Here is a 288,358-nt window from a genome sequence, read left to right on the forward strand (position 1 = left end):
TCAGCACAGCTGGGTGGGGTGGCTCCGTGCAGGTGCCACTGCCCCACCTCCAGCCCCTGCTCCTCTGCCTCAGAAATTTCTCTAAGTTGGTCAAAGCCTTTGCACAGGGACAGCCTGGAAGTATGGGGGACCTGGTGGCTAAATTCTCTGCTCCAGAGAGAATTGAGCCGCTTTCTGCACAGTCCCCAAAGGGTCCTCGGCGAGCAGAGCCTCTAGTTGGCCCTGACATGGTGCAGCCATGGCAATGGGTAACCATGGCAATAAGGCCCCCTGCACGGGATGTCACGCCTCCCCTATTTCACACTGCCTGCTCTCTCCTCAGCTCCCTGGGAGCTGCTCCCAAATAGCCACCGTCGCCTCAGGCTCGGCTCCCCAGGCAACTGCCGGGCATGCCTTCTTCAGCCTCGGAAACCGGCTCCTTGGGTCTGGGCGATGGGGGCTGGGAATCCAGGTTGGAACCAGACCCACGCTCACACCACACACACACACACACGCACCACGCATCCCTGCGACTGCGATGCCACAGGCACGCGCCACACACTGATACACATGCATGTGCCATCCCGGACACACGCACACCCCACAGGCCCCCCGCGAGCAGCCCCCATCCGCCCCGCACACCCGCACATCGCACACAGGGGGCACGTGCGCTCGCTCAGGCTCTCCCCCGGCCCCCCGCCCGTTGCCCTCCCGCAGAGGGGCTGACCGGGGGGCGTGGACGAGGCTGGGCCTGTAAGCACCCGGGGGACGTGCCCCCCACCTGATGGCTTTCTCCGGGGGCTCTTTGCCTAGAGTATCTCGGAAGAGTGTTCTCCAGACCCGAGCATGGACGAATGAATGGTCGCATTAATGAAATGCGTTGGCCAGAGCCCCACGCTCTGTCCCTCGTGCTCTGGTTTTATTGGCGATACTTCCAGGCAGCCTGCTTGGGATCAGCCTCCCTGCTGGGTCCCCTGCCTGGAAAGGAGCAGGTGGCTGCACCCAGAGCTGGGGCAGAGAGGCCGCAAGGTCCGTGGGCTCCCGGCGACTCTGACGGTCTGCCCCTGCTGGATCTCAGGGGCTCTTTCCTTCGCTCCTGGGGGGACGCCAGGTTCTGCCCGCACGAATCCAGCCACCTCCAACCCCTCCCCGGAACGCCCCCCTGGCCCCCCAGCCTCAGCAGAGGCCCCGTCCACTGTGCGGAGCCCCCTGCCCTCCCTGGGAAAGTCCCCGCCCTGGTTCACCCTGGCCGGACCCCAGCCACCTCTTACCACTTCTTCCCACACTCCCCAAACAGCCCTCGGGTCTGTCCCCAGCCCCCCGCCCTGGGCCCTTTGTCACGCCCACGGCCTCCTTCCAGCTCCTCCCTCCCCACCAGCTTCTCCCAAGTCCATTCTCAAAGCAGCACTGGGGCTGGCCTCCTCGGTGGGCAGGGGCCCAGCTCCCCCAGGCCAGGATGGACTCGGGGGTCCCAGGAGCTTGTGTATGTAGGAGGTGCCATCTCAGCCCCAGGCCATGAGCTGCTGAGGCAGGTGGGCAAGGAGGGTGCTGGGAAAGACCTCAAGGTTGTCGAGACCAACGCAAACCCAGGTAGAGTGACCGCCTCCTGCCAGGGTGCTGCGGACAGCGCTGGGGCCGAGCCGGTGGCGGGTGGCCAGAGCCAGGGAGAAGAGCATGCTGGCTCCTCCTCCCACCAGGAGGCGGCCAGGGTTGGCCTTGCTGCCCCCTTGTCCCCCTGGCTCCTACCGCGCCCTCCGGTACCTCCCCAGGCAAGCCAGCCTCCTTTCTCAGTCAGGCTCAGCTCCTGCGTGCCCCAGGGCCTTCGCCCGTGGTTCCCCTCTGCCCAGAAGCGCCATCCAGGTCTCAGCCCACACACAGGTCCTCGGCAAACATCCCCTGGAGGAATGTTCGCAGGCGGGGTAGGGACGGGGTCGGCTGGGCTGACGGCTCTCTGGACAGCTCACCCTCTGTGCCAATGCCTGACACTCCGACACTCCAGCAGTGAGCGCCCCTGCATGTCCTGGAGGGGGACGGTGGGCTGGGGTGGGTGGAGGGGCTTTGTGAACAGTGGGGTGGCCGGGGCAGGGGAGGTGGTGAGATGAGGCGCTAACCCTGGGCCAGGACCCAGCCACAACCTCTCAGCCCGTGTCCCCCAGAGCTGGGCCTCAAGGCTCCAGGGACAGCCACCGCAGTGCCTGCCGCACACGCCACAGCCGCAGCGCAGACCCGGCCACAGCGGGCCTGGCCCGGCGAAGACCTGCGCACCCCAGGGGACATGCTTTCCCCCCTCGTCATGGGACACAGCCCCGTCTCACCCCCCATTGAGCCATGGCCACGGACAAGTGCACTCTGAGGCTGCCGGCTGCTCTGCCACGTGCTGCCGTGACTCCGTGGTGCCCACGCTGCACCTCGCATGACCCCAGCCATTTGCCTGGAGAAGGGTGCAGCCCTGAGCCTTGGCTCACAGAGCACGGGGTCCGAGTAGCCCCCTGCCCCTCCGAGGTGTTCTGTCGGGAGCCCCCCGCGGTTGCTGTTCGGGTCCCAGCGGATCAGGAATCAGAGCTCACAGGCACATTCTCTCCCTAGAACCCAGGCTTGCTTTCAGACTGAGCTCAGTTCTCACCACCCCAGCCCTTAATTTTAGGGCCCAGTTTCTGAATTCTTTCTCTCCCAGCAAATAGACCTCTGTCCGGTCACTGGACACTGACACACTCAGGCCAGACCCCACAGTGGGAAACTCCCAGGAGGCTCCGAAGCCATCCCGACAGCAGTCTCCCTGCGCTTCCAGGGCCGTCCACAGCCCCGTGATGGCCGAGGGCCGAGACTGACATCCCTGCCAAGGGACCGTCATTGTAACAGAGACGGTGGGTGAGCCACAGCTGCTCGGGGAGCCTGGCCCCACTGGACGCCGCGGGTCGCGGCAGCCTGAGGACAGCACCTGCCGCACTGGCACCCGAGCAGGGCGGCCGTGCTGCACCCAGCCCCAGCTCTGCGCCTGGCCCCCGGGCTTCACGGAGTGGCCGCGGCTGCGGATGGACACGGGCCTCCCTCGGCTCTGCGGCCAGCTCCGCCGTGTGGCCTGGGCCGAGTCTCCCTTCCCAGCCCCTGGACCCCCGCGGGAATGTGGGGGCAAGAGCCAGAGGAGAAGCAGGGCTGGGCCAAGCACGGCCCGAGCCCCTCCCGGCACCCCTGCTGCCCTTGGCATTGCTCTCCGTCCTCACCGCCACAGGCCCAGCCTCTGGCCCAAGACCCTTCTATCCCCCTTCCAGCTCAACCAGCCCACACCCGCCCCGATGCACCCAGGGGCCCCCCGTGAGTGCCTTCTCTCTCCAGGCCTCAGTTACCCCAATTGTGAAACGGGCTGGACTCTTGTTTTAACCTGTCCAGTCTTTTGGAAACACCCCCTGGGCATTCTTGGAGCAGCTGCCCCCCCCTCCCCATGTGTCCCCAAGACCGACACAGAGCTGACTTGCCCCTAGCTCCAGGAAGGTGCAGCCCGGCTAATACTCCTCACTCTCCAGGTCTGTGGCCACGGTGGGAGCTGGGCTGCGCAGAGCCTGGCTGCAGGCGGCTGCCCTGGGCTCTCTCTGGAGCTATCCATGAGTGTGCCCAATTTAAGAGTGTCAGGGCCGTCCCACCACAGGGGCACCGGAAGAACAACAAGGAGGTGGATTCTTACTCATAATGTTTCACCACCTGGATCGAGCTATTCCTGAAAGCAGCCACCTTGGTTTCTTATGCCTTCCGAACCTATAAATTATTTTTGTTTCAGCTGGTTGGGTCGGGTTTCCCCCGTAGTATCAGGCAGAGCCTGACTCAAGCAGAGGATGGCTGTCCTAGCCTCTAGGCTGGAAAAAACCAGGAAACTTCTACTGCCAGGCGGAGCCAGATCAGGAGGATCACGGGGTCCAGGGCCCCCCTCTCCCACTCCAAAGCGAGAAAAGCACATCATTACCCTCCTCCCACGCCAGTGTCTCCGGGGTGGTGATCCATCCTGTGGGCCGGTTCTCCGCGCCCTCCCGCCTCCACGTGAGGGCGCTGGGGTGGGGGTGCAGCTTTCCCCGCCCTCTCGATGCCCACCCCGTGCACCCCAGACTCAAGGGCACAGAAAAACGGGAGTCCAGTGCGCAGCGCAGAAGGCGGGAGAGCAGAGAGAGGCGGCCGGGCCCCGCTTGGGGAAGCAGGGCGCACCGGCGCTCGCCGGAGGCCGGGAGTTTGACAGGTGAGGGGTCCCCCAAAGCCAGCTCGGGTGCAGAGCGCGGCCCGCGCCACGCCCAGGGGCTGCGCTCGGGGTTCGTCGCCTGACGGTTCCATCCTGGGGGGGCCTGGAACGCCGGCCTGGACACTTGGCCTTGACGCTGTGCCCGGGAAGCAAGCGAGACGCAGAACCAGGTGCGGGTGCGCAGGGCCGCAGGGGGCAGAGGCGGCCGCCGGGAGGCGGAGAGCGCGGGGCGGCGGCGGCGGCTGGTCTCGGGCGCCCCGCCCCGCGCCCCTCCCGCTCGCGCTGCCCCGGGCGGCCGCCAGGCGGCACCGCGCTCCCCGGGCGGGCGGCGGGCGGCGGGCGGCGGGCGGCGCCCCGGGTCGGCGGCGCGGCGGCTCGCAGCGGGCGCTGCCAGGAGCCGGGCCGGGGTCCGGGCGCGCGGGGAGCCGGTGAGTAGGGCCGCGCGGGGCACGTGGCGCGGCGGGCGGGGCGCGGGGCTCGCGAGCGCCGGGGAAGGGGCGCGCGCGGCGGGGAGGGCGGCGGGGATCGCGAGGTCCGGAGGGGCGTGTGCGGGGCAGCGAGTCCCGCGCGCGACGCCGGGCGGCGGGGCGGGGCGCGGGGACGCCCGGGCGCGACCCGGGGCGCAGGTGCGCGCGCGCGTGGCCGGCGGGCAGGGGGAGAAGCCCGAGTGCGCGGCCCGCGCGGCGGCGGCACCCACGGCCCGGCCAGGGCTGCGGGGTGCGCGCGGGTGCGCCCGGAGGGGCTGAGGGCCAGCGCCGGGGTCAGCAGGGGGCCGCCTGTGCGGGAGCCCCGGCCTGGCCGCGCCCCCGCCGCCCCCTGCACTCGCCGCGAGCCGCGAGCTTCCGGAGAGTCGGGTGGGAGGACAAGCCAGCCCGGACCCGACGTCCCCGCCTCTCCCTGGGCGAGCCACGCCCCTCTCTGGGCCTCAGTTTCCCCGTCTGTGAAATGGGGCCAGCGGGGCAGACCCGCTGGTGAAGGAAGGGAAGCGCCCTGGCTAAGGGGCAGCGGGCGTTGCCACCCCCGCAGCTGGGACGGGATCTGAGCAAAGGACGGAAATACCTTCCCGCAGAGTGGGTGGGATCTGCTCGGGGTCCCGGGTGCGGCCCTCGCGCAGGGTGGCCCCAGGCGGCGCCGGGGGGCCACCGTGTCCGCTCCTCTTTGCGGTCGGATGGGGGAAGGGAGGCTTGGCGCGGGTTGGGGCAGGGGTGTTCGGACCCCGCTGCATGCCCTGCGTGGGAAGCAACGCGACTAGGAAAGACGCGGTAGCGTGGGTGATGGAGGCGGCCCCTCGCCCCCGGCCTTCTGCGCGCGGCGGGAGAGATTCTCCTGAGCCTCGGAGGGCCGGGGAAGTATCCTAGGAAGGTTTACCTCCCAGACTGTGTCCCCACTTTACAGTTGAAGTAACTGAGGCATAGAGGGGTGACAAGACTTGTTCAAGGTCTCAGGGCCATGAAATGGCAAAACTGGGATGAGATTTCAACCCCGTTGGGACTGGCTCCAAAAGCCGCGCTCTAGCCCTTGCGCACGGTGGACCAGGGAGGCAGAACTGTCCACTCGCTCCGCACACTCTTTGCACCCACCCTCGCCCCCCAACTGGGCTGGCGGCTCCTGCCCGGGTAGTTCTTACAAGCTGGTGTAGGAGACCGGAGCTAAACAAGGCATCAGATGAAAAGCCGAGGTGGTGGCAGATGATACAAGTGTTAGGAAGAAAATAAAACAGGGCGATTGGGGCAGAGAGAGGCGGGCGGGGAGCAGCCGGCCAGGGAGGGGCTCCCTGGGGCGCGCTAAGGGCTCTGATTACCAAGTGAATGAAGGGGCGAGCTGGTGTGAGAAGCTCTGCGGGCACAGCAGGTGCGAGGCCCCTGAGGCAGGCGGTGTCGGTGGGTGGGAAGGGCTGAGCAGAGCCTGTGAGGGGAGGCTGGTGAGGTCGGGGTTTTCCTCTAGGTGCGGTGTGCAGCCCTGCACGGTTTGAGAGGGGGAGCCTTGATGGGTGCCCCCCCAGGGCGGGAGAGGGAGCAGGGGCGCAGCGAGGAAGCTCTGGAGTCGTCCAGGGGTCCAGGCAGAGCGGGACGGCTCTGCACAGGGCAGCTGCCGGGGGCTGGAGAGCAATGCGTGAGGCTGCGAGGATGTGGCGAGAGGTGGTAAGAGGAGCCAACGAGCGGCCGCCGGCGGGGTCGGCGCCCTGGGCCGCAGCCACGCCCCCCCCTCCCCCAGGAGGGCCTTGTGCCGCGGGGAGGACAGCCACAGGGACGAGTTTGCGCTCAGGCACCCCCCACTTGCTGACCTCGAGGGGGCGTTCCTGCCTCTCCCCCGGCCTCCGAGTGAAGAGGGGTGAGGATAAAATGAGACGCCGGATGTTGGGGTTCAGCCTGGGGTCTGCGCCCCTTCCAGCTGGTCTCTGTGTCCTGCTGGCATGTCCCCATACGCCTTTGAGCAACGTTCCGGCTCTCACTTGTACTTTGTTTTGGCCGGGAACCTAGAGTCAGCTATTTCTCCAAGAAGCTTAGCTTCCTTTTAGGAGGAGATGGGTTTTAGAAACCAGTGTCCGGGTATTGCAAATGCTCGTTGCGACCAGGTGTCCTTGTCTCTAGGCAGTGGACCCAACCAAGAAATCTCCCTCCCTCCCCTTCTCTCTCTCTTTTTCTTTTTACTAAATATTTATATCTCCGTCTCTTCTCTCCCACAGTGAGAAACTGTTTCCCCTAAACATCAATCTGTGTAATAATTTGCTTAATGCTAGAATGCACCCAAAATAGTTCCAGAATTACTATATCCAAACCACTACCCTCCAAAACCTCCTAAATAAAGATCAGGATTTCTTTGGGTGTGCAGTCTATGTACTGTGTGATTATGTTATCAAGTTGATATACCATTAGCTTCCTTTGTTTCTATTTGCATTCAAATTGGGTTTTTAAATTTAGCCTTTGTGATGTTTTATTTTTTTAATAAAACAGTTCCATGGTTCCAAGGTCAAATGATGTAAAAAGCTATACTCAAAGAAGTCACCATCCCATCTCTGTCTCTTCCACCTTGGTAACCTCTTAAATGGTTTTCTGGTTTATCTTTCCTGTTTCTTTTTGCAAAATAAGTCATTTATATATCATCACAAAAGTTAGCATATGCATCTGCTTTGCACCATGCTTTTTTATTAGTTAAAAATATATCCACTACAAGGTAAACTATAATCCATGCGGTGCAGCTGTGCTCCAAAATATATTCACCAAATGCAATGAATGTGCCACAATGATGAAAGAGGTTGTTGATGTGGGAGGAGTGGGGTAAGGAGGGTGGGGGGTATATGGGGACCTCATATTTTTTAATGTAACATTTTTTGAGACCTATGTATCTTTTTTTAAAAAAAGACAATTAAATTAAAATATATATATATATCCTGAGGAACCATTGTAGCTCAGTGGTTGAGCACCTGCTTCCCAGGTATGAGGTCCTGGGTTCATCTCCAGTACCGTCTTAAAAAATAATAAAATTAAAAAAATATATATATATATATCTGTATGTGTTTGTGTATTTATATATATATATATCCTGACAATCACATCTTATCAGTTCATAGAGACCGTCCTTATTCTTTTCTAAAGCTGCATAGTACTTCACTGTGTGAATGTACCATAGTTTATTATGTACTATGGACGGATATTTGTTTTTTCCCAGGCTTTTAGAATTAAAATATTGAAGCAATTGATAGCTCTGCACCTATGTTGTCCTTATTTGTGGAGGTGTATCTTTAGAATAAATTCTACATGTAGGAATAGATGTGTAATAATTTTGTTAGATATTTCCAAATTCTCTTCTTGAGAGGTTGCATCATTTTGCACTTCCATGAGCAATATATGAGAGTGTATGTTCTCCCCACAGTCCTGCCAATCTGAGAGCTGAGAAATACTCTTTTGGTGTATTTTAATTTACATTTCTATTATGCAGGAAAGCAGACATTTTTTCATATGCTTAAGAGTCATTTAGAAAAAAAAGAAAAAAGAGTCATTTGATTATCTTTGTGAATTGTCTGCCCATTTTCCTTTTGTAGTTTCCATTTTCCTATTGGATGCTTGGTCTTTTTTTCATGGATTTTAAAGTTTGTTAGTATCTGTATTATGGAGGTTAGCTCTTTTATATATATATATTTTTTATATTGCAAGAATTCACCCTCCCCCCCCCTTTTTTTTTTTTTGCTTTGTTTATGGTGGGTTTTGCCATTCTTGTTTTTGAGTAGTTGAATTATCAGACTTTTATAGCATCTAGATCATAGAATGGCTTTTCCCACCCCGATTATAAAGGAATTCACCCATCTTTTCTTCTAATATGTTCTGGGTTTTGTACTAATTTCATGAATCCAATTTAATCTCATTCCAAATGGCTATCCTCTATTCCAACATCATTTATTTTAAAAGTTTGTATTGGGGGTAGGAAATGGGGAGTTAATGCTTAACTGGTACGTATATTTGAATGTGATTAAAGGGGGAAATTTTAGGTTATATATATGTTACTAGAATAATTTTTTTAAGCATTCACTGTACAACGTGAACAAGTATGTAAACTATGAATGTACAAGAATGTAAACTCTGGGTTATAGTTAGTAATCTAATTATAGTTGTTTCATCAATTGAAACAAAGATACACTAACGGAAAGTGTTACTAATAGGGCGCTCTGAATTTTCTGCGTGACTTTTCTGTAAATCTACAATTTCTCTAATAATTTTATAAAAACAGAAAAAAGTCCGTTTTCCTCCAGCGATCTGAGAAACACTTTTATCGTAAACCAAACATCCAAATGCACGTGGGCCCATCTCTGTACTTTGCAGTCTGTTTTACAGGTCTGCCTATCTGTTCATTTGGTACCCACAGCTGTAATCACAGACTTTTTACAGGGCTTTACTATCTGGTGTGATTTGTCTATTTCTGTTGCTTTTCATTTAAGAGGTTTCCAGCTAATCTACTATGTTGCTGGGACCTTTTGTTGGGATCATATTAAATTTTTATAATATCTTGAGGAGAATTGACAGCTTTGTGAAGTTGACTCATCCTATCAAAATCAAGGATGTCTATTGTTCAAGACTACTAAGTGCTTTGGGGGGTGTTTCAAGGTTTTCTTCACAGAGGGTTTTCACATTTCTTGTAAGTTTCTCTGTAAGTATTTTATCTTGTTTGTTGCTATTATAAGTGATTTATTCTTCCGTTATATCTCCTAACTAGTTTTTGTCTGTGTATGTGTTATTTTGTATCTTTCTACCTTCCTTTTTGGTATCTTTCTACATTTATTTTGGTGCTGTTAGTTCCATCGTTGCTTCTCTTAGGCATTCCAGGTATTCTGTCTTCTGCAAATAGATAATTTTACTTCTATTTGACTGATTTTAGGCTTCTACTTGCTTTATCTTATTTAATTAAATTGGCTAAATACCTCCAATTCAATATTAAGTGGGTTTTTGAAAAATAATGACAATCCTTTCTTTGTTCTTGATCTTAGAGCTAAGAATTAAGATGCTGACTTTAAGACTGAGATAGATAGATGATAGATCTTTATGTATATATATCATGTTAAAGAGATACCCATTAATTTCATTAATTTCTATTTTATTGAGTTTTTTAATATCAGGAATGGGTGTTGATTTTTATCAGAGCCATACATGGAAATAATCGTATACTATCCTCCTCAGCATTCTCGCTGTGGTGACCCGTGCTAAGGGATTTGAAGCGTGAAGTCCCTTGTCTCCTAGTTATACTGTGGGTGTGGGCTCTGTTTACTCTCCTGGTTCATCTCTATGGGGTTTTGTCATGGAGAGATTTGTTCTTAGGTGGCTGCTCTTATCTTACGGGAACCGGAAGATGTCCCCAACCTTTGCTGATGTCTTGTCGTTTTTTTGTTTTTCCGTTTTTTATGCTTGGAACGCAGATCAGATGAGCTTGGCCCAGATCACAGAGGGCTGTGCCTCTGCGGGGTCCAGGCTTCTTGTTCCTCACGCTAGAAGCCAAACCCAGGGAGGTGGGGCTCGAGCTGCTGAGCGCAGCTTCCCCGTGGGAGGTCCCAGGTTCGGTTCCCATGCCTCCTGAAAACAAGCAAACAGACGAAAAACCAGTTCAGGGAGCCGAGGTGGCTCAGTGAGTAAGCACCAGCTTCCCACATACGAGGTCCCGGGTTCCAACCCCAGACCCAGCACCTCAAAACAACGACAACAACAACAAAACCCAGGAGTCTTTCCTGCCACCACCCTCACTCTTTTCATTTATTTATTTAGTCATTGAGATGAAATTCTCAGAACATTTTTAAGCGAGCAATCCAGTGGCATTTAGTACATCTGCAATATTGTGTATACAGTTACTGCCTCTGTCAAATCCCAAAACTTTGCTGTCGCCCCAAAATAAAACCCTGTATCCGTTAAGCAGGCACTTCACCTTCCCGTCTTCCCCAGCCACCGGCAACCATTAGCCAGCTTTTGGGCTCTATGGATTTGCCTGCTGTGGATATTTTATGTAAGTGGAATCATGCGATGTTTGTCCTTTCATGTCTCTTCTGACATGTGCAAGTTTTTAAGGTTCCTCCGTGCTGTTGAATGTATCAAAACTTCTTTCCTGGGAGCAGAGGTGGCTCAAGTGGCTGAGTCCCGCCTCCCACATGGGAGGTCCCGGATTGGTGCCCAGTGCCTCCTGAGAAAACAAAATCTAACAACAAGCAAAAAAAAAAAAAAAAAAGGAAAAAACAACTCAGGAGAGCCGATGTGGCTCAGTGGTTGAGCGCCTTCTTCCCACAAACAAGGTCCTGGGTTCAATCCCAACCTCAAAAACAAACAACAACAACAACAAAAACGTGTTTCCTTCCACGGATGCTATAATGTTCCGTTGCACGTATGGCACACTCTGCACCTGAATCTATCAATTGTAACGCATTTGTTTTACCTTAGTGTTCGCTCTATATATTTTAGGAGGTACTAGAGATCGAACCCAGGACCTCATCCGTGGGAATCAGGCGCTCATCCACTTGAGCCGCATCCGCTCCCCAGTGCCGGTTATCTTTGCTAATCATTTAAGAGTAAGTTGCCATAACGCCACCCTCACCCTTAAATACGTCATTCTCCTGCAAAACTTTAATTCAGTTTTCACACTTAGAAATTCAACATTAGCACAAGAATACAGTCCCTATTCCACTTTCCCCAATAATGTCTTTTGGGGCCTTTTTTAAAACTCCATGATCCAATCAGTGCTCAATCATTGCATTTGCTTATCCCCAAAGAGTCCCATCCTAGCTGTACCAGAAGCAGCGAGACACATCGGGACTCTTGGGGAAGTGCCATGGTCCAGAGAGACCAGGTGGCTGAGAAAGACATCGGATGAAGGATGGTCACACATACACTGTCAGTGAGCGTGTCCCCTTCCCCATCGGTAGAGACTTGAGAGGAGCCACACTGATCCCATCCTCGGGGCCGGACCCCTGGCTCTACATTTGGGGGTGAATTTGGGTCTCAGGAAGCCACTCCTCAGAAAGTCCCACCCTGGTGTTACTCAGAAAGTTTGCTGTTAAATGTCACTTTGTAATACAGGATAGTCGTTGAATGCTTACTGTCTATCAGGCACAGTGTGCCAAGTTGTTTGTAGATATAATCTCATGAGAATAGAAATTAAATAGAAAAAAAAAACACTAGAGGAAAAGTTCCTTGAAATATTAATGAAATTGATAATCTCCTTAGCAAGACGGACAGAAACAGAGAAAAAACACAAATTGCCAATATCAGGAATGAAAGAGGGACAGCTGCTACAGAGTCCACAGATCTTAAAAGGATGATGAAGAACTTTATATTAATGAATTTGATACTTTAAATAAAATGGACAAATGCCTTGAAAGACATACCGTGCCAAAACTGACCTAAGAAGAAATAGAAAATCTGAGCAGTACTATTTTTCTGTTAATGAAATTGGGTTTATAATTTAAAAAGAGATGACTTCCCTGGTGAATTCTATCAAATATTTAAGGAAGAAATACCATTACATTTGATTAGCAAAAATTAATACATCTGACAATAACAAAGGCTGGAGAGGATGTGGATGAATAGAAATCCTTATGATCTGTGTGTGGGACTGTGAACGGGCAGCACCCATTTGGAAGAGAACTTGGAATTCTCTAGTCAGACCCTACGAAGGAGCAGCTCCACTCCTGGGTATATCTCCAAGATAATTTTGTGGACATGTGCTCCAGGAGGCCATTTACAAGCAGCCCAGCTCTTGATAGAGACAACTAGACTCAGCCCAAGTTCCCTTCGCAGGAAAGTAGAAAAAGAAATTGTGGTACCGTCCCATAATGGCCTGTTAAAAAGATAAATCTTAGAAACAGCATGTTAAGTGAAAAAAATCAAGTCACAGAAGACCATTTACAAGATGATACTTTTTTTTTTTAGCTTTTAAAAGCAAACAAACTATATAATATATTACGTAGGGATCCATATTCCTGAGATTAAAATTTTTTAATGAATTTCTTTAAAACTCCAGCTCATGGCAATGTCTTGGTAGGTATGGGATAGGGGAGTGCACAGTTGAAGAAAATGGATTGGCTGATGATACTTCACTTCTTAATTGGGTGGAAGAGCTTCAGGCATCTAATTTATTACCATGCTTCATGACTTACATCTACATTATAGTAGTCTCTTTATGTAGCACATATCACATAAAATCATTTTTATTTTAAAGTAAGCTTTATTTCAACTACAGAAAATAAAATAAAGACAAAAGGCAGCTGAACAAATTTTGGGAGCAATCCTTAAAAACCAATCTGTGCTCCTTTATGTATCTTTCTGGATACTGCAGAAACAATTGATTTTGTTTTTAGGGTTAAATGGGATAAATGTGCCTGGACAGAATTTCTTTTTAAGTTGGATTTTCTGTTTATTTGCCACAAAAGCATCTTAGTCAATACATGAATATATTGTAAAACACACACAAATGGCATCAGACTGTACACACTGTGCCGCAAAATGATTTAAGTTTAATAAATAGAGAATGCATACAAAAGTTAGGTATAGAGCTCAAATAACTTGTTATAAGACTATTTGGATTTTTAAACAGTATCTCTGTGTTCATTTTGATAAAAGTGTGGTCTTGTAGAAATGTGTCCATTTTATCTAAATTTTCAGGATTTTTGTCCTAATGTTGGACAGAAGTGTTTAAAGAATTTTTTGTCTTTATTTTTTTAATATTACATTTAAAAAATATGAGTTCCCCATATACCCCCTACCCCCCTCACCCCACTCCTCCCCCATAGCAACAATCTCCTCTATCATCATGAGACATTCATTGCATTTGGTGAATACATCTCTGAGCACCGCTGCACCTCATGGTCAATGGTCCACACCATAGTCCACACTCTACCATGTTCCACTCAGTGGTCCATGGGAGGACATACAATGTCCGGTAACTGTCCCTACAGCATCACCCAGGACAACGCCAAGTCCTGAAAACGTCTCTTCCTCCCATTCCCTACCCCAAGCAGTCTCCATGGCCACTTTCTCCACACCAATGCCATATTTTTAAAGAATTTTTTAAAGTAACAATCATTTTTGATGAGTGAGAAAATGTTAAAAAAAAAAAAGAGTTCTGGTATTTTCTTCCCATATCCCTCTTGCTGGTCTGTCCACATGCCACTTTGGAGACCACTAAGTTCATCAAATCATCATGGTCATTGGGGCCCCTTTCTACAGCAGGACTGGTGGCCAGGGCCCAGTATGTGTCCCTGCACTCTTGACCCACACAGACCTGTCAACAAGGGGAGGCAGGGACTATGGAGAGTGGAGGTCAGCCCAAGGGAAGCTCCTGAAAGGAAGCAGCATTCCAGCTGCTCATGAAGGTCAAATAGGAGTCAGGCCAAATATGTGAAGTTGGCAAAGGACAGGAGAAGGATTCCAGACCTGGAATAAATAAATGTCAAGGCATCCCATGTTCATGGACTGAAACACTTCATGTTGTTAAGATTTCAGTGCTACGTGTTGAGGATCAAATCATGTCCCCCACAGAAGACGTGGTCAGAACCCCTGATCCTGTGGGTGTGAGCATAGTTGTAAATAGAATCTTTAAAGATATTAGTTAAGGGGTGCCCACACTAAAGGAGGGTGGGACTTCATCCAATATGGCTGACATCCTTATATGCAAAGGAAATTGGACACGGGAAGCTTCCAGAAGCCAGAAGTCAACGGAACCCAGAAGAGAAAGGAGAGGCCACCATGTGCCTTGCCATGTGACAGAAAAGCCAAGGAACCCCAAATGTTTCCAGCCAACCAGAAGATACCGACCCTGGGAGGAAGCCAGCCTGTTAGCCTCTAAAACCATGAGCCAACCCATTGTCTTGGTCGCATAGTATTTGTTTTAGCAGCCGGGAAACGTAAGACAGAGCCCCATGTGGGGAAGTGTGATCTCCCTGGGACACTTTCCCACCAAAATTATTTCACTTTCTTCAGGACTTTAAATGTTTAGCGGTAGCAACCATCAGTCACCTTGGAAGTGCCTAAATCCTGATCACACCAAGGGCTTTTCCCAGCTGAGCACTCTTCACAACCGGGGCTGATCTGACAAGCCCCTTAAGAATAAAAAATTGCACACTCAGTGGTTTGGCGGAATGTGTGCAAGGCGGAACGCCGAAAGGGTTTCAGGAGGCAGAGATGACAGAGTGGGTGACAGCTGCTCCCGGCCGTGAATTGCAAGGCCCCAGTGGCCTGTGGCTCGAAAACAGATGTGAATGCATGAGCGCAGGCAAATTGGATTAGCACTTTGGATGATGAAAAGGACTTCAAGTAGCCATACATTACCAGTCTGAAATGCTGGCTGGAGGAAATGTATTTATGTTTTGCAAACAGCGAGTGTAAGGAGGAGGAACAAATTAAGTTATTGTGTTGTCACCAGTTTCTTGAGCAGAGTCCTTGGCGGATACACGTTTCGTATAATAAACGTGATCAGTGGCATCATCACCCACCTAATGAGGGGAGGGAGAGAGTAATGTGAAGCGCAGTGCCCCTTCCTGTGGCCATCTGCGTTCCCAGCTGGGACCTCAGCAGACAGGATGGCTCAGTGGCCCTGGCCTCTGAAAGCGGGGAGGGCAACCCAAGGTCACACAGGGCCCAGGCGGAGAGGGACTTTCAGGGACAAAGTCACAGACTTTCTTCTGATTTTTTAAAAAACTCTTCTTATGGAAAAATTCAAAAAGGTCAATATGTAAAAAGTAGGATGAATTTCTGTGGCTATCAATGCACAGCCCATCTTCCTTCAACTAGATTCTCCCTACCCTGTTAGGTAATTCCAGCCACCCTAAGACACCATATTATTTCCTCTGTCGTTCCTTTGATATGCTTCTCTGAACTGATTGGGAATTTATTTTGCATAACCACCAAGCCATCGACACACTAATGAGATGAATAATAATTCCTTACTATCATCTAATGGCCAGTCCTAACGGGATGCTCAAGTTATTTCAAAAATATCCTTTTCAAATCAGGATCTAAATAAGGTCCATGTATTGCACTTAGTTTTTGTAACTCCTACGTTTCTTTTATTCTTTAATAGCCGTTCTTTCCTCTCCCCCTCTTTTGGGGCTGTGGGGGGTCATTCCATTGATTTATTAGTGAAGCTGGGGTGTTCCTCTTGTAGAGTGTCATGTTCTGGATTTGGCTGTTTGTCTCCTTGTCATGGTATTTAACTCTTTCGTCTACCCCCCCCCTTCCTTTAAATGGGTAAAGTATTGCTCTCCAATAATACCCTGCAAGCCATGTGAATAATTTTGAATTTTCTGGTAGCCACATTTGTTTCAACAAATCAATTTTATTGATACATATTAATAAAGCATAAATCCATCCAAAGCGTACAATGAATGGTATTTGATATAATCACATATTTGTGCATTCATCATTTCAGTCATGCTTAGAGCACTTTCATTATGACAATAATAAGTATAATAATAAAAAGACGAACAAAGCTTGTCACCTCTCGATCTCTCTCTGCGTCCCCTGCTGAACATAGCTGCCATTCTTTTTCCTTCTTTCTGACATATTTGTATTTATATTTTGTAAAAACAGTTTTATATATGCAATATGACCCATATTCGTGTTTTACATGAGGTTTTACTATCTTATACAGTCCCATGTTATAGTTTTAGTTTTCCTTCTAGTAATATACATGACCTTAGCCTTTCCCTTTCAGCCACTGTCACACCCATATAATAGCACTGCTAGTTCTAAACACCAGGATATGCTTTCACCATTTCTAGTCACTTTTAAAGGTTTACCAACAACCTTTTTACCAATTCTGTACAGATTAACCCTCAGATTTACCTTCTCTGCACTCCTTCTATTTTCTGGTGACCTATATTCTAATTATTAACTCCACGAGTTTACACAGTATATTAAGTTCATAATAGGGGGATGGGGAGTATATGGGGACCTTATATTTTTTGAATGTAACATTTTTTTAAAAATAGAGAGAGAGAAAAAAAAAGAAAGAGCAGTAGTCAGAGTCACAGGAAAAGTTGAAGAAATCTCCGGCTTTCAGGTGTAATTCTCTATTGGCTGCTGAGAGAGATACCTCTAACGTTCGTGCAAGAAATAACGTCCTGCCACGAGGAATCAGCTGCTGGTTTAGAAGGAGATGAGCGACAAGGTCTCCTGCTGAACTCTGCCGAACATGAAAGAACAGACCAGGAAGATCTGCGCCATTGTCACACCGGCTTATTGGTCGCCCATTTCTCGATAAGAAGGGATTTAAAGTTGGCCATACTGCATAGTATTTATGATTTGCTGAAAATATGTATTTCATCTTTAAGTCGAAGAGTAAACTATACATCATTCTTTAAAAAAAAAAAGTTCACAATAGTGCAATCATATAGTATTTGTCCTTTCGTCTGGCTTGCTTCACTCAACGTGCTGTCCTCCAGGTCCATCCAAGCCCTGTGCTTCATGACTTCATTTCTTCTTACCACCGCGTAATTTTCCATGGTGTGAATATACCATAGTTGGTTTATCCATTCATTGGTTGATGGACACTTGGGTTGTTTCCAGCTCTCGGCAATCGTGAGCAACGCCGCTGCAAGCACCAGGTGCGGGTGTCTGCTCGTATCTCTGCTCTCAGTTCTTCTGGGTATAAGCCTAGTAATGGTATTGCCAGGTCCCACGGCAAGTCTATATTCCACTTCCTCAGAAACTGCCAAACCGTTCTCCACAGTGTGGTGGCCACATTTTTAAAAGGTGCAATTAATAATAATGTATTTATGTAACCCAATATATCCAAAATATCATTCCAACATGTAATCAAACAAAAATTACTAATGGTATATTTTTAACTATTTCATTATTGTAACATATATATACCAAAATATTGACCATATTCTTGTGTACAATTTAATAGCATTCATTACATTCACTAGATTGACCATCACCAAGATGCATTATCCCCACTTTTCATCACCTCACCAGAAGCTCCACACCCGTTAAGTGATAACTCCCTCTTCCTGCGCCCACCTCCCCACGTTCCTGCTGACCTGTAATCTACTTTCTGTCTCTCTGAATTTTCTTCTTCTATTCTTTTTTCATACCAAGTCTTCAAAACCAATGAGTATTTAATGCTTACAGCACACCTCAATTTGAATGCTAAGTTTTCATGGGAAATACTTGATATGCATTTAGATTTCATAAAAATGACAGTTGAAAAATTAGATTTATGTATCCAAGTTGACCCAAACATACTTAAAAATGTTTCAATAACTGTATCAAGTAGCAGCTTTTATAAACTTCTTTTGAAATGTAGTGAGACAGATATTGATCTACCGTAAACTACATCTTAGAAGTGTATTTGGCAGATTCGATTATGTGCCTCGATTTAGACTCGTTCTTAATCTTAACCCGCATTCCTGTGGGTGTGAACGCGTTATAAATTGGACCTCTGGAAGATGTTTTTAGTTACGGTGTGGCCAGCGGAAGCAGTGTGGGCTGGGCTTTAAGCCGAGTTACTAGAGGTTTTATAACGAGAAGACTCCAGAAGCCAGGGTCAGAGTAGGCCACAGAGGGAAGCTGGAAATCAGCATGGCCAAGAAGAGAGAGGGGGCGACATCACCAGGGGTATTAGTCAGCCAAAGGGGTGCTGAGGCAAAACACCAGAAATCGGTTGCTGTTTATAAAGGGTATTTATTTGGGGGAGAAGCTTACAGTTACCAGGCCATGTAGCGTAAGTTACTTCCCTCCTCAGTCTATTGCCACGTGTTGGGGCAAGATGGCTGCTGACGTCTGTGAGGGTTCAGGCTTCCCGGGTTCCTCTCTTCCCAGGACTCCATTTCTCTCCAGGCTCAGCTGCTCAGCTCTCTCCACAAGGCCAGCTGTAGACTATCAGGTAAATGGCTCTGCCTCTCTCCTTGGGGCTCTGCCATGTCTAAGGAGCCGTCTCTATTCCTCTGTGTTCTTCTCCTGTGTGTTCCCTTCCTGGGCTCCAGCTCAAAACTCCAGCATCAAAAAACTCCAGCTCTGTCCTTCACCAAGTCTTTTATCTGTGAGTCCCCACCACCAAGGGGCAGGGACTCAATGCCCTACGCAGGTGGCCCGATCAGAGCCCTAATCATAATTTAATCATGCCTAGGTACAGACCAGAGTACAAACATAATCCAATATCTATTTTTGGAAGTCATGACTATATCAGACTGCCACACCAGGTCCTCGGAAAGCCACGGAGTGCCAAGACAGCTGGCAGCCAGCACCAGAATGCTACAGTCTTCACGGGAAACACAAACCTTCTCAGTTTCTAGATTTTGGACTCCTCCATGAGCCAGTAAATTCCTGTCATATCAGCCAACCCATCGTGTAGCATTTGTGATAGCACCTCTGCAAACTAAGACAGCGTACAACTGATCAATTCTGACATATGTAGGAACTCATAAAAACCATCACTACAATCAAAATAATGAACATAGTCATCACCCCTAAAAGGTTCCTTATTTGCCTTTATAATCCATTCCTCCCAGCCCTCCCTATCCTCCCAGCTCTAGGCAACCACTAATCTGCTTTCTGTCACTGTAGTTTGCATTTTCTAGAATTTTCTAAAAATAGAATAATATAGTATGTACTCTCTTTTTTGCCCAGCTTCTTTCATTCAACCTGATTATTTAAAAATATATCCAGGGAAGCGGATGTGGCTCAAGCAGCTGGGCTCCCGCCTACCACATGGGAGGTCCCAGGTTTGGTTCCCAGTGCCTCCTAAAGGAGACGAGCAGGACAGTGAGTTGATACAATGGACTGGCACAGCAAGTGATACAACAAAATGACACAGTGAAGTGATGCAACCAAGAGACTCAGCAAGGAAGCACAATGAGAGACACAACAAACGGAGCGGAGGTGGCGCAAGCAATTAGGCACCTCCCTCTGACATGAGAGGCCCTGGGTTCAGTTCCCAGAACCTCCTACGAAAAAAAGAAAACAAGCAGACAGCAAGCACAAACAACGAAGGGGTGTGGAATAAATAAATCTTTTAAAAAATATGTATATTGTGTGTGTGTGTATATATATATATATCCATGTTGTTTCATGCGACAAGTTTCTTTTTTTGTCATTGTTGGGTCTATTTCCATTGTATGTATATACCACAACTTGTTCATTGCGGTAAGCAGAGTTCTAGGATGGCCCTAAGATTCCATCAGCTGGTGCACATGCCCCTTATAACCTCCTTCCCCTGCGTATGAGAAAGATCACTGAATATGATGGACGATCACTCCCCTGATTAGATTGCATTATATAGCAGAAGGGATTTTACAGATATAATTAAGGTCCTTAGCCAGCTGACTTTGCGTTACTAAAAGGAGACATTATCCTGGGTGGGCCTGACCTAACCAGATGAGCCCTTAAAAGAATGTTTGGGTCTCCCTGAAGTCAGAGGCATTCGGCACTTGAGAGAGGTTCTCCTCCTGGCCCTGAGAAGTAAACTGTCACACTGGGGAGAGGGGCATGGCCTCTTAGCACAGAGGGTCTCCAGCCTATAACCACAAGGGACTGAATTCTGCCAACAACCAGGAGCTTGGAGGAAGACTCCAGGGCTCAGATGAGCCTGCAGCCCCCACTGGCACGAGGAGCTCAGCCTTGTGGATCCTTAGCAGAGAAACTAAAATGGGCCCGGAATCCATCCTGGCCCGTGGGAGCTGCAGGATAAATTTATTTTTTATGCCACTGTAGTTGTGCCAAGTTGTTAGGCGGCAAAAGAAAACTACTGCATGTATCCCCTGACCTGCTGATAGGCAGTTGGGTTGTTTCCAGTTTGGGATTACTCTAATTAAAACTGCTCTGAACATTGATAGCCAAGTCTGTGTGTGTACACCTGCTTTTGTTTTTCTTGGCTAGGTCATATGGTATGTTTATGTGTGATGTGTAAAATCTGCCAAACTCCTTTCCAAAGGGATTGAGCCATTTTATATTCTCACAAGCAAGGTATGACCGTTCCAGCTGCAGCCTTTAGCATGATCAGGCTTTTCAATTTTCACCGTTCTTATGGTTGTGTATTAGTAGCTCGTTGTGACTTCAGTTTTCATTTCCCAAGTAACTAATGATGAGCCTTTTCTCATGTGTTCATTTCCCAAGTAACTAATGATGAGCCTTTTCTCATGTGCTTCTTTGCCATCTGTATATCTTCTTTGATGAAGTGCCTGTTCACGTCTTTTGCCCATATTCTACTGGGTTTGTTTTCAGAGTTTTTTTTAATATATTTAAGATACAAGTTCTTTAAGAATCAGACAATTGATCTGCAAATATCTTCTCCCCCTGTCTGACTGTCCTGACAGTATCTTTTGAAGAACACATGTTCTAAATTTTGATGAAGTTCACTTTATCAGTTTTTCTTTTGGATCATTGTTTGGTGTTTAATCTAAGGAATTTTTACATAGCCCAAGGTACAAAGATATTTCTTTTAGGTTTTCTTTTATAAGCTTTATAGTTTTAGGTTTTGCTGTTAGGTCTATCATTTATTCAGAGTTAGTTTTTGCCTGTTAGGTAGAATGGATCATTGTAATTTTTTGCCTCCATTCCAATTGTTGCCACATCATTTGTTGAAATGACTTTCTTTCTCCACTAAATTTTATTTGCATCTTCCCCAAAAAACAATTGACTATGTATTTGTGAGTCTGTTCATGAACTCTCTATTGAAATCTATTGTATTCCATTGATCTCTTGATCCCAATACCTACCTCTCTGTGTTGATTATGGTCTCTTTAAAATAAGTATATTTTTTAAGATTTATTTTTTTATTTATCCCCCCACCCCCCCATTTCCCCCATTGTCTGCTCTCTGTGTCCACTTGCTGTGTGTTCTTCTGTGTCTGCTTGTATTCTCATTAGGTGGCCCAGGGAACCGATCCTGGGACCTTCCGGAGTTGGAGAGAGGCAATTACTCTCTTGCACCACCTCAGCTCCCTGCTCTACGTCTTCTTATTTTCTCTCCTCTGTGTCTCTTGCTGCATCACCTTGCTGTGCCAGCTCTCCATGCTGGCCAGCACGACTGTGAGGCGGCTTTCCTGATCTGGGTGGAATTCCCATGCTGGGTGGAATTCCCACGCAGGGTGACACTCCTGCACGGTGTGACATTCCCGTGTGGGCCAGCACTCTGCGTACGCCAGCTCGCCCTCACGAGGAGGCCCTGGGCATTGAACCCTGAATCTCCTATGTGGTAGATGGGAGCCTAATTGGTTGAGCCTCATCTGTTTCCCTAACATAAGTCTTGAACTTTGGCTGTGTAAGTTCTCTGACTTTGTTCTTTTTCAGAGTAGTTTTAGCTATTCTAGTTTCTTTGCATTTTGAAATGAATTTTATAATCAACTTGTGGATTTCTACAATCTACAGATCAATTTGGGGAGAATTGTCGTCTTAACAATATTGAATCTTCTGATCCATGAACAGACATTTATTTAGGTCTTCTTTAATTTAATTATTCAGAAATGTTTTATAGATTTTCCATGTTCAAGCTTGCACATCATATGCCAACTGTAACCTTAAATATTGCATGTTTTTGATCTCTTATAAATGCTATTTTTTTTTTAATTTCTCTCCCATTCCCCTCCCACCCCCCTAGTTGTTTGCTCTCTGTGTCCATTCGTTGTGTGTTCTTCTGTGACGGCTTCTATCCTTATCAGGACACCGAATCTGTGTTTCTTTTTGTTGCATTATCTTGCTGTGTCAGCTCTCTGTGTGTGCGGCGCCATTCCTGGGCAGGCTGCACTTTCTTTCGCGCTGGGTGGCTCTCCTTACAGGGCGCACTCCTTGCGCGTGGGGCTCCCCTACACAGGGGACACCCCTGCGTGGCAGGGCACTCCTTGCACGCATCAGCACTGCGCATGGGCCGGCCCCACACAGGTCAAGGAGGCCCGGGGTTTGAATCATGGACCTCCCATGTGGTAGACGGACGCCCTAACCACTGGGCCAAGTCCACTTCCCTAAATGCTATTTTTTTAATTTAAATTTCCAAAATTTTGTTGATGGTATATAGAAGTAAAATTGATTTTTATATACTAATCTGGTGTCCTGAAATCTTGCTGAACTCACTTATTAGTTATAGTGGTCTTGTTACAGATTGCATAATTTCTACATGGATAATCATTCCTTTCATTTGCAAACAGAGACGGTTTTATTTCTTCCAGCTCTGTTATTAGGTGAATAAATGTTTAGAATTATTATGTCCTCTTGATTAATAGACCTTTTTATCAGTATGAAATGGCCCCTTTATCTATTGTAATATTCTTTCCTAATATTTACTCTATCTGATATTAATATAGATATACCAGCCTTCTTTCTTTTTTTCTTCCTGATATTTACTCTATCTGATAGTAATATAGATTTATCAGCTATATTAGTCAGCTAAAGGGATGCTGATGCAAAATACCAGAAACTGGTTGGTTTTTATAAAGGGCATTTATTTGGGGTAGGAGGTTACAGATACCACACCGTAAAGCATAAGTTACTTCTCTCACCAAAGTCTATTTTCACATGTTGGAGCAAAATGGCTGCCGACAGCTGTGAGGGTTCAGGCTTCCTGGGTTCCTCTAGGCTCAGCTTCTTTGTTTTCTCCACAAGGTCAGCTGTAGACTATCAGGTAAAGGTTCTGTCTCTCTCCCTGGGGTTTCTGCCATGTCTAAGGAGCTGTCTCTATGCCTCTGTGTTCTTCTCCTGGCTCAGGTTCTCTCTTCCCAGGTCTTGGTTCTCTTTCCTCTGCATGCTTACTTCCTGGGGCTCCAGCTTAAGGCTTCAGCATCGAAGTCCGTAATAAAAACTCCAACATCAAAAACCCTCCACTCTCTCCTTTGCCATGCCTTTTATCTGTGAGTCCCCACCCCTTGGTGGCCCTAATGATGTGGCCCAATCAAAACCCCAATCATAACTCAGTCATGCCCAAGTGCAGACCAGATTACAAACATAATCCAATATCTATTTTTGGAATTCATAACCATATCAAACTGCTACACCAGCCTTCTTTCCTTTTTTCTTCCTTTTGCTTTTAACCTATTTTTGTCTTCATATTTAAAATGTGTTTCTTGTTGACAGCAGTTAGGTGGTTCTTGCTTTTTATCCAATCTAAAAATCTCTGCCCTTTATTTGGGGGTGTTTATACCATTTATACTTAATGTTATTATTAATTATGTTGGATTTAAATCTACCATCTTGCTATTTGTTTTTCATTTGTTTCATATGTCCTCTGTTCCTCTTATATTCTTTTTTTAAAAAAGATTTATTTATTTCTCTCCCTTTCCCCCCACCAGTTATCTGTTCTCTGTGTCCATTTGCTGCATGTTCTTGTTTTTGTCCACTTCTGTTGTTGTCAGTGGCACAGGAATCGGTGTTTCTTTTTGTTGCATCATCTTGCTGCATCAACTCTCCGTGTGTGCGGTGTCATTCCTGGGCAGGCTGCACTTTCTTTTGCACTGGGCGGCTCTCCTTACGGGGCGCACTCCTTGCGCGTGGGGCTCCCCTATGCAGGGGGCACCTCTGCGTGGCAGGGCACTCCTTGTGCACATTAGCACTGTGCATGGGCCAGCTCCAGACGGGTCAAGGAGGCCCGGGGTTTGAACCGCGGACCTCCCATGTGGTAGACGGATGCCCTATCCACTGGGCCAAGTCCGCTTCCCTTATATTCTTATTATAACTTCTTTTGAATTAATTGGGTATTTTTTGTAATTCCATTTTATCTCCATTGTTAACTTATTAGCTATAGCCCATTGTGTTATTTTAGTGCTTGATTGTTTCAGATTTATAGTATATATCTGTATTTGTTTTCTATTGCTGCCTAACACATTACCACAATCTTACTGGCGTAAAACAAGACACATTTATTATTTCAGTTTCCATGAGTCAGGAGGCTTGGAACAACTTAGCTGGGTCCATTTTGATGAGTCAGGAGGCTTGGCACACTTAGCTGGGTCCTCTGCTCAGGGTCTCATGAGGCTGCAGTCAGGGTGTCAGCTGGAAGCGTGGTCTCATCTGAGGCCCTTCCAAGCTCATGTGGCTGTTAGCAGAATTCATTTCCTTGTGGCTGTAGAATTCAGGGTGGCTCACTTCTTCAAAGCCAGCAAGATCTCTGTGACCTCAAGACCTTCTTTTAAAGAGCTTGCCTGATTAGGTCAGGCTCACCCAGTACAATCTCTCTCTTGATTAACTCAAAGCCAACTGATTAAGGACCTTAATGATAATTTCAACAGTCCCTGCACCTTTTCCTTTTAGTGGAACCTAATCGCAGGAGTGACATCCATCATAGTCACAGGTCTTTGGGACACTCAAGGGGAGGGCATTAAACAAGGTCTGTACTCCAGGGGGTTGTGAGCCTTCTTAGAATTCTGCCCACCATCACATCTATATCTTATCCAAGTCTACTTTCAAGTGACATTATCCTGCTTCACACACAGAATGACGACCTTAAACCAGGATGCTTCCATTCTCCCCTCTCAACCTTGGTGCTATTTTACTTCCACTTATTTATAAGTCCCATTCTACATTGTCATTATTTTTGCTTTAAACAGTAAATGATCTCTTGAAGATATTTAAATAAAGGGGGAAAATTCTTTATATGTACCATGTAGTTATAATTTCCAGTGTTCTGGAATATGTAGATCCCATATTTCAATCAGTATCATCTCCCCTGCCTGAAGGACTTCCTTTAACATTTTTTTTCCTCCTATCTGATTGTGCCATTGTCTTTTTTGGTGCATCACTTTGCCGCGTGGGGGCCTGTGCCTCACCACACAAGTCTGGGATGCCTTTCTTCTTTTTTTTTTACCAGGAGGTCCCAAGGATTGAACCTGGGTCCTTCATATGGTAAATGGGAGCTCAACTGCTTGAGCCACAGCCGCTTCCCTTAAACATTGAAATCTCTTAATGGGAGTGTGTTGGTTTTATTTCATCTTTTCCATATCTGAAAAATTCATTTTTTCACTTCCGTGTCTGAAAGATATTTTCACAGCATAAAGAATTCTAAGTGACAGATTTTTTTAGTACTTTAAAGATGTTATTTCACTGGCTCCTTTGTTGCGTTATTTCTGATGAGAAATCTGTCACCCTATCTAATTCACTAATCTTTCCTCTGCAATGCCTAATCTTTCTTTTGTTCTAACACTAGTTACCCTGGTATGAATGTGTTACCATAAGGATGGCTATTTACAATAGACAGGCCCGCCCAATCCCACGCTACAAAGGACAAACATCTTTTAGTGAGAAGGGGATTTATTATGAGTGCACACGCAAGGAACTGGGGGAATCTTCCCCAAACCAGTTCAAAGTAAGAATGGGCACTAGGGTTTCTAAAGACAAAGGAGGGAAACGGACTTTGGCCCAGTGGTTAGGGCGTCCGTCTACCATATGGGAGGTCCGCGGTTCAAACCCCAAGCCTCCTTGACCCGTGTGGAGCTGGCCATGCGCAGTGCTGGTGCGCGCAAGGAGTGCCGTGCCACGCAAGGGTGTCCCCCGCGTGGGGGGAGCCCCACGCGCAAGGAGTGCGCCCGTGAGGAAAGCCGCCCAGCGTGAAAAGAAAGTGCAGCCTGCCCAGAAATGGCGCCGCCCACACTTCCCGTGCCGCTGACGACAACAGAAGCGGACAAAGAAACAAGACGCAGCAAATAGACACCAAGAACAGACAACCGGGGGAGGGGGGGAATTAAATAAAATAAATAAATTTAAAAAAAAAAAAAAAAGACAAAGGGGAGGGTAAGGGGAGAAGAAAAACAAGTGAAAACAAAACAAAACAAAACAAAAACAGGTGACACCAGAGGTCTTGTGAAGAGTGTACAGGCACTCTCTCAGTCCTGTGTTGTCTCAAGCACGTCCACCTTGTCCTTGATTTCAGCAGGTGCACGGCCTTCATGGCTCCTTCTCAGCCAGCCGCTCAAGGATATCAAACTTTCTGTCTCTGGGAAAAGTTACAGATTTACACCATTCTGTCTGGCTTTGCTTTGAGACATTATCTTACTCCTGTAAGCAAAACTAAGAAGGTCTGGTTAATATCTTTCAGGGAACTAAGTGCAAAGTGTAAACTTCTAAAATAAAATGAATAGAAAACCAGGTCAATTAGATTTAGAATTTTCAGAGCTGCTTAAGTGAAGAAATTTCAGTAGGCACATGTTCCAGCTATCAAATGCACTTTAACTCACCAGCTTCTACCTTTTGCTCTTGTTGGCAGCAACGCAGTGAGCACCCTGAATATGCCTTCTTGTAAACATGCAAATATTTTTCTTCTCTTGATATTGTTGTCCCATTTCAGAGGTGAGGAGCCGAGACCTAGTGAGATGAAGTATCACTTGCCTCAGTTCGTGCTGTGGCAGAGCTGGAGCGATACCCTATGTGGTTAAGTTTAAAATCCCCATGCATCCTTGTCACTGCTATTTTGTGCACGGCACAGATAATGGTGTGGGTGAAGCCTGCTGGAACTGTGCAGCGCACATCCTGCACAACCGAACACGGCAAAGGGGAAACCTGGTATTCAGAACTGTCAGATCCCCAGATGCACGAGCAGGAGAGCCACGGCTTGAATCTAGGTTCATGTCCACCCAGCCAGGTAGGAATTTTGACACCAGGACCACCCTGTCCAGTATCCCTGGAGTCCAGAGACCCTTCAGGGCCTCAGCTCACACGTGCAGTGACTGCACACTCCGCCACTGGCCCCATCGCTCAGGGTTCAGACAGAGAAGCAGAACCTCTGCAAGATCCGTGTCTAAAGGGATTCATTACAGGGAGTTGACGGCAGGCGACCGTGGGGGCTGGGGAAGCGGCATCTGTAAGGTTGTCCTCTTTGCATTCAGTGCTGGAGCTTGAGGTCCTCAGGGAAGACCGTGGAGACAGAAGGTGAGTGTAAAGTGGGGGAGGAGCAAGGACAAGCTACAAACCCCAAGCACAAGCTGGAGCCCCAGGAAGACAGATCGAAACCCGTGTCAGTTCTCGTTGCCTTTGACCTTGGTGGTGCAGGCGGGCTGCTCGCGTTGGGACTTTTATGGTCGAGGTCAACGTGCATGTCTTGCCTAGGAGTCGGAGAGGCTGAAGCGACAGGGGAGGGTGGAGCGGGTGCAGGCCCAGCCCCTGCCTCGCCCCGGCAGTGCGGCAGCCGGGGGGTGACGAGGTGTACCGGCTACAGGACGGCGGCTGCTGCTCCTCCCCTCTCCGAATCTCCTTCAGGAATTCCTCCCGTGGCCCACCCTAACTGGAAACAAACAGGAAAGGGGATTCTGGGAGATGAATTTCAGCCCACCCAAGGTGGCACAAAGAACGGGGGTTTCTTTACGCAGAGCAGCTCACCCTTGGGTCATTCCTCTGGACGGAAGGAGCCGGCGCAGAGAACCACTGCCCGCCAGGCGCTGCGTTCTCAGGGCGCAATTGCAGACACGCGCGATGCGGGGCCCTGTGCGGGGTCAGTGGGCTTTATGCCCCCGGGGCATTGGTTTTCTCAGCCGAGTGACAGTAGCTTCAGCCCACAGGGGTATTGTGTGACCTTAACAAAACCCACATACAGGGGCTCTGTGTGGCCAGCGCCCAGGACACAGGGCTGCTCCGGGAGCCGCCAGCTGCGCTCAGCACCCTGCGGGAGCCGGGGGATCAGTTCCCAGACCCCTCCCCTCACCCTTAGGGAGTGAACGAGATTCAGTGGAGGTCAAGGGCTGTGTGCGTCTGGAAACCGAAGGTGACCAACATTCCTGGGGCGGCACTGCCACCAAGCAGGTGCTGGCCCATTCCAGGTGTGACGGTTAAGTTCATGAGCCAACCTGGCCCAGTGGTGCCGTCCAGTTGCGCGGTGACGTAAGCCCCGGCCTCGTTGTCACTGTGAGGGTAGTTCATGGATTTAAGTCGTTAGCCAGCTGATGGCATCTGTGGCTGATTACACTTACAGTCAACAAAGGAGACTGCCTTCAGCGATGAAAGACGTCTCATCCAATCAGTCGAGGGCCCTGGAGGGAGAACTGAGGATTGCAGCAGCCAGAGGGAAGAATTTCTCTGTTTTAGCAAGCCAGCTTCTCCTGGGGGATTCCTTATTACCTTCGTTGGCGTCTCCAGCTTGTGGCTTCTCCTGGAGAATTCAGTGTCACCATCAAGTTCCCAACCTGCCACCTGCCCCTTGGAATTTGGACTTGCCGATCCCCAGGGCCATGTGAACCAATTCCTGTGATAACTCTCTTCATGTTTATAGATGCATATCTTGTTTGTTCTGTTTCTCTGGAGAACCCTGACTAACAAACCCAGGCAGCCCTCTCCCGGCAGTCCATGCGGGAGGCAGAGCTGGACTTGAACTAGATAGCCAGCCCTCCAGGGACACAGAGGGCACCTCTTCATCTTCTTCCTCCGTGCTTAGCGTGTGTGACCAGCTGGGCGTGTGTCATTCCAGGCTTTGTTTTAACAGTGACGGCTCCCGTGTGGTCATCCATCTTCATTTTTCTTTCTGAATGGAATTTAAGGGTTTAGTGGCTGAAAGCGGGCACGAGGTGGGCTTCTGGGGAGCTGTAAATGTTTGGTTTTTCAAGCCGGGTACTGGTTGCATGAATATGTTCATTTTGGGAGAACTCATCTAGCCGCACATTTCAAACATCAGGATTTTCAGGAGGTACGTTATACTTTGGTAAAAAGTTGAAAAACAAAATGAAACAGACAACAACAATAAAAGCTAAGGCTAAAAAGAGAGCTGAGTGCGCCAGGGGCTCTGCTCGTGGGAGGTGATTTGACTGTCTCTGCAGCAGGGGCCATGTCCCCGACCGCCCCCACTAGGTGGGGAGTGTGGGCCTCAGCTCCCTGAGCCTGTGGGCAGGGACTCAGGAGCAAGGACATCTGTGAAAGGACTTTGCAAACTGTCAAGTGCCATACACAGGCCAGCTTGACCCATTCGCCTACTGATTACTTTTGGTCTCCAGAGCTCATTTCCTAGGCACCATGGGTAGAAGTGGCTGTCACAAAGAGGACAGCCTTTGGGTTATTGTGTCTCTAGAGATGGTAGCTGGACCAGTCTTTAAAACAGCCTTTGATGTGACAAACAACTTGAAATCAATCATGCCTCCCTTTTGTCAAACTCAGATGTGCCCTAAATGCTTCTAGGTGTTATTACCTCTGCAGACTAATCAGTCTGGAGAGAGAGGAGATCGTGTCTGTTGCCTTTTAGTGTAATTGGCTGGCTGGCTTTTCCCCAGAGCTGCGGGCGCTGCTTTTTCCTGGCAGGTGGCGGGCAGGCGTCTGTGACACACTCCTGGCTCCACGACAGGCTGGAGCCCTCCACTCCCATCTCCTTAATGCTCTCCCTCCTGGCCTTTACTTTTTTTTTTTTCCAAAATGAAAAACACTTTGTGCTTTTGCTGTGGGTGACAGTGATACAAGCTGATTGCAACAACATCCAAAAAAAGTCAGAAAATGACGAAAGGGGTAAAGGAGAAACAAAAATGATTCATGATCCCACATCCTCTGGTCATTTAAGTTCCTGGACATTCTCTCTGGATGCATACAGATGTATTTTTCTTCTGAAACAAAAATCAGTTCCTATCAAGCGGAGCTTGTGTTATAGCAGGATTTTTTCTTTACCCCACTGAGTAGGTCACAGACATGCTTCCTTGGAATAACTTGCATTCCTTTAACGGCTGTATCATATTCCACTGAAGGGAAGTACCAATATTTGATTCACCAGCGCCCAGCTCACGCCTAGCCTAAGAGAAGGACAGCAAGCCTCCTTGCCCTTGGCAGATGCTGTCCTGATGGTTGCATTCATCCTGGATTAGGTCCTTAAGGTAAATTCTAGAAACAGAGTTGCTGGGTCAAAGTTCACCGTGTCGACGCTCTGTGCAGGGGCTTTGCAGAGCGTGGCTCCCAAAACCTCAAGGTCACCGTGGGCTCGCTGTGCTCTCGTGTTCCTCCCCCCTTCTCTGCAACCTTGACCCTCGGATCAGCCTCTCCCTCCTGCACTGCGCCCCCCGCCCCAGCTTCCGAGCCCCCCCCCCCCCCACTGGAGGCATCTTCCTGCTGCCCTGGCTCCTCCCCGCAGCCCTCGAACCTCTTCTTCCCACCGTCTTCCCGGGTGAGTGCTCCCCATCAGCGATTCCCGGGCCCTCGCTCAAGCATCAGCGCAGCCTTGCGAGGTGGACCTTCCCCATCTGGCCAGAATCCAGCCCTGTCTGGCCACCCCTGCGGTTCCAGGCTGGCCCCTCCGAGCCAAAGCCCATTCTTCCCTCAGCTGCCAGAAACGGCTGTGCCGCCCTGGCCCCCACCCTCACCCCACCCGTGTCTGGTCCTGGTCAGCCAGGGAGGTGGACATCAGATGCCCACTTCACAGATGCAGGTGTGAGATGGAAAGTGGTTCCCGTAAGGTCTCTCCCCTAACAAGAACCAAGCCCACGTCCGCCCGCCGCCTCCCTGAGCCTAAAGTCAGTGCACCGATCACACCCTACAGCAGGTGCAAGGCGGCCCCCGCCTGCTAGTGAATGGGGCATTCCAGAAACATGTGGCGCCCAGGGTATTAGAAGGCCTTCTAATGCGTTGGGTCCAGAAACCCAATTCAAACAGCCGGAAGGACAGAAGGAGTCTGTGATTGCTTCTGTGAACGAAAGCCCAGGGGTGGACTTCAGGCACGGCTGGATCTAGGGCATGGTCTCAGTCTCCCTGCGTCCTGGCTTTGCTTTCTCCATGTGGGTTCCATCCACAAGAAGGGCACCAGCAGCTTCTCACTTAAACCCCATCCTTCCCCTGACCTGAGCAGAAGGGGAGGGACGTGGCTCCAACGAGGCAAATAAAGGTCCCAAGAACTGAGCCCTGAACTCCCCCAGGGTGCCGCACGGCGTGGCCGGGCCTGGCTCACAGGCCCATCCTGAGCCAACCCGGGCCAAGGCATTTCCTGCCCCGAGTTTGCCGTGGTCACGCGCCCTCCTCCCAAGGGCAGGAAGAGGACAAGCGGGTTCTGTTATCAGAAGGGGGGCCAGATGCTGGGCAGGCGGAAGCCCCAGGGGCTCATGACCTGGGGCAGCCGCGGCAGGGCCGAGCCAGGACACGGCACTGCCAGGTCCACCCGCGACCCCTTCCCAGGCCAGCGCCGGCTGCGTCCCGGCCCCGGTACAGGTGCTCGTCTGAGGACCTGCCCCGGGCCTGCTGGCGCTAACTGGAGGCGGGAGGTGGAGCCCGTGAGCAGCCTGCCTCCCCGGAGAAGCCGCTGGAGAGCAAAGCAGAGGCTCTCCGGAAATTCACTTTGAGTCAGAAGTAAGGTAAGCGGGCTTTGCCCAGTGGTTAGGGCATCCGTCTACCACATGGGAGGTCCGCGGTTCAAACCCCGGGCCTCCTTGACCCGTGTGGAGCTGGCCCATGTGCTGTGATGATGCGCGCAAGGAGTGCCCTGCCACGCAGGGGTGTCCCCCGCATAAGGGAGCCCCACGCGCAAGGAGTGCACCCCGTAAGGAGAGCCGCCCAGCACGAAAGAAAGTGCAGCCTGCCCAGGAATGGCGCCGCACACACGGAGAGCTGACACAACAAGATGATGCAACAAAAAGAGACAGATTCCTGTGCCGCTGACGACAGAAGCGGACAAAGAAAGAAGACGCAGAGAACAGACAACCAGGGTGGGGGGGAAGGGGAGAGAAATAAAATAAATAAATAAATCTAAAAAAGAAGTAAGGTAGGCAGGCCGGCCCCTTGGCCCCTTGGACAGGCAGGATGAAAGGGGAAGGCTCAGGGGGGCTGAGGCAGGGTGGGCAGATGGCCCTGAAACATTCCCGGGAGGTGGATGTTTCTGGAAGCAGCCGCTGGTTGCTCTGCAGTCCTCAGGCCGGCTTCTGCCTCACCCAGCCCCTCCTTCGCACTCCGAGGGTCTCACCCCCCTCCTTACCCCTCCCTACCTACCAGCAAAGCTGCCCCCCCTGGGCAGCCCCTCTCGTCCTCTGGGCCCCTCCTCCAGGAGGCCAGGTTGGCGCGGGGGCGTGGAAGTGGGCTGCCAGGCCCAGGACCCCTGCCTCTGCCTGCTGCAGAAGTCGAGGGGAGCCGTGGGCAGGCCCGGCCTCTGCCCCAGTGCAGTGCTGTTGTCATACCTTCTGCTGTGGTTGACTCTTTAAAAAAAAAAAATCATTGCCCTTGGAAATCCGGGTCCCTCTGTCCCCCGAGGGGTTTTTCCTCCCTGGTGAGTCCTGGCAGGGCTGGAGGGTCGTGATGGGGGGCCCTTGAGTCAGCGCCGCAGCGCCGCGTAGAGCCAGGGCCGCCACCACTCCACGTGGCCCAGAAGTCGTTATCCGGATGACAGGACTGATGGGCGGGTTAGGCTGGTGTCTGCAAGATTAAAGGGCCCCGCCTGGCCGCGGCTGGCGCCCCAAGCGCCCTCCTGGGGCCGCGCTGTCTGCCGGGAGGGAGCGGGGACACCTCAGCCGATGGCCGGAGGGACGGGGCTTCAGAGCCGGGTCTCAGGTCACGTCCAGGAAGCAGCTCGCTTGTCCTAAGAGACCCTAAGCCAGGAGGTCTCGAAATCCACCCCGCCGAGCAGCTGCGTGGCCTCGGCCTCCGCCAGCAATGCCGATGGTGGGCCGGGGATGAAATAGCATGATGCAGCATGGATGCTTATTCCGGTTTTTTAAAAATTAATTTTATTTATCAGTAAGTCATATCCACCAAATAGGCACTCCCCATGTTGATTTTTTTTTTGTACGTTTTTTATCCCCCTCTTGCAACTTTTTTTTTTTTGCCTCCTGTCTGCTCTCTGTGTCCATTTGCTATGCATTCTTCTGCGTCTGTATTTATTTTAATTCATTTATCTCCCCCTCCCCTTGCAGCTTGCTTGGTGTCTGCTCTCTGTGTCCATTCGCTGCATGCTCTTCTGCATTTTTGGGGTTTTTTTTTTGTTTGTTTTTTTTTTTTGCGCGTCACCTTGCTGAGTCGCCTCTCTGTGGCGCTTGCGGACAGTTAGCACTCCGCGGTGCCTGGGCCAGCAGCTCTCTGCAGTGTGCGGGCGAGCTTGCCTTCACAAGGAGGCCCCGGGATGCAAACCCAGGGCCTCCCATATGGTAGACGGGGGCCCAACTGACTGAGCCACAGCCGCTTCCCCATGTTCATTTTTAATGCATCTGATGAAGCCCATAGCTAGCAAGTTAAATTCACAAGTTCATAAGCATTATGGCTAAGGACGGATGCTTGTTTTTAAGTGGCAGTTGATTTGAGGACTACTACTAAGTGGACAATATACAGGGAGTACCCAGGCTGGGGAAATACCCGGAAAAGCGATACCACCCTGGAGTGGCTCATTGAGCAAGCGCTGAGCTCGAGGGCTGCTTGACTGCAGGTCTTTGGCCCAAGGCCCGGCTCTCAACGGACTCTCAGGAGACAGGGGTGGGGTCAGTGGGCCCAGAAGGAGCTCCCGTGCAGCCCTGGCCCTTCCCACCTCACCCCTCTTTGTACCTCGTGTACAGGTGTCCCCACCTGGCCAGGTTCTCGTTCCAGTGGGCATCCTGCCCCTCCCCACCCTTCTCAGGAACACCACGTATGGCCCAGCGTCCAGGCTGCAGGGAGTGGGGTCTCCAGGTCATGCTGGATCCTGGGCCCTGTGGTAGTTTAGGCTTTTATGGACCCCAGAAAAAGCACGTCCTTAGTGCCAATGCATCCCTGTGGATGTGAACCTATTGTAGGTGTGGCCTTTTTTTAAAATACATTTTTATTACAGAAGTTGGGAGCTTACAAAATAATCGTGCACATGTGTGGAATTCCCATACAACACCCCTTCACCAAGACACCAACTGCTGGGGAACGCTTGTCACATATTATGACAAAATATGAATATCATCAGGCTGTTATCACTAACTATGGTCCATAGCATACATTTGGCATAATTTTTCATACCCCCCTATTAACACAGTATCTTTAGCATTGATGTAAGAATATTACAGTATTGCTATTAACTATAGCCCATAGGTTCCATTATTTGTATTTCCCCCATGCTTCTCCACATTCCCACCACCCTGCAATAGTGACGTACATCCATTCTAGTTCACAGGACATTCTTGCATTTGTAGTGTTAACCACAATTCTCATCCACCTCTGCATGCCCTGTGTCATTCAGTCCCTAGATTATTCTTTAGCTTCTTTTCAATTGACATTTACATCCCCAGACTGCCCTTTTCAGCCACAATCCCATTTATAAACCAGCTGCTACTCACTATAATGTGTTACCGTCAGCTCTGTCCATTTCCACACTTTTGCAGTCAAGTTAATTAAAACTTCTACCTACGTTAAGCATCAGTACTCCTTCTCAGCCCTCCTCTTATCTCCTTATAAGCTATATCATAGGTTTTAATTCCATGCGTTTATTATTTGTGTTTAGTTCATATTAGTGAGTCCATGTAATATTTGTCCTTTTGTTTCCAACTTATTTCGTTTAGCATGTCTTCAAGTTTCATCCACGTTATCATATGTGTCCCAATTTCATTTCTTCTTGCTGCAGCATAGTATTCCATCATATGTATATGCCACATTTTGTTTTCCATTCATTGGTTTAGGACTATAAGGGTCTATAGGTGGAACCTTTTAAGCATGACCCAGCATGGCTCTTTTTTTTTAAAATTTATTTTTTATTTATTTCTCTCCCCTTCCGCCGCCACCCAACCATTGCCTGCTGTCTGTGTCCATTCACTGTGTGTTCTTCTGTGTCTGCTTGCATTATCTGGCAGCACTGGGAAACTGTGCCCCTTTTTTTTATTGTGTCATCTTTGCGTCAGCTCTCTGTGTGTGCTGCACCACTCCTGGGCGGGCTGTGCTTTTTTCACACAGGGCAGCTCTCCTTGCAGGGCTCACTCCTTGCGTGTGGGGCTCCCCTACACAGGGACACCCCTGCATGGGATGACACTCCTTGCGCACAGCAGCACTGCACGTGGGCCAACTCACCACATGGGTCAGGAGGCCTGGGGATCGAACCCTGGACCCCCTATATGGTAGACAGATGCTCTATCAGTTGAGCCACATCTGCTTGCTACCAGGGTGGGTCTCAATCCTCTTACTGGAGTTCTTTATAAACAGGATGGAGGTGGGGGGGAGAGGGAGAGAGAGAGTCAGAAGCAAGAAGCTGAAGCAGTGCAACCTGGAGGAGAAGGGAGAAACCAGCAGACACTGCCCATGCCCGCCATGTGACAGAGGCGTCTGGGATGGCCAGCAGCCAGTCCTCAGGGAGAAAACAGTGCCTGATGATGCCTCTATCTGGTCATTTTTCTCAGCCTCAAAACTGTAAACTTTTAAGGTAATAAATCCCCATTGTAAAAGCTAACCCATTTCTGGTCTATGGTATTCCCACAGCCCAGTGGACGAAAACACTCTCCCAGCCCCGCACTGCAGGGGAGCTTCCCCCATGGCAGTGACCTCCTGTGAAACAGGTGGAGGGAGGGCCACCAGTCACTCCCAGTGGTTGCTGTCATTTGTGTTCCTGCTACTCTTTCTCTGGCTACTAGTAAGACCTTTATTCTAGGAAAGTCTTGATCAAGACATGGGAGGGTAAAATGGCCATTTCCTCTTTGCCAAGCATTTTTGCATTTTATTAATATTCTAATGTTCCTTTTCAAAGGACACACACTCAAACTGGGAGTTTCTCTTGGAGCAGAGCTCTGCAAGCACCTGGTTCACACCGTATACCCTGCTCTCTGCCAGTGTAGATTAGGGACATTTATATCCACTTCATTGGGGAACTCTGCAGGGGAAGTGTCTTCGTTTACAGAGCTACTCAAGCAGATACTATGAAAATGGGTTGGCTCTTAACAGTGGGAATTTATTAGTTTACAAGGTTACGGTTAGTTTTGAAGCTGAGGAAAATGTCCAAATCAAGGCATCATCAGGGGATGCTTTCTCTCCAAACACTGGCTGTCGGTGACCCAGGGCTCCTCTGGCACACGGCAAGGCACACGGCGGCATCTGCTGGCCTCTCTCTTCTCTTCTGAGTTTCATTGCCTTCGGTTTCTCCCGTGGCTTTTTCTCTTCTCTCTGAATTGCATGCTCTTATAAAGGACTCCTGTAAGAGGACTAAGACCAACCCTGGGCCATGCCTTAACTGAAGTAACCTCATCAAAAGGCCTTACCTATAACAGGTTCACGCCACGGGAATGGATTTGCTTTAAGAACATACTTTTCTAGGGTCCATTCAACTTGAAGCCATCACAGGAAGGGACTTGCCTGAAGTCACCCAGAGCGATGGGTGGGTGGGTTTGCAGGTCTCCAAACCCAGGTCTCCCTCCCCCATCTGGAATTGGCTGGGCCAAGCATGGAAAGCACGGGGCTGATGAGGAGCTGGGGTGGCATTTTCCAGGAGCTGAGGGCCGAGACAGAAGCTCTTGTATGGTGCCTGCCTCTGATCAGGACGGTCCTTCCCCTGATGATGGGAGGTTCCTGCCTCCAACACAGGGGCTCGCTGGCTTCTGCAAAGGTGCAGGGCCCTGTGGGCAAGTGTGGCCTCTTGGCAGGACATGCTCTTCTGGTCTGATCACCCTTGAATATCTTTTGGGGTGGTGGCCTGGGGGAGCCCACTTTGCTGGAGTTGGCACAGCCCATCCTCCCGGGGCTGAGGCCATTCCAGCAGTGGCCAGCCTTTAGGGGACCGCGGTGGGAGAGGCCCGAGCCCCTCCGCACCTGAGCTGCCTGCAGTCCTTCTGCATGGAGACCCTCCCAGGTCTTAAGCAGAGCCCCTCCCCCGGGCGACGCTGTCCCTGCTGTTCAGAAGACGATGAAAGCTGATGAAATCCTCCCCGGAAGGATTTGGGGCTGTGCTCCTCCACCACCTTCCAGCCGGGGGACCCGGCACAGGTCAGGCTATCTCTCTGAGCCTCAGTTTCTCCTTCTGCGAAATGCGGGTCATGACTCAGTTGCTTTGCGGCAAGTCACGAGGGAACACCACCCGTGACCATGCGTCTGTGCACATGGTGTCTAAGCGTTGGCCGCTGGTAAGGCCACCTCTGTCCAGAAGCTGCAGCCCAGAAAAGTCACCAAGCCCAGAATTCCATGTGGAGCCGCAGAGCTGGGGGGCTTCACACACACACACACACACACACACACACACACACACACACACACACACACACGTTTTCCCAGCTTTCCCAACAAGGGCCTTTTCTCTGCCTGCTCGACGTTTTCGAGAGAAGCTGGAGAAAACAGTGTGTGTCTTTGTCTTATTATAACCGTGATGACTTCATCTCCCCTTGTTCTTCCCAGAAAAGACGATGACGAATTTGTTAAAGTTCAGCTGTGAGAGCCTCCTCCGGTAACAAGAACGAGAAGTATTTAAAAGCGACTTCTTGCTTGTTGGAGTTATTTCGGAAGCCGGCAGCCCAGCTCAGGCAATGGCTCAGCATTTGCCGCCCACTGTATACACAGCAGGCTCCCTGCTGGGCACTCAGCCTTGTCTAAGGAGAGGAAAGAGGGGTGCTCTGCCCAGCAGGTGACACTGCCCCTCCCCGCCCCCACAGCAGGTCGGGACATTCCACACTTCCTCTGCAGTGCATGCAGCCAGACAGCGTCTCCCCGACATTCTGGGACCACCCCCTGTGGCTGGTTTCCCCCCCACTGGTGCATCTAATCATGGATCACTGTTAATGAAAAAACCACATAGGTTGTTTTTTTTCAAATATAATTTTTTTTTATTTTAAAAGAGGTTTTAGATTGCATAAATGTTACATCAAAAATATAGGAGATTCCCATATGCCCAACCCTCTCCCCGTCCCACACTTTAACAACAGCCTTCATTAGTGTGGTACTTTTTTTACAACTGATGAACATATATGAAGCAGAGCAACCAACCACAGACTACAGTTTATGTAGTAGTTTGATATTATTGATGAATTCCAAAAAGAAATATTGGATTATGTTTGTAAACTGATCTTTTCCTCTGGGCATATGAGATTATATTGGATTCAGAGGTTTACTTGATTACTTTTTTTTTTTTTAAGATTTATTTTTCATTTCTCTTCCCTTCCCTGCCACCTCCCCCTCCCCCAGTTGTCTGCTTTCTGTAACCATTTGCTGTGTGTTCTTCTGTGTCCACTTGTGTCAGCAGCACCCGGAATCTGTGTCTTGTTTTGTTGCATCAGCTCTCCATGTGTGCGGCGCCATTCCTGGGCAGGCTGCACTTTTTTCATGCTGGGCGGCTCTCCTTACAGGGCGCACTCCTTGCACGTGGGGCTCCCCTCTGCGGGGGACACCCCTGTGTGGCAGGGCACTCCTTGCGCGCATCAGCACTGCGCATGGGCCAGCTCCACACGGGTCAAGGAGGCCCGGGGTTTGAACCGTGGACCTCCCATGTGGTAGGCGGACGCCCTAACCACTGGGCCAAAGTCCTCTTAATCAAGTAAACCCCTTGTGCCAGGAGGGCATTGAGCACCCTCCCCGTGGAGGGTGGGGACTCGCAGATAAAAGGCATGGAAAAGGACAGAGTTGGAGCATTTTGATGGGGTTTTTGATGTTGGAGTTTTGATGTTGGAGTTTGACACTGAAGCCTTAAGCTGGAGCCCTGGGAAGTAAGCTCACAGAGGAAAGAGAAGCCAGCCCCAGGAGCATAGGAACCCAGGAAGCCTGAACCCTCGCAGACGTCGGCAGCCATCTAGCTCCAAATAGACTTTGGTGAGGGAAGCAACTTAGGTATGTGTAAACTCCTACCCTAAATAAATACCCTTTATAAAAACCAACCAATGTCTGGTATTTTGCATCAGACCCCCTTGGCTGACTAATCCAGTTTACATGATAGTTTATAGGTTTTAATTCACCCCCAAACTTCCGCAGCTAGGGTATCCATGGAGACCTCATCTCTCTGACATATAAGGTTCCCCAGGCCCTTCTTTTCTCCACCTCCTCTCTACCTGCTGGTGAGGCAGGAAATCCCCCCAGGGTTTGCCCTACGGAACGGCCGAACACGCGGCACCCACCCCGCACGGACGAGCTCGTCGGCAGTTTGTTAGTCACATGTTCCCACGGCCCAGGGAAGGAGGACTCCCAACGCCACTGTCAGGCCACCCGGGGGCTGCACTTCAGGACAGAGCAAACCAGCAAGGGGCTGCGGGGCAGGCTTCGTGGGACAAGAGGGCGGGGTGCTCCCTGGTTCCACGGGAGGATGTGACTGGCTTCTTTGAATAACTTTGTGGGCCAGCAGGGACCCGAAGCCTGCTAGGCTGAGGACCAGGCAGGGTCCTCTGGTCTGGCCGGGCGGGGAGCCCTTCCGCTGGGGGTCGGGTGGGGCCTGTGTGGCAAGAGCAGGGGGAGCTCGTGGCCAAGACTTTGCAGCCCGGCGAGGCTCAGAGATGTCAAGGCGGCGCCTGGAATTTTGGGCCGTACAAGCCAACCCTTGGCAGAATCACTAGCTGGAAGAAAACGGCCCCAGGAAGTGACATTCCCCATGGCCACTTCTGCTCTTCAGTGGCGTGGGGGTCTGGTCTGGCCGGGGTGGGAGCATCCCCGGGGCTCAAGCGACAGGCTCCAGCTGGCGACCAGGTGCCAGGCAGGAGCGCAGGCCAAGGTGCACAGGTCTGTGAGCTTTTGAGAGACGCCAGGAACCCTATTCTTGTGAGAGTGCCCCATGTGTAAATAAGGCTTAAAAGAGCATTGTGCAGGGAAGCGGCTGTGGCTCCATCAGCTGGGCCCCCGTCTACCATATGGGAAGGTCCTGGGTTCGCGACCCGGGGCCTCCTTGTGAAGGCAGGCTGGCCCGTGCCGGAGAGCTGACGCCCGCGCCCGTGGAGAGCTGGCACAGCAAGATGATGCAACAAAGGGGAGACAAGTAGACGAAGAAGAACGCGCAGCAAATGGACACAGAGAGCAGAGAGCGAGCAAGCTGCAAGGGGGGGAGGGGATGGAGAAAGAAAGGGAGAAAGGGAGAAAGGGAGAAAGGGAGAAAGAAAAAGAAAGAGAAAAGAAAAAGAAAAAGAAAAAGAAAAGAAAAGAAAGATTAACAAAAAAAAAGAGCATCGTGCAGCCCAGCAGGTACCCAGGCCACTGCTCGGCAACCTCGAGTGACTTACCTGAAATGACTATCGGGCATGCGTTCGACAGGTGCTCACAGTCAGCGCTGGGGTCAGAGGGGGGAATTGGACACTCCCTGCCCATGAGCGAGCTGGTGAGAGAGACAAACAGGAAGCAGCAGGCCAAACCTGCCTGGAGGATGTGCAAAGCTGCTCTGGCCACCAGAGAGGGGACGTGGGGCAGGCTTCCCAAAGGAGAGGGCTTGGGGCTGAACCTCACAGGCCTCGGCCAGGCAGATGGCTTGGAAAAGGCAACCCAGGAGGAGGCTCTGGCCTGTGCAAAGGCACGGGGGCAGGAAGAGCACAGAGTGAGGATGTGAGGGCCTCGTTCATGGGCAGGTGGTTAGTGTGGAAGGAGGGGCTGGGTGGGCTTCTGCTCCAGGGCGGGCCTCACATGAGGATTCTGGAGAAAGGAGAGGTGTGGACCGGCTCTTTGCAGGCTGGGGCAGTGTGACAGTTGGAAGCTTTTTGTGGACCCCAGGAAGGATCATGTTCTTGAAGCTAATCCACTTGGGTGGGTGTGGGACCCTTTGATTGGATTGGATTCAGGTGGGGGCCTTTGATTGTATTGCTTCAGTGAGGCGTGACCCAGGGTGGGTCTTGATTCTCTTGCTGGAATCCTTTTTAAACGGGAAAAACATGCAAAGACACACAGAGAAAGAGCCTCAGAGACGAGGTGTGGATGTAGCTCAGTGACTGAGTGCCTGCTTCCCATGTATGAGGTCCTAGTTTCAATCCCTGGTGCCTCCTAAAAAAAAATAAAATGTCACATAGAAAGGGAAGGAACCGAAGAGTTCAGAGAGGAACCTGGGAGTGAGGAGGCCACAGACAGAGCAGCCAGAAGTTGAAGCCACAAGATCCAGGAAAGAAGCAGATGCCACTGTGGGCGTTGCCATGTGGCAGGAGTCCAGGATCGCCGGCAGCCGGCCTTCGGTGAGACAGCGTCTCTGATGATGCCTTGATCTGGACATTTCCTCAGCCTTGGAACTGTAAGCGTTTCCCCTAATCAAGTCCCATGATAAAAGCCAACCCATTTCTGGTATCATGCTCCCAGCAGCTTTCAACAAACTAAAACGGTCAGGAAGCCTCTGGCAGGTGGGCACCATGGCCGGGCGCCGAGGGAGAGTTTCTGCAGAATCGGTGGGCCTCGGGACATGCCTGGTGCAGCCCCAGGTGCCCTCAGCCTTACCCCGGGGCTCTGGGCTTGAGGAGAAGGACGGAGCCAACCCAAGCTGCAAAAGAGGGCTTTGCAACCACACAGTGGTTGGCTTGCACAGCAGGAACTGACCGGCTCACAGTGTGGAGACCAGATGAGCCGCGTCAGGTTGTCGGCAGGACTGGCTTTCTCCCAGCGCCTATAGCACTCTCCATCCCACCGCAAGGTCTGGCCCCCTCCTGTGGCTTTCTCTGACTTCCAGCTTCTCCTGCTTCTGGATTCCCCTCTTAGAAGGCCTCCAGCCGTTTGAATTAAGGCCACCCTCTGCCGCTTGGCCATCCCTAAATAGGGCCTTTGAAGATGCAGTTCACTAAAGGGTCCACACCTTAGCTCATCACAGCATCTTCAAAGGTCCTGTTTACAAATGGGTTCACGTCCACAGGTGTGCGGGGGAAGACAGACCGTGGAGTAAGACTTCACGCGTCTTTACGGGGACGTGATTTAATCCTCCAACGTGAGTCCTGATGGGCAGGTAAGGGGCGCTCCCAGAGGTGGCATCTGTGGGCAGGGGAGCAGGCGAGGGTCCTCTGGGCGTGCCGGGGGTCTGCGTGCCAGGCAGGTGGGGGACATCCAGCCACCCCCTTCTCTCGTCACAGAGATGGTGGCTCCGTCTGGTCCTCTTGGGCCACCTTGGGGGCAGTGGGTGGTGGAGGAGTGAGACAGTGGGCAGCACAGCGCCCCGCGGATGGGCAGTAACCCCACTCCGACCCCGAGCGCGCCCCACCCTATAGGATGGGTCTTTGGAGTCCAATGCACAGGTGTGGAAACTGAGGCTCAGAAAGGTGAGGGGCTGTCACACAGCCAGTCAACGGGGAGGACCCCCAGGTGAGCCCACGAAAAGCCCAGCACCCCAGCCACGGGGCGGGTGGGTCCCCGAGCCCTGTCCTCCTGAGCCCAGCCTTGGAAACCGCCGCCCAGAAGCCGCAGGGACAAAACAAAGCGTTTATTTTCGCCACCTGTTCCCGGTTCTTGAAAGTGCCTGAGAAATGTTTGTCAGGAGGTGCGGGTGACTCATGCAGACATTTGGAGACGGAGTTGGCTATTTTTGCCCCAGACTCCTGCCAGCCGAGGTGAGGGCTGAACCACAGCGGGTGAAAACGGGGGTCGGGGGCCGTGTTGGAACTTTACTGAAAACAAATCACCACGGAGCTTGTCAGCTTCGGGGAATCCTCTTGGGTTCCCGGAACCTGGGTCCTTGTAGTGGCCAGAACAGGGGGAGGGGACACAGCTAAGCCCACCCCTGCCCGCCTCCGGGGTGCGGGCCCTGCGGGCGTCTCCTGGGCTTACCTTCGGGCCTCAGCCTTGGAAGCTGCAAGTCTTAGCCTCTTGCAGCTCAGAAGCTGCACAACGTAAGCTGGGAATGGCCCTTCCCTTCCTGAAGAGTTCCGGGAATGGGCGGGGGCCGGGGTGGCGGGGGGGAGGGGGTCCCACTCCTGTGCTGGGGCGGGGGAGGGAGGATCAGGACTGGGGGAGGCCCCCTGACCAGGAGCTCCCACTTTGGTCCCCGCACCCTGGAACTGGGGGCCATCGCCCCTGATCCCGGCTCTGGGCTATCTCCCAGGCGGCAATGTACGGCGGCTCCGCAGTACTCCTGATTCCCGCCAGGGCCCCCTGGGCCGGGGCCACAGGGGAATCATCCCAGCTGCTCCGCGGGAGGCGCCGACACCGTGCCCCGCCCCACTCCGAAGCCCACTCCCCAGTGGTGCCCCCAAGAGATAGGCAAAGGCTCCCAGGCAAGGAGGGTGCCAGGGCAGGGCCGGGCCTCTGGGCACGAGGGGTCGTGGGGCTGCTGGGGATGGCGCTGGACAGAGCAGGGCATGGGGCTGGGCAGGGCGTGGTGCGATGTACCTGGGGAAGGGCCCCGAGGCAGGCCAGAGAGAGGTCCCAGTGGGCAGGGGCCACGTGGGCCAGCCCAGCCGGGTGTGGGCAGGGGCCCACTTAGACCTTGGGGCCTCTGGAGCCAGGGGGAGAGCTTGACAGGAGAGGAGCCTGGGGTCGCCTGGCTCGGGACGGCCCCTCGGGCTGTGGTGCTGGCCAGGGCCATCTGCTGCGGGGATCTGACGGGGACAGAGGGGATGTACCCAAGGCAGGGCAGGCAGGGGAAGAAATTGCTGCTCCACTTAGCCGGGTGCGAGTCCAAAAAAAAAATCAGGATCTGAGCCGAGGAACAGTTGGAACGCTCATCCCCGGATCCTTCTCACTCGCCTTGTCTGGGTGGCAAATGTGTTTTTCACACAAAGCCTGATATTCATCCCCTGCGGTAAATCAAGGGCTTCGGGGCCCCCTCCGTCTTCAGCACTCCGTCCCCCGCAGCTGCTGGTCAGCCCTCAGCTGTTCGAAGCCTCCCGCAAGTGTCTGCGCCTCCCCCGCCACTCAGTGACTGCCTTTCGCTCATTCATTCCTTCATTCACTTACTCATCAGTCCATCCAGCCAAGTGTTTACTGAGCACCTACAAGGTGCCCAGCCTGATATGGGTGCTGGGGTGCTAGATGGATGAGTCTGTGCCCAGAGGAGCTCAGGTCCCCGGGGGAAAGGCCAGTGCCAAACAAGTGACTAAGTAAGACACACGGTAACTTCGGACTTGGGGGAAATGCTGTCAGGAGAGGGAAGGAGAGCCGGAATGGAGAGCTGCTGTGTGGACCGGCGGTCAGGGGAGGCCTCTCTGTTGAAGGACAGGAGAGAGGCAGCCGTGGGAGGTTCTGGGGGGACAGCAGCAGGCACAAAGCCCCAAGGCAGGAAGGCGTGGGTGTGCTCAGGAGGTGGCCGAGGAGAGCCAGGGAGGGGCTCCGGGAGGAGTCAGAGGTGGGCTCGAGCCCCCGTGGGCACCGAGAACGAGCTTGGGATGGGGCACGGGCCAGGGCAGGTGGCGTGAGGTAGCCAGGGACAGCTACAGCCTCTCCCTGCTTATGCGGGCTCCTTGCTCCTTCGTGCGTGGGGGAAACTGAGGCTCAGGCAGGAGCCCTGAGGATCCCTTGTCTACCTGCCCCACCCCCCAGAAACCCTTTCGCCCCTCCTTCCGTGGCCGCCTTCAAAACGCATTGCCCTAGCCCCCTACCAACCCTCCCACCTGGTCCCTGCGTGTCCACCCCCTTTCCCCCACGCCCCACCCCACCCCCGGCGTTCCCTGCCTGCCACAAGGGGGTCATTCCTTGCCCTCTGCGGGCCCACTCCCTGGCCCTCTGCTCCCTCCTTCCACAGCCAGACTCTCAGGGCCCGGGGAGCCCCACCCACCTTTGGAATTCCCTGTGTAGCCCTGCGCAGACCCCTCCCCTCCCCTACAGCACCCTCCCCCCGCCCTACCCCACCCCCAACCCCAGCTCTCTCCAACCACAGCCCCCTGGCCCACACCCCCAACACCCCCAAGCCTCTGCCCACCTCTCTGCACTCTGCTCCCGGCCTTTTCAGCAGGTCGTGCTCCATCCCTCGGCAGCCCCAACCCACCCAGGCACCGGCTCCCCCCCTTCTCCAGCATCTCCCAGGAGGCGCCGGCTCCCCCCCTTCTCCAGCATCTCCCTCCGTGGTTCTGGCCCCTGTGTGTGCTGCTTGCGCCTCGGCACCCAGGCACAGGCCTGGCTCGGTTCTGGAACCTTCTGCCCTCCTTCCGCTCCCAGCTGGGGCCTTCTCCAGGCCTGCGAAGGTGAACCTGCAGCCCCGGCCATCTGGCATGGCGCGGCGAGCCCCCCGTGGACCTCTCCCCTTGAGCCCTGAGAACTCAGGGGCGCCTTGCACTGAACCGATTCCTCTGGGCCCCGCCTCTCCTTCTCCCTCGTCCTCCTCGCCCTTACTGAGGACAGCTTCCTTTCCTTCAGCTGCTCGGGTCTGGAAACACTGGCGTCGTCCATGATGCCCATCAGCAAATTCCATCAGCTCTTCCAAGAAGTCAGCGCTCACTGCTTCTCTCGCTCAGCCATGCAGGACATCTGCAGAATCCCTTGCCTGGGTGATCTGTGGCCTCTGAGCTGGGCTCCTGCACCCCCACCCCTGCCCCGGCCTGTCTCCCACATGGAGCCAGGGTGAGCCTAGAACACACCAGCGAAGCACCTCTGCTTCTCCGTCCTCTGGGTAAAAACCAGGAGTGTGGCCCAGGATTCCTGCTCACCCTTTGCCCTTGCTGTGCCCTTGACCTGCCTGACTGGCTCCCTTCAGGCCTGTGAGCAAAGGCCATCTGAATGCAGTGGGGTGCACACACATGCCCGTGTGCTCATGCACACACAGGTGCACACACCTGCACACTGACACACCCGCACGCACATGCACTCTGACACGCATGTGCACACACATGCACGCACCTGCACACCAACACACGCACATGCACTCTGACACGCATGTGCACACACATGCACATACAAGCACTCTGACACACGTGCATACGCATGCCCATGTGCACATGCACACACAGGTGCACACTGACACATGCCTGCACACAAAGCACTCTGACACGCATGTGCGCACTCATGCCCATGTGCACATGCATACACAGGTGCACACTGACACACACCGGCACATACATGAGCACACCTGCACATAGCACGCATACCTGCACACGCACACCTACACACACGCACACCTGTACGCACGTAAGCGCAGCTGCATCTGCGTGTGCACACACATCTCCCCACGTGCACACGAGCGCACAGGTGCACTGGCACGTGGACGCACATGCCTGCACATGGGTGTGCACACCTGCTCACATGCATGCACACACCTGCCCACTTCCTCCAGCCCCCTCCCGACGTGTGTCTCTTCACGCACTCCTCACCACCTGTTAATGGCACGATTATTTGCTCATTTGTTCGGTCAGTCTTGCTGCCTGTTAAGACATAAGGAAATCCTGGGTCTGTCTGTCCCTTTGCAGATGTGCCCTCGGGACCAGAGCAGGGCCTGTGTGCGTTTGTGGCACTGGGGTGGAGAGACCTGCCCGTGTCACACGGCTGGCCAGTGGGATTAACTGCAGTTCTCTGCCGGGGACGCGGTGTCCTTTTGGAGCTTCTTTCTGGGGGCATGTGGCAGCAGACGCCATGGGGAAGCTGAGCCCTTCGCTGCCTGAGCCGATCTTGCATGTTGTATTTCTGCCATTTGGTTCACGTAGGATGTCAAGAAAAAGTCAGTTAGTCCGTTTCTTCCAGCTTGACAGCCAGGGTGCTGCCTCTGTGCATGCGGCCTGGAGGCCACGGCCCCACAGGTGGGCACCTGTGCCTCATTGGCCCTTCCATGGTCGAGGTCCTGGATTCCTTCTCCCAGGGAAGGTCAGCAGAACTCCGGAATAGGCCCCACCCACCTGTCACCCCTGGGGGAAGGCTGCCCACAGCCACCTTTGCCGTCTCCCGAGGCCACTCACCGCTTCTGTCCACTCTGGTCCCTCTTCCCTGAGGAGAACTCTTGCTCTCGACGGCCTGGCGTCGACTCCCGAGGCCCACCCTTGGACAAATCACCATCTCTCTCCCAGTCCTTGTCCAGTCATCTCTAAAATGGGAGGCTGGGATAACCAGAGCTGCTTTGCATAGCCCAGCGGAGGGCAGAGACCCTGCTCTCTCTTACGTGCCCCCAAGCTCCACCACACTGGTGTTCTACAGGGGACAATCTGTGGAGCCAAATCAAACCATGGGGCGGAGAAACCAAGTTGGTTTCTCTAACCAAATTGTCTTGGATTTTAGAGCAACCTCAATTTGAGGGTTAGAATATGCTTCCCAATCCCACCTGCGGGAATCTTGCCAGGCTTCCAGCAGGGAGGGCAGAGGACCGGGGCAGAGAGGATCTGGTGGGGCATGTGGCCCTGAGCCCCTCAGTTTCTGAGCAGTGGATAAAGGGAAGAGAAGAGACCCAGGGCCTGACTGGCAAAGGGAGACGCTATGGGCCCCAAAAGGCAGACCATACACCCACAGTCCTGTCACATGGGGCTTGGACAGTTAGGTTCTCCCCATCACCTCTGTTCCCATCCATCCATCCACCTACCCATCCATCCATATATCCATCCATTCATCCATCCATTCATCCACCCACCCATCCATCCACCTATCCATCCATTCACCCATCCACCCATCCATCCATCCATCCATCCATCTACCCACCCATCCACCCATCTATTCATCCATCCATTCACCCATCCATCCACCTATCCACTCATTCATCCACCCAGCCACCTACCTTTCCATCCATCCATCCATCCATCCATCTACCCACCCATCCATCCATCCATCCATCCACCCACCCATTCATCCACCCACCCACTTACCCTTTCATCCACCCATCCATCCATCCATCTACCCACCCATCCATCCATCCATCCACCCATCCATCCACCCACCCACCTACCCTTCCATCCATCCATCCATCCACCCACCCAACCACCCACCCACCCATCCATCCATCCATCCAGCCAGCCAGCCAGCCAGCCATCCACCCACCCATTCATCCACCCACCCACCTACCCTTCCATCCATCCATCCATCCATCCATCCACCCACCCATCCATCCATCCACCCACCCATCCATCCATCCACCCACCCATCCATCCATCCATCCATCCATCCATCCATCCATCCATCCATCCAACCACCCACCCACCCATCCATCCATCCATCCATCTACCCACCCATCCATCCATCCATTTATCCATCCATTCACCCATCCACCCACCTATCCACCCATTCATCCACTCGCCCTTTCATCCATCCACCCATCTATCCATCCACCCATCCACACATCCATCCATCCAGCAAGTAGTGGCTAAGTACCATCCATGTGCCAAGTGCATCTCTGGGGGACCCCGTTTGGAACAAGCCTGATCAGGTCCCCCCTCAGCAGAACCCACATTTCATGGGAAAGGTCAGCCACAGACAAGTGAATAAATAAATAGTTATGTGATGCTCAAGAAAATAAGGCAGGCTAGAGATCTGTGGGATGGCAGAGATACCACCCTATGGGGTGGTCAGGAAATGTCTCCCTGCAATTGAGATGTTTGAATCAAAAGCTGAGCGATGTGCAGGCACCAGTGTATGATGTGTGCAAGGCCCTGAGTGGAAGGGAACCCAGAGCTTGGAGCAGGCAGCTCTGGGGAAGGCCTTGGGCACCGCAATGGATGTTCTCTGGGCAGGTATGCCAGGGGTGTGCTGTGGGGTGAGGTGGTGCTAGATGCAGCTGGTGCCCTGGTGATCTTGGAGAGCTGGCAGAGGCAGGGCCATCTAGACAGGCTGGGGTCACCAGTAGGGTTCCAGGCTGGAGAAAAGGGGCCAAATGGGGAACCGGTGGAGGGAGGGGCGAGAGGTACAGCCCAGCTTGGGGCAGCTGAGGATGAGTTCCAACCTCCCGTGTTCTGGGTGGCCAGGTAAGGGTGGGCAGCATAAAGTGGGGGGTGGGAAGACCCTCTCCTTCCCCGGACCATCCTTCCGGGCTAAAGGCACAAGCCCACCCGTCTGCTAGTGAGCCCTGCCTGCTACTGGATCCTGCCCCATAGCCCCACGGAAACTGCCCGTCCTGGCCTTCCTTCCCCAGCACCTGAACTGCTTTGGCCTCCAATAATGGCCCTGCCTTTGGGGATCGATGGCCCTCCCCCGGGAGATGTGCTCTGCCCTGGGGACTCCGTGGGACGGAGCAGAGGGGGTGCCTGCTCACATGGAGCATCAGGTGTGGCACCGGTGGGAGTGGGGATGGGGCGATTGTCTGGGCAGGGGGGCAAGGAAGGGTCCTTCAGAGGATAAGGTGTGCTAAAGCAGAGGACACTGCAAAAAACCTAACTCAGGGGAGAGTGTGGACAGCACGTTTGGGGCCCAGCAAAACAGGTAGATAGGTCTGGCATGATCTTGCTTGATATTTTTCATTAAATCAACTCCTGCTGTTTATTAAAATGAACGTATTTTGTAATGGGATTTTACGTTCCTACCTTTAACCACTGGTGTAGTTTCCCGTAAATAGGTGACTGTTGGGGCTTGAATCACATCTCCCACAAAAGGCATGGTCTGGTTCCAACCCCTAGGCGTGAGCCCATTTGTTTCAGCAATTTAAAAAATATTGCTCCACTTCCTTCCAGCCTCCATGGTTTCTAAGGAGAAATCCACTGTCATTAGAATTCTTCTTCTCTTATAAGTGAAACATTATTTTTCTCTGGCTGCTTTCAAGACTTTGTCTTCAGTTTTCAGCAGTTTAATTATGATGCCTCTGGGTATGATTTTCTTGTTTTTAACCTAGTTGGGATTCACCCTGTTTTGGGTTCTTGAATCTGTAGGTTTACGCCCCGGAATTGTAAATCTTTAATTCTATATCCATTGAAAATATCATTTAGGAATGAAGGTGATATAAAGACATACTCAGATGAAGGGAACCTAAGAAAGTTTGTTGCCAGCAGACGCACTGTAAATGTTTTGCTAAAGGACTTTCTCCTGCAGAAGGAAACTGGCATCAGAAGGAAACTTATAACATAAGGAATGAATGAAGAGCAACAGAAATTATAAATATGTGGGTAAATATAATAGACTACTCTTTTTCTCTTCAGTTTTTAAAATGTTTGATGGTTCATTTGAAAACAAAAAAAAAATGATAACATTGTCAGATAGGGTTTTCAATGTATGTAGACAGACACAAAAGAGACCTACTGTATAAATGGAAGGGGATAATAAGTGACCTACATAGTGGTAAGTTTTCTGTATTCTTCTTGATTATAAGTCAACTGTAAAAAGTTAAGTATGTATATTATAATCCCAAGAGCAACCATGAAAACTATACAAATAGATATAGTAAAAAACCTCATAGATATATTAAAATGGAATACTAAAAAAGTTCAAATAATTTAAAAGAAGACAAAAAAAGGAAACAGAAGAAAAACAGAAGCAACCAAAAAAATTAAAATACCTCTATCCAAATAAGACAACCCCTGTTTGCAGAAAACATGATGGCTTTTATGTAAAAATTTGTGTAGAAAATTCCTAAAATACATGTTTAGCTAAATCACAGGATGCAAGGTCCACACGCAAAACTCAATCATATTTTTACATACTAGCGATGAACAATTTAAAAAATGATACCATTTGCAATATTCCCCTCCCCCTAAAAATACCTAGGTATAAATCTAACAAAATGAGTGCAGGATCTGTATGCCAAAAACTATGAAACTCTAATGAAAGAAATCGAAGACCTAAATAATTGGAAAGACATACTGTGTTCATGGATTTGGAAAATCAACATGGTGCGGATAGCAGTTATCCCCAAATTGATCTACAGATGTAATGCAGTTCCAATCAAAATTCGAGTTTTTGTAGATAAAGACAAGCTATTCTAAAATGTATCTGGAGAAGCGCAAGAACTAGAAAAGCTAAAAGCATCCAAACATGAGTAATAATAAAGTCACGTAGTTATGACAGTTCACACCTTTGTGGAGGAGTTTATGAAACGTCACTCACACAAGGATGCTTGGCTCTGCGTTGTTCAGGGTAATGCCAAGGGGAGTTGCACAGTCAGGAGGAAAGTTCCTTTTTTAGCTCTGATATTCACCAGTTCTAGAAGCTGAGCCTCCCGCCTCAGTCTGCGTGTGGGTGCCTGTGATACGCCATCTGGCATGTGATCTGTGGGCTTTTGGTCCATGTGCCTGAAACTCGGGCTTCTGGGAGCTCGTGTCCAGAGCTTTGACTTGGAGGACAGCTCTCTGCCTCCAGTGCGCTGGGTACAAAAGTCCCTTCTCCAGCCTAGTTTCTCTACCCCTGGTATGCTCGCTGTGGTGCTTTGAGAACTCCAGAATGAAACGTGAGCCTCTGCAGAGACAGCTCGGTTGGCCCCAGAAGTCAGAAGGGGAGCCAGGTGGCTAGAGGCAAGCACACATACCCCTGATTTTCAGAAAGAGGAAGGCGGGCCCATGAGCGGGAAACTAGGGGTTTAGCTCCAGTTCTGGTAGTTCATAAGGGGGCTGGTATGCCCAAGGCCACTCTGCAATCAGCAACCAGATAGGACGAGGAGCTAATTGTCACCCATCCACTCAGTTGTTTATTTCAAACATGCGTTGGGGTACACACTGTATACTCAGCACAGTCCAGGCATGGGGGTTCCTGGACTCACCGGCTTACCATCTGGCAGGGGGACAGGTCATAAGGAAGTAAACCAGGGAAGAGGATGTGGCTCAAGCAATTGGGCTCCCATCTACACATGGGAGGCCCCGAGAATCGCCTCCTGGTGAAGGCAGGCTGGCCCGCGCTGTGATGAGCTGACGGCCCGCTCCACAGAGAGCTGGTGCAGCAAGATGACGCAGCAAGGGGAGGCCCAGGGCAGAGGCGCAGCAGACCAGGGAGCTGGGGTGGCTTAGGTGATTGGGTGCCTCTCTCCTACATCGCATGTCCCAGGGTAGGTTCCTGGTGCCTCCTAAGGGGAGGATGAGAGGAGAGGACGAGTGGGCACAGAAAAGTGCACAGCAGGTGAACGCAGAGAGCAGACAGCAAGCGCAGGAGGCAAGGGGGGCAGGGCAAAAATAAAAAATAAAATAAATTCTTAACAATAAATAAACAAAAACAGCCAGGAGAACTTCAGTAGGTGGCAAGGGCTGTGAGGAAAATAAACCAGTGAGATAGCATCGAGGGGTCTCCAGAAGGCAGGTGAAGGAAAATTATGGTCTTAAATTAATCCATTCCTGTGCGTGTAAACCTATTGTAGGGGGGGACTTTGGATTGAATTACTGCAGTTGAAGTCCTTTGATTAGATCACTTCAGTAAGGCATGGCCCAGGGTAGGTCTTAGTCCTCTTAAAGGTGTCCTTTATAAAGGGGACAGAGAAGCAGAGAGAAACACACAGGAGCTCAGAGAGGAACCCACAGAGGCTGAGAGACAAAGCCATAGCCGGAGCAGCCGGAAGCTGAAAGCAACGGAGCGGGGAGGAGAAGGCAGAGACGGACAGATGCCATGCCCAGGCTCGCCGGCCGCCACTGGTCTTCAGGGAGAGAGTCGCCTGATGCCTCGATTTGGACATTTTACTCAGCCTTGGAACTGTAAGCCAATAAGTTAATAAATGCCCAGTGTAAAAGCCAGCCCATTTCCGGTAGGTTAACTTGGCAGCCTTTAGCAAACGGAAACAGCAGGTCTGACGTGGCCCCTGAGACGTCCTGTCTGAGCAGGAGTCGGGAGAGCGAGGCACGGGCGCCCCGGGCAGCGACAAGGGCAGGTGTGCAGGTCCTGAGGCGGGATCAAGCGCGGGAGGAGAGCTGCAGTTGCGCCGTCCCTCTCTCATGCCTCCAGCGGCATCCCTTCAGCTGCCCCATGCTGTCCGAGGCCAAGTCCCAGGCAGAAGAGAGAGCGCCCCTGCCCCAGGGTGGCACTTACACCCACCGATCTTCCCCGATGCTGAGGGGTGGGGAATAGGATTAGGCGCCCGCGTCGCAGGCCCGTGGCCCCCGCTGGTGTTGAGCCGCACACGCCGTCCCCAGGGTACTGCTGGGCCCAGGGGTTCTTTGGGGGCAGTTCCCATGGGGCTCTGTTTGCTTGTCATGACGCCGGGACCACTGCAAGGCTGGTCACAAGGCTGTCCTCTGGGGGCAGACCCTCCCCGGTGGCCAATTCTCCCCACTGCCCTCGGGAACCCGCGCAGGCTCCTCTGGGTCCACTCCCCTGTCCTGTTGACTGCTTGCCCTGTCGCTGCACCGCGCTGTGCGGTACCTGCAACCAGTGAATATCAGCACATCAAGGCAGAGGGCGGCCTCTCTCCCCGACCCCCACCCCGAGTTCTCAGGGCGTCCCTACCAACTCCCGCCTCACCCCCAAGCCGGGGAAGCGTTCTGTTAGCCTGGGAGCTGTGGGAGAGCCTCCCCTCTTAGCCTCGCGGCTTTCTCCCAGGCAGAGGAGACTCAAAGGCCCAGAAGAGAGTGCCGTGTGTCGCTGCAGCGGCCGCTTCCTCCCCGGGGGCTCTCGGTGCATCAGCCGGCTGCCTGGGAGTCGTTGGGAAAAGGGTGGGGACAGGGGGACAGTGGCAGGGAAATCGGTCACTAGGTTAAGTGATCTGCCCCCTCGCTGAGCCTTTCTTGAGAATCCCCAACCTTCGAGGGACTTGGCAAAGCAGGGCATGTGCCCCCTCCTCCTCTTTCTGGCATCTGGCTGGTTGACACATTTCCCTAAAGTCACCACATTGTGTTATGCTGTAAATACAGATGCTATAAATATGTATGCAAATTTCCGCATCTCAGGGAAAATGCCTCATAGCACTTGTGAGAAGCTGTTTTCGTTTTAGCTCAAAGCTGCTGGGAGCAATATACCTGTAATGGGTTGGCTTTAAAATGGGAATTTATATTTACGTAATCTAAGTATCTTTAAAAAAATATTATTGAAAAAAAAAAAAGCCAGCACAAAGCTCTCTTGCTCTCTCTTGCCTTCGCCCTGTCCTGGCGCCCGTCCCTCTGCCGGTCGTGTGCCCGTTCCTGCCTTCTGTGCCCTGCTCTTGCCATTTGTCCCCTGCCGTGATGGCCATGCAAGTAAAACCTGGGCATTTATAATCTATAATGGGAAATTGCCATCTGTAAATTAGCCCTCTTTATCACTCTTCAGCCCCTCCTCTCTACCTGGGACCCATGATCTGCTATTTTCTCCTATTTCTCTTCCCTCCCTCCCTTAATAAATTACTGGCCTAATTAAAAAAAAAAAAAAAAAAAGCTTACAGCTCTGAGGCTGTGAAAATGTCCAAATCAAGGCATCATCAGAGATGTTGTCTCACATCTGCCGTGTCGTAAGACCCAGTGGGGGCTCTGCCGGGTTCTCCCCCAGGCTCGCTTCCTCCCCGAGCTTGGATGATCAGGCACAGGGCAGGAAACAAGGGTGTTGTCCGCTGCTCTCTCCTGGCTTCTCTCTGTCTCTGTGGTTTTTTTCCTGTGTATCTAGGGCTTTTAAAAAGACTTCTTTTTATAAAGGACTCCAGTAAGAGGGTTAAAACCTGCTGTGGGCCACACCTTACTAAGTAATCTAATCAAAGACCCTTAACGGAGGGAAGCAGATGTGGCTCAAGCGATTGGGCTCCAGCCTACCACATGGAAGGTCTGTGGTTCGATTCCCAGTGCCTCCTAAAGAAGACAGCGAGCTGGTGCCACAGGCTGCTGCAGCAAACTGACACAACAAGATGACACAGCTAGAGACACAAGAAGAAAAGCATAATGAGAGACACAACAAAGCAGGGAGCAGAGGTTCCTAGAGCCTCCTAAAGAGGACGAGCAGGATGACAAGCTGACATGATGGGCAAGCGTTGTGAACTGACGTGACAAGATAACACAACAAGAGACAAGAGGAAAAACATAACAAGAGATACAACAAAGAAGGGAACAGAGGTGGCTTAAGCGATTAGGTGCCTCCCTCCACATCGGAGGTCCCAGGTTTGGTTCCTGGTGCCTCCTAAAGAAACAAAAAAGAAGATGAAACAGACACAGCAAGTGCAAGCAACAAGGGGATGGGGAGAGATGAAATAAATACAATAAATCTTTTTAAAAACAGGCCCTTAACTGAACCTATCTAATCAAAAGTTCCCATCTACAATGTGTTTGGAGGCACAGGAATAGATTTGTTTGAAGAACATGATTTTCTATAGCCCATAAAAGACTCAAACCAGCACAGAAGCATTATAAATCTAGGGACCTACCTGGTTTTCATAGGCAGATACTTTTTTTCTTTCTTTTTTAAAGATTTATTTGTATTTATTTCTCTCCCCCCACCCGTCACCGTCACCCCCGTTGTCTGCTGTGTCCGTTGGCTGTGTGTTCTTCTGTGTCTGCTTGTCTTCTCATTAGGTGGCTCTGGGAACCAATCCTGGGACCTTCTGGAGTGGGAGGGAGGCGATCATTCTCTTGCGCCACCTCAGGTCACTGATCTATTGCGTCTCTTATTGTCTCTCCTCTGTATCTCTTGCTGCGCCAGCTCTCCGCACTGACCGGCACGCCTGTGCACGGTGGCACTCCACCTGGGCCAGCTTGCCACGTGGGTCAGCTCGCCTTCACCAGGAGGCCCTGGGCATCGAACCCTGGACCTCCTGTATAGTAGATGGGAGCCCAATTGCTTGAGCCACAGCCGCTTTCCTTACGGGCAGGTTCTTAAGCTGTGTCCGTCAATGCTGGGGTAAGACCTTGAAGAGAACAGATATTCTCTTCTTTTTTTCCACTTGTGCTACTATCTAGAGGGTTCATTTTGGTTTTTGTTTGTTTGGTTTTTTTCCTTTAAAGACATTGAAAGGCTCCCCAGTGCTGAATCACTGCTGACAGGCATGTTGCCTAAGTAGGACGGCTTTTCTGGAACATCCCCAGAGGCAAAGCTGACAAGTATGTGTATGAAGGCTCTCTGGGGATGATGTTGGAATTGTGTTAGGCTGAAAAATCTGGGTATGGGCAGCTCGGGGGCTTTTCCAAAAGGCCCTGCTTCAGGGAGCCAGGTGGAGCGACCCCAGGTGGTGAAGTAAAGGCCAGTATTTATCCCAGCTCAGGGGTGCCCTCCCCAGCACGGATCCCGCCCCTGCCGACAGCCTAGAGAAAAGTCAGTCAGTCAGACATGCCCAGGTGCCCGGGGAGCAGAGGTCAACCGCACAGTTGCATACAGAAGGCAAGTGGGTGCCTTGACCAAACCCTGGGGCCCTCGCTGACCCCTTACTGCTCCTCAGACCAGTCAGGACCCAAAGGCTACTTGAAGCAGGGATCTGGGAGGAAGGCTGGGCTGAGCCATCAGGAACAGAGACTTGTGGGAAACACCTCCGAGTTCACAAAGAGGTGGCACCCAGAGAGAGCCCCACTGGGGCAACCTCGTCCACCTTCCGTGGGATAAATGAGGCACACAAGCCTTAGAATCACCTATGACCACAGGTGGGCAGGTGTTAGCCCTGCAGGCAGCAGTGTCACCCAGGGCAAGGTTTTTTTAAGGGGACAGGGCAGTGGACAAGTTTTGGCTATCGGGGTTCTTTTCACTTCAAGTGACAGGAGCCCAGCTCAAACTGGTCAAAACAAAAGATGGGAATTTCCTCCTGCACATAAATAAAAAGTTCGCAGGCTGGCTTCAAGTGCAGCTGGATTCAGGACTCGAATGATGTGCTCGAGCCTTGCTTGGTCTCACGCTTGCCTTGGCATGTTGGGGGGGCATGTCCCAGCCACCCCTTGTTGGATAGCGTGCGTTTCGTTTGCTTACCCTCCAGTTCCACTGGGAAGAGAGTGTCAGGAGGACAGGCTGAACATTACCCCTTCCAAGAACCCCACTAATATATAGTAAGGGAACTTAGGTCAAAAAGGGAAAAAAAAAAACACAAAACACAAAGGCGGGGAGAGCAGGAGTAGCCACAATAGCAAGAAACTTTAGGAAAGGGGAAAACAAATGGATGAGAACCCAATGATAGAGTGGCCCTGAGAAAGCCGAATCCCCAGCCTGTGGTAGGAAAGGCTGAGAAACTACTAATTAAGAAGGGCAGCTCCAATCAGGAGTTAGACTTAGGCAACCTCTTCCCAACCCCAGTATCAGGTTTTCCCCTAAAAAGGCCCATCCAGATCCCCGCACAGGGAGCTTGTCCACAAGCCCTGCCCTCTCCCTCCGAGCATCCAGTCAGCTTCTTACTCTCTAACTGACAGACAAGCATTCCCAGACACTGGAGGAAAGCTTCCAACATGGCAGGTGGAGACCAAGCCAAACAAGGGAGAAAGGGCAAAGTGGAGGAAACAAAGACAATATGGGAAGAAGAAAACCTCAAATAAAACCTACTAATATTCTCCAAGACGTAAGGAAAACACTGCATCTATGAGAAAAGAACAACACTCAGAGGACAAATTTTTAAAGGCATGATAGAAATTAAAAGCCAGAGAGCAGAAATACACAAAAGAAGGATTGGAAGATAAAATTGAAAAATTTTTCAGAAAGCAGACCAATAAGATATTTTTAATGGGAAAATAGGAGAGAAAAGATATAAAATTGGAGAACAAATTCAGGAAGTCCAACACTAAGTGTTCCAGACAGAGTAAACAAAGGACAGGAAATCATCAATGAAATAATTCAAGAAAATTTCCAGCACTGAAGAGCAGATGTTTCCAACCTGAGAGGCTGAAAAGTGCTTCGCACAAGGTACAGGAAAAGACACATACCAAGGTACATTAATGTGAAGTTTCAAAAACAGAATTAGGTGACCAACCAACCAGTTTACCAAATTAGGGCCACCAAGCAAGCCAGTTGCCACACACTCCACCACCACCCCCAAATCCCAGCTCCTGAGTGCTTCTCCCTTTTTAGGCCATTGTCTGTCCTCCACTCAGACGTTACCAACTCTGTCTCACAAGGAGGGGGCTGGGAGCTGGAGCTGGAGTGGGGAGCCTGGGATCCAGGGTGAGCCCTCCAGTCGCCAGTAGTAACCTTTTCCATGCTACTGCACCTCTCAGGGCCTACGTTTGCTCACCAGTTGTTTCAGTTTCCTTTGGCTGATCAAGCAAATGCCATGCAATGAGTTGGCTTAAAAATGGAAGTTTATTCGTTCGTGGTTTTGAGGCTAAGAGAAAGTCCAAATCAACGCATCATCAAAGCAATGCTTTCTTCCTGAAAACTGGTGTTTTGGGGCTGGCTGCCGGCAATCCTTGGTCCTTCACTGCTCTGTCACATGGCAATGCACATGGCAGCCTCTTCCCGCCTCTCCATTCTCTCCCAGGTTCCACTGAATTTTAGCTTTCTGCTTCTGTGACTTTCTCTGTCGTCTGAATTTCATTCTGCTTATAAAGGGCTCCAGTAACAGGATTAAGGCCCATCCTGATTCAGGTGGACCACACCTTAACTGAAGTAACCTCATCAAAAGGTCCTACTTACAATAGGTTCACACCCAAAGGAATGGATTACATTTAAGAACAGACAAAACAAAAGACACCAGGAAGCCTGGTACAAAATCTGTTTCTTCTTGGAACTGAGAACCTGTCTGGGTCAGGAGGAGCAAGCACTTCATCTAGAACAGTTGTAAACAGCCCAAGGGCACAGGGCTGTCCCTGATTCTGCAGAAACTGCAAAAACAGTCAGAAACAAGGATGCCCATTTGACCCCCTTAACCATTTGGCTGGCTAAGGTTTACGACCCCTCCCAGGGGAGCAGAGACCCTGGACTGGATCTTGTGAGCAAAGCTTTGAATACAGCCTCTTGTAAGAGCTTTTGGGGGCCCTACACTGAGAGAAGTAAGATTGGCTGGAGTTGAAATTCGGGCACTAAGGAGACTTTGCAGGGCAGCTCTTTCTGGCGGCAGGAGGAGGAAGTCGACAGTGTCCTAGGACATCAAGGGTTCACTCAGAGCCAGGGACAGTGTGGCCCCAGCCCTTCCCTAAGAATGCAGCCAGTAGCAGGTTCAGGCAAGGAGATAAGGGATCTTATCCCACCAGGACTCTCAATTCTGTCCCCAGAGCACAACTGCCCCTGAGGCTGGAACAATATAAGATGCTTATTCTCACCAGTATTGTTTCTGCCAGAAAGTTCTATCCAATGCAATATGACAAGAAAAAAGAGTGAAGTTTAAACACTAGAAAGAAAGAGACAAAATTACTATTATCTTTAAAAGTAATTGGTTTCTGACAAGCCCAATACTGGTAGAACCAATTAGATATGAAAATTCATATTTTAAAAACCCAGTAGCAATAACCAGTGAGTGATGTAATGAGGGAAAGGGAAGCAAATGATAGGATGCCAATGCATAAATGTATAAAATCCGGTGACATATTAAGGCAAGGGCTCTGATTTGGATTTGTGGACCTACTGTAGCCTTCGAGGGTAAATTGGTATTGATCCTTCCCAGCAGCTATTCGTATCTGGTTTCAGGAGCTCCAGCTGCAGGGACTGGGATGGTAGGGCAGGATGACAGGGCTGAGGGTCATCCAGGCCATAGCTAATCCAGACATGCTAGTGAACCATGGGGATCCAGTTGGCAAGTCTGCTTGGAGCAGAACCTCAGCAGTTGGAGGGACCATCTGTGTTGTAGTGTCAGCCCTTGCCAAGCAGTGAGCTCCCCGTAGGAAAGCCTGGCATCAGTTGCCCTTTCTCCTCCATGGCAGGCATGGTGCTGGGTACTTCATGCACTAAAACTCACCAGCTCATCTTCATGATCCTAAGAGGAGGAATTCTTCTGGTTCCACTCCTGACAAACAGGCTCAGTGGTGAAGGCACTTGTCAAGAGATCTGCAGAGGGTCTTCTCTTAGCACGGCTGTCGTCCTCACCAGGGCCCCCGCTGGGAGCTCCCTTGGCCTCTGTCCCTTTGGCGTACCTGGCCCAGCACCCATCCAAGAAAGGATGTCGGGAGAAACATCTCTTCTCCAATCCCCAGGATGCCATGAGAGTAACATTGCACCGAGCAGGCACATGCTTTGCTTCCATAGGGCTGGATGGATTTCCAGTTTTGCAGGTTTTTTTACACCAATACTTGGGGCAGTGAAAGAAGAGAGGTGTTTGTCGATGGGCCACACAAGAACTGAAGGTGTTAGTTCTAAATATTCTCTTGGGCCATGGCTGGCCTCCATAATAGCTTTTTAAAAATAGAATTGATTGTCATCATTAAACTCAAAACGCTAACTGTAAAATCAGGAATGCTGGCATCTCAAATCCTGGAGGGTCTCAGCATGTGCTCAGCCCCGGGAGCTCAGAGGAGCCTGCTTTCCTGAGGCCGTAGCCCCCACCCCGCTCCACTGGGCCCACACTAAGTGGAAGCCACAGGCCCCTCACCAGCCTCCGGCAGTGTGTTTTACAAGATCAGGTGAAAAGAAAAGTTAATGATTACTAGTGCCCACATCTGTGTCAAAAGTAAGGAGATACCCCGAAACACATGAAAAGATGCTCACCATCACTAGCCATCAGGAAAATGCAAATCAAAACCTCGGGGAGTGGAGGTGGCTCAGGCCGTTGGGTGCCTCCATCCCACATGGGAGGTCCTGGGTTCAGTTCCTGAAAAGAAAAGCACACAACTAACAGACACAGAGAAAGTAAGTGCTGGTGAGGCAGTGGAGGAATTGGAAACATTGTACATTGCTGTGGGAATGTAAAATGGTGCAGCCACTATGGAAGACAGTTTGGCAGTTCTTCCGCGTTAAGCATGGAATTGCCAGGTGACCTGGTAATTTCACTACTAGGTATATACCTAAAAGCACTGTGAGCAGGGACTTGGACAGATATTTGACAGTGATGTTCACAGAGGCATTATTCACAATTGCCAAAGGGTAGAAGTAAACTCAGGTGTCCATCAACAGATGAAGAGAGAAATCAAATGTGGTATACACACACCATGGAATACTCTTCAGCCATAAAGAGAAACAAAGTTCTGATTCATGCCACAACACGGAAGAACCTTGAGAATCTGCTCAGTGAAATAAGCCAGACATAAAAAGACAAATAATTATACGATTCCACTTACATGAACTATCTAGAATATGTAGGTCCATAGAGCCAGTAAATAGCTTAGAGGTTACCAGGGGCCAGGCAGAAGGCGGACATGGGGAGTTATCGCTTAATGAGCACGAAGTTTCTGTTCGCGGTGATGAAAAAGTTTTTGTAACATATGGATGGCGGTGAAGGTAGCACAACATTGTGAAGGTAATTAATGCCACTAGATGGTGTGTGTCCCCGAGAGCGGATCGATCCCCTACACTCCAGGCGACTCCCCCAACTGTTGTGAGGGGGGGGCAACACCTCCAGAGGTGGTACCTGGAGTGCAAAACAGGAGGAAGGGACTTAGCCGAGGAGGTGGGGGCTAGGACAGCGGGCACAGGACAGGTGGGCAGGGAAACCGAGGCAGAAGCACACGCAGGTGACTCTGGAGCCCTCCCTTCCCCGGGGTGCAGCGTCTGATGGACCCAGCCTGGGCGCACCCCGCCCCTCGCCCAGGGGAGGGCTGGCCTCTCCCCCACCCCCAGCCCCACCAAGACTTCCATACGGTACCATCAGAGGGCGTGGTTATTCCCACAGCAAAACCCTAATGTTCCAGCTGGGAAAAAGGGGAAAAGGGAAGGATGTGGGTCAGGAGCCCAGTCCTCGCACTGTCCAGTTTCAGGCGTCACTTTGGCACCCCTTATCTTTAATGAGCACCAACTGTGTGCCGGGCGGGGAGCCAGGCTTGGCGATCCCTCATCCTGGGTGAGAGATGGGCTGTCACCAGAACAGGTCGGAAAGTGGACGGGGGTCCAGCAGTGGAGACCTTTCAGCTGCATGCCAGAAAACGAAACCTCAGAGTCCCCCCGTGCCTGGGCCATAGTCTCGTGGCAAGCACTGCCCCTCCCTCCCCAACACCACCCCCACCCCTGCACCTCTGGACTTTATTCAGGTGCTTCCTGGGGTCTTTCATCCTCATGACTTCTTTTCTCTCTCTTTTTTAAGCGATTTTATTGAGTCACATATCATACAATCCGTCTAAAGTGTACATTCAGTGGCTTTGGGTCTAATCAGAGAGTTGCACACTCATCACCGCAATCAGTTTTAGAACATTTTTATTTCTCCAAAAAGGAAAAAAACAAACAAAAAACCCTACCCCTCAGCAGTCACTTCTTAATCCCTCTGTCCTTCCCTGGCTCATGGCTTTCTTTTTCTTTTTTTTTTTTTTTTATGCTTCAGCTTTTTTCCTTCTTTTTCTCCCTGTATGAATGAAATTCAAGCAATAGCAAGGGGCAGGGGATTGAGAGGCGGGCACATCGGTGACTCATCCTGCAGTGCCCTGCCGTTGTCTTTATCCACACAGATAACCTAACAGGCATCCTGCTGTAAGTGCGGTTTTCTCTCCCGCTGTTTCCACTTCATCACGCCATCATCATTTTCTGGGCTGTGGCTGAGGCTTCATCGCCATCCTTCCAATGGCAACAGGAGCTCCTCCAGCAGCGATGCACTCATTTACTTGTCCCCTCTCCTTTTGTTCATCCGTCGGGCTCTCTAGATGTTTTTCTCCGCTTATAATTAATGCCGCAGCCAAGTCCTTTCTTTGCACAGCTTCTTCTCTAGATTATTTTCTTGGGATGCGTTTCCGAGGATTGGGCGGAGGGGAGCTGAAAGGACGCTACTCAGCTTACGGCTCTTGGTCCATGGAGCCAAATCATGGCACAAAACCTAGGGCCGGCGGCGATGGGCGCTGCCCCCCGGGGGGCTGCAGGGTCTGCCCCACCACCCTCTGACCGCCTTGGTTGTTTGTGCGCAGTCTTGTCTGCGTGATGGGTATAAGGCGGTAACTTACTGGAGCCATACTGTGCAAGGGTTTAATTCACACATGCCCCCAGCAAGGCAGAGAGGAAGACACTGACGTGGCTTTTTAATCGGCACGGGCAGGGCTGCCCGCTGTGCCACTCAGCATCCCCCGTCGGTGGGGGGCCGTGGGGCTCAGAGCCGCCATCTGTGCCGTGGCCTCCGACCCACCCGACCCCTACGTCGCGTCCACCGTGTTCACAGAATCCCGCAGGAGGGGGAACCTGTCGATGACTTCAAGCATTGTCAAGGGAAATTGTGACATGAGACAATTTTTCCGTTACTCTGACTTGTAAAACTTACCCCTGGACATTCAAACAATGGAATACCAGAAGACGGTCGGGGGGAAAAAAAGAAAAACAAAAAGGAAAGATAAAGAAGCTGTGCATGTCCCACCGCGAAAAATCTCCAAAATGCGTTGTTAGCAAAAAGAGCCAGCAAAGGAGAGTGTTTATGAGACTTTTTGCGTGTGCGGTAAAGACGGAAAAAGGAGAATGTCTATTTATATGTCCTCCATGCTTAAAGAAACCATAAATAGGCTGAAAAAAGTAGTTACTTAAAGGAGCGGAGGCAGGGTGGGCCTGTGGCTGCTACTTTGCAGCCCCCTTCCCACCACCTACATTTTTTCCTGACATGGTCACTTACTACTGCCCCCCCATTGGGGTGGAGGACAGCAGGAGGTGGTTTTGTGAAATTTTCTTTTCATCAGCTGAAAACTGAATGCTGACAGCTTCGCTGGTGAGGTGAAAATAAAGCTGCGTCTCTCTGGGCTGCAGACCCCAGTGATGCCCGCGGCCCTCTCCATGCTCTAACCCAGTCCCTGCTCCCCACCCCCCACTGAACAGCCCTCCTGGGGGGCCTCCTTCTCTTCCCCACCATCAGCTCTGACTTACAGAGCCAAGTGATCCAGGGGTCCAGAAAAGGCAGGACTGAGCCAGGGTCCTCCATGAAAGCAAGCGGGGACAACGGGAAGATGCCGAGTCCCCAGAAGGCCCCTGCGCTGAGCCTGCAGGACTTCCTAGGGCAGGTGGGGCTCTCGAGGGCTGCCCAGGTCAGACCAGACCAGACCCTGCCCACGTTCCTTTTTTTTTTTTTTTTAGGAGGTACCAGAGATTGAACCCAGGACCCTGTACATGGGAAGCAGGTGCTCAACCACTTGAGCTACATCTGCTCCCCTGCATTTCTTTTCCCTCTGGGTGTGGCCATGCTTCCAGCCCATTCCCTGAGAGTGGGGCACTATATCCCCATTTTACAGATGAGAAGGGACGTGACGGGCCTCCGAGGCAGGATGTGAGCCTGGGTGGACCTCTCGTCAGAGCCAAGCTCTGCTGCTGGCACGTCCCACCTGCTCCCATATCCCCCCAGGCTCCAGAGCCAGCTGTCTTAGCTTGCACCCAGGACTGCTTCTCCCTGACTGGGTGGCCCTGGACAAGGAACCTAACCTCTCCCTGTCTCAGGTTCAAGTCCACGAAATGGGCATAACGTTTGGCTCCTGCTTATGGGTTGCTGTGGGGGTGGCAAGTGCGACTGCACACACCTGACCCAGGGCAGGGCTTGCAACGTCGCTGGCTTGATACCACTTACCCCCAGCAAGCACTGGGTCCTGTTTGCTGGGAAGGAGAAGGGGCCAGAGCCTGGGGGTCCTTACAGAGGAAGCACTGTCTGGACCCTTCCCTGCTCTACCCAGGGAACCATCTGAGTGACCAGAGCCAATCCTCACCTCCCCCCAGCCCCCCACCGTGCTCAGTCCAGCTGCAGTCACAGAGGCTCTGAGGACCGGGGGATGGGTGTGCCTCTTGGTTACTCTCTCTCTAGCCAGGAAGCATCATCATTTTGCTTCATTTCGCTGCTGAGACTTCAGGGCTGTGATGGTTTGAAACTGTGTGGACCCCAGGAAAGTATGTTCCTAAAGCTAATCCATTCCTGTGGGTGTGGACCTATTGTAAGCAGGAACTTTTGATGAGGTTACTTCAGTTCAGGGGTGGCCCAGGGTGGGTCTTAGTCCTCTTAGTACTTTTAAAGGGGATGAATAAATAGAAAGATAGAGAAAGAAAGTCACGGAAGCAGGAAGCTAAAAGCAATAAAACCCGGAAGTGAGAGCCCAGCAGACGCCGCCATGTGGCTGGCCATGTGACAGAGGAGCCCAGGATCACCGGCAGCCGGTCTTCGGGGAGAAAGCATCGCTCCTGATGGTGCCTTGATTTGGACATTTTTCTCAGCCTCAAACCTGTCAGCTTGCAAACCAGTAAATCCCTATTGTAAAAGCTGACCTATTTTCTGGTATCTCCTTGAGCAGCTTTAGCAAACTCAAGGGGGTTCTGGACTGAATTACATCCCCCCAGCCAGAGCCGTGCCTGAGTCCTAACCCCTGGTCCTGTGGGTGCATACCCACTTGTAAAGAGGATCTTTGAAGATGTTATGAATTAAGGTGAGGCCGCTATGACTTAGTCAAACACGATGAGAGTCCTTGTAAACAGGAAATTTTGACAAAGAAGTAGGACGCGATGGAGACAGACGGCCATGTGATGGAGGCATAGATTGAGGTTCGGATTGCCGGACAAGTGCTGCCAGAGCCCTAGACTTCAGAGAAAGCCCGACCCCGCTGACACCCTGATTTGGGATGCCTGGCCTCCGAAACTGTGAGATAATAAATTCATATTTAAGCCAACTAGTCTGTGTCACTTCGTTATAGCAGCCCTGGAAAACTCAGACAGAGGGAGTTCATTTCAGGAGGACAAACTGCTCAGGACCCCTCCAAAGCCAAACCCAGGTCCCCAGACACCTCGCGGCTTTCAGTCTTGGAAATTTTGAGCTTTGCTCTCTCTGAGTAGGAGAATGTTAAATGGGAGAATGTCCAGGCCTTGTGGCCTTCGGGGCGTGAAATTAGCACGGACAGAGAGAACTGTGCCTAAAAGCCTTCAGGGCAAGGAAAGGAGGTGCAGTCATCCATTCCTTCAGCTCCTATTTATCGAGTACCTATTATGTTCCCAGAACAGTAGGAGACGCAAGGATGTTGCTGGAACTAGACAGACCTCACGGAGCTTACAATTTCCGGGAGAAAGCAACATTAAACGGGAATCAGAGAAATCATTGCTTTTTCAGGTAGGAAACTTGCTCAGAATCAAAGATCTCCAACAGGTGCACAATGAAAGGTAAATCCGTTCCTGCTCCAGTCTTCAAGGGGAGCTCCCTAGGGGTGACCGATGCCCGCCCCTCGTTTCTTCTGTATTTTGCAAAAATATTCAGTGTATATGCACATGTATACTTTAGAAGCCCACAGAGTTGAGGCTGATGTAAACATTATGTGCCTTCTTTTTACCACCTAACCATCTCCCCTGGCAATTGCTCCCAACCTGCCCATATAGAGCTCCTGACCAGTGATTGTGCTAGGAGCTGGGCGGTGTTTTGGATTTAAGTAACTGAGAAAAACACATTCTTAACTTAATCCGTATCTGTGGCTATGAATCCATTGTAAGTGGAACCTTATGATTAGGTTACTTCAGTTAAGGGGTGGCCCAACCCAGTCGGGATGGGTCTTTTTTTTTTAAATGAATGTATTGGTACATATTAATAAAGCTTACAATTCATCCAAAGCATATAATCAATGGTATGTGGTATAATCACAGAGTTGTGCATTCATCACTTTAATATTAAAGCATTTTCATTATTTCAATAATGATAATAAACAAAAAACAGACAAATAAGAAAATTCCTCATCTCTCAGTCTCTCTATACTTCCCCTGATGCGCACAGCTGCTATTTCTGGCTATTCTTGCACCATTTTTTTCCAGTTTTATTGAGATATATTCACATACCATATGCTCTAGGTCTTGATAGGATGGATTTTAATTCTTTAAAAGGGAAGGAAATTCAGGTGGAGAGGAAGCCACGGAGAGAGCAGCCAGAAGCTGAATGTCAGCAGAACCTAGAAGAGAAGGGAGAGGCCACATGGCTTGCCATGTGACAGAGGAGCTAAGGGCCAAGGATCACCAGCAGCCAGCCCCAGAACTCTGGTCTTTGGGAAGAAAGCATTGCCTTGATGATGCCTTGATTTGGACTTCTAGCCTCAAGACTGTGAGCCAGTAAATTCCCATTGTTTAAGCCAACTTGTTGCATGGTATTTGGTATAGCAACAAAGAAACTAAACAAGCTGCAAGCCAAAGTCCAGTGTACGGGCTGGCAGGAACAGCATGCCTCATAACATAAGGTGCCGTTCCCACCTACATCCTTGGGGTGGCACCATACCTGTTTTCTCTCATTTGAGAATCGGGGTGGGGGTATTGGCATCTGTATTAGTTGAGGTTCTCCAGAAAAACGGAACCAATAGGAATCAGCTCACATGACCACGGGGATTGGCGAATCCAGATTCCATAGGGCAGGCTGCAAATTGGAATCATGATAAAGGCAATACTGAATTCTCCAGCAGAAGCTGGCTGTCTGGAGAAGAGGTAGAAAGTCTTCTTTCTGACTATTGAAATCATCAAGTTCTCCCTTTAAGGCCTTCTTCAACTGACTGGATGAGTTGACTAATCTCATTGCTGAAGGCAATCTCCTTTGTCAATTGTAGATGCAATTGGATTTTGATGCAGTCAACTGACTAATGATCTTATCCACAAAATACCCTCATAGTCACAATCAGGCCAGAGCTGGCTTAACCAAACAACGGCACACCATAGCGTAGCCAAGTTGTTACATGAGCTAAACTATCACAGCCTCCATGGACAATGCAGTGTCTGGACCACGTGTCTCCTTTCCAGAAGACACATGGCACTATGTCCTCCATGAATGAGAGCTGTCCTCGGGTCCTCAGAAACACGTATTCTGGCCTCTGGGTAGAGCATTGTGACCTCATGGATAGCACACGGCTGCACCTATCTACTGCTGTTTGCCCCTGAGGCTGCCAAGCACTGTTGACGGCACCCTCCTCCTTTCTTGCCCTTATCATCCAGTTTTCTACCACATCCCAAAGCCAGAGAATAGTATGGAATGACAGTGGGAGAAGCAGCTGCCAATGTAGTTGGACCCAGGCCTCACGAGCCTTGGGCCTTCCTTGCCTTTTCCCCCTCCCAGGACTCTGAAATCCAGGAACATATAAAACAGCTCGGCTCAGGTTGAGCAGAAGCCATTGTCGTAGGGGTTTGGGGCCCGGCCCCCAGGCTAGAGGGGAGGGACAGAGATGCTGAAGAAGCACGACTTCCCTGGTGGCTTTGCGTGTTTGAAAGAAGAGGAGGCTTTCAGAAAGCATCAAAACTGTCTTGGTTTGTCTTTAGTGGACTCCAGAAAATTATGTTCTTAAGCCGAATCATTCCTGTGCTCGTAAACACAGTGTGGATGGGCCCTTTTGATTAGATTCAGTTAAGAGATCTTTAATTAGATCACTTTAGGGCCTTTGATCACTCCTCTGCGCTCTTACTGGGGTCTCTACATAAATTGGGAACTGAAAGCAGAAACACAGAGAAAGACAGCTGCTGTTTGACACTGCCACGTGAGAGAGAGGACTGCACGAAAACCGAGAAACCCCAAGAGGCTGAGAGAGAGGCTGGAGGCTGCACTCAGTGGAGCAGGCCCGGAGCCACCATTTTGCCTGGCCTTATGGCTGGAGTCCAGCAGCTGGTCTTTGGTGAGAAAGCACCTCCGATGATGCCTTGATTTGGACATTTTCACTACCTGGGAACTGTAAACTTTTACCCTGGTAAATCTGCATTATAAAAGCCAGCCCATTTCTGGTATTTCCCATCGGCAGCCTTCAGCAAACGAAAACAATAACCTACATCCATCTCATTTCCCACCGTCTCCTTAAAACTTCTTCGGTGGAAGACGTTCTTCCCCTGCCCCTGGAAGAAAATCTCCAGGATCTTTCTGATCCTCTTTCAGGAATGAAACCTACTGTCATTCAGAACATGGATGATCAAGAATAAGCAAATTCCACACTCGACTTAAAGATACATCTCTTCTTCCCCAGCTAGGACCTGGGCATGGGGAGGTCTGGACAAAGAGGCAGTGTCCTTCTCTCTTTCCCTCCCTATCTCCTCTTACCTGCAACCTCTGAGCCCTCCAGGGCCAGTGGGAAGGGAGTCAAGAAAGTGCCTCCCCTACGGGTAGTGGCATATGGTGGCAGGTGCTTTCTCAGGCTTTAGGGACACCCACCCACCTCTGCCCATACCCCTGGGGTCTTGTCCCCAGGTGTAAATCATGCTGTCACCCGGCTCCCACATCCAGGCTGCCCTGTGCAGAGTCAAAGCGTGGAGAGAGGGAGCTGCTCAACTCTGCCACCCCCACCAGTCCTTGGCGCTCCTGCTGTGCCCACTGGGGCCCTCACAAGGACACCCTTTGGGCCCCCCAAGAAGGCGGGGGGTTGTAGCATCATCTGATAACATGTCATTTTCCTCCTCCTGCTTTTTTGTCTGTCTTCCCAACCTCCTGCAATGAAAACTGTGGCAGTGCGAGATTGTTTATGAACCCCCAAAAGAGATAGATTAAGTTTGTAAACTAATCTATTCCTCTGGGGGTGTATTTGACTGTATTCAATTCAAAGGCTTTAAGTTTCCTTGAGAAAATCAATTTAGGGCTTTTGATTCAACCGGGTCAGTACGGTGTGCCTCAGGCTGAGTCCCCGCCCCCTTGGCGGGCTGATATCAACGGGCACTCACAGAAGAAGACATACAGGAAGAGAGAGCTCTGTCACGTTTGATCCTGGGGCCCCAGGGAGAGATGAGCCCTTTGCCTGATAGTTTGCAGCTGAGAACACCTGGAAAGAAACAAGTCCTATGCCAGAGACTGATGTAGGAAGCCCTGAGAGACCAGGCAAAGGTCAGCAGCCACCTTGCTTCAACATGTGGCAACTGACTTTGGCGAGAAAGCAAACTGAAGTTGGACTTTTTTTTTTTTTAAGATTTATTTTTTATTTATTTCTCTCCCCTCCCCCCCTGCCCCATTTGTCTGATCTCTGTGTCCATTCGCTACATGTTCCTCTGTGTCCACCTGTACTCCTGCCAGAGGCACCCAGAATCTGTGTCTCTTTTTGTTGCGTCATCTTCCTGCATCAGCTCTCCGTGTGTGCGGCACCATTCCTGGGCAGGCTGCACTTTCTTTCGCGTTGAGCAGCTCTCCTTATGGGGTGCACTCCTTGCGTGTGGGCTCCCCTACGTGGGGGACACCCCTGCGTGGCAGGGCACTCCTTGCGCACATCAGCACTGCGCATGGGCCAGCTGCACACGGGTCAAGGAGGCCCGGGGTTTGAACCGCGGACCTCCCATGTGGTAGACGGACGCCCTAACCACTGGGCCAAGTTCGCTTCCCGAGTTGGGCTCTTTACAGCCTTGTAACTCTACCCCAAATAAATACCCTTTACAAAATCCAACAGTTTTCTGGTGCTTTGCATTGGCACCCCTTTGGCTAATACAAAAATATTGAGGTGTCACTAGATGAGATTATCCTTTTTGTAGATTGTAAACATTGACTAGCAGCAATCTCCTGTGGCTGAAACTCATGGGTAGTTTGTATTAAAAATACGTATTCAGAGTAAGAATAAATAAAGCTAATAATTCAAACAAAAAATATGTATTCAAGCAACTTGGGGAATCAAGAAAAAAGTATGACAGCAGCGGGCACTCAACTCAAAAGTAGAAGCAGCCGAGTGGTCACCAGGCAAATTTCTGGACCCCCAACACTGGGAGGGGACTTGTTTTGGTAAAGGCCTGCAGGGCGTCCAGCCACGTGCTAGGTGTTTTTAGGGGCAGGTCCTCATTACCTCTGGGCTGCAGCCTATGAGGAGGTCCTTTTACCCCACATTTCAGGCGGATCAAATGAGGCTCGGGGTAGCTTGAGGTTTTTGTAGACCCCAGAAAAGCATGTCCTTAGGGTTAATCCATTCCTGAGGGTGTGAACCTGTGGTGGGTGGGAACTTTGACCAGATGGCTTCAGTTAAGGGCCCTTGATGAGGTCACTTTGGTAGGGCGTGGCCCAGGGGGGGTCTTCATCCTCTAGCTGGAGTCCTTTACAAAAGGATGAATACGGAGAGAGAGAGCCACGAGAGCAAGAAGCTGCAATCAGTGGAACCCAGGAGAGAGAAGGTCGCAGGAGCGGAAAGAAAGCCGGAACGAGCCGGAAGCTGAAAGCAGAGAGACCCAAAGGAGAGGGGAAAGAGAGCCGCCTCCGCTGTGCCATGTGACAGGAGTCCAGGATCACCACAGCCGGTCCTGGGGGAGAAAGCATCACCTGATGAAGCCTTGATTTGGACATTTTTCATGGCCTCAGAACTGTCAGCTTATAAGCTAATAAGCCCCCATCATAAAAGCCAGCCCATTTTCTGGTATATTGCTTCTGGAAGCTTTTAGCAGACTATAACGGGATGCTGGCAAGCTTCATTCAGGAAAGACCAGCCCACGAGGTAAGCAGGGGAGCTTCGGGAAAGAACCACACGCCCACTACACACGTTTGTGGGCGTTTGTTGTTGACCTTGTCCTTTATTTGGCACAGGGGTGCTGTGAGTTGAATTGTATTCCCCCAAAAATATGTTCAAGTCCTCACCCCAGTACCTGTGAAAGTGACTTGTTTAGAAACAGGGTCTTTGTAGATATAATTAGTTGAGTTGAAGTCGTACTGGAGCAGGGTGGGCCCTGATGCCATAGGTTTTAGTTGGCTAAGAGCTGCCAAAAACGATATACCAGAAATGGGTTTGCTTTTACAACGGGGATTTAGTCAGTATAAGCTTACAGCTCCGAGGTTGAGAAAAATGTCCAAATCAAGGCACCAGGTGACACTGTCTCCCCAAAGACTGGCTGCCGGAGCTCCTGGGCTCCTCTGCCAAACTGGGAAGCACGAGGAAGCTTCTCCGTTCTTCCCTGGGTCTCAGCACCTTCGGCTTCCTGGTTTCCATGGCTTCCTCTCCGTGAGTTTCTCTCCAAGCTTCTGTGTTCTGTTGATTTCAGCTTCCAGCCTCCTGGGCTTTCGCCCCCAGCTTCTGGGGGTTTCTGTCTGTCTCTCTCTCTCCATATTTATCCTGTTTATAAGCGGCTCCAGTAAGAGGAGTAAGACCCACCCTGGGTCACGCCCTACTGAAGTCGTCTATTCAAAAGATCCCAGCTGCCATAGGTTCCCACCCATGGGAACGGAGTAGCTCCAAGGACAGGATCGGTTCTGGGGCCCCCAAAAGCCTCAAACTACCACATCCTGTGACTGAAGTCCTTACAAGAAGAAAAGAGTCACAGAGGCAGAGACATAAAGGACAGAGGCCATGTAAAGACGGAGGCAGGGAGAAGGGGCAGTTCAGCAGTTGAGTGACTGCCTCCCAAGTACAGGGCCAGGTTCCACCCCCAGGACCTCCTAAAAATAAAAAAAAAAAAGTGATAAAAAATAAAAGATGGAGGCAGAGACTGCTGTGACTGCTCCAGCCAAGGGATGCCAAGGATGGCCAGCCACCATCAGAAGCTAGAAGAAGCAGGGTTTCAGATGGAGCATGGCCCTGTCATCACCTTGACTTCAGACTTCTGGCCTCCAGAACTTCAGGACAATAAATTTCTGTTGTTTCACACCATTCACTTGGTGGTTCTTTATTACAGGTTTCCCTGGGAGACTAAGACAGGGGGTCACAGAGGACAAGATGTGGCCTCTGCCCATGAGAAAGTTTGGGTTGAGAAGACACTCTAACAACAGCCGATGCTGGCATTTATTGGGGCCTTTCTCTGTGACAGGCACAAGAGAGCAATGTCCCAAGCACCCCAGAAGGCTGAGAAGGAGAAGGCATTGATGCCCACTGATGTCCACCAAAGGTCAGGCACAGCCCTGGGGGTGCTGGTATGGGGGGAGGGCATCAGGGAAGTCTCCACAGAGGAGGAGGCTTTTCAGCCATGGCCAGAGGAATGGATGGGTGAGGATGGTGGGCGAGCCTGCCCCGAGGAGGGAACAGCACGTGCAGGTGGCTCAGAGTCGGAGAAGTGTGTCTGGGCAAGAACCCATGGCTGGCACACAGAGTACGTGACGGAGAACGGTGGGAACCCTGGACAAGTCAGCCGGGCTCCACCACAAAAAGCCTCGAAGGCTGTGCCAAGGACAGCAGTCATTTTTATTGCGTCTGAGGGAAACCCAACCTGAACAGGCTCATGTAAGGGGGAAGCCCGCATGTCAGCTTCAGGCACGGCAGGCTCCAGGGCCTCCAACCACGTCTCCATGACCAGATGGCCCCAATAGTGTCAGCCTTACCCTCCACCAGCTCAGAGACCCCAATGGAAAGAGAATCTTCCAGGTGCCCCAGAAACCCAGAGATTGTGCCTGAGCCCCCAGTTCAGATCGTGCCCACTCCTGAACCAAGCTCTATGGCCCGGGGACAAGGGCCGATACGCTGTGTAGCCAGGCCTGGTCAGAAACAACCCGGGCAGGGGAAGGGGCTGACCACGGAAGGGGACAGTGTCTGAATGGTCTGGACTGAGCGTGGGGAGCGATGGTGCCCAGGAGAATGAGGGGCTGTGAGCAGGAGGAGAATGGATACTGCGCTGTGGGTGGGGTCCCTCCAGCCGGCTCCCCCGGGAAGTGATGAGTGAGGCTGGGTGGGCACGGGAGTGCCGTGGGGGGCACCGGGGACAGCAGGCGCCGCTCAGGCCCGCCTCCTGCTGCTCCGCGCCACTGCAGGCAGGCATGCCCCAGACACTGAGCGCCTCCGACATGGTCACCCCGGGCAGCCTCAGCCCGCCCCCCACCGAGCCCCCAGATGGCGAGCAGGCCAGCCAGCCCCTCCTGGACGGAGCTCCATCCTCAGCCTCCTTGGACACCCTGATCCAGCACCTGGTACCTACGGCCGACTACTACCCAGAGGTGGGTGAGCCACGCAGTGGGGAGGACAGGCAGCAGCGGGGGCTGGCTTGGGCTGGGAGGGGGGAGGCGGCTGGGAGGCATGTCCACCCCCCCCCACTGCCCTCGTGAGCAGGTGCCACCCCTCCCACCTGTCCGCCTTCTAGAAAGCCTACATCTTCACCTTCCTGCTGAGTTCCCGCCTCTTCATCGAGCCCCAGGAGCTCCTGGCCCGGGTCTGCCACCTGTGCATTGAGCAGCAGCAGCTGGACAAGCCAGTGCTGGACAAGGTGAGGGGCAGGGCATGCGGAGGTGCACCTGGCCTAGGGCGGCAGCCCCTCCCCTTGCGGTGGGGGAGGCAGTGACATCCCGTTCTCCTGACTGAGAGACTGAGCCCTAAAGGGTTCCTCTGACTTATCTGAGGCCCAGAGCCGTAAGGGACAGAGCTGGAACTTTTACTCCTGTTCTCTTCTCCCCTGCCCTGTGAGAGCCCCTGAGCTCGCCCTACGCCCTGACCTAGACCCCCATCTGTAGCCTGGGGTGGTCCCGCAGTCGCTGCTGGGCTCCCTTCTCCCGTTCCCTCCTAGACGGGTCTACTGATTGCCCCCAGCCCACCCCCAGGCAGCGTCCACGCAGCCTTCCTGTGATCCCTCCACACCCATTCGCGGTCAGACGCTCCGCTTCTGCGGATCCTGCTGCCGGGCCCATTTACTTATATGTGCGTTGCTCTGGCTCTACTGTGAAAGGGATAAAAACGCACCTTCAAATGGCCTAAGGCAAAGCCACCTCGTTGGCTCCTTGGCTCCCGGGTACCCTGGTGCCAGGCGCTCAAATAATAGCATCATGTCAACGTGCTCCTTCCCCTTCCGACCCTTGGAGACCCCTGGGCTGGTCTCGGTGTCAGGCACATTCTTCCCGCAGCACCGAGGCCCCGGCCCCGAGGCCGCCGGCTCCAGGGTCACGTGCTGCCCTTCCCCCAGCCCAGGGCAAGCGCCCGCCCCTCCTTTCACACTGGGTCCCGTCGAAGTCCCAATCTCATTGGGCTCGCTTAGGTCACGTGCCAGGGACAAGCCAATCCCTGTGCACAATGGGGGTGTGCCGTGCTCTGATTGGCCGGCCGTGGGATGGGCGGGCTGCTCCTTGAACTCCGCGGCCTGGAACCAGGGAAGGTGAATCCCGGAAGGAAGATGGAGACGCTGTCGCCCCGGGAAGGGAAGGGAGGCTGGGCAGGCCAAAACGGAGGTGACCTCCCTCCCCAAAATGTGTTTCTGCCCCGAGCCCTCTGCTCCCTGCGCTCCCCGTGTCCCGGCCCTCTGCCTGGCACAGAGAGGGCGCGAGGCCCTGTCCCCTCACCCCGCCTCAGCGCCTGGGTCAGCCCGGGGCGGGGCCCTGGGCTCCCCTCCCGTGAGCACCCTTCACCAATCGCGGGCACCCCCCTCGGCTTCCTTGCAGGCCCGAGTCCGGAAGTTTGGCCCCAAGCTGCTCCAGCTGTTGGCCGAGTGGACAGAGACCTTCCCGCGGGACTTCCAGGAGGAGTCGGCCATCGGGCATCTAAAGGACATCGTGGGCCGCATCGTTCCGTGTGACGAGGTGAGTGGGCTGGGTCCCTGGTCACTGCCTCTGCACCTCCACCTCCAGGACCTGAGCCTGTCCCTGGTACCTTTTCGGGGCCCTCAGCTCCCTCCACGTGCCTGACGTTGGCCCCTCCAAAATCAGACCGTTTCTGACCCCCAGAGGAAGAGGCACCTGCTCAAGACCCCACAACTGAGGAGTTGCCCAACTGGGGTGGAAACCGGTCGCCTGGGTCCAGGTCTGCTCTCTGGACCACTCTCCTGTCCCAAGTTCATGGGTGGCATCAGGTGGCAGGTGAGGGGTGACGCAGGCCTGGGTCAGGCCCGTTGCAAGCATTAGGAGGCCTGGCAGGGCCCCGTCCTGGAGCCCATTCTACTTCCCCTTCTAGTAGCAGCGAAAGACAGCACCTTCTCTTTCCTGCTGCCCCCTCTGCCGTTTCCTGGAAACTTTATCTACTCACCCCTCCGCGGCTGGGCACAAAGCGCTGGGGAGATGCTGAGGCCGTCATTCTCCGTGATTGGGGTCCTGGGGTTCCTTGTTGCTCAGTTTGCCAGAGCTGCTGTGGCCAATACCACCCAACAGGTTGGCGTCAACCCCAGGAATTTATTAGCTTGCGGTTTCAGAAGCTAGAAGGCCTGCTTCCTCCTGGAGTCAGCAGCGTTCTGGCTGCCAGATCTCGGGCTTCTCAGCCTGCCTGTCGTGTGGCAGCGTCCTCTCCTCTCTTTCCTGGGTCCTCTTGACCTCTGACCTCTGTCTCTCTCTGCATCTGTGTATTTTCTGCTTATGAAGAACTACAGTAACATGGATTGAGGCCCGACCTCATTCATTCGGGCCACACCTTGAATTAAAGTCACATCTTCAAGAGCTTCTTTTTACAGTGGGTTGTTTTAGTTTCCAGAGGCTGCCAGTGCAAAAACACCAGAATTGCATTGGCTTCTACAAAAGGGAGGTATTAGGTTAAGAGCTTACAGGTCTAAGGCTGTGAAAATAACCAAATCCAAGGCATCATTAGAGATGCTCTCTCACTTTGAAGTGTGCTGCTGCTGATCCTGGACTCCTGCCACATGACAAAGCAAAATAGTGGCTGTCTCTCCTTCAGGCTCCCTTTCTCCCCAAGCTCAGCTGTGGGCCATCGGGCATATGGCTCGTCTCCCCCTTCTCCGGAGCCCATCTCTTCGGCTGTGTGCTGCTCCACTGATTCCAGCCTCTCTCAGCCTCTTGTCTTTCTGCGGCGGCAGGTGATCCTGGAGTCCTCTCTCACATGGCAGGATAAAACGGCTGCTCTTTCTCTCTGAGTGTCTTTGCACGTTTCTCCCATTTAGAAAGGACTTCACCAAGAGGGCCGAGACGCTCCCTGGATCCTGCCTCACTGAAGCACTCCAAGCAGAGGCCCCCGGCTGAATTCAGTTCAGTCCAAGGACCCCATGCCTACAGGAATGGACCAATTTAAGAACATAATTTTCTGGGGTCCACAAAAGACTCGAACCAGCACTTGGGTTCACACCCACAGGAATCCGACCAAGATTGGGATAAGGAACATGTTTTTATTTTCTGGGGTCTGTAACTCAATTTCCATACCCTGGAAGCTTCCCAGCACCAAGACACCTATTCTGGGCCAAGGGACCCCATGGGTGTGTCATGGCCAGCCATTTGGGGGTCCTAGCAAATCGGGGCTTGTTGGACAGACTCGGCAGGTACAGGCTCAGGAAGGCCAGTGCTGAGGCCAGGGGAGGCTCAGGGAGCCCAGGAAAGGCCCAGAGGACCACGGCTGGGGCGGGGCCCTGGACGAAGGAGGAAGAGGAGGACAGCCACGCCTGGCCACCCCAGCCGGCCGGGGGAGGAGGCCGATGTGTTGGGTCTGCTTGCCTCCCCTGCTCCCTCACCCCAGCTGTCCACTGCACTGACCACACTGCCCCTCAGGCCCCCTCCATGGGCGGCAGTGACAGGACCTGGCCCTAAGGACAAGCTGGTGGGGAGGGCAGGGCCTCGGGAGCTCCGTGTGCTCCTCCCCAGGCAGACTGAGCTCAGGAGGGAGCTTTCCAGAACTCCAGGGAACCGGGAGCGATGCTTGCCCGGCCAGAAGCAGGGGGTGCTGAAACCGTGAAATGCCCAGTCCAGGAGGCCTTGGCGGCACCTGGAGAGCCGTGGCTGCCCCCAGAGGCTCTCTCGGGCATTTCTGCACTCACATCTGCTCTAGGTAGGCAGCAGACAGCTCAACTGAGAGAGGACAGTCAGCTCCAGACCTTCCACCTGGCAGGCACTGGGTGAGCTAAGACGGGCCAAAGGACAGAACTCTGGCCTGAGGCAGGAGGCGCGAGAACCCCATGACGTCCTGGGGACGTACACAGTAGGTGCTTTCATAAACGTGGAGCACCGTGGCATTCTCAGGGGTTTAGAGATGGACTGAGGAGATCCCCAGGTCTCTCTCTGTATTGTGCAGAAATTAGTGAGAAAATGAGAGGATGCTGAAGACAAGAGGAGGGCAAATACCACCCCCACAGTCAGGGGCAGCAGATGATCAGTGGGTAACTTGAGGTTAACCGACTGGAAAGCATCTAAATAAATGGACAAACAGGAAATGGTTTGGGAGTGAATTTTGATTCAATAGAGACATGTCCTGCAAATTATGTGCATTAAAAAAACTAAAAATATGGGAAGCGGATTTGGCTCAATGGATAGAGTGCCTGCCTACCACATGGGAGGTCCACGGTTCAAACCCCGGGCCTCCTTGACCCGTGTGGAGCTGGCCCATGCGCAGTGCTGATGTGCGCAAGGAGTGCCGTGCCACGCAGGGGTGTCCCCCATGTAGGGGAGCCCCATGTGCAAGGAGTTCACCCCGTAAGGAGAGCCGCCCAGCATGAAAGAAAGTGCAGCCTGCCCAAGAATGGCGCCGCACACGTGGAGAGCTGACACAGCAAGATGACGCAACAAAAAGAGACACAGATTCCCATGCCGCTGACAAGAATACAAGCAGACACAGAAGAACACACAGCGAATGGACAGAGAGCAGACAACTGGGGGGGGGGGGGACGGGGAGAGAAATAAATTAAAAATCTTTAAAAGACAAAAAACAGGCCAACCTTGTGGTTATGTGAAAGGTTAGGCACGGACCCTCGGCATTATTTTTTATTCTGGGAGTGCGTCTCGCAGTCTGCCCTGATACCCTGGCAGATAGAATGTGGGTAGATTCTTCATTTAACAGGTGGGGGCATGTCCTGTGAGCCAGCCTCTGTCCTTCGTGCTGGGGATGCAACACCGAGCACACAGTGAGCCAGTTTTGTCTTTGAACACCTTGTCGTCTAGGGAGGGAAGACGCACATGTATAAAATAATCTCCCTGTTAGCTCTAAAATCAGGGTAGCGCCTGGGTGCTCTTGGTCCACCTGGGAAAGTGCTGCATGAGCTTTCACCCAGGGGCTGTGGAGAACACGTGAAAGGGAGAAGGCAGCCTTGGGACCCCACGGGACACGGTGAGGGGCGGGGAGGGGACACACTGAGGCCATTGGTGTGGCTGGAGCCAGCCTCACAGCCCCCCGGGGATGCCCATCTCCTCCACGGCCATGCTTTAGGAAGGAGGAGGCGGAGTGGCCTGGAGAGCAGCTGGCCTGGAGGCAGGGGGACCCTTCAGGGAGCCGCCGCAGCCTCCAGGAGAGGACAGTGGCTGGGACCACTGATCCTGGAGACACGTGCAAGTGGAAGGAAGCAAAAATCCGCAGAGGCCGCAGCAGCCTGGAGTGGCACGAGGGAGAAGGAGGCATCGAGGGTGACCCCAATTCGCCATCCTCCCTGCTGCCTCAGTTTCCCGGCTGCAATCATAAATACCACAAAACGGCTTGGCTGAAACAAGAATTCATGGGCTCGCGGTTTTGAGGTTAGAAGTCCCGGTCGAGGCGCCCGCAAGACCATGCTTTCTCCCTGAAGGCAGCGGCGTTTGGGGCCGGCGGCCGGTGGCCCTCGGTCCTGGGCTCTCCTGCCACGTGACTGGGCACATGGCGGTGTCCCCTTCCTCTGCCGGGCTCCGGTGATGTCTGGCCTCTTCACCTCCAAGCGGCTTCCTCTCCATCCAGCCTCCAGGGTCAAGGTCCAGCCTCCTTCAGATGGGCCACCCCTGAACTAAACATGACATCCTCAAAAGGTTCCGGTGACAGTGGGCTCACACCCACGGGAATGGACTAAGAACACGCTTTTTCCCTGCTGTATATAATTCAACACAATGCGCTGCACTCAGGTGGAAACTCGGGAGGCCAAGTGCTGACCATGCTTTGGGGTGCAGCGGAGCTGAGCGAGGCCATCCATCCCTTCCGTGGGTGACGACAAGAGGTGGGCCTCAGTTTACCCATGCACTGCCTCCACTAATCAGCGGACTCCTGGGTGGGAAAAGCTCGCGGCGCGGTCCGTAAGGTCTCCTGTCCTGCTCCCTGTGCCCCGAGGGGCCGGGCAGGCGACCCAAGTTCTGTCACCGGAGCTCTAGACAGCTGTCCTTGGATACCCACCTTCCCCTTGGGCCCGTCAGAGACGCCAAGGATTTTTTTTTTTTTTTTTTTTTGGTGCCAGACTCCCGCAAAATGTCACCGGGATGGTATATTTCCAAAAAGTACCTGATTCAATGGCCTGGCAGTATCAACCGCTCGCCTCCCCGTTGTCTGCCGAGGCCTCTGGGACAGTCGTAGGCTGGGCCCTCCCCGACCCGTCCGGCTGAGTCCTCGGCCTTGCGAGGCGGGGGCTCCCAGCACCACCCCTGCCCGAGCGCGGCCCAGCTCCCTGGCTCGCCTGCAACCAAGTCGGCCTCTGCTGCAGCCCGCACAGATGAGCTCGGGGGCCATGCTGTGGCCAAATCCCGCGGGGCGACATGGACATCCTGCATCATTCCAGCTGGTGTGACTGCCATCGTCCTCAGAAACAGGGGTCCCCCAGGGGGAAACGATCTCCCTCTCCTTGGGCGCGGAAGGACAGTCATGGCTCCGAGCTGGCGTCAGGCTGAGCAGTGAGGCGACTCGGGACCGAAGCGGTTAGGAAACAGGCGCCCAGAGCAGGTGCCCAGAGCTGGGCACGGCCCTAGAGCAGTGAGCTGAACCTCCCAAGCCTCCCTGCCCCAGCCGGGCCCGCACGCCGTGGGGGAGCAACAGAGGAGCAAGCGTCTGTGACGGGGGTCTGTGCTTTGAGGAAATCCCCTGGGGCCACCTGGATCTATAGCACCAGGGACAGAGGGCAGGGCGGTGGCACTGAGGTCGGTGAGGGCCTCCCCGCGCCGGGCTTGGGGGGCAGAAAAGGCCCCCTCGCTCGTCTAAGCCGCGCGGGAGGCCAGTGCTCCGGCCACGTCGCCGTCTTCTGTCCCGTCCCCCTGCCCCCGGCAGCATCCTCCGCCCCCAGCTCGCCGCATGCCCCAGGCAGTGCGGTGGCCCTCCTGACGTTGGCTCTTCTCAGCTCTCTCCTGAGACCCTGACGCCTCCTCCCCAGTTGGCCTGAGGTTTTGGGGTGGGGGGACAGTTTCTCCAGGGGTCCTAAGGAAGAGTCCACACTGCCGATCGCCAGAGCCAGCCCGCCCCAACCGTCGGAGAGGGGGCGACGGGTGCCCAGGCCTGAGCGCCCCTCTCCCTGCCCCCACACCCGCAGGCGTACCGGAAGAGGATGCATCAGCTCCTGCAGGCCCTGCACCAGAAGCTGGCGGCTCGGGGCCAGGGGCCAGAAGGCCTGGTGGGCGCCGACAAGCCCATCTCCTACAGGACCAAGCCCCCCGCCTCCATCCACAGGGAGCTCCTCGGCATCTGCAGCGACCCCTACACACTGGCCCAGCAGCTGACCCACGTGGAGCTGGTGAGCAGATCCCGTGCGTCCCCCACCGCGACCCAGCGCCCGGAGCAACAGGGGACAGCCTCTCTGCCCACCCCCCCGTCTCAGCATAGCTCGGGCCTGGGCTTGTCACAGGGGCGCCAGCTGGGCATCTCTGGAGGGCTCTGGCCACCGGGCGGTGACTCGCCTCCGCCTGTGAGGAGGTAAGGAAGGGACCGGCCCTGCCCAACTTGGGCCCTTGGCCTGCCTGATCGTCCAGGCACGGGACAAAGCCAGGGGTCCAAATCCCAGCTTTGACACCACCTGCTGGGTGAAGCACCTGGGACCAGTGCCTGCCCACCTGGGCCTCAGTTTCCCCCATCCCCGACTCCCGTGGACACACACCCTCCCCAGAAGGCCTTTCCTTCTTTTGAGAGGGATCCCCCCAGTCTAGCCCCTAGTACCCTGGGATCCTGGTGGATTCAGGGGCCAAGGGGACTTAGCCCAGAGAGAGGCGAGGCTGGGGAGTGGGCCTCTTGCCTCTTTCAGACTGCCACCGTTTAAGGTGACTTCACTGCTGTTCTGAGGAGCAATATATTCCCATGCAGTATTTCGTTCTGTTTTCCCAACTTCCTGCCCCGCATCGTTATTATTCCTTTTCACACTTGAGAAGTGTATACAGTGTATACTGTGAGGTTCTGTGATTTGCCTGAGGTCACACAGCAGGGTCAGAGCCAGGATTCAGTTTCAGTTACCCCAGCTCAGCCTCGTCCCCTGGGAGTCACACCTAGAAAACTCTGTGTGGGGGCATGGCCCCAGAACTCGCGGGCTGTGACAGGCCCTTGGGGCTGCACCTGAGCTCTGCACCAGCCAGAGCAGAGACTCTGGCCCCAGTGTGAAGGGCAGGTGCCGAGGCCCCTAGGGCAGCGCCGAGCCTGGCAGGAGCGCCGCACCCGGCCGGGCTCCCGGCGGCACTGCGCCCCCGTGCGCGCTCCAGACGCCTCTCCTCCCTCCCGCGCAGGAGCGGCTGCGACACATCGGGCCCGAGGAGTTCGTGCAGACTTTTGTGAACAAGGATCCTCTGGCCAGCACGAAGGTAGGAGACCCCGGGCAGGCGGTCTCAGCCGTGGCCCCACCCTCCGACCCCTCTGGAAGAGCTTTGGAAGAGCCCGGAGCCGGGGTGGGTGCAGACGGCGCTCGGAGGGGCTCTGGTGCGCTCAGCCCACGCCCCTCCTGCTTCGGCCGCCGGGTCCCGAGTTCCGGAGTCCGCGGTGGGGCGGGGTGGGGAAGCCTGGGCAGGAGGGAGAGCACCCGGCGAGGTCGGAGGGGCGGGAGGGGGGCGTTGTGTTAGACCAGGGCCCAGGCTGGCGATGAGGGCGGAGGGCGCACCCCCGAGCCCTGCGGGACCCGGAGTCCCGTCCCGGTGCATTTCGGTGGACGCCAGTGCCCTCCAGCGGCCACTCGGGGAAGCGCAGGCTGGCGCCCGGGCCCGGGAAAAGTAACCGCGCCCTCTTCCCTCCAAAACGGGGCGCAGCGGCTCCTGTGGCCCCCCCGCCCCCTCCCCGCACCGGGTCCCACCTGCAGGGTGCCTGCTACTTAAAGAGACGGGTTAAAGCCGACCGAGGACTGGAAACTGTATCTTCAGCACTTACCCTAATAAAAGAAGTGCAAACTAAAGATGAGAGAACTGGCTTCTGTTTCTGCATTCAGTCTCTCGACGTTCATTATTCTGTTTGAAGAAAATCCAACCTCACACAGCTATGTAGTTGGAAAAGAGAAGGGTCTTTTTTACCTTTCAGACACTTGTAAATATTCTTTGATATGATACTGAAAATCAGCAAGTGGTAGTATGTAAAGGTTAATTGCAATGTGGAATTTTTTTTCTCTTCACCCTCATTCTTCCTTTGCTGAATGGGTGTCTTTAATTTTAACCTGGTCAATTGTATTACGCTTTTTCTTTGTCGTTTTTGGGAGTTTAAGAAATCCTTTCCTACTGCCCACCCAGGTTTAAAAAAAAAACTAATCTTCTATGTTTTCCCTTTACAAGTTTTAAAGTTTTGCCTTTCACACTGAAGTCTTTGGTCTGTCTGCAATTCATTTTGTGCATCTGGCTTGAGATGGGAAATCCATTTTCATTTTTTCCGTAAAAATAAGCAATTGTTCCTGAACCATTTAATTATGTATTCCTTTACCCACCAATCTGTCACTCCGTGATTGTCAGTTTTCCATATGTATGTAGGTCTGTCCCTGAACTGTCTTCAACTCCGTGGGTCATTTTTTCTTTCCTCATGTCGATACACATTACCTTAATTATGACAGTTTCATGATGAGAATTGGTATCTGGTAAAACATCCCCCTGGTCCTTCTTTAGGAATGATTTGGCTGTTCTTATTCTTGGCCTTTTGTTTTTCCAGTAAATTGTAGGATCACTTGCCAGAGTCTGTGAAAAGCCCCATGGGGATTTTGTTAGTATGTCTGAAACTATATATAACTTTGGGCATCACGCTATTGAATCTTCCAATCCATAAACATGGTATGTTCTACCATGTGATTAGATATTTTCTGTAATACAGTTTTATATTTTTCTCCGTAACAGTCATGCTGACTTTGTTAGATTCCCGCCCCACCCCCGCCCCCAGCTCCTTATGCATATTTTTGCTGTTGTATATTTTATCTTCTTTATTGTATTTACTAACTGCTTATTGCTAGTTTAAGGAACATAATTTCTTTTTACATGTCAATTTTATATCTAGCACCATTGTAAACTCTTATTAATTGTAAGAATTCGTATTCTCTTGGGTTTTTCATCTAGACAATTCTATCATCTGAGAATAATGACAGTTTTGTCTCTTCCTTTCCAATCTTTATTCTTTCTATTTCTTTGGTAGTCATAGACCAGAACCATTTAATGAGATGAGATGAATGCAAGGGATAAATATGCCCTCTTTTTAAGCCACTGAAATATTGAGATTATTGGCTGTTACAGATAAACCTAGCACAATATGACTAATACAATTCCTTTTTCTTGCTTATTGGTACTAGCACCACCAATACAATGTCAAATAACTGGCATCCTATTATTCCTTTTTTAAAGGGAATGCTTTTAACATGTCACAATAGAGTATAATGTTGGCTATAGGGTTGTTTGGGGTTTTTTTTAGTTGCCTTTTATCAGATGAAGGAAGTGCCGTATTCTTGTTTCGCTGAGGGTTCTTATCCTGAATGGCTATTGAATTTTACTGAATGCTTTTACTGGATTTATTAAACCACATGCTTTTTTCTCCCTTAAACTGTTAAGTGATGATTTATACTAGTGTATCTTTTCCATTGTTCAATCAACCTTGCCTTTCGGAGATAAACAGATTTGGCCTTGATCATTTATCTTTCTCACACATCCCTGGATTCAGGTTGCTCATGCTCTGTTTGGGATTTTTGCATCTGTATTCATGAGTGAGACAGACCTGTTTTTATCCTTTTTGGCACTTGTATTAGTCAGAGATCTCTAAGGAAACTGAATCAATAGGAGATATCTCTAAATAGTATGCGGTTTTATAAAACTCTCTCGTGTGACTGTGGGCTGCACAAGCTCAGGTTCCACAGGCAGGATGCAAACCAGGGGCTCCGACGAAGGTCCAGAGAAGGTCCTGGAGGAGTTCCCAGGAGACGTTAGCTGTCCAAAGACAAGCTGGAAAATTCTCTCTGAATGCTGAAATCACTTCCCTTTTTAAGGCAATCAATTGATTGGATAACACGTCACTCACTGCTCATGGCAATTTTCCTATGCAGTAAACTCACTGATGACTAAAGTCCATAAATGTCCTTGTATTACAATTAGCCTAGTGCTTGCTTGACCAAACAACGGGGCATAATTCCCTGGCTGAGTTGACACATTATCCTAACCATCACAGCACTGTTCTCATCTAGTCTTTATTTCCTCTTTTCCTGTTCTCTGAAAATATGTGTAAAAGATTAGAATTACTCGTTTCTGGAAAATCTGGAAGAATTTGCCAGTGAAACTATCTGAACTTGATATTTTCTTTGAGAGATGATATTCATGTAGTGGTTTGATTTTTTTTGTTTATGGTTTTATGTATTCTTTAGTTTGTTTTGGTAATTTATATTATTCTGGGAGTTTGATCATTTCCCCTAAGTTTTCACATTTGTAGACATAAAGTTATACACAATATTCTCTAGTTATCTTTTTAATCTCTTCACATCCAATATTTCCTATATTGATTGTTATTCATTTCTCTTTTTTCTTTATCAATCTTGCCAGAGGTTCATCAATTTTATTAATCTTTTTTTTTGTCTTTTTCTTTTAAAGATATATAGATCACATAAAATGATACATTAAAAATATAAGAGGTCCCCATATACCCCACTCCCCATCCGCCCCCCACTCCTCCCACATCAACAACCTCTTTCATCAGTGTGGCACCTTCATTGCATTTGGTGAGTACATTTTGGAGCACTGCTGCACATCATGGATTATAGTTTATGTTGTAGTTTACACTCTCTCCCAGTCCATTCAGTGGGTTATAGTCTTTTAAAATAAAGAGCTTTGAGATTCGTTGATTCTATATACTGGATCTTTATTTCATTTATGGGTCTTTTCTTATCTCTATTATTTACTGTCACCTACTTTCTTTAGATTTATTGTTTTTGTTTTCCAAATTTCTTAAGTTGGATTGGATTTTTAGCATTTCTTTTAATAAAAGAATTTTCTTTTTAAATACATTTTAATTTGCAGCCCTTGTTTTGTTTTTCAGTATTTTCACTATCGTTCTAATTTCCCTTATGATTTTTATCTTTGACCCATAGATTATTTAAAAACAGGTTTTTAGATTTCCAAGTGTATGCAGTTTTTTAGGCATTGCGAATTTAATTTCATTGTGATCAGAGAATGGGATCTGAATAATACAGATTTTTACAAATTTGTTAGCCTTGTTATGGCCTAGGATGTGAACAGCTTTTTTGAATGTTTGAAAATAATGCATATTCTCAAATAATTGGACGCAGGCCATTAGCACAACCATGTAAATCATGTTCAAATTTAGATTTATACTGTTTTGTTTAATCTCCCTATCAATTGCTGACAAGTGTATTAAAATCTTCCTTTGAGATGATAGACCTCAATTCCTCTTTTTGAGAACTGCACTCTCCTGATGATTTTTACCCTCCACCTATTGAAGCTGTGTTGTTAGGTGCAAACAGGGCTGGACTTGTGGCATATTCCTGATGAAGTAAGCCTTTCATCCTGAAGCCATCACCCTCTAATCTCTTCTAATGCTCTTTGCCTTAAAGTCCATTTTGTCTGAAATTGATATCGCTACATGGTATTTGTCACATTTAGATTTTTCTATCCATTTCCTTATATCCTTGGGTTTGGGCATACCTCTTGAAAATAACAGAGCTGGATTTTTAAAAAATTATAGTGACTATAATTATTGAATTATACGGATTCCTTTTTACTTTCTTCCACTGATTTTCTTACCATTTCTGTTTCCTTTGCCCTCCTTTCTTGACTTCTTTTGCGTTAATAGATCTTCCCTTCCATTTTCTCCCTCTTTGTTGAAAGTTACTTTGGCCATTTTAACATGCACATTTAAATTAACAAAAGTTAACAAGGTTAGCCAATATCTTTACCTTCTTCCTGAACAACTTTAGGACCTGGGAGTGATTTTATTTCAGAAATCCCTTCTCAACCTGTATGCCAGATTTGAGTTTTAGTTCTATCTTGACTCTTTGACTCCACAATTTAGACATTATTGGTAGTGTTTTATATAACTTTTTTTTTTTTAAGATTTACTCACTGTTTTAGTTTGTCAATGAGCTGCTGATACAAAGTACCAGACATGGGTTGGCTTTTATAAAGGGGATTTATTTGCGGTAAAAGCTTACAGTTCCAGGGCCCTGAAAAGTCCAGATTAAGGCACCATCAGAGGGGCTTTCTCACCCGAGTCAGCTGCTAGTCATCCCGTTGTCCGGCCATGTGGCAAAGCAAGATGGCCGCCAATCTCTGCCGAGGTCTCTCCTTCCACTCTGGGTTCACCATCTCTCAGAGCCCGGCTGTGGGCTTAGGGCTTGTCTCCCACCAGACCTGCTCTCTCAGGGTCAAGTGCTCCACTTTCTTCCCAAGTTCACCTGCAGGCTCTCAGGCACGTGGCTCCTCTCTCCTGGGCCTCAGCTCTTTGAGCCTCTCCTTTCTCTCACGGCAGAATCAGATAAGGCAGAGCTCCCTCTGCCAGCAAGTCTGCGTTTAGATAAGCCCTAGCAAGAGGGCGGAGACCCAACCTGAGTCACACCTCACTGAAGTTTAAAGGGTCAGACATCCACAGGAATGGATTTAGTTCATAAACAAAACCGTTCTCTTTCTGGGATTCATAAAAGAACTTCCAGACTGCCACACTCACCTTTCCCATTGTTTCATTTTTGTTTTGCTCAGCATTCCTTCTCATATCAAACCTTGCTCCTCTGATCATTTGTCTTCTTTCTAGATAACATCTTTTAAATTGTGGTACATTTATACCGTTGAATGTTCTATGTCAATTTTTTAAAAAAGATCCAAAAGGATCTTTTTTGGCACAGGAAAAGGTTTACGTGGACAAATTTGAAACTATAGATATGTATATATAATATTACATTTTAAAATACATCCTAACATGTATAGATGAAAAACTGGTAGGATCCGAATCAAATCGTTGGTATTTCTGGATGGTTCTGACGTTTTCAGCGTCTTCCAGATTGTCTGTGATGATCGTGGACTGCCTCCTTGTGCGAAAATGTTGTCAACCAAAAAACTCAGGGTGTCGTCCTGTGTCTTTCCTAGCCCTGTTTCAGTGACAAGACTAACAACCTAGAGGCTTACGTGAAATGGTTTAACAGGCTGTGCTACCTCGTGGCGACCGAGATCTGCATGGTGAGTAGAAAGCCAGGGCGGGTGTGACGGGGAGATGGGGAGCAGCGCCCCGGGAGGGGAACCAGCCCATCTGCAGCTCCAATCCACCGCCAAGCCCAGCGCCAAGCCGGGACCCCCTCCAGGGCACCAGATGTCACCCGGCTTTCCCGCAGCGCCACCTCCTGCTGGGTGCTTCCCAGGCCCGATACCCCCGCCAGCCACGGAGGGTGTCGGCAACTGTTTGCCAGAGGAGAAGGGCCAGCTGGCTGCTCCTCCTAAGTGGCTCTGCTTCCCACCCCTACCTGTCCACCTTGGGCAGCCTGGCCTGCAGCCGGGTGTTCTTTGGCTGCTCAGCATTTAGAGAGAAAACTAAATCCAACCTTCAAGAACTGGGAGATGGCAAATGGAAAATTCCAGCTCCCTCGCTCCTCCTGGGAACACGGAGCCGAACGCAGGTCTCCTGGGATCCCCGGTTACCGTCTTCCTACCTGGCCATGGCCTGAGGCTCCCTTCTCTTTCTTGGAGCAAAGGAATCCTCCTCCACGTAGATCTCTCCACCGCCACGCGGGGCCCAGGGACTGCCTGTTTCAGGAAAAGCTGAGAGGCAGCCTGTGTCCTGGGCTGGCTCTCTGGAAGCAGGCGCTAAGACAGAGTTTGGGGCGCACATTTATTAGGGGTCAACAGCAGGATAGCTCAGAGGGATGTGCTGGTCTGTGCTGCAGACTCAGACTCGACCGCACCCCGGCCAACCTGTGGACGCTCGGAGTGAATGTTTTCTGTCCTGGAAGAGCTGCGGCCTCTCCCTGGACGGCCCCACGAAGGCGAGGGGCTCTCTGCGGCTGGGGCTGACCTGTGGCCCACGTCCACATCCACCACCTGTGGCTCTCTATTTCAGTCAAGGCTATTCCTGTGCGTTTAGTAGGCAAAACACACTGATCTGTGTCAAAAAGATACAACTTAGTTTACCATCTGCCCAGCCGACTGCCTGCGTCTGCGTTCCCGGCCTGGCAGCTACGCTGAGGACTTATCTACGTGGAGCTTGCGCCAAGCCCTGCGGGACCAGCACAGGCCCTGAGGGATGGAGCACGGTTTGGCTCTGAGTCATCAAGCCCCGGATGCTTCTGCAGGAAACTCAAGTCCCAGTCAGGCAGCCGGTCAGCAGAGACGGGGAAGTCCTGCTGGAGATCCAAGACGGCGAGCAGCGAACGGCAGGCTGCGTTTCTCCTCCAGAAACTTGGGCAAGATGAACACGGGCAGTGACAAAGAGAGTAAGTGGAACCAAGCATCAAAGAGAACTCTCAACACAAAGCCAAATGAAAGTAAAACCCTACGCTAAAAAGAGAAGCTAACCAACTGAATAAGCCCATCAAGAGAAGTAGACAGCTAGACATGGGCAAAAAACGACAAGCCACGCTATGAAACGGGAAGGCAGGGCCTGGTCTAACGAACAAAGCCAAAAGCAGGGGGAGACGCAGACCGTGGAACGACTAAGCAAGGGTGTCCACATCAACAGGCGTCGGTGGGGGTGCCACTCAGAGGACCGGACTCCGGGGGTGGCTCAGATGCCAGGGTCCAGGAGTGGCCCCCGGGCCACAGCAGGCGTGGTGCTAGGAGGAGAGGAAAGGGAGCAGAGCTTTCTGCTTCCTGGAGGAGGGGGCGTTGGGGCGGGGTCTCGAGGGAGTGGGGGATTTGCAGGGGAGCTGTGCCTCCCAGCACCCGCTGAGCTGCAGGAGGCCCCGGCTCCTGGCGCACCCCACAGGAGCCCTCCCGGGCCCTCCCTGGCCCCCTCCACACTGACTGTGCCCAAGCACGCGGGCCGCAGCTGTCCCTGGGCGTCTCGCCTCTCGGCTGCGAAGACGTGCTGCGAGAAGACCGAGGAGGGAGACGCGTGGCACGCCCGGCTGAGGCTCTGTGCTCCGTCCCCCAGCCGGCCAAGAAGAAGCAGAGAGCCCAGGCGATCGAGTTCTTCATCGACGTGGCCCGCGAGTGCTTCAACATCGGCAACTTCAACTCCCTGATGGCCATCATCTGTGAGTGCACGGCCCCCGCCCTGGGGGGCTCCCGGAGGGCACAGACGGGGCGCAAGTGTGGGGTGGCCTGGCGCCGGCTGCCCGCAGGTCTGAGGCAGCCGGCCACCCCCACAGCCCCCCCGCAGAGGTCCTGGGGGAGATGCCCACCACTCGAGGCCCGCCCAGCACCCCCTCTGAGTGCCTGGCGAGGCTTGGCAGCGGGTGGGGTCTTCAGATCCAGGGAGCACGGGGGTCCCAACGCAGACGCTGGGCGGTGGGGCCCGGGGGTCTGCACACATGGAAACAGGGCCCACGTCAGTCCAGCACCCACCACCAGCACGCCCCGAGGGTCTGCGCCGGTGGGGCCCACGCAGAGAACTCCCCGCCGTGGGGAAGTGGGAGCCAGGCCTCCCCAGCCGGGCCGGCGGGGGCCCATAGAGAGCTCCCCGCCGTGGGGAGGTGGGGGCCGGGCCTCCCCAGCCAGGCCGGCAGGGGCCCACGGAGAGCTCCCCGCCGTGGGGAGGCGGGGGCCGGGCCTCCCCAGCCGGGCCGGCGGGGGCCCACGGAGAGCTCCCCGCCGTGGGTGGGGAGGCGGGGGCCGGGCCTCCCCAGCCGGGCCGGCGGGGGCCCACGGAGAGCTCCCCGCCGTGGGTGGGGAGGCGGGGGCCGGGCCTCCGCAGCCGGGCCGGCGGGGGCCCACGGAGAGCTCCCCGCCGTGGGTGGGGAGGCGGGGGCCGGGCCTCCCCAGCCGGGCCGGCGGGGGCCCACGGAGAGCTCCCCGCCGTGGGTGGGGAGGCGGGGGCCGGGCCTCCGCAGCCGGGCCGGCGGGGGCCCACGGAGAGCTCCCCGCCGTGGGGAGGCGGGGGCCCACGGAGAGCTCCCCGCCGTGGGGAGGCGGGGCCGGGCCTCCGCAGCCAGGCCTCCCCAGCCGGGCCCACGGAGAGCTCCCCGCCGTGGGGAGGCGGGGCCCACGGAGAGCCCCCCGCCGTGGGGAGGCGGGGCCGGGCCTCCGCAGCGGGCCGGCGGGGGCCCATGGAGAGCTCCCCGCCGTGGGGAGGCGGGGCCCACGGAGAGCCCCCCGCCGTGGGGAGGCGGGGTCCACGGAGAGCCCCCGCCGTGGGGAGGCGGGGGCCCACGGAGAGCCCCCGCCGTGGGGAGGCGGGGCCCACGGAGAGCCCCCGCCGTGGGGAGGCGGGGGCCCACGGAGAGCCCCCGCCGTGGGGAGGCGGGGCCCATGGAGAGCCCCCCGCCGTGGGGGGCGGGGCCGGGCCTCCGCAGCCAGGCCTCCCCAGCCGGGCCCACGGAGAGCCCCCCGCAGTGGGGGGCGGGGCCCACGGAGAGCCCCCGCCGTGGGGGGCGGGGGCCCCTGGAGAGCCCCCGCCGTGGGGGCGGGGCCGGGCCTCCCCAGCCGGGCCCATAGAGAGCTCCCCGCCGTGGGGGGCGGGGCCCACGGAGAGCCCCCGCCGTGGGGGGCGGGGCCCACGGAGAGCCCCCGCCGTGGGGGGCGGGGCCCACGGAGAGCCCCCGCCGTGGGGGCGGGGCCGGGCCTCCGCAGCCAGGCCTCCCCAGCCGGGCCCACGGAGAGCCCCCGCCGTGGGGAGGCGGGGCCCACGGAGAGCCCCCGCCGTGGGGGGCGGGGCCCACGGAGAGCCCCCGCCGTGGGGGGCGGGGCCCACGGAGAGCCCCCGCCGTGGGGGGCGGGGCCCACGGAGAGCCCCCGCCGTGGGGGGCGGGGCCCACGGAGAGCCCCCGCCGTGGGGGCGGGGCCGGGCCTCCGCAGCGGGCCTTCGCTTTTGCAGCCGGCATGAACATGAGCCCCGTCTCCAGGCTGAAGAGGACCTGGGCCCGGGTGAAGACGGCCAAGCTCTTCATCCTCGAGGTGAGCACGGGCGCCCCCGGCCCCCCGCCGCGCGCGGCCGCCCCTCCCTCACCTCCCCGTCTCCTCGCAGCACCAGATGGACCCCACGGGAAACTTCTGCAACTACAGGACGGCCCTGCGCGGCGCGGCCCACCGGTCCCGGACGGCGCACAGCAGCCGGGAGAAGGTAGGCCCGGGCTCCGGGTGCGGCCGCCTGCGCGGTGAGGGCGCCCGGGGCCGGCCCGGCGGCAGGTGTGACCGTCTAAGACGGTGTTTGTGAGTCCCAGAAAGAGAAAGATGCTGCTTGTGAACTCATCTGTCCCTCCGGCGGGACACCCTTTGATTGCGTTAGGTTCCGCCGGGTTGTCGTTGATGAGTCGCCTGGGAAGGTTAGGGCTTTAACTCACCCGCATCAGTAAGCTGGGACTCGGCATCCCCGCCCCCTCGGTGGGGCTGACACAAACAGACACTCGCTCAGGAAGACACAGGGAAAGAGACAGGGCTCTGTCACGTTCAATGCCGGGGCCCCAGGGAAAGACGAGCCATACGCCTGCTGGTTTGCAGCTGACCTTGGGAAGGGAGCCAAGGCTGACATAGGAGGCCCAGAAAGAGACATGCCCTCCGCCAGGAGAGAGAGGGAGCCCTGAGAGACAAGCAGCTGGGAGACGGGAAGTGCAGAGGGGAAGGCTGAACCCTCGCAGAGATCAGCAGCCCTCTTGCTTCAACATGGAGCTACTGGCTTTGGTGAGAAGCAACCTTGAGTTAGACTCTTTAGGGCCTGGTAACTGTAAGGTTCTACCCCAAATAAATACCCTCTGTTAAAGCCAGTTAGATTTCTGTTTCTTTGCATCAGCACCCCTTTGGCAGAATAACACAGCGGGGAGCCTGGGCAGAGACCCATGGCCACCTCATCCAACGCCCTGCTCTTCTGCAGCATCTTTCATAGATGGGCATGTCATCCTGCTTGTCAGCCTCCAGGATGGGGAACTCCCAGCCTCCCCAAGTAGGTCAGCCCTCCATCAAGCAACTCTGATTGATTCTGCCCCCCTCTCTCTGCCCTCCCCATCTCACGCTCTTCGCATACCAGCAGGCTGCCTCCCTGTTCCCAGAGGGCACAGCTGCCTGTTGGTGTATGAACCTGGGTTGGGGCCCAGCCCCCAGTGAGACATGCAGGCCATAGCCCAGGCTCGCTGGACTCTTCGCCTTCCATTCTGATACCACTGGGCACACTGGGACTTCCCATCCTGCCCTCTGAGCCCCCTTCCCGCTCTGCAGTGCCGGGTTGCTATGCATTTAGGTCTGGTTCTGTTCTCTTGGATGGTATGCAAAGCTATATGTTTAGTAGTGCTGCCCTCTTCTCTGACTTCCAGAAGAGTGGACCATGGGCCTGGCCTACAGAAGGATTAGATGGATGGATGGATGGATAAATAGATGGTTGGATGGGTGGATGGATGGGTGGATGAATGGATGGATGGATGGATGGATGGATGGGTGGGTGGATGGATGGATGGATGGGTGGATGGATGGATGGGTGAGTGGATGAATGGGTGGACAGGTGGATGAATGGATGGATGATGGATGATGGATGGGTGGATGGATGGATGGATGATGGATGGAGGAAGGGATGGATGGATGAATGATGGGTGGGTGATTGAATGGATGATGGGTGGTTGGATGGATGGGTGGATGGATGGATGGATGGGTGAGTGGATGAATGGGTGGATAGGTGGATGGATGGATGGATGATGGATGGGTGGTCGGATGGATGGATGATGGGTGGGTGGATGGATGGATGGATGGATGGATGGAGAGACAGGTGGAAGGAAAGAAGGGAGGGAAGAAGTTAGGGTGGCTGGGTGACTGGGTGTGTATACGGATGGATGAGTAGGAGGAAGGGATGGAGGGAAGGAGGGAGGAAGAGAAGGGGAGGGAGGATGGGAGAACGATGCATGCTAGAGAAGTTCTCTTAGCCCCTGGTAGCCCCAGCAAAAACCAGCGAGGCCGGCCGTCTCAGTGAGCACGGCACTTTTGTGTTTCTTCCTGCCTGAAGCCAGCCGCCCTCTCCCTGGATCGCTGTCATGGCCTTCTCCACCCAGTCTTCCCTGGGCAAGCCCCAGGCCGAGCTGGGTTCTGGATGGACTTCTGCGATCCAGAAGGCAAGGGCAATGATTTACAGTTAAGGCCCTTGGCTCCCGTGGGAGACCAGCCGGGCTCCCAGGGTCATTGCCCTGGCCTGACATTTCAACAGCCAGGGCCAGTGTGGACGCATGAGAAGGGCTTTCCCTCCCGAGGACCAGCGCCAATGCCCCTGCCTCCAGGAAGCCGAGCTAGGCTTTCTGGCGCCATCTCTGCGCACAGAGGCCAACGCCCCCGATTCCCTTCTCTGTGTGTCTCCTTATTGTGGCCCAATTCAGCCAGCATGACCAACACCAGCTCCATGGCTCGTTAGGCTGGCCTGGAGGCTGGGGACTCAGCACGGCTGGGGGTAAGAAGAAGTAGACAGAGACCCCCCCCCCATGGCACTATGAGGAGCAGGCAGGGCAGGGGCTCTGAGCCAAGCCGCGTGGGCCCTAGCCCACCCTCTGCCACTTCAAACAGCTGTGTGAGCTGGTGCAAGCTACTTAACCTCTCTGGGTCTCAGCTCCCCCTTCTGTAAAACAGGGGTAATAAGGGCCCCTGCTACAACGGGCTGTGGTGAAGATGAAATGTGACACTGCATACACGTAAGTGAGCACCACGACGCATAACAGCCGTCCACCAATGCCACTGTGTAAGTGGAGGGCTCTCGGGGAGCCCAGATGGAGGGTAAACCCAGGCTAGGGTTTGGGCGAGACTTCCTGGGTGAAGCCGCCTCTTCTGTTCCCAGAACCGGGCCTCCTGCTGCACTGAGGTCAGGCATGTGACACACTTTGGTGTCCCCCAAGTGTGGCACCTGAGCACATGTCTGTGGAACTGGCACAAATCGAGGGAGACCCACTCATCCCAGTTTGCTCAGGACTGTCCCAGTTTGAGCCATCTGTCCTGCATCTTACCAAGTCCCCTGGTCCCGGGCAAACCAGGACAGTTGGTCAGCCTACTAAAATTTAAGCATCGTCCTGGCTCTCAGCAGTCACTAGCTGGGTGACGTTAGGCCCTGCCACCCTCTGGGCCTCAGTTTCCCCATCTGCCCTGCCAGCTGAACAGTCCACACTTCTAGGCTGCCCAGAGCGGTCAGTGACAGCTGCACAGCCCCATCCATGCCTCAAAGCCCCTGTCGGCCTGGTTGGGGAGTGACCCGCATGTCCCCTGAGCCAGGCATGCCAGGTCTGGTGCCCAGTCCCCAAGGGCATCAGGCTGAACCAGGAGCACAAGCCCCAGCTCTGGAGGTGGAGGCAGAGGCAGGGCAGACCTGGCTGGGTTCCCCAAGGTCCATCTAAGCTGCTAACAGCAAGCTGGCCTCTAAAAGGATGCAGCCAGCGGGCAAGCAGATGGGAAAGGAGAAGCAAGATGTCCAATACCACGCGAGCCCCCAGCCCTTCCCAGACGGAGTCTGTCTTAGCTTGCCACAGGGCTGCCGACGCAAAGTACCGCAGATGGGTTGGCTTTCATAATGGGAACTTTTTTCAGGGTAAAAGCGTACGGTTCCGAAGTGTTGCGCCTTTGAAATGTCCAAACCAAGGCCCCATCGGAGACATTCTCTCAGCAAAGTCAGCTGCCACGTGGTGAAGCTAGGTGGTGGGGGATCCCCGCCGAGGCCCCGGCCTTCCCCTCCAGAATCTGCTGACTCCCAGAGCTCAGCCGTGGGCCACCAGGCTCAGGGCTTGTCTCTTTCTGGCCCCCTCTCAGTCTTGGCCGCTCTGCTTTCATCCCGAGTTCAGCTCTGAGCCGTCAGACCCGCAGCAGGGCTTGTCTTCTCAGGCCTGAGCTGCTCCGTGGACCCAGCCCCTCAGGGGCCCCTTTCCGTGCCGCTGTGCCCAGACCCCCCTCACATGGCAGGGTCTGTATGGCAGCTTCCCGTTCCTCTGTCTTTCTCTGTGTGTGTTGATATCAGACCCAGCAGGAGGGCGGAGATCCGAGCTGGCTCGTGCCTGGGTGAATGGTCCAATCAAAAGGGCCGCACCCACGGGAGCAGATGAGTTCAAGAGCACAGTCTTTCTCTTTCAGGGGTTCATAAGCCCTTCTCTTCAAACTGTCCCTAAACCTTTCTAATCAGGAAGCAGAACTGCGATGCTTTCTGCTTTCACCCTAAGTGCTTCAGGAATGGAGCTTTAGTGTCAAGAAAGACACCGACTGACAAATTGTAAACATAAAAAGGAAGGTACAACCCTTCAAAACGGGGTGACTCACATCCCATGTGTGTTTAGCCATGCGCACAACATGGATTTTTCTCCCAGGAAATGAGTCTGTGACGCCCAGGTGCAGTGGCTTTCCCCAGCCTCTCCCAGCAGGATACATGGTCAAGGGTCCTTGTGACAGCTGGTCTCTTACCCACCCTGAACACAAGGGGGAGAGTCCCCGTATACAGTGAGAGCCCAAAGAGCGTTGGCCTCTGATGGGGCCTGGGGGAAAACAAGGTCTAGCTCAGACTCATGGGGCCCGTTGCCCCTTCCTTGGTGGTGTCCTCCTTGCCCCACCCCTCCGTGGTGCCACTGATTAGCTTTATGCCCTTCCCGCCTTCTGCATCCTGGGGTGGCCTCCGAGGCCAGGGGGGCGCCTCACTTTCAGTCGCTGCAGCAGGGGGCTCTGGGCCCTCCAGCTGCCCCCGTGGGGAGGGCCCCAAGGAGCCGACTTCCCTCCTCTCCCTTGCAGATCGTCATCCCCTTCTTCAGCCTGCTCATCAAAGACATCTACTTCCTGAACGAGGGCTGTGCCAACCGCCTCCCCAATGGCCACGTCAACTTTGAGGTAGGACCCAGGGGCCTTCGGTGGGACCTGCCGTCAAGTTAGACAGGCCCAGGGAAAGCAGGAGCTCTGGCCCCCTTGGCAGCTGGACACCGGGAAGGAGGGCGATAAGACTCATGCGTGCATTGGCCCCAGCTCCTTGTCAGGCCTCGTGCCCAGCAAACGCTGAATCAGAACCGTTTTCAGCCCTCGAGCACCAGGCTGGTGGAAGAGACAAACCTGCAGACCCACGGTGACAACTGGCCGGTGTGCAGAGGTCGGGGGGAGGAGGGGTGCCCAAAGGAAGGGTCCTGAGCAGCAAGGAGGAAGTCATCAGGCTGAGGGCAGAGTGGGCAGAAGGAACGAAAGAGCTAGTCACGGCAGCTCAGGCATCCCCTCCTCCAGGAAGCCTGCCTGGACCTCTCGGGCAGGAGGAGGCCACCCGTCAGGGCTCCTGCAGTGCAGTGGGCTGGGCATCTCTCACTCGCAGCCCCTGCCTCCTCAGGTTCCTCGGGACAAGGCTGGGTTGACCCCACACCATATCTCATCACCCCACAGGGGCCTGCCCGGTGCCGATGTCTCAGAGTGGCCCTGCCGTGGGAGGTGCTGGTGGGCTAGGCAGGGTCGGGGGCAAGGCCCAGCGGCCCTGTAGGACTGGGCAGCAGCATCAGGGGTCTTTGATCAGACAGATGGAGCAGACCACGCAGCAGGGGTGTCCGCAATCCGCAGGAAGAAGGGGGCTCTCTCCCGCTGGAGAGCTGGCCCCGCCCTGGTGTTGGCCCGGCAGGGCCCCAGGTGGGTGTAGGCCCTACCCCACCTCCAACTCCTGAGCCAGCCCCTTGCTCCTTGTTAAGGCTCAGTGTCTCTCTCCATAAAATGGGGCTTTGATTACGGCCTCACAGAGGGACTAGTAGGATAAGAGAACAAGGAGCTATAGGGGAGTCCAGCAGCAGATGCCTGAACCCGCTGGGCCAGAGCTGCCCTCTGCTTGGGGGGGCTTGCATGGACACCCAGCAGACCTCCATGCACTGCCCACTGGCCTCGTTGCCCCTGAAGGGCTGGAGGGAGTCCAGTCCAGCAGGTGGCCTTGGTCTGCTCAGGGTACTGCACCCCCAGTTACAGGCAATGAGGACAAGCCTGGGTCTGGGCAAGACTGCAGAGCTCCAAGGGGCCTGGGTTCCTGCTCCCCAGTGATCATGACACCCAGGCAAGTGTGGGAACCCAGTCTGAACTGGCCCCCAGAAATGAAGCCGGCAGGAGGGAAGGGGCCCAGACTACCAAGTGCAGGAGGTGGGGCAGTGGGAGCTGGGCATGGCCCCCAAGGCTGAGCTAGGGAGGTCACCGAGCGGAGTTTCCTACCCATTCGTGACCTGTGCGCTGCTCATTACTTAAGATCCTTCTTTAAGTCGGCTCACTTTTTTTAAAAAAATCAAAGTATTTAAGTTTTGCATAAATGAATTTATCTAACTCTTACTTAAACATTGATTTGAAAGTATTTGCATCATTCTATAAATCAGAGGGCATGTATAATTTGCCATTAAGTAGAGATAACCATAAGAGTAAAAACAATGAGAATAAAATAATGTCCAGCTGCAGAGAGATGCTGGGGCCTGCTGAAGTCCATAGCCTAAGGCCAGCTCTCTCTAGATTTGCATTAGTCAGCCCAGGGCATGCTGATGCAAAGTACTAGAACTCTGTAGGCTTTTATAAAGGGTATTTATTTGGGGTAGAAGCTTACAGTTACCAGGCCCTAAAGACTCCAACTCAAGGCGCTTTCTCACCAAAGTCTGTTGCCACTTGTTGAAGCAAGATGGTGGGCGACCCCTGCCCAGTTTCTCAGGCCTTCACAGCTCCTCAGCTGCTCTGTTCTCTTTAGCTGCAAACTGTCAGTTGAATGGCTCATCTCTCCCCAGGGCTACCGAACCAAAGTTTTCTCTGCTGTGTCTATGGAGCTCTCTCTCTTTACTCATGTTTCTTTTCTTTTTTTAAGATTTATTTTATTTATATCTCTCCCCTTCCTCCCCTTGTCTGCTCTCTTGTATCCATTCACTGCATGTTCTTCTATGTCCACTTGCATTCTCAGTGGCCCCAGGAATCTGTGTCTCTTTTTGTTACATCATCTTGCTGCTGCATCAGCTCTCCGTGTGTGTGGCGCCACTTGTGGATTAGCTGTGCTTTTCTCGCACAGGGTAGCTCTCCTTGCAGGGAGCACTCCTTGCGCATGGGGCTCCCTTACATGGGGGACACCCTTGCATGGTGGCATGGCACTCCTTGCACATGGCAGCACTGCACATGGGCTACCTCACCACACAGGCCAGGAGGCCCTGGGTTTGGAACCCTGGACCTCCTATATGGTAGGTGGGCATTCTATCAGTTGAGCCACATCGGCTTCCCTCTCATGTTTCTTCTTTTTTTAAAAAGATGTATTTATTTATTTCTCTTCCCTTCCCCCCTCCCCCATTGTCTGCTCTCTGTGTCCATTTGCCCTGTGTTCTTCTGTGTCCACTTGCATTCTTGTCAGTGACACTGGGAATATGTCTCTCTCTCTTTTTTTTTTTTTAAAGATTTATTTTATTTTTATTTTATTTCTCCCCCTCCCCACCCCAGTTGTCTGTTCTCTGTGTCTATTTGCTGCATGTTCTTTGTCCGCTTATGTTGTTGTCAGCGGCACAGGAATCTGTTTCTTTTTGTTGCATCAGTGTGTGCGGCGCCATTCTTGGGCAGGCTGAACTTTCTTTCGCGCTGGGCGGCTCTCATTACGGGGCACACTCCTTGCGTGTGGGGCTCCCCTACGTGGGGGACACCCCTGCATGGCAGGGCACTCCTTGCGCACATCAGCACTGCGCATGGGCCAGCTCACCACACAGGTCAGGAGGCCCTGGTTTTGAACCCTGGACCTCCCATATGGTAGGCAAACGCTTTATCAGTTGAGCCAAATCCACTTCCCTCATGTTTCTTCTTGAGTGTCCATTTATATAGGCCCGCCAAGGGGGCGGGGATTCAGCCCTGAGCATGCCCTACTGACATGGTAGAATCTAAGTCCTAATATTTACAGGTAATTTAATCAAGACATGTCAGCTGATTCTAATGCATTCAAAAGGTATCACACCCAGAGGTATGATATTTACAAACTACTATCTCTTCTGGGGATTCATAAATAATCTGAAACTGCCACACCACTGAAAAGAGAGGCTCAGTTGAATCTTAGGTATTGGGCTCCATGGATGCCTGCTTGAGTGATCAGAGGGAATAAAGGCGATTTGAAGAGGAAATTTTTGCTGGGTGTATCAGTGAGAGTTCTCCAGGTATACAGAATCAACTGGATGTGTGTGTGTGTGTGTGTGTGCTAAGAGACTTACTTTAAGGAACTGACTCACTTGATTGTGGGGCTGGCCAGTCCAAGATGTGTAGAACAGTTGATGTTAAAGTCTTGAGGCAGAATTTCTTCTTTTCGTCTGCAAGTTTCAGTTGTATTCTCCTAAGGTTTCTGTCTTAGTTTCTCAGCTGCTCTGACAAGTAGCACCCAATGGATGGGCTCAACGATAGGAATTTAGTGGCTCACAGTTTCAGGAGCTGGAAGGCTGGTTTCCTCCTGCGGTCAGTAGCATTCTGACCGGCTGGCAATCCTTGGGTTCCTTGGCTTTCCTATCACATGGTGAGGTCCTCTCCTTTCTTACTGGGTTCCACTGACTTGAGGTTTCTGGCTTTTTCTCTCATAAGTCCTCCAGGAATAGGATTAATCCCCATTCAGATTCAGTTGGCCACACCTTAACCGAAAATAATACCTTCAAATGGTCTTATCTACAAAAGGTCTTATCTACAATCCCATATGAATGGGATTAAGATTAGGAACATGTGTTTGTTGAGGGTATGTAATTCAACCTACTACAGCCTCCCAGTGATTGGAGGATGTCCACCACATGATGAGTGTAACCTCCTTAATTAAAGTCAACTGATTGTGGATGCTAATTTCATCTATGAAAAACTCCATAGCAATACGTAGGCCAGTGTTTGAGCAAACAACCCAGCCAAGTTGACACGTAAAATTAACCATTACATGGGGTCATTCTGTCATTTATTGCCCCTTGTTCTGCCTAACTTCCCTGCCCACTGCCAGAGCTGGAAGGACCCCCACAATCTGCCTCTAGAGTGAAGTGGAATTTTAGAGTATCTGTATGGGGATTTCAGAGACTGCTCCCTCAGGATGCCTCAGTGGGGGGTGATGAGAGAGGCCATGGCACGGCCAGTCATGCACACTCAAGAGTGACCTCCAGGCACTGGGTGTGTCTCTGTTTTGTGTTTCTGTGACCCTGGCAGAAATTTCTGGAGCTGGCCAAGCAGGTTGGAGAGTTTATCACATGGAAACAAGTGGAGTGTCCCTTTGAACAAGACCCCAGCATCACCCACTACCTGCACAATGCCCCCATCTTCAGTGAGGACGGTAAGGGATCATTAGCCCACCATTTGGGGTTCTCTGGTCTGAGAAGGGATGTAGCATGCCCGGCCTCTTCGGACATCACTGGGTGGCTGGCTACCACCCCAGGAGCTAAGATGGGGCCTGAGGAGCTGCTTGTTGGGCCCTCAAATGTCTTAAGACCCTTGAGGCCCTCAGGTGCCTGTTTGGACGTAGTTTGGACGCTATTGGGCATTGTAAATCTGAATCACCTATCTGTCTGAACCCCCACATTCATTCCTCATCAGTAAAATGGGGGCAGTGATAAGAACTGTCTTCCCAGGGCTCACATGGGGATGGCTGGGCACTGGGTTGACAGCGGGTCTTTCCTCAGCTGGGGGTGGAGTGGGGAGGTGTCTTCTGTATGTGAAAGAGAGAAAGAGAAACTGGTATGAGGATATTTGTAAGACATAACAAATTAACTTGCAAATTTACTAAGTGGGTGGAGCCCAATATCTCCCTCCTCTTGGAAGAGAAAGTCCCCGAGAAGGAGTTAGATGGGCAGGTGGGGTCTTCACCAGTAGAGGCACCATGGCCCAGTGCTTAGCTGCTGCTCTCTAGAACCAGGATGCCTGAGCTCCCAACCTACCTGGAAGGTACGCAGGAAATCAGCACACAGGAAATCTGGCTCCTCATCTCAAAAAGTGTGTTACAACTGGACTCACACCCATGTGACCAGGAAAACAGAACAATATAAATTACCCAGTCTGAACAAAAGAGAGAAAATAGATCGAAACAGAGTTTTAAGTACCTGTGAAGCTATAACAAAAGAGCTAACATTCATTCTATTGGAATCCATGAAGGAGAGGAAAAAGAAGGCAGAGTTGAAAAAGCACTGAAGAAACAATGGCTGGGAACTTCCCAGATTTGAATAAAACATAAACCTACAGATGCAAGCTGAGTGAACCGCAAACAGGATAAACCCAAAGAAATCTACACCAAGACACATCATAGTCAAACTTCTGAAAACGAAAGAAAAAGAAACTAATCTTTAAAGCCATGAGGTAGAAATGACACCTTACCTATAGGGGAAAAACAATTAGAATGACAATAGATTTCTCATCAGAATCCATGAAGATCAGAAGGGAATAGCACATTTTTTAAGCACTGAAAGAACAGAACTATCAATCCAGAATCCTATATCCAGTGAAAATACCCTTCAGTATTAAAGGGGAACATAAAGACAGTCTCAAATAAAGGAAAACAAGGAGAATTTATCACCAGTGGACCTATCCTAAAAGTATAGCTAAGGGAAGTTCTCTAAATAGGAAACAATAAAACAAGGAAATTTGTAACATCAGAACAAAAGAAAGAACATAATCAGCAAAAATATGGGTAAATATAATAGACTTTCCTTCTCTTGAGTTTTCCAAATTAAGTTTGATGGTTGAAACAAAAATTGTAACTCTGTCTAATGTGGTCCTAAATGTATGTAGAGGAACTATTTAAGATAACTAGATTGTAAATGGAGAAGGGTAAAGGAATGTAAAGAGAGGAAAGGTTTCTACACATCAGTCAAATTAGTAAAATAACAATACCAGTAGACTGTGATAAGATTATATATATAATGTAATACCTCAAGCCATCACCAAAAATGCTACACAAAGAGATATATTTTTTTGTACATCTATATATATCTATAGTGAAATCAACATGGAACTCTAAAAATTCAGGTAACCCACAGGAAGATGTTTAAGAAAAATAAAACATAGAAACAAAACACAGAGAGAATGAAAATAGAAACTAAAATGGCATACCTAAGGCCTAACATATATATAATTATATTAAATTAAATGGTCTAAATACACCAAGTAAAAGACAGTGATTGGCACAGTGGATTTCAAAACATGACCCAACTATATGCTCAACAAGAAACTCTCTTCAAATACAATGATTTAGGCAGGCTCAAAGTAAAAAGATGGAAAAGGATATATCATGCAAACATTAATCAGAGGAAAGCAGGAGTGGCAATATTATCAGATAAGGTAGATTTCATAGAAAAAAAAATTAACAGCGACAGTGAGCTATGTTATATAATAATAAAAGGGGCAGTCCCCAAGAAGACACAGAATCCTATATGTGTATCTACCAAACAACAGAGCTGCAAAATATGTGATGCAAAAAAACTTACAGAACTGAAAGGAGAAATAAATCCACAATTGTGTTTTACAAAAGTAGACAGAAAATCAGCAAAGATATAAAATTCAACAACACCATCAACAACAGGATCCAATCAACATTTATAGAACATTCCACCCAACTAGAGCATAATGCACATTCTTTTCAATTGCCCATGGAACAGCTACCAAGATTCCAACATATACCAGATATCCTGGACCATAAAACAAACTTCAACAAATTTAAAAGAACTGAAATCATATTTTGTATGATCTCTGACCTCAGTGGAATCAAACTACAAATAAATAACAAAGACAACAGGAATATCTCCAAACACCTGGAAACTAAACAATACATTTCTAAATAACCTATGAATCAAAGAAGTCTCAAGGGAATTTTTTAAAAAATGGTCTAAATGAAAAAGAAAATATAATAAAAACTAGTGAAACACAGCTAAAGCAGGATAGAGAGGGAAATTGATAGCTCTGAATGCATATCTCAAAAGAAGGAATAATCTCAAATCAATCATCTAAACTCTCACCTCAAGAACCTAGGAAAAAGGAGCAAAATAACCTCAAAACTAGGAGAAAGAAATAAGAATAGACAAGAGTAGAAATCAATGAAACTGAAGAGAAGAAAAAAAGAGAATATCAATTAAACAAAGAGTTGGTGTTTTGAACAGAATAATAAAATTGACAAGCCCCTAACAAAGAACCTTTGACAAAGAAAATGAGAGAGAAGTCACAGATTACTAAATCAGGAATGAAATAGGAACTATTACTACAGACTCTGAAGACACCAAAAGAATAATAAGGGAATACTACAGTCAACTCTACACACATACATTTGACAACTTAGATGAAATGAACCAAGATCTTGAAAAATACAGACTACCACAATTCAATATAAAATAATTCAAATAGCCCTATAACTGTTAAGGAAGTTGAAAGTTTAAATAAGGAAGTTAAATAAGGAAGTTGTAGTTTAAATGTCCAGAAATGAAATCTCCAGGCCCAGGTGGTAACACTGGAAAATTCTACTGAATGTTTAAAGAAGAATTAACACCAATTCTAAACAATCTCTTCCAGAAAACAGAAGAGCAGGAAACACTTCCCAATTCATTTTATGAAGCCAGTGTTACCCTGATACCAAAACCAGTCAAAGACAATACAAAAAAGGAAGTTACAGACCAATAGCCCTTATAGATATCAATGTAAAACTCCTTAACAGAATATTAAGAAATATAAGTAAGCAATATATAAAAAGAAGTATACATCACAACCAAGTATGGTTTAATTCAGGGATACAAGAATGGTTCAACATTCGAAAATCATTCTGTGTAGCACACCATATTACCAGGCTAAAGAAGAAAATTCACATGATCATATCAATCAATGCAGGAAAAGCATTTAACAAATTTCAACACCTTTTCATAGTTAAAAAAAAAAGTCTCAGAAAAATAGAAATTAAGAGGAATTTTCTCAACTTGATAAAAATGCATATACAAAAATCCTTCAGCTAACGTCTTACTTAATGGCAAAATACTTTCTCTCTAAAATCAGTAACAAGGCAAGGATGTCCACTTCCCAACTTTTATTCAACATAATGATGGAAGTTCCAGCCAATGCAATAAGGCAATAAAAGGAAATAAAATGTATACAGATCAGAAAGGAAGAATTAAAACTGTCCCTATTTGCAGAGGCAGTAAGAAAATCCCAAAGAAGGTAATTTAAAAACCTCCTAGAACTAATAAGTGAGTCCATCAAGGTCACAGGACACAAGATAAACATACAAAAATAAATTTTATTTCTATATTCTAGGAATACAAACATGGACACCAAGAGTAAAAATAAAATGCCACTTACATCACTCAAAAAAATGAAATATATAGGTTTACTCTAATGATACATGTACAGGACTTGTATGCTAAAAATAACAGTGCTGATGAAAGAAATCAAAGAATAGCTAAATAAATGGAAAGACATACCATGTTCATGGACTGGAAGACTCAACATAGCAAAATATCAGTTCTCCCCAAGTTTATATACAGGTTTAAGGCAATTCCTATCAAAATTTCAGCAAGATTTTCTGTAGATATAAATGAGTTATTCTAAAATTTATATGGAAAGAAGAACTAAAATAGCTAAAACAACCTTTAAAAAGAATAAAGTGAGGGGAATTACTCTACCCAGTATTAAGCTACAGTAGTCAAGACAGTGTGATATCGGCAGAAGAGAGCACCCAGAAATAGGCTGACACAAATATGCCCATGTGGTTTTTGACAAGTATGCACAAGCAGGAGGCAAGTTGGTATGTTCTGTAAACCCACAACTTCTATAAGAAAAAAAAACAAAAACCTTTTGCTCTGTGAAAGTCCCTGTTAAGAAGTTTAAAAGACAAATTACTGACTGGGAGAAAATATTTGCAAACCATATCTCCAACAAAGGAATAGTATCTAGATCATATAAAGAGCTTTCAAAATTCAACAATTAAAAAAAAAAAGCAAACATAATAAACCCATAAAGGGCACCATAAAGGATTCTGGTGGTAATAAAAATAGTCCATACCTTGAGTGTGCCGATATCCTGGTTGTAATATTGGAACGTAATTTTACAAGTGGTTACCATTGAGGGAAACTGGGTAAAATATACACAGAATCTTTCTTACAACCACATGCATGTCTACAATGTTCTCCAAATAAAAAGTTTAATTTAAAAAAAATGAGTGGGTCAGACTCTCAGCTTAGAATGGGTTATCATCATCAACCATAACTGCACAATTTCACTTCATTTTCTGTCTAGGTCTTTATCTGGCTTCTTATGAAAGTGAGAGCCCAGAAAACCAAACAGAAAAAGAGAGATGGAAATCTCTAAGGTGAGTCTGTTCATCTGGCCAGGGCTGGGAGGTGGGGAGAGAAAGTTAGGGGGTGCACAGGACCCAGGGGCCTCAAAGATACCTGGGTCCTCAGCCCCTGGGGATCAGCCTAGCTGATAGGGGACAGGAGCAGGTCACTATCATGGGTGGGGGTGCAGAACTCAAGGGCTGGGGTGGAGAGAGGAGGTGGAGAGAGGCAGCTGGTGGCTGCCTCTGTGGGTGGTGAAGGTGTGTGTCCTGAGTCCAGGACACACAGCCAAGCACAGGTGGGATATGATTCACAGCTGTGGGCTCTGAGGACTCAGCCAATGGGATCTACAGAGTTGCAAATGCCCACTGGGGTGGGAGGCTGCCTCCTCTAAGGGAGATGCTGGATGAGCTGCAATGCATGACCAGATGCTGGAGCAAAGTCTGACAGCAGGGGCAGGAGCAGCGGCTCTCACCTCTCTCCCACATATTTAAATCCACAGAACTTCTATTTTGGGGAAGACATGAGAAGCACTGAGCTGCACTAGGAGGAAGAGATGAAGTCAACAGAAGCCTCTGCAGCCCTGCCTCAGACAGCCCCGGGGCGGGGTGACGAGGCATTGGCAGAGCCTCACTTCTTTGCAAGCATGATCCCGTGGCCTGGTGCCCTGCCACAGTAGCCATGGGGACACAGGAGACCTTTTGTGCAACCTCAACCCTGGCAGGGCCCTGGGCCCGCCCCTCCAGACGTACAGGGTGGTACGGGCCTTGGGAGCACCCTGCCTTCCAGATCATGGAGGTCATCTTGCTGGTCAGTCTGTCTGTCCTTGGCAAGGACATGGCACTGCCCACCAGAGGGTCAGATGACTGCTATCTTGCCATCTCACTCACCGATGTGTGCCATGGAGGTTGCACCCAGGATCCTGCTTGGGAGCCCCGCATCTCCAGCAGAAATTAAGGTGGGACATGAGACCTGCCTGCTTTCCTCTCCCAATGGACTTCTTATGTGGCAGTGAGCACCCTGTCTGGATCCTGCTAGTACAGGGGATGACTTTCTGGTGACGGATGTGAAACAGGTCGGCAGGGTAAATCTGACTCACGGGGTGGACAACATGTGCATTACAATCCTACCAACGAGCTCCCTTGTAAACCTTAGAGTTGTTATAAACATGCATTCGTACATCCTTGTATATCCATGCCCACCCACGTGTCTGTCCCGCAGGCTTGAGATAAGCTTGCTTCTGTTAGGATGGAGGGCGGTTTCCCAGCTCAGGTCTGGGAATGTTGTAGCCTGGTGTCAGAAGTGGGACATGGCAGCCATCTTCATTCCAGTGAACCCACGTGCTGGCAGTGCCTGGTGCATCGTTCTCAATAAACCTCTAGTGGATGGGTAATGACAGCTACGTATAGCCGGACACTTGGGCACCCTTGGCCCCCCAAGAGGCACCTCCAGTGGGCCCCCACTCCAGTATCTGTGCCAGGAAGCAAGTGGGCTGTGGAGCAGCTGAGATGCCTCCTGGCATGTGAGGGCACCTAACTCTCCCTGGTCAGGCCTGCCCCTTCTGAAGAGTGGAGAGCCCACTGGGGGTGTACTAGCCCTCAGGTTCGAGCCCTGCTCAGTACCTCCTTTGCCTGTCCTGGCAGCATGGCCTATGGTCCCATTAGGAATACAGGCAGAGGCAGAGCAAGCAGGTCCCTGGGTCCTCTCCTGACTTAGGGCGTTCTACTTGAGTGAACCCAGGACCTCAGCGGCAGCAGCCCAGCTGATGGTGGGAGAGCGCATGTGAAGGTTGAAAGGAGTCTGCCCTATGCTCTTTCCCTCTCAGAGGCCCCCGAGGGAGCAGGTGTGTGGGAACTGGTGGCAGAACTGGAACTAGGCTTCAGCTGTGTCCAACCCTCTCCTCCCCTCGTCACACCACATCCAGCTCTTGGCAGGGGCCCAGGTAGAACCCAAGGTGTCTTGGCGGTCCCAGGAGCTGGCCAGAAGCACCTCATCCATTCCCCCATCCCCACCCACACTCTCCCCTCTCCCTGGCATTCATTCTGGGAACTTTAGAAAGGACCCTCTGCAGACATGAACAGAGACCATCCCTGACCCTTGACCACACTGAGCATGGGCAGGGGCAGGTGGCACAGAGGAGTTATGCCAAGCTTCCTGATGTCCGGGAAGTCTGTGGAGGTCTCCAGGCCCGATGCCCATGAAGGAGAGGATTCCTGGCTACCCGACTGCTCAAGGCCACGCTGTTCACCAGGCTCCATCTCCTCCGGGCAGGGGTGCGGGAGGAAAACCCAGAAAGCTGACTTAGGGGGCGACAGGTGTAAGGCCTGGGGAAAGCCGAGGCACAGTGCCCTGGGCCTCGCGAGGCGGAGCCACCCCTCCCCTGGCCAAGGATCCTAGCCCTCTTTCAAGTGCCAGGCCCCAAACCCCTCCTGCAGCCACGCCCCGGCCTCCCAGGCCCTGCCGCAGCGTTTACCTCCCGCCAGGATGGCAGCCGCCTCCTCTCGGGCTGTCGGGGACGGGAGGAAGGAGGGCGGCAGAAAGCAGTGCAGGGCCCGCAGCTGAAACACCAGCTATAATAAACAAAGGGTGGGGCCCCTATGCCGGAAACGGCTTCCGCGGCTGTGTGCATGCTGCTCCCCACCCCGTCAGGACGGGCAGAGCTGCGGCCCTGTGCAAGGAAGGGATTCCCGGCCCGCGCGCCTCCTCCCCGCCCGCGCCCTCCAGTTTGCGGCCCCTCTGGTGGCCCGGCCCAGAAGGGGTGCTGGGCGGAGGAGCCCAGGGCAGAGAGAAGACGGCGACCCGCAGCCAGCCCGCTGTCAACGTGGGCCCGGGGTCTCCGGCTGAGCAGGGCGGCTTAAGCCCCCTCACCGGCCCTCTGAGGCGCTGCTGGCTGTCAAGCCCCCTCCTGGGCCAGGAGAAGCGCCGTCCTCCTACAGGTGGGGCTGCGCGTTCTGCATCTTCTCCAGGGACAGCCTCAGCGGCCCAGAGAGGAACCGGGTGGCCGGCCTCCTGGCCCCTCCAGCAAAGGCCCGTTGTTCCTTCCCGCCTGCCGACCTGCGCTCGCAGGCGCTACCGGAAGCTCCTGTCAGATGGTTGACGGGGCTCCGCGGGGCGTGCACGTGGGCGGGGCGTGCGGGGCCTGGGCGGGGCGTGCAGGCCTGGGCGGGGCGTGCACGTGGGCGGGCCTGGGCAGGGGCGTGGGCGGGACGTGCAGGCCTGGGCGGGGCGTGCACGTGGGCGGGCCTGGGCAGGGGCGTGGGCGGGACGTGCAGGCCTGGGCGGGGCGTGCACGTGGGCGGGGCGTGCACGTGGGCGGGGCGTGCGGGCCTGGGCGGGGCGTGCACGTGGGCGGGCCTGGGCAGGGGCGTGGGCGGGACGTGCAGGCCTGGGCGGGGCGTGCACGTGGGCGGGGCGTGCGGGCCTGGGCGGGGCGTGCAGGCCTGGGCGGGGCGTGCACGTGGGCGGGCCTGGGCAGGGGCGTGGGCGGGACGTGCAGGCCTGGGCGGGGCGTGCACGTGGGCGGGGCGTGCACGTGGGCGGGGCGTGCGGGCCTGGGCGGGGCATCAGCGGTTCTGGTGATGCCGGAGAGCGATGCCCGCGGGGCCCATCCCGGTGCCGGGTGAGACGGACTGCAGACAAGCTGGCGTGGAGTTTTCAGCTCCAGGCCCCGGCCATGGCATAGGCCCTGAAGCCCAGGTAGGGGCCCGGCTGTCTCATCACCGAGCGCTTTTTCTCTGACCCCTCCAGGAGGGGACTGGAAGGTTCTCCACTGACTGAGGTTTGGCCTCGGAGGTCCCTGGACCTGGCTGGGGTTCAGAGGTAGTTTATTCTCACATGGGGTGCTTCCTCAGGTCCTCTGAAGTCTGGCTTCCCCCTCCCACAGTTCCTGGGAGAACCCCACCCTAGGAAGGTCATCTCTGATGTGTCCACTGACTCTCGGGACCAGAGCCTATTTGGGACCCCTGCAGAGAACTGTTCACCCCACTTGGCAGCCCTCCTGGGTGGCCACGGAATGACCCAGGGCAGGTTTCACACACCCAGCCAAAGCTGTCCCGGGGAAGTACCACAGACACCACAGACAGCTCGGGGACGGTCAGGTGGCCGCCAGCATGGCCCCTTTTCTCTCAGATCGCTCAGACAGACACCAGACCTCAGTCTCTTGCATCACTCACCCCCTCACACACACACACTGCAGGACTCATACGAGGTTCTCAGGGAGGGGCTTTGGAGAGGCTTCCCAGCCCAAGCCACTCTCCAAGCAACGCCCTACCCAACTTCTAGGTCCTGATCCAGTGACACACCCCATCATGGGTCCAGGGGACTAGGGGCTGGGTCACTGGTCCCAGCCAGGCACCTCAGTAGGGAGGTACCTCAGCCGGAACCTACGTTTAATACTCTGAAATACAAATGTGAGCGCCAAACCCCATGCCAAGCCCTATACTCCATGAGGTAGGTGCTGTCACTGTCCCCTTGGCAAGTGACGAAATGGAGGCTTGGAAGGCCAGGGGCCTGGATCTCCCAAGGTTCACCAGTCCCCAGTGCTCTGCTCCTAAGGATTACACTGGGCGGTGGGAAGTCAATGGGCGGAGCTTTGACTGACCGCCTGGTATACCCACAGCCTCAGCACAACAGCACTCCTCTCTCCTTTCTCCTACCCATCCTCTTTAGGGGGTCATTGAGCCCCCTGGTCACCCCTGGTGTTTCAGGAGTATCCTGTGGTCTCATATGTGCTCAAGACTTTGCCTTCTGCTCGCCCAGCCTACCCTACTGAGGAGCACTCAGTGCCATGCCCAGAGGCCTATGCCCCCTGCCTTCTGGTCTGCAACCCTCCATGAGTCCTGCTGAACAACCCTCCATGAGTCCTGCTTGTCACATCCCCAGCAGCAGAGAAAAGCAGGCTTCACTCCCCCTCTTGGCACTCTTTGTCACCAGACATCCAGGCTCTGGGGCTCATGGCCCGCCGTACAATGTCTTCAGTGAAAACAGCTCTGTCTACTTCTACTCCCTACAATTCAGGGGAGACCTATCCTGGGGCCCAGGGCTGAGAACCAGACCCAGTGAGATCTTATGATGGCATGGAGAAGGTGCCTCTTAGCCACACCTGGCTGAGCAGTGGCCTTATATTGTATTCCTTTGGCACCCCCACCCTGGGCTTCCAGGCAGGACCAGCAAGGTGGGAAGGTTATCTGGGAATGAATGGAAGTCAAGGAATAAGCTAGAACCCCCAGTACTGGCCACGAGACCTTCACCAGGTGGGCAAGTTAGGAGAACAGTTCCACAGAGAAAGGGTGAGAGGAAGTCCATGTGTCAGGGCAGAAAGCCAGACCGTGAAAGAACTAACCCTACCATGCAGACCAAGGAGCTGGAACTTCACCCCACGGGCTCTGGGGAACCACTGAAGAGTTTCAAGGGGAGTGGGGGGAGTGGGGAGGAACATGATAAGTTTTAGAATACTCTTCGACCCAATAGTTTTACTTTAGTAATAAATCCTAAGGAAAGAAGCTGAGCTTTGACACAGCATTTGCACAGTGGAGAAGTAACTAATGGTGTGTGTTATTCACGTCCCTGCGCTGGCATGTGGATTTCGCTTCTCAGCCCAGCCCAGCAGCCTGGAGAGCCCAGGCAAGGCCCCCCCTGCTGAGGAGCCACTTCAGAACTTCTTCTGTATTAGTTTCCTAGGGCTGCCATAACAAAGGGCCACAAATTTGGTGGCTTTAAAGCCACAGAAACTTATTCTCTCGCAGTTCTTGAACCTGGAAAACTGAAATCCGGCCGACAGCAGGGCCGTGTTCTCCCTGAAGGCTCTCGAGAAGGATCCCTCCTTGCCTCTTCCTAGCTGCGCGTGGAGGCCGGCGTCCTTGGCGCCCCTTGGCTTGTGGAACCACTCCAATCATATGGTGTTCTCCCAGTGTATCTGTGTCTCTGAGTCTTTCCTCTTCTTTTAAAGACACCAGTCATATTGGACCAAGGGACCACCCTAATCCAGTGTGACCTCATCTTCACCAATTACACCTGCAAAGACTTTATTTCCAAATAAGGTCTCATTCTGAGGTGCTGGGGGAACATGAATTTGGAAGAGGGGGACATTATTCATGCCAGGACACCTTCTTTGAGTCTAAATAAGATTTGAGGGCGATCTTCTGGTCTCCCTTGCATGCCTGATAGGCTGAGAGTGAGGGTGCGACAGGCAATAACAAGATCGATGTCACCTATAAACACTGAAATCCATACAATGAATTTATCTACTTCTATTTTGTTTTGTTTTGTTTTGTTTGACAATTATACCCTTTTTAATTTAAATAATGATTTGCCCTTTTGTATTAAAAATAATAATAAAACAGCAATCGAGCGTGGTTTTGGTTTAGCTGAAGATCTCTTAACTCTAAAATGTGCCCCCTCTGTGTCTGGGTCCTGTCTTTGTAGTTAATCATTCAGTCTCACACACCAAAGCATTCAGCCGAGAGACCTGCTAGGAGGATTCTGAAGTGATGCAGATGAGAGAAGGTGACTAGAGTGTAGCAATGAGGTGGTAAGAGGTGGTCAGATTTGGGATCTATTTTGAAGGTAAAGCCAACAGGACTTGCTGATGGGAAGTAATTCAAATGTGAGAGAAAGGGAGAAGTCAAACGTGATTCTGAGGGTGGCAGTTTGAAATTATTTTATGAATCCCCAAAAGAGAAATATTATAGTTTAAATTAATCCATTCCTGTGGGTTTGAGACCCATTTGACTGGGATTACATCAGTGGGGCATGATTCACGTTGTCTCCACTCTCTTGCTGGATCTGAAATAAAGGGAGATACAAAGACTAAGACAGAGAAAACTGTTGATTCTGCAATGTGAGAAAGAAGATTATTTATGCACAAAGCCCCAAGAGGCTGGGCCCTGGGGTGGCTCAAGGGGAGACCAGCCCTGCTATGTGCCTGATAGCTTACAGCTGAACTTGGAAGAGTACAGAACAGCCGAGACTGTTATAGGAGGCCCAGAAAGAGACAAGCCCTATGCCTGGTTGCTCACAGCTGACCTCCAAGAGACAGTAGATTCTGGAGGGGAAGGCAGGGACCTCCACAGAGATCGGCTGCCATCTTGCTTCACCATGTGGTGACAACTCCAGGATCAACAGTAGCTGACTTTGGTGAGAAAGCACCTCTTATGGTGCCGTGAGTTGGACTTTTCACAGCAATGGAATTGGGAGCTCTTGTCCCAAATAAATACCCTTTATAAAGGCCAACACATTGGCAGCCCTTTCGCAAACTAAAACACATGGTTTTTGGCCTCAGCAAATGGAAGAATGGAATTACCATTTACTGAAATGTGGAAGGACTGGGAAAAAAGCATGATTGGAGAGGAAAATCAGGAATTTGATCTGGAGCATGTTCAGCTTGAGATGTCCATTAGACAGCCAAGTGAAGATGTTGAGTACAGACTGGAATAATGGGAAAATGGGGCCAGAGGGGGCAAAGGGTCCTGGCTGTATAAATGTAGATGACATCAATGGGCAAGCTGCACCAAGAGACAGGAGTCTGGATGAATCATCCATAGAGTGTGTAAGAAGACACTTGAGCCCTGGGACACTCAAGTGTTTAGAAGTGGAGGAAATAAGGAGGATCCACTAAAAGACACTGAAAAGAAGTTTCTAAAAGTTAAGAGCAAAACCAAGAAAGACTAGTGCCCTGGAAACTGATAGAGATTCAAGGAGGGGGAGATCAGGTGAGTCAAATTCTCCTAAGAAGAACTGACCCTTGGATTTGGCAACATAAACATAAATGGTGACCCAAAAGGAGGAGTTTCAGTGAGGTTGGGGGTGCAAGCATGAAGGTGTAGATTATTCAAAAGAAATGGAAAGATCAACTATCTAATATGCCAGACACACAGGGATACCAGAGGAGGAAATCCCCTGCCTAAGGACAGGATGGGAAGAGAGTGACAGGTCTCCTCCTAGCATCGGATGCAGCCCTCTCAAAGAATCAGAATTGTGATGTAATGAGTTCCACCAACAAGCATAACGTATGAAAAAAAAATTTTTTTTTTACTTGTAATACCTGAAAATTGTCCTAAGAACATACAACAAATGAAGAAACATTTTTTCAAGAAAAGTCCGTGAGAACAAGAGTCTGTGGCATTTGAACTGAAACCTGCTCTCTGCTTCCTCCCTCCAATCAATGTGACAGAAACTCCACTCCAGCTGGGTCAGCCAAGAACCCGAGGCTCCCTCTCCCATAAGCTCCCAGTCAAGAGCTATGGTATCTTCCCAGGAGCAAGCGGCTGCCGGCATTTCTCATCCCCTCCGACCCTAGCTACACATTGCAGAGGCTAATTCTGGATGAGCACAGCTGAGAGGTCAGGAGCTCCCTTTCTCCACCCAGCACCCATTTGTAGAGTGGGGACTCTACTGCAGGTGTATCAGCCTGAGCATAATGGAGCCCTGATTGCCCTCACCCCAGCCCACTTGTAGGGTGGAGATTCCCTGAGAGGCAAGCCCAGAAGACCAGAGGGTCTGGACACTAGAGGCAAGCCACATAGCCTCAGGATATCCACACCCCCCAAGCAGGCCCTATCTGTGAATATATGAAAATCTATTTCCCCAATATAACATAGTTATACTCATTTATAAATCCACTAATCATGGTTCTTCTACTCCTTTTATCTGAGCCAATAATTTTCAATTTACCTGTTGAGTATATCTCTCAGAGACTCAAAGTCTTCCGTTGTTCCTATGCCAGTTGAGCCCTGAAAACCCAGCAGACAGGCTGCCAACTCCTATCCTCCAGGTTTTCAGGCTTGCCCTAGACAACTTACAAAACGATGATGATGGACCAGTTCCACCCCAAAAACAAGGAGTATCTTCAATTGCAAGCAAAATCATTCCATTCCTCTGCCCCCTAATGTCTATATCCCTTCTCAGTCTGAAGCAGTCAGAACAGACGTTGTCCTAAATCCCCCAAGATTTAGGAATGAATAAAAATGGGGATGAGTGGGAAACGGACTTTGGCCCAGTGGTTAGGGCGTCCGTCTACCATATGGGAGGTCCACGGTTCAAACCCCTGGGCCTCCTTGACCCATGTGGAGCTGGCCATGCGCAGCGCTCATGCGCGCAAGGAGTGCCTTGCCATGCAAGGGTGTCCCCCGCGTGGGGGAGCCCCACGCGCAAGGAGTGCGCCCGTGAGGAAAGCCGCCCAGCGTGAAAAGAAAGAGCAGCCTGCCCAGGAATGGCACCGCCCACACTTCCCGTGCCGCTGACGACAACAGAAGCGGACAAAGAAACAAGACGCAGCAAATAGACACCAAGGACAGACGACCAGGGGAGGGGGGGAAATTAAATAAATAAATAAATCTTTAAAAAAAAAAAAATGGGGATGAGGGGTGGAGGAGGGAGTGTAACCAATGACTAAAGCAGATTTACTGTTATTGTATTTATTATCTTGTGTTAACTCTGAGTATCTTGTAACATTGATATAAAATTAAAATTTTTTTAATTAAAAAAGAAGAAGCCAATAGGTGCATGTCCCCATCCAATGCCCTGCTCATAAAGCAAAGGTGTCACTGAGAAAGTGGGCCACTGTCCCACCACCCAGTATGGAGCGATGGCTCAGAGATTTCTCCCAGGGAAACAGGTAAGCCTTAAGAACAGGAAGCTCCCAAGCTCTCCCAAAGGGAACTTACTTTATTGGAAACAGAGTTTAGGGGAGTTCAAACCTAAGGGTGCTCTCAAAACCAATAGCAATTTTAGTGGTGAGCATTTAAGAGGAGGTTGATAGCTTCATGCGAGCAACAAACTAAATCATAAGCCAGCTAATTTACTAGAGAGAACCTAGGAAAGAGACAACCAAGAATAGCCTTCACGAAGTCAGAAGAAACTTCAAAAAACTAGCAAGGAAAACTACCCCTACAAAGGTAATGGGCCCAAGATTCCTTTTGGTAAGATGTGTCCCAGGTGATGTTGACACAGGCAGTCCTTGGTTCTCACATTCAGAAAACAGCAGTCCTGGCTTTGCAGAGCAGCGTTGAAACCACTGGCCATGCAGAATTCGCAAGCTAGTGGGCCCAGATCCCAGCCCAGACGCCTTTTAGCCTGGTCTGTGTGGGACCTGCAATTTACTTAATTGCCAGCAAACATTTAGAATTGGGAGATTATACATTAAAATCTGGCTTCTCTTGGAAAACCACACCTTCTGCCAGTTCTGGACCGCGTCTCCTCACGACAGTTCCCGAGAGGCTTCCTCACCCATTTCTGTGGGTTTGGGACCCTAAGGCATACCCAAAGAAGGCATCCCCATGTTTTTGAATAACGTTATTCAGAGCCCTCTCTGATCTGATCTGGGTCTCGTTTTCCATCTTCTTAAAAATTAAACTGCTCTCTCTTTTTTTTTTTTTATCATGCAAAAGAGAATAGTCTCTAGCCTCTTGGATGTGCACGCTGGTTTTGAACAGACCTTCTTTATGGTTGGGTTCTGAGCATTGGAGTCAGGATTTCATGGCTGGCAAAGCTGGACGGAGTAAACTAGGTCAGCTTCAAGGCCAAAACACATGTCCCCTCTGCCCACTGGAATTGAACTGGCCCACGCATTCTGGAGGAACAGCTGGTCCGTCAAGGCCATGCCCACTCCCAGAGGGCTACTGAGCCAAGAGAGCACAGCCTGGGCCCTGAGGGTTTGGGAGGAGGGCAGAAGGCTTCCAGCCATCCTCTAGAAGGACAAAAGACTGTGTCATGGGTCCAGGCCAGAGTGTGGGATCAAGGACTAACCTGAATTTCTGTCTAACCATCCTCTTCTTGTTGAACAGGGGCACTGGCCTCTTCCACTGCAGTCGGCAGCTGCTTGTGGAAGTTTGTCCCGTACCAGATAGTGACAGCACGAAAACAGCTGAGAGCATTGAGGAGTGGCCTCTAACCCTAGCTAGGGAGATAGACACAGGTGGCAAGATGAATTAAATCTTACATATATGACAATATTTGTTACAAGGAATTGGTTCACGTCACCATGGGTGCTGGAGAGTGCAGTCCCCGTGGGGTATGCCACAAGCTAGAAACTCCAGTGTTGCTGTCGTTGGTCCAAATTTCCCAGGGAAATTGGCTGGAAATTCTGGCAAGAGGCAAGATTGAATTTGAGGCAGAAATTCTTCATCTGACTTCTGAAACCCTCAGTTCTAGCTTTAAAGACCTGCAACTGATTGAATGAGGAAATTACCCATTTTGCTGAAGGCAATCCCCTTTGCTGATTGTAGAGGAAATCAAATAATTGAAGATGCAAATCCATCTTTAAAAAAAGCTCAGAGTGGGAAGCAGACTTGGCCCACTGGTTAGGGCGTCCGTCTACCACATGGGAGGTCCCTGGTTCAAACCCCGGGCCTCCTTGACCCATGTGGAGCTGGCCCATGCGCAGTGCTGATGCATTCAAGGAGTGCCCTGCCACGCAGGGGTGTACCCCGCGTAGGGGAGCCCCATGCGCAAGGAGTGCCCTGCCACACAGGGGTGTCCCCCACGTAGGGGAGCCCCATGCGCAAGGAGTGCGCCCCATAAGGAGAGCCGCCCAGCACAAAAGAAAGTGCAGCCTGCCCAGGAATGGCACCGCTCACACGGAGAGATGACACAACAAGATGACGCAACAAAAAGAAACATGGATTCCCGTGCTGCTGACAACAACAGAAGGAGACAAAGAAGACACAGCAAAAAGACACAGAGAACAGACAACTGGAGGGGGTGGGGGTGGGGGTGGAAGGGGAGAGAAATAAATAAATAAATAAATAAATACATAAATACATAAATAAATAAATAAAAGACCTCACAGTAACAAGCAGGCTACTGCTTGATCACAGACTTGGATACCTAGCCAAGTTGACACATGAAATTAACCATCACATGGGGATACTCAGGAAGAGGCATTTTCAGTTATTATGAGGACCCTGTACAGAGAAAGAAGTCAGCTCAGAATGAGGCAAATGCACCATAAGCATAACATTGCCTGGACTGTGTCGGCTGAATAATGGACCCCAAAGTTGTTCACATCCTTCCAGGAACCTGTTACTTTCACCTTACATGGCGAAAGGAACTTTGCAGATACGGATTAAGGATTTTGAGATGAGGAAATAATTCTGGATCATCTAGGTATGTCCTAAATGTAGTCACAAGTATCCTTATAAAAGGGAGGTAGAGGGAGATTTGACTGAAGGAGGAGGGATGGTGGAAGCAGAGATTGGAGTGGTACACTTTGAAAACAGAGAAAGGGGCTACAAGCCAAGGAATGCAGGAGCCCACTGGAATCTGGAAAAAGCAAGGAAGTGGATTCTTCCCTCAGAGCCTCCAGAGGGAAGCAGCCCTGCTAATACTTTAACTTCAGCTCATTGAAACTGATTTAGGAACTCTGGCCTCCAGAACTGTAAGAGAATGAATTTCTGTTGTTTTAAGCCACCAAGTTTGAGGACATTTATTACAGCAGCCTTGAGGAATTAATTCAGTGACTCTCTCACAAGCACTGAGGTCAAGTCACAGAAGAAGGAAGAACACATAAACAGCAGCCTGAATGGTTTTCAGAAAAAATGACAAATGGTCGTGGGATTAAGTGTTTGACTCTAGGGACTCTGAGCTAAAAATGAATCAAAAACAAAAAATTGCTAAAGTTTGTTGACTTGTCCCTTGGCCAGGGCCCAGTTATGTTTCCTAGGAAGGTTTCTCCCTGGAGAAGCATTAAATTTCCCTCTGAATCACCCTTCTCTTTCAAGTATTAGAAGTATTTCCTGGTCATAGAAGGCTGGGAACTCCAAAGACATTATTTCATTTTTAGTGAGATTTTGGATCCTTTCAGTCCAAGCTGATATTCCTTTTCAAATGTTGTAGGCTTCCTGTGTACCAAAGTATAAGCCACTTCATTGGATTAAAAAAACACACCCACATTTTTTTCTGAGATAAGTCCTTTTCTTCCTTGGGCTGAGAATCAGGTACTGTGAAACAAAGCTGTGAAACAAGGTCTTTAAGAGTATGAGGGGGAAGCAGATTTGGCCCAAGGGGTAGGGCATCCACCGACCACATGGGAGGTCCAAGGTTCAAACCCAGGACCTCCTGACCTGTGTGGAGCTGGCCCACACGTGGTGGTGATGTGTGTAAGGAGTGCTGTGCCACGCAGGGGTGTCCCCCACGTAGGGAAGCCCCACGCACAAGGAGTGCTCCCCGTAAGGAGAGCCGCCCAGCGTGAAAAAAGTGCAGCTAACCCAGGAATGGCGCTGCACACATGGAGATCTGACGCAGCAAGATGACGCAACAAAAAGAGACATGGATTCCGGGTGTCGCTGACAAGAATACAAAGTGAACACAGAAGAACACACAGAGAATGGGCACAGAGAGCAGAAAACTGGTGTGGGGTAGGCGGGGGTGGGGGGAAGGGGAGAGATAAATTTTTTAAAAAGAATAAAAATAAATCTTAAAAAAAAAAATATGAGGTACATCAGATTCCTAGAGACCCACTGAGCTTGCAGAAAGGGTCTAAGCAACTCATCTTAAGATTCTTTGCACCCTTATGAGGCACACCCATAAATTTTCCATAGTCTTTCTGATCTTTTCCGAGTAGTCATTTCTTATTTGGGGAATCTTTGGCTTATAGAGACTAGGGATGAAAAAGTTTTATTTTTTAAATCTGGAAAACCCTGACTCTTTAATATTTTACCTAAAGTCTACTTGAAAATTGTACTGTAACTTCTTAATGTCATCTCTCATTTCTCATATTTTATCAGAGGCAAACAGAAAAAAAGGCAGTTGGTCCTTTCTCCATTGTGTCCAGAACTCTCCCCAACCAGATTCATACATGGATTAAGTCCATTTTCTATTTTTCACAACACCACAGGTGACAGGGTTGCCAAGCTTTCAGCTGCTACATAATGAGGCTTCCAGTCTCCTTCCTCCAACCTCATGTAGCATTTTTCTATCTGTCCTTCAAGTGCACATCAGCAGTCTCCTCAAGCTTCCTCAGATTCCCACCTGTCAGCCCGGCCCAGAGTTAATGAAATTCCAGGTCCCAACATTTGTTCCAGTTAGCTATAACTGCATAACAAATTAACTCAAACTTAGTAGCTTAAAACAACAATCATTTCATCTCCCAATTTCCTGTGTTGTAAATATAGGCAGGGCTCAGTTGCAGATTTTTCTGCTCCATGTACTCTCAGCGGAGGTGGCTCAGTGGTATCCAGATAATAGATGGGTTGATTGGGGCAGTTCAAGAGAAACTCACTCACCTGCCTGGCATAGTGGTGAAGACGACTAGAAGGATCACTGCATATCCTTGCTGATAATAACAGAACTGCAAATTAAAGTCACATCAACACATATTTCACCCATTATATTGGTGAAAATGCAAATCTATGGCAACACATTCTCTTTTTTTTTTTTTTTTTTTTTAAGATTTATTTTTTACTTATTTAATTCCCCTCCCCTCCCCCGGTTGTCTGTTTTTTGTGTCTTTTTGCTGCGTCTTGTTTCTTTGTCCGCTTCTGTTGTGGTCAGCGGCACGGGAAGTGTGGGCGGCGCCATTCCTGGGCAGGCTGCTCCCTTCTTCGCGCTGGGCGGCTCTCCTTATGGGTGCACTCCTTACGCGTGGGGCTCCCCTACACGTGGCACGGCACTCCTTGCGCGCATCAGCACTGCGCATGGGCCAGCTCCATACGGGTCAAGGAGGCCCCGGGGGCTTGAACCGCGGGCCTCCCATGTGGTAGACGGACGCCCTAACCACTGGGCCAAAGTCCGTTTCCCAACACATTCTCTTATTACCAAATATTTCAAGAAGAATTCACACCAATACTGCTCAAACTCTTCCAAACAAGAGGAGGGAACATTGCCTAACTCATTCAATGAGGCCACTGTCACCCTAATACCAAAGAGAAATAAAGCTATGACAAGAAAATGACAGACCAATATCCCTTATGAACATAGATACAAAAATCCTCAAGGAAATATTAGCGACCAAATTCAACAGCATATTAGAAGAATTATATACCGTGATCAAGTGGGATTTTTCCCAGGTATGCAAGCGTGGTTCAACATAAGAAAATCAATTAATGTAATACACCACATAAACAGAACAAAAGGAAAAAAATCACATGATCATCTCAATTGATGCAGGAAAGATATTCAACAATGCTGAGAAGACTAGCAATAGAAGGAAACTTCCTCAACATGATGGACATTTGTGAAGAACTCACCACCAACATTATACTCAATAGTGAAAGACTGAAAGCTTTTCCTCTTAGATCTGGAAGAAGACAAGGATGCCCAGTCATCAACTATCATTCAACATTGCACTGGAAATTCTAGCCAGAGCCATTAGGCAAGAAAATGAACTAAAAGGCATCCAAATCGGAAAAGAAGTAAAATTTCACCATTTGCAGATGACACAATCCTATATACATTAATAGAAAGTCCTTAGAAATCTACAACAAAGCTACTAGGGCTAATAAATGAATTTAGCAAAGTGGCATAGTACAGGATCAACACGCAAAAATCAGTAGTGTGTTTATACACTAGTAATGAGCACTCTGAAGAGGAAATCAATAAAAAAAATTCCATTTACAATGGCAACTAAAATATATATCTGAATGTGGTTAAAGGGAGAAATGTTAGGTTGTGTATATTTTACTAACATAAAAAAGCAAACAAACAAAAACAACCACAACTGCTAAACAGAATATATAGTTGTGGACTTGAATTATGTCCTTCCCGAAAGGCATATTCAGCCCCAACCCCTAGTCCCGTGGGTGTGGACCACTATAAATAGGATCTCTTGAAGATGTTATTTCAGTTAAGGTGTGGCTTAACTGAATCAGACTGGGCTTTAATTGGGATTCCTGGAGTCCTTTATAAGAATGAAATCCAGAGAGAGAGAGAGAAGCCACAGGGAACGGCTAGAGGCTGGAAGCCAATGGAACCCAGAAGAGAAAGGAGACGATGCCACCATGTACATTGCAATATGATGGAAAAGCAGGGAACCCCAAAGATTTCTGGCTAATCAGAAGATACTGAGCCCAGGGGAAAGCTGGCCTTCTAGCCTCTGACACCTACGCCAATCAATTCCTGTTATTAAACCAGCACCCTGCAGGGTATTTGTTTTAGCATATAGGAAACCAAAACACGATTGTACTTTCTTTTTCTTTGGTTAAAGGAGAGGAGAGGGGATAAGAACATATAAATACTTATTTGTATTTGCATAATAAAATATGGCACATGGAAGTCTACAAAGAAACCAGTAAAAGTACTTGTTTGGTGGGGAGGATTGGTTTGATCTCCTCAGGAGGATTTGTCAAGTATTCTTCTCATAGTCACGCATGCTTCTGTCTGAAATTCCTGATTTCCCTCCTTTCCAGTTGATGGTAGGATTGTATTTCTGCATTCCCTGGAAGGGATTCTATTTCATTACCACTGAAATTGTGAGCAGAAGTGACAAGTGCCATGTTCTCTTCCTCCCGCCACAGAGACCAGCAATGTTCAAGGAGGGGAAGCTCTGTCATCAGCATTCTTTTTCTTTTTCATCCCCCCACCCCCTTGTGCTGTGTGTGTGTGTGCACGCGCTGTGTGTCCATCTCTGTACATTCTTCTGTGTCTGTATTTATTTATTTTATTTCCCCTCCCCCCTTGCAGCTTGCCTGCTGTCCTCTCTCTCTGTCCATTCGCTGTTGGCTCTTCTGGGTTCTCGCTTGTCTCCCTTCTTTTTGTTGCATCACCTTGCTGAGTCGGCTCTCCGCGGCATGTGCGGGCTGGGCGGTGCTCCAAGGTATATGCGGGCCGCGTGACGCTCCACAGCACTCGGGCCAGCCTGCCTTCACAAGGAGGCCCCGGGACGTGAACCCAGGACCCCCCATATGGTAGATGGGAGCCCAGCTGATTGAGCCACAGCCACTTCCCTCGTCGGCATTCTTGAAGAACAGCACGGTACAAACTTCCCTACAATTTGTGATGGTCGTGAAGCATAAGCAAGAAACAGACCTTTGTGATCTGAAAGCCAGTGAGATTTTGGCATTATTTATTACCTTAATAACAACCTATTCCATCCTGACTGATAGAAATGCCTACTCAAAAATTAAAATAACATTTGAATTAAAAAATAAAAACATATGTTTCAGTCTAAGTCCAGTCAGGAGAGCGAAACCACCCAGAAATTTGAACAGGGAACACTTAATATAAAGAATTAACTGAAATGGGATTAGAGCAATGAGGGATTGGCTGGTAAGAAATGGAAAGAACTCTAAGGAACACAGGAGGAGCGGATATAAGGTGCAGCAGATCCAGACATTGTTGTAGAGGGCACGGCTGTGGCTAACTGCATGACGGAGAAGTCACTATGATGCCGTGCTCGCAGATTTGCTAAAAGCCTGCCCACTAGAACGTGCCCTTCGTGGGGGGGTGGAGGGGTCAAGGAAAGCCATTCCTGAGAAGGTCTCTGTAGAGATAGAGACCTTCTGCTATAAAACTACCTGAGGGAGAATGCTGGGGAAAGCTGCTGGGTGCCATGCACTGCAGGCACTGGGTGCTGCTGACAACGTGGGCTGCAGGAGGCTGCCCAGCAACACACAGGAACCGGGAAGAAAATCTCCTTCCTCTACTGACAAGGCTTAGTGTTGTGTTGGATGGGGAATGAAAAATATTTCGGGGGAAACGGACTTTGGCCCAGTGGTTAGGGCGTCCATCTACCACATGGGAGGTCCTCGGTTCAAGCCCCGGGCCTCCTTGACCCGTGTGGAGCTGGCCCATGCGCAGTGCTGATGCGCGCAAGGAGTGCCGTGCCACGCAAGGGTGTCCCCCGCGTGGGGGAGCCCCACGCGCAAGGAGTGCACCCATAAGGAGAGCCGCCCAGCGCGAAGGAGGGAGCAGCCTGCCGAGGAATGGCGCCGCCCACACTTCCCGTGCCGCTGACGACAACAGAAGCGGACAAAGAAACAAGACACAGCAAAAAGACACAGAAAACAGACAACCGGGGGAGGGGGGGAATTAAATAAATAAAAATAAATAAATCTTTAAAAAAAAAAAAAAGAAAAAAAGAAAAATATTTCAAGGTCCCAGATCCATTTTCTCAGATCAGGCATTGAAGGGTGAATTTGGAGTTAGAACTCCATTTTATTATGATTGCATATAGTATTGTTTATTATAATTTGTAAATAATAATGATAATAAACATTTTACCCCTGTGATATTCAGCTTCCGTATGCACCCTTCTAAACAGAGTTGAACTCCTGTACATCAACAAAACAACTAAAAAACACAGCTATCTGTCTTATAAAGTCCTTACTCTACGCCTAATCTCCCCCGAAATAAGATACACAATCTCAACAGCCACCATAGCCATTGTAGCCTTTACTCCTCAGATTCAATGACAGTCCCACTGAATATTGAGTTACCTAAACACTAAATTATAAAACTAATTTGCAACAACTTTTATATAAATTAAAATGGTAAGGAGAGAGAAGAAAATTATTAGAACACCTGCATTTAACAATCTATAACCAACTAATTATATACAAGTGTGGCAGGTACATTAATTGTGGGTGGGGGAGAGAATGATTTCTTCAACAAAGGGTACTGGGAAAACTGGATATCCTGTTGCAAATGAATGAAATTGGATGCCTACTGCACACCATATACAAAAATTAAACAGATCAAGGATCTAAACGTAAGAGCTAAACTTATAAAAGTTCTAGAAGGAAACATGGGGGCTGTGTGTGTGACCTTATAACCTTGGATTTGGTAGTGATTTCTTAGATATGACACCAAAAGCATGAGCAACAGAAGAAAAAATAGATAAAATGACTTCATCAAAATACTTTCATACATCAAAGGACACTATCAAAAGAGTGAAAAGACAGCCTATAGAATGGGAGAAAATAATTGATAACCATATATCTGATAAATGTTTAATATCCAGAATACAGAAATAACTGCTATAATGCAACAACAGAAAGACAAAAAAAGAATTTGAAAAATGGGCAAAAGTCTTGAATAGACATTTTTCCAAAGAAGATATATAAATGGCCAATAAGCACATGAAAAGAATGCTCACCATCACAGGTCATCAGGGAAATGAAAACCAAAACCACAATGAGATACTACTTTACACCCACTAGGATGGATATTACTTTAAAACCCAGAAAATAGTAAGTGTTGGTGAGAAGATGGAGAAACACGAACCCTCGTACATTGCTGTTGGCATTGTAAAATGGTACAGCCATTGTGGAAATCAGCCTGGCAGTTCATGAGAAAGGTAAATATAGACCCATATCACCTGGCAATCCGAAGAGAATTAAAAGCAGGGATTTGAACAGGTATTTGTACGCCAATGTTTAGAGCAGCATTATCCACAATAGCCAAAAGGTGGAAGCAACACAAGTGCCTATCAACAGATGAATGGGGAAGCAGAAGTGACTCAAGCAGTTAGGTGCCCGCCTACCACATGGGAGGTCCCAGGTTTGGTTCCTGGTACCTCCCAAAGAAGATGAGCAAGACAGGATGCTGATGCAACAAGATGATACAAGGAGGAGACACACAAGGAAACACAGTGAGAGACACAACAAGCAGGGAGTGGCGGTGGCTCAATTGATAAGAAGCCTTCCTCCCACATTGGAGGTCCTGAGTTCAGTTCCCTGTGCCTCCTAAAAAAAAAACAAGAAGAAGATGAGCAGGCACAGAGAACACCCAGAGAGCAGACAGTGAGTGCAAACAGTGAGGGGGATAGAAATAAACTAAATCTTTAAAACAAAACAAAAAAACAGATGAATGGATAAACCAAATGTGGCATGTACACACAATGGAATACTATTCAGCTGTAAAAAAAGGAATGAAGTTTAGATGTATACCAAAATATGCATGAAACTTGAAGATCATGTTGACTGAAATAAGGCAGAGACAAAAAGACAAATATTATATGATCTTGCTTAAATGAAATACCTAGAAGAAGCATGTTTCTAGAGACAGATAGTCAATTATAGCTACCAGGATCTGGGGGTGGTGAGAAGAGAGAGTGATTACTTATGGGGTGCAGAGTTTCTGTCTGAGATGATGAAAACATTGGGATGGTGAGTATTGGCGATAGTAACACAATATGCTGAATGTAACGAAGCCAGTGAATTGTTTGCTTGAAAGCAGTTAAGATGGGAAATCTTGAGTTGTATATATGCTAATGTTAGAAAAAGTTTAAAAACTAGTGAGCTAAGCATCCAACTTAATGTGTTAGAAATAAAGAAGTATAATAAACCCAAAGAATGTACAAGGAAAGAACGAATAATGATGAGCAGAAATTTATGCAAAAGAAAGCAAAAATACAATACAGCAGGGAATCTTAACCGTTTTTGTTCCACAGAGCCCTTACTAAGTCTGCACTATCTTGTGTGTTATTTAATAAATACATCACACCCACACCAACACGTCCCCACAAGAATAATGGTTTTTTTGAATTTCAATTCAAGCTCATGGACCCCTTGTTAAGAACCCCTGCAATAGAGGGAATCAATAATATGAAAATACTTTCCAAAAGCCAATAAAATACAAAGCAAATGATATTTGGAATGAAAAGAGTACATACTTTCAGTTACAACAGAGATTTAAAAGAGAATAAGAGAATATTATTTTTGAAACTTGATGCTAAAAAAAAATTGGCATGATAAAAATGGCAGTTTCCTAGAAAAATAGAACTTAGCAAAATGGAAATAAAAAATTCAAATGGGCCCGTAATCTTGAAGTGTTCAAGCAGTCCTGTGTTCGGTTTCCTGAGGAATGCGGCATTTCCTTATAGACTACATTTGCCAGGACTCTCTCGGTTGTGAATAACGGGAATCCAACACAAAATGGCTCCGGCAGCGCTTGCTGCAGCAGCACGTACTAAAATAGGAACGATACAGGGAAGATGAGCACGGCCCCTGCGTAAGGATGACACACAAATCTATGAAGCCTTCCCTCTTTTTCAATTGGTGTGACCTATGGACTGTGGTGAACAGCAACACTGTAACATTCTTGCCTCAAGGACAATGATGTACTGTGTTGATAATGGGGGAGGGGTATGGAAAAATTGTGCCAAATGTACGTTACGGACCATGGGTGCTGGTAATAGTCTGGCGATATTATCTCATAATCAGCAACAAATGTTCCTCCACAGTGTGGCTACTTGGTGAAGGGGTGTTGTATGGGAATTCTACACGTGTGCATGATTGATTTTTAAGTTCACAACTCCTGTAGTAAAAACACACTTAAAAATACTAAGAGGGAGGGTTGATGGAAAAATACTGCAAAAGTAAGAAATGGACTTTAGTTAGTAGGACTATTTTGACAATATTCTCCCATAATTTCTAACCAGTGTTTCACAACAATGCAAGGTGTCGGTGGTGGGGTGACGTATGGGAACCCTGTACGATGTTATGCATGTTTGTTTTGTAAGTTTACAACTTTTACTATATTGTTTATGTATGTTCATAGATGAATGATATAGTTCAATAAAACTAGGAAAAAAAAAAAAAGCTCCAGCCAAGTTTCAGAGTCACCGGCTGAAGAAAGCGGAAGGCCCGGCTCAGCGGCGACGCCAGGCCTGCCTGCACCTGCGACGCAGTCAGAAGCCTGCTCTTTCCTCTCGGCCCGGCTCCCCTCTCAGGCAGGCCCTTCCAAGTCAGTGCACACACAGCTCTCCCCACCGCAGCTCAAGGCGGACCCTCCACGAGGGTGGCAACCCCCCAGCCCCAGCCTTCCCAGCACGGATCTCAGCACGCGCTCTGACAACTGAGTTGAAGCACTCATGCCCGTCCTGGCTCCCTGCTGGCCTCTAGGCAGGGCTGCAGGATGACCTCTGCGGGCCCTGGGCACTTCAGCTCTTCCTCCACAAAGCACATAAACACTCCGTTTATGGCAGCAGTGATACAGACTAATATACTAAGATAAAAACTGTTGACTCTTGAAGGTCATCTTTTCTCCTTCTGATTTTAAAGGAAGGTCAAACATTTTCATGACCCCCCCTCCCCCCAAGTACTATGAACCCTGGGCATTGCTCCTCGTAGGCTCAGTGGTTGAGTCTGCCTCGCCTGTGGGGTCGCTGGCTTGGCCAGGCCTGGAAGCCACGTGCTTACCCTGGAACTGGGGAGGTGGGGTTCATCCAAGATGGGCCGAGACTACAAGGGAGGGTCCCACAAAGAAAACGTCAAGGGTCTTTAATCTGAGAAGATAGCACGTAAAAAAGGCCCCCGAGGCAGGCAAACAGCAGAGGCAAACAGCCAAAAGCAGGAAGCAGTCTTCTGTGGCTGCAGCCCTTATCAGGGCCACACTTCCTGTGCCAGGTCTGCATCTGAACTGGTGGTGGAGGTAGTGGGGCATGGGGAGGGAGGGAAGATAGCGAAGAAGAGGCAGATGGAACTTTGACATTGAGTTGCTCACCGCAAGGACCTCTTTCCCTGGAGACCCATTTGTTGAGCGTAAAACCCAAAGGTTGTTTCTAAAAATGTTGGCTTCATAGCAGATGTGGGGTTGAATTTTCTTCCTTCCTTCCTTCCTTCCTTCCTTCCTTCCTTCCTTCCTTCCTTCCTTCCTTCCTTCCTTCCTTCCTTCCTTCCTTCCTTCCTTCCTTCCTTCCTTCCTTCCTTCCTCCCTCCCTCCCTCCCTCCCTCCCTCCCTCCCTCCCTCCCTCCCTCCCTCCCTCCCTCCCTGCTCTTTCTTGCTCTCTCGCTCTCTCACTCTCTTGTTCTCTTTCTTGCTTGCTCTTTCTTTCTCTCTCTCCCTCTGCTCTTTCTGTCAACTTTCGTTGTGTGTTGAAACCTTTGGTCTAAATAAAAGGCATAAATCCAACCTGCAGGCTGCATGTTGGCACACAGCACTTTGACAGAGAAGGGGACACACTATATTTTAGTGTGCTAAGTCTTTCCTTAAACTTTGAACTAGTTGCTTGACCGCTATATGGTATTCTTTACCCTCCCCCTTTTACATATTAGTCGTCATATGCATTTTACCTACAAACATTACAGACCTCACCAAGCAAAGTTATAGTTTTTGCTTTTAATAGTCATTCATACTTTAAATGTTTAAGAGAAAAAAAAGTCTATAGTCTATTATATTTTCTTGGATATTTACCATTTCTGTGGTTCTTCTTTCATTCCTGAAGTTCCAAGCTTCCCTCTGGTAATATTTCCCTTCAACCTGAAGAACATCCTTTAGACTTTTTGGTTTTTAACAGCAACTTTGCTGGCAACACATCTTAGTTTTCCTTCATCTGAGAATGTCTTCATTCCATTGTCTTTCCTCATTTAAGTTGCCTCAGGCCACCGTAACAAAGTACCACCAACTGGGGGGCTGGAGACAACAGAAACATATTATCTCACAGTTCTAGAGGGTAGAAGTCCAAGATCTGTGAGGGACAATTCTTCCTTGCCTCTTCCTAGTTCCTGCTGGCAATACTCGGGCTTCCTCTCTGCACTAGTCATCACATGGCCTTCTCCCTAGGATCTGTCTGGGCCTCCTCTCCCCTTCTTTTTTTTTTTTTTCTTTAATGGTACCGGGGCCATGTATTGCCCAAGATCTTGTGTGTGGAAAGCCAGCACACAACCACCAAACCACATCGGCTCCCCTAAGTTGGCTCCCTCATTTGTTTTGCTTGCTGTTTGTTTTTGTTTTAGGAGGCACTGGGGATTGAACCTAGGACTTCCCATGTGGGAAGCAGGCACTCAATTGCTCGAGCCACATCCACTCTGCTCCTCTCCCCTTCTTAGAAGGTCACCCGCCATGTTGGATTAAGAACCCACCTTACTCCAATATGACCCGATTTTAACTTGCCTAATGCCAACTGTAACGAGCCTATTTCCAACAGAGTCACATTCTGAGGTACTGGGGCTTGGGAATTCAGCACACCTCTCCTGGGGACCACATTCAAACCATAATATTCCTGAAGGGTATTTTCATGGGATATGTAATTCTGGGTAGACAATTATTTTCCTTTAGCCCTTGAAAGATGTTGCTCTGCTGTCTTCTGCTTCTGTGGTTTCTGATAAACAATCCACAATCATTTGAATTGTTGTTTTCCCATATGCAATGTGTGCATTTTTTCTGTCCGTTTTCAAGATTTACTCTTGATCTTTCACTTGCATCAGTTTCATTGTTATATGTTTGAGTGTGGTTTTTGTTGAGTTTACCTTACTTGAGATTTGCTATACTTCTTGAATCCATCAATGTTTCTCTTTCATGAAATTTGGTAAATGTCAGCCATTATTTCTTCAATTTTTTTTCTTGTATCAATCACTTCCTCTTCTCTCGTTGGGCTCCAGTGACATAATCATAAAACATTGTCCCATGAGTTCCTGAGGCTTTATTATTTTTTTTCATTATATGTTTCTCTTTGTGGTTCAGATTGAATAATTTTTGTTACCCTATCAAGTCCACCATCTATTTTCTCTGTCATCTCCATCCTGTGAATTTTTTCCATCCCTTTAATTTTTTAAAAATATTTTTAAGTTCTAAATTTTCCATTTAGTTGTTTCTATTTCTCAGCTGAGAACATCTATCTTTGTTTTTTTTATTGTTTTACAAGGGCATTTACTTTTACTTCCTGGAGTGTAATTATAAAAGCTCTTTCAACATCTGAATTATCTGGGGATTGTCATCTTTTGTTGATTATCTTTTCCCTTGAGAACTGGTCTTATTTTCCTGCTTATTTGCATTTCATATAATTTTGGATTATATTCTGGACATTGTGAATACTATGTTCTGAGACTCTAGGTACTGTTAAATCTCTGGAGAATGATTTTGGTTTTGTGTTTGTTTGTTTTCACAAGCAATCAACCCTTGTTAGGTTCATACAGCAAATCTGCCTTCTCTGGTGGTAAAAACAATGCCACCTCTTTATAGTTTTCAAAGCCTTTGCTTGTGAGAATATAAAGGAAAAGTACAGCAGAGTTCCTTTCTGGTGATGGAACAGCTTGATTGTGGTAATAGTAATGCAAATCTATACATGGGACAAAGTTGTCCAGATCTAGACATACACACAATCACACATTGTGCATTCACAAATGAATGCAGGTTTTGCCGGAGTGGGCTGTTTCAGGGACCTATAGGGTGGGAGGTGTCTGGACGCTGATCTGGAGAGACTGCAGCAGAATTAGTGCTTGCTCAAGGTGCTGCAGGCAACATTTCTTATTTGTTGTGCTTCCTCATCCTCAATTTCCTCTTTTCTGTGTGTACTGATTTTGGCTACCAATGCTATCCCCTTTCCTTTACATCATTCTATCCTCCATCATTTATTATTTCTCTTACATTCCACCTCTCTTTGTTTAGCCCACAATATTTCTGACTTTTTATCTCTAATACCTCTAATCTGTTTTCTATCCTTTATTCACTCTCTATATTACTGTCCTTTCTTTTCTCTTTCCCTCTCTCCTGACCACAATGGCCTTTTAATTCATACTATATTCAGTTTAGTATCTCATTATATGGTTATACTATCACTTTTTTATGGCTATAACTATACACAGCATGAGTTCAATATCCATTCTCCTAGATCTCACATGGTTCTCTGCTAACATTCACTATCAATACTGCTATTATATTTTATTTTCTTACCCCTTTTGCTTTCTCTGGCCTTAATATTTTCCTTCAAGGGAACTTAGCCAACAATAAGGAAATAGAATAAGAGGAAGAAATTTTCCTTCAAGGGAACTTAGCCAACAATAAGGAAATAGAATAAGAGGAAGAAAGTGACAAAGAAAAGACTTAACATGCACACTAAAACAACAACTAATTAAACCCTGAGACAAAGAAGCTAATCAACTGAATAAACCCAACAAGATAAAATGATTACCAGACAGCAATAAAAAACTACAGACCATACCAATAATCAGGAAAACATGGCCCAATCCAATGAACAAACTAAAAACCAGGAAGAGAAGTGGAACACCAAACAAATAATTAAAGTTCAAAACATGTATCATGGACCAATTCAATGAAGTGAAGGAAGAAATTAAACATATTAGGAAAACACTTGGAGACCATACTGGAGAAATTGTAATCATGCACAAAAAGATAACGGATATGATAGGGATCAACAGCACAATCCAAGAAATAAAAAATACACTCTCAGCAAATAACAGCAGATTTGAAGAGGCAGAGGAAAGAATTAATGAGTGGAAGACAGTACAATCAAACAGATAGGAGAATTGAATGATAAAAAGATAGGAAAAATTCAGCAGGGACTTAGGGACCTGAATGACAACGCAAAATGCACAAACATACACATCATAGGCCAGTCTCGAAGCCAAACTCAGCATGTAAATGCAATGCCTTCCCCCCAGCGTGGGACATGACACCCGGGGATGAGCCTCCCTGGCAACGAGGGACCACTATCAACTACCAACTGATGATGCAACTGGAAAATGACCTTATACGGAAGGTTCAATGCAGATCAGCAGAATATCCATGTCTACATAAAATACCATGACTTTAAAATGCTGTTTGACCTAAAGTAAGGGGGAAATGGAAAGGAGAAATGAGTTTATATGGCTACGAGTTTCTAAAAAAGAGTCTGGAGGCTGGCAGAAGGTTTGCCCCCATGCACAACTGAGCAGAGTCAGAGAGACAGATAAAGCAGATACAACCCCCAGATATTGGTTCCTTTGAGGGCTAAAGAGACCCACGGGAGTTATGGTCATGGCCGATGGGGTTAACTACCAGGGCAGATGGCCCCTCTTTGGAAATGGTGTTTATGTGTGATGAATCTGGACTCAGATGGGATCTCCCTTCATAAGACTTTCATGCCAATGTGCTGGAGGTGCAGTTAATGTTGGGGTTTAAGATATATTTAGGGGATTTGAATCTCTGGACTGACAATGTGATAGCCAGGTCCTGAGCCTCAACAGACTCCAGCACCTACAATCTGATCTATTGGACTTACCACACTCAGCTAAGATGGAGTTGAAGAAGGACAACCACCACACCATGGAGCCTAGAGTGATTACAACTGAAAATGGGAGGATTGCATCCAGCATTCATGTGGAATCTGAGCCTCCTCTTGACATAGAGGTGCAATGGACACAACCAATCCAATGTCCACATAGAAGAGGTGGCATTGGATTGGGAAAAGTGGACATGGTGGACGATGGGTATGGGGAAAGGCAGGAAGAGATGAGAGGTGGAGGCGTCTTTGGGACATGGAGCTGCCCTGGATGGTACTTCAGAGGCAATCACCGGACATTGTAAATCCTCACAGGGCCCACTGGATGGAATGGAGGAGAGTATGGGCTATGATGTGAACCAATGTATATGAGGTGCAGAGGTGCCCAAAGATGTACTTACAAAATCCAATGGATGTGTCATGATGATGGGAACGAGTGTTGTTGGGGGGGGGAGAGGGGGGGGTGGGGGAATGGGGTTGAATGGGACCTCACATATATATTTTTAATGTAATATTATTACAAAGTCAATAAAAAATAAAAAAATAAAAAAATAAAAAAAAACATACACATCATAGGCATCACAGAAGGAGAAGAGAAGGGAAAGGGGACAGAAGGGGTGTTGAGGAAATAATGGCTGAAAACTTCCCAAACCTATTGAGGAAGATGCATGTACATGTCCAGGAAGCACAATGCACCCCAAACAGCATAAATCCCAACAGGCCTACCCCAAGACATATACTTGTCAAATTATCCAATGTGCAAGACAAAGAGAAAATACTAAAAGCAGCAAGAGAAAAGAGAACAATCACATACAAGGGAGGCTCCATAAGATTAAGTGCTGATTTCTCATCTGAACCCATGGAGGCAAGAAGGCAGTGGTATGATATAGTCAAGGTACTAAAAGAAAAGAATTTCCAACCAAGAATACTCTATCCAGCAAAGCTAGCCTTCAAAAATGATGGAGAGTTCAAAATATTCACAGATAAACAGAAACTAAGAGAGTATGCCAACAAGAAACCTACCCTTCATGAAATACTAAAGGGAGTTCTGCAGGAGGAAAGAAAAAAACAGGAGAGACAGAGTTGGAGAAGAGTGTAAGATCAACTAAAACAACAAAAAGAGGGGAAAAAAATCAACCTATGACAAACACAAATCCAAAGAAAATATGGCTAATATAAGTAATTCCTTGAAAGTAGTAACACTGAATGTCAATGGATTAAACTCACCTGTTAAGAGACACAGATTGGAAGATTGGATAAGGAAATATGACCCATCTATATACATCTACAAGAAACACATCTTAGACCCAGGGATTCAAGGAGATTGAAACTGAATGGCTGGAAAACAATCTTACAGGCAAATAATAACTAAAAAAGGGCAGGTTTAGCTATATTAATATTGGACAAAATAGACTTTAAATGAAAAACTATTGTGAAAGACAAAGATGGATGCTACATATTAGTGAAAGGAATAATCTTTCAAGAGGAAAGAACAATCATAAACATTTATGCCCCTAACAAGAGTGCCTCCAAATGCATGAGGCAAACACTGGAGAAACTAAGTGAAGGAATAGATGCCTCTACAATTATAGTGGGGGGCTTTAACACACCACTATCATCATTGGACAGAACATCTCAAAAGAGAATCAATAAAGAAACAAAGACTTTGAACAATATATTAGAAGAGCTGAACCTAATATACATATACAGAACTTTACACCCAAATACAGCAGGATAGACATTCTTCTCAAGTGCACATGGATAATTCTCCAAGATAGACTACATGCTAGGCCACAAAGAAAGTCTCAATGAATTCAGAAAGACTGAAATCATACAAAATAATTTCTCTGACCACAGTGGAATGAGGCTAGAAATCTGTAAGGGCCAGAGACCCAGATTTGGCACCAAGATATGGAAGCTAAACAACACACTCTTAGAAAAACAGTGGATCAAGGAGATTTCTCAAGAGAAATCAATAACTACCTTGAAACTAATGAAAATGATAACACAACATATCCAAACCTATGGGATGCAGCAAAAGCTGTACTGAGAGGGAAATTCATAGCCATAAATTCATACATCAAAAAAGCAGAAAGAACTAAAATTGAAGAACTAACTGCACAATTGGAGGAATTTATTTTAAAAAAACAACAAACTAACCTCAAAGAAATAAGAAAGAAAGAAATAACAAAGATCAGAGCAGAACTAAATGAAATAGAAAATAAGAAAGCACTAAAAAAAATAAACAAAATAAAGAGCTGGTTCATTGAGAAGATCAATAAAATTGACAAACCCTTAGCTAGACTAACAAAGGAAAAAGAGAGAAGATGCAAATACACAAAATAAGAAATGAGAAAGGGGATATCACCACTGACCCCACTGAAATAAAGACTATCATAAGAGGATACTTTGAAAAACTATATGCCAACAAGAAGGACAATTTAAAGGAAATGGACAAATTCCTAGAAACACATATACAGCCTACATTGACAAAAGAAGAAATCGATGATCTCAACAAACCAATCACAAGTAAAGAGAATCAGTCACTAAAAACCTCCCAACTAAGAAGAGCCCTGGCCCAGGTGGCTTCACAGGTGAATTTGACCAAACATTCTGGAAAGAACTAACACCAATCTTGCTTAAACTCTTCCAAAAAATCAAAATAGAAGGAACATTGCCTAACTCATTTTATGATGCTAACGTTACTAAAGCCAAACAAAGACACCACAAGAAAGGAAAATTACAGACCAATCTCTCTAATGAATCTAGATGCAAAAATCCTCAACAAAATACTTGCTAATCATATTCAACAACCCATTAAACAAATTATACACCATGACCAAGTGGGTTTCATTTGTGGTATGCAAGGATGGTTCAACATAAGAAAACCAATTAATGTAATACACCACATAACCAGATTGAAGGAAAAAAATCACATGATCATAACTATAGATGCAGAAAAAGCATTTGACAAAATACAGCACACTTTCTTGATAAAAACAATGCAAAAGATAGGAATAGAAGGAAACTTTCTGAACATAATAAAGGGTATATATGAAAAACCCACAGCTAACATCATTTACAATAGTGAAATCCTAAAAATCTTTCCCTCTAAGATCAAGAACAAGACAAGGATGCCCATTATCACCCCTTCTATTTAACACTGTGTTAGAAGTACTTGCTTGAGCACTGAGGCAAGACCCAGATATAAAAGGCATCCAAATAGGAAAAGAAGAAGTCAAAATTTCACTATTTGCAGACGACATGATCCTATACATAGAAAGCCCTGAGAAGTTTACAACAAAGCTTCTAGAACTTATAAATGAGTTGAGTAAAATTGCAAGGTATAAGATCAATACACAAAAATCAGTAGCATTTCTGTACACCAATGATGAGCACTCTGAGGAGGAAATCATGAAACAAAATACCATTTACAATAGTAAATTTTAAAAATCAAATACCTAGGAATAAATTTAACTAAAGATGTAAAAGAATTCTACACAGAAAACTACACAACACTGTTCAAGGAAATCAAAGAAGACCTAAATAAATGGAAGAATATTCCCTATTTACATATAGGAAGACTAAATATTATTAAGATGTCTTGCCAAAACTGATCTACAGATTCAATGCAATCCCAATAAAAATCAACACAGCATTTTTTAATGAACTAGAAAAAGTAACTATGAAATTTATCTGGAAAGGAAAGAGGCCCCAAATAGCCAGACATATTGAAAAAGAAAAATGAAACTGGAGAAATCACACTACCTGACTTCAAAACATACTACAAAACTACAGTAGTAAAAATGTCATGGTATTGGCACAAGGATAGAAACACGGACCAATGGAACTGAATTGAGCGTTCTGATACAGATCCTCATATATACAGTCATCTGTTATTCGACAAGGCCACCAAGCCCACTCAACTGGGAGAGAATGGCTCCTCAACAAATGGTGCCTAGAGAATTGGATATCCTTATGCAAAAGAAGGAAAAAGGATTACCATCTCATACCTTATACAAAAATCAACTCAAGATGGATCAAAGACCTAAATATAAGAGCCAAGACCATAAAGACCTTGGAAAATAATGTAGGGAAGCATCTATAGGACCTTGTAATAGGAAATGGCTTCATGAACTTAACACCCAAAGCACCAGCAGCAAAAACAAATAGATAAATGGGACTTCCTTAAAATTAAGGCCTTTTGCACCTCAAAGGAGTTTATCAAGAAAGTGAAAAGAGAGCCTACACAATGGGAGAACATCTTTGGTAACCATGTATCTGATAGGAGACTTATATCCTGCATATATAAAGAACTCCTGTATCTCAAAAATAAAAAGACAAACAACCCATTTAAAAATTGGGGAAAATATTTGAACAGAAGCTTCTCCAAAGAAGAAATACAAATGGCTAAACAGCACGTGAAAAAATGCTCAAAATCACTAGCTATTAGGGAAATGCAATCAAAACTACAATAAGATACCATCTTACTCCAATAAGACTGGCAGCTATCAAAAAAAACAGAAGACTGCAAGTGCTGGCGAGGATGTGGAGGAATGGAACACTCATCCACTGCTGATGGGAATGCAGAAGGATCACAGCCACTCTGGAGGACAATTTGGTGATTTCTCAAAAAGTTAGCTATAGATTTGCCATATGACCCAGCAATTCCACTTCTGGGTATATACCCAGAAGAACTGAAGATAAGGACACAAACCAATAAATCCACACCAATGTTCATAGCAGCATTATTCACTATTTTGAAAAGTTGGAATCAACCCAAATGCCCATCAACAGATGAATAGATAAATAAAATGTGGAATATATATACAATGGAATACTACTCAGCTATAAGAAGGAATACCGTACAAGCACAAAATGATGATGATGGAACAGCCCAACCAGGGCTTAACTTCAACTGTAGGCAAAACAATTCCATTCTGCTGCCCCTTAATATCTACATCCCTTCTCTGACTGAAGCACTCAGAGTGAACATTGTCCCAAATCACTCAAGACTGAGGAATAAACAGGAATGGGTTTGGGTGTATCCACTGACCAAGCAGAGTTTGTTACTGTAGTTATTATCTTCTGTTAACTAAATATCGTGTAACATTGATATAAAAATAATTTTTAAATTAAAAAAAAATAATTGGCAAAAAAACAACACAAATGAATGCACATAAAAACTGGTAAACTCTAAATAAGATTTGTCATGCAGTTAACCTTGTTAACCCTATGTCAGTGTCCTTGTTTTTGATACTGTACTTCAGTTATATAAGATGCTAACAAGGGGGCAGTTGGGTAAAGGGAACACAGGATTCTCAGGACTATTCTTGCAACTTCCCGTGGGTCTATAATTACTTCAAAATAAAAAAAAATTTTTATAAGTCTTTGCTATGCTGCATATTTGCATTTGGAAGTTGGCCTGGGATTGGTATCAGCTCATCTGAAGACTTAAGGGTCCCTTCTTCAGCTGACTCCTATCTGGGATTTGTCCCACACTCTCTGGCTCATGGGGGACCCTTTTCCAGAGGTTCTAGCTAGAAAGACGGCTTTTCTCAGAGTTTTAGGGGCTCGTGCAGCTGTCACCACCATGTGGCTCTGCCACTGGGGCTGCCCTAGGGCAGAGGCAAGAGAGAAAACAGAGAAAAAGATAAGAAAATGAGCCTAAGGATTTCCCCTACACTCTGCATCTTGCAAAGGCCCCCTCTCCCAGTGCTCTGGTAGAGAGGCTGTCTTCTGTGGCTTTTTCCCTGCCTGTGTTCACTGCCCAGATGCTGGGGCTGCCCTCGATTCACAGCTGAGAGACAAAAAGAGAGAGGGGGAAAATGGGGAAACTTACCGCCGACACGGAGCATTCTTCAAGTTTTGGCGCTCTTCCCCAGTCTGCTGGCTATTGTTTTCCAAGACCTCCAGTTGTGGCTTTTAAAATTTTGCCCAGAGTTTTTAGTTGTAATCAGTGGGATCGATCGATTGTAGGGGGGCTGACTCCACCCTGGCCAGCATATCAGCACCCACACATATAACTTTTAATCCTCCCAATTACGAGGTACCTTGCTTTACAGGTAAAGATTTTGAGGCTTAATGCCCTGCCCAACCCGTGTGAAAAGTAAATATTTATTTATTTATTTATAAAAAGAGAGTGACCACATTGAAAATTCACTGATGGAATAAGGCACACACACATACAAAAGAAACAGGAGATGGAGGAACAGAGGTGATAGGAGGGAAGAGGGTGAAATGAGAGAGAAGATGCGAAAGGAAGAGAAGGGGCAGGGACTAGGGAAGGTGAGGCACCTTCCGCGTGGGTCGCGGCAGTGTCAGACAATTGCAGTGCTGCACTGAGAGTCCCTACCCAGAATCAGCCTCCTTTCCTCGCACCCCCTTCCTCCCTGAAGTCAGTGCAACCACACTGACCGGTCTAAGCAATGACGTAACCCCTTTCTAGCGCCTGGTTCAGGCGCTCTGGCTTAAACCAGTCAGCCTTGGCATTTCCTTGTTGACCACATTTGTTCAGGGGTGGTTGGGCAGGTCACCAAAAGTGGCTGAAGATGAGGATTTGTCCCTCACGGTGGACATAAATATGTTCTCTTCCCGTCCAACAGGAACAAGGAAACAGGTTGCTCCCAGTGGTTGCTGACCTCCATCTTGCAGCAACTGAGAGTAGGGCCTGAGGACAAAGCTCCAGCACCCATGGATGCTGGGAAGCCTGCCTGGGACCTTCTTTTCTTCTGGATTTCTGGGTTAAGTCAGGGATTGTGTTGCCTGGAAGCCCAAAGCATCCTAACTGGCTCCTCATGGGGCTCCTCTTCGCCTGAGCTGCTCTCAGACGCACTCCAGGAGCCACCTGCCCCAGGCTGGTACTGAAGAGCCTCCTAATTCTGAAGCCAGGACCAGGGCAAGCCCTCCTCTGGCAGGGACTCCAAGTGCATTTGCTATTGTCCCTGGCCAGGTCTGCATCCCCTTATGCTTGTAGGCATATCCTGGTTTTCCTTGGGAAACCCTTCCTTTCTCAGTCCATAGCGTCAGGTCAGGGTGACTCCCTCCTTGCTCCAGGGCTGTTCTAGTTTGTAGGATGCCAAAATGCGGACACCATAACATGGGTTGGCTTTTAACAGTGGGAATTTATTCGCTCATAAGCTTACAGTTTTGAGGCTGTGAAAAATGTCCAAATCAAGGCATTATCAGGCAATTCTTTCTTCCCAAGGACCAGCTGTTGGCAATCCCAGACTCCTCTGTCACACGGCAAAGCACAAGGCAACAACAGCTGGGCTGTCTTTTCTCTTCTTGATTTTGTTGCTTTCAGCTTCTTGCTTCTCTCTGTCTGAATTTCATTCTCTTATAAAAAAGACTCTAGTAAAAGTTGATTACGATCTACCCTTGGGAAGCAGATTTGGCTCAATGGATAGAGCATTTGCCTACCACATGGGAGGTCCAGGGTTCAAACCCAGGGCCTCCTGACCTGTGTAATGAGCTGGCCCATGTGCAGTGCTGATGCGCACAAGGAGTGCCCTGCCATGCAGGGGTGTCCCCCACGGACGGGAGCCCCACATGCAAGGAGTGCACCCCATAAGGAGAGCAGCCCAGTGTGTAAAAAGTGCAGCCTGCCCAGGACTGGCACCGCACACACGGAGAGCTGACGCAGCAAGATGACACAACAAAAAGAGACACAGATTCTGGGTGCCACTGACAAGAATACAAGCGGACACAGAAGATCACATGGCGAATGGACACAGAGAGCAGACAACTGGGGGCAGGGGGTGGGGAAGGTGAGAAAAATAAATTTTTAAAAATCTAAAAAAGAAAAAGAAAAGAAAAAAAAGATCTACCCTGAATGAGGTGGGTCACATCTTAAGTTCCTTCTCATCCAAAGATCCTACTTACAATAGGGCCACACCCACAGGAACAGATTAACTTTATCATTATTTTTATTATATTTTTCATTTATTTTTAAAAGATACTTAGAATACATAAAATGTTACAACAATATATAAGGGACAGATTAACTTTAAGAACATATTTTTCGGGGTCCACACAGCTTCAAACCATCAACAAGTGCAGAGGATTGATAAGGTATAACCAATCAGAGAGCTTTATCCACTTGGTCACAGTGATTGGCTCAATGGCGAGCACATGACATGAGATGAACCAATGAGCTTCTGATTATGGAATGGAAAGTCCACTGGGAAAGAGAAGCATTCTCTCTCCTGCTGCCCTGCTGGGACTCTGAGAGAACAGAACTTGCCCCTGGAGCTTGTGGGGAGAGCTCACCCATAAGGGGACAGCCTACCTGAGAATGCAAGCCACACAGAGGGACAGGGGATATCCAACCTGAATCATATTTCATATCCTAGATTCAGTTGTGCCTGAATTTAAACCAACCCCTATGCTTGTTGTAAGTGATCCAGTAAAGTCACCTCCTGGTTGAGTTCGGTTTCTGATACTTATAACTAAAATGGCCCCAATTATTACATATCACTCTCTGTCCCTGCGCAGCCTGCTGTGGGGACCCTCCTTAGAGGTTCCCTGTGCACACCCCCCTCCCACCTTTTTCTCTAATTATATCAGGATTGCATTCAGAGATAAATAACAGAAAATCTGGCACACAGTGGTTTAAGCAAAGGAGGGGTTTATTTCCCCCCACACAACAGGAAATACAGAAGAATACAGAGAGTTAGAGCAGCTGCTCAGCAAAGTTATCAGGGATCCAGGCTCCTTCTCCCTTTCTTTCCCATCATCTTTAGTGCATGGCTTTCATCTTCATGACCCCTTGGAGGCAGAAGAAAGAAGATGTGGCAATCGCAGAACTTCCCTCCCCGTGCATCCATCAGAACTAGGTCATGGTGGTATGTGCCATGAAAGTGGAGATTTTTGACTGATTGTTCACTTATGTATTCCAAGTAGTAAGAACTGCCTCTCTATAAAAATATGCTGGATGGATGGATGGAAAGATGGATGAATGGATAGATGGATGAGTGGTTGGGTGACTGGGTTGATGGATAGATGGACTGACAGATGGATTGATGGATGGACAGATGGATAGATAAATGAATGGATGGATGAATGGATGGATACCCATACAGGAAAATGGAATTTTTATCTCCCACAGGCTGTACAGAAGAGTCAAACAAGGAAGAAGGGACAGGAATGGGCACTGAGTGACCCCCTCACGGCACTTGCCACCCTCCTGTCCACACTGACACGCAATCTCCTGGCATTGACCACAGACCTTCATCCTCTGCAGGGAGAATCTCCACATATGGGTGAAAGATGACCAATATATCTGAGCAGACCTGGATCCCTCCCTGAAACCTTCTCAGGAGAGTCTTACCCACAATGGGTATAGGCTTCACTGGGGGGATGTGTCCTTGACCTTTTTGTAACTTTTCCTGGGGCAAAAATGTTTGACAGGAATGACAACGAATGGTGACTCCAGCAAAGTATAATGGGCAGGTCCCCTTCTGTCTTTAGTAACATTAAACACCAAGCTGGCACAATTTCTGGAACATAGGAACATTGCCAGCCTCCATACCCCATATGTTGCAATAAAGTGAGATTTATCTTTAATAAAGGGGCACACAGCAAAGAGACCAAACTTTATATCTTTTTTCCTCCATGGGGTAGAGGTAGTATTATTAAATGTATGGGGAGAGTGAAGGGGGCTTCAGGTCTGTAAAGGAGAATTTGACTGAGGGTCACCTAGCACAGCCACCCCAAGTCCACCAGCCCCAAGCCCCCAGTCTCCCTATCCTTGTTTCCACCTGCCACAATCCAGCTTTTTCTAATAGATTCCTCACTGGTCCCTTGCTGGATCATCAGAAGATACCTTTTTTATGATTGTAAAAACAATACAAAATTTTGAAAATAGAAAAAAAGGGAAACTAAAAGAAGTCACTCTTTTTTTAATTTGAACTCTATTTCAAATTAAAAATATATAAAATAACAAACAAAAGTCAGTTTAACTTTTAAAATTTCTATCCAGGAACTTTTGTCCCATTTAATTCTAAAAATAAACTTTCTCTACTATTCAGAAAGGTACATAAATAAGCACAGATTGGTTAAATTACATGACCAAGGTCTCCTTGTTAATAAAGAAAATGAAGGAAAAAAAATGATTGATCATTTTTATTTCTCAAAAAATTAAATCCCATATGCTTTTTATACCTTTAGTATTGATGTAGTGTCTTCTTTGCCTTTGCTACAAAAATATTGCAATATTACTGCTAACTATAGTCTATAAGTTAGATTCGTTGTATTTTTCTCATGTATCACCATATTCTTAACACCTTGTAATGGAACATTCTTGTATTTATTTTATAAAAAGTCACTTGTAATCCTCCCAAGTAAACCCAACTATTTTCATTTTGATAGTTTCCTTCCAGTCTTTGTTCACACATGTGCACTTATCCTACCTAATGGTAACCAGAGATCTATTTTTGTGTTCTGTTTTGCACTCAACATTATATCAGAAGCATTCTTCATGCTGCTACAGCTTGTTCCATGTATTAATAGCCTCATAAGCATCCTCAAATTTCTTGCACCATAATTTGCTTAATAAATGAATTTATTTCCAATAAACATTCTTATGCACTTTTTTCTCCCTTTGCTTTGGATGTTGGATTAAAAGCCACATGGACACCGGGGTTGGCTCTGGGCTGGAAGCTCCTGCTGTCCTTCCGCCTGAGTCCCTGAGGCTGCCAGCCACAGAAAAGCTGCTGGGGCTCAGAGCCTCTGCTGTCAGACTCCTCACTCCACAGACTCCACAGATGACCTGGAAGGGGCATGGTCTCCTGGTAGGATAACATGTCTAAAGAGAGAGACTTGGAACTACTTCCACCTCCACTTCTGGGAGAAACCAGCCAGCGGCTTACCTGGCAGGAGGTGGGTTTAAGTCGTCTGCTTGGGTTTCCCCTGCAGCAGACAGCAGCTGCCCTTGCCTGCCTGGAACCCTTGGAGCTATGTTGGCCTTGGAGGCAGATTATTCTTCTCCACACAATAGTCTCTCCTCAAGGCTGACATGAAGTTGCTTTGCCCTTCTATGGCCAAGGTATGGGCACCTGAGTCCAGGTATAGACACCTGAGCCCAGGTAGATCAGGTGCTGTCTTCCTGGAGAGAGGCGGCACTGACTTCGTTCACCAGCAGTGCCCCAAGAAAGCCAGTCTCTTGGTTCCAGCTGCCCAGATCCCCTGGGCCACCAGGGAGCTGTCCTTTCATGCCTCCAACCAGGTGAGCTGCACTGAAATCTTCCCAGAGAGTCTCTTCCTGTACAGGGTGGACCAAGGCCACCTCTGCTGCCTGTAGGCAGAGGGTTCTCAGGGGTACACCCAGGCCCTCCTGGCCTGGGGTACACTGCAGGCTGCAGGGACGGCCACTCCATGCCAACGGGAGGGCCATCTGTCAGGCAGAGGGTGGCTGGCCCCGGGCCTGCCTCGGCCTCGCTGGCCTCTCGTCTCCTTCCGCTCAGCTCTTTCTGTCTCAGCCATTCATCATTCTGACCAAGCCAATCTTGACAAAGATGAGGTGATGCCTTCGATCCCAGCCAAAGGCCACCCCCGCGCCTGTGCCTGCTCAGCGTCCCTGGGAGGGTTGGGCCTCAGGGCCCCAGCCGGATTCCTGGACGGAGCTTGGCTGCCAGTCTCAGGTTTCCCAGGCTTGGCCAAGGAGAAGGAAATCCAGGTTCCTCTGAATCCCCCAGTCCAACGTCAGCTGAGGTGGTGAAATGAGCGAGGGTCCTGGAAACAGCCAGAAGTGCATTCCCATGCCAGCACACCCCTCCCGTATTAGCTGGGCAAATGCCCTTTCTCTAAGCGTCAGTTTCCTCATGTGCAAAATGGGCAGGATAGTCCCACTGCCTGCCGGTCTCCTTGGGAGAACTGAACTCTAGTCCTGGAATATGACAGTCTCTAAATCCGAGCCGTTTTTCCTGCCAGGCTCTTCCGCCGGCAAGCCTTGTCAGGGTTAACCGCGCCCCCTCACCTCCCCTTCTCCCCCCATCCCTAGCCAGCTAAGGCCCAACAAGGCATGTGCCGCACCCCCCCACTCCATCCTTATATCCCCATTTTTTTGAGCTTCCTGGTTTATTTTTTTAAATGAGGAAATGCCAAAACAAGGTTATAGTCATTGTGCTATAATTTAAATGTTTACACACACACACACACAAAACGAGACTCCAACAGATGTACATTACAGACAAGATGAGTACAGAGCCCAGTGCATTTCAGGGTGAACTCCGCGCTGCAGTGCTGGCGTGGGACTCCAGCCTATAGGTGCACGACCATCATCTACATTTTTTTCAATCTGCTGGAGTGGGGCTGCACCCTCAGATATCTGCAATGCTAGAAAAAAGAAGACATAACCAGGTTTCTTGTGGAACCTTCATCAAATCCCAACCAAAGAAAACATTTTAGATGTCTGGGGACATTTGAATGGGGGGGCATGAGATGATTTTAGGGAATCCCTGTACATTATCTTGATCGTGATAATATAGGAGAATGCTTTCCTCTTATGCAGCCCCAGGCATCATGAAATGGTTCTGGAAAAAAATAATTTTAAATAAAAATGATAGCTACTGTTGCACCTAGGGGGTAGGTGCTTCACGGTACTGTTTTTTCCATTGTGCTGTAAACTCGAAAGTTTCCATTAAGAGAAATAAAAAGTTTTAGATTGCCGGTACAAATATATTCTACATCTTTCTAAATACAGTGCTTTGATGCTGCGCTCTGGTGGCCATGGGGTGCTCCATCCCTGGACATGTAGGAGTCTGGATGGCCTGAGCTTCCATCTGCTCACGACGGCCCACCCTGGGCAATGCCAGGGGAAGGGCAGTAAGGCAGGTCCCCACAGGCAGGGACTGAGACCATTCCTTGGCCCTGCCCCTCCGGTCACAAGCTGCAGGGAAATGGGGGTGACTGCAGGAGCTACACCTTCCAGGCACACATGGTCTGGTTTACATCTAGTAGAGCCGGAGAGGGAGATGCCATTATCTTCACCTCACAGACGGAAATGGACCCGAAAGGGGACAGAGACTTGAAGACCTCCCATGCGACCAAGCTGGGATCTGAAGCGCTCTCTGGGAAAGAAAGAGGGAAGTAAGAAGGAGAGAGGGAGGGAGGAAGGAAGGGGGGAGGGAGGAGGGAAGGAGGAAGCAAGGAAGGAAGGAAAGAAGAAAAAAAAAAAAAAGAATCTCACAGATATAATAGGAGAAAGAAACCAGACACCAAAGAGTATATATCATGTGGCAGAGTCAGAGAAACGGCCCCCCAGAAGAGAGAGGCACGTTGTGGCTACACCCCAACGGCCTTCATAAGATCTGCCATATCCAAGTACCACCTGTGTTTTTCTTTCCTTAATACTTTTAACAGAGTCACCTTTCTTTTTTTTTTTTTTGGTACAAAAATAAATGTTTTAAAAGTTTATATCACTTCTATAAATGGAAAACCTCTTGCCCTAAAGAAAATGAAATAAAGACAAGAAAACCTCCCAATGCCGCAGTGGTGTTAACATCTACCAGGCCGCTTGGAGCCTGCTGAAGGAGATGTACCCAGGCTTCCTCTCATTTTGCTTAAAAGGGAGATTGGCAAACACTGGAGAAGGGCTAAAGAGATGCTCTGGAATCAAAAGTGACTTTCTACTGAACAAATTCAGTAGAGAGCTTTAAAGGGTGCCACCTGCTCCCCACCTGTTTAGCAGGAGGGTGTCTGTGGGCCTCGATAATTTCTCACGTCGGGGGGACACAAGTACCCTACACTTAGAGACCCTCTGAGGGCCAGGGAGTATGGAGGCATGAGTGCCTCTCGGCTGGAGCCAGGCCAGGGTATGGCGAGTGAGTGAAGCCGAGGCTGAAGATCTCCACTGGGGAAGAGCCCCACGCAGGCCCTGCAAGGGGCCCCGGGCTGATGGGGTAGAGAATCCCAGGGTCTTGGGTTCCTGGGACATGGCATACAAGTGGGGCCCTGGACGGGCTTTCTCCCTTGGTCCCCAGAGCTCCGTGCCCTGTGAGGAGGGGCCAGGCCAGAGGCGGACCAGAGCAGAGCCCTCTTAGGAGCTGGGCGCAGGTGGGGCCCAGTTGCTCTGTCTGGACTCGCTGGGGACAGGTAAATGAGTAAGAACCAGTTTCAACAGGCAAGAACATGGTCTAGAGGGAAGGGAATGGAAGGAAAAATTGTGAAGGATCTTGCAAAAGAGGCGCCCCTGGACTTCTGATGTTTTCATCTGAATTGCATCCATCCCCTTTTCTGGAAGCGATCTCTGTCCCCGATGCTTGGTCCATTTACCTGGGCACGCTGACTCCATCCCTTCCCCACTCTAGGAGGCAGGAGACCCAGGACTGGCGGATTAGAAGCAGCCATCCTTCCTCCCCCATCTTCCCACAATTTTGGGTACACAGCTCAACATTCTCTAAGCTCCTGAATCCACCCACACCTGAAGCCAGAGCTGTCCTTTAGTTCATGTTTTTGGCAGTGCAGAGTTAAAACCGACAGGGAGCTGCCGGCGGGGTTGGGGGATGTTTCACCACCAACTTTTCCTTGTCCAAAGATCCCTGGAGATTTTCATCTATCCTGTAAAGGTTCTTCCCAAGTACTCAGTGGCTCTGCAGTTCCCAGCCTCGTGGGCCCTCCACGCTCATATCTATGGAGAGCGAGACTGCCCCACCGTCAGGTCAATGACATGACTTGCGGGTGACCAGGTGAAATGTTCAAGTTCACGGTCATTAAAAAAATAATAATTTAAAAGTTTTTAGTGTTTGTTTCCTTTCACACCCTGGTCTCAAACATTTTGATCGGCCATTGGAAATCTCCTGGACTCCAAGCCCTGTACTTGACACTCCTGAGGGATAAAACCGACCCTGCGCCGGGCGAGCGGGTTGACCAGTCCTCCTCCGGCCCTCGTGCGAGCCGGCGGGAGCAGCAGGTATTCGTGCGCATGCGCGTGGAGGCGGGGCTACGCCTCAGGCCTACGCGTTGCCATTCGGCCGGCAGGGGGCGGGGCGGAGGTGGCGAGAGCGCGCTAGAGGCGGCTGCCGAGGCCGCGGGAGTGCGGGCTCCGCGGAGGCTCTTTCGGGGGGCACGTCCCCTTGGGGCCACTCTCCCCGCCTTCCGTTTCCCCCACCACGGCAGTGCATACCTGGGGGATGATGGAGAGCGGCCGCCCCCGCATCCCTCGAGGGGCTCCGAGGAGTCGCCCGCGCGCCGCCTGACCCAGGCCCATGGGCGCGTCCCCGCGAGCGGGCCGTGGACGCGCGGAGGAGGGTCGTCCGCGTGCTCGGCCCCGCGCAGCCCGCGCGCGCGCGCCCGTCGCCGCCCGGGCCGCGCCCGCCCCGCCTCTCGGCGTCGGCCCCGGAGCCCGGTCCGCGGTCGGCGGCGGCCGGAGGGACCATGAGCCGCGCGGCGCGGGCGGGCCCGGCCCGGCTCGCCGCGCTCGCGCTGCTGACCTGCGGCCTGTGGCCGGCGCGGGCGGACAACACGAGCCAGGAGTACTACACGGCGCTCATCAACGTGACGGTGCAGGAGCCCGGCCGCGGCGCCCCGCTCACGTTCCGCATCGACCGCGGGCGCTACGGGCTCGACTCGCCCAAGGCCGAGGTCCGCGGCCAGGTGCTGGCGCCGCTGCCCATCCACGGAGGTGAGCGCCGGGCCGGGCGCGGCGGCGGGGCCGGGGGCGGCCGGGGGCGGCCGGGGGCGGCCGGGGGGCCCCGCGCTCGGCCGGAGCCGGGGGGGGGGGGGGGGGGGGCGCCGGACGCGGGTCTCTCGCCGCTGCCCACGCCGGGCTCGCCCGCTGCGCTCGGCCGGCGGCCCTCGGGGTCGAGGTTCTCCTGCGCGGGGAGCCCGGCCCGCTCCCGGGAGGGAGATAAGGCTCGGGAAGCCTTACTGGTTTTATTCTTTTTTTTTTTTTTTCGAAAGACTCCGAACATTGTTTTTCTGGTTTAGGTCGCTTGTTTACAGCGGGGCATTGAACTGCGAGTTGGCAGGGGCAGCTCAGACAAAGGAGGTGGTGGGAAAGCGCAGGAACTCCTTCCTGGTGGGAGAGAGCCTCACCCGTTATTTGGAAATGTTCCCGAAATCCCGGACTTCCCGCTGCCCTGGATCTCGGAGAATGAGGCCCCTTTCCTAACGTCGAAACGTGCCGGTTTTTCTTAAGTGGCAAGTGGGAGGAGGGTGCTGGGGACGCGGGCATCTCCTCTTCCCTGTTGCTTTCGGCTGGTGTGCCTCCAGGACTTTTCTGTCATTTGGCTCCCGCACATCGCACGGTCTGAAGAATCCGGTACCATTTGGAACGGGTAGCCAAGTCTTCAGGTCAGGGGTGCCGACCCCAGGGGAAATTAGGTAAATTTGTCCAAAATCCTCCTGATGTGTCCCTATAAACATCGTCTGGGCGGTGAATTTTTTTTTAACATTAAATATATATTTGGGTACATGGCTGATCACGTTTTAAAGGAAACTCTTCACATTGCCAAGTGGGAATTTTTCTGTTTGGTGACACACTAAACTTTTTTTGGGGGGCGGGAAATATCTGCTCTCTGTTCCACCCCCTCTATCACCCTGAGAATGCTGAGAGGGTTTTTTTCTTCTTCTTTTCCTTTCAACCTGCTGTTCACGTTAAGACGACCCAAACTAGGCAGTCTAAATAAGGCAGGGCGTTTGTTTCTAACGGGAAAATATTCAGACCCCGTGCCCCGCGGAGCTCTGTATTTGTATGCCAAAGTGGTAAGCTGTTTTATTCTTTGAGACTGTCAGGCTGGGGGAAAAAGAATTGCCTAAGGCTTTCCACTGTAGCCTGACCCTGGCTGAGAGCCACCTTTTGAAAGTACATTTTTTACACTAAGAATGAGGGGCTTCGGGTGCATTTCTCATCTCCACTTTGTTAAAAAAAAAAATGGCAGAGTCCCAGCTTCTGTCTTGCGTTGGTTCGGTAAATATTTGCGTGCGTGCTCGGTGCCAGTCACTGTAGTTGGGACCAGTAGGGTTGCCAGAACTGTGGCACGAACAATGGTAGCCTCTTTTCTGGTGCCGAGACCCGTGAGAGTCACGTGGGAAGGGGAGGAAGAGGAAGAGAGAGGCAAGCTGTTGTGGAGCAAGAGCTGGCCCTCCGCAGTGTTTTGAAATCTGTGGTTTCTCTTTTGTGCGTGGTACCCTCAGCACCCCAAATCCACAGCCCCCACTTTAGAGAGTCTTGCCTCCAAAATATTTCAGGGATTGAAACTCCTTGTTGCCTGCCTGTCACCCTCAAACAAAAGCCCCAACTTTTGGGGGAGAGCTTGTTCAGGTTTTCCACCAGGAGGATATTGGGAACTCAGGTGCCCTGATGTAAAGGAGGTTAATCCTGTTCCCTTCTCGTTGAGTAAGTAGCAGTGTAGGATTAAAGGGTCTGAGTCAGATCTCCGCTGCACATATACCATGTGGCACTGGGAAAGTAATTTGGCTGCTTGGCCACAGATTCCGCATCCGGAAAATGCAGTGATGCCCTGGCTGTTAAGAGATGTAAATAATTCCTGCATCTTGAAAGAGAAGACTTGTTAACCTGCCTGAGTCTTCTGTGTTGATGGGATGTTAGACACCGCAACAAAATGAACAAATGTGGCCGAAGACTGAGTTCAGGATCCTTTTCCCTGAGTATCTCTCTTCCTTTCCTTGAGAGGGGCCCATTTTGTACCTGTTCGGCATGAGACTGCTCTGGATTTTCTCAGGGTGTTGGTGATGGGAGTCTACAAGTGGTGTGTGTCTGGCCTTGTGCTAAGGTGTGGTCAAGCATCTGCTCATTGATTCCAGCCAATACTGTTGGAAATTCAACTGTACCAAGCACCATTCAAGACACCAGGGGGAGGCGAGAGTCAGTAGCAGCTACCAAAACACATAAAAATATTAAAATAAAAGAAATACATTCTAGTGTGCATGGGGGGAGGGGTAATCTCTCCCAGGCAGTTCCTACCTCTAAATTAAATCTGTGGGCATATATGAAATCCAAGACATTCTGCTTTTGCAGCAGGTACATAGAAATGTATTTTTAAAACAAGAATGGTGGGAGAGACCTGCTAAAATTGTTCATGTTTAAGAAAATGGTTTAAAAATTGAAGTAGTGTTTGGGTGTTTTACAGTATGGTATGCTTTATTATAGTGAGATTCAGAAAATATTGTTTCCAGTTGTGACCTTCATACTCTTATAATTTTGAATCAAAAAGAATTCTTCGTTTATTGAGGGTTTACTGCATGTTGACACTAAACTCAGTGATGTACAAGTTACCAAAAAAAAGTTAAGAGACAGAATTCCTGACTTTAAAAAAAACCTGTGTTTAGTAGATTTGAAATGAATGAAAACTCATTTAAGAGCCAGTGTTTGGTAGAAATGAACATAAAGACAAAAGAAATTTCTAGTTTTCCTAGAGCTTAACATGGTGGCCTATTTTAAATCTCTGGCTTGGGTTATGAACTTAAAACCTTTCTTGTTTTTTTGCAGTGCTGCTATCAGTTAGGTATGTATTAATTACAAAATTAGACATATGTATATATGAATTATTGAGGAAGGTTTACTTATTGTATGTATTTTTAAAATATGACAATATTTTCCTTAAGTGCTGTGGTATTTAAAAAGTACATTTTAAAACTTGTGAACACTTTTTTAGAGTATACTTTATAAAGTGTAGATAATTATACTTCATAAACAAATATTGCACTTTGAAAATATATTCTTTGTCATTAGATACGATGCAGTTGGTGAATGGAGGTTCATTTGTGACTAATAAATTTCATATTTTAACTGATAAAGAATTCGTTTTTAGAAATGGGGTGTGAATGAGCGTGGCTTCTATTTATGCACAGCTCACAATTGCTGTCTTGTTACTAGCTTAAATTGTATGTTTAGAACTACAAACAGTATTTAATATCATTGCAGCTCACACTGGTTCGTGTTTGCTGTGGAGCACGCACTGTAAATGTGCTTTATGTGTGTTCACACTAACTTTTTGTCTGAGCCTGGAGAGGGGAGTGTTGGGAGAGGAGAAAGCCCGGTGTTGATGCAGTTGTGTATGCACATGTGCCGGTGGGAAGTATTTGCATTTTTTTGTGTGTGTTGCACACTTTTTCCAGATTGGCTGTTACAACCTTAGAGAACAATTTTTCCAAAAGATAAGCTTTTTTTTCCCAACCTTGCTAACTTGTACGGATGCAGTGAAATCCAAAAATAAATAAATAAATAGATGAACTTAAGATTTTATGTTTTTTAAAAGAGTGATCCTATTGGAAGAATCTGTTAAACCTGAAATTGGTTTTTAACATTCTGATAGTGAAGAAAATTGGTATGCTGAAAGCAGGACCTTGGATGAAAGAGCTCATGTAATGTAGAATTAATAATGGCAAAGGCAGCTAGAGATTTAAAAATTTTCAGGGAAGAAGTAGATAGGCTCTTGGGAAAGACTCTGAAAAGAAAGAATTCAGAAGAATCTGTAGGCGCTAAAAACCAAATTTTGATGAAATGTAAATGATATGAAGATAAAGGAGATAAAAAGTGGTAATGGTGGGGTGATGAATGGGAATCCTGTGTGGCATGCATGAGTCTTTAAAAATTCAAAATTAAAAAACTATATGTGATAAATTCTATTTTTTTGAACTTTATGGTTTACATAAATGTTTTCACGTGCCATTATTTTTTCTTCAGTTCAGGACCATTTCCATTAGCCATATAAATATTCCTATGGTTAATAAAAAGCACTCAGTCCCCCACCCGAATCCTCATCCTGCTATACCACTCCAGTCCTCTGGTTTCTCTTTATGGCAAAGCTTCTCAAAGGTGTTGTCTGTCCTTGCTGCCTCCAGTCCCCCCCCCACCACCGCCACCACCTCTGCTGCTGTTCTTCACATGGTGAAGGTCTTGTGTCATTGATATTGATGAAGATGTGGCCTATTTAACCAACAAATTGAAAGAGAGAGTTGGGACTCCTGAGATCTCACTCTGTGTCAATGATAGGCTGAAACTAAGTGAAAAAAATAATGCGACATTGAGGAATGAATATAGAGTCCTCAGTGTGGATTAGACAATCTCCTGCCTAGGTGCAGCCCAAGGAAGATAAGGCTTAGCCACATGACGCATAACAAAGCCTGTGAGTTCTCACTGGCTCTTCCCAGCCTGGTTCTGCATTGGGTTTGGGCAGCCGGAACTGGGACGACAGTGGCCCCATTTCATATAGGCCACCCACACCTTTAGTTTATGTTCAGTTCTGAATCTGAATTTTAAGAGCTGAACAAACTGAGCATCGTTTTGTCAGGGTTGTTATGAAAGAGATTTCTTCATTTGAAGGAAGAGTAGACTAGCTGCATCTAAGCTCCCTCCCACCTTGACCAAAGTATAATTGTAAAGGAAAAAGACACAACTTTTTAAACAAATCTGCCATTGAAGTGTTCTTTCCAAAGGAGTCATGTTGCATGTGTGCGTATAGTATACGTGTATATATTTATTTATGTAGATCTATGTTTATATATATATATATCTATAATGTGCAGCGATAAAAATATTGAACATTTTTAGAATCTGTTTTGCGAGATTATCTTTTTGAACAGTTTAAATAATATCAACAATATATCAACTCTTTGTCTAGTCTATGTAAAATAAGGTGGCTGCCTAAGCCATGCAATGAGAGTTTTGTTTTAAAAAGGGGGGAAGAGAGAAACTATAAAGGACGTATTTTCTTATATGCTTGTGAACACTTTCTTTCCATAATCTCAAAGAGAAGTTCAGTAGTGTTTGGGGCAATGTCCACATCTGTTGGGTAAATGAATCAATAGTCTTCCAGGGCTTGTTCTTTTTAAAGTATAGCAGTCTTGCCTTATTTACGAAGTGAAATTATGAAGTTTTCTTTCAAGATCACCAGCATTTGTTTGTTCTTCTAGAATATTTCATGCACTAGGCATTCATTATTTTCCATTATTTGTAACAGTGTAGTTTTTACTTTTTACTCTTGGAGTGCATTTTGAGTAAAACAAGAGGAACCCTTCAAAAGTCAAGCCAAATGAAATAAATAAGAAAGTACTTAGTAAGCAGCTACCCTGTGCTTTGTATTATGCTCATGCTGTGGTGCATGCTAAAGACATGGTATCCCAAATTGCCCTGAGACCTTGTTCGTCTTGTCTAAATCACACCACCAGAATATGCCATTCTAAGAGATGGCACAGGTTGTTTCTTCAACTTACAGATGGGTTTTGTTCTCAAGCAGGGATCCACAAACTATAACCTGGGGGCTGGCAACCTGTTACTGCCAGCAAAGCTTTATTGGAACATAGCTGTGTCCGTTGTTTACCTGTTGTCTGTGGCTGCTTTCGCGTTACACCGGTAGCACTCAGTGGTTACAACAGAGCCTCTATGGCTAGCAAGAAAACATTTCCTCTCTGGCCCGTTAGGAAAAATGTAAATGATACCTGTTCTGAACGTTCATTTATACCTTAGTTTTTCCCCAGGAAAGCTGCATTATAGATGGGAATTTGCTCCCTAGGTTATCCAATACTTTGAGCTCATGAAAGTTAGGGACAATCTTTGTTTTAGCCTAGTGGTGTGCCACTAGACTATGTTAAATGGAATTGTGTCTTGTGCTTGATCTGGTTGTGAGATTGGTTTCAGGTATTGTAGGATGGTGATGTTAGGGATGAAAGACCTCTGTTATTGTACTAAATTGTAAATGGCATGGTGACCAGAGAAACAAAAAAATTCTTCAGATCTATAGGCTAGAAAGGCTTCATTGAAAATGTGGAATTTGAGTTCAAATGTGAAAACTTCTGCTTCTAGCTGTGATGGAGTAATAGGGACTTACCCTCCCACCTTCCATGACTAGAAAACCCAGCCAAGTTGTGAAACAGCAATTTTCAGAAATAGATTGGCAAGCAGCAAAGCACAGTGATCCCCAAGAGAAGAGAAGTAAACAGGGGAGCCCTGTAACTGCCCCAGCTTTCTACCTAGAGGGGTTTCAAGGCTGCAGTCCAGTGGGGAGAATCCAGGAAGAGTCTGGTGGTCTTGCCGCGTTGAGGAGACTGAGTTCAGAGCTCAGAGAGGTCCAGGTGTCTTGAAAGGGCAAGGCAAAATCCTGGAGAGGAAGGAGCTGCTGAGTGGTCCCCACTAGTCTTTGGTTGAGTGCTGATATGCTCGTCTCATATAGAAACTGCCCATGATTGGGAAAAGAACTACCAGAAATGAGGGCATAGAACAATTCTTGGAGTTCACACTCCAAGACTGGAAATAGTTCTTGTTCTCCCTAGCCAGATCAGAAAGATATAATGCACAGGGCATGGAGTCAGGCCAGATTTCCCCTAGAGAAGAGCCTCTTCTGGACCCACCTAAGAACGTGCAAAAGCAAACTTACAAAGATCCAACTGATTCCAAGTTACTTAACTGGTTTCACGAACAAAGCCCAACAGTATTTCAAGGAATACAACAAAATTTAGGTCCCTTTTGTAAAATCCAAAACTGACATTCAGTGAAAAATTACCAGCATGCAAAGAAGCAAAAATAACATGACCATAACCAGGAAAAAAGCAATCAGTGAACAGACCCAGAAACAGCACAGATTATAGAATGAGCACGTAAGAATGTAAGAATGACTGTTATAAATATGCTTAGTATATTGCAAGGAGGTAAAAGAAAATATGTACATAATGAAGAGAAATGGATATTTAAAAAATCCACACCAAACTCTAGAAGTGAACTCAAAGTTGAAAAATTATAAAATTTATATTGATGGGGGAAAAAAAGAATACAGAGTTTATAATGAGAGGATGACTCTTGCTTTGGTGCTCTCCTTTTATCCCAGGCAGCAATCAGATTAACATGTATTGAATACCTACAGTGTACCAAGAGTGATGCTAAATATTTTACATGGATTATCATTTAATTCTCATGAGAGCCCTAGGTGGTACTATTATGCTCATTTTATGGATGAGGAATTTGAAGCACTCCAGTCTCTGATTCAGTACCTTCTTTCTTTGCAGCACTTGACACAATTCGAAATTATATGTCTATTTCGTTTGTTTCTGAGGGCAAGGATCCCATCTTTTCTGTCCATCCTTTTATACTCAGGGCTTAATGTGGTACCTGGAACATAGTAGGGCAGCACTGGATGATGATGAGTGTTGAATGAATTAAAGACCATGAGATAATTCTCTAGCTTTGTGGCCTTGGGGATTTGGCAGAGCTGGGACTTGAAGTAGGTGTGACTATAGCACTTTAACCAGCTTGTCCTGTAATGAAAAACTTGGCTGGCCTTTGTCCCTAGGTCCTGGGAGGCAACCTCTACATCTTTTGGATTTCTACTGATAGGAGCATTTTTTCTTATTCCTGGTGGGCCCAGGACCACACCTGTATTCTTGGGATGGGGACTGGCCACATCAGAAAGGCAATCCATGGGGGGGCGGGGGTAGGGATTGAGTGCCATTGAAATCAACTTGGCCGTTGATTCCACCAATCATGACTCCATATTAACTTGGGACACCAGAACCTCCATTGAGCTTCAGTGTGGGAGGAGATAGACTGCTGTGCAGGAGGGCGACACCTCTGACTCCATGGGGAGCGGACATGAAGCTTGCGTTGGAGACCCTCCCAAACCTCACCCTATGTTATCTCTTTTTCTTTTGGCTTCTTCTCATTTGTTTCCATTTGCTGTAATAAAACCATAATCATAAGTGTAGTGCATTCTGTGAGTTCTGTGAGCTCTAATGAATTCTTTTTTTAAAGATTTATTTCTTTCTCTTCCCTCCTCCCCCCCCCCCCAGTTGTCTGTCTCTGTGTCCATTTGCTGCATATTCTTATTTTGTCCGCTTCTGTTGTTGTCAGCGGCATGGGAATCTGTGTTTCTTTTTGTTGCATCATCTTGCTGCGTCAGCTCTCCGTGTGTGCGGCACCATTCCTGGACAGGCTGCACTTTCACACTGGGCAGCTCTCCTTACAGGGCGCACTCCTTGCACATGGGGCTCCCCTACGTGGGGACACCCCTGTGTGGCAGGGCATTCTTTGCGCACATCAGCACTGCTCATGGGCCAGCTCCACACGGGTCAAGGAGGTCCGGGGTTTGAACCACGGACCTCCCATGTGGTAGACGGATGCCCTAACCACTGGGCCAAGTCCGCTTCCTCTGATGAATTCTTGAATCCAAGGAGGTGATGGAAATGCCCAAATTTGTAGCCAGTTGGTCAGAAGTGCAGCCCCCAAATTCGCTTCTGGTACCTGAAGGGCAGTCTTGTAGAGGATTGTCCTTTAACTTGAGAATTTTGGTCTAACTGTAGGTAGAGTCTGAGTTGAATTGAAATGAGGACCTGCAGTATTTATAGTTGCTGATTGAACTTTTGTACCCACATGTCAGAAATTATTGAAGCTGTAGAAGTTTTTCCAACTCTATACCATTTCTCTGAACTGCTTCCCAAGTGGATTTAATAAATTATGATATATCCACTCAGTGAAATGTTAAAGGGCAGTTAAAAGAGATCATCATGTATGTGCCACAGATGTGAATATAAATTGACTGAACTGTGATTATCCACGGTGTTAAATTTGTTCACAGTAGATGAGGACTCAAAGTAATACACAAAAATTAAATATGGTCATGTTGTATTGGTTGGGTTATGGGTGACAGTCCTCTTTTTATTTTTTTGAAATTATTGTTAATTTTCACTACAAAAGGAGGGGGGAGTTCCTTAGGGGGAAAAAGGGGGAAAAATAGTATACTATCTGAGAAGACCAGGAAGAAGTAAGCTTCAACAGGTTATTATTTTTTCAAGCTTTTTCCCGAGCTTTAAAAAGAATAATGGAATGAATTCTGAGCAGTGGTTAAAGTGAGTAAGAGTCTGGTAGATATTAGGAATACGTTGACAAGGGCATTTCTACCACCCCCCAGTAAGAAAAGAGAGAAGTCCAGGTCACAAAACTATACAAAATGCTTGGTTCAAATATGAAGCAAGCTGAAATGTGGCATGATATTGAGCAGTTGGTTAACCCTAGAAAAGGAAAAGGAATCCTAGTTTAGCACTTGACTTCTTTGTATTATTGATATGCTGATGCTGTTAATGCTTTTATTGGTTTTATTAGTTTCACTGTTAAGAGTCAGCCTGTAGTTAAACCCTAAAAGACTAAATTGTAGGGAAACGGACTTTGGCCCAGTGGTTAGGGCGTCCGTCTACCATATGGGAGGTCCGCGGTTCAAACCCCGGGCCTCCTTGACCCGTGTGGAGCTGGCCATGCGCAGCGCTGATGCGCGCAAGGAGTGCCATGCCACGCAAGGGTGTCCCCCGCGTGGGGGAGCCCCACGCGCAAGGAGTGCGCCCGTGAGGAGAGCCGCCCAGCGCGAAAAGAAAGAGCAGCCTGCCCAGGAATGGCGCCGCCCACACTTCCCGTGCCGCTGACAACAACAGAAGCGGACAAAGAAACGAGACGCAGCAAATAGACACCAAGAACAGACAACCAGGGGAGGGGGGGAAATTAAATAAATAAATAAATCTTTAAAAAAAAATAAAATAAAAGACTAAATTGTAGTTACAGAGCAGAAAGTAAATGCTATCAACCTTAAGAATTTACACGTTTAAATAGATGACAAAGGTGAAGAAATGGAAGAGAGAAGAGCTGTTGGGGACGGGCGAGAAAACTAGTATCTGCATCTTACAGAGTGAGAATTCAAGCAACTGGAAAGGGCTAACCACAGAGGTAAATAATGAAAGAATAAAATAAGCGATGGGAGATGGAAAAGCAGAAGTGAGCAGAATCCTAATTTGTGCCTTCATAAATCCACAGATGACTTCTAAAATCAACAAACCAAGCAATAATCCCTCCAAGCCTTTCTAGCCCTGTGGAAGGTGACCACCAAAAGGCAAAGAACTAAAGACAGCTCGAAGTGGTTGCCTCTTGGGCCAGGGGATGTAGGGCAGGATGAGTGGGGCAGGTGCGTTTCATTGTAAACCGTTGGATGAGCTTTCAACCGGTGTACTATAACATTTCCACTCCTTCCCACTTGCTCACTGCAAATGAATTCTGCCCTCCCCCTCATTCATTATTCCTTTGAAGACAGTCCGTATTTTCTCATCATCTGAGCTCTTCTTCTCCAACTTCAGTTAGAATTTAGGATCCTGCAGAAATGAAGCACTCTCAAGTCTCCTACTAAAATAAGCACTGACTGAGACTATGAGACAAGGAAATGATGTCATTAAATTACATGATTTCATTTTATAAGCAGGTCTCATAGGCCATAATCATGGTTATTTATTGTAGAAGTTAACACGTTGCCTGGCTCATAGGGATTCCCTTTTCCCTCTTATCAATCTCCCTCCCCATCCATTGAGATAAGGACTCAAAATTAGTGGGGATCACATTAGTACAATGTGATCCTGTCACCTTGGTCCCATTTCTTTTTTTTTTTTCCTGTAGTATAACTTTATTTCCATTTATATTAAATTGCTTCACCCTATAGGATATCAACTGCAATGTAATGAAACCGATTACATCAGATTTTCCCTTAAGTGGTGAGAAAATCTGTCTACGTGGAGCAAAGTTTGCTTATCCCATTTATTTTTTTTTCCAAATTCTACTCAATTTATTCATTTTTTTAAAAAGATATTATATTAAAAAAATATGAGGTCCCCATTCGCCCCCCCCCCAATAACACTCTCCCCCATCATCATGTCACATCCAGTGCGTCTGGTGAGTACTTCTCCAGGCATCGCTGCACCCCATGTCCCGTGTTCCACACCATAGCCCACACTTTCCCACATTCCATCCAGTGGGCCATGGGAGGACATACAACATCTGGCAGTTGTCACTGGGGCACCACCCAGGACAACTCCAAGTCCCGAGAATGCCTCCACATCTCTTCTCTTCCTCCCCTTCCCCGCACCCAGCAGCCACCACGGCCACTTTTTCCACATGAGTGCCCCACATTTTCTCTATTAACCTCAATAGTTCATGAATAGAATATCATTAGGTCCACTCTGATCCTTACTGTATTCCTCCTTCCTGTGGACCTTGGCTTGGTTGTGTCCATTGCACATCTATGTCAAGGGGGGCTTGGATTCCACATGGATGCTGGATGCACTCCTCCTGCTGTCAGTTGGGTCCATTGCACATCTATGTCAAGGGGGGCTTGGATTCCACATGGATGCTGGATGCCATCCTCCTGCTGTCAGTTGTGTCCCTTGCACATCTATGTCAAGGGGGGCTTGGATTCCACAGGGATGCTGGACGCACTCCTCCTGCTGTCAGTTGTGTCCCTTGCACATCTATGTCAAGGGGGGCTTGGATTCCACATGGATGCTGGACGCACTCCTCCTGCTTTCAGTTGGGTCCATTGCACATCTATGTCAAGGGGGGCTTGGATTCCACATGGATGCTGGACGCACTCCTCCTGCTGTCAGTTGGGTCCATTCCACATCTATGTCAAGGGGGGCTTGGATTCCACATGGATGCTGGACGCACTCCTCCTGCTGTCAGTTGTGTCCACTCCACATCTATGTCAAGGGGGGCTTGGATTCCACATGGATGCTGGACGCACTCCTCCTGCTGTCAGTTGGGTCCATTCCACATCTATGTCAAGGGGGGCTTGGATTCCACATGGATGCTGGATGCACTCCTCCTGCTGTCAGTTGGGTCCATTCCACATCTATGTCAAGGGGGGCTTGGATTCCACATGGATGCTGGACGCACTCCTCCTGCTGTCAGTTGGGTCCATTCCACATCTATGTCAAGGGGGGCTTGGATTCCACATGGATGCTGGATGCACTCCTCCTGCTGTCAGTTGGGTCCATTGCACATCTATGTCAAGGGGGGCTTGGATTCCACATGGACACTGGATGCACTCCTCCTGCTTTCAGTTGTGTCCCTTGCACATCTATGTCAAGGGGGGCTTGGATTCCACATGGACACTGGATGCACTCCTCCTGCTTTCAGTTGTGTCCCTTGCACATCTATGTCAAGGGGGGCTTGGATTCCACATGGACACTGGATGCACTCCTCCTGCTGTCAGTTGTGTCCCTTGCACATCTATGTCAAGGGGGGCTTGGATTCCACATGGACACTGGATGCAATCCTCCTGCTGTCAGTTGTGTCCCTTGCACATCTATGTCAAGGGGGGCTTGGATTCCACATGGATGCTGGACGCACTCCTCCTGCTGTCAGTTGTGTCCACTCCACATCTATGTCAAGGGGGGCTTGGATTCCACATGGATGCTGGACGCACTCCTCCTGCTGTCAGTTGTAGGCGCTCCAGGCTCCATGGTGTCCTTGGTCCCGTTTCGTCCCCCTCCTGTTTCCTCACGTCTCTCCATGTTGGTTGTTGATTCAGTGATTCTTCCTGATAATATCACCCCTTTTCACCCTGTTCCTCTTTCACTCCCACTTGGCAAAACCTCCATCCTGGATGAACCATGTGCCATTCATCTTCTCCCTGCCCACAGCCAAGCAGCTGGATGTTGCAGGAGAAATTGAGAACCCAGCCAACTGAGGTTTGAGATCGCAGATTTTAGGCCAGACCAAATGGGCACTTTACACCATCCAGTGCTCCCACAATATTTTCTTGTAAAGAAACAATGAGATAACTCTGAAGCAATCTATTTTTTTTTTTCTCCTTATTTACCTTTTCCTGAACCCTAACTTTTAGCCTAGTCCTCTTCTCTGGTCTAGATTCATTCGTTCATTTTCTGCCTAGTTGGCATCTTTATTTAAACATCTCAAGGACCTCTCCAAATTCCTAAGTTCAAAATTGGAGCTTTTAATCCCCCCACCCTACCCCATCCACCACCACTGCTCCCCAGTTTTCCCCATCAGGAAGTGACATCATGTCCACCCATGTTATTTAAACAGATTCAGCAGTTATCCCTGGTTCCTTTCCTCACATGCCACATCTAATCCATCCTCCACAGTCCACCTTCAGAACACATCTGTTGCCTGCCGTTTTCACTGCTGCCACCTCAATCCAGGCAACTGTCATCTTGTATTTTGTCTGTCTTGTCTCATTGTTTCTCTTAACTTCTGTGAGAATAATTTCTTTTAATATTAATTTGTTTATCCCCTCCTTGAGACTTTTTGCGTGCCGTCTGCTCTCTGTGTCCATTCGCTGTATGTTCTTCTGTCTGTATTTATTTCCCCTCCCCTCTTGAGGCTTGCTTGCTGTCTGCTTTCTCTGTCCATTCGCTGCGGGCTCTTCTGTCTTCTCTCTTGTCTCCCTTCTTTTTGTTGCGTCACCTTTGCTGAGTCAGCTCTCTGCGGCATCTGTGGGTGGGGTGGCACTCCGTGGCATCTGCGGGCCGGGTGGTGCTCCACAGCGCACGGGCCAGCCTGCCTTCACAAGGAGGCCCTGGGACGTGAACCCAGGCCTCCCATACGGTAGACGGGAGCTCATCTGATTGAGCCACAACCGCTTCCCTGTCAGGATCATTTTGATGCTTCCCCAGTCAAGTCACTCCGTACTTAAACCCCTTCAGTAGCTTCCCTTTGTCCTTGGAATGGAAATCGGAACGCTTGACTCTGAACGCCCTCCTGTGTTCCCGCTAGCTCCAGCCTCTCCCCTCCCTTCCTCAGGCCGTCCATCCTCGCCCTTCCTCAGCATGCTGAAGCCTTGAGGCTCTTCAGTTCCTCAGGCTAGCTGACTTTTCTTTACAATGTGTACCTCCTTGCTGGTATTCCGTTTGCTTCCTCCCCCTCTTTCCTGTTCCCAGTATTTTCTGTATTAGTGAAGCTTTACAATTCTTCAGTTTTATATAATGGCCAGTTAAAGGAGCAGATGAGGGAGAAGAATTACAGAATCTTAAAACTTAATGGTTGGAAAGCAGATTTGGCTCAACTGATAGAGCGTCCGCCTACCACATGGGAGGTTCAGGGTTCAAACCCGAGGCCTCCTGACCCGTGTGGAGCTGGCCCATGTGCAGTGCTGATGCGTGCAAGGAGTGCCCTGCCACGCAGGGGTGTCCCCTGTGTTGGGGAGCCCCACGCACAAGGAGTGCATCCCCTAAGGAGAGCCATCTAGCGCGAAAAATGTGCAGCCTGCCCAGGAATGGCGCTGCACATACAGAGAGCTGACGCAGCAAGATGACACAACAAAAAGAAACACAGATTCCCGGTGCTGCTGACAAGAATATAAGTGGACACAGAAGAACACGTGAATGGACACGAAGAGCAGACACTGGGAGAGGGGGCAGGCAGGGGAGAAAGGGGAGGGAAATAAAATAAAGTAAAATAAATAAATCTTTAAAAAAAAACTTAATGATCATTAATTATCAAGTCTAGTTGCCCTTCTGTGGGTTCAGCTTTCCTATCAGATGATTGTACAGCTCAAGCTTGGAACACACTCAGTGACAGCAATCTATATCCATCTCTGGAAAACTTGAAAGTCTTTTTTTCATATGAAAAAAAAAGTTCAAGTATTTGTAGAGAATATTTAATTCCTTTGTCTGATACAAATCCTCTAACCTTTAGGCTTCATATTGCTATTTCTCTCAAGACCATTCTTTTTTCTTTTTTTAGATTTATTTATTTATTTAATTTCCCCCCCTCCCCTGGTTGTCTTGTCTTGTCTTGTTCTTGGTGTCTATTTGCTGCGTCTTGTTTCTTTGTCCGCTTCTGTTGTCGTCAGCGGCACCGGAAGTGTGGGCGGCGCCATTCCTGGGCAGGCTGCTCTTTCTTTCGCGCTGGGCGGCTCTCCTCACGGGCGCACTCCTTGCGCGTGGGGCTTCCCTACACGGGGACACCCCTGCGTGGCATGGCACTCCTTGCGCGCATCAGCACTGAGCATGGCCAGCTCCACACGGGTCAAGGAGGCCCGGGGTTTGAACCGCAGACCTCCCATATGGTAGACGGACGCCCTAACCACTGGGCCAAAGTCCGTTTTCCCAAGACCATTCTTAGATAACACAGTATCTTAAACCTCTTTTTTTTTTTTTTTTTTTTTTTTTAAAGATTTATTTATTTTTATTTAATTTCCCCCCCCTCCCCTGGTTGTCTGTTCTTGGTGTCTGTTTGCTGCGTCTTGTTTCTTTGTCCGCTTCTGTTGTCGTCAGCGGCACCCGCTTCTGTTGTCGTCAGCGGCACGGGAAGTGTGGGCGGCGCCATTCCTGGGCAGGCTGCTCTTTCTTTTCACGCTGGGCGGCTCTCCTCACGGGTGCACTCCTTGCGCGTGGGGCTCCCCCACGCGGGGGACACCCCTGCGTGGCACGGCACTCCTTGCGCGCATCAGCACTGCGCATGGCCAGCTCCACACGGGTCAAGGAGGCCCGGGGCTTGAACCGCGGACCTCCCATGTGGTAGACGGACGCCCTAACCACTGGGCCAAAGTCCGTTTCCCTTAAACCTCTTAATGAAACATTTTCCTTGCTCAGAATATATTTATCTATATGCTACTTAAAGGGAAGCCCAAAATTGAATACAGCATTGCAGGTTTGGTTTCACCAGTGTAGTGGAAGAGAGTTTTGAACTACTTTTTTCCATCATCCTGGACACATGCCAAAAGTCACAGGAGTTATTTTGGTAGCCCTAATCACTGACTCATACTGAGCCAACTGTTGGTTAAATCTTCCAAGCCTTTTTTGTAGAGGCTGCCCTGAAGCCATGTAATTTTCTGTTTGTTAAATTGAGTCTGTTCATTCATATGAGGTAATTTTTTAATGCTGATTTGTCACCCACAGTCTTTCCTCCCTTTGGCACCTCTGTGACAAGCATACTTATTCTTCCTCTGAGCCAGTGGCTCTTACCCTTTTGAGGTTCTAGATTCCCTTTAAGATGAAAAGTGTAGACCTTTCTGCAGAAAAAAAGAGACATGTTTATGTAGACTCACACACACTTTTAACCAAAGGGTAAGGAGGTTCGGATGCTCCTTGAAAGCCCCCAAGTGTTCCATAGATGCAAAGTTCAGAATCCCTGCTCTAAATTACTGCTAAAAGTCCTAAAGAGGGAAGCAGCTGTGGTTCCATCAGCTGGGCCCCCGTCTACCATATGGGAGGCCTGGGTTCGCGTCCTGAGGCCTCCTTGTGAAGGCAGGCTCGCCCGCACGCTGCAGAGCTCCGCCCAGCCCGGGTACCACGGAGTGCTGCCCAGCCCGTGAGTGCCGCCAGCCCACAAGTGCCGCGGAGAGCCAACTCAGCAAGGTGACGCAACGAAAAGGGAGACAAGCAAAAAAAAACCCAGCAAAACGCAGAAGAGCGTGCAGTGAACAGACACGGAGAGCAGACAGCAAACAAGCCGTGGGGGGAGGGGGGATAAATAAAAATAAATACAGACACAAAAGAATGCACAGCAAATAGACAGAGAGCAGACAGCATGCAAAAAGTTGCGGGGGAGGGGGGATAAAAAAAAAAGTATTAAAGAGTGCAAATGATCAGACCCTTGTCATGTGTTAATGTCATTTTAGGATGGTTGATTATATTCTACTAATTGGTGTCTTGGGGAGGGGGCATTTCATGGCGTTTTCTAATTTACTTTGTTGACTTTGCATGTCGCTCAGATATCTTTGTCTTGTGATATAAAAGGCATAATCAAGTGCTTTGATGAAAGAAATAGAAAAACGTATTATTGACTCTCTGTTCCTGATCCGCCAGGCTAGGAGCTATGCCAAAGAAGGAAAAAAAGCAAATCTTTCCTGATTTTAGCCATAGTGTGTTAATTTCCTATTGCCACTGTAACAGATTACCACAGATTTAGTGGCTTAAAACAATACAAATTATCTTACAGTTCTAGAGGTCAGAAGTCTGGAATGAGTCTTACTGGGTTAAAATTAAGGTGTTGGCGAGACTCCGTTTCTTCTGGAGAGCTTGAGGGAGAGTCCCTTTCTTTGCCTTTTCCAGTTCCTTGGAGTTGCCTTCCTGGCCCGTGGCCCCTTCCTCCAACTTCAGAGCATAGCGTCTACACATTTCTCTCTCTGATGACGCTAACCTTCTGCCCTTCTCTTCTGCTTTTAAGGGACCTTTGGGATTAGATAGGGCACATCCAGATAAATCCATTCTCATCTTACACAGGTAGCTGGTGATCAGCCTTACTTCTGCCCGCAGGCTTAATTCCCCCTTGCCGTGTAACGTAGCATATTCACAGGTTCCAGGGATAGGACACGGTCTCCTCGGGGACCCAGCCTTCTGCCTGGCATGCCTAGTGAACCTATGCTAGCACCTAATGCTTACAGCTTCCTCTGCGAATTACTCCTTAAATGATCATTTCTGAAATTTTGTTAAGGATTAGTGGTCTCCTAACCAGCCTATAGCTTGCACGATCCATCATCATCATCTGAAAACACATTGTAATGCCGTTTACCTAGGCGGTTTTCCATCACCTCTGTTCTGCGGTTCCTCATTTGCACATTGTCACCAGACTATAATTCATGTGGATCAGAAACCCTAAACTTCTATGGGAAGCTGTTTCAACTACTCATTCAGCAAATATTATCTAGCCTCTCCAGTGTGTCGGGCAGGACAAGAGGTTCCTGCGTGCTGGGGTGGGGAGAGGTAAATCAGCACCTGTGCACAGTCTAGTGGGAAAAGCAGACGTTAAACAGATCATTACACAGCAATTAGTTAATAGTCCTTGGGGAAAACATGAAAATGCTAATGGAGCATAGGTGGGAGAGCTGACCCTGTCTAGGATGGGGCCAGGGAAGGCTTCCCTGAAAATGACATTCAAGCCTGGACGTAAGCATGAGCAGATATTAATGAAATTAAGAGGGGACTAGAAAGGAAGACATTTCCCGGTCGAGGGAATAGATGTGGAGAGCAGAAGGTCAAAAGAGCTTGATGTGCTCAAGGAACTGAAAGGAGTTTACAGCGTCAGGGAGACAGTGGTATGCAGCAGAAAAGGTGGTGAGCGCTTTTTGGACTTTATCCTATGAAATACGGAAAACCGTTAAAAGAGTTTTAACTGGGAGGCTATATAACCAGATTTTTAAAATTAGTAAACATTTTGTGCATGATTGTTTTGTAAGTTTACAACTTCTGTCATAAAAATATTTTTTAAAAATAATAATAGGGTGGGTTGGGGGAAAATACACCAATTGTAAGATAAGGACTGTAGTTAGTAGTAAGATTTTGACAATATTTTTTCATAATTCGTAACAAATGTCTCACAGCAATGCAAGGTATTGATGGTGGGTTGATATATGGGACCCCTGTATGATGTTATGCCTGTTTGCTTTGTACACGCACAACTTTTACTATGTACTTACTGTTTATGTGTGTTCATCTATAAGTGATATAAAAAATAATATTGGGGGGGTTGGAGGAAAATACTTTGGTTAGTAATATTTTGAGGATGCTCTTTAATCATTAGCTAAAAATGTTTCACAACAATGCAAGGTATTAGTGGTAGGGTGAGGTATGTGAGCCCTGTATGATGTTTTTATATTTGTTTTGTAAGTTCATAACTATTACTATACACTTATTGTTTATTTATGTTTATGTATGACTGATATACTTCAATACATTTTTTTTAATTTAAAAAATTAGTAAACAGTTTTATAAGCTATAATTAAAACAAAAATACACAATCATAAGTTTACAGATTGAGGAATTATCAGAGTGAACACACTGACATAACCACGAACCTAGTCAAGAAATAGAATGTTATAGCCCAAGAAGTCCCCCTGTCTCCTTCCAATCACTGCTTTCTCCCCAAGGTACATACTGTGCTGATATTGAATTTTATAAGTGGAATCCCAACCTACTGGGATTTTGCTTAGGATTCCATTGAAACAACAGATCAATTTGGAGAAAATTGGCATCGTTACAATATTTGAACTTTGAATCCATGAACATGTTTATCCTTCCTTTTATTTAATTCTTATTTAATTTACCTCAATAATATTTTTATAGTTTTCTTTGTAAAGGTCTTGTACATCTTTTGATAGTTACATTCCTAGGTTCTCCACCCATTGCTGTTGATCCACCCATCTATCCAATCTATTGACAGTTTTTACTGAGATACAATTCACATACCATAAAATACACCCATTTAAAAGTATACAATTCAGTGTTGGTTTTTAGTATATTCACTGGGTTGTGCAACCATTACTACCATCTAGTTGTAGAACATTTTTTCATCACCCCCAAATGAAAACTCTTATCCATTACCAGTCACCCTCCATTCCCTTCCCCAGTACCCCTGCCCTGGCAACCACTGATCTGTCTGTTGTGAATGTTTCATATAAATTGAATCATCCAGTATGTGGTGTTTTGTGACTGGCTTCTCTCACTTATCATAATTTCAAGATTCATCTGTTGTAATACGCATTAGGATGCTATCCCTTTTTGACAGCTGAATAATATTCCATTGTATGGATGTATATCACATTTTCTGTATCATTCATCAGTTGATAGGCATATAGTTTCCAGTTTTGGGCTGTTACAGAAAATGCTGCTCTAAAATTCGAGTACAAGTTTTTGTGTGGATGTATGTTTTCATTTCTCTTCGGTATATACATACCTAAGGAGTGGAGTTGCCAGGTCGTATGGTAAACTCTGTGTTTAACTGAGCAACTGTGAAACTCTTCTCTAAAGAGGCTGTATCATTTCTTTCCTACCAATAATGTAAGAGGGTTCAAAGTTTTCCACTTCTTTGTCAACACTCGTTATTGTCTTTTTTCCTCTCTCTCTTTTTTAATTGTAGCTGTCCTAGTATGTGGGAAGCATGGTACTTCACTCTGCTTTTGATTTACATTTTTTTAATAACTGATGATGTTGAGTATCTTCATGTGCTTATTGGCCATTTGTATATCTTCTGTGGAGAAATAGCTATTCAAATCCTTTGCCCTTTTTGAAATTGATTTGTTTGTTTCTTTGTTTTTGAGCTGTAGGTGTTCTTTATATATTATGGGTACAAGTTCCTTATCAGAATAATAGTTTCCAAATATTTTCTCTCTTTCTGTGAGTTGTCATTTCACTTCCTCAATGATGTTGTTTGCAGCTGAAAAGTTTTACATTTTGGGAGTGGCTGTGGCTCAAGCAGTTGCGTGCCTGCCTTCCACATGGGAGGTCCCAGGCTTAGTTCCAGGTGCCTCCTAAAAAAAACAAAAAGAACAAGCAAAACAAACAAAGAAAAAACAACTCAGGAAAGCTGGTGTGGCTCAGTGGTTGAGTGCGGGCTTCCCACATATGAGGTCCCAGGTTCAATCCCTGGCCCCCAGTACCTAAAAAAAAGAAAGTTTTACGTTTTCATTTCATAGTTTATCAGTTGTTTGGTGTTTTGTTTTTTTTTTTATTTGTTGCTTTTCAGAAGGTTGCTTGTGATTTTGGTATATCTAAAAAAAAGTTGCCTAACCCATGGTCACAAAGATTTACTATGCTTTCTTCTAAGAGTTTTATAATTTTAACCCTTCCATTTAGGTCTTTGATCCATTTTGAGTTTCAGATTTCTGTGTATGATGTAAGGTAGGGTTCTAACTTCCTTCTTTTGCATGTGGACATCCATTTGTCTTAAGACCCTTTGTTGAAAAAGATATTGAATTGTGTTAGAACCCTTGTGAAAAATCAGTTGGCCATAGATGCGTAGTGTATTTCTGAATCTCAGGTCTTGTCCATTGATTTGTATATCTGTGCCAGTACCCCACTATCTAGTAGTAAAGTTTTTGTTTTGTTTTGTTTCGTTTTTATTTTTTTAAAAGATTTATTTATTTATTTAATTTCCCCCCCTCCCCTGGTTGTCTGTTCTTGGTGTCTATTTGCTGCGTCTTGTTTCTTTGTCCGCTTCTGTTGTCGTCAGCGGCAGGGGAAGTGTGGGCGGCACCATTCCTGGGCAGGCTGCTCTTTCTTTTCACGCTGGGCGGCTCTCCTCATGGGCGCACTCCTTGCGCGTGGGGCTCCCCCACGCGTGGGACACCCTTGCGTGGCACGGCACTCCTTGTGCTCATCAGCGCTGCGCATGGCCAGCTCCACACGGGTCAAGGAGGCCCGGGGTTTGAACCGTGGACCTCCCATATGGTAGACGGACGCCCTAACCACTGGGCCAAAGTCCGTTTCCCTGTTTCGTTTTTAAAGATTTATTTTTTAAAATTTATTTCTCTCTCCTTCCCCTCCCCCCCCCCCCCACATTTGTCTGTGCTGTGAGTTCTTCTGTGACTGCTTCTATCCTTATCAGCGGCACGGGGAATCTGTGTTTCTTTTTGTTACGTTATCTTGTTGTGTCAGCTTTCCGTGTGTGTGGTGCGTCTCCTGGGTAGGCTGCACTTTCTTTCGCACTGAGCAGCTCTCCTTATGGGGTGCACTCCTTGCATGTGGGGCTCCCCTACACGGGAGACACCCCTGCGTGGCACGGCACTCCTTGCACGCATCAGCACTGCACATGGACCAGCTCCACACGGGTCAAGGAGGCCTGGGGTTTGAACCGCAGACCTCCCATGTGGTAGGCGGATGCCCTAACCACTGGGCCAAGTCTACTTCCCCTGACCTTATTTCAATTTTAAAAGTCCTTATGCTGGTTATAAGTAATAAATTAAGCTTTACTGACATTTAATAATGGGTTAACATTGTCCGTTTTCCTCAATCCACAGGTCAAATGGTTGGGTGCCTCATGGTATGTAAGGTCCCGACAAAGAGTGGAGTGGGGTCCCACATTTGCGGAGGGCACGGCAGTAACTCCCTTACTGCTGTGCTTGTTTTCAGCTTGTTGCTAAATGGCATGGACCCAGTTACATGACTTTACAGATGAGACCATCCACTTTTAACTAAATCGTCCCTCAGAATGGGCTAATACCTGAAAATAGATGCCTGCAATTTAAAAGCCAAAGAAACTGACAGAACTGATACTTCTACTCCTGTATAAACTTTTTAAAAATATAATAAAAGATTTTTTAAAACAACCACTGATCAGATTTGGAAAAGAAAGGCAAAAAAAAAAAAAAAATAGAAATGAGCAGAAAGACTATTAAAAATAAAGATTTATTATAGCTGTTATTAACTATTAACCTAGTTAAGTGTTGGGCCTTAAAATAGTAAATTCATGTCAAAGGAAACCAAGGGAGTATGTATAGCATGTGTAAGTATAACGCATATATTGGGGACACATGTTGTAGATGCATAGTAGAAAGAGTTTGTTTCCTGTGACTGTACAGAATGGACTAGAGGGGAGCCAGTTAGGAGTCAGTAGTCTGGGTAAAAGTTTAGAGAAGTTTGCAAGATAGATGGAGAGGAACGGGACACATTTTAGAGCTGTTGAAGAGTTTGGGTCCGCAGGACATGGTAATTAATTGGCTGTGGGGATGGATGAACAGGGATGTGTCTCCATTTCTGGCATAACATGCTGGTTAGAAGGTGGTGCTTTCTCTGAAATAAGAAACACTGGAAGAGGAATAGATTTTTGGAGGAAAGATGAGGAATTGTCTGGATGTGTTAGCCTGCAAGTGCCCTGGGACCATCTCATATCAACAGGGTGATTGGATTGGATATTAGGAGCCATCACCCTATAGATAGTAATTCAAATGGGAGAGAGGAGGTGAGCTGCAAGAGCGCCTAGTACAGCCTCTTGTGTCCCGTCAAGGTAGATAGAAGAAGAGAAGCCAGTGAAAGAAGACCAAGAAGGTGAGGGAGGAGGCCAAAGACGTGGGGGAATGTGTGTGGTCGCTAAAGCTGAGTGAAGCGAATTCAAGAAAAGAAAAAGTGGACCCGTTTGCTGAGGAGTGTGGCATGCTGAGGGCTGGGAAGTGTTTAAAGGAGGTAAAGCTGAGCGACTGGCTATCTGGAAGAAAGCCACTTTATCAGTTTTTAAGTTTGCAAGTCCCAGGACAAAGAAAGCTGAGTAATTACAAAATCTCTTAATGGGAAAGAAAATGATGACTTGAAGAAACCAGCATGAATGCACAAGATATAAATATCAGTTTCAGTGAGATGAAGTGAGAGTATGTAATAAGGAAACATAAGGGTGTATTTGCTTTCTTATATCTCTCTACCCATTTTATGCTTCAGTGTCCTTTGGCCTTGCTCTAATCTTCTCAGTTGCCAGATTACTCTCCTTTATAGAGAAAGTGAAAACACACGCAAAAAAGGTTTTGAGAAATGTTTTTCTCCATCGTTTGGTTGACCCCGAGCAGTGGGCCTATCTATGTCGTTCCTATTATTCTTGCTCTGAATATATTTTTTAAAACTGTTTTTTTTTTTTTTTGGAAGGGGCATGAGGGAAGCCCTTTGCTTGTTCCTGTCATTATTGACAACCTTCGACTCTTTCTGGGATTTTCAGTTTTTGGAAAAAAGAATTTTGTGTCTTTACAATTACCCTGCACTTATCTTTAGAGCTTTTGTATGAGACCCCCTTGAAGTATTCTTGCTGGTTTCTTCAAGTAATGTCTCATTTTCTCTCTCCTCAAGATAATTTGTAATTACCTAGTTTTCTTTGCCCTGGGTTTTGCAAATATGTCACTTTACTGGAAGTTTCTAGTGACTTCTCATTCTGGATCTTTCTTCAGATCTGGGTAGCAGTTCCCTGGTTATCCTGACTTATTATCTTCTGGGAGATTAAATGAACAGGAAAAGTGCACCAGGAAATTGTTAGACATCCTGCTTTTAGGTGGTTTCGATAAATGCATGTTGTCGATAATTGTAATCCCCATTGGTGTGCTTTCTTGCCTGCCAGTTTTGCAATCATCAAGAACTTTCGTGTCATTGATTTACTTCATTTGACCAGTTGACCTTGGTATGTTGTCCCATCAAAATTGAATTTCTTTTTTTTCTCTCTCAGACATGTTCTTCGGTGCATCTATTTACTTGAGTTTCCTTGAAGGACACATATTATCTTGACATAAAGTATCTACTGCTCCTTTTTTCTCTCTGAATATTTTCTTATGTTATGTGTACTCTTCCATCATTATTGGCCAGTCTCAGGTCCCACCTCACCAAGTGGGTGAGTATTTTGTATATTCTAGGTAAACTTCTGCATCCTTTCATATTATATTTATTGGTTTATGTACATCTCGGATTACAAAACCTTTAAATCTCCTGTTCTCATTTGTTTTCTTCTGTGAGTCATCTCTCACAGTTTTATTTTTTCTGATATCCCCATAAGGATTGATGTCATGATATTTTTTCCGGGTTCCCCTATCTCTTCCTTAGCAATTTAGCTTAAAGTCCCTTGATCACTGGTCATTCAACCTCTGGACAGATATCTTCTTCCCGCTCCTAGTCCATCATTCTTATATTTTAAATTATGGTCCAGTTTTCCAAAATCTTTGTCAACACTGTCACTGTGTCAGAATCATTAGTACTAGAAGTACTAGTATTTGAAGAAAAAATCATTGAAAAACAACTAAATATGTGTGCTCCCATGCCCTTTACTTCTGCCCAAGAATTAGTGCCTTTCGATACTGCTCTAGGCTCTTGATAGTGTCTTTTCATTCCCATGTGCATCAGCAATGTTGAGTTAGAGCTCTGGTGGCTTTGCTTTGTCTTGGCGCTCTTTTGAGTTGCTGCCAAGAGAACTGAATATTCTGAGCTGGGTTTCTCTATAGCCACCTCCTTGTTTTTCAATAGGGATTTCAGTATGGTGTGTTTCAGTAGATGATGATGATTTTAGCCAGGTATTCAGCACAGGAAGAGGACTAGTTTGAGGTATTCAGTATTCATGGAGTGATACCTCTCAGTCTATCGAGAATTCAAGACTAGAGCTCAAGAGGAAGGTTTCGATTTAGGCATTATCTCCATATAGTAGGTAGTGAAAGCTTTGGGAGTGGATGAGATTGCCCACTGGGGAAAAGGGCTGAGGACAGAACCTCCATCTAAGAGGCTGGTAATGGTAAATGAAAAGGAAGAGTCAAAGGTGGGAGGAAAATGTGATGCAGAGGAGCCAGGAGAAAAGACTGCTTCAGAAAGACTTGTACTCAGCACCGTAATCCTTTTATGGCATGGGATATGATATAATTAAATCGTTAACACTAACTTATGTTGTACCTTGATGCCATGTGGATGCTAGGACCTAGCTATAGTTTGCAATTATTTTGACTGATACCATCTTTCTTGCGTCAAGTATTTGTTCTATCAGTTGTAACAGAAAATATTTTTGAGCATAACTTTTCATGTAAAGTGATTTGTATTTGCCATCATTTGAAATTACTCTTAAGATGCTTTTTATTATGTCATGGAGAACATCCAGCAGATATATTTGAGTTCTGAGGATGTGAAAAATAATCAGAATCCATTTGAGATGTACAGTAACTAAGTATAGAAGACAAATGATAATGGATAGCTATTGACAGTTAAATTTGCTGACAGTTCAGCTGTGGATGACCCTCTTGCAATGCTGATTGAAGTAGCCAGCACTCTAGGTATACAGAAGATATTTTACTGTTGCCCTTTTTGCATCAAATTTTATGTGAAAGGGTAATTTGCTGTAAAAGTGTTTCTTTAACATATAACCAAAGAAATAAAACTTGCCAGTTAGGAGAAAAATAAGAAATATGTTTATTTTACTTTTTAAATACAAGATTCAAAAGTATAAAGTGAATGCAGTAACATTTGAGATTCTGCACAATGCATTTTTTTTTTCAAATGTTTGGTCACCCCCTTTTTCAAACATCAACAGAAGATGCCAGATAATCTTTAAAGTGCTAAGAAAAAAACTAAAACCTAGAAATTTTTTTTTGTCCAGTTGAGCTGAAAGTGAGGGCAAAAGAAAGATATTTTCAGATATTGAAAGGACAGAGGGTTTCTCCTAACAGATCCTCACTGAAAGAACTTCTCAAGGATGTCAAATAAAGGGGGAAAGGAATTGGGGTTCAGAGGGGGAAGTGAACTACGAGAAGGACTGACAAGCATCTGCAAGCACTGGCTGTATAGAAACAAATGTTGGGGAGGAGATCATTACAGCAAGATGGAACTGAAATACGGGTGTTAGCTCTAAGGTGGGAGGGGATGATTGGGGCTGCATTTCATCGTTGGTTGAATGGTAGCTCCCCCAAAAAAAAACAAAAAAAGATTTGTCCACATCCTAATCCTTGGATCCTGTGAAATGCGACCTTATTGGGAAAAAAAATCCTTGCAGGTGTAATTAAATTCAGGATCTTGATGATAGAGGTCGTCCTGGATTACGTGGGTGGGCCGTTAAATCCAGTGACAAATGTCCTTATAAGAGACAGAAGAGAAGACATGCACACAGAGGAGAGAAGAGGAAAGGGCTGTGTGAAGACGGAGGCAGAGACCTGAGCGAGGCGGCGGAAGCCAAGGATTGCCTGGAGCCCCACAAGCCAGACGAGGCCAGGAAGAGCCTCACCGAGAGCCTTCCGCGGGAGCGCCGCCCTGCTGACACCTTCAGATCCGGCAGCAAGTGCCTGCTGTCTAAGCCACCCGAGTGTTACCCAGCCCCAAGAAACTAGGAGAGAGTCTGAGGACTTTGTCTTGTTCAGGAGGAGAGAGTAGAGATACTAATTAAATATTAACGATATGGAGTAGCCCCTAAAAATAGAACTTGTATATAGAGATGGAGGAAAGGGGGAGAATAAAGTAAATTTGATCAATCGAGGTAGGAAAGGAGGAGGAGAAAAGAGGAAGTTTAGGGAAAGCACGATAAATAGGCCTATAATAAAATAGAAATAAATCCAAGTATAACAGTAAGCACAATAAGTAAACCTGGGCAGTTGTAACTCCTCTGACAGTCTGGTTAAATATGGGCTGCTTCTCAGAATAGCATTAAGTGCAACAGTAAATAGGATTAAATGGAAATCAGGTGCATCAAAATTCATTATCAAAGCATTTAAAGTATTTGTGGTATGGTAATATGTATGCTTCTTTATTAACATATTAAACAGCAAGATCTAATGGTGGGTCCAGTTAACTTTAGATACGGTATTTTGCGATCTTGAGATAACTGTGATGTGATTGCTACTGGTGTCAGAGTTAAGGATGGTTTGTTGTCTACATTCATAAATGAAGACAATGCTAAGTTGCAGTGAGAGTTCAGTGAAAATAAGGATGGAGCTCCCCCATCTGGGTTTCACTGACCCTCTGAATTCTCTCCATGCAGTCATCATCAGGAACCCTTGCTCTAGGTGTTATCCTTCAAGGGTGGCTCTCCTTTCCCAAATAGTTGCCTCTTCCCTTGTGTCAGGAAAGGGGCCAGAGGATGGTCCCTTAGCTGCCTCCTTGTGCTCAAAGGACTTTTCTAAGACAGCTTTCCTTCTCCTTAGGCTGACCGCCCTGGTGGGCTAGAGTTGCCAAATGTGGATCCTGATAAATTAAGAGAGCCATTCCGCAGGCGTAAGCCCCTGATCTAGACAACTCCTGCTTGACTGGCATATGCTGAGTGCTCCACAAAACAAACTCTGATTTAGATTGCTTAAAAATAAGAGGAAAGGTATCCTGTCTCAGAACTGGATGTTCAAAGGTAGGGCAGTTTTCAGGGTTCTAGGATTCATCACCTCAGCCATATTCCTGGGGATCTTGTTCCTTTCCATCTCTGCCCTTTGCCATCCATAGCTTCAACTTCATCCTGAGGTTGGTCCCCTCTTTAGCTTAAGGTGACTACTAGTAACAACTAGAGTCACGTTTCCTTACCCAGCGGGAAACAGAGAAGTCTCTCCTGCAGATAGGTCATTCAAGTTCTTCACTTCTTTGTGGCTCATCTTAGGTCATATATCTCCCCCTGGAACTAGAGCTCGGGTAAGTGTGACTTAAATCATATGGATGTGTGGAGGAGATCTGTAGATAGCCGAATTAAATTATATTTCTGGTTTGTTTTTGTTTTGTTTTTAATTAAAGTTAATAGATCACAAGGAATGTTACATTAAAAAACATGAAAAAACAAAAAACATAAGAAGTTCCTATATAACCCACTCTCCACCCCCACCACATCATTTTTGTAAATTGTTTCTTTTTTTTGAAGATACATACATTACAAAAAAAATGTTACATTAAAAAATACAAGAAGTTCCCATATACACCCCAGGCCTCCCACACCAACAACCTCCCTCATCATTGTGGCTCACTCATCACACTCGGTGAACACATTTTGGGGCACTGCTGCACTACACAGATAATAGTTTACCCTGTAGTTTGCACTCTCCCCCAGTACATTCAGTGGGTTACGGCAGAATATACAAAGTCCAGCATCTGACCCTGCAGTATCATTAAGGACAACTCAAAATCCCAAAACTGCCCCCACATCACATCTCTTCTTCCCTCTCCCTGCCCTCAGCAACTACTGTGGCCACTTTCTCTACCTCGATGCTACAATTTCTTCTATTACTCTTCACAATAGTTTTATAGTAGAATATCAGTAAGTCCACTCTAGTCCACGTTTTATTCCTCCATCCTGAGGACCCTGGGATGGTGCGGTCCTCTCCACCTCAGTATCAAGAGGGGGCTTAGATTTGGTTTGGCTTTTTAAGCAGATGCTGGTGGGCAACAGAGTCCACTTCAAACCCTTAGGTGAACCTACGACTCTACCTGCAAGTGGGGCAAAACAACTTGGACACAGATAACTTAGACATGGAGTGAATCACCACAAATCTGCCTTTAGAGACTTCTACCCATGCTTCCTTCCATGAGAACAATGTTGAAACGTTCGGAATGCCTGTTAACTTGTCAAGATCAAGACCAGACGTTTTGCCTCAGAGTAGATCTTCCCTGTGTATAATTTTCCATATTCCTCTCCTGATTTTTAGCATTCTATTGTCCTGTTCAGTTGTATGTGTTGGAAACTGTAGATTTAAATAAGGGGGAAAAGTTTCCCCCCAAAAAGAGCTGCTTGGCACGAGATGTTAGTAGCCGTCATTAGCCCAGTAAGAAAAAAGCGTGCCATCTGCATAGTGAGAATTTTCGCCCTGAGCAACCCTTAACCTACCTCAGAGCACCCCGAAACGTCCCCAGGTGAGGCTCAGGTGCTCAGAAAGAAGCCTCCTAAGCAGCAGCAGGGAAGGAGGAGGAGAAAAGCCGGGAGAGAGGGTGCTGGCAGCTGCCCAAGGAGGCGAGGGGTTGGCAGGGCCAGAGGTTGCTAGGAGGTCAGTTTGGAGGAGGACAGAGTGTCCTGGGACTTAGCAACTTGGAGATTATTCATGTCTTTTAGAGCTGTTTTAGAGGACTGCTTAGATGTAAAAAAACTGAAATGTGATGGAAAGTGAGTGGAAACTGAGGAAATGGGAATGGCAGGTGCAGCAGCTCTTTGAAAAGAGGGATAGTAAAGGGGCGTCTTTAGAGATTCCTTTTCTGTTTTTAAAATGGAAGAGACCAGCAGTTTTAAACACAAGAAAAAAGGGAATGGTCATTAATACAAGGTTCCTCAGAGATCAAAAACAACAGGATCTAGATAGTTTTTGCTGGTCATTTTGATAAGTCCTACCAGAGAAAAATGTAAAAGAAAAGGAGGAGCCCCCTCCCCACCCCCAAAAAAAGACGAAGGGAGAAGATAAAAATTTCTAGGAATAAAATAGATAGAAGGTTGAGAGAAAAATGGAAACTTATGAATAAGTTAATGGAAAATTAAGAGAAACAAGAGAGTAAAAAAAATTCAGTAAGACCAAATACCTGATGAAGGTAAGTACTAAAAAGAAAAAAGATTTAAGTTGAAATGTAGAAATAGTAAAAGAAGAGATTATATATCCATGGAAGTTCATAAAGAAATGAAAAGTAGATCCTAAGTCTAGTAGCTGAACATCAGAAAGAAAATAATAAAATCAGAAACAACAGTGAATTGTTTTTGCCTTTGAGGCCTAAAATTAGAATTTAACAAAGGGAAAATAAAGACAGGTAAAAAGCAGGAAATTAACCAGAACACATGCTGGCAGTGAAACGCCTAAATCCAGGGTTAAACTAGTCAGGCTTATTTTTGTGTTTACTTCATTTGTAGGTAACAGCTGGTTGAACATGACCCGTCAGAACATTTTTACATGAAGCAAAGAGATCTTAAGCACAAGTGTTTTCTTTGTCAGTTCTTAAGCTCCCTGTAGTTTTCCCCTTTTTCCCTTCATCAAGTAGGTTGCAGATTTACCACATGCCAGACATATTGGAAGATATAAAAGCTCTGCCTTCTCACATTCTTTTCAGAAGGAGAAACTCCAAAATAAACAGCCAGTTATTCCAGTATGATAAATGCCAAGATGGATGTCATCCCAGGGTGCCATGGAAACATGGCCTTAGGAGGCCAGGGAGATGTTCGAAGATGATAGCTTAGAGCAGGGGTTCTTAACAAGGGGTCTGAGAGCTTGACTTGAAATTAAAAAACAAAACAAAACACCATTCTTGTGGAGAAGTGTTGGTGCAGATGTGATATATTTATTAAATAATACACAGTATAGTGTGGACTTGTAAGGGGTCCATGGTTTTCATCTGACTGGCAGAGAGGTCTGTGGAACAAAAAAGGTAAGAACCCCTGATTTAGAGGAATCCTGAGGCCTAGGAGGTGGTCAGCAAGGGAGGGGTGGGATTGGCAGTTCAGGCAGAGGACACCAGGTACTCTCGGCTCGGAGATCTGGAGACCCATTTGGGAACTGCACTGTGTGCCTTAGAGTGAAGAAGGCGACCTGTCCTTTCACTGCTGAAGAGGTTTCCTCTGTTTCCTCTCCTGCCGCAGTCCCATGTGACTCTCATAACCTGCAGCATATTGACCCGTCCTCAGGGCGAGGAAGGAAACCGTTTAGCCACCCAGCACCATGGTGACTGCTACTAGTTATGCAGGGCGTTTGCATTTTAAAGAGATGAGGCCTTATTAAATCAAATGAATTCAAGTAGAGTTTCAGATTCTTCCCCACACTGGGCTGGGGAAGAGAGTTTTTATTTACTTATTTATTGTTTAATAGAACCCTGTAAATAATTACATATTTCTTCATGCCAGAATTGTCACCGAACCTTTCCTGCATGGATGGGCTCCTCTTTTCAGAACTTGATTGTCTTACTTTTGTTGTAACTCCTTTTTTGCATGCCATCTAATTTGATTTTCACAAAGAGTCAAGAGAAAGACCTAATCCTTGCTCTCTGTTCTTTCTTTGCCTACTCGTTGCTGCATCTCCCTCCTTTCTTCTGGGGTTGTTTTCAAGGGCTCCATTTGGGTTCCAGCTCCCACTAAACCTTTACTGTTATGTTGTTTTCTTCCTTAAAATTTTAAATACTCCTCATGCTGGCACATAATCTATCCTGTCTTGTTGTTGTTGTTGTTGTTGTTGTTTTTTATTTCTCTCCCCCCCCCCACCCCGGTTGTCTGTTCTCTGTGTCTATTTGCTGCATCTTCTTCTTTGTCCACTTCTGTTGTTGTCAGCAGCATGGAATCTGTCTCTTTTTGTTGCGTCATCTTGTTGTGTCAGCTCTCCGTGTGTGCAGCACCATTCCTGGGCAGGCTGCACTTTCTTTGGTGCTGGGCAGCTCTCCTTACAGGGCGCACTCCTTGTGTGTGGGGCTCCCCTACGCGGGGGACACCCCTGCGTGGCAGGGCACTCCTTGCGCGCATCAGCACTGCGCATGGGCCAGCTCCACACGGGTTGAGGAGGCCTGGGGTTTGAACCGTGGACCTCCCATGTGGTAGATGGACGCCCTAACCACTGGGCCAAGTCCGCTTCCCTATCCTGTCTTGTTGATACCTCATTTCTGTGCCAGGCATGCCTCCCAACTGCATTTAGAGGTTTTTTAAGATTGAAGGCTGAAGTGTTTGGTTTCACTGTATCTGTCTTTGGTATTCAGTATGCTGCAGAGCCCATAAGTTGGTATTCACTTAGATGAAGATTTCTTAATTGTTTTGGTCCCTGTCAAGGAATTAATAAAAGTCTTGTTACTATTTTGGACTCAGCAGGAAAGACATCCACATCCCAGAATGGGTTTTTGCCATTCATTAAGTAGTATATGTAACTCATCAGTGACAGCCAGAAAACTGCTTGTTGTCTTCATAGAATTTGTTTCCCCATTTGTCTTCCCTCACTAATTTACAACCCTCACGTCATCTGCCCTGAAGGACACTGGCAGAAAGCCACCAGGGCCGCCGACCTGCTGTGGCCCCGCTGCACGACTGCGGCAGCGCCACCTGGCCCGGCCGGCCCCGCCGCGCCCCACAGGGCCCCGCCCGCACCCACCTGCCGGAAGTGGCCTGCAGCACGGGGAGCCAGTGCAGGTCTGGTTATTTTTTAATTCCAGGAAGGAATGACGAGATAAAACGAGCGTATTTTGGTATTACGTGGTTTTTTAAACCCCTTATTTATTTTTTTTCTGAAGATGAATACTACTTCCTTGCCTGGGAACTTGCATGTCTTTTTCTTGTGTATTATAGCATATTTTATTCTGATCAAAATGTTTCAAGAAACCTTTCATAGATAATGATTTGGGTGAATTTGGGGAGCAGGAACATTCTTTTGCTCAACAGTCTGTTTTTGGAATTTGTTTTGATCATGGAATTCATAGACCCTGTTCTCAGTGGGTGGGGATTCCTTTACAGAATTTTGAAGTCCTCCTACAGCATATTTGATATATCCTGTGCTGTGGTTGTAACCCTTGCTGTGCCTTTTCAGTCTCAGAACATCGTGAATATTACTGAACTGCTGTTTTTCTAGGAAGATAGGGACGCTGTCAGAAGGAACGGGGGAGAGAGAATGAGACTCGAAACAGAAACAGAAGGAAGTGGGATGGACATGAACTGCTGAGCTGTGACTGACTTTCACATACATTGGGACACAAAGTTCCCAAGGCATCAAATTGGATCACTAGGACAAGCTAGGGTGGACACTGATGAAATAAAAGGAAGGGATTTATTATTTTTAATTAATTAATTTTTTATTTTTATATTTTAATTTTTTAAGCACTGAAGAGTAATGGAATTATTACAGCCTTTTTCACACACACAGTCCTATGAACTGGGGATTTTATCTCAATCTTTATAAATAAAAATTGAAGATCAGAGATTTTAAGTCACCTGTGAGAGTTGCTCTGCTAGTAAGTAGTTGATCTAGAATTTAGACCCTGGATCTCTTGCTGATTCCGTTAACTGTTTCCTCTTTATTACACTGCAAATACATATGAAACCACAAGGAGGAAGACATACGTCACAGCAAAATGTATGAATGTTTCACAGAAGACAAGCATACAGATCTCTGAAGATATTCTTGATTCTGCATTTTCTTACAGGGTCTGTGCTGTAGCAGTTTTGAAAAATAACGCATGAACCACTTTAAACCAGATCTTTGGTACAGTATTGGAATACTGTTTGGATACAGTATTGGAAGTTTTCCTAAAACAATGAGGTTATCATAACACATTGCCTAAATGCTTATATTTGAAGACAGCATAATTGTCTGTGAAACAGATACCACTAAAAGAAAACAATCTGCTTCAGTATTTTAAAGTTTCACAATGCTTTGACTGTGTTCTGAATAGTGACTACTGAAATCATGACATAGGCCTTTTTTTCTGTCTCATGTGACTGAGAAAGAAGTTTCAGAGTACAGGAACTGTTTAAGAAAAGGGTGGGAAATAGTTGTCAGCAGTATCAATCATGTCAAATTTTTATAGCATTTGCCTTCCACTTATACTGCTTTATGAGACCTCTCATAGCAAATATGCTCTCGTTGCGATCCCTCACCATGATAAATAGAAGGGAATTTGGGGAAAGATACTGTTTAAGGAGGAATTACAGATGTCCTATTTCTTTGAAGTGGGTGGCATCGCTGCATTTTACATTCTCTTTAAATAGGGTAAGCATTCCCTTTCTTCTGCTCAGCAGAGTGCTGCCAGGTATGTTGAGAGCAAATTTTCCCCACTGGTGTCATCATTTTATGTACTATGGCAGTACTTTATTTCTTTGCTTCTAATTTCACCCTTGGGGGTCTGTCAAATAGATGCTGTGCTTACCTCTCCCTCCCCAGTGCACGCAGTACTGCCAGTGACTGCCTCTAGGAGGCACAGGGACCCCCATTCTCTGCTACGGCAGTCTTCAGACTTCACGTTTTGTGGCCTCCCTGGACTACCCTTTCATTTTAATCTTTCCTTTTTTAACCTGTTGGGAGGGTGGGGCATGGGAAGAGAAACCAGGGGCTTCTTTCTGTTTAAGATTTGAAAAGAGTGCCAAAGTTGCAATGACCATGTTTGCAGACTCAGAATTTGAGGAGCTTGTTCTGACAAATTCAAATGGACATTGGAAACAGACTGTCCCAAAAAATCTAGAAGAGTAGCCATGTAATTTAGTCTTAAGGGTTGGCCTTGGTGTTTCCACATACCCTTTTAAACAGGTAAATAGGGTAGATTTATATATGTATCTCAGTATAATATAGTAGAGTGATTTTACCAATAAATATATATGAGCAGAATAATATAATCTATTTATTCTCGTTTCATGTTAACTATATAAACTTTCAAATACAGACCAAAACTGAAATTTTCTGTTTCCTTAACCCTTTAAAATTTGTTCAGACATGCCTGAATTTCAGAGAGACCCCTTGGGAACTAAAATCAGAGGTTACTTTGACTTCCTCATTTACCCCCAAGCAAAATTAATCTCTTTTCTCACCATGGTGGGGGCATGGAGAGACAAGAGTGTACAAACCAATGAGCATAGTTGAAGATTACAGCAGTCACCTCGATTTCTGTGTTCCCATACGCATGTTTGCCTTTTCTTCCTTTTCTTTTCACCAATATCCTGGATACTATGAGTCTTTTAAAAATTTGCCAGTCTTTAAAGTAAAAAAGAAATCATTCATTATTTGAATTCGCATTGCAGGTAGGGCTTTAATAGAGTGTCTCCCCCTGTACAGACACTGTCTAGATCCTTGTCCTGTAATTTGTGGATGTATTCACAGCTCTGCTGGCAGTGAGGGGCCTACCATGCTTTAGATCTTTGTGGTGTTCAAAAAACTGTTGAGCACTTTGATACAGACTTGATTGATTGTACCTTTACATGGGAAGCAATTAATGTGTGTGTGTTTTCTTTTCAGTTGCTGATCATCTGGGCTGTGATCCTCAAACACGGTTCTCTGTCCCTCCTAATATCAAACAGTGGATTGCCTTGCTACAGAGGGGAAATTGTACATTTAAAGAGAAAATATCCCGGGCTGCCTTCCACAATGCAGTTGCTGTAGTCATCTACAATAATAAATCCAAAGAGGAGCCAGTCACTATGACTCATCCAGGTAAACAAAAAAAAGAGATTGTTGATTTTGTTTTTCCCCCTAGAAATTTTTTCTTTTTGAGTAGGTGTTATACTTCTCATGAAAGCATGTAATTTTCAACATAATTCCTGCAACTGTATTTATTTTTGGTATTGCCATTTGCTTGTTGAGATGTATATATTTTACCCCTAGTAGAATTTTCTTTCTTTTTCTTAATTAGTGTCCATAAGAGTCATAAAACTTGTACTTATTAAGTAGCTTACTATGATGGAATCCTAAGTCTTTTTGTGTTGTCTACATTTTACTTTGATAAGTTTGAAATAAACATTCAATGTAGAATCATTTGCCAAAATTATGTCATGGAGTCTCAAGAATTACCTGTTTCTGATGAATTCTTTTTGTCTCATCAAGATAAATGTTGAAACAGTTTGGTATAATCATAGTAGTATTTTGTTTCTCAGGGACGCATTTAGGATATATCTCATGTAGCTTTTAATAATAATAGTTGCAATTTATTGAGCACTTACTATATATATGCCAGGCACTGTGCTGGGTTGTTTGTTTTTTTTAACAATATATTATCTTAGTCCTCACAATAACCATGTATGGTATAGCTAACTAAAGCAGGGAAGGGCCAGCAGAAGAGACACTCAGACCCGGGTTTGGTGATGCTTTTTCAATTTCACCAGTCTGTCTTCGAAATTGAAACTGTGGTAAAGTTTACTTCTGCATTCATAAAAATTTTAGACTTCAGTGACTTGTTTAGAGAATTAACTTTTATTCACATAATTAATTTTTACATAATCAATTTTAGAAAGTTACCTTACAAAGACTTGCCCACCGTCACTGAGGGTCATTGATGCTTTTATATCTATCTTGATAGAGTAATGCAGATGGATTTAAATAGTATCGATTTGTGACTTGTTTTCCTTCTTCAAGCTAAGTCTTTTAGAACTAAAAGATAAATTTTTCTAATTGTAAAAGTAACACATACTCATTTAGGAAAAATGGAAGCTAAAGAAAAGCATGATGAATAAAACAGAATGTGTAGTATTCACCACCCAGAGATCACTGGAGTTCCTGTAACTTTTAATTTCTTCAGGGTGACCAAAAGGAAATTAAAGGACAGCCTAATTTAGCCAGACATCTTGAGGAACACTGGATCGAAGACAGCGGTTTTTTGGCTTGGGCCTCACAGCAGGTGCCCGTTTACTCTCCTAAGTTGTTTCATATCAAAGAAACACTGTTTAAAATTTCAGACCTAAAACAGCTTATCTTCATTCCAGGTTGATTTCTTTTTTCTTCAAAGCATGAAGGAAAATGAAGGGAGAAATTCAGCAGGGCAAAATGTAAATCTCTTTCTCATTGATGTTAATTTATGTATACAAAACTGCAGAGAAGTTGCTAGAATGAGGGTATTTTACATGGGGGAAATCTGAGGCTCATAAGAGAAAGAAGAAACATCTTTTTAAAATGATTTTTTGTTTAAAAAGCAAGTGTAGTCACTTATAAATTAATGCAGCATTTCCCGCCTGTGTTCCTTGAAACATTCATTCAGATATTTTCATAGATTGCCCTTGGAGGAAAAAAGGTTAAATGGTAAAGTAAGTTTATAAAATGCTTGAAATGTATTCTACTTTTAGAGACTCCTAATGCTCATTAACATATTGATAACTCTAAGAAGTCCTAGAGTAATGAACCAGTTTTACTTTGATTAACTGTTTCCCAAATTTATTTGATCCTTTAACTCTTCTATCACAGATTAGTGTGTAACAGAACACAAATCAGGAAGTATAGGGGTCAAGTTTGAGGATACAGGATTAGGAAGGGGAACCTTTGGAAAGGAAAAGGAATGGGAAGTGTACATAAAAGCAATAGGGAGTGGCTTTATGTTGTAAATAGATGTTGAGAAAATTAGGGTAGTGTGGGAAAGTAAGTTGTACAATGTTTTGGGGAAAAAATTTGGCACTATCTGATATAGAGAACTCGTTTGCTGTGGACCGAACAATTTCACTCCTAGGTACATACTCTAGAGCAGGGGTTCTTAAAAAGGGGTTCATGAGCTTGAATTGAAATTTAAAAAAAAAAAAAAAATCCTTCTGGGGACGTGTTGGTGTGGGCGTGATATATTTAATAATATACAGTATAGTGTGACTTAGTAAGAGGTCTGTGGTTTTCACCTGACTGGCAAAGGGGTCTGTGGAACAAGAAGGGTAAGAACCCATGCTCTAGAGTCCTTTTGAAACTTCAGTGTGCATAGGAGTTACCTGGGAATCTTGTTTAACATGCAGATTCTGAGTTTAGTAGAACTAGAGTAGGGCCTGAGATTTGGTGTTTTTAGCAAGCTTCCAGGTACTGCTGGATTGGTTCATCAATCTTGCTTTGAGAGACAAGAAAGTAAAGAAGGCATGAATCCTAGATTTTTAGTGCCGGAGGTTTCACCAGCTTGCTCTGTAACATGTGTAGGGGTTGGAGAGAATACTCACTAAGGCCTCTTGTGACTCTTAAATCTAAAAACTGTGAGTGTTCCCAGATGTTGCATTTATTCTGTGGAATGCCATGAATCCCCCTATTGTAGAGGACAGCCACTATTTGCACTTCTTATGAAAACTGCTCCCACATTCTACCAATGGGAACCAATAAGGAGATTTCATGTACTTACACAAGCGTTTACAGCCTCTTTCTCTCCTTGTTACTCTTGTTGCTCTTACACATGTGCAAGAATATTCATGACAGCATTGTAACAGCAAATTATTGGGAACCCCTTAGTGTCTGGCACAGGAGAATGGGTTAATTGTGGCATATTTTTATAGCACTTTACTGTGAATGAATTAAAGTTTTGTGTATTTACATGAATAAATCCCAAAATTATAATGAGCAAAGTAATGAATTTTAGGAAAATGGGTACAATCAAATACCATTTGAATAAAGTTAAAAAATGCAAAACAGAAGTTACTTTATAAACACGTATCTAGGTATAAAAGAATAAAAACATTAGGATAATAGTTCACTCTAGAGAGGAAAGAAAGCAAATCAGATCAGGGAGAAGTAAGTAAGACTCCTCAGACATATCTGCAGTGTTTCATTTCTTAAACTGAATATTGGGTATACAGGGTGATCCTTATAGTCTCAAATTTTGTTGTCATCTGAAATATTTCAAAATAAAAGCCATTGGGAAACGGACTTGGCCCAGTGGTTAGGGCGTCCGTCTACCACATGGGAGGTCTGCGGTTCAAACCCCGGGCCTCCTTGACCCGTATAGAGCTGGCCCATGCACAGTGTTGATGCGTGCAAGGAGTGCCCTGCTACGCAAGGGTGTCCCCCCCGCGTAGGGCAGCCCCACGTGCAAGGAGTGCGACCCATAAGGAGAGCCGCCCAGCGCGAAAGAAAGTGCAACCTGCCCAGGAATGGCGCCGCCCACACTTCCCGTGCCGCTGACGACAACAGAAGCGGACAAAGAAACAAGAGGCAGCAAATAGACACAGAGAACAGACAACCAGGGGAGGGGGGGAATTAAATAAATAAATAAATCTTTAAAAATAAATAAATAAATAAAAGCTGTAAGAAGGGAAAAAATGTGAAATATTTATAAGATAGGATTGAAGAGTGATGGCCAGAGAGGGTGGCACTTCTGATTATGACCAAGTAAGATGATCAGTACATCCTCTTCACAAAAAGCAATATAAAACTGGACAAAATTAGCAGAACAACCATTTCAGCATTCTGGAAATCAACCCAAAGGCATAGAATAATCTGAGACCCGTTTATGCTTTTGTGAAACTGCCACACTTTGCAATTTGTAAGAACAATGGGATGCTGTGATGTTTGGCCTGGGGCTGGCGCCTGGTTTTCCCGAGCTGTGTTGTGTGGACGTTCTGCCTGGGTGGGGCGGCCTGCAAGAACTGGCAGCTTGCTCTGCAGTGTGGGAAGGAGTTCCCCCCATCTGGAATGGTGGGTGACACCCAGGGCCAGCCTCATTATCTGTGGAAGTGACTTCACAGAGGCAGGCAAGTGGAAGAGAGCTAACAGCTTGGCTCTGCTAGCATGAAGTATTGGGCAAGCATGTTCCTGTGTGCGACCGTATGTGCAGTGGAGGCAGGAGAGAGCTCAAGCTCTTCACACACTTCTGGCTGGCCCTGCTATGATGTGTGTGCACATAGGAGACTGGAGGAAAGTAAAACCCGGGGAAGAATTGAAAATGGCCAGAACTTAGAATGTTTTCCCCAACCCACATATGGATCCATTTGCAGATGACAGAAGCCTTCATGGTTTGAGATGGTTTGAGCACAATCCATGTCCAGTCATTGGCTGATGACTGATCTCTATGCAGGCACAGTGGCAACACCTAGGAAGCCAGGCTTAAAAAGAAGAAGAAATATATATATAAATTAAAACTGAGCAGAGACATCAGTGGCTGAATGCCACAGGGGAGACAGATTTTACAGATTTAACCCAGGTATATTGCTAAACAAAACAAGCAAATAAACAAGACAACAACAACCTTAAGGGAAAAAAACTATCAGGATCCAGAGTTGCTACAATATATTGTCTAAAATGTCCGGTTCTCAAAAGAAGATTATAAAACATGCAAAGAAATAGGCAAGTGTGACTCATACTCAGGGAAAAACACAGTCAATAGAAACCGAGTGTTCCCAGATGTTGGATTAAGCACAGAGAAAGACTTCAAATATACAAATATATTTTAAGAATTCAGTGAGGAAACTATATTTAAAGAATTAAAGAAAAGCATGACAACAATGAAATAGAGATTTCCAATGAAGGATATAAAAATTATTTTAAAAGAACAAAAAGGAAATTATGAAATGGAAAAGTATAATAACTGAAATGACAAATTCACTAGAGGATTTCAACAGCAGATTCAAAATGGGAGATGAAAGAATCCATTAACTTGAAGACGGATCAATAGAAATAACCCACTTCTGACGAATCTTTCTTAAAAGAATGAAAAAAAATGTGTGGAGCCTCATAGACCTGTGGGACATTATCACCATAACAACATGTAAGAAATGGGGATTCTAGAATGAGGGGAGAGAGAAAGGAGCAGAAAAAAAGTATTTGAAGAACACTTCCCAGATTTGTTGACAACGTTAATCTTCGTATCCAAGGAATTTAGAGAAGCCCAAGTGGAGTACACACAAAAGAGATCCACACCAAGACACATCATAGCAAGGCTGTTGAAAGGCAAAGACAAAGAGAAGATTGTGAAGGCAGAATAATAAGAGAAAGAGAGAAGGGGGAAGGAAAAGGAAGGAAGGAAGAAAATATTCATCACAGGGATGTATCTCATCATTACAGGTAGTGGCTGAATGATACCTGCTTTCGTGGAGTTATAATCTAGCTAAACTTTGCATCAGCAGTTATAACCGTCAAAACCAGTACAGGCCAGAAATCAGTAGAAGGACATACTCAACATGCCAAAAGAAAAAACTCTTACCTAAGAATTCTCTGTCATAGGAAAACCATCCTTCAAAAACAAGGGCAAAATAACTACATTTCCAGATCAGCTGAGACTGACAATTTGTTGGAAGCAGAACTATTTTACAAGAAATACCAAAGGAAGTCTTCAGTCTGGGAGGAAGTAGCACAAGATGGTAACTGAATCCACAGAAAGAAATGAAGAGCACCGGAAATGTCACGTATATAGATTAATAAAAAATATTGTACAGTGATGATGAAATTTCTTGAGTTAATTTGTTAAATTGACAGTTGTTGTTTTTCTTGTACCTGGAGTAAATCTCCTCTAAAATTATGAAATCAGTTTCCTTGTTCCTTCATTTTAACACTCGCACTTATTTCTTTATTCCTAATTGTACTTTTCTTTCTTCATTCTTCTAGTCTATATATATATATGACTTAAATGTTTCACATGTATTTAGTACAAAATATAGTCTATAGGTATTAAGTTATTTGCCTTATGTCAAGATAGACACTATAGAGATCTACAAAAGAAGTATATAAAAGTGTATGTTCTCAAGGAACACTTAATACATTGAAATAAACATACATAAACCACTGAGTGTAAACTTTGGTATATTGACTTAGGGGTTAACCAAAATACTTAAGGGCTCCTGACCCTTAAGGCTGAAAAGATTTATCAGAAGTCTTCACAGAGAAGGCATTCATAGAGCCTACGGTATGGTCCGAATTTGGCCAGAGAGAAAAGAACTCCTTAGTAGGGGAAACAACATAAATAAAAAATCTGACTAGAGGGGAGGGAGTCTGATAGTGATTGGTAGAAAAGCTGGCCCATCAGTTGACAGCAAGCAGAGGGATTTGGATTTTATGTGCTAATTGATCAATAATATTTTTTTCAGCTTTTATTAGGTCTGTTAGGATGCACTCGATACTTCCTTTCCTGGAGTTATAATGTAGCAGAAAAGATAGACGTTAGATAAACAAGTGTAACTATGAGAAGTTTTATCAAAAAAGACTTTAAGTCCAAGTGGCAGAGAAGGCAGCTCCAAGGAAGTGACATCTGAGTTGGAGTTTCCTAGTTCAAGGGTTGAGAAGAGCCTTCTGGCAGGATCATCCTCCTGGGTGAAGGTGTGCCTAGTTGGGAAACAGCAAAGTGAAAGTGGTTTTAATCTCCGGGAGCGGGGGGAAAGGGATGGGGTGGGCTTATAAAGCCAAACGTGGAGGACTGGACAGGGTAATAATAAACTAAACTTAAAAATCTTATCTTAAAGGGAGAAGTGCTCCTAAGGCAAAGGACTGTTAATTAGTAACATACTGTGAATTCTGAATCAAAAAGGAGGTATAATTTTTCTTGGTCGGTGAGTTAATGCCAACTTGCTTTGAATGCCTCCTCTGTCTCAGCACTGCACTAGTGGCTCTCCAGACTTGAACTCGCGCATCCGAAGGACCCAGAAAACTGGGTGGGTGGGCACCTCTCCTGTATGGTGACTGCTCTCTTAAGCAACTAGGAGCGTCATTCCTGGCTGCTTCTCTACTCTCTAATTATGGTCTTGGGAAACAAAGCAGTAACCATCAGGAGGGAACGTGGAGGAACCCAGTGGTGGCAAAACAAGTCCCAGAGGCAAAATGCTGTGAGTGGGCATGGAAGCAGGACAGGTCCTGGGAGACAGGAGTCCTGGACAGATACCATTTTTAATGAAGTCTGTGTTAGGTCAGAGGCAGTGGGTGGAACAGATCCCATGCAGTCCAGCCGAGCTGCACTAGATGAAGCCCTGTTAACCTCTCAGAGTGGGATGAGAAGTACAGGGTAAGTAGCCCAGACTCAGCCTGTATACCATCAGAAGCCCTTTCTGTCGACCGTCTGTTCAGCCAGACGCCCCTTGTCGTTAAGCCTCCAAAATCATAGTCTCTATCCAACCTTTTCGTGCCATGGCACTCTGCTCTTCTCTTTCTTGTACTTCAGTGAACATCTTTATTCACTGAAAGCCTCTTGCTTTCCTGGCTCGTCCATGTGCTGCTTTCCTTCCACCCTGTAGGAAAGTTCTGTCAACCTTGAGTTTATGGGCCTCTGGTCAGAATGACCTACGGTGCTTATAAGGACTCCGATTCTGACTCTTATTCCTTCTACCCCCACCCCCAGCCTACGCAACTAAAAATCTCAGGTGATGGACTCTGAGATCCCTGTATCAGCCCTCCCCTGCTCACAAGTCAGTTCTGTCCACCCTTCATTTTAGCAAAGAAACACTGGCTTTATACCTCTCTGTGCTAGGGATTGTAATGGGAACTGTAAAAGTCGAAACTAAAGAAACCTGATCGCTGTCCTTAATTGACGGCCCAAGGCTCTTGGAATCTTCAGAGCCTCTCTTTGAACCTTTTTAATAGTATCATTCTTTTTCTTTTATATTATCATTGTGTGTGTACACACAATGATAATATAAAAGAAAAAGAATGTGTGTATATATATACACACACATACTTAAACTTCTGGCAGGAGGGAAAGGACCCCAGGCATCTCTAAGTTAAACTTTGTGTCTTACACATCTTCTCACTCTACAAGGGTCAGCAAAATGCCTTGAGCAAAATAAATGTGTTGCATTAAAATTATTTCATTAAGATACTTTGTTATCAAGCTTTTCTTTCCATTTAAGGATATATTTTATAGCTAATTTTTAAAATTCCACATTTTTAAGCATAAATATTCTTTCTTGTCAACCAGGTTCTAAGAGCTCAGCTAGGTTTGTTCTACTGAATGCCCTTCACTTGGTGACTGAAGGACATCTTTCCCAGTGTAGTCCATGACATCATTGACAGGAAAGACGGCTCAATTTGTGGTTTGGCTTTGTTACCTCTAGTTAGCAGAAGGAGTTCTTTGTAATGTAGTTAGCAGATATGTGGTGGTAAAAAGGGGGAAGTTATGGGCTCCTGGATAGTTTCAAATAATGCACATTTGTCTGAAAAATTAAGGATTGATTTTCTTGGTATTTAAAAATTTATATAGACTTTACTGTTGTTATTAACAGTCTTAAATTGTGTCAGATCTTTGCCAAATGGGAAAACTCTTTTTAGTTTTATCTATATGTCCTCTGTAAGGACCTGTGGACACTCTCCATTGTTAAAAAGAGAATGAGACAATTTAGGAAAATACACGAGCAAATAATAATATTGCTTTTCAGTCTTTTTATCGGTGAAATTCTTCCTTGGGCTTCCTAAACAGAAATAGTTGAATTTACCTTGAACTTTTCCCCATCATATTCTCTTAAATATGATCTAAACTTACTATCCAGCCCTGAATGGGAGAAACCTCATACTTTGTGATATATAGAAAATTTTGTGAATATAAAAATACCATACTTTATGAAAACCAGTAAAGTTAGTAAATCTCAAAGATGTTAAAACATGCCTTTAAATATCAGTAATTTGGGCCATTTCATGTACATCTATTATTTTTGTTCTAAAAACCTATCGAGGGAAGCGGACTTGGCCCAGTGGATAGGGCGTCCGTCTACCACATGGGAGGTCCGCGGTTCAGATCCCGGGCCTCCTTGACCTGTGTGGAGCTGGCCCATGCGCAGTGCTGATGCATGCAAGGAGTGCCCTGCCACGCAGGGGTGTCCCCCGCATAGGGGAGCCCCATGCACAAGGAGTGCGCCCTGTAAGGAGAGCTGCCCAGCACGAAAGAGAGTGCAGCCTGCCCAGGAATGGTGCTGCACACATGGAGAGCTGACACAACAAGATGACGCAACAAAAAGAGACATAGATTCCTGTGCCGCTGACAACAGCAGAGGCGGACAAAGAAACAAGACGCAGCAAATAGACACAGAGAACAGACAGCGGGGGCGGGGTGTGATTAAATAAATAAATAAATCTTTTAAAAAAAAACCTATCGAGAAAATGAATGATGTAATAGTACATACTATTGTTTTATTGTTTAAAGTTTTTAAGCTTCTAGTTTAATAGGGATTTTAATTACCTCAGAAAAGATAGCGTCTGTGGTTTATATTTACTGCTGTGGCAGGAAGTAAAAGTTTAAATAGTGCAAGTATCTTTTTGCCTGAGTTTGCAAATATTTCTCTTCCATGTGATCCATATATATTTAAAAATTCATAATTGCCAAAAAAAAATCTAAAACTGAAACACTTAAGCAGTAGCTTTTAGAAAATAAAAATGCTTTTTAAAAAATGAGTGCTCGGAAGCCAATGTAGCTCAAGTGGTTGAACGCCTGCTTCCCATGTACAGAAGTCCCAGGTTCAATCCCCAGGACCTCCTAAATAAAGCAAAAACAAAAAGTGGATGCTCATGGTCCCATTTAAGAGCTTTTCCATAAATTCTTTAATTTTTCCTTTATTTCTATAATCTTAGGTAGAAACACCTGTCAGATATTTGAGACTATCCACAACCTTCCTCTCTGACTTGAACATTGAAGGCTCTGCATCTTGAGTAAACTGAACTCATCAGTATATTTACCTTTCCATCCTTCTTGTGCTAATCCTTTCCTCCCCAGCAGCAGGAAGGTAAAAGAGTGAAACGAGGGAAACGGACTTGGCCCAGTGGTTAGGGTGTCCGTCTACCACATGGGAGGTCGGCGGTTCAAACCCCGGGCCTCCTTGACCCGTGTGGAGCTGGCCCATGCGCAGTGCTGATGCGCACAAGGAGTGCCCTGCCACGCAGGGGTGTCCCCCGCATAGGGGAGCCCCACGCGCAAGGAGTGCGCCCCGTAAGGAGAGCCGCCCAGCGCGAAAGAGAGTGCAGCCTGCCCAGGAATGGCGCACCCACACTTCCCGTGCTGCAGACGACAACAGAAGCGAACAAAGAAACAAGACGCAGCAAATAGACACAGAGAACAGACAACTGGGGGAGGGGGGGGAATTAAATAAAATAAATAAATATTTTTTCAAAAAAAAGAGTGAAACGAATCTGCCTAGGTTTAGATTTAGAGTAAGAGTTCCGTAGGTTACAGGATGGAAGACATATTTCACTTGGTAGCTGTTCCTACGATAATGAACCTGAATTTAGAGTTGCAAACTCAAGGGTTAGTCCCACTGGCACAACTGTGAAAGAATATATTGTCCGCTCCGGCTGCATGTTTATATAAAAGGTCTGGTGAGGATCCTCTACCCTCTGTTTTGAAAGGAGGGGCAAGGATTATTTGGGGCAGGATAATTCTTTGCTGTGCAGGACTGTCCTTTATATTGCATAAATATGTTTAACCTCCCATGCTCATGCCTGCTAAATGCCAGCAGTGTCCCTCCATGCTTATGACATAAAACCCTTCCCTGTGGTTTCCAAACACTCCCTGGGAGGGTTTTAGTGCCCCCATTGAAAACCAATGTGTGACGAACCTTGAGGGGATAAATAAAATAAGGAGTCTTGTTGGAGGACCCTCAGTGGTGAGGAAATGGGAATGGTAAAACTGAAAAAGGAAAAACTGAAAGGCTTTTCTGTTTACCCACATATTAACATTTCTGGTGTCCTTTATTCCTTTCTATAGTTCCAAGTTTCCATCTGCTGCCATTTCTCTTTGAAGCCAAAGAGCTCCTTTTATCATTTCTTGCATTGCAGGTCTGCTGGTCGTGAATTCTCTCATTTATCTGAAAATGCCCTTTTCACCAAAATTTTTCAAGGACAAACGTATAAAGTTTTGAGTTGCCATGATTTTTCTTTCAGTACTTTAAAAGTGTTGTTCCTTTGTTTGCTAGCCTCCATTTTTTCTGATAAGACATTGTTTCCTTTATATAGTGTCTTTTTTTTTTTTTTTTTTAAGTTTTTAAAATAAGCTTTACTTTTTAGGACAGGTCTAGATTTACAGAAATATTGTGAAGGTTAGTACAGAAAATTCCCATAAGCTCTGTACCCTGTTTCCCCTTTTATTAACATCTTACCTTAGAAGAGTTTATTCGTTACAATTAATGAACCAATACTGATACACTCTTATTAACAAAAGTCCATATTTTACTCATATTTGCTTAGTTTTCGTGTAATGTCCTTTTTCTGTTCCAGGAACCCACATTACATTTAGTCATCATGTTTCCTTAGCATCGTCTTGGCTATGACAGTTTCTCAAGCTTTCCTTATTTTTGATGTCCTTGGCAGTTTTGAGGAAGCCTGGTCAGATCTTTTGTAGACTGTCTCTCTGTAGGATTTGTTTGATGTTTCTATTATGATTAGACTAAGGTACTGGATTTTGGGGAAGATGATCCCAGAGGTAAAGTGCTGTTCTCATCACATCATATCAAGGGCATATACTGTCAACGTGACTTATCGCTGTTGATGTTGACCTTAATCACCGGGCTCAGGTGGGGTTTTCAGGTTTCTGCATTGTAAAATTACTCTCCACCCTCCCCTTTCCATACTTTTTAGAAGGAAGTCATTACGTGCAGCGCGCACTTAAGGCAGAGTATCTCCATATATTATCGGGAATTATTCTGCATGGAGATTTGTCTCTCTCTGTTTATTAATTGCATCAGTCATTTATTTATATCAGTATACTCATGGATATTTATTTTATACCTTGGGTTATAATACAGCACTCCTTTATTTTGCTTTTCAGAATGCATTGGCCATTGTGAGCTCTTTCAGTTGCTTTCTGTGTCCCTTTGACAAACCCCCATCATTGTAGATGTTTTTGTTTTCTATTTTAAAGTGCTTCTTTACCTTCTTGTGTTACACAATACATCAGGCTCATCATGTACATCTCCTGTTCCAGTCCTAGAATCAGCTATTTCCTGAAGGACACTTCGTTCTTCCTGCAGAATGGTTTTAGAACCCAAGATCTGAGCACCATATGCTTGTTGCTATTGGGGTATCATAGCTTCTAGGTCTTCTCAGTTGACAGAGTAAGGAAAATGTATGTGTGTGTTTACTAACCTGTGTATATACACATATCTATAGATATTTCCATATGTAACCACCTATTTGTGCACTACGCGCAAAATTAGTTCATACTTCTGTCTCCAACTTTAATCTAATACAACGTGCATCATTCTGGCCTCCTTCCCAGGCTGATCTGTAAATCCCCACTGCAAAAGTGGAAACCTGGTTCCTACCATTTCTCATCTCTTTATTTATTGAGTTCATTGAGCTCTCAGACTTACAGATTTGTTTTTTTTTTAAAATTATTTATTTTTAGTTGTGGTAAAATATACATATTATATAATTCATTTTAGCCATTTTATGCATATAGTTCTCTGGCATTAAGTAAATTGACAAAGCTCTGTAACTTTCACCGATATTTGCAAGCAATTTTCTTTGTCCCAAACTAAAACTCCTACTCATTTAGCAGTAACTCCTCATCATCCCCGCCCCCTGCCTGCCAGGCACCTCTGTTAATGACTATTTTGCTTTCTGTCACTATGAATTTGCTCATTCTAAGTATTTCTTATAAGAGAAACCAGACAGTATGTGTCCTATTGTGTCTGGCTTATTTCCCTCAACATGTCTCCAAGTTCATCCATGTGGTAGCATGTATCAGTACTTTACTTCTTTTTTACAGCTGAGTATTATTCCATATTGTATGGATATATCATGTTTTGTTTATCCACTCATCTGTTTATGAACACTTTGGTTGCTTCTGCCTTTGGGCTGAGTTGAATAATGCTGCAGTGAACATTGGTGAACAAATATCTGTCCGAGTCCCTGCTTTAGGTTCTTTTGAGTATGTACCTAGGAGTAGAGTGAAATTGTCAGGTCATATGATAGTTCTGTGTTTAACTTCTGAGGAACTGCCACATCGTTTTCCACAGTGGCTGTGTCATTTTACGTTTCCACCAACAGTGTGCAAGGGTGTCTGTTTCTTCACATCCTCCTTAACACTTGTTAATTTCAGTTTTTCCGTAATAGCCATTTTAATGGATATGAAGTGGTATCCCAGTGTAGTTTTAATTTGCATTTCTCTAATGGGTAGTGATGTTGAGCATCTTTTCATATACTTTTGGCCATTTAAGTTTCTTCTTTGGAGAAATGTCTGCTCAGATTCTTGGTCCATTTTTTAATTGGGTTGTCTTTTTGTTAGTGAGTTGTAGGGGTTCTTTATATATTCTGGATATTTAAGCCTTACCAATATATGGTTTCCAAATATTTTCTCCTGTTTTGTAGGTTGTCTTTTCACTTTCTTGATTGCGTTTTTTGCTCTAACGTTTTAATTTTGATGAAGTCCATTTTATCTATTTTTTGTTGTTGTTGCTCATGCTTTTGGTGTAAAATCTAATAATTCATTGCCTACTACAGTATCTCTGAAGATATTTCCTTATCTTTTCTTGTAAGAGTTTTATAGCATTAGCCCTTACATTTAAGTCATTGATCCATTTTGAATTATTTTTTGTATATGGTGAGAGGTAGGGGTCCACATTCATTCTTTTGCATGTAGATTTCCAGTTGTTCCAGCACCATATATTGAAGAGACATTTATGGCCAGTTGATTTTTGACTTGGCACTCTTGTCAAAAATGAACTGGCCATAGATGTGTGGATTTATATCTGGACTCTCTCAGTTCTATTCCATTGGTCTTTATGTCTCAGACTTACTTATTCTTAATCAAAAATAATAAGTTCAAAGGCTTTTTAGAGTTCTGGTGCTTCCTGTGCATGCTAATTTAGGCAGCTTTCATCCCAGCTTAAATCTCCCATCTTATTCTTTCCTTCCCTACCTATACTTTTATCAAAAACTTACAAGAAAGGATAAATGTACATGTCGTACTTGAAAATGATGCAAAACTACGGAAGTGTATCTTGGAATACAGATCTCCACAAGCAGAAAATATTCATTAAGTTGACTTGCCTGCAAATGTGTTAAAAAAATTGTAACAAGGGTTTGTGGCGACCCTACTTAAGTGTCTGTTCAAGCGGAGAGCTCCTGCAAACCTTCAATGATGTGAGCTTGGTGTATGCAGAAGTGTACCGTGGCTGCCAGAAAATGTACTGAAACCTTAGGCTGTATCCCTATGAATACAACGTTCAGATGAAGGGAGAGGTTAGTCTCAGAGTGTTGTGTTCATTTTTAGCATCTTGTTTTAATAAAGACATTGGAAAACTGATGTCCAGAAAAGAATGGGATAGAAAAAGTCTGTGAGCGGTATCTTGGCAAGAATAATTTAGAATTTGAGCATCAGAATGAATGGTAGTAATTATTTTAACCTATTGTATAAAACAGGAGCCATAAGGCCATACTGATATAAAAGTAAAGATGTAAATTGAAAGTTTGTTGAGGAGTGGAATGTTTGTGTAGTCTGAGAGTATCTCCCCACAGGATGCTTATTAATTACAGAGAAAAAGAGAGTAATTTCACAGGAGAAATGCCTCTGGAGCATCTGAGATTTGTCAGAGTGGTTTTCCTAAAACATAGATTTGTCATGTTCCCCTACTTAGAAGTCTTTGATGTGTCCCATCTGTCAACGAAGTCAAGTCCAAACTCCCTTAAGCTGACATCCAAGGCATTTTGGGAGCCAAACGGTTCTAAAGGGTAAAGGGCACACTTCCAGCAGCCTAGGCCCTTTGCTGCTCCCTGGACGCGTACCATCTCCCATCTCTAGCTCCGGAGTCTCCCACTCCATTCTCCTCTTCTCTGACCGTTGCCCAAATGATCAAAGTGAATCTCATCAGTAATGGGAAGAATCAAAACTGTGCACCACCTGATTGATGGCAAATGCTGAAAGAATGCAGTCTCACTTCTGTGCTGTTACTGCCAAAGGAGCATAACTGAATCTAGCCATGGGGAAGTATCAGATAAATGCAAAATGAGGGCCCTTTTACAGAATAACTGGGCTGTAAGCATCAAAAGCCTCAAGGTCATGAAAGTCAAGGAAACACTAAGGAACTGCTCCAGGTCGATGGGGACTAATGAGCTGTGCTGCCCAGTGCACGCGTGGTTCTGAGCTGGGATGCTCTAAAGTGCATTGTCAGGACAGTTGGGGAAACTTTAAGGGAGCCTGGGATTAGGTGGCCGTAACGTAGCAGCGTTAGCTGTCATGATTTGGCTGGCTATATTCTGGATGTCAGTGTTCTGGGTTTATAGGAAGACAGATACGATACTTCCACCTTTACTGTATAAATTTCAGATTATTTACAAATCATTTAAATGAATAATCTGGGGCTCTCAGAATAGTTATTATGGAGAAAAAACTGAGGTGGGATCCAAGGAAAAATGTTTTTCAATATCTAAAGGACTGTGGCAAAGGAATTTTCATTGATTTGGGGATGCACAGGTTGAAGTTGGGATATTAACAGGAATTTTTTTCTTTATGAGACATAAAATAATGATGCATCTTACAATTGACAGCATTTTACTTGTGATTTAATGAATTACAGTTTATTTATTAATTGTTGCTTATCCAAAGAGAATCTGGAGCCACAAATGGGCATTCTTGGAGTACAGATTTTATTTATAAGAAGGACTTTTCTGATCTTTAAAACTACCTATTGATAGAACCAGTTACCTAATAAGTGTCAGTAGTTTGTAGGGGGGTCCCTGTAGTATATTGTAAGTTGAACTGAATGACCGGTAAGGACTCCTTAACCAAAGGCTTCTGTGACTCCCTGCTGACTCATAATTTGTTTCATAATTACATCTAAAGGTAAACCTTTCTGGCTGTCTACATGAAGAAAGAGAGAAGCTTTCTCTTCCACTCAGGTCTTTATTCCTACCATCTTTCTCTTTTGTATGACTTGGAACAAAACCAAATAGAGAAATTACTTGCTGGATGCATACAGTCAGGAAATAGTATTAGAAGAAAAGAAATGTTCACGTGAGTAATGAACATTGACCTTTTGTTGTATTCGTGTGAGATTTTAAAACTAAGTAATGAGTTCGGTAGACCCTTGTTTTTTTTGAAGACAGACCATAGCCCAGTATCATCAGTAATTTTGCAAGCAACTGTGGCTTACACTGTGATCTCCTATGTGTCAGCTTCATGACAGGAGATTCCAATTCATGCTTCAGCAAAACAAAATATTCATTGTGTGAATACCGACTAGGCACCATGCTGGCATTTTTTTTTTATTCATTACTGCTGCTTTCAAACCAGTACACCTCCACAAAAATAAAAATGCGTCTTTAAGTCCCATACTGTATAACTGTGTCCCTCCTCATCACAGTCATCTGCCTCCCTGCCTGGCTCTCCTCCACATTCCTTAAACGCCTTGCCTCCTGGGGTCCCGCCATCATCCTGAGCAACTTCAGTAACCGCGTGGAAAGTGAACACGCTAACCCACGCCCCTTCCTCGGCTCCTTCAGCCATCCTGCTTCTCCAGCAGCGTAGGCCACAGCTGCGCCCCTGAACTGACACCGTCTCCCAGACTTGGTCCGTCTCTGGGGTCTCAGATTCCAGTATCTCTTCTGACCATTGCTTCTTCCCTTTCTCTTCTCCTAACATTTATTTTGTTGAATCTTCCAGTTCCTTGGACCCTTTCTATTTCTCCCAGTTACTCCCCTCCCAGCTTCATTCTTCCATGCTACTTAGACTGTATGAGCCACGGTTTCAGTCCCTTTGACCAACAGTGTCATTTGGTCAACAGGCACGTTCCCCATAACACAACCATCAGTTACCCCTTAGGCCCATTTCGTTCCCAAAACACATTATATGTCAGGGAAGGAGTTTGGACATTATTTAATTGACAGAAGGGACACTTGAGAGACTTTATAACGGGAGTGACATGACAAATCTGTGTTACAGGAAATCTGTTATTGATACAACCTGTCATCTACATCTGTCAGATTTACTGTTGTATTCATTTCATAACAGAATGTGGTATATCTTTTTTTCCCTTCTGAGTTCTTTAAAGGATCAGTGAAGAGAAAAATGAGGACCAGATTTGAAGAAATTGAAGTATTGTAGATAATATTTGATAAGGTCTTAATTTAAGGCAGTGGAAGTGAGACTGGAAAGGAGGACACGGACGCCAGGCTCATTGTAGATTAAGTAGCACAGGGCTCAGCGGGCGTGTCTGTAACTTGACGAGAGGGTATTATAGAAAAACCCCTGAATTATACCTAACGATTCCCTCAGCAGCAGTCATTCTAGAGCTTTAAAGCAATTTTAATCTCTTTCACTTAAAATATAGGATGAACTGCTTTACATAGAAATAGGGCATTGAATACCACATGAATTAACTCTAGTGCCATAGATAACCTTCCAGAAGTTATCAGAGTGTCTTTGCAGCTCTCAGTTTGGGGGTGTAGCAAATCCCTGAACTCCTTTTAATGGGAAATTTCCTAAAACTATCTGTCTTTTTAGAGTTTTAAAATTCCTTAAAACTTTGGCTGGTGATTAAACAAATTCACCTGTCCACTTGTGGCTGCCTGGTACCTTAGACCGTTATCTCTTCTCTTCCTGACTCTGTCACTTAGCATTAACATCTCAGTCGCCCGGCTTTCCAGATGGACAGTGTTCACCCTAAGATTCATCATGGAGGGGTGGAAGGAAGACCGTCTGGGGAAATGGGTAGTTTCTAACACTTCCCCAGCTGGGTAGACTCATTTTCTGAGCTCAAAGCCTGGGTTGTCCCGGTAGCTGGGAGGATTTTGTTGTTGAGCCCATGACTAAGTGCTTCCTGAGCTACTGAGGAGGAATTTAAAATAGAGAATGCAGCTTGCAAAATTCTGTAGGGGTTTTTTGGTTTCCTCTCCAGAATGTTTTCCTTTATTCTTTATGAGTAATAATGACACAAGTGAGAATTTGCTCATAACCTGTAGTATTTATTGTCTGCCCTGAAGCCTGCAGTTAGTATCTCTTTTTTTTAAAAAAGAAGAAACTGAAGTTCACAGAGATTAGGTATCATGTGGGATTTGAGCCTAAACATTCTGACTCCAGAGCCCAAAGGAGCTTAATTCTGAGGTTCCTTCTTTGGGCCCCTCAAAATTGATTCTGTACTCAGGAATACAACTGCATTACCATAGTTTTCCACTTACCTTTTTTCTCCATTAAAAAATAGAATTGTTAGGAGCAGGGAGGCTCTTTTTTACAGGGAAGTTGCCTACTTGATAATTGTATTTTTTTTAATTGGGAAAAATAAGTAGAAAATAAGACAGTGCTTCTGTTTACAGGATCAGATCACAACATACAGAAACTGTAGAATTAGAAAATGCCCATTTTGCAAACACTGTTGTAGTAACTGACCCACGCAAGTATTCATGGATGCTGAAAACATAGAATGAAAGTTTTTTGGAGCACTGGATTTTCATACAGCCTGAAAGTATCACACGCACCTCCTCAGATTACTTATTAATTAAAAAGAGGAAAGGATACATTGGCAATTGGAAGAATCTGGCAGATACCAGATTAACCAAGTGATGAAGTTTCCCATCACCAGTAAAGCTAAAACCCTGCATGTGCTTCGTGATGTGATACACTGAGGACACATCATCACCTACGTAGTATTCTTACCAAAAAAAATGTTTAATTTGCCTCTAATCATGTGGAAACAGGCAAATCCAAACTTAAGGAACATTTCAAAATGCCTGGCCTGTACTCTTCAACAAGGTCACTGTGATGAATGGCCAAAAATGACTGAGGAGGTGTTTAAGGAAGAAGAGTGAACACGACAGCTAAACGCCGTGCCCACAGTCCTGGCTGGATCCTGGATCCCCGCGAGGGGTGGCAAGGTGGTGGAGGAAGCATGGCTGGTCACTCAGGCCCGGCCGCATGGTGCACCCGGGGGGGGGGGGGGTGCCCGGGCATGGCAGCTTTGTCCCGGGGCCACGGGGTACCGCACGGCGGGGGGTGCCGCACGGCGAGGGCAGGCGGCCTCGGGGGCAGAGCCGCGGGAGCAGACCAACGACGCCCGCTTCCCTCGTACTACTGAAGACTTCCAATCCTGCGTCCATGGCATGTGGCAACAAGAGTAGGTTCTGTTAGGAGCTATCTTAAGCTGTGTAAAAATGATTTTTTTTTTTATCTGCTGCCATATTTTAGCATAATACAATGTGAATTTGTTTTTCTTTTTTTTTTCCCTGTTTTTTGTAATAAGTGCTTCTGTTCACCTACCCTTTAAAAAAAATTTGTTAGGACAGTCAGAGGTATTAGATTATGGACAGTGTATTATATTAAAGAACAATGTTGTATCAGAGTTAAATCTCGAGTATAATTGAATTGTGATTCTGTGGAATACCTTTGTTCTTAGATAATGGCTGACGTACTTAAGGTTGAAATGTCAAGGTGTTTGTAACTTGCTCTGAACTGGTTCTGCAAAAATGAATACATAGCAGAAGAGCAACTGTGTAGAATATAAAGTGGTGCAGCCACTGGAGAAAGCAGTATGGCAGCTCCTCAGAAAGTTAAAACAGAATTACCACATGACCCAGCAGTTCCACTCTTAGGTCTGTACCCAAAGAAATTGAAAATTAGGCCTTAAATAGACACTTCCACTCCAGTGTCCATAACAGCATTATTCACAATTGCCAAAAGGTGGAAGCAACCCAAGTGTCCGTTAGAAGATGAATGGCTAAACAGAATGTGATACAGCCATTCGATGGGATGGTATTCTGTAAGAAGGAATGGAGTTCTGAGATGTGCTGCATTATCCTAATGAAAACATTATCCTAAGTAAAACAGGCAAGACACATAAGGACAAATATTGTATGATGTTACTTACGTGAAATATCTAGAAATAGTAAATTCATAGAGACAGAAAGTACATTACCAGGGAATGAGGGGAGTTAATTGCATGGTGGTTACAGAATATACATTTTTTAAAGTTTTAAATTAAAAAAAAAATTTTTTTAAGGGCAAATGTGGCAAAACATTGCCAATTGGCATATCTAAAGTACGTAAGCATTCATACTTTATTATTTAAACTGTTCAGTGCATATAAAATTTTTCCAAATAAAAGGGGAAAAAATTAAAATGTGTGTTCAAGTAGGCAGACCCCAAGCAGTGGAATCATAGATTCACATTAGAATAACAATGGAGGGAAGCAGATGTGGCTCAAGCAGTTGGGCACCTGCCTACCACATAAAGACAATGAACAGATTCCATACCTACTGCAACAAACTAGACGCCCAACCCATCTCAACGAGCTAGATGCTGCAAGCGAGCAGATGCCACAGTCCGGGGGGAGCAGATGTGACTCAGGCTGTTGGGCACCTGCCTCCCATGTGGGAGGTTCTGGATTCAGTTCCTGGTGCCTCCTGGAGCAGACAGGCAGACACAGTGAGCAAAACAAAGAACAGACAGATGAGGAACCGTCGGGGGAGGGGGAAGATAAATTTTTAAAAAATAAAATCTTAAGAAAGAATAATAAAGGAGGGGAGCAGATGTCGCTCAAGTGGTTGAGCACCTGCTTCCCATGTACACAGTCCCAGGTTCAATCATTGGTACTTCCTAAAAACAAAACAAATGGAAAAAAAAACCAAAACTCTCATTTGGGAGTGGGTGTAGCTCAGTGTTTGGGCTCTTGCTTCCCATGTACGAGGTCCTGGGTTCAATCCCTGTACCTCTTTAAAAAAAAAAAAAAGGAAAAAGTTTCCACTGTCATCTCTGGTAAATTAATAGCGCTGCAGTGTGTGGGATTCCAAGGCCAATCAGAAAACATAGTACTGTTTCCCAGGGCATAGAAAGTAAGAGTGGTGATGGATGGTTCAAAAATTTGCCATCTCTGCTTGAATGTTTACATCATTACAGTCTAATTCATCCTTAACTTTTTCTCAGTCACTGCTTGATCTAACTCTAGTCTTTCCTGAAATTTACGTTTTCTCTGCTGCTGTTATTCCTTCTGAAGTTGGACCAGGGTTCCACACTTCAAAAGCCAGGTGTCTGAGGCACCCTTAAATCAGGGTCCGCAAACACAGGCAAGCTTCATGGACAGTGGGATGAAGAGGTCCATGAACCTGTCCGGAAATTAGCAGAATTTTGCATGTGGGTTTAAGGTCTAGAATGGCCCTCCCTCAGTTAAAGGGGGGAGTGGGCATCACTATCCCAGAATCTTCAGGACTGGAAAGTGAACTGCCGACTAAAGCCCACGTACCAGTATTCTACTATAGACTTACTGTGATGCTAGCAAGGGAAGAAATATCCTTGATGTGGAGGCAGGGGCCGCTGGAGGTTCTGAGGGGAGGGAGAAGAAAAGCAGGTGTAATGCAGGGGCATTTTGGGGACTTGGGAATTGTCTCGAATGACATTACAATGACAGATATGGGCTATTAATCCTGCCATAACCTGCAGAATTGAGTGAGAGAGAGTGTAAACCACAATGCCATCCTTAGTGGCAGAGCTCCAAAATGTGTTTACCAATTGCAATGAGTGTACCACATTAATGAAAGATGTTGTTAATGTGGGAGGTGTGGGGAGTGGGACATATGGGAATCCTCTATATATTCTCTGTAACATGTAATCTAAGTATCTTTTTAAAAAATTTAAAAATGAAAAAAAAAAAGATTTAGAATGGTTAAGAACCCACTATATTCACTAGCATTCTGACGATTGGCTTTAGTAGTTCTTTATTTTCATTTTGCTCAACAACAGTATCTCAGCCTCCGTTCCTATCTTTCTTCCCAGTCTCTTCCTTTGTTGTAATGTGATGAAACAGGCTTATGTTTGACTTCTCTCTCTAGTCTCTAATATTCTCCTTTGCCCTTGTGAGGATAGATGCAGTATTCATCTAATCAACAGCAGGCATTTTCCCCTTTCTTTAAAAGGTTCAGGAGCCTTGATTGTAGTATGTGCTCAATAAATACTGTTGAATGGATGGTTGAAATAATTAAACACTTCTTTTCCCAAACAGCTCTCCTGTTGAAATTAGTTGATGCTCATTTTGTGTTCTCTGAATGGATGAAATCACTTGGATTGGTTTCCTTGGCTACCTGTTCAGCTTTCCCTACTCCTTTTCCAGCTTGAGTCTTCAAGAGGGAGCCTCAACTGATTTCTAAAACCGTTTTGTACCTGGTGTGATTATAAAGCAATGAGACTGATTGTCATATGTAGTTTGTGGGATCCGTCTCAGTTACTTTATAGCCATACCTGGTACCTTATTCCACAGATCATTGCCCGTTGAACATTATAAGAGCACAAACCTAAGTAAGGTTTATAAGTGGAAATTTAAAGTGGCTTAGCATTATTTTATGATCTTCTCTAATTTACTGACCAGAACTCTTATTTCAGAAAAACAATTAAATGCTAACTTTATTGCTTGCTTTAATTTTGCAGTTTTTCTTTTTGTTTTTAGATTTTTAATCAGTATTTTGTTAAACTGCTGTTCTGATAAAGTGACTGGAACAGTTTTGAATAAGGTAATACAAAGGCTTATGTTCCACTGGCTTATATTTTTTCAGGAAATTTTGATAATTGAATTTTTTTTCAGTTACATGTAGTCTTTGACAGCATATGACACAGGGATATTCTTTTTTAGCTGGTAAACTTTCACCAAATGAATGTGGCAAACAAAGCATTTAAAACCAAATAGTGTGTATTATTCATTTAAGAAACCTTTGAAAGGGCAAGTTTTGGGAGGTTTTTTTTTGGTTGTTTTGGTGGTTCATATTTATATGTACAAATGTTATTCACATTCGTATAAGTGGCTGTGATTTTCTGTTTCTCAAAATCAAGTGTCTATTCCCCTTACCCGCACCCCCAGTCTCTCTTAGGGGGCTCTCTGAAGAAGTCAAGTTGTAAAACTTGCATGTTGCCACATGCAGTGGTCATGCTCAGCATCAGCTTGTGGAAGAACTATCGCTGACAGCTAGATTGATGGTAGAAAGGCTTCTTTTCCTTAAAAGAAACTGTGGGAAAGTAATCCCTTTGTGGAGGGGGAAAGGTCTTGTAATTTCCTGCTATTCGTGGGGAAGAGAATGACTTTCCTTCAGTGTATTTCTGCTCCTGGAAATTATATAAGAGAAAGAATAAGGTAACTAGAAGGACAACTTAAGGACATCCTTCTAAGTAGCTTAGATAGTTCTGGCTGTGGCAGATCTTCTGCATAGCTATTGGAAACAAAGTATTTTGATACCAAACTTGTCTGGAGTGTTAAATCTTGGGCCTGTTTTGAGATGGATTTGACTTCCAGAAGGAATCTGGGGTAAATTAGAAAGGAGACATTCTCCAGTCAGGTCTAGACATAAGGCCAAAATTAGTTTCAACTGTTATTCCTAAAAGGTACCAACATTTGGCACTTTGTTGTCAGGTGTGTGTGCTAAGTCAGTGATGATATAAAGCTTCATATCCTTGTACTACCTTCTATTCCTTGTACTGGTTCTACACATAATAGACTGCTTCTTGAATGTTTTTAACAATGACTACTGCAAAAAGTACAAATCTATACTGCAAATAACAATGATTTTCTCCTTTTAAGGACTTTTGAGGAATTTAAGATGGGGAAGGTTTTACAATGGAAACCTTCCATGGTGTTATCATATTTCTCTTACTTTGTAATGTTATGTTGCTGTCTCTTGTCAATGTTTGGCTGGCTTAATAATTTCTTTTATGAATATAGTTCTAAGGCAAGTTGATAAGACTTTTAACACTGCAGTCATTTTATGCCTTAAGTTTGTGTAAGTCTTAAGCTCTTCACAGCAAATTATGTTTTCCCACTTGGTACCAGCATACTTACCTGTACCTCCATTTCCTTTGAAAAGTTGAATCTCCAAACTCTTGGCATTAGCAAAAATTGCAGTAGTTTTTCTAAATATGAATTTTATGTATTTGCTGCTTCTAGAAATATTAAATATCACTTGAGTATACATATTTATTTTGCATTACAGGCACTGGAGATATTATTGCTGTCATGATTACAGAATTGAGGGGTAAAGATATTTTGAGTTATCTGGAGAAAAACATCTCTGTACAAATGACAATAGCTGTTGGAACTCGTATGCCTCCAAAGAACTTCAGCCGTGGCTCTCTAGTCTTCGTGTCAATATCCTTTATTGTTTTGATGATTATTTCTTCAGCATGGCTCATATTCTACTTCATTCAGAAGATCAGGTACACAAATGCACGCGACAGGAACCAGGTGAGCTACCAGTACTCTCTAGCAGTTGGTTCTTACCACACATAATCCATATACATTTGTGGTAGTCATACTTGTTACAAATTTTTTTCCATTAAAAAACAAAGTTGCAACTAATCTTCAGTCATTTGGATATGTCGAAAACATATCAATAGAAGTATTTTCAGGGTATTTTAAATGCGTAACAGAGGAAACGATCAGATTTATAGTGACCACTTGGCATATTCTAGGTCGGCAAATAGCTTAATATAATAATATGGTCTGCCTAATTCTGGAGAAATGACAACATTGCATATTTAAAGTAGTAATATTGAGGGTCTCTGGAGAGGGGAGCTGGGCAGCTGGAAGAGAGACTTTTCACTCTGTTGCTTTATGTTCCATATGAATTTTGAACTATGTTTTATAGTTATTCAGAAAAAATAATTAAAAACAAATTGTTAGGAAAAATTAAAAAAAAAAACAAATTGTCAGATATAAGCTCAGATATGGGGGTAAGTGTGAGGTGAGGACGGATTGTGGGGAGGTGGATCCCAGTAGAACTGATCTGTCTAGATAGAGTTGTCCCAGAAATTCCATTGTCCAGTACGGAGTAAGTACTCCATAATTTTGGTTGAATGAAGAAAGACACAAGAAAGGCAGGCAGTATGCTGCCTTGTAAAGGAGAGCCTGGAATTGATGGTCTCCCAGTTTCTTATTCCATTCGTTCCATATAGATTAGACAAAATATCCATTCTGGGAGCCAAGTTCAAGGTATTAAGTCCCAGTCTGAGTGCCAGACTAAGGAGTGGATTGCTTTGAGAGTGTTGGCAGCCAGTTTTTATGCGATGCCACCCCCTCCTTAACCAGAGTACGTCTTAATCCCTGTGGGGAGTTGGAGTTTCATCTTTCCTCGCCTGCTAGAAGGAGCACAGAATCTGACATGGGACAGATCTGAGTTCAGTCCTGACTTTACCACCAAGTTACCGTGCTCCACTCCGGGACAGTTTATATACTTCCCAACTTGTTTCATCTGAAAATAGGTATAAACTATCTGCAAACTATAATTTATTTGAACACATATGTGCCAGATTCCATGCAGTGCCCTGCCCAGCTTTACATATTTTTTATTTTGATCATTTTTCTTACTTATAATTTCAGACTTTAAAAAGGTTATAAGAATAGTATAAAATATTCCCTTTACCCAGATTCTCCAGTTGTTAACATTTTTCCACATTTTCTTACTATGTACAGATATATTTTCAGCCACTTGAGAATAAGTTTGAGTCTTAATACTCTTTTACCCTTAAATATTTCATTATGTATTTCCTAAAAACAAGATCATTCTCTTATATAACCACAGTGATTATCAAAATTAGAAAATTAACATGGATACAATATCATTATCTGACCTACAAACCTTTTTCAAATTCTGTAAAGGTATTGTACTTGATAGCAAAGAATACCTAGATCAGATCGGATCAGATTGTATTATGTGTGGCATTCCGTTGTCATGTCTCTCTTCATCAGTTTCATGACATTGACGTTTTTGAAGCGTACAGCCAGTTATTTTGTATTTGAGTTTGTCTGATGCCTGATGTTTCTTCATGATTAGATTCAGGTTAGATATATTTTTGTCAGGAATACCACTTCTTTACTTTTCCTTTTCACTTTCTATTTTAAGTTATATTCATTGTAGATTCCCATGCATTCATAAGAAACAATACAGAGATCCCATATACCCATCACCCATTTCCCCCAATGGTAAAATCTTGCTTAAGTACAGCAAACATCACAATGAGGAAATTAACATTGATATAATCCACTGATCTTATATTCAGGTTTCCCCAGTTTTACTTGTGTGTATTTGTATGTGTGTTTAATTCTGTGCAGTTTTATCGACTATAGACCTCAGGCCATCACCAACTCGAGATATATAACAGTGTTATCACAAGAATCCCTTATGCTACATTTTTATAGTTGTAGTTAACTTCTGTAACTCCTGGCAACCACTAATCTGGTCTTTATCTCTATGATTTTGTCTTTTCACAAACGCTATATAAGTGGAAGCATACAGTATTTAACTGCTGTAGTTTGAATTTCTTCATTCAGTATAATTCCTTTGAGATCCTTCCAAGTTGTATGTATCAGTAATTGGTTCCTGTTTATTGCTGAGTACTGTTCCATGGTTCAGAAGTCCCACAGTTTGTTTAACCATTCACCCACTGGAGGACATCTGGCTTGTTTCCAGTTTTTGGCTATTACAAATAAAGCTGCTATCTGGGAAAGCAGACATGGCTCAACTGATAGAGCGTCTGCCTACCATGTGGAGGATCCAGGATCCTACTGACCTGTGTGGAGCTGGCCCACGCACAGTGCTGCCGCGTGCAAGGAGTTCCGTGCCATGCACGGGTGCCCCCGCATAGGGGTGCCCCCCACACAAGGCGTGCACCCTGCAAGAAGAGGTGCCCCGCATGAAAAAAGCACAGCCCACCCAGCAGTGGTGCCGCACGCACGGAGAGCTGACGCAGCAAGGTTACACGCAGCAAAAAAAGAGATGCAGTTTCCTGGTGCCGCCTGATAGTGCAAGCGGCTGCAGAAGAACACACAGTGAATCGACTCAGAGAGCAGACAACTTGGGGGAAGGGGAGAGAAATAAATAAAATAAATCTTAAAAAAAAAAAAAAGGTGCTATGTTTATGGGGTTTTGTGTGAACATGAGTTTTCATTTCCCTGGGGTAAATGAAGAGTATAATTTCAGGGTTGTATAGGAAGCACATCTTTACTTTTGTAAGAAACTGCCATACTCCTTCCAAAGTGACTATCCGTTTTACTTTCCCATCAGAAATGTGTGCCTAATATAGTTCCAGGATCTGCATCCTCTCCAGCATTTGGTGTTGTCAGTATTATTTTGTTTTAGCCATTCTGATAGGTGTGCAGGCTCATCTTATTGTAGTTTAATTTGCATTTCCCTAATGCCTAGTGATGTTGTAACATCTTTTTATGTGTTTATTTGCCATCCATTTATCCTCTTCAGTGATATCAATTCATGTCTTTTGTCCATTTTCTACTTGGATTGTTTATTTTTTACTGTTGAGTTTTGAGTTCTTTATATATTCTAGATACAAGTTTTCTCAGATAATGTGGTTTGCAAATACTTTTTTCCAATCTGTAGCTTATCTTTTCAACCTCCTAATAGGGTCTTTTGCAAAGCAAAATTTATAAGCTTTGATGAAATCCAATTTATCAGTTTACTTTATGGATCATGCTCTTGATGTCAGGTCTAAGAAATCTTTGCCTTGCCTTACACCCCAAAGATTTCCTCTTGCTTTTTTCCTAAAAGTTTTATACTTTATCTTGTACATTTATGTCCATGATTCATTCTGAATGAATTTTTGAAGAAAGTGTGGTTTAGTTCAAGTTTTTTGTTTGTTTGTTTTTTGGCCTGTGCATATCAGTAGAGCAAGTTTGTGTTCATTTATTTCTGGGTTTTCTATTCTTTTCCATTTATATGTGTGACTTTGTTAGTACCACACTGTCTGATGACTATTGCTGTAACTATATACATATGTATTTTTAGGTCTTAATATCGGGTAGAATGATTATTCCCAATTTATTCTTGTTCAGTTTGTTTTAGTTCTAAATCATATAACTCTTCCATATAAAATATAGAATAAGTTTTTCTTGTGTGTACACAAATCCTTGTTGGGATTTTGATATAAATTCATTAAATCTATAGAGCAGTGGAGAGAATTCATATCTTTACTATGTTAAGTCTTCCACCCCATGAACTTTGTGTGTTTTTCCATTTATTTATTGTCCTTTTTTTATTTCTTTCATCAGCATTTTGTAATTTTCAGGATACAGATCCTGTATATCTTTTGTTAAGTTTATAACTAGGTATTTCATTTTCTTTGGAGTAACTATAAATGTTATTGTGTTTTAAACTTCGGTTTCTACATTTTCATTATTAATATATCCCAAACTGTGGTTGATAGTTATGTGTTGATTTTTGTATCCTGCAGTGTAGGTAGAGTAACATATTATTGTGGATTCCTTGCATTTTCTTGTGTAGACAAGTAGGTCATCTGCAAATAACGACAGTTTTATTTCTTCATTTCCAATCTGTGTGCTTGCTTGCTTTTTCTCATCTTGTTGCAAGGGTGTTTCCTTTTTTCTTTGTTTAGATCTTTATTGTGATACAACACAATTTTCCCATTGTAAGCACTTTCATGTGTACAATTCAGTGATATCAATTAAATGCGCCATAATGTATTACTGTCACCACCTTTCACAACCAAAATGTTTTTTTAAAGATCTGTTTGTTTTTTTCTTTCTTTGCCCCTCCCCCGCCCTGCTCTTTTTGCTGTGTCCATTCGCTGTACGATCTTCTGTTATCTGTTTCTCGTTTTGTCTTCTCTTGTCTTTCTCCTCTAGGCTTCACTGGGATTCGATCCTGGGGATCTCTGATGTGGACAAAGATTCCCTGTCAATTGTGCCACTTCAGTTCCTGGTCTCTGAAGCGCAGCATTCACCTTGACTCTCCCCTTCATCTCTTTTGTTGCATCTTGCTAAGTGACTCACTTGCAGGGGCACTGGCTCACTGTGCAGGCATTCAGCTTGCTGCACTGGCATTGGCTCACCACGCGGGCACTCACGTGGGCACTCAGCTTGCCACATGGGCGCTCGTGCGGGTACTTGGCTCACCATGCCAGCACTTGCGTGGGCACTTGCTCACCGCACAGGCACTCGGCTCACCGTGCAGGCATGCTTTCTCTGCTTTTTCACCCGGGGCCCCAGGGATCGAATCTGGGTCCTCCAATATGGTAGGCAGAGGCCTTTTCACTTGAGCCACATCCACTTCCCTACCAAAATGTTTTTAAGCAGGAACTCTGTACCCATTAAGCAATAACTCCCAAATCCTCCTCCTCTTCCCCAGCCCCTGGTAATCTATAATCTGTAATCTGTCACTATGAATTTGTATATTCTAGGTATTTCATGTAAGTGAACTCATAGAACATTTGTCTCTTTGTGTCTGGTTTATTTCACTCAACGTGATGTCTTCAGGGTCTATCCATGTTGTCGCATGTATCAGAACTTCATTACTTTTTATGCCTGAATAATACTCCATTTTGAGGATTTATCACATTTTGTTTATCCATTCTACTGTTTATGTACACTGGGGCTGCTTCCATCTTTTGGTGGTTGTGAATAATGCTGCTGTGAATACTGGTGTGCACGTATCTGTTTGAATCCCTGTTTTCAACTTGTGGTCATGTTCCATAAGTGGAGTACCAAGTCATATGGTTGTATGTTTAACTTTCTGGGGAACTGCCAAACTATTTTCCACAGTGGCAACAATGTATGAGGGTTCCTATTTCTCTGCATACTTCCCAACATATGTTGTTTTCCATTTTTTAAATAATAGTGGTGTGAAGTGGACCCTCATTGTGGTTTTGATTTGCATTTTCCTAATGGATAGTGCTATTGAGTATCTTTTCATTTGCTTATTGGCCTTTTGTATATCTTCTTTGGAGAAATGTCTTTACATCTTTGGCCCATGTTTTAATTGGGTTGTTTGTCTGTTTTGTTGTTGAATTGTAGGAGTTCTTTATATATTCTGGATAATAAACCTTATCAGATATATAGTTTCTAAATATTTTCTCCCATTTGTAGATTGTCTTTTCATTTTCTTGATAATGTTCTTTGATATGCAAAAGTGTCTAATTTTTATAATTTCTCGTGGTTTTAAAGACTTGTGTTTAGGTTGATCCATTTTGAGTTAATTTTCACACATGGTGTGAGATAAGGGTCCAGTTTCATTGTTTTGCATGTGTACATCTAGTTTTCTAAGCACCATTTGTTGATGAGACTGTTCTTTTCCCGTTGTGTAGACTTCACACCTTTGTTGAAAATTAGTTGGCTGTAGGCATGTGGGTTTATTTCTCTGCTCTCAGTTCTATTCCGTTGGTCTACAGTGCCACACTGTTTTGATTATTATAGCTTTGTAATGAGTTTTGACATTGGGGAGCATGAGTCCTCCAACCTTGTTACTGTTTTTCAAGATGGTTTCAGCTATTCAGGGCCCCTTGCCATTCCATATGAATTCAATGTTGGCTTTTCCATTTCTGCAAAAAAGGAATTTGGTCAGAATTATGTTCAATCTGTAAATCACTTTGGGTAGTGGATTAGTTACTTCGTCTGCTAAAACAAATAGCATACAATGAGTTGGCTTAACAGCAAGAGCTTATTGGCTTCAGGTTTCAGAGGCTAAAAGACTTACTTCCTCCCAGGGTTGATACCTTCTGGCTGGCCAGCAATCTCTGGGGTTCCTCAGCTTTTCCATTACACGACAGTGCACATGATAGTGTTTTCTCCTTTCTCTTCTGGGTTCCATTGGCTCCAGCTTCTTGCTTCTCCTGTGCTTCTCGCCATATCCAATTTCCTTTGCTTATAAGGACTTCATTCGTATTGGATAAAGGCACACTCTCTCTAGTTTGAGCACACCTTAACTAATAATTTCTCAGGTCCTATTTACAAATGGGTTCACACCCAGAAGACAGGGCTTGAGACCTAACCATGCCTTTTGTGGAGGACACAGGAGGCAATATTGAAATCTTAACAACATTAAATCATCCAATCCATGAACATGGGATGTCTTGCAGTTTATTTAAGTCTTCATTAATTTCTTCAACAGTGTTATGTAGTTTTCAGTGTAGAGGTCGTTCACATCCTTGGTTAAATTTATTTCTAGATAATATATTCTTTTAGATGCTATTGTAAATGGAACTGATTTCTTAATTTCCTTTGCAGATTGTTCATTTTTGGTAAATAGAAACACAACTGATTTTTGTGTGTTGATCTTATACCCTTCAATTTTGCTGAATTCATTTAGCTTTCTTGTGGATTCTTTGAGATTTTCTATTTACAGGATCACATCATCTGTGAATACAGATAGTTTTACTTCTTCCTTTCCAATTTGGATGTCTTTTATATTTTTTCATCCCTAATTGCTCTGGCTAGAACTTCCAGTACAGTGTTGAATAGCATTGGTGACAGTGGGCATCCTTGTCTTGTTCCTAATCTTAGACGGAAAGCTTTCAATCTTTCACTGTTGCGTATAATATCAGTTGTGGGCAACATGATTTTTGACTTGGACATATGTGATTATAGCAATAAACAGGTATTGGATGAATGTGTTAACTGATCTAAAATATGCCACTTTCATAAAAGATCATTAGATGTATATGTATGAATAAAATTACAGCCTTAGCACAAAACACACCCTTGTGTTATGAGATTTTCGACAAACATGAATGCACATGAAACTGAATTCTAATGAAATAGGGAAATGCAGAGTCGGGTCAGCACTATAAAAATGACAACATTTGTGCACTTATCATGAAAGTGCATATCAATAAGTTCTGTGTTTAATGATGTTTGAAGAAAATAGATATCACTTGAAGTTCTTTAGTTTCTTGAAAGGACAGTAATATAACATTTACACATGGTTGGTTTTGTTTTTTAAAAAAATAGCCCTCTTAATTCAGTGATGTCACATTCATGTTTTAAATTTCATTTTAATTTTAACCAATGTTATACATGAATGTAATATTTAAAATTAAATACTACCGTGAGCCTTGTTTGCTTATCCATTCTTGTTTCCCAGAGATAAGTCACTTCTTTGAACTTCCTGTTTCTTCTGTTATTATATTTGTACACCTAAGTAACAGGCTTAGACTCTTCTTTTTTTTATTATTAAATTAAAGAAGGAAGGGGATGTAGCTCAAGCAATTGGGCTCCTGTCTGCCATATAGGAGGAGGTCCAGGGTTTGATACCCAGGGCCTCCTGGTGAAGGCAAGCTGGCCTATACAGAGTACTGCCCCACACAGGAGTGCTGCCCTGTGCAGGAGTGCTGGCCCATGCAGAGAGCTGACGCAGCAAGATGACGCAACAAAAAGAGACACAGAGGAGAGACAATAAGAGACACAGCAGACCAGAGAGCTGAGGTGGCACAAGAAAATGATTACCGCTCTCCCACTCCGGAAGGGCCGAGGATCGGTTCCCGGAGCCGCCTAAGGAGAATACAGGAAGACACATAAGAACACACAGCCGATGGACACAGAGAGCAGACAGTGGAGGGAGGGGGGGAGAAATAAATAAAATAAATCTTTTTTTAAAAACTTAAAGATTTGTTTTTTAAGTATGCTATCATAGGAAAAGGAAAATGATCAGGATTGCTTTGAAATGTTGTTCTTGACAGGCAATGAGCCTATAATAGTGTGATGAATATAGCACATCCCAAGGACTTTGGGGGAAAAAAGCTAATGGTTTGTCCCAGGTGCCTGCCATTCACTGATAGCACTTTTAACCAGCACCCAGTATGGTGCCTGTGCACAATGAAGGGTTAAATATTTATTCCCATATGGTGCAGGCCACAACACAGGGACAATGTTTCATAGCATTTGTTTTGCGACTGCTTATATGCAGGGTCATTTCAAAGCGTCCTACTCCAGAAGCTGCTTTAATGGAAAGTGATTTTCTGACCCTTTTTTCCTCCTTCCGTTTTTCCTAATGTTGAAAAACGCTTATGAAATTTTTATGTGTTTTAAAAAGCTTAGCTGATTAAAGTTTAATAAGAAGGTGGCAGCAAGTCGACTGGTTGAAACCTTTGGCTATTTTAAATGAGAAGCCAGAACTGTTAGCAGAGGAAAAACAGTGGGTTTGAAGAGACTGCCATTTGCTCCCACAGACTGTCATCATGTAGCAGTTCTTTTTACAGAAAATGTTACCAAAGAGGGCCGGCCACACGTTGTAAATAACTTCCTAAGGACCATGTAATGTTCACAATTGAGAGTTTTATGCATGATACAAGAATCTAATGCTTTGTCTTTTTTATTTTACTGCTAAGGCTGTTTGTGGTTTACTTTCCCTGAAAAACGATTAGAATGCTTTTCAATACAATGTTTAGGCGTAAATGGCTCCGATGATGGCCAATGGTAAATTAAATGTCACCTTCTATTAAGTTATTAAGTCAATGATAGTTATTTCCCACAGGAAGATAAACATTTGATATGTTTATATTGAAAAGGTGCCTGAAATTTTTCTGAAAAATGTAAAACCTCTTAACCATGACATGGTTAATATGGCACCTTTAATCCCAGAGTCAAGCTTGATTCCTAAAACAGAATAATAAAGCTTTTATTTTACTCCTGAAGAATAGGGCAGGTATGAAAAATCCCACAGCTTAATGTACTCCTGAGTTTAGGATGTCTTTTTAATGAGAACTTCCTGTAAAAAAGCCTACAGTTTCTAAGGTATTTAAAGTTGGTGAAAGTTCCTTGCCCCAACCTTTCATATATAATATTCTTAGACTTTGTAAGTATCTCAAGGTTGCCAAAATGAAATATGCTTTTATTGCCCATCTTTATTTGGGGAGATGAGTGATTAGCTAATTTGGGAAAGCACTTGCTTGTCAAATGTGTGGGAGAACATTGACTGTTCCTGTGTTGGAGGAAAGCTAATACTTGGAATGTGTACAAGTAATCTTTGAGAAAGGATGGGTTCAAAAGTTTTTTCCTTCCTTCCAAACAAACAAAAAACAAACAAACCCAGATGTTGTGTATACTGCCAAGAATTTCCCCCTAGGAAAAGATTTTTATGATCAAGAGAAGTAGGCAGACTTCTTTTTAACACTGTTGAATGGTAGAATAAATTTTATTTTATTATTTATGAAGAATTAACAATTCCAGAAGAACGGGGAAAAGAGAACAGATGTGTTAGCTGAGAATGTGTTATTTTAGCAATTTTTTAATACACTGCAAGTACCGTGACATATTTTTTGTCATGCTTTTATGACCAATTTGTGTAAATGATTATCACTTTCTATACACAGAGTCTATATGCCTTCTATATGTTACAAAGTTTGAGATTTTGTTTTATTTTTTTAGCACAAAATATGTTTTTGAGGTCAGAGTGTTTCAAAGAAATCCATTTCTTCATCCTCTAGGATTAGCATAGGGCCCGACATATCACATTGACTCTGTAAGTGTTTAAATGAGTTAAAGAATGAGCTTCAAATCTATTTGGGAAGTATCTAAGTCAAAATACTGTGTGGTATGAGAGTTATTCTTCTGGGGCAGAGAAATATTACTCTAGGTGATACTTCACAGAGGAGGTTGGTGACATTGAGCTGAATTTTAAAGGCTGAGTAAGTTTCATCCGAGTAGGGAGGAAAGTCAGGCAAAGAGGTCATTTTCCACAGAGAGATAAAAGGAGGGAAGTACAGTTGAACAGCTGGAGCATCAGGAAGAGTTGGTGGGGTTGCGGGGGAGCCTGCGGACATAAACTGATGTCAGAAGAGTAAGTTGACACTGGAATATGCAGGCCTTGAATCACATGCTGAGGAGTTTAGGTTTGATTCTCTAAGCAGTAAGGAGTCATCCAAGGTTTGTTAGCAGTGGAGTGATAGAAGATTTTTTTTTAAAGAAAGGGATAGGCTAAGAGGGAAGGGGCTATTAAAGAGGGAAATACTGACAAGCGAAGAAAGCTAACACTAAGAAATCTAGTTTCTGTAGAAAGGGAGCTGGAATGGAGAGCTCAGGGCATCAGCAGATGACTAACCTTGAACAAGAAGTGGGGCACTTTTGAGAAGTAAGGAGAAGGATGATAGTGACATGAGAGCGAATGAAAGAGGATACAGGCTACGGCAACAACTTCAATCAGGAAAATTCTGTTCACAGCACCTGGATTTCACCAATGTTTCAAAGATCTAAACCCTACACTCTGGTGAAAAATCCATAACTTTTTCTGTAGGAGAATTTTGATTCCTTGAAGTGAGAAACCTGAGATACGTTTCAATAAAGTAACCTTGCCTCAACATACCTTGAAACATCTGGCTTTGAACAAATTTTTCCTGTTAGATTAAGCAGTATGGGCTGTTTCAGTCCTTTTCTACCAATTTAAAACATTTTGACACTTTCCATCCAATACAAAATATAGTCTTCACATCTCTGTTATTAGTAGCTTTGATCCATGAAATAAAATAATCTGGCCCCTAACAATTATCTCCTAATATTTTATACAGCAAGTCTTTATATAGGAATTCGTCTTTGCATTTTATAATGGAAAAAGAACTGGACTAAAAAGTCAGAAGACCTAGGGCGCTAGTCGCAGTGCATTTACTAACTGCAGAGAGATCACTTCATTCCCTCTAGTAATTGGTTTTCTCCTTTGTAAAATGTTGGATCCCTGGGGTTTTGTCAGGTTCTAGCATTCTCTGTATGGGGAGGTGGAACCTTGAGGTTTATTGCCTAAGGAATATGACACAGTCAGAAAGGAGTACAGAGAATATGAGTGAACAATACATTATGGGAAAATGCTTTGGAAACCAGGATTGGTAGTTTATATTTTGGGAGGCTCAAACTTCAGTTTGAGCAAAAGATTCATTTTGGGGCACTTTTATAAATTGCAAATTCCCAAGAACTGTTGCCCTCCCACCCCCCCAAGTAGATTCTAATTCAATCTACCCAGAAAAAAATATATATTCTTAATATTAGTCCCATTCCTCTAGGTGTGAACCATTGTACGTAGGATCTTTTTTAGTTAAGGTGGGTCCCAACTAAATGAGAATGGGTCTTAATCCTATGACTGGGGTCCTTTTTGAGAGAAGGCCATGGGGATGAGCTAGAAGTTGAAAGTCAAGAGCACTTGAAAGAGAAAGGAGAGGTCATCCTCATGGGACAGGAGAGCCAAGGCCAGCCAGGATTTAATGAACCTGACCCTGGAGAAAGCAAGCCTTCCAGCCTGTGAGACCATGAGACAATGAATTCCCATTGTTTGAAGCAACCCATTGTATTTGTCATAACATCCAGGAAACTTAGATATTTTCAAGTCTGATCCGGGAAGTCTACATGGGGCCTACTTAATGGCTTCTGATGTGGACAGGTTACTTCATCTCTCTGTGCCTCAATCTCCTCTTCTGTAAAATGGGGACAATGTACTTCCTTTCTCATAAAATGATTGTGAGGCTAAATTAGTCTCAGTATTAATCTGAATAAATCTTAGTTATGATAAGTATCATTATTATCATTACATTTCATATTCTTTCTAAGCATCCCAGATGAATTTAATGTGTTTTCCTTCATGGACCATGTCTTAAAAAACAGTGACTTCGTGGCATGGTGTTCAGGTAATGGTAAGAAACCTTCATACAAAGTGGTGTTTGCAAAAGGAATTTGTACTTCTTCTTAGATATTTGAATGTCAGCACAATACAAATTGTATTTAAACCAAAAGAAAAGGTTAGTGACTTTTAGATTCAGGTAAAAGACCAAAATCATAGCTGAGGTATACCCATCACAGAGTAGTGGCAGGTATTGAAGGAATGATTTAAAAGTCAAGGACTAATCCAGAGGAAGGTAGTGATACAGAAGCCAAAGCCAAAGAAAAATATTACAATGGAGGTATTGGACAGTCATCAAACCAAACACAGGATGTTTATTTTTCACTTCTGCCACAGGAGGTTTTGAAAGCTCAGGTGGTACATTGTGGGAGATCTCCAGTTTGATATCCTACACACATTCCCATCAAGTTGCTGAAGTTTCAACCCCTCTGCTTTCTGAATCAGTCATAGAATGTGCCACTCCCACAGCTGGTCACCTTAGTTAGTGATCTGGGGCAGCCGGCCTCGACTCCTTCCCCCTCTTGCCCCATGTCAGCCAGTCATTCGGTTAGGTGAGTTTTAGCTCCTAACTCTTTCTCAACCTTATAACCCTCCTCTCTTCCCCTGCCACTCTTTGCCACTCTTAGCTCTCTGAGGTGCTAGACCTTACCTGGTCTCACTGCCTCCTGTCTTTCCTATGCCCCATACCTTCTCGGCAGGCAGACCTCAAATCTCCAAAACTCAGATCTGATCATGGAACTGCTATTTAAGACCGTTCCATGAAATGGAAGCAAGGTGCAAGCAGCGCGAGATATATAATCTCCCCAAATCCCCTTAAAAAAACAAACATAGAACAACATAGATACAAAAGGGGGAAAAAAACTAAGATAATGTCTTCAGTGATACTAGGTAATTGGTTCTTTCTAAGAATCCAAGAAAAGGCGGAGGCCAGGCCAAACTACCAATAGCAGCAAAGCCTGCACTGTAGTTCTCGAGAAGGTAGCCAGGGGAAGACGGAATCCTGCAGGAATACCCTCGAAAGGTAAAGGCTCCATTCACCCTGAGGGAAAACCTTCAGCAAGTGGATCTGCGAAAAACTGATGAAACTGGAGAGGCACAGGCTCTAATTAGTAAACAAGTGAGAAGACTACCGTGGAGACTCGTTAAGGGGCTTCAGGAAGAACAGAGGGCATACAGCAGCCTGAGCCCTTGAGGCAGTGACGTAGGCATGTGCGCACACCCACTCAGCCCGAGAGCCAGCGCCCTGCTTAGTGGACACGGACGTGGACATTTCCATGTACGTCGGAAAAAAACAAAGTTGCTAATGGCCTGCTCTGCTACCTAGTTTATGCCCATGCAGTTAGATAAGAGAAATCATAAAGAGGCATAAGAATTGGAAAGGTACCTCTAATTTCAGGTGATGTGATTGTCTGAATAACCCCAATAATCAATGGAACAACAACTATAAACTGGAAAAAGGAGGATAGAAAATTAACATACAGAAATCCTCAGAAGATACTAATGAGAGGGAAGCACCATTCACAATGGGGTGGTTTGGGTAGATAGATTGAGAGATCAATATTGTCTTTAAATGCCTTCCCACTGAAAGGATCCAGGGCTATTTAGAAAAATGGTTTATTCCAGGTCTCAGGCAGGACATATGTAAGATGAATGTTGTTCCAGAAAGCAAGGAAGCTGTTGAAGACTCCTGAGTTGGTTATCCAAAAGGCTCAGGTGCCATCTTAGAGGCACACTTCATATCCAAAGATGAGGCAGTTGGAGAACCCAAGGAATAAATACTGTAATTGATCAAAACCAAAGTAAGAGGACTAAGTATTCCGAAAATCAGTAAAAGAAAGGAATTACTCATCCTGGTCTTTTCTGTATGAATTGTATTGCAAAATAGCCCCATCAATAATACTTGATGAGGGGAAAAGTTCCTTGTAAAAGACTTCCAACTACTAAATTAATTACAGGATTAGAAAATCACCATTTTGTAACCCTTAATGAATGGATGGCAGTGATCAATGGATATTGCCTTAGTTTCTTGGCTGTTGAAGCAAATGCCTTACACTGGGTTGGCTTAACAACAGGAATTTATTGGCTCATGGTTTCAAAGAATAAAGGCTTGTTTCCCCACAAGAGTCACTGTCTTCTGGCTGGTTGGCAGTCTTTGGGGTTTCTTGGCTTTTCTTGTCTTTCCTTTTATTTTTTTTTAATTAGAGAAGTTGTAGGTTTACAGAAAAACTACATAAAATACAAAATTCTCTATCCCCCACCACCACCACACACAGAGGTTCCCCTATTATTAACACTTTGTTCTAGTATGGTACCTTTGTTACAGTTGATGGACATATATTATTATAACTGTATTATTGTTATAGTCCATAGTTTACATTGAGTTCATTGTGTTGTACAGTCTTATGGTAATTTTTGTTTTTTCATTTTTATTCTACTAACATATACAAGCTAGAATTGCCCCCTTACATAGTTCAAGGCTGTTAACTACGTTTGCTTTGTTATGCTACCATCACTGCCATCCAAAACTTTTCCATCACCCCAAACAGAAATTCTGTGCCATTTAAACATAAACTCCTCATTCCCTACCCCCACCTCAGCCCCTAGAAATCTGTATTTTTGTTTCTGACTCTAAAAATTTGCTTATTCTAATTATCTTATATTCATGAGATCACACAATATTGGTCCTTTTCTGTCTGGCTTCTTTCCCTCAATATGATATTCTCAGGTTCATCCATGTTGCAGCATGTATCAGAACCTCATTCATTTTTACAGCTAAGTAATATTCCACAGTGCATCTGTACCACATTTTGTTTAGCCATTCTCCCATTAATGGACACTTGGGTTGCTTCCATCTTTTGGCAATTGTGAATAATGCTGCTGTGCACATCAGTATTCAAATATCTGTTTGAGTCCTTGTTTTCCATTCTTTTAAGTCTTAATTCCCTATTCCCAATCCCAACTCTGTCCCCTGGTTACCTATGTTCTAGATTCTGACTCTCTGACTTTGCCTATTTTAATTATTTCATATCAGTGAGATCATACAATATTTATCCTTTTAGGTCTGGATTATTTCACTCAATATGATGTCTTCAGGGTTCATTCACGTTGCAGCATGCTTCAGAACTTCATTGTTTTTTATGGCTGGAAGAATTCCATTGTATGTATGCACCACATTATGTTTATTCACTCATCGGTTAATGGACACTTGGATTACTGCCTTCTTTTAGCAGTTGTGAATAATGCCATTATGATTATCAGTATGCAAAAATATCTGTTTGAGTCTCTGCTCTCAGTTCTTTCAGGTATATACCCAGAAGTGGGATTGACGGGTCGTATGGTAATTTTATACGTAACTTTCTGAGGAGCTGCCAAACTCTATTCTACAGCAGCTATGCCATTTCACATTCCCACCAACAATGAACAGGTGTTTTTTTCTGTTTTTAAATAGTTACCATTTCTATTAGTCAGCCAAAGGGGTGCTGATGCAAAATACCAGAAATTGGTTGGTTTTTTTTTTTTTTTTTTTTTTTAAAGATTTATTTATTTATTTAATTTCCCCCCCTCCCCTGGTTGTCTGTTCTTGGTGTCTATTTGTTGCGTCTTGTTTCTTTGTCTGCTTTTTTGTTTCTTTGTCCGCTTCTGTTGTCGTCAGCGGCACGGGAAGTGTGGGCGGCGCCATTCCTGGGCAGGCTGCACTTTCTTTTTCACGCTGGGCGGCTTTCCTCACGGGCGCACTCCTTGCGCGTGGGGGCTCCCCCACGCGGGGGACACCCTTGCGTGGCACGGCACTCGTTGCGCACATCAGCGCTGCGCATGGCCAGCTCCACACGGGTCGAGGAGGCCCGGGGTTTGAACCGCGGACCTCCCATATGGTAGACGGACGCCCTAACCACTGGGCCAAAGTCCGTTTCCCTGGTTGGTTTTTATAAAGGGCATTTATTTGGGGTAGGAGCTTACAGATACCAGGCCATAAAGCATAAGTTACTTCCCTCACCAGAGTCTATTTCCATGTGTTGGAGCAAGATGGCTGCCCATGTCCGCAAAGGTTCAGGCTTCCTGGGTTCCCCTCTTGCTTCTCTTTCCTCTGTGAGCTTACTTCCCAGGGCTCCAGCTTAAGGCTTCAGCATCAAACTCCAACATCAAAACTCTAACATCAATAACCCTCCAATTCTGTCATTTGCCATGCCTTTTATCTATGAGTCCCCACCCACCAAGGGGTGGGGACTCAACGCCCGACTGACAAAAGAGTTTTACTTGATTACTTAATCCAATATAATCTCATGCCCAGAGGAAAAGACCAGTTTGCAAACATAATCCCGTAATTCTTTTTGGAATTCATCAATAATATCAAACTGCTACACCATTCTAGTGGGTATAAATGATACCTCATTGGGATTTTTGTTGTTGTTTTTAAAGATTTGTTTATTTATAGTTCTCTCCCCTTCCCTGCTCCCCTCCCCCCCAAGTTGTCTGCTCTCTGTGTCCATTTGCTGTGTGTTCTTCTGTGTCCGCTTGTATTCTTGTCAGCAGCACCAGGAATCTGTGTCTCTTTTTGTTGTATCATCTTGCTGCATCAGCTCTCCATGTGTGCAGTGCCATTCCTGGGCAGGCTGCACTTTCTTTCATGCTGGGTGGCTCTCCTTACAGGGTACACTCCTTGCATGTAGGGCTCCCCTACGCAGGGGACACTCCGCATGGCATGGCACTCCTTGCAAGCATCAGCACTGCACGTGGGCCAGCTCCACACGGGTCATGGAGGCCCAGGATTTGAACTGCGGACCTCCCATGTGGTAGGCGGACGCCCTAACCACTGGGCCAAGTCCGCTGCCATGTCATCTTGATACAGGGAATGTTTTGCTTCCTTTCTAGTTAGGATCATGTCATCTTTTTTTTTTTTTTAAGATTTATTTATTTATTTCTCTCCATTTCCCCCACCTCCCACCCCAGTTGTCTGTTCTCTGTGTCCATTTGCTGCATGTTCTTTTTGTCCGCTTCTTTTGTTGTCAGCGGCAAGGGAATCTGTGTTTCTTTTTGTTGCCTCATCTTGTGTCAGCTCTCCATGTATGCGGTGGCATTCCTGGGCAGGCTGCACTTTCTTTCGTGCTGGGCAGCTCTCCTTACTGGGCACACTCCTTGCGCGTGGGGCTCCCCTACGTGGGGGCCACCCCTGCGTGGCAGGGCACTCCTTGCACGCATCAGCACTGCGCATGGGCCAACTGCATACGGGTCAAGGAGGCCCGGGGTTTGAACCGTGGACCTCCCATGTGGTAGACGGACGCCCTAACCACTGGGCCAAGGCCGCTTCCCTAGGATCATGTCATCTTGATGTAGGCCATGTTTTGTTTCTTCTTTTCCAATTAGGATACCTTTTGTTTCTGTTTCTTGCCTAATTCCGCTAGCTAGAACTTCCAGTACAGCATTGAATATAACATTGAGACAGCGGGCATCCTTGTCCTGTTCTTTGTGTTAGCAGGAATTCTTTCAGTCTTTTCATTTTGAGTGTGGGTTAGCTGTGGGTTTTACATTTATGCCCTTTATCATGTTGAGGATGTTTCCTTCTCTTCCAAGTCTTCTGAGTGTTTTTATCAAGAAGGTTACTAGGTTTTGTCAAATGCCTTTTCTGCCTCCTGAAGTTGACTTCAGCTTTCCTGGATGACTTCGAGGGGTTCACAGTTTCAGTGGAGGAAGTATAGTAACTTTAGATGGTGGAAATAGCAAGAGAACTAGAATTAGAAGTGGAGCCTGAAATGTGAATGAGTTGTTGCCATCTCAGACTTGAACGGATGAAGGGTTGCTTCTTACAGATGAGCAGAGAAAGTGGTTTCTTGAGATGGACTCTCCTCGTGGGGAAGATGCTATGAACAGTGCTGAAATGACAGCACAGAATTTTAAAGATTGCCCCAACGTGGCTGATAAAGCAGCGATCGTGTTTGAAAGGACTGACTCCAATTTGAAAGAAGTTCTTCTGTGGGTAAATTGCTATCAAGAGCATCTTATACTGTAGATTAATCTTTTGTGAAAGGAAGAGGCAGTTGATGCAACCAACTTCACTGTTGTCTTATTTAAGAAATTGCCACTGGGGAGTGGATGTGGCTCAAGTGGTTGAGCACCAGCTTCTCACATACAAGGTCCCAGGTTCAATCCCCAGCCCTGGAACCTCAAAAAAAAAAAAAAGAGGAAAGAAAGAAATCAGCACAGCCAGCCCAAGCGTAAGCAGCCACCGCCATGGTCAGTCACAGCCATCACCGTGGGGGCAAGACCCCCACCAGCCGAAGGGTATGACTCGGCCGAAGGCTCAGGTGGTGGTCAGCATTTTTTAGCAGTAAGGTGTTTTTAAGTTAAATGTGTGCATTGTTTTTAGACAATTCCATTGTACACTTAATAGACTACAGTATAGTGTAAACATAACTTTTATATACACTGGCAAACCAGAAATTTTGTGTGACTCACTTGTGGTAGTCTAGAATTGAGCCTGCACTATCTCCAAGGTATGCTTATATTCGTAAATCAGTTCACACCCACCATACCAGGGCTTGGGACCTGAACTTGCCTTGGTGGAGGACATGATTCAGTCCTCAACATATGCTAAAATCCAGTGAAAGATTAATGGGGAGCTTTATAATGGATAGATGAAGCTGAGCAAACCTCAACCCCCTGATTCTGCTTAAAATCACTAAAATTTGGACAGTCTAACATTATATCCTCATGATATCATACGTTAGGAAGTAGACAGCACCATGTAGGAGTATCTTGTTGCTAAAACAGTTGTACCTTAATTCAACAACCATTTCTTAAGAAATGGAACAGGGACGCGGACTTGGCCCAGTGGTTAGGGCGTCCGTCTACCACATGGGAGGTCCGCGGTTCAAACCCCGGGGCCTCCTTGACCCGTGTGGAGCTGGCCCATGCGCAGTGCTGATGCGTGCAAGGAGTGTGGGGTGTCCCTGCGTAGGGTAGCCTCACATACAAGGAGTGCACCCCGTAAGGAGAGCCACCCAGTGCGAAAGAAAGTGCAGCCTGCCCAGGAATGGCGCCGCACACACGGAGAGCTGACACAACAAGATGATGCAACAAAAAGAAACAGATTCCCGTGCCACTGACAACAACAGAAGCAGACAAAGAACACACAGCAAATTGGACACAGAGAACAGACAACTGGGGAGGAGGGGGGAAGGGGAGAGAAATTTAAAAATCTTTAAAAAAAAAAAAAGAAATGGAACAAGTGAAATGACTCCAGGAGAAAACAACCCACCAAATTTAGAATGTGGGATGTTTTATAGGACAAATAACCCAGTTTTAACTTTTAAAAATGGCATTTGAAAAAAAATATCTTGTAGCGACTTCTGTTTTGAGCCAAAATGGAATAAAAGGGACTGGATTTACTCTCCTGCCTGAAAAAAAATTTTTGTTTACATGACACTAGCCTCAGACAAAAAAGGCCTTTGATCCCTGAGAAATGAGGAAGCCAGCAAGATAAGCCCTAGGACTGTCTCAGTTTAACATCCTGAGAGTTTTTCCTGGCCACAGTGTATGGCAGGGAAGCCTGGGCAGAGCCCAGCAGGCCACCAGAATTGGAAACACAGAGCTGATCACCCAAGGAAACAGAAGTGATTGGCGTTAACACGTCACAGCACCGAATCAGAGAGAACTGCACAGAAAAAGAAGCCCCAAGATCCGCAGTGTCCACAGTGTAAACTGTAATCCATGCTGTGTAGCAATGCTCCAAAATGTATTCATCAAATGCAGTGACTGTACCACACTAATGAGAGAAGTTGCTATGGGAAAAGTGGGGGGTGTGGGGAGTGGGACATGTGGGAATCTCCTTTATGTTGTTGTTGTTGTTGTTGTTGTGTTGTCTTGCTGTGTCAGCTCTCTGTGTGTGCGGCGTCACGCCTGGGCAGGCTGCACTTTTTTCGCACTGGGTGGCTCTCCTTATGGGGCTCATTCCTTGCGTGTGGGGCTCCCCTACATGGGGGACACCCCCACATGGGGGACACCCCTGCGTGGCAGGGCACTCCTTGTGCGCATCAGCACCGTGCGTGGGCCAGCTCCACACGGGTCAGGAGGCCCTGGGTTTGAACCCTGGACCTCCCGTGTGGCAGGCGGACACTATCTGTTGAGCCATGTCCACTTCCCTCCTGTATTTTTTAATGTTAACATTTTGTGAGATCTACATATCTTGTATAAATATATTAAAAATATATGGGGAAAAAAAAGATCCACAGTGTCCGAGCACCTTGGGTATCCACAAGAGTACTGAGCAGTCTGTGCATGTGAACACCTACCAAAGAATGCAAAGAACCATCCAAAAGGATTTGAGCATAGAATTACCATATAACCTGGCAGTTCTACTTTCTATCCCAAAGAAAGTGTCACTTTATGTCGCCTGTGTCCATATAATTGAGTGCAGCTCACTGTATATGTCATGGGTTGCATATATACATCAAATCATTTCAAATTCTACACTTTAAATATGTGCAGTGTAAGTCAATTTTATCTCCAGAAGGTTATTAAAAGGTAAAGGGAGCTGATTAGGCTCAGTGTTTGAGTGCCAGCTTCCTGCATACAAGGTCCTGGGTTCAATCCGTGGCCCCAGTACCTTAGAAAAAAAATTTTAGGAGTGGATGTGGCTCAAGCAGTTGAGCCTCTGCTTCCCACATAGCAGGTCCTGGGTTCACTTCTTAGTGCCTCCTATAAACAAACAAACAAACAACAAGCAAACAAACGAATAAACCAATTCAGAGAAGCTGATATGACTCCCTGGTTGAGCATCTCCTTCCCACATATGAGGCATTCAATCTTGGGCACTGGTACCTCAAAAAATAAAAAAAAAATAAAAGATAAAGTACAATAGAAGGGACTCTTATAGGTTAGAAGAGACTTGAGAGACAAAACAACTAAATGCCGTGTTTGTACCTTGCATCCTGATTCAAACAAGCCAACTCTAAAAGACGTGCTGGAGACAATTCGGAAAATTGTAGTGTAATCCAAGAATTTGATAATGTTGATTAAATATTGTTAATTTTGCTAGATAAGATAATGGCATCAGGATTTTGTTACAAGCCCATATTTCCTAGAAACATATGAAGACTTAATGGGTGAAATTTTATGGGGTTTGTGATTTGCTTTGCAGTTGTCTGGCACAATAAAGGGAACGGAAGGGAATAGATGAAAATATAGACAAAACAGTGATAATTGAGGCTGGATAATGGATACATAGGGGTTTGTTAAACTCTTCTCTTTTGTGTATTTTTAAGTTTCCCCTAACATTATTTTATGTTTTTAGGATTCTTTTTGTCCTCAGGATAAAATCCAAGGTCACCCTTATTTTCGCCACCACCCATGTCTTTCAGCCTCAGCTTCTGCTCTTCTCACAATTTAGGATCTGACTATGTCTACAGTGACTATCTTTCCAAGTATGCCTGGAACTGGCCTCTTGTCCCCATGTAATTATTAATAGTACCTATTTGACTCACAGAAAATCTCAGTGGAACAAGATTTCAGTGCTCATCCTAGTTATACTGATCTGTTCTTTCCTGCTTACATATGCGGTTCACACCTTTTTTCTAGGACAGTCTTTGCTGAACTTTGTCCAGAATCCCCCTTCCTGTCACCACACTTTTCCTTTTCTAACTCTTCCTACTCATTTTCCCAAGTCTTAGATCAGGCATCATTTCCTTGCAGCTTGCCCTGGCAGTCCTACTCTGCCCAATCCCATCCCATCCTCAACTTGTACAAGATTGCTTCCTTTGTGCTGCCATGCCACCCTGGGAAAACGCTATTGAACAGCATCAGATTAAAAGTGTGTTTAGTGGAGCAGGTGTAGCTCAGTGGTTGAGCATGTGCTTCACATGTGCAAGGTCCTGGGTTCAATCCTCAGTACCTCCTTTTTTAAAAAAAAGTTGCTTACTGGTCTGTTTTCCAATTCAGGAAGCTTTTCAAGGTCGGGAATACTCTGTCTTTTTCCTTTTAGGGGCCTTGATATCTAGTGCACTGACATGCATGCATCCCCTCTCCCACACTCAGTGGAGGGATAAGCAATTTGAAGGAGCATCAGAGGTGTCTATGACAGAATTTTGCATCTAATAGTGATCATCCTTGCCACAAAAAAGGAAGGTTTTCTATAGCAGTGGTAGTAACTCTGGGATGTACAAGAAATAGATTTTGATTGGCCTGTTAATATTTCAGATATTTATAAAATGCAAAGTGCAATTATGATTATGACGCCCATATTTTTCACTAAATACACTTTTATTAGATGGCCAGAATGCTGGATCTATGGGACAACTGCCATTTTTCTAATTTTTTAATTGCCTTTTGAAAATCTTCTTTTATGCTGTGGATATGGAGAGTGATTTCAGATAATAGAGACTTTATAAATTTGATTACTTAAAGATAGAAAGCATCGTTTAATGTCTGTTTTTCTTTGTACTTTTCATAGCGTCGTCTTGGAGATGCAGCCAAGAAAGCCATCAGCAAATTGACAACCAGAACAGTAAAAAAGGGTGATAAGGTATAGTAATGACATAACTTTAACACTGTCAAACTAATAAAGGGTTTTGGTTTGAGTGGGAGAGTATACCCTAATTGCTGGTGTTTCATTTGTTCAGTCATGATTTTTCTTCAAGTATACAAAAAAATGCTTTATTTTAAACTAGCTTCTCCTTAAAATCTTATTTCTAGTATGCCTGTCATTTGGAAGCCCTCCACATAGTTCTCCAACTCTCCTGGGCTTTTTTTAAAATATTTTTTTAATTGAAGTGTATCATTCATACATGAACAAGCATGAACAATCAGTGTATAGTAAAGATTTTGAACTTAAAAAAAATAAACATATATAACATCATACAAGAGTCTCATACATCACTGCTCCACCAACACTTTGCATTGTTGTGAAACATTTCTTACAAACTATGCAAGAGCATTGTCAAAATATTACTACCAACTATAGTCCTTCTTTCATTTGGTGTATTTTTCCCTCAACCCACACTATTTTTAAATATATATATTTTTATTACAGAGGTTGTGAACTTGCAAAACAATCATACAGATGTGTCGATTTTCCGTACAGCACCCATTCACCAACATACCACACCATGGTGGAATATTTGTTACAGATTATGAGATAATATCATCAGACTATTACCACCAACCATGGTACATATTGTACATTTGGGACAGTTTTTCCATATACCTCCATTATCAACACAGTACAGCTTTGACATTGATGCAAGAATATTATAGTACTGCTGTTAACCACAGTCTATAGGTCACACCAATTGTAGTTTTCCCATGCTTCTCCATATTCCCACCACCCTACAATAGTGATGTACATCTGTTCTTGCTCACAGAAGGACTCCCTTGCATTTGTACCCTTATCCACAATCTGGGTTCACTGTGTTATTCAGCCCCTAGATTATTCTTTAGCTTTCTTTCTATTGACATTTACTTCCTCACACTACCCTTTTTAGCCACAATCCCATGTGTAAACCAGTTGCTACTCACTGTAATGTGTTGCCATCAACTCAATCCATTTCCTAATTTTTACTGTCAATTAAAACTTCTGCATACATAAAGCATCAGTAGTTCTTCTCAACCCTCCTCTTATCTCCTAATAACCTATATTCTAGGTTTTAATTCCATGTGTTTATTCTTCATATTTAGTTCATATTAATGAGACCGTGCAATATTTGTCCTTTTGTGTCTGGCTTACTTCGCTTAGTAGAATGTCTTCAAGATTCATCAGTGTTATCACTATGTGTTCCAATTTCATTTCTTCTTACTGCAGCATAGTATTCCATCATATGTATATACCGCATTTTGTTTATCCATTAATTGGTGGATGGGCACTTGGGTTGTTTCCATCTTTTGGCAATTGTGAATAACACCGCTATGAACATCAGTGTGCAGATGTCTGTTCGTGTCATACTTTTTAGTTCTTCCAGATATATTCCTAGTAGAGGAATTGCTGCATCATATGGCATCATGGCAGTTCTATATTTAGCTTTCTGAGGAACCACCAAACTGTCTTCCACAGAGGCTGCACCATTTTACACTCCCACCAACAGTGAAGGAGTGTTCCTATTTCTCCACATCCTCTCCAGCACTTACTGTTGTCTGTTCTTTAAATAATGGCCATTCTTTGTGGTGTTAGATGGTATTTCATTGTTGTTTTAATTTGTATTTCCCTAATAGCTAGTGATGTGGAACATTTTTTCATGTGCTTTTTGGCCATTTGTATTTCCTCGTTGAAGAAATGTCTATTTAAATCTTTTGCTCAATTTTTAATGGATTGCTTGCTCTTTTATTGTTGAGTTGTATAATCTCTTTATATAGAATGGAAATCAAACCCTTTTCGAATAACTGGTGTTCAAATATTTTCTCCTGTTCAGTAGGCTGCCTTTTCACCTTCTTGATGAAGTCCTTTGACTCACAGAAGTGTTTTTAAGTTTGAGGAGATCCTATTTATCCACGTTTTCTTTTGTTGATCATGCTTTTGGTGTAAGGTTTAAGAATCCATACCTATCACCAGGTCTTGAAGATCTTTCCCTATATTTTCTTCTAGGAGCTTTTTTGTACTTCCTTTTATATTTAGGTCTTTGATCCATTTTGAGTTAATTTTTGTATAAGGTGTGAGATAGGGGTCTTCTTTCTTTCTTTTGGCTATGGATATCTTGTTCTCCCAACACCATTTGTTGAATAAACTATTCTGTCCCAGCTGGGTGGATTTGACAGGCTTGTCAAAACTCACTTGGCCATAGATGTGAGGGTCTGTTTCTGAACTGTCAGTTTGGTTCCATTGGTCTATGTGTCTATCTTCTTGCCAATACCATGCTGTTTTTACTATTGTGGCTAGGTAATGATTTAAAGTCTGGAAGTGGGAGTCCTCCAACTTCACTTTTCCTTTTTAAGATGTTTCTGGCTATTTGAGGCCTCTTACCCTTCCAGATAAATTTGATAATTGTGTTCTCCATTTGTTTTAAAGAGACTGGTGGAATTTTTATTGGGATTTCATTTAATCTGTATATCAATCTGAGTAGAATTGACTTCTTAATAATATTTAGTCTTCCAATCCAAGAGCATGGAATGTTCTTCCAATTATTTAGGTCATTTTTTATTTCTTTTAGCAATGCATTATAGTTTTCTGAATATAAGTGCTTTTCATCCTTGGTTAAGTTTATTCCTAAGTATTTGATTCTTTTTTTTTTTAAAGATTTATTGTTATTTCTCTCCCCTCCCCCCTCCCCCATTGTCTGCACTCTGTGTCCATTGGCGTGTTCTTCTGTGTCCACTTGTATTCTTGTCAGTGGCACCGGGAATCTGTGTCTCTTTGTTGCGTCATCTTGCTGTGTCAGCTCATCATCTTGCTGCATCAGCTCCTCCATGTGTACAGTGCCACTCCTGGGCAGGCTGCGCTTTTATCACGCTGGGCGGCTCTCTTTACTGGGCGCACTCCTTGCGTGTGGGACAGCACTCCTTGTGCGCATCAGCTCTGTGCGTGGGCCAGCTCCAAACGGGTCAAGGAGGCCCTGGGTTTGAACCCTGGCCCTCCCATGTGGTAGGTGGATGCTCTATCTGTTGAGCCAAATCTGCTTCCCTGATTCTGTTAGTTGCTATCATAAATGGAATTTTTTTCCTAACTTCCTCCTCAGGTTGCGCATTACTAGTGCATAGAAACACCACTGATTTTTGCATATTGATCTTGTATCCTGACACTCTACTGAAATCATTTATTAGCTCTAGCAGCTTTGTTGTAGATTTTTTGGGACTTTCTAGATATACGGTCACATCATCTTCAAGTAGTGAAAGTTTTAATTCTTCCTTTCCAGTTTGGATACCTTTTATTTCTTTTTCTTGCCTGATTGCTCTAGCTAGAACCTCTAGCACTATATTGAACAACACTGGTGACAGTGGGCATCCTTGTCTTGTCCCTGATTTAAACGGGAAAGCTTTCAGTCTTTCACCATTGAGTATAATGTTAGCTGTGGGTTTTTCATATATGGACTTTATCATGTTGAGAAAGTTTCCTTCAATTCCTATTTATTGTAGTATTTTTATCAAAAAAGGATGCTGTATTTTGTCAAATGCCTTATCTACATCAATTGATAAGATCATGTGATTTTTTCTTATTTGATTTATTAATGTGGTGTATTATGCTGATTGGTTTTCTTGTGTTGAACCAGCCTTGCATGCCTGGTATAAAATCTACTTGATCATAATGAATAATTCTTTTAATGTGTTGTTGGATTCAGTTAGCAAGTATTTCATTGAGGGTTTTTACATTTGTAGTCACTAGAGAAATGGGTCTGTAATTTTCTTTTTTTTGTAATATCTTTATTTGGCTTTGATATTAGGATGATATTGGCTTCATAGAATGAGTTTGGTAGCATTACTTCTTGTTCAGATTTTTGGAAGAGCTTGAGTAAAATTTGTATTAAATCTTTGGTGCTTGGTAGAAGTCACCTGTGAAATCATCTGGTCCTGGGCTTTTGTATTGGGGAACTGTTTGATGACTGTTTCAATCCCTTTACTTGTGATTGGTTTGTTGAGGTCTTCTATTTCTTCTAGAGTCAGTGTAGGTTGTTTGTACATTTCTAGGAATTTTTCCATTTCATCTGCATTGTCTAGTTTTTTGGCATAAAGTTGTTCATAATATCCTCTTATGATCACTCTTATTTCTGTGGGGTCAGTAGTAATGTTCCCCTTTTCATTTTTTATTTCATTTATTTGCATCTTCTCTCGTTTTTTCTTAGTCATTCTAGCTAACAGTTTGTCAATTTTGTTAATCTTTTCAAGAAACAACTTTTGGTTTTGCTAATTTCTCTCTGTTGTTTTTTGTTCTCAATTTCATTTATTTCTATTCTGGTCTTTGTTATTTCATTCCTTCTACTTGCTTTGGTATTAGTTTGCTGTTCTTTTTCTAGTTCCTCCAAATGTAATGTAAGAATTTAGGGCTATAAATTTTCCTCTCAACACTGCTGCGGCATCCCATAGGTTCTGATATGTTGTATTCTCTTTGTAATTCATCTCGAGATATTTATTGATTTCTCTTGAAATTTCTTCTTTGACCAAGTGATTATTTAAGAATGTGTTGTTTAATCTCCAGATATGTGTGAATTTTTCCTTTTTCTGCCACTTGTTGATTTCCAACTTTATTCCATTATGATCAGAGAAAGTGCTTTGTATAATTTTGATTTTGTTGAATTTATTGAGATCTGCTCTGTGACCCAACATATGGTCTATCCTGGAGAAAGATCCATGAGCACTTGAAAAGAATGTATATCCTCCTATTTTGGGGTACAGTGTTCTGTATATGTCTTATTAGATTTAGTCCATTTATCATATTATTCAAGCTCTCTGTTTCTTTATTGATCCTTTGCCCAGATGTTCTGTCCAGTTCTGATAGTGGTGTATTGAAGTCTCCAGCTATTATTGTAGAGATGTCTGTTTCTCCCTTTAGTTTTGCCAGTGTTTGCCTCATGTATCTTGGGGCGTCCTGATTAGGTGCATATCTATGAATGTTATTTCTTCCTGGTTAATCTTCTCTTTTACTAATACGTAATGTCCTTCCTTGTCTCTAATAACAGTTTTACTTTTAAAGTCTATATCATCAGATGTAAATATAGCTACCCCAGCTTTTTTTTTTTTTTTTGGTTACTGCATGTTTGGAATATCTTTTTCCAACCTTTCACTTTCTATCTGTTGGTATCCTTGAGTCTAAGGTGAGTCTCTTGCAGACAACAAATAAATGGCTTATATTTTCTTATCTATTCCACTAGTCTTTGTCTTTTGATTGGGGAGTTTAATCCATTAACATTCAGTGTTTTTACTGTAAGGGCAGTTCTTCTTCCATCCATTTGGATCTTTGCGTTTTACCTGTCATTTTATTTTTAAAGCTTTTAATTAGTTACTGATATAGTCATCATTTCTAGACTCTCTTCTAAGCCTCTCCTGTCTTTTCTTTTTAGACTATAACATTCCCTTTATTTCCTGCAAAGCTGGCCATTTTATTATAAACTGTCTCAGTTTCTGTTTATCTGTGAATAGTCTAATCTTACCCTCATTTTTAAAAGACAGTCTTGCTGGGTATAAAATTCTTAGCTGGCAGTTTTTCTCCTGCAGTATCTTAAATATACCAAAGCCTTCTTACCTCCATGGGTTCTGATGAGAAATCGGCACTTAATCTTATTGGTATCCCATATATGTTATGCATTACTTTTCTCTTGTTGCTCTCAAAATTCTCTCTTTGTCTTTGGCATTTGACATTCTGATTAGTATGTGTCTCAGAGTTTGTCTATTTGGATTTATTCAGATGGGAGTACATTGTACATCTTGGACACAGATAGCTGTGTCCTTCAATAGGGTTGGAAAATTCTCCACCATTATTTCTTCAAATATTCCTTCTGCCTCTTTTCCCTTCTCTTCTTCTGGGACACCCATGGCACATATGTTTGCTTGTCTCTTGCTGTCATTTAGTTCCTGAGACCCTGTTCAATTTTTTCCATTCTTTTCTTCATCTGTTATTTTGTATGTTTGCTTTCAGAGGCCATGTCTTCGAGCTCACCAATCCTTTCTTCTGCTTCCTCAAAGCTGCTGTTTTATGCCTCCAGTTTATTTTTAATTTCATTTAATTGCACCTTTCATTCCCATAAGATCTGATATTTTTCTATGTATGCTTTCAAATTCTGCTTTGTGCTCATCCAATGTCTTCTTAATATCCTTAATCTCATTGAATTTATTAAGGAGATTTGTTTGAACATCTAAGGTTAATTGTCTCAACTCCTTTATGTCTTCTCAAGGCTTATCTTCTACCTCTAACTGGGCCATATCTTCCTGTTTCTTGGTGTGGATTGCAATTTTTTGTAGGTGTTTTCACATCTGACTTGCTAGGTGTGTTTATTCTGGGTGCAGTTTCTCCCTTTCGTTTAGGGACTTCTTGTCTTTTCTCCCTTGCTGATTGTGTAGTAGGAACCGAGGATGTAGTGGGTGCTGTAAGCTGTGGAGGCTGATGAAGCTGCCCATGTTGCCCCAGGAGTTGCTGAAGCTTCTCCCACCTTTCTCCCCTGTCAGGGGTAAGGACAGAGCTGCAGGTGTATATAATAATCCAAGTTGGGCATGACAAAACTCTGTAGTTGCCCAGAGACACTCATGAAGCTTCACACCTCTTCTTCCCCTTCTTTGGGCAGGGATAGAGCTTTAGTTGTGGGCAACAGTCTATGCCATGTAGGTTCAAAATGACCACAGTTGCTCAGGTAAACTGATGTAACACCAGACCCTCTCCCTGCGGTGGGTGGGAATGGACCCTCTGGACTGCCCAACATTCTAATCTCTGTGGGCCAAATATGCCTGCAATTGCCCTGTCCTTCTGCTTTTTACAGGCTGGGAATGGAACCAGCAATGCTTAACAGTTCAGTCCCTGTAGGCCACAAGTACCCGCCATTGCCCAGAGAAGCTGAAGAAACACCAGCTTCCTCTTATCCTATTAAGGCATGGGATTGGATCCACAGGCACCCAACAGTTCAGTCCCTGTTGGCTCTAAGTACCCACTGTTGTCCAGAGAGGGTGTGAAGGCACCAGACCCCTCCTATTCTATTGGGGGTGGGGGTAGATTCATAGGTATCCGATAGTCCAGTTCATGCAGGCCAAAGGTCTGCCATTGGCCAGAAAGGCTGTAGAAACATCAACCCCCTCCTTTCCTATTGGGATCTACAAGTACCCACCAGTCCAGGCTGTGTCGGCCAAAAGCACCTGCAGTTACCCAGAGAGGCTGGGCAAACACAGTCCATCTCTTGCCCTATTGGGGATGGAGGTGAGCCACAGGTGCCCAACAGTCAGGCTTGTGCAGGCCAAAAGCACCTGCAGTTGCCCTGCGAGGCTGAGGGAACACCAGTCCCCTCTTACCCTATGGAGGGGCAGAGGTGGAGATAGGCTCGAAGGCACTCAACAAACCAGTTTGTGTGGGCTGAAAACTCCTGCCATTGCCTGGAGAGGCCACGGATACCCAGCTCCTTTCCTATCCTACTGGGGTGTGGGCATGCAGCCCCAGGTGATCGAATATTCAATCTGTGCCAGTGGAGAGCACTTGCAGTTGCCTGCAGAGCCTGGGTGCAGGTCCTGCCAAGTTTCTCTCTGCTGGAGGTGGAGTTGGAGCCTAGGCTAATGCTGCAGTCAGATCTTGGTGGAAAGAACCCAGTCCCTAACTTCACTGGATTTTAAGTCAGCCAGGCTTCCCCTCATGCCGGGGGTGGAGTCAAAATGGCGGCTGCTGGACTCTTTCCCACTTGGACAGGCTCAGACCCCAGCTGTCTCTAGGATTATACTTTAGCCAGCCAAGTCCACTAATCAGTAGCTGAGGTTAGTGGACAACTGTCTCTTCCTCCACCGTTTATGGAAAATGGAGCTTCTAACTCCAGTCATGGAATAGCGTCTGAGGCGGCTTGCACCACTAGAATAGGATGGGCACCAGCCTCTGCAGCATGGCTTGTAGTTTCCCAGAGAGGTGGTGCAGGTCCCCCCAGCTTCCTCTCTGCCAGTGGAGGGGCTAGGATTTAGGCCAGACCTGCAGTCCAGCCTGGGTGGAGAGAAGCCAGTCCTTACCAGCACTGTGATTTTCAGTCAGCTCTGCTTCTCCTCGTGCCAGGTGCGGAGTCAAAATGGCAGCTTCTCTCTGACCTGGACAGGCTCAAAGTTTAGTTGTTCCTAGGATTATACCTCAGCCCACCGAATCCACTAATCAGTAGCTGAAGTCAGTGCCACGCCGTGTCTTCCTCCCCCATTTTTGGGGAAATGGAGCTTTCAACTGCAGCCACGGAATAGCTTCCGAGGCAGCTCACGCCACGGACACCAACCTCTGCTGCGACGTGGAGGGCTCTACTCATGAATTTTCTATGCAGATGGTCAGTCTCCTCCTTCCACACTCTCAAGGATACTCCTCTGGTCTCCTGGGTCCTTCAAACATGCTTTAGGAAGCTCTGGTGACCACCAACTGCCCTGTGTCACGAGCTGACTCCAGGGCACCTCGCTCTGCCGCCATCTTGGCTTCCCGCAGGTCTGTTTCCTCTCCTGGAGTTTCAGTGCTCTTGCCCTTCATTTCACCAGGCTGCCTGCCGTGATCCTAGCTGAGTTTATCAATAGCATTTTCATCTGCTAAAACCCACCATACATTTAGGAGAATTCTAATGGCACAATTTGCATATTAAACACCTAGGAGATGTGCATTCTCTTCCTACAGTTCTTGTGACTTTGCTATATCTCCTTCGTGTTTTGTCTTTTCACCAATTAAACAGAGAACTGAAAGCCCACATTTCAAGGGCGTTTGGGTTGACAAGGTAATCTCCTGACAGTGGTTTGGCAGTTGGAAAGAAGAGCATGAAATGTGGGCGGCGCCATTCCTCGGCAGGCTGCACTTTCTTTCGCGCTGGGCGGCTCTCCTTATGGGGCGCACTCCTTGCGCGTGGGGCTCCCCTATGTGGGGGACACCCCTGCGTGGCACGGCACTCCTTGCGCACATCAGCACTGCTCATGGGCCAGCTCCACACGGGTCAAGGAGGCCCGGGGTTTGAACCGCAGACCTCCCATGTGGTAGACGGAAGCCCTAACCACTGGGCCAAAGTCCGTTTCCCCTGTTATTCTTTTTTTCCCTCTTTATGTAGTATCTTTTTTCTCTGGATACTTTAAGATTTTCTTTTTACCATTGGTTTTCAGTAATTTGATTGTGATGCATCTTGATGTGATTTTCCTCAGGTGTCCTCTCCTAGGAGTTGTTGAGCTTTTTGGATCTGAGTTTCTAAGTTTATAACTTTCATTAAATTCGAAAAAACTTTTACCATTATTTCTTCAAATATTTTTATGTCCCACACCCCCCTTCTGAGACTTCAGTTACACATATGTTAGATGGCTTGATATTTTCACACACACAGCTCATTGATACGTTGTTCATTTTTTCCCCAGACTTTCTTCTCTTTGTGCTTCATTTTGGATAGTTTCTGTTGCTCTGTCTTCCACGTTCTCTGGCTTTCCTTCTACAGTGTCTGATCTCTTCATCACACTGTCATCCAGAACAATTAGATTTGGGTCTTCTATATTTCACTTTTCTCCCCTCATCATGGTCTTTTTTTCCTCTCATTTTTATGTTTTCTGTATTTATAGTAGCTGTTATAATGTTGCCATCTGTGTCAATTCTGGGTCTTTCTATTCACTGATCTTTCTCTTGGGTGTGGTTGTATTTTCTTCCTTCTTTCACGTGCCTGCACTTTTTTATTGCTGAGTATTGTGAATTGTACATTTTTGGATACTAGATTTTGTTGATTTCTTTAAATATTGCTTGGCTTTTTTGGCAAACAGTTATGTTGCTCAGAATTAGTTTGATGCTTTTGAGACTCACTTTTAACCTTTGTGGGAAAGCAGCTTTTAGTCTAGGGCCAGTTTGGCCCCACTTCTGAGGTGTAACACTCTCTTGAGGCTCCTGTTTTAAGGAAGCACCTTTCCACTCTGGCTGGTTGGAACATGAACTCTTCTCAGTGTTTAAGTTCTGCGGCTTGTTCTACTTACTCTTTTCCGGATGTTCTTTCCTGGGCCTTGTATAGTTTCACCCAAGCATGTGCTCAGACCAAAGATTCAAGAAAACCTCTCTACAGCTCTCCTCAGCTCGCTCTCTCTGCGTAGCTCCCTCTTCTCTGGTATTTCTTCCCGCTTTTCCCAGCTGCCTGGGCCTCCCTGAACTCTGAATTCTGCCCTCTTTCCTTCCCCACAGCACTGGCTCTGGGTGAGTTGCCCTCCCTGCACTGTGGCCTGGAAGTTCTCTCCAGAATGAGCTGGGACAACCATGGGGCTCACCCCATGCGTTACCCTTCTCTCAGCCATTCTGCATGCACAGTCAGCAATCTTCCTGAGATACTGCTTTTTTGTGTCACTTCCCTTTAAACACTTTAGCACCTATTCTTGTGGCAACACAACCAATCTGATGATTGTTTGGTGAATGTGTCACTCCATCCCCCCCTCTTTTCTTCTGCCTGCTGTGAGTAGTTTCTCTCTCCTTCGCTGTCCAGATCCCAGCTAAGTTTTCCTCTCTTCAGCATCTCATAGGGTGTCTTGTCCAGCTACCTGCCCTTGTAACCTTTACTGTCTGAGCCACTTGTTATATAGCCTCTTAACAAGAACCTTGTGTTAATTCACCCATTTTTATTCCTCTGGTTCTTAGGGCATAATGGAAAGTTAAATGGATTTGAGTATAGAATAATCTGGAAGTATGGTTTAATATTAATGTAATAATGTAGGTCTAGTTCTATGGGGTATAACGTTGCTTTTTTTTCTTGTCAAATAAATTTTTATTCAGAAAAATATAAGGAAGTTTGGGCCGAACACAGTGAAAGGATTTGTTGATGATTTGTTTCAGGCTCAGGCTTTCCCAGAAACTGAAAGAAAATTCAGACTTCGTTATATTGGGAAAATGTCTGAAAATTAAGGTGACTGATAGCCTTGGTGGCCTAAACTTTCTGCCAGGTATTAGGCAGGGATGAGGAGGAAGGGACACAGGGATAATCCAAGGTTAGCGCGGATGTGAATCTTGAACAGTATTAGAATTTTCAAGACATAAACAGAATTGGTATTAATTGCCACAGCATAGTTTCAATAAGATAGATTGACTTAGGTAGTATGATAATTTAGATCATTATGTTTATAGCAAATGAAAATGTATTTAGTATTTTTATAACCTTTCACTTTTTAAACACTTTCTTATAGTGGTTGCAATGGGGGAATTCTTGGCTAAATTGTATCTACTCCATGTATGTACTTTTAGCGGGTGACTTTTGTACCTGCGCTTTTCATTTCAGGAAACAGACCCAGACTTTGATCATTGTGCAGTCTGCATCGAGAGCTATAAGCAGAATGATGTTGTCCGAATCCTCCCCTGCAAGTATGTCAGCTTTCTTTGTTTCAAAAAGAATGATGCTGATGTGGTTTGTGTGTCTCCCGTCAAAAGACCCACTTGCTTTTGAGAGCCACCCAACACATGACTTTTCATCCCACTTCACGTTGCTTGGAATGGGAGATCACAAGCAGCAGTGAGCAGTGCTTTCTCAGCAAGAACTAACTGTACAAGCCTTTTCTGGTTATAAGAAACAAATGTGGCATAATTTCTAGACACATCCGTAGCCTAAGAACACTAAGGTCATTTTTCATTTTTTGACTTCTGTGGTGTTCAAAAACAGCCACTTGTGCCTCTCTATCTAAAGTCAAAGTACATCCAACAAAACCTCAGCAGTGTCACTTGGCTCTGAACTCAGGGGACTTGGCTTAACTCTTTTTCTGAACCTATTTGTGCAAAAGGAGGAGGACTGGTATTAGACGCATGCCTCCCTGGGACAGGCGCTCTGCTGTGCAGTTTATAGTTACTGTCTCCTACCATTCTCCCAACAGCCTAAGAGAGTCAGTGCTTTTATTCTCACTGTACAGTGAAGTTGACAGTGAAGTCGATAGTAGTTTCCCACATCACACACAGTTCAAAAACTGGCAGAGCCAGTATTCAGACCCAGGTCTGCCTTTAATGTCCTCGCTCCTTCTGTAGTGCTCCATGCCTCCCTCCAAAAGTGTTAGCCTGGACTCGACTGCCAAAAATGAGCGAAGTCTCTTTATAAGCATGTAGATTTCCACATGCTCCTTCCCCACAGTGGGTAGTGTGAAGCATTAAGATATACAAGGTCTGAGTGTCAGTTGGAAAAATCTTAAATTACCCACTGAGAAGCCTAAATTCAAAAACTTTGCCTCCTCTTCTCTCCTCCCCTTTTTAAAGCATACCCACACAACTCTGGCCTTCTAATAATATGGAATGTGTGAATGAATAAAATAATTATTAGTTGTCTCCATGAGGCTACTGCTATTATTTCATTTATTCACAAAGTTATTTACTTTGAACTGAGGAAGATGTTTCTTGTAAAAAATCTAGAACTTAAGAATAATTCTGTATATTGAAACTGCCACCAGCACCAAGATTCTGAAAGTCAAGACATCCTAATTTACATATAAAGGAACATTTATAAAATAAAATGTAGGCTGTTCTATAGAGAATTATGTAATGATCAGCTTTTCTTCACCTGTAGTCACGTGCAGTCTAGAAACCCAAGTCTAAAGGAAGCACAGATACAAACACATATCTGGAAAAGGCTCAGTGGAATCCATTGTAAAGGATAATCAGCTATTACATGCTTTTTAAAAAAGTTTTACCTGTCATATTTCTTTGGACACTGAAATAACCATGAAGAAGTCAAATCTTTCCAAATTCTTTGTCCACCTAGGAAGAATTCTCTGTCTAGGATCCCCCAGAACCATCTGGACCCTAAGAACAAAGATCTCTGAAACACTCTGTGGTTGTTACTGATGAAAGTATCTTCCTCAGGGGAGCCTCAGCCTAAAATAGATTCTTCTGGGAAGCTTGCTCCCCATTCTCTCCATCCCTTAAGTATTGGCTTTTCCAAAGCTTCATTCTTCAGTCTCTTTATTCTAAATTTAGTCTAGTGCTTCCCAAAGCTGACCATGCCTCAGAATCAGCAGAGGAGCTTTCCAAAACATATCCTGGTAGGATCCTGGGCATTTCTTTTTTTAATAAGTCCCCGGGTGAGTCTGGTTTTCCCTTGAGGGTCAGAACTTGGGTTGATCTCATCCATTCTCTTGGCTATGCCTACCACCAGAAAAGTGACTCTCAACCTTGATGTGCATGGTCTACTTTGAATATTAGAATCAGGGCTAACGTAACATAAAACATTATTTCTTAGTAGTACTGCACTATTCACTTGTCTCTCTATGCTAGGTCCTTCTTTGTCGAACACTCTCTCCGCCTTGACTGCGTATCAGAGTTCTCCATGTTGCTTTGGAGCCAGCTGATGTTTGGTGCTCTTCCCCCTTAAGTCTCAGCAAGCTGTAGCTTTCTTTAAACTATGTTGCACAACAGCAAAATGTGTCACCTGCCCAAAATGATTCTCTGGTTCAGTAAAAATTAACTACACATTGAGCAATGTTTTGTTGGACCCAGGTTGACAGCTTCCAACCTAGAGCAGGGTTTCTCAGCCTTGGCCCTGTTGGCATTTCAGACCAGACAGTTCTTCGTTGTAGGGATTTGCTGGGCGCTGCAGGATATTTAGCAGCCCCCATGGCCTCTACCCATTAGGTGCCAGTAGCACCACCTCCCCACAGTTATGACAACCAAAAGATACCTCGAGATATCGCCAGGAGTGCCCTGGGGGGGTGGGAGGGTGGAGTAAGGTCACTCCTGGTGGAAAACCACTGACATAAAAGATAGCTACTCAGAATACTCACCTTCGCCCCAAACCTCCAGGCCTTTTATTTCCAGCGATACCTCTCAAGTAAATGCCTTTGAATTACCCCACAGTGTGCTTCTCCTTCCATTACTCTGCCTGGGATGCCCTCCCCTTCCTCGTTTGTCTTGTGGCCTTTGAAACCGAGCAGAGAGATTGCCTCTTGTCTTCCTTGTACTCCCATTGCCAAGCAGCTCGGATATCTGCTCTCCCCTGGGACTCGCAGTAGACTACCCTGATGGGTCTCCAGCCAGGGGGCTCCCCCTCAGGGGCTGGGCTCTGCCCAGAAACCCTCCTCTTTCCCTGGTCGGCGCTCCCTGTTAATCACAGCAGTGCTCACAGATGGAGTCATTCTCCTTCAGCACCTGAACACACCCCTTTATTCCCCACTCTCAGCAAGTAGCGTGCTGGTCGGCTTCGTGTAGAAAGCAATGACTGTCAGGCAGAAACGCCCTCAGCGTCTGACCCAGGGCCCCAGGTGAGCCTGCCTTGTCTCTCTCCCTGCTTCCTGTCCCCGTCAGCTCCAGGGAAGAGCCTGCCTTTGGTCTGAGGCTGCTCTTTCCACTTGGGCCCCCGTGTGCCAGCTCTTGCCCTCCCTCAGGGAGCTTGCTCTGTTGACTGCTTCCTCCTCCAGTTTACTCCTTTCTCTACTCGTTAGCATTTAATCACACTCCAGCATTTCCTACTACAGTTTTTAAGGCTCTCTTTCAAAACCATCACTCTCTAAACACCACCCTGTGGCCGCTCCCCTTCTCAGCCAGCCTTTCAAAAGAATCTCTACCCACTATCTCTTTTTCACCTCAGAAAGGGAAGAAGAAAAGCCCAAATACCCTTGTGTTTCTCTGCCCTTAATTTTTAACAAGACTCTCAGGAGACAGGACTAAGACTTTCCATCTATAGCTGCCCACTCCCTCGTGGATTGCTGACTTTGTTGCATGACCTTTGTTTTTCTTCTCTTGTCACGTTAACTTACGGTGGACAGATGGCAGCTGGCGTTGCTTTAGGGACCTCCTGCTTGTATCATTTGATTACAGTTGATCATCCTTTGGATGTTCGCCAACATGTCTTAGAACCTAAAAAACTGTCACCGTTATTTAGACCTCATTTCTTTAAAGGTCAGCCACGAAATTTCTTAGTAGTTAAAAATACTTTTTCGGAAGTAGGGTGCTGCAGCTTGGATAAACGTGAAGTCTAAGATGCCGCTTCGGAAGGCAAAGTGGGTCAGTGAGTGGCTGCCGGCTGTCTGAGGAGCTGCTGTGATCACCCCCCGCAGGGAGAGCCGCATTTAAACCACGTCTGCTGCCAGTCCTGGCTGGGGGACAGGGTTCTTGCCCCTGACCTTTAGTAATCCTGGATCCTTTTATATTTGCCAGGTTCTCGCATGACACCAAGAGGCTGAGGAGCTGTGAAAACAACTCACCTTCAGTACAAACTCCTCACCCCACCCCGAGCAATTTTTTCCAGTCGCTCTGTAGTTTATGGCATGTGCAGGGAGTAGGAAATACTTCAGTATTACTGCTTTTGTTCCTTTGGTGTGAAGTATTTCATAGAGGAATAAAGAACTTTTTGCTGACGCTCTGATATGCTTGTCCTTTCCACATTGCACTCTTCCCCAGCACCTCCTCTGCTTCCCACCCAGCGTCCCCACCCCCCAGGACTTTGTGTGGGGTCTTTTCTGCTCTTGTGTCTATTTGTTTTTGTTTGAGTCTGTGCATGGCGATGGGGAGGGGCTTCTCGCCAAGGTGTGGACTGCCCCAAGGGTCGTCTTCTCAGGTCTTGCTCTGGATGTTTGTGGGACCCCCCCAAGCTAGGGGAGGGCCTGGGCCGTGAGCCTGTGTGAAGGGTGTGCTGGCCGTTTTTCAGGATATCGCGTGGAGATTTAATGTCACTTTGCCTGAATGGATATTTAATCATACCTTTAATTTGCACAGCCCTGTGGCCTTTTTCTAACCATTCCACATAGTTCTTCAGTCACCACCCCAAACAGCCTGGCAAAATAGCGTGCGTGACCCTTCCCCTGTGCCCCTGTGCCCCTGCCCCCCACCGTTCCTCAGATGAGAACACTGGGAGTCAGAAAGGCTGGTTTGCTAAGGGTCCAGCAGTGGTAGTAGCAGAGCTTTGCCGAGCAGGAAGGCAGAGGCGACGTGGAGGCTGGGGAAACGACAGAGCTGAGGAGACAGGAGCTAAGAGGGGCATGATGCTGAGAAGAAGGCGCCAGGCATTATTCACAGATGCCCTCAGTGACGGGAAGGAGAGCAGCGGGCTGTCAGAAGGGTTAGGAGGTCGCCAGGAAAATGGCTCAATTTTGTTTCCAGAAAGGAAGGACACCCGGTGGGAGTCAGGCTGGAGGTATCCGGGCAAGGTGCACAGAAGCTGGGTGGTTTGGGAATCTGGGAATGAGTGCGGGACACCAGGTAGACACACCCTTGTCACCTGGTAACAGCCTCTGGAGCACAGGAGAGAGAAGGTGGGGGAAACCAGTTTGTTTTTGCAAAGAGGGGTGGTGAGTTCACCTGGGTGGGGCAGGGGAGTAAGAGAGCGATGAGGTTGATGGATCAGAAGAAGGAAAAGTCTTTTTAAAAGAAAGGATAAATGTCTTCCAGGTTTTGAATTAACCAAGGCAGGGCGTTGTTTTATTTTGTTTTGTTTTGAAGTTTGTTCCCAGAGATCAGTTAGACTTTTTTGTCTGTCATTACCCCACAGCTTAGAGAGGAGGTTGTAATTGTCTAGTTAAAACAAGGGAACACTCTTTTTGCTCAACAAACCCTGCGAGGAAAAGAATTCAAGAACACCAACATAAGGAAAATTCATTTATAACTGATTTAAGGTTAGAGGAGCAGATAGGCAGACAGCACTCAACTCACACAGCTTTTAAAACGGTAACATACAATTGTACAATTTTGTTCTTTCTGAATAAGCAGTCCTAGAGAAGACAGGAAGGAAAATAAGAAAAGGAACAAACAAAAGCCCTTGGAGAGAAGGGGGAAAGAGTGAGAGACAAACCACTATTTACCCACCAAGCGTCTCCTACTTCACTTCTTTCCAGTGTCTCCACCCCAACAGCTGGTTAAAATCAGCTGCCCCCCTACCTCTGCCTCCTGTACCTCCCCACCCCTGTACCAAGGCAGCCCCTATCTTCCCCTGGCACAGAGGTCACACCTCATTCCTCTATCCCCTGTCAGCCAGGCAGAATCCATCTGTCCAGACTTAGAGAACTGGCAGAGCACACTCCGCCCACCCAGCACCGAGCAAGCCCTCAGGGCTCTTCAGCCAGCCTGCGGAGGCATGCTAGGCCATTTCCACATTAGGCTGTCGCCCAAAACCGGTGCACGATATTAGGCAGATGCACCCTTGCAGCCTCTCACAAGGTTGTGTCCTACAATTTACATAAAAACTAAGGGGTCTGTATCCCCAGGAGGACTAAGAAGCTCTGTTCTAGTCTTGGTTAGACTCCGGGCACCAATGGCACAGGTCACAGCTGCTGCAGACTCGGTGCAGCCGAGAGCACCCGCTCAGGTTGAGCGGGAAGGAATCCTTGCCTCGCCCTGGGAGCGCTCTCATATGGGGAAGCAAGTTGGATGGAATAAAAAGTCCGCCTAACAATACCTTATGTATACTCAAAGAACTTAGGTCTTGCCTCCAGATAGAGACTTTCCACCCCTTCAGAAAATACCTTAACAATTTAAGGACCTTCAGGGATGATGAGGTTCTGGTTTAATTGTGTTATCTGTCAGCATCGGACTAGATTTATAGATTCAGTCTTCAAGTTAGTTATTCTTATCCCAAAGAAATGGGTCCAGGGTCACCAAGGGCGATAGGCTTGAAGCTGTAAGCATGAGTGTTTATTCCAAATCCCGGTGAAAGCAGTGTGTTTTCCAGACCTCTGACTTTTTTAACTCAAAACTGTTATCTTTGGATTGCCATATATAACATTAAATTATAAATTAGCAATCAAGGTTTTAAAGGCACCTCATGCTTCAATTTGGTATCTCTCTCAGAATTTCTTTTGGTTTATCATAAGATTCAGGTTACAGCATTCCTTTCAAAGGTGTCCTTTGGCATCTGACTTTTCTCCAGTTTGGCCAAGGCTTTGGGACTTGCATGTGGCTTCTTTTAGCTTCTCAAGGCTACCTTGCAGGAGTACTTGAGCTTCAGGAATCATTTCTCCGGTACCCTAAGAGTCTTTTCTCTCTTCCAAAGGGCATAAGTTCTTTTTCTAAGAAGGCAGAACCCTCCACGATTAACTTATTTTCAGATCACAAGGTTGTGCCATTCTTCTTTTCTGAATAAGAAGAGAACACCCATCTCCCCCCAACAATCCAGCTGAAAACTGCGAGCTAAGTGTTATTTGAGTGTTAAGCACAATGCATCCCTAAAAATAGTTCCAACTACCCAGTAACTTTTACATACATTTAGCATTCGTCGCTTAGAAGCTTTTTAAATAATGTTTTCAATAACATTTAAACAGAATGCCATGAATCTAATAATTATACAGAAAACTCTTGTTTCAACCTTTGTCAGAATATCTATTTGGAAAATATTACTGATTTTTTAAAATATGATTCATGCTCTTCATTCTTCATAAATTTCCTGTTTCCTCAAATCCGTTTTGGAATTTGGTAAAATAAAAAGTCCAAACAGCTCACATTCTATTAATACTTATCACTTCTCATTATATAATGCTATAGATATATGATTGGGTTAAGAGATTTTCTACAAGTTGTAGTTTTATAAAGCCCCAATATTCACCTCTTGGGACTGGCAAATATGTCATAAAAGGAGAAAAACAGACTAATTAAAATTTTCGTTTCTTTGCATTATGGATTAGGAGTTTCTTCAGTACAGGTGTACCTCGGAGATACTGCTGGTAAAGTAAATCACAAAGTTTTTAGTTTTCCAGTGCACATGAAAGTTATATTTACACTGTTCTGTAGTCTTTTAAGTGTGCAGTAGCATCATGACTAAAAGAGACAATGTATGTACCTTCATTTTAAAATGCCTTATTGCTAGAAGTTCTAACCGTCATCTGAGCCTTCAACAAGTCACGATCCTTTTGCTGGTGGAGGGGCTTGCCTCAGTGTTGGTGGCTGCTGACTGAGCAGGGTAGTGGTTACTGAAGGTTGGGGTGGCTTATAATAAGACAACAGTGAAGTCGACCACACTGACTGGCTCTTTCATGAAAGATTTCTCTGTAGCATGTGATGCTGTTTGATAGCATGTTTCCCACAGAAGAACTTTCAAAACTGAAGTCAGTCCTCTCAGACCCCCTGTGGCTGCTTTACCAACTAAGTTGGTGCAATCTTCAAAACCCTTTGTTGTCATTTCAACAATGTTCACAACACCTTTCCCAGAAGTGGATTCCATCTCAAGAAACTACTTTCTTCATTCATCTATAAGAAGCAGCCCTTCATCTGTTCAGGTTTTATCATGCGATTACAGCAGCTCAGTCACATGTTCAGGCTCCACTTCTAGTTCTCTTGCAATTTCCACCATGTATGTAGTTACTGCTTCCACTGAAGTCTTAAACCCCTCGAAGTCATCCAGGCAGGTTGGAATCAACTTCTTCAGAATTTCTGTTAATGTTGATATTTTGAGCTCCTCCTATGAATCATGAATGTTCTTAATGGCATCTAGAGTGGTGAATCCTTTCTAGAGGGTTTTCAGTTTACTTTGCCCAGATCCATCAGAGAAATCACTATGGCAGCTATAGCCTTACAAAAGTTGAAATCTGTGGGCTGCAGAATGGATGTTGTGTTAGCATAAACAACATTGATCTCCTTATATGTCTCCATCAGAGCTCCTGGGTGGCCAGGTATATTATCAATCTCTTTTTCCTGAGCAATAGGTTTCAATAGTGGGCTTAAAATATTTAGTAAACCATGTTGTAGATGTGCTATCATACTGAATTGGTTGTTCTACTTATAGAACACACACAGAGTAGATTTAGCATGATTCTTAAGGTTCCTAGGATTTTTGGAATTGTAAGTGAACTTTGACTTCAGCTTAAAGAACCACCAGGTGGCTGGCTTAGCCCCTAACAAGTGTCAGCCTGTCCTTCGAAGTTTTGAAGCCAGGCATTAACTTTTCTCTAGCTGTGAAGGTCCTGGATGGCATCTTCTTCCAGTAGAAGGGAGTTTCATCGACATTAACAATCTGTGGTTTAGTATAGCCACCTCATCAATAATCTCAGCTAGATCTCCTAGGTAACTTGCTGCAGCTTCTATATCAGCACGTGCTGCTTCACCATGCACGTTCATGGTACAGAGACAGCATCTTTCCTTAAATCTCATCAGCCAACATCTGCTGGCTTCTGACTTCTCTTCTGCAGCTTCCTCACCTCTCAGCCTTCACAGAATTCGGCAGAGTTAGGGCCTTGCTCTAGATTAGGCTTTGGCTTAAGGAAATGTTGAAGCTGGTCTCATCTTCTCTCCAGATCACTAGAACGTTCTCATATCAGCAGTAAAGCTGTATCACTTTCTTTTTTTCTTTTTTTTTTTAAGGTTTATTTATTTATTTATTTAATTCCCCCCCTCCCCCGGTTGTCTGTTTGCTGCGCCTTGTTTCTTTTGTCCGCTTCTGTTGTCGTCAGTGGCACGGGAAGTGTGGGCAGCGCCATTCCTGGGCAGGCTGCACTTTCTTTTGCGCTGGGCGGCTCTCCTTACGGGCACACTCCTTGCGCGTGGGCTCCCCTACGCGGGGGACACCTCTGCGTGGCAGGGCATTCCTTGCGTGCATCAGCACTGCGCATGGGCCAGCTCCACACAGGTCAAGGAGGCCCAGGGTTTGAGCCGCGGACCTCCCATGTGGTAGACGGATGCCCTAACCACTGGGCCAAGTCCATTTTCCCTGTATCACTTTCTTATCATTCATGTGCTCACTGGAGTAGCACTTTCAATTTCTTTGAAGAACGTTTTCCCTTGCATTCACAACTTTGCTAACTGATGCACGAGGCCTTGCTTTTAGCCCATCTCAACTTTCAACATGCCTTCCTCTCCAAGCGTCATCATTCTTGCTTTTGATTTCAAGTGAGAGACCCACGACTCTTCCTTTACTTGAACACCCAGGCCACTGTAGGGTTATTAACTATCCTCATTTCAGTATTGTGTCTGAGAATAGGAAGGCCTGAGAAGAGGGAGAGAGAGAGGGAACAGTCAGTAGAGCAATCGGAACACCCACAACATGTATCAATTAAGTACCCTGTCTTATATGGATGCGGTTCATGGTGCCCCAAAGTAATTACAACATAGTAACATCAAAGATCACTGGTCACAGATCACCATAACATACACTGATAATGAGAAAGTTAGAAATATTGGGAGAATTACCAAAATGCGACACAGAGACACAAAATAAGGACATGCTGTTGGAAAAAATGGCACCGATAGACTCTTGTTCAAGGCAGGGTTGCCACAAACCTTCAAATTGTAAAAAAAAAAAAGTGAAGCCAAATGAAAACTAGGTATGCCTATACATAATTTGTGATGTCATTTCTCATTATTTTTTAGGCATGTTTTCCACAAATCTTGCGTGGATCCTTGGCTTAGTGAACACTGTACCTGTCCTATGTGCAAGCTGAATATTTTGAAGGCTCTGGGAATTGTGGTAGGTTTCCTATTTTGACACTACTTTTGTGTAGTGTAACAGAATTTAACACAATTTACAAAAGAAGAGGGATGATAAAGCCTCATAAGAAAAACACTGATCTTCTTTACCCTTATAATCTTGTCGATCCAACAGTGTCTTTTCTTCCAGATTACTTAAATTCTGACCCGTCTCAGGGAACTCCTGGAAGAGAAGATAAATAATGATATGATAACTCTCCTTTTAAACTGTGTTTCGGTTGGGAAGTGGGTGTGTGGTGAAGAAGTGAGGCAGAGAAAAGGCCAGAGTTTCCCTTTATTCCAGTGTCTTAAAGAGAGAAAGGAAAAACTTTGGACTTCTGGTCCCGTGGTAGCTTTTTCTGCCGTCAGCATAATATGACCCCTGTCCTCAGGTGTGCTCCTTCCCCTGGCATTGGGCTCTGGCCTTGCAGGTGGGTCGGTTGCAAGTACTGGGGGTGGGGGGTGACCCAGGCCCCAGCAAGCACTGCAGCCACTGAGCTGCATCCTGCCCTGCAGATATGGCAGGCCCTGAATCAAGACCAGCTGGCCAAAGGCAGACCTGGAAGGTTTCCTGCACTGCCGTGCTTAAGAGAAGTATACATCAGGGTTATTGCTTTTTAGAGGAAAATAAAATACTTCCTGGTCTCAAAAAAGACTGGATATATAATCTCCATACGTAGGCAAATGTTCGACCCAGTAGAACAGCTCATCATTTTAGCTTTGCCACCCACAGATGATCTAGATAGTTCTATTCAAAGTATAATACCAGATCACAGTTCAGATGCCATCCACTGGGTCAGTAGTGCCTCATTTATCCTGACTCCAGAGATCAGTGAAGTTACAATTTAACATAGTCTTTCCCAGCCTCAGCTCTGTTGACATTTGGGATGGCGTAATTCCTTGTTGGAGTGTCCTGTGCTTTGCAAGATATGTAGCATCCTCCCTGGCCCCTGCCACTGAACGCCAGCTGTACACGGCCCCAGGCATGACAGTCAAACGTCTCCATGTGTTCTCAGTTGTCCCCTGGGGGGACAAAATCACCCCAGCTAAGCCTGGATTAACGTAAAGCATCTGCCATGATACTTGGCACATAGTGGACACATGGAAAATATTAACTTAGTCTCTTTCCTTGCCTCCAGCCTTGTGGGTTTTTTTTTCCTGTTTGTGTATGAGCCTTACTCTTATTAGCACTACTTCTTCTCCTGTTTTATATATATATTTGGAGATACTGGACATTGCACCTCTTCTAGCTGGACATTATTATAAGCATTGTTATTGTACTGTGTTGTAATTTTTAAAATAGATCTCAGGGTGATTTAGAATAGAACTTTACTCCAGAAGTCATTGGTTCTGGGTTTGGCTGGCTGTCACGCCCCTGGGTATCAGCATCTCTCAGCCATCCCTCCCAGCTCCACTGCAAATGTGCTGTTTACTGGCCACTACAAGAACCAGAGGCTCCTGGGAAAACCAGATACCTATGTTGCTAACTCAGAACACTCTTTACCCATTTTTTAACTGGTGTGCTTTGGCCCAAAAGGCAGCCCTATACCTCTTCTTCAGGATTAGGTGCTTAGGTGTTGAAGCAGTTTTCTTACAATTCAGAAGTCTTTTCAACTTTTATTTGCTATTGGTTGTATGCTTTACTTGAGTCTAATAGAAGAAGATACTAAAAAACAAAACTGACTACCAGATAAATGAAGCATTACTCAGAAGGATGAATGAAGTAGTTTGTTCTTCAACATTAACATGAGCCAAAATAATAAGTCAGCCATTTAAAAAATCAAATGTTTGTCAACTTTATGATAATAATGATTATGACTACCTTCTTGTAAACTATATTTAAGAAAAGGCTATCATTTCCTTATAAATATGTAGTGACCAATTTTCTCAGGTCTGCAGTGGATTTTGGTTTTATTTTGTACCATTTTGGGTAGGAGATGATGTGTTCCTTTTGAAGAGAAATTCTCCGGTAAAAATGGAAAGAATAGAGTCGGAGAGAGGGAAAAGGACTTGGCCCAGTGGTTAGGGCGTCCGTCTACCACATGGGAGGTCCGCGGTTCAAACCCCAGGCCTCCTTGACCCGTGTGCAGCTGGCCCATGCGCAGTGCTGATGCGCGCATGGAGTGCGGTGCCGCGTGGGGAAGCCCCACGCGCAAGGAGTGCGCCCGTAAGAACCGCCCAGCGCGAAAGAAAGTGCAGCCTGCCGAGGAATGGCGCCGCCCACACTTCCCGTGCCGCTGATGACAACAGAAGCGGACAAAGAATCAAGACGCAGCAAATAGACACAGAGAACAGACAACCGGGGTGGGGGGGGGGAATTAAATAAAAATAAATAAATCTTTAAAAAAAAAAAAAGAATGGGAGAGAAATGAGGAAATCTCATGGGGGAACAAAAGCTTGGTATAGAGTCTTCTCTGTAGGATGTGAAACATTTAGAATTTTTTTTTTCTTTATCCTCATATATAAATTTATTGAAAGGCTTGTTTCTTAAGGAGCTGCTTGGCCATCAGAGATAAATATGTAGCAGTTATACAGTACTTATGTGTCACACAAGCACTGTTCATAAATGCCTTATATGTGCTACCTTAATCCCTTGTAACAATGCTATGGAACATTTAGAATTGTGTGAAAGGATTTGTTAGTCATAAAATTATTTTTAATCTGGGGATCTCTTGCAGCCAAATTTGCCATGTACAGATAATGTTGCGTTCGACATGGAAAGGCTCACCAGAACCCAAGCAGTTAACCGAAGGTCGGCCCTGGGCGACCTTGCCAGCAACAACTCCCTCAGCCTTGAGCCACTTCGAACTTCGGGGATTTCGCCTCTTCCCCAGGATGGGGAACTTACTCCTAGAACAGGAGAAATCAACATTGCAGTAACAAGTAAGTGAGACCCTTTGCCCCAGGTCCAGGGGAGTTTTCGCTGCTCGTGTCGGGCCTGTGGCGTGACTGCTCCAGAGAAGAGCTGAGATGTTCATCTGGACCGGCGACTGAGTCTAACCAAGAAAGGAATGTGTGCGCTCTTCAAAAAGCATCTTTGCAATAATGAAATATTCCTTATCTTAAGGAGCATGCATTTGTGTGTAATTAATAGTAATAGCTGCCATTTGATGAGTAGTTGTTCAGAGATGGGTATCTGAACAACTATCCGTGTATAAACATGTTCTGAAATCACTGCACTACAGTTATTTTGAGCAGGTGATTTTGGAATTTGATGGCGACTGTCCACAGCATCTCTGGTGTGTTTTACAACTGTGGGCGCTGGTACTAGCACTTTTTATTTCCCAAGCTTCAGACAACCTAGTAAAGTAACTTACCTAGGACTTGAACATAGAGAAAAATACACACCTATGGAAGTAGTTGAGTTCATCAATTGTTGCTTACTTTATTTTATACTTTTTATGGAAGTGTGTTCAGTGTTGGTCTCTTGGCACTTAACTCTCTGATATAGTGGTACACAAGGCAGGAGAAAATCCAAACGGCGATCTGCTTAAAAACATTCGCTGGGCTAGTTATGAACGTCCATGATTGTTGAACTGTCGCCAAGAAGAAAAGAAACACACCGAGTGTTGTGATGGCAAAGCCTAAGTACAGTATGTGTGGGCTGACAGGCGTGTGTATGGGCGTTGTAGACATTCACCTGTAACAAACCAGCTGTCTTCTTCAAGTACATTCTTTACCTGTTACTTTCATCTAACGACCTTTCACCCCATCTTCCTTCTGGCCACCCTGGTGCTGCCTCCTCCAGTATATGCTGTTGCTTGCCTAGAACTTTCAGCCCTGAACTTGATGGGCCTCTGCTTACCTCTGGGAGTCAGTAAAATGGGTACATCTATCGCAAAATCTTTTTCCCTTCACGTATTAAGACTTGTGTAGTCTGTTCACTTGAAGCATACATATCTTTAACCAACGAGAAAATATTTTTTGAAAAAATTTCCCAAGTTTTATTCTATCATTCATCTAAACTCAGAGAGCCTTCATGCACTTATAAAATAAGTAAAACCATTCTCTGATATAGTTTGAATCATTTATTAACTATTTTCCAGTGATTTGTTTTAATAGCATTTCATGTTTTTCTTCTTTGACATTTCGATTTTATGGTCTAGATTTTAAAAATTGATCTGACAGTAATAAAGGAGACAAAGGTTTTTGGTTTTTAATGAACAGGTCCTTCATTGATCAGACATTTATTGAGCACCTACTACTACATTACCCATGATATTTTCAAAATCTTACGTTTAGATGAGAAAAAAAATTTGACTTTTGGGGCCAAATTAATCAACTTTAGCAGAATTTACACATGATGGTAGTTTAAGAAAATTTTTTTTCATGTGGTTAAATTAGACCAAAGCTACCTCTACTTTCCCCTCCCAAGTCCTCTAGCTCCCTGCCATCCACAGTGCGTTCAAGCAGCACCCGCAGTGTGCAGGCACTGTGCTAACCAGCACCGAGGAGTCCAGAGGTGCCCAGGACCGCTGCTGAGATTCCTGGGCCCACTGGAGTGTTCCCAACAAGGGCTTTACTCATTTGTGATTACTTCTGTTTATTACTGAAATCCACACAGATATGGATGGAATATTCAGAATTAGGAAACAGAGGCACAATCAGAGTTCAAAAATTATTAGTCTTGTTTATCATGTATAAATGCCTCAAAGAAGAAAAAAAAAACACTGGGTTAAGCAACTTGATGATGGTGACCATTGATCTCTTGAGTTTTTTTAGAGCCAATATAAATTTTCCTCATTTAAAATATGTACAGGTTGAAAAGGGCGATTTTTCAGGAATTTTTAATGTTCATCTTTACTTGAATAAAAGCCTTATAAAACCACTCTACCAATGAATTTGTAATCTAAAAATAAAAAATAGCTGTACTATTACTGAAAAAGAAAGGGTTTGCTAAGCATTTTAATAATTTAAAAACCAAGGTGGCTAGACAAATGCTTATGGAACAAACTCAACATCCTGAACTCTCATAGAACAGTTCTTAACCTTTTGAAGGCACGACTTGTAAAAACTAATGAAAGTATAATCACCTTTCTCTAGAAAAATGCCTGGACACTCACAGTTTTGCATACAATTTTAGGGTTCATGGACTCCAGATTAAGAAGCACCCATATTAAATACAGCTTTTGCACAAACAGTTGGTATTCCAAATATAATAGTTCTGTTCTCTGCTTTATTGCAGGTATATGGGTAATTATGCTGTGTAACACTTTGCTAATCCAGTCCTAGTTAGTGTCTGCTCTAGGAAATAGTTTCTAATGAATACTTCGCAGGAAGTCAGATTGGCTCTCAGTTTTTCTGAGGGTCTCTATGAATATGGTTTATAGAATGTTACCTTGACAATACAGACTTTGGAAAGTTAAGGGAAAATATTAACTGACTTCCTCGATCTAGAGAGAGACTAGATAAAAACCCTTAGAGTGCTGTGTACCCGAGGTTTTCACCTCTTTGAGGGGTCAGGCACCTCATGAAGCACCTACAGTTCCTGCCTCTGCGTGACAGCTCCAGAAGAACCATTGCTGCCCCCAGCAGGGTGGTCATGAAGGGCGAATTCACGAGATATAAGATTATGTTACTTAATATATAAGTAAGTCGCATAAATCCACGCATAAGAGGGAAGAGCGTGGACATGAATACCGTGGAGGCCAGCTTGTGGACTGCGTGGACTACCCACAAGGTGTTTGAGAACTGCTGCTCCATACTTCCAAGCCTTTAAGAATGAGTGAAGCAACCACGCAGAAGGGACAAAATGAAGAAGGAAAGAAGGTTATACGCATGGCTAGACCACTTTACTGTCTTTCAGTGAACAATAAAAGAAAAAGAGATCTCTGTCCCTGTGCCATTTTATAGACTGACTTTTACTACACACGTTTTAGGGGGTCACGCTGCTCACAAACCCCAGAACTCGACCTCGAAGAAATGGTTGGGCCATGCTTTCCTTTCTCCCTTGCAGCTTTCACCACTTCTTCCACTAACCTTCTCCAGTTAGTAGCTCTGGCAAACCTCCTTCTGCTTCACTTCCTTAGGCCAGTCTTGGCTTACACCTCCGTTGACGTCTGCTTCGTTGCATTTGAGGGAAATGTTGACATCGATTTGACTTAAGCCTTCTCCCCAGAGTGATTTCCTCCCTTTCCTTTGTCAACAGAAGAATGGTTTATTATTGCCAGTTTTGGCCTCCTCAGTGCTCTCACCCTCTGCTACATGATCATCAGAGCCACAGCTAGCTTGAATGCTAATGAGTAAGTAACACATTGTTCAGTTTGTTCTTTGGGTTGCATGTGCCCGATGATCCTAAGAAAAGATGTAGAGTATTTCTCATAAAGGTGATGAGAATTGGCTTTCCACCGATTTCAAAACGATCCTCCCAGGATCACATCTCGAAAAACAGTTTGTTTCGTGAACATACATTTTTTGTCGGTAGCATACATTGGGAATTTACCTTGTTCAGCAAGAACTCACTTGAGAAAAGATCTAGGGGTTTTCATTAACTACAAACTTAGACTGAATCAACAATATAATGAAAATGTCCGGGGAAACGATACAGTCTTCTGGGAAAGAGTGGCCCTGTTCTGATCCTTGAAAGAAATGGCCCCACTTTCCTAGGCGCCCCACTTTACTCCTCCTTGGAGTCACAGATGTAGCTTTCCGCGGAATACGCCAGCCTGTGATCAGAGAGAAACGACTCCAGTGGTTAGCCTGCAGGGAAGAAACCATCAGGAAGCCCGTCGGGTGGAAGGAAAGTGAGTGTAGACTTACCTCTGCAGGGCAAAATGAGGGCGAAAGGGTAAATGACAGAAAGACAGATTTTACCTCCATGAAAGACAGAACGTAGTCAGGTAGGCTGCTCCGTGCGAGCCTGGGCCCTCGGGGCGTGGGGAGTGCGCAGGGTGGGGGGTGCAGGCAGGGGCAGCCCCTCACAGGTCAGGGCTGCTGTGGGCAAGCTGGTGTTCAGAGGGTAGGAAATCGGACGAGATGGCTGTGAAGGTCTGTTTTGAACCAGTGATTTCCCAGGAGTGGCTTTACACAGGAGTGAAACATAGGGGTGGTTTTTTTTTAGTTTGTTTTGTTTTAAATTTAGGGCATTTACTTAGGATATCTCTGAGTCCTTTCTTTTACTAATATTCACGAAAACCAGTCAGAGATGAAAGCAACCCTGGGGTACAGCCCAAAATGGAACCTAAATCAGTAATATACTCTTCATATTCAGTTACATCCTGGCACTTTAATCAATTAATGGTAACCAGACAACCTCGTGCAGTTAATTTAATTGGCTGCCCACTGTCCGCCTGTAGAAACGAGGCAAATAGCCTCTACTTCCAACGACATGATTTTAGCCAAATCTGTTGACTAGATATGTATAGAAAATGCTCTTTAGTAAGCCCAATGTCCTGCACATTGGGAAGGCGTCAAGGCCGTTGGCTTTCGTCAGCCTGCGCGTGAGTAGTCTCAGCTTCCTGCAGCAGGTCAGTAGTGAGCAGCTTCTGTGGGCCCCGCTCAGACGCGTGTTGCTTCACCTTAGCACATACTAATTGCTAGACTCAAAAGTCAGTCCTGAATTTGACATCCAGTTCCTCCACCTTTTTAGGTTATGAGAACCTAGCAGTTATACGTGTCTGAAGTTCCGTTTTCTCAACCATGAAACAAGGGTAATAATTGCAGGACTAAGTCATAGGATTGTTGTGAGAATTAGACTATGAAGTGCTTAGCACAGTGCCTGGTACATATTAAGTGCTCAATAAATGTTAGCCAAAAGCTATTCTTCTGGGATTCTTTCAAAGTTCTATAAATAAGATGGCCATCTGCCTTCATCATTGGAAGATGAATTTAATTTCTTCTGGAAAGAGGTTATAGAACCATATGAGCTCCACAAGTGCCCATGATTGAAACCTCAATTCAGAGGGAAAGACTTCTTTTATCTGCAGTCACCTCTTTTGCTTACTCCCATGCTGACCCATCAGACTGAAAATCATCAGCCCACTTAAAAAATTCTACAAATGAATGAAAACCAATAACAGCGGAAAATGGCACTCTGAGCACTTTCAGAGAATTGAGTAATTCAGCAGTAACCTCACTGCCACTCAGAATCTGCCAGATGCTCAGTTCACGCATCAGATATTTTAGAGAACACTCAATAGGCATGTCAGCTGCTAGAAATCCCAGTACCTGAGCCATAATACTCCACTTCCATGCATAAATGCCTTCATAACTCTGGAGCTAAGTCATGGATCTTAGATCCATGTCTTAGTCCAGCCCTTCTCCCATCAGACAATGTATAAGGCCGGTACAGAATTATTCATTTGAATATTATGTTCCTTCAGTCAAAACCACTATGAAGGACAATATTCATGATCCCATGTAGAGAGAAAAAAATGGAAGAGACAGAGTGAATGTGTGTGTGTGTGTGTGTGTGTGTGTGTGTGTGTGTGTGTGTGTGTGTGTGTGTGTGTGTGAGAGAGAGAGAGAGAGAGAGAGAGAAGGGTCACCAGAATATCAATAATGATTATTTTAAGTTATTGAATTTTTGGGTGATGTTTTTCTCGCCTGCTTGTGCTTTCATGTGGTTTTGGGTTTTTTTTAACAATAAACACTTAAATTTTTAAGGTTGTTTTTATTGTGGGGGAGGGGGAAAAAAGATATACCCATTCTTACCCAACATCTCTTTCTTAAAAATGTTGAAGAAAAATTGCTGTGTGGTTTTAATTCCAAGGGAAGGTTTGTTTTAGCAAATAAATTTATGATCATCTCTTTGTTAATGAATTTTTTGAAATCTATCTTATGTACCAAGAAACTTACGGCCTTTTTTACCTTTATGTAACAAGAAACTTACATCCAAAATGAGATCCCTTTTTCATTTTAATTGCCCTTTTGAAATTTTCTTTTGTAAGCCAGTCTCATTCATAATTAAATCCAGTCTTCTGGCATTTTAGAGATTGGGATGAAAATTGAAAGTGAACTTCACCTCTACACATCCACCTAATAGAATACTTTTTGGACCGTGTTACTAGACAGCGATCATGTTTATTGCTATTTCAGTCTAGTCGCTCGTCAAACCCTGTGAGCAAGGTGAAGCTACACAGGCAAGTGGAACCCGGGAAGGGCCTGTCCTCCTCCTGCTGTGGACGGATTGCTGACTGACCAGGGAGGGGCTCCCAGGGGGACGAAAGCCCTCCATCCTGTCCTTACTGTGCTCTGCGCCTGGGTCAAGGGCCAGGCACCATTGTAGATCAGAAGCCTATCAAAATTCCATGAATTTCGGGTCACTTCCCTCCTGGAATCTTGAAGTACTATTTAAGTGCTCTTCTATGACTAAGTGTGCTAAAAAATTTCTAACATTTCAAACAAATCTGTTGAATTTTGAGACTTTGCACATATAAACAGGATAGTGGTCAAAGAAGCAGATAAATGCAAGGTAAATATAATTATGAATTAGCTTCTCATCTCTTAGTACCTACATAAGCAAGATTATTGAACCTCAATTCCCAGAGGAAGTTTTCTGCCCTACTTTGTTACTCAGATAAAACCCTGTAAGAGCCCAACATTTACCAGCTTTTTTTGTGTCAGTCTGTTTTTCACTCATATAAGAAAAATATTTTAATTTTTGTTTTTCTTTGAAGAACAAATTGTGAGGTGTGGATGATTTTACAAGAGATTTTGAGTTGAAAGGGAAGTGCAACTGGGTATCATCTAAAGCATTTTTCTAGTTCCTAAATTTTGATTCCTAGAAGTCATGCCCTTAAGATTTGCAGAGGAGTGCAGGCCAAACATTCAAGATTCAAAACAATTTTGGCAGGAGGAAATGAGTTTGATGAGGTTAGCTTGATGAACTCACAAGAACAAATGTAAAATTCTATAGCATAAACCCCAGATCAGGAAGCCCTAGCTTCTACAGATCAGTGGGCTTTGGTTGTCTAATCAGTACTGCTTGTGAGCTTTCCTCCTCTTTGGTGTATTAGTAGAATTGTTTAGACCAGGCAAAAGGAATTAATACTACTGATTATCTCTGAGTCGTTCTGCTCAGGACACTTTTTTAGTGAAACATTGCCAGATTAACACATCTCCTGGGGATGATTAGCTTAGAAAAGAGGAGACTTGGATAACGTGAGAAGCATCTCTAGGTATTTGAAGGACTCCCGGAGATAAGAGTAACTACTGTTCATTGAGTGCCTGCAAAGAGCCTTCTACGCAATTGGACTCTTTTAGTCATATTGTCTCTCTTAATACTCCTGACTGCCCCGTGTTGACTATCTGGCAAACACGGAAGGCTGATACTGTCTCTTTAGTTCTGGAGCTCTGGAGACAACCACAGGGAGGCAGATTCCCACTTAATCTGAGAAAGAACTGTCTACCAGTCAGAAGTGACTGTCCAGGACCTGGGATGTTTGGAAAAGTAGCGAGCTGGCTAAGACCTGGTTATTCAGACAAGAGCTCTTTCAGAGGCTGCCCTGTGTCAGCTGGATGTCTGTAAGACCCCTTCAGCTCTGACGGTTCTGGCTGAATTGCCCTGAATGGCCCCTTCTTAGGAGAGGTCAGAGCCCGAGGAGAGGAGTTGGGTTTTCTTCCTGCTGCCTCTTTTAGAACCCTTATGTATCAAGAGCAGTGTTTTTCAAACTTTTTTGGGTTTTTGTTTTTTTTTTTACCATTTCCCACTTTAAAAAATACAGTTTACATTGTAGCCCAGTATATAACTGAAACGGAAGTTTCCCATTTTCCCTACTACCTCCAGTGTTCTCTGATAGATCCGGTTCCGTAGTATCATTATTGTTGTTAATGCAAGTCACAAAATCCTAAATTGATTTGACAGTTTATCATTGGGCTGCAGCCTGCAGTTTGAGAAACGCTGATCTCTAAAGAGTCTTGAATTTTTAGTTCTCTAACACCTTTTGTCCACACCACCACCCATTTTTATTTTCCTGGGACTACCATTCTTGTAGCAGTTCCAGCAAGGTCTCGACCTACCCTCTGTTTGAGATGTATTGGTGGATAGTAGATCTACTTCTTTTTCTTACTATTTCTTTCTCCTTTTAGCCTTCTGAGTATGAGATAGAAACACAAAGGATATTTAAAGAAAAACGAACCTGGGGCTCAGAGGGATTGGGTGACTCCACAGAGATTCCATAGGAAGAAAAGCACTGGAATTCAAACCCCCGATTTCTGCTTCTGACCTCTCCAGCGCACCACTTGTTTTTGACTACTCCAGATAGCCTTTGAAGGGCTCCGGATGGTAGGGTGGGGAAGACAAGCTGGTTTTCTGAAAATGCGAGGATCAAAGCAGGCTATGGGGCGATGGGGCTTTGATTGGATTTCTCTCCTATCTTTGGCTGTGGGTTGTTTTGTTTTTTGTTTTTTTCATTTTTCAATAGTACCTTTGGTGTCATGCTGCCTTTGTTATTTATAATTTCTTAAAAGGGCAGCAAAGTAAAGTAATTTTAAAAACCTTAAGTATAGAAATGCTTTTTTTTTTTTTGAGGCTCCAGGAACTGGGGATTGAACTGGGACCTCAGCACTCAACCCTGAGCCATATGGGCAACGCTGAGTTGTTCTTTGCGGTTTTTTTTTAATTTGTTTTGCGTGTTGGTTTTTGTTTTAGGAGGCAACGAATGAAACCAGGACCTCCCGTGTGGGAAATGGGCACTTAGCTCAACCACTTGAGCCACATCTGCTCCCAAGTATAGCGCTTTATGCAAAGTTTTTGTAAATATCCTTCATCCAAGACTCTTTCTGAAAAAGCTGGACAATTCCCTTTCAATTCATTGAGATAACATTTCCCTGATGTCCATTAGGCATCGGGCTTTGTGCCAGAGGCCAGGTGTAGGGTGATGGGGCCCACAGGGGCCTGGCCTTGCCCTTCGGGGGCTCCGGGGAGGATGGGGGCTGCATCTCAGGGTCTTCACGTGTGTAATGCACGTCCGTGAAAGTCAGCTGGGTGAGCCAGGGAGGAGAGCGTTGCAAAATGAGCACGGCCTGCGCGGTGTCGTACCCAGGAGAACCTCTGGGGGGTGGAAGGCTTCGCAGAGGGAGTCCTTAGCAACCAGGCCAGGCCTGATCAGGGGCGCAAGTGAGGAGACTGTGGAGCACATTCAGAGTTGTGGGGTTTGGTGGGTCTCTCGAAAGTGGCAGCATATGTGGTCACGGGCAGGCTGCAGACCTGGGACTTGATTCTTGTAAACGGTGGGTAACTTCAGAGGCTTTGCAGCAGAAAGATAACTCCTTGTAACTGAGTGGAAGAGACTGGCAGATAGGCGAGGTAAAAATATAAACGGAAAAGAGCTTAGCAAAGAGTTGGATGAGGAGGTCAGGGTGATGGGGAGAAGATAAAACCAAAAGGTAGATGGTGGGAAGTTGTAGGAGAACCAAAGGTTAAGCATTTTGAAATACAGATCTGGAGCCCAGCAGAGGAAAAAAGAGACCATGATTTGGGAACCGTGAAAATGACCCAGACTGCCTGGGGAGGCCCAGTGAGAGGGAGAACAAGGGCCAGGAAGGAGGGCTGCTCCTTAGCATCAGGGGAAACGAAACAAGAAGCAGCGTGAGCCCAAGGGCCCTGCACGAATCTGTTCAAAGACTTCAAGGCACCTTGTAAGCACCTAGTACAGGGAGGCACACACACACACCCTTCTTGCCCCAGATCTGAAGAGCCCCTATAAGAAAGCCATGCCTCCCTGGGAGTCTGTGCTCTTCAAATCTTTATTTCAGAGTAAGCAACAAACTCTTGTTGGAAGGATGAAAGGGGAACTTATTTCAAAGACAAACCGCTGCAGATGTCGGGATACTCAGCATTTAGAGCGTATATTTGAACCCGGAAAACTTGTACCTCACATAATAATTGTCCCTGTATCTTTTAACCAAGATGCTCTTAGACCTATAATTTTTTGAAACCACCTTCCTTTTGGGAATATTAAAGCACTTCTCAAATCACTCGTACACTTGACCACAGGTCTGAACCTGTGGATTTCAGGGAAACGCTGATAGTTCACTGACACAGACAGGGTTAGGGCATAGCAGGGGGCTGTGCCCAGGCCACCCTCATTCTCCAGGCAGGATCATGTTCTCTGTTATTTTTAAAACATTGGCAACTGCCCTTTGACTAATTCATGACCTTTTATCTTTTTTCTTTTTATTCCATAGGGTAGAATGGTTTTGAAGAAGGAAAAAAAACTGCTTTCTGACTGATTGCCTTGAAGGAAAAAAAAGAACCTATTTTTGTGCATCATTTACCAATCATGCCACACAAGCATTTATTTTTAGTACATTTTATTTTTTCATAAAATTGCTAATGCCAAAGCTTTGTATTAAAATAAATAAATAATAAAACAAAAAGCTGGTGCTGTTGAGTTTTTTTAATTTGCCCATTTGCGTTTGGAAGACTGACCTGGCAACCCAGATTTCATTTGTATGTGTTTCAGAGACAGAATGGCTCGTGGCTTCTGCTGATACTGTCTTGTTGACTCATACCTTTCCCCAAATAAGACCCCAGGAACAGAGACATCCTGGGTGGCCATGCCCCCTCAGCACCAAATTGAGTCTGTCCACTTTAATTTCTTCAAAGTCGCCAGTCACTCTCTGATAATTTCTTCTTCCTTTCTGGTGGTGGACCTGCTTCCACCAGAGCATCAGCTACACAGTAGCAGGGACATTTAACTCTGTCTTTCAGACCTGTATCCCCATGCCAAGAATGCTTGGCATATAGTAAGTGCTCAATAAATATTTGTGGGGTGAAAAGATGAATATAAGAAAGATTTTCCAAAATGCCTATAAATGAGTAACAAATTAAATCTGTACTAGTTTTTTTTCAACCTAGTTTGCACAGAATTCTTTTAAAAATGTCAAATTCTCACCAAGCATGTATAGCTCAGTGGTTGAGCGCCTCTTTGCATGTATGAGGTCCCAGGTTCAATCCCTGGTTCCTCCTTGAAAAAAGGCAAATTCTAAAAAGTTGGATGAAAATAATTTTACACGTATACATGAAATATTTTTACTTTATTGATGAGGAATGTTTTGAAATATTTCCTGTTAAATTACATGCTTGAAGGATTATCAGTATTTGAAATCATTTTGAGCAATGAATTCTCAACCACATTCCCCCTCACTGTATACCTGAGGGATTAGAGCATATTCCCATTGGTAACAGGCTTTCATTATATCAGTGATTCCCAAACCAGTGAATGGTTAAAGGATTTTTTTCTGTGATTTTTTTGTTATGGTTTAGATATAATTCACATACCATAAACGTCACCCTCACCCTTTAATGGTTTCTAGTATATTCACAAATTTGTGCAAGCGTCACCACAATCAATTCCAGAACATTTTCATCACCCCAAAAGGAAACTCCATAGGCATTAGCAGTCAGTCCCCATACTCCTCCCACCCCTGCTTCCAGCCCCTGGCAACCACGAATCTATGGACTAAATCTATGGATTTGCCAATTCTGGTCATTTCGCATAAATTGACTCATACCATATGTGGTCTTTTGTATAGGGCTTCTTAAAATTACCATGATATTTTCAAGGTTACAACATGAAAATATTGTAACACATATCAGTACTTTTTCCTTTTTTTTTTTTTAGAGCAGTTACAGGTTTATTGAAAAATCATACAGGAAATAGAGTTCCCATATACTTCTCTCTCTCTCACACACACACACACACATTTCCCCCATTACTAACATTTTGCATTAGTGTGGTACAATTGTTAAAATGGATGAAACATTATACATATATTAATATTGTTACACTGGGGTTCACTCTTGTGTTGTACAGTTCTATTCTAGTAAGATTATTTTGTCCTCCAGGCCTGATCCAGCAGCAGCTCCAACCCTTCCAAGCTCTTGCACATCAACGATGAGAAGGTCCCACCGTCTCAGCATCAGAACAGTGGCCAGGCTACCCGTGAATGTCAGGACACAGGTCCCACCCTCTCAGCACTGGATGGCAGCACTGCCCCTAAACAACAGGCACGAGGCCTGCTCCCTCGCAGCTTCAGGCAAATGACCTGTCCCCTCCACTACAGGAGTAGATCCCCGCTTTCCACGCACGTGGGTAGGCCTGCTCGCTTGGCCCCAGATCTTTTTGGTCTGGACCTTTGCTTCCATGGTTCTGCCCTTGAAATTGTTCTTCCTTCAATTTGTCCCTTCTCTGTCCCTTTCAGTACCAGTTGGCAGTGGTTCTGCTCATACAGATTTTACAAAACCTTGTCTTTGCGTGCAGTTCAAGCAAACCATCAGTCACTAGTGCTTTCCACAGACCCTCCCTGGATGGCTGCATCTCCAATCCTGACTTCCACTGAAATGGCTGACTGGTTCCACGTTCAGAGTCTTTAGCAAGGGCTTGTTCAGTTAAACCCTGTCGTGGAGCCCTGCCCTCTGGGGAGTCACTTCCCGACAGCTTAGGGAAGTCCCTGATGGACTTCTTCTCGCCCTAGTCTCAGAGCATGCCTCCTGGATAGGCTGAGAGTTTTCCAAACCATCAATTTCTGGTACCTTTGTGCTTAAGAGTTTAAATCTCAACTCATCCCTTTCCTCTTGCATTTTACTATAAGCTACAAGGGGAAACCAGGCTGTACCTTCCACATGTAGCTTGGAAATCACAGCTAAATATCCAAGTTCATAGCTTTCAAATTCTGCCTTCCACCCATCGGAACACAATTTTACCAAGTTCTCCACCACTTTGTGACAAGGATTGCCTTTCTTCCAGTGTCCAATAACACATTCGTCATTTCCTTCTAAGTCCTCATGGGAAGCACCTAAAAAGTCCATATTTCTCCCAACAGTTTCTTCGGGGTGACAGTCTCTTCTAGGTTTTTCCTATCAAGCCCCTCACAATTCGTCCAGTCTCCTACCCATTATTCAATTTCAAAGCCATTTCTACATTTTTGGGTATTTGTCAAAGCTGTGCCCCACTTTCTGTTAATCAAAACAGTTTTAATTTCCTGGCTGTTAAAAGAGAAACAATACAATGGATTAGCTTAAACAATGGGAATTTATTGGGTCAGGTTTTGAGGCTACAAGAAGGCCAAAGGTAGGACATCAGAAAGGTGACACTTTCTCCCTGAAGACTGGCATTCCAGGACTGGCTCCTGGCAATCCTTGGTCCTTGACTTTTCTGTCCCATGACAATGCACATGGCCTATCTTCTCCTTTCTTGCTGGGTTCCATTGACTTCCAGCTACTTGCTGCTCTCCGTGGCTTCTCCTCAGGATCCAGTTGTCTTTGCTTGTAAGAGCTTCAGCCCTGTTGGATCAAAGTCTCATGCTCATTCAGGTTGGGCACGCCTTCACTGGTATCAGCAAAGGTCTTCAATACACATGAGTTCATACCTTTGTGTGCGGGGGGCGGGGGGGAATATGAGTCCATCTCCCACACATACGCAACCTAAAATTAAACATCTTAGCCAGGTTCAGCACACAGTTCAGTGCTAGTAGTGTGCTGCTGTCACCACCATCATTTACCAAAGCTTTTCCATCACTCCAAATAGAAATCTATACCAATTGAACATTAACTCCACATTCCTCATCCCTGACCCTTCCCCTTGTAACTTGTATTCTCACTTCTGAATATGAATTTACATGTGTGAATTATTTCACATAAGTGAAATTTGTCCTTTTGTGTCTGGTTTATTTCATTCAACACTAAGTCTTAGAGGTTCATCCATATTATACCATGGATCTAAACATCATTCTTTTTTTTTTTGGCTAACATTCCATTGTATATCACATTTGGCTTATCCGGTCTTCCATTCATGGACACTTGGGTTAGTTTGCCACCTTTTGGCCTTTGTGAATAATGCTGCCATGAACTTTTCTCTTGCAGTTTTTAGAACTCTCTCCTTGTCCTTGGCATTCAGCAGGTGGACAGCTATGTGGGTGGGTGTGCTTCTCCTCAAGTTCATCCTGTTTGGGGTTCATTGGGATTCTTGAATGTGTATATTCATGCCTTTCATTAAATTTGGGGAGGTTTTCTGCCATTATTTCTTTGAATATTCCTTTGTCCTTTCTCTCCTCCTGGGACCCCCATAATGCATATATTGGTTCACTTGATGGTGTGACACAGGTCTCTTAGGCTCTGTTCACTTTTCTTCATTTTTCTTTCTTCTCCGCAACATATCTTATCTTTGACTTCACTGATTCTTCTGCTGCCTCTAATCTACTCTTGAACCCCTCTAGGAAATGTTTTGTTTCAGTCATTGCAGTCTTCAACTCTGTTCATGTTCCTTTCTATCATATTATTGAGATTCTCATTTTGACTGTATATCATTTACCTATATCCTTTAGTTTTTTCTCTGTGTTTCCCTTTAGCTCTTTGAACATCAGTTTTTTAATGTCTTTGGTATGTTCAAAGTCTGGGTTTTGTCGGTGGTATCTGGATTTTTATCTTGTTACTTTGAATGGACCATCATTTCCTGTGCCTTTGTCTTCTACTCTTTTGTTGCATACTCCTTAAGGGTGTCCCTTATGTTTGTATCTAGCTAGTGCTCGAGCACTAGGATACAACAACAACAACACAACAAACACCTTTCACGGTCTGCAAACTGGCTCTGTATTGACTGGTGCTCTTCTTGAGACATGAGCTTGAGAGATGAACTCTCCTATCAGTGAATTTGAAGATTCGCCCACAGTGCAAGTGGAGGGCCCTCTCTTTTTCTGAGCATTCATCTTGTCCTGGGCATGTACTCATGGCCTTAGGAACTCCCCCATTTACAGGATCAGAATGCCCCCTGCTTCTCTCTGTGAAATAAGCTTTCTGTATCCCAGGTGTTGTATGTCTGAAAACCAGGAATCCTTCATCCTAGGGCTCTTCAATTTGGTTGTTTCTTACCCTGATTTAGCTGTTCACAAGCTGCTTTTATATGCAAGGCAACTTTTGGGACAATGAGCCAGAGACAAGTTTCCTGGTTCAGTCCTTTGGACTCCCACCAGAAAGATTTTTACAGGCATACATACACTTTGATATGCATGTAGGAGTTACTCTGCTCCATCTGGAATAGGACCAGGGACCCACACTGAGGGACAGGTTGGCTCCACACCAAGCTGGAGAGGCTGTTGGGGAGAGGAAATCAAGGGCACCACCTACCGTTTTTAAGCTATATTTTCTTTTTTTTTTTTTAAAGATCTATTTATTTATTTAATTCCCCACCCCCGGTTGTCTGTTCTCTGTGTCTATTTGCTGTGTCTTGTTTCTTTTGTCCGCTTCTGTTGTCGTCAGCGGCACCGGAAGTGTGGGTGGCACCATTCCTGGGCAGGCTGCACTTTCTTTCGCGCTGGGCAGCTCTCCTTACGGGCGTACTCCTTGCACGTAGGGCTCCCCTACGCAGGGGACACCCTTGCGTGGAAGGGCACTCCTTGCACGCATCAGCACTGTGCATGGACCAGCTCCACACGGGTCAAGGAGGCCCGGGGTTTGAACCGCGGACCTCCCATGTGGTAGACGGACGCCCTAACCACTGGGCCAGGTCTGTTTCCCGAAAGCTGTATTTTCTTGATTCAGTGCTTGCCCAGTTATTGCAAACCTTTAACTGTTTTCTGGTGCTCTGAAGAAGACAATTGCCAGTTTTTGCTAGTTGTTCAAAGATTCTGTGTTGGAGTAGAACCCTGGAGTATCTTATACCACTGCTTGAGCCATATCCACTCCTGATTTTTTCATATATGCCTTTTATCTTTTTGAGAAGTTCCCTTCTATTCTTAGTTCATTTAACGTTCTTATCATGAAAGGTTATTGGATTTTTTTCAAATGCTTTTTCTGCCTTAGTCGCGGTGGTCATGTGGTTTATTTCTATCATTTTTTAACATAGTGAATTACATTTATTCTCAACCATCTTTGCATTCCTGGGATAAATCCCACTTGGTCATGATGTATAATCATTTTAATATGCTGCTGAACTTGATTTACTCATACCTCATTGGGAATTTCTGATTCCATATTCATAAAGTGTATTGGTCTATTGTTTTCTTGTGTTTGTCCAGCTTTGGTATCAGGATAATGCAGTTCTCACAGAATTAGTTAGGAAGTGTCCCCTTCTCTTTAATTTTTTGGAAGGGTTTGAGAATGAATTGGTCTTGATGCGTATTTTGTAGAATCAGAATCACTGGTGAATCTATGTAGTCCTGGGCTTTTCTTTGTTGGGAGGTTTTTGATTATCGATTCCATCTCCTTATTTATTATAGGTATTCAGATATTTTATTTCTTCTTAAATCAATTTGATAGCTTGTATGATTCCAAGAATTTTTCATTTGGTTTGATTTTCCAATTTGTTAGCGTATAGTATATAGTTCATAGTGTTCTCTTATAATCCTTTTTATTTCTATAAACTTGATAGTTATGTCACCTCTTTTGTTTCTAGTTATAGTTTTGAGACCTTAGAATAATTTTCAAATTTCTTTTTTTTCTTAGGGTAGCTAAAGTTTTGCCAAATTTGTTGTCAAAGTACCAACATTCGGTTGCATTCCTTTACTCTAGTGCCTTTCTATTCACTATTTTGTTCATTTCTGCTGTGCTCTTTATAAGTTTCTTCCCTCTGCTTGATTTGGATTTAGTTTGCTCTTCTTTTTCCTTTTCTTTAAGGTACGCAATTAAGTTATTGATTTTAAGATCTTTTTTAATATAGTCATTTACAGTTATAGATTTACTTCTGATCACTGCTTTTGTTGCATCCTATAAGTTTTTGGTGTGTTGTGGTTTTGTTTTTATTCGTCTTAAGGTATTTTTTAATTTATCGTCTGAAGTCTTCTTTAACCCATTGATTAAGAGTTTGTTATTTATTTTCCACATGTTTGTGAGTTAGTTCAAATCCATTGTGATTAGAAAAGATACTTCATATGATGTCAGTCTTTTTCAATTTTTTAAGACTTGTTTTGTGGCGTAACATATGCTGTATCCTGGAGAATATTCCATATGCACTTAAAAAGAATGTGTATTCTACTATTGTTGAGTTGAGTGCTGTGTATATGTCTATTAAGACTAATTGGTTTATAGTGTTGCTCAAGTCCTCTGTTTTCTTATTGATCTCTCTGGTTGTTCTGTCCATTATTGAAAGCAGAGTACTGAAGTCTATTATTGTAGAAATATCTGTTTCTTTCTTCAGTTCTGTCGATTTTTGCTTCATGTATTTCGGGACTTTGTTGTTAGGTACATATAAGGTTGAAGAATTTTTTAAAGCTGCACAGGCTGTTCATTACAGCTTTCTGCTTTGAGAATCACTGATCCAGTGGCCCTCCTGATATTATCAGCCAACTCTCAATACTACAGAGTTCAGTTGAGTGTGTTTGGCCTTATCCTCTAGGTGGACTCTGTGGCTCTGACATCTTCCTTTATACCTACAGAATTGTGTTTTTTTTTCCTTGTAGTGTTTTCTTAAATTAATAGCATAGTCCCTCTTCACCTAGTTTTATTCCACTGGGTATCAAGGCAGTTGTTCCTTTCATTGCCTTCTTGTGTGTGGTGAGTTATTTTTCAGGAGATACTGGACTACATCAGGAGGTGTAGGACTGTTTAATTAGTGTGTTACTATTTTTATTAACTTAATGTACTTTTACCCTTTCACATTATATCAACTTATTATTCTAATCAAGGAATAAGACTTTTAAAAAAATAATAAGTGCCATGCATGGCCAAATACAGAACTTTTGTGAGAATTAAGAAATAAAATGAGTGAATTAAGAACTTGAATAGACATTTCTCTAAAGAAGATATGAAAATGGCCAAGAAGCAAGTGAAAAGATGCTCATCATCATTGGTCATCAGGGAAATGCAAATCAAATCCACAATCAAATACTACTACTTCATACCCAGTAGGATGGCTGTAAATAAAAACACAGAAAATAATGATTGTCAAAGGTGTAGAGAAACAGGAACACTTCTATGTTGTTGGGGGCACCCTAGCATGGTGCAGCCACTGTGGAAAGGGGTTTGGCAGAGCCTCAGAAAATTAAAAATAGAATTACCATATGACCTGGTAATCCCACTTCTGGTAGATACCTGAATGAACTCAAACAGAGACACAACAGGTATTTGTCTACCAGTTTTCATAGCAGCATTATTCACAGTTGCCAAAAGGTAGAAACAACCTAAGTGTCCATCATTGGAAGCCTGGATAAACAAAATGTGGTACATACATATAAAGGAATATTCAGCTGTAGAAAGGAATGAAGTTTAGATGCATGCTCCAATATAGATGAACCTTGAAGACATTGAATGAAATAAGCCAGATACAAAAAGGCAAATTTTGTATTATCTTTTTTATATGAAATACCTAGAAGAAGCAAACTTCATAGAGAGAGAAGGTGTTTTATAGGTTACCAGGGGCAGAAGTGGTGGGTGGGTTGGGAAGAGGGAATTACAGCTTAATAAGTAGTTTCTGTTTGAGGCTATGAAAAAGGAGGGGCAATGTGCATTGATAATGGTAGCTCAATACTGTGAATATAATTTACACTACTGAATTGTTCACGTGAATGTGTTTAAAATAGGAAATTCTGTGCTTTAGATCGGTCACTACAATAAAAAGTTAAGAAAAATAAGGGAAGCGGATGTGGCTCAAGCAGCTGGGTGCCTGCCAACACATGGGCAGCCCCAGGTTTGGTTCCTGGTGCCTCCTAAAGAGGACTAGCAAGACAGCACGCTGATGCAGTGAGCTGGCGCAACAAGATGACATAGGGAAGCAGATTTGGCTCCACATGGGAGGTCCACGGTTCAAACCCAGGGCCTCCTGACCCATGTGGTGAGCAGACGCATGTGCAGTGCTTACACAAGGAGTGCCGTGCGGAGGGGAGCCCCACACACAAGAAGCGCGCCCCATAAATAGAGCCGCCCAGCACGAAAAAAGCACAGCCTGCCCAGGTGTGGTGCCGCACACACAGAGAGCTGATGCAGCAAGATGACGCAACGAAAAGAGACACAGATTCCAGGTGCTGCTGACAAGAATCCAAGCACACACACGAGAAGACACAGCGAATGGACACAGAGAGCAGACAATACAGGGCAGGGGGGGAAGGAGAGAGATAAAAAAGTGATAATAAATCTTTTAAAAAAAGAGAGAGAGATGACATAATAAGGAAACACAATGACAGACAAAATGAGCGGGGTGCAGATATAGCTCAAGAGATTGGGCATCTCCCTTCCACATAGGAGGTCCTGGGTTTGGTTCCTGGTGCCTCCTAAAAAAGAAGAGCAAACACAGAGAGCATGCAACAAACAGACACAGAAAGCAGACAGTGAGCACAAACAATGGGAGGCAGGATAAATAAAATCTTTAATAAAATAAAATAAACCTTTCTTTTAAAGAGTGGATTAATAGGGTGGGCTTTCCATATGTCCTAGGGAACGCTGTCATCAACCATTGAAATTGAATCTGCCCTTTATGTGGCTTTGCAATTAACTGCTTCCATTAATGTTTTGTGTTTTAATTCAGCATGGTCTCAGTAACCATGAAAGTGGTATATGTATGGATGCATGGCACTTTAAAAGTGCATAAGCACTTTAAAAGTGTGGTGGACTTTTGTTCCTTAGAGCCAAAGTTATCATTGGCATCAAAGTGCAGTTGTTTACTTTTCATGTCATAGACATGACCCTATCAACAAAGACAGTTTTATGAATAGAAGCAGCATGTGAAGTTGAATGATTTCTTGTTTACTGTTGTAAAAATTACAAAGTGACCAAAAATGTGTCTGAAATAGAGATGATACTTCAGAGTTTTAAACCATTCTGGGACAAACTTTTGTAATGCACGAGGCATAGACGTTTTTTTCTCTTTTTATTACAAACTTCAATGTTTTTCAAGAGTATTTTATTTCAAGGAAGCCTTGGTGTATTTATATTGATAAAAAGTTGGTATTGAGGACTGTGCGTAGCTCAGTGGCTGAGCTCCCGCTTCCCATGTATGGGGTCCTGGCTTCAATGCCCGATACCTCCTTAAAAAAGAAAAGAAAAGAAAAGAAAAAGTGGTGTATTCGTTTCCTAGGGCTGCCACGACAAAGCACCACAAACTGTGGCTTACTACGACAGGGATTTCTTGTCGCATTCCCAGAGGCTGGAAGTCTGAGGTCCCAGCGTTGGAGGGCGTGTTCCTTCTGGGCCTCAGGGAGAGGAGCCTTCCTTGCCTCCTGCCAGCCTCAGCTGGTTGTTGGCAATCCTCAGCCTCCTCGGCCTGTGGCCGCCTCACTCGTCTCTGCCGCCGTGTCCACAGGGCCTCCTCCCTGGTGTCTGGGTCTCTGTCTCTTCTTCTTTTTTTTTTTTTTTTTTTTTTATCTTAATAACGTATTTTATAAAATATGGAACGCTTCACGAATTTGCGTGTCATCCTTGCGCAGGGGCCATGCTAATCTTCTCTGTATCGCTCCAATCCTAGTATATGTGCTGCCGAAGCGAGCACTGTCTCTTCTTCTAAGGACACTTGTCAGCTTGGTCTGGGGCCCATCCTACTCCAGCATGACCTTATCCTAATGTAACTACCTCTACAAGACCCTGTTTCCATTCATGGGCTCTGGGCTTGAACGTATCTTCTGGGTGCGGACACAGTTCAACTCACAGCAGCTGCTGAGAATATGGCTCCAAGAGATTCCAAGAGCAGCTCGCGAAGCCACTCAGTGGCCCAAGGCAGCGGTGGCCCCCAGAGCCTTCTGAGCTGGAACCCCACTTCTCTCTGGCTAACTGGTTGTAACATTAGACTTACTACACGGTTGAGAAAAGATCCCGAACGTTCCTTGGCTTTTTATCCACCAAATAATTTGGTTACACCGAATTCCTTATCAAGAAAGTTTAGGGTTAGAACTTAATAGGAATGAATAAAAGAAAGAAGAAAGAATTCCTCTGAAATAGGAACTACCAATCTAGCTCCTTGCTTTGAAGCTGGCCGAGAGAAAACTGTGGCCGACATCGTGACGAGGGGTCTTACATACGCTGTAATTTTTAATACTTGCAGCATCCCAAGGAGAGAAGGTATAGATAGGTATTTGGGATTTTCACATTTTACAAAGGAAGAAACTGAGGATTAGGAAGGTCAAGTAGCTTGCCCCAAGTCACTCACCAATTATGTGACCAAGTCAGAATTGAGACCAAGGCAGCCTGGTTCCACCCTGTGTCGATCTAAAACCACTGTCCACCCTGCAGCCCCCAAGACAGCCGGACCAGCAATTGCTAAGTTGTGCACAAATCTAACCCTTAAGGAGCTCAGAGGTTCGGGGAGAAGACAGTGAAGGTGAAAAGAGGGATCAGTTCTTGGGCTGAACTGTTCATGTATATGATGCGTGTCATTAAGTTACTTTTTAAATTAATAATCACAATGATAAGAGCTACCATATCGTTCTTACTCTGTGCTAGGGACTCTCCTAAACGTTTCACTTATATTAAGTCATTTAATCCTATCAGTAACCCCATTTTACAGACAGGGAAACTGAGGTTTGGAGAAATTCAGTAATTTGCCAAAGTTGCCCTGCGAGTAAGTAGCTGCGACTGGTTTCCAGTGCTGTCTGGCGCCACCATCTGTTAGCTCGCCACTGAGAGACGGTCACCAGTGGTGCAGGTGCACTAAGCGTGATGGTGGGGGAGGCTGAGAAGCGTGATGAGCTTGGGTTCAGGAGGCAGGAGCAGGCTTGTCAGAGCTGCCACGGGGCCGAACAACAGTGTGTGCCACGGCTCCTGGACTTCCCCGTGGGAGGGCAGCGAGCAGTCTTGTGCATTCTGGAAGGCGTCATTGGATGCAGACTGGCTCCTGAAACCGAAACGACGGTGCCAGTAAAGAAAGCAGGCAGAGGTGTGCTGGTGTAGAAGATTACCACTTAGAAGCTGCCTTGACAGACACGCCTGCAGGCCTGAAACTAGGTGGAAATCATCAGAGCAACGACCGGTGCCTGGCAGAAGATTCTCGAATCCATAGGTGAGGAGACGCTGAGAAGGAATTCACTCAGCACAAGACAGCCTGCAGCCGTACAATACTTTCATCAATGCGCCTTTATGCCCAGCCATGCAAAAACACTTCTTAGGAAAGTACTTTCTTTCCTTGGAGTTTAAAAAGCAGGGACAGCTGAAGGCCCTGAGCCTGAGCCCTGCCTGAGGATGAGGGAAGGACAGAGAAAGGCAGAGCCAGGGCCCAGGGAAGGAAAAGACCCACCCAGGGCAAGGGGCAACGTTCCGTGGCAGCCTCCCCATCAGAATCTGAAGAGGCTTCGGGAAGCCGAGTAAATCTGTAAAAATTATCTGGTTTCTTTGCTCTTTTCCTTAAAGTTCTTCACAGAAGTTCCTTTTGAGAACAATGGCAGTCGGTCTTCCGGAACCCAAGGGCTCTCCCCGCACAGTCAGGGGTTAGCACATCGGCCGCCTTGGGCCTCAAGGCCCGCCTGCCCCTGGGGGCTCATGGCGTGGGGGGGGGAGATGTGGCCCTCAGCCGAGACCCACGCCCTCAGCCCTCAGCCCGAGACCAGGGCTCTCCTCCCGCAGCTCTTTTCCTCACGAAAACACACCACAGACCAGAGCAAGGACAGGCCAGGGACGAAGACGGCGGAGAATCGCTCAGAATCCAAAAGCACCAGTGACTTCTATCTCTTCAGACCCAGAAAAGTGAGTTTCTCACACCAGATTTTTGTCACTGCTTTTTTTTTTGTGTGTGTGTGTGTGTGTGTGTGTGTGTGTGTGTGTCACTGCTTGTAATCGCTGGAGTATCTGGGAATTTCATTCTAGGGGTTTCGGGGTAGTTTTTGAAAACAGAAACGAGTGTAGGCCAAATGAGATTTGGAATCACAAAAACGTGGGTGAGAAGTACAGGGAAACTGAGGCTGGCTGAAGGAACGTCCGGTTCCTGCATTCTTCAGAGCCCTCTCCCGACAGGGCCGATGCTCCTCAGGTGGAGTGCGGCATAGTCACCCCGCTGTCTTTCCTCCGCTCTCCCAACCCCAGTTCCCTTTTTCTCCCCCCCTTCTCTTTTCCTTCTCTCCCTTTCTTCCTCCCTCCCTCCCCCCACCTCTCCCTCCTCTCCCTTCTCTTCTCCCTTCGCTCCCCCCACCTCTCTCTCCTCTCCCTTTTCTTCTCCCTTCGCTCCCCCCATCTCCCTCCCTCCCTCCCCCTACTCCTCGCCCTTCTCTCCCTCCTCCTCCCCCCCGCCCCCCTCCCCCAGCCTCGAGTGTTGACTGGCATAAACGCACATCCTAGCCTCTCGGCTCTACAGGCATTTCAGGCTCCTGAGCTCTAAACTGGGCTTCAGGCTGGAATCCTCTTGATCTGGAAATCCACTTGAGCAACCCAGGATGGATAAAAAAGTAGCAGCAGCAGCACCTAGTGATGAGGTTCCTGTCAATGCTGGACACAGCTAACCTTTGGATGAACAAGTTGTGTGTCCAGTGGCCCTCCAAGTGCTTCACCTAGGCAAGCCTGGCTAAATTCACTTAAACGCACAGGCCAAAGTCTCCTCGGTGCTTTAGAGTGAATTTGATCTACACATTAGACTGTGCAGGGAAGCAGTTCCCAGTGGTTAGGGCGTCCGTCTACCACATGGGAGGTCCATGGTTCAAACCCCGGGCCTCCTTGACCCGTGTGGAGCTGGCCCATGCGCAGTGCTGATGCGCGCAAGGAGTGCCCTGCCACGCAGGGGTATCCCCCGCGTAGGGGAGCCCCACGCGCAAGGAGTGAACCCTGTAAGGAGAGCCGCCCAGCGCCAAAGAAAGTGCAGCCTGCCCAGGAATGGTGCCGCACACATGGAGAGCTGACACAACAAGATGACGCAACGAAAAGAAACACAGATTCTCATGCCGCTGACAACAACAGAAGCAGACAAAGAAGACAACACAGCAAATAGACACAGAGAACAGACAACTGGGGAGGGAGGGGAGAGAAATAAGAAAATTAAATTAAATTTAATTTAATTTAATTTAAAAAAGAATGTGCAGTCAGGTCTCCTGGGTGTTAGTCCTGGCTTTGGCCTTGCCCTTTCCTGTGAGCTTAGTCTCGGCCTCTCCCCACCTGCGTTTTCTCACCAATAGAATGAAAATCAGGAGAGCAGCCACAGAGGGCTCTGAGAATTCAAAAGATGAGGTCCGTGAAAGTGCAAGGCAAATGGTAGTTTTTCAGTAATTTTTTTTTAAACATTTATTTTTTTATTTATTTCTCTCCCCTCCCCACCCAGTTGTCTGCTCCCTGTGTCCATTCCCTGCGTGCTCTTCTGTGACCGCTTCTATCCTTAGCAGCAGCACCGAGAATCTGTGTTTCTTTTTGTTGCGTCATCTTGCGTCGGTAATGTTTCGATTCTTTCCTTCCTTGTATGAAAAGGTGAATCGATCCCTAAAAAATCCTCCCGAGGCTTGATGGAGTGAAAGCCTGTGAGCAGATTTATGCAACCCGGGACACGCCCCACACCGCTGAGCTTTTTCGACTGAGTGAGCCTCCAGCTCTGCCTCTGCCCCAGGGTCATCCAGCACATGCCGCATGCGGAAATAAGCCACGTTCATCGGTCAGGCCTGCCTGGGAGCTCAAGCAGCCTTTTGAAAGAACCTTTGGGAACATACAGTCTGGCCTCCTGTTATGACTCCTGTTTCATATGAGGAAAATTTTGTGGGGAGATTCTGATCATGGATCACGTTCATCACAGGTACAGGAATTGTTAACTCTAAAGCAAGGCGACAAAACAAGCGTTGCCCCTTCTGAGCAAACATAGGCACCTGACCTGGAAACGGGGCCTGCCAATTCAACTAGAAATGACATACAAGAATAAGAGGAAAGAAGATTTGGAAGGGGAATGGGGCTCGTTATACACAGATTCAGGTTCATTGCCATCTCCTCTGTAGCCTCACTCAAGGTGAATTCTTTTTCTTTTTGTTTCCTAAACAAAACCCATTTATTGTCTCACACTTTCTGTGGGTCAAAAGTCTGGGCACAGCTTGGCCCAGGATCTCAGAGTGAATTCTTGATGACAGGATAGAGAACACTTGAGCATTATTTAATTTCTTTAAGAAGAAACAAGGGAAGCGGATTTGCCTCAACTGAAAGAGCGTCTGCCTACCACATGGGAGGTCCAGGGTCAAACCCTGGGCCTCCTGACCTGTGTGGTGAGCTGGCCCATGCGCAGTGCTGATGCGCACAAGGAGTGCCGTGCCACGCAGGGGTGTCCCCCGCATAGGGGAGTCTCACATGCAAGGATTGCACCCCTAAAGTAGAGCCACCCTGCATGAAAAAGATGCAGCCCAGGAGTGGTGCCTCACATACAGAGAGCTGACCAGCAAGATGATGCAACAAAAAGAGACACAGATTCCTGGTGCCGCTGACAAAGAATGCAAGTGGACAAATAAGAACACACAGCGAATGGACACAGAGAGCAGACAATGGAGGGGAAGGAGAAGGGAAGAGAAATAAATAAAAAATAAATCTTAAAAAAAAAAGAAGAAACAAGATAGAGATTTGTAGACTGCAATGTTACATTAATTATAGAAACACTTCCTTCATGAACTTAATTCCTAACCTTTGTCAGATTCTTTAGTTATTTCAGCCAAGCTATTGCAAACAGGGAAATAGCGTGGAGCCCCTGAAGGCTTGCCGCTCCTCTTGTGTAGCAGCACTGTGTAGTAGCATTGTATCTTTGTTGTTACCAGCACAAGGTTGCTACAGTACCTTGGGAAGTTTTTGAATTTTAGTTATATTTTGGTCGACTTAGAAAAAATATACCTTCTCATTTACTGTTGCTATTTCTTCTGTAACATAGGCGTCAGTAGTGTTGCAACTAGGAAATTTAAATTACTGTTAACTATTGCTTGCAATTTGTATCATAGCTACAATCACAGTTACTGACGTATTAAGAGTATAAAACTGAAAAGTAACTTGGCTTTGGATTCAGATTAACCTAAATTCTAATCCTAGCTTTGTGATTGTGAGCAGGGTATTTCATCTCTCTGAGCTTCAGTTTTTCTGGCTATGAAATAAGGATAACATAACTGTCTTGCAGGATTGTTGTGAAAGTATACCTAAATATAAAGTTTTTTTTCCACTTGTTCCCTTTTTCTTATACTGAAAAATCTTTTTTCAATTATTTTTCTGAGTAAATAATGTATGCACATGGTAAAAAATATATATCAAAATAGTACAAAAGGGTGGAAAGTGGAAAGTACATCTCTCAGCCATCTGTAACCTGTGTTTTGTGTGTACACTTCCAGAGAGATTTTTTACATATATAAATATTTTCTTTCATATACCTTTTAAAATCAATTTTATTGAAACATATTCATAAACATACAATCCATCCAATGTACAGTTAATTACAGGTAAATACAGTGCATTTGTCATACACACCTTTTTTTCTTTTTTTTTTAATATTACATTCAAAAAATATGAGGTCCCCATATACCCCCCACTCCCCTCACCCCACTCCTCCACCCATAACAACAATCTCCTCCATCATCATGAGACGTTCATTGCATTTGGTGAATACATCTCTGAACACCACTGCACCTCATGGTCAATGGTCCACATCATAGCCCTCACTCTCCCACATTCCACCTAGTGGGCCATGGGAGGACATACAGTGTCCGGTAACTGTCCCTGCAGCACCACCCAGGACAACTCCAAGTCCCGAAAATGCCCCCACATCTCATCTTTTCCTCCCATTCCCTACCCCCAGCAGCCACCATTTCCACTTTCTCCACACCAATGCCACATTTTCTTCAATTACTAATCACAACAGTTCATGAATAGAATATCAGTAAGTCCATTCTAATCCATACTCTATTCCTCCATCCTGTGGACCTTGGAATGGTTGTGTCCACTCCACATCTATATCAAGAGGGGGCTCAGATTCCACATGGATGCTGGATGCAATCCTGCTTTCAGTTGTAGGCACTCTTGGCTCCCTGGTGTGGTGGTTGACCTTCTTCAACTCCATGTTAGCTGAGTGGGGTAAGTCCAATAAACCAGAGTGTAGGAGCTGAAGTCTGTTGAGGCTCAGGGCCTGGCTATCACATGGTCAATCCAGAGATTCAAGTCCCCTGAGTATATATTAAACCCCAGCACCAACTACAGTTCCGGTAAAAGTAACAGGAGAGGCTTATGAACAAAGATCACATCTGAGTCCAGCTACATCACACAGAAACACAAACTCCAAAGTAGGGCCAACTGACATGGCCCTGAACTCCATCTGCCATGACCATAGAACCTGTGGGTCTCTGTGGCTCTCAGAAGAACCAATACCCGGGGTTGTATCTACTTTATCTGTCTCTGGGACTCTGCTGAGGTGTGCATAAGGGCAACTCCTCTGATAACCTCTCAGCTCTTATTGGAGACTCATAGCCATATAAACTCCTTTGTTCCATTTCCCCCTTTGATTCAGGTCAAAAAGCATTTTTAACTCCTGGTATTATGTGTAGATTGAGATATTCTGCTGGTCCGAGTTGACCCTTTTATTCAAGGTCATTTTCTAGTTACATCATCCAAGTACCAGCTGGTACTTGGTAGTAATCCCTCGGCGCCAGGGAGGCTCATCCCCAGGAGTCATGTCCCATGCTGGGGGGAAGGCAATACATTCACATGCTGAGTTTGGCTTCAAGACTAGCCACATTTGAGCAACATGGAGGCTCTCAGGAAGTAACTCTTATGCACCCTGCAGCTCTAGGCCTTGTTCTTATTGCAGGCCCTCATGCACAGGCTCACAAGCACAGTCATTAGTATCAAGGGCTCATTGTTGGACCTTCATTCTTTTTTGGTCTTTGCCGTTGCACTTGGGGGATTGTTGCTGTTCCTTTAGGGACTGTGATAGAGCTCCCCTGGCTAGGAACTCAACACTCCCTCAGTTGTTGTTTTTAATTGTATCCACTATGAAAATATTCATACATTTTTATGTACTCTGGACATGTGCCCTGTAGAACTCCCTGCCAACCATGTGTCCTCTGTCAATAACATCCCACACCAGTATTCCTCCCCTGCCATTGTTGAACCTCTCTGTGATCCAAAACTTCTTGAAAAGTGAAGTCCAATATATTGCCAGGTTCCATTAATAGTAAAATGGAATATAGCAATGAGTTTAAAGGTTAGATATAGAATACATATTAATTCCGAAAAATTAAGGTAAAAATAAATTGGGGTATCAAAACATTTTTAAATGCAAAAGCTTTGTTTTTGATGTTTTGTGTTCCATCACTGCAATAAGTGTTGCCCTGTATGCAAATTGGCAAGGCAACTTCTTCCGTCTTTTCCTCAGTGTCTACGTCCTACCTTTTTCTTTTCTTTTTTCTCATTACTAAGCTTATCTTCACAAAAGTTTTAGATCACAGTAATTCATATATACAATATACAGTACTCTGACATATCCAACATAAAACCTTTTCCCTTCCACAGCAATAATCTTTTTACATATTCATACTATATTTACTGAAACTGATGTACAGATATTGAGACAATAGCTTTCAAACAAGGTAACATTTGTGTTTACGTTTGTGGTTTATATTTTATACTATACAATTTTCTAAATTTTTAGTTATCTTATGTTTTACATTATGATTTACATTTTAGCCTATCAGCCCCTATATATTTTTGGTGTAAGTTTACATGTTTTGTATCTATCCTTGCGTACTCTTGTGGAACACTTCTATTGCCCACACAGCTACATTAGTTCCATCTATTCAATATCTCTTTCCCCCTCCCCTTAGGACCCACAGTGACAATCAATCTTCATTGCTGGAAGAGCCATGTTCAGAGATACTTGCAACAGTGTTGAGGGCTTGACATGCTCAACTGCCCTAATGCACTGGGAGCCACCATTTCTCTTGAGAGATACAATTCCCTCTATTTGAGGGCATCAGTCCTCCCCAAGATGTGGGTATACCTCTACTCTCATTATATGGGTCTCTATCCAATGATATAACCCACTATGGCAAAATGAGCATTCACATATTCCCTAGGAGCCTGTCCTGCATCAGATTATCACCTTTAAGCATCTTATACAGGTAACCTTCCTTATTATATTTTTGAAAAAATTTTCTCAGCATTATACTCTCAACCAAATACCTGACAATCTCCTATGTTCATAGGTTGACCCACCCTCCCCCCAATTTCTTGGGCAATATTACCCATCTGCCCATCCTTAGCCCCCCTCAAGCCCACGAAGCCCCACCCAAAGGTAACCCTATGCCCCCATTTTATCCCTTCCTTGTACAAATACTTACCTCCAGCTTATCATAGATTTCACCCACATAGGTGTCAGCTTATATCCTTCCTCTACTCCCCAGTTTCCTTTAAGTCTATCATCCAGTCTCTAGCTCTCTGAGGCAGCTTGGTTTACTTATTTCATATCATTGAGGTCATGTAGTATTTGTCCTTCAGTGCCTGGGTTGCTTCACTCAACATAAGGTTCTCAAGATTCATCCATGTTATCACATGTGTTTGTAGTGTGTTTGTTCTTACAGCCGAGTAGTATTCCATTGTATGTATTTACCACATTTTATTGATCCACTCATCTGTTGATGGGCATTTGGGTTGATTCCAACTTTTGGCAATAGTGAACAATGCTGCTATGGACATTGGTGTGCCTATATCGGTTTGTGTCCTTGTTTTCGGTTCTGCTGGGTATATACCCAGAAGTGGAATTGCTGGGTCATATGGCAAATCTATGGTTAGTTTTTTGAGAAACCGCCAAACTGTCCTCCAGAATGGTTGGATCCTTCTGCATTCCCACCAGCAGTGGATGAGTATGCCCATTCCTCCACATCCACTCCAGCATTTGTAGTCTTCTGTTTTTTTCATAGCTGCCAATCTTATGGGAGTAAGATGGTATCTCATTGTAGTTTTGATTTGCATTTCCCTGATACTTAGAGATTTGGAGCATTTTTTTTCATGTGCTTTTTAGCCATTTGTATGCTTCTTTGGAGAAGTGTCTGTTTAAATCTTTTTCCCATTTTTTAAATGGGTTGTTTGTCTTTTTATTTTCAAGATATAGGAATTCTTTATATATGCAGGTTATAAGTCTCCTATCCGATATATGTTTACCAAATATTTTCTCCCGTTGTGTAGGCTCTCTTTTCACTTTCTTGACAAACTCCTTTGAGGTGCAGAAGGCTTTAATTTTGAGGAGGTCCCATTTATCTATTTGTTCTTTTGCTGCTCGTGCTTTGGGTGTGAAGTTCATGAAGCCATTTCCTATTACAAGGTCTTGTATATGCTTCCCTACACAGCTTTCCAAAGTCTTTATGGTCTTGGCTCTTATATTTAGGTCTTTGATCCATCTTGAGTTGATTTTTGTATAAGGTGTGAGATGGTAATCCTCTTTCATTCTTTTACATATGGATATCCAGTTCTCCAGGCACCATTTGTTGAATAGGCCATTCTCTTCCAGTTGAGAGGGTTTGGTGGCTTTATCGAATATTATATGACTATACATATGAAGATGTATATCAGAACTCTCAATTCGGCTCCATTGGTCTGTGTGTCTCTCCTTGTGCCAATACCATGCTGTTTTCACTACTGTAGCTTTGTTGTATGTTTTCAAGTCAGGTAGTGTGATTCCTCCAATTTCGTTTTTCTTTTTCAATATATCTTTAGCTATTCGGGGCCTCTTTCCTTTCCAAATAAATTTCATAGCTAGTTTTTCTAGTTCCTTAAAGAATGTGTGTTGACTTTTATTGGGATTGCATTGAATGTGTAGATCAGTTTTCGTAGGATAGACATCTTAATAATATTTAGTCTTCCCTATCCATGAACAGGGAATATTCTTCCATTTATTTAGGTCTTCTTTGATTTCCTTGAACAGTCTTGTGTAGTTCTCTGTGTATAAGTTTTTTAAATCTTTAGTTAAATGTATTCCTAGGTATTTGATTTTTTTATTTAATATTGTAAATAGTATTTGTTTCTTGATTTCCTCCTGAGCTTGCTCATTATTGGTGTACAGAAATGCACAGATTTTTGCGCATTGATCTTATAACCTGCGACTTTACTAAACTCATTTATGAGTTCTAGAAGCTTTGTTGTAGACCTCTCAGGGTTTTCTATGTATAGGATCATATACACACCTTTTTAAGACAGTTATTACCATAATATACACATTGTCCTTCCCCAACAAAATCTCTCTTGTACATAGTTTTAAAATAATTTATCTATCAGTCAGTGATCTATTAGTTTTCCTTTAGCCCAAAGGGGAGAAAAAGATTTTTGAAACTCTTCCACCAAACAAAAGAATCCCAACATTTTATCCACAGAAGAGAGTTGCAGATGACTGTTGGAATATGGTTGCCAGTGGCAACAAATCAGCATAGGGCTTTTTAAAAATAACATCCCCAAAGAAAACATCATGCCTTTGAAGTCTGGCAGTCTCAGAAAGAGATTTCACAAATAGCATCACAAACCCTCGAATGACTGCATTTGTAAACATAGCACTTGTATGAATGTTTCCCATCTTCCCCTTCACCTTACAGGTTTCTCCTAATGGCTTTATTGTACAGAATTCTGTTTCCAATTTGCATCTGCATCAACAGTTCCCTTAACTGCATAAAAATTCCTTCTTACTAAAGCGTGCAGCTTCGAGGTTTCCACAAGATTCCCTTTGCTATTCAGAACTGACTCAGAAAACAAGTGGGTGACAAAATTTGAGGCTGGTGACAAAATTTGAGGCTAAGAAGATAGAACGTAATAGGTTTTCAAGAAAAGAATATATGATCTGTAATATTTTTCTTTCCCAATATTTGGATATTTTTCCATATCAGTGTATACAGATCTGTCTGCCTCATTCTCTTTATTTTTTTTAATCATTTTTATTTTTAAAGCTTCATTATTTTTTTTTTTTAAGTTTTGTTTTGTTTTAAGATTTTTTTCTTTATTTATTTCTCTCCCCTTACCCCCCACCCCGGTTGTCTGTTCTCTGTGTCTATTTGCTGCGTCTTCTTTGTCCGCTTCTGTTGTTGTCAGTGGCATGGGAATCTGTGTTTCTTTTTTGTTGTTGTTGTTGTTGTGTCACCTTGTTGTGTCAGCTCTCCGTGTGTGCGGTGCCATTCCTGGGCAGGCTGCACTTTGTTTCGCGGTGGGCGGCTCTCCTTAGGGGGCGCACTCCTTGTGCGTGGGGATCCCCTATGCGGGGGACACCCCTGCGTGGCACGGCACTCCTTGCGTGCATCAGCACTGCACATGGGCCAGCTCCACACGGGTCAAGGAGGCCCGGGGTTTGAACCGCGGACCTCCCATGTGGTAGACAGACGCCCTAACCACCAGGCCAAGTCCGCTTCCCTTCATTATTTTTAAAGATGCTTTAGATTACGTAAATGTTACGTAAATGTTACATAGAAAATATAAGGGATTCCCATATGCCACACTCCCCCACCCACACACTTCCTTTAATATTGACAAATGCAATATATATTGAATCAGCTCTCAATTGATAGGCATTTCAGTTATTTTAAATCTTTATAATCTTTTTGAAGGCTTGTATAATAACTACTAAAACCTGTGATACACAGAAATAGTATGTGGTGGTTCATTTCTGGCTTTTTCATTGTTTCTTAGTGCCAAAGTCCTCCTTATTTTACACTGAGGGAGGTCAAGGGATAAACTATTGGGGACAAATTAATGATCTCTAACTGAGGTAATATGCATCCTAATCACCTCTCTTTTATGGTGTACCTCTAGCCATGATAGGAAGATACCGAAATAAAATGCATGTTGTGCCCATGAGGAGTTTGGAATCTAAATGGGGAGGAAAGACATAAAACAGTTAGCAAATCAGAACCCACACACAATTAGATGCATTTTGTGAAGAACGTGAAATCTTCTACTCTATTTTTTGTGGAGTTTTGTTTTGTTTTGTTTGTATATTTTTACATTCATCAAGTCCAGTGTTCTTAAGTCTAGAAGGGACTTTAAGCCATACCAGTGGAACTCTAAGTCATTTATAATAAGTTGATCAGGTTGCTGCAATTAAGATTAGTGTGGTATTTATGCAAGAAATGGACAAATTCAGTGGAACAGAATAGAGTCCCAAAACAACCACTCATT

At 46.0% G+C, this 288,358-nt stretch overlaps 2 protein-coding genes, 1 long non-coding RNA gene, 1 other non-coding gene and 1 pseudogene across 8 annotated transcripts in view; 3 read left to right on the top strand and 2 right to left on the bottom strand.

Annotated features, from left to right (window-relative positions):
- The first annotated feature begins 3,910 nt into the window (after positions 1 to 3,910).
- On the top strand, positions 3,911 to 107,352 carry RASGEF1C (RasGEF domain family member 1C). 3 transcript variants are annotated; one of them, XM_004478135.5, is made up of 15 exons: positions 3,911 to 4,371; positions 72,693 to 72,770; positions 73,627 to 73,809; positions 73,953 to 74,075; positions 75,238 to 75,375; positions 80,970 to 81,170; positions 82,147 to 82,221; positions 87,955 to 88,044; positions 89,951 to 90,053; positions 91,832 to 91,911; positions 91,982 to 92,077; positions 96,679 to 96,774; positions 101,068 to 101,191; positions 106,123 to 106,195; positions 106,666 to 107,352. In XM_004478135.5, exons 3-15 carry the CDS (start codon positions 73,633 to 73,635, stop codon positions 106,688 to 106,690), a joined length of 1,401 nt encoding a protein of 466 aa, XP_004478192.1. In that variant the 5' UTR covers positions 3,911 to 4,371; positions 72,693 to 72,770; positions 73,627 to 73,632; the 3' UTR covers positions 106,691 to 107,352. The 3 variants fall into 3 exon arrangements, with proteins under 3 accessions (XP_004478192.1, XP_004478193.1, XP_058139229.1); XM_004478136.5 differs by having other exon boundaries at positions 3,946 to 4,201; XM_058283246.2 differs by lacking the exon at positions 3,911 to 4,371 and adding an exon at positions 4,558 to 4,629.
- A 19,636-nt stretch (positions 107,353 to 126,988) lies between these two features.
- LOC111760450 (U6 spliceosomal RNA) lies at positions 126,989 to 127,087 on the top strand (annotated as a pseudogene).
- A 14,557-nt stretch (positions 127,088 to 141,644) lies between these two features.
- LOC131274895 (uncharacterized) lies at positions 141,645 to 148,286 on the bottom strand. Its single transcript, XR_009182202.2, has 2 exons — positions 148,160 to 148,286; positions 141,645 to 145,371 (listed from the first exon to the last, which is right to left on the bottom strand). It is a non-coding gene; the product is annotated as an uncharacterized lncRNA (long non-coding RNA).
- Positions 148,287 to 148,343: 57 nt separating this feature from the next.
- The window catches only part of RNF130 (ring finger protein 130), a 154,643-nt gene continuing 14,628 nt past the window's right edge, over positions 148,344 to 288,358 (top strand). The window contains exons 1-9 of one of the 3 annotated variants that reach the window (XM_004478142.3): positions 148,351 to 148,657; positions 183,825 to 184,019; positions 208,113 to 208,363; positions 230,962 to 231,033; positions 242,354 to 242,436; positions 252,337 to 252,433; positions 255,111 to 255,315; positions 258,581 to 258,674; positions 265,561 to 265,752. In XM_004478142.3, coding sequence (XP_004478199.2) covers positions 148,411 to 148,657; positions 183,825 to 184,019; positions 208,113 to 208,363; positions 230,962 to 231,033; positions 242,354 to 242,436; positions 252,337 to 252,433; positions 255,111 to 255,315; positions 258,581 to 258,674; positions 265,561 to 265,576 — 1,260 coding nt within the window. In that variant the 5' untranslated portion in view covers positions 148,351 to 148,410 and the 3' untranslated portion in view covers positions 265,577 to 265,752. Of the gene's footprint in view, positions 148,658 to 183,824; positions 184,020 to 208,112; positions 208,364 to 230,961; positions 231,034 to 242,353; positions 242,437 to 252,336; positions 252,434 to 255,110; positions 255,316 to 258,580; positions 258,675 to 265,560; positions 265,753 to 288,358 lie in introns of those variants that run through there. The other 2 variants (XM_058283262.1, XM_058283257.1) reach the window with 2 other exon arrangements.
- LOC111760449 (U6 spliceosomal RNA) lies at positions 275,683 to 275,789 on the bottom strand. Its single transcript, XR_002794129.2, has one exon. It is a non-coding gene; the product is annotated as a U6 spliceosomal RNA (small nuclear RNA).

The sequence above is a fragment of the Dasypus novemcinctus genome, chromosome 2 (genome assembly GCF_030445035.2).
Source record: "Dasypus novemcinctus isolate mDasNov1 chromosome 2, mDasNov1.1.hap2, whole genome shotgun sequence".
Taxonomy (NCBI): domain Eukaryota; kingdom Metazoa; phylum Chordata; class Mammalia; order Cingulata; family Dasypodidae; genus Dasypus; species Dasypus novemcinctus.

Coding starts and splice junctions, on each gene's coding strand:
- RASGEF1C (XM_004478135.5), top strand. CDS start 73,633: ATGCCCCAGACACTGAGCGCCTCCGACATGGTCACCCCGGGCAGCCTC. Junction 90,054..91,831: donor CTCCCTGATGGCCATCATCT/GTGAGTGCACGG, acceptor TCGCTTTTGCAG/CCGGCATGAACATGAGCCCC. Junction 101,192..106,122: donor CCCCATCTTCAGTGAGGACG/GTAAGGGATCAT, acceptor TTTTCTGTCTAG/GTCTTTATCTGGCTTCTTAT.